Source organism: Erinaceus europaeus, chromosome 2, assembly GCF_950295315.1.
Source record: "Erinaceus europaeus chromosome 2, mEriEur2.1, whole genome shotgun sequence".
Classification (NCBI taxonomy): domain Eukaryota; kingdom Metazoa; phylum Chordata; class Mammalia; order Eulipotyphla; family Erinaceidae; genus Erinaceus; species Erinaceus europaeus.
Window position 1 is genome coordinate 82,849,322 of NC_080163.1, and position 279,443 is coordinate 83,128,764.

Here is a 279,443-nt window from a genome sequence, read left to right on the forward strand (position 1 = left end):
AGCAGCCTGTGCAGAGGCAAAATGGTGCTATTTGCTGCCAGAGCTCCCAACCTCCTGGCTTCAGTCTTCGACGTGTCACCTCTAACCCTGTCCACACCTGCTAGAAAGAAGTTTCATGAGCAGTGAAGTGGTGCTGCAGATGCTTCTCTCTCCCCCTTTTGTTTTCCTCCGTTCCTTCTCAATCACTCTCTCTCTAAAAAAAATTAAAAATATGAGTTTAGAAAGAGAAATGTCCAGCTTTCTGATTACTGCTTGTATCTACTAGTCTAGATTCTAGATGTTAAATTTCTATAAAGGAACTTCACAATCATTATTTTTTGGTAACTATTAGTTCACTGGAAAAGTCATTGTACATTTTTGCATAGAAAAACATAGGAAATTATGTCGTGACTTTTCTGACAACCCAACATATTTTTGAGGAGGCCCCATAGAGAATAACAAATCCATCTGGTTTACTAGAGGCTCAAAGGATCCAGCTGAAAGCTGTATTGTTTGAGTCAAAGAAATGTCAGGAATGGGGCTGGGCAGTGGCGCACGCACCCGGTTAATTGCGCATAATAGGAAGCTTAAGGACCCCAAGCTAAACGACAGTTGAAGCCCCTGGCTCCCCACCTGAAGGGGGAGGGGTCGTTTCACAAGCAGTGAAGCAGGTCTGCCAGGTGTCTAGCTTTCTTTCTCCCTATCTTCCCCTTCCCTCTCAATTTCTCTGTCTTAACCAATAAAATGGGAGGAAAAAAATGGCTGCAAGAGCAGTGGATTGGTGGTGCAGGTATCGTGTCCCAGTGATAACCCTGGAGTCAAAAAAAGAAAAAAAAAAAAAAAGTAAAACAAAGGTCAGGAAAAGGAAGTGTTATAGCCAAATCAAATGTTGACCAAATTAAGGCTTCCAAACGTACAACCACTGGAAAAAATATGTAAGTGTACAGATGGATTGCTGTGCAGAGTCAGCATTCACCAGGGCAAAGTAATTAGTTTCAGATGACTGAACCCATGTACAAACCTATTTCAAAGAAACCTAATGCTGCAGATTGTAAGTGAATCCTACTGTACTGGCATTTATATGCCATCCAACAATTCAAATGAAGAAAATATATTTAGAGAATGAGCAAGACTTTCAGGAGATTGCAATGAGTCTGACCTTAAACTAAGCAAATACTTAGCTGTCTAGAATGACATGGCTCTATTTATGTTGTTGATATTTTATATGTATATCATGTCCCTTATTTTATTTTTAGAGATTTAACATTAGCTCACAAAATGAGATTTCCAGGGCATAGTTTCACATTCATGTACAATTCACTGTATATACCAAAGTTCCTGTACCACCCTCTTCCCTCTAGTAAACAACATAATTTTCAGAGTCCAAGATGCAGTTTCATCACTTTTTCTTTTCAAGTTCGTTTGTTTCAGCTATCTACATTCTACTTGTGACTGAAACCATCTGGTAGTTTCCTTTACCTCTTTATTTAGCATAATCACCTCCAGTTCCATTCATTTTTCCTCCCTGAATGATACAAATCTTTTTAATGGCAGGGTAGTATTCTATTGAATTTAAATCCTGTAACTTCTTTATCTAGTTATCTGTTGCTCTGTGTCTAGGTTGATTCTGTATTTTGGCCACTGTGAATGAGCATAGGGAGCATAGAGCCCTTCAAATTAGTGTTTTTGTGTTCCTTGGATAGTCTACTTCCTTATAAAACCATTCTTTGGTTAACACACATTCACTGGTAATAGATGGTATATTGAACATAGGAACAGTTACCTCAAGACCTTAAATTATAGACAGTTTTCAAGTTTGATGATCAATTTTCAGTTTTTCATTTATAGCGGATCTTGCAAGTGGTAATTAATGGGAAATGTTAACACATGTTCTGTCAACAAGGTTTCTGTGCACACCAATGATGTGGAACACTGAAAAAATAGGTATTCATTTTGATGTAATTTACAGGGGGCATCCAGTCACAAATCCCTTCCTTTCCAGAAGTCATCATCAGTAACTGAGAACCAAAATACTAAGCTGTTGCTTGATTACTGAAAGACATTTCCTTTAGTAAAGAAAGGAAGAAAGAAAGCCAGCCAGCTAGTCATTCTGACCCTTCCTGGTTAGCACTGCAGAAGGTGCTAACAACACTAAGGTGAATCAACACCAGAGAGGTTCAAAAGAGAACTCACTAGGGGCACTAAATCAGTCCCCTCCAATCAGTTCTCAATGACTGAATCTGCTCCCAGTCTCTCACATGGAGTCTCTGAGAACAAGCCTGAGTCAGGGAAAGACAATGGTTAGCATGAAGGTCTTTAGTCAGTGTCTGGGAGTCCTAACTCACTAGGCCCAGCAATTTAGGGTAGAAGTCTAAAGACAGGAGAGGGAAAATACTGGATTCACCTAGGACTTAATTTGGGGAGAAAGTTGTTTATGAGTGGCTTCCTTTGTCACTATCACTTTGCAGGGTAAGCAAGGCCAACTTATAAGTTCACAGTACAGTCCCACCTGGTAAGTTATGGAAACAGACTCACAAAGTTGCCTATGAAGAAGCAGACATAGGCAGCTACTCTGGTAGATCCCACACAGTGCTGACAGGAAATTGTCACTAAATTTGCACAGTGGCTATATTGTCTTATCAAGACATCTTAAGCCAGTTCACAGCCACTCTGTGAAAAACCTCAGGTCTGGTACTCCCTTTACTGCCAAATTCCAAATACCAGTACCAGGAAAAACTTACAAGAGTGTCTTCATAACCTGCTGTTGCTGGAACTTTTCTGAATCACCCACTTACAAATTCCCTTCCTAAAGCAGAAGAAGCCCATGTATGGCTTCTCTCTATTAACTTTAAGAAATTTGAACAATATTTTTTGGGTAAAAGATACACGTCTATTTCAAAATACTGAACTTTGACATTTCAAAGTGTTCTCAAAGGACCAACAAGATATTTCACCTGGGTGAGGGTCTGCTTTGCAGTGAAAGACCTAAGTTCAAGTCTAAAAACCACCACACTGGGGGAAGCTTTGATACTGTGGTATCTTTTGCTGTTTCTCAGTCTCTATCTCTTTCTCTGTTCTTTTTAAAAAATATTTATTTATTTATTCCCTTTTGTTGCCCTTGTTTTATTGTTGTAGTTATTATTGTTGTCATCATTATTGGATAGGACAGAGAGAAATGGAGAGAGAATGGGAAGACAGAGGGGGAGAGAAAGACAGACACCTGCAGACTGCTTCACCACCTGTGAAGTGACTCCCCTGCAGGTGGGGAGCCTAGGGCTTGAACCAGGATCCCTATGTCGGTCCTTGTGCTTCGTGCCAAGTGAGCTTAACCTGCTGTGCCACTGCCCTACTCCCCCTTTCTTTCTTCTTTCGACATGAAAAATGAAGTACAGATAGTGGCAAGAAGAAAGTTTAAGACACCAATAATGTTCTGTTGTTGAAGACTTTTCACATTTTGGAAAGGAAGGCTGTGTTTTAGCAGGTTTTATTTATGAGTATAAGAAAAAAAAATAACAGAAAATGGCAAAAAAAACTACCCATATTTTACCAATAAAAACATTTTATTTTTTGGTCCTGGGCATGCATCCAGCATGTAAAAGTCTAAACAGGCTCTTCCAGGAAATTTTGTGTGATGGAGAGCATGGTACAAAGAGAACTAATGCATCAAGCTAGCTTCTGCTTTAAAGAATGCTTTAATAATAATAATAATAATAATAATAATAATAAACTATTGTGAACAATGACCTCTAGGGTATTTTTTAATTTACTTTTGCTAGGAGAGGGCTTTACACATGTGTATGACTCCACCGTCTTTGGGCCAATCAGTTTTTTCTCCTCCTCCTCCTCCTCCTCCTCCTCCTCCTCCTCCTCCTCCTTCTCCTTCTTCTCCTTCCTCCTCCTCTTCTTCTTCTTCTTCTTTAATTTCAGATTAAGAAAACAGAAAGAGAGAGTAGGAAACAGAAAAGAAGAAACTACCTTGCTGTTCCACCATCCATGGAGCTTCCCTCACCGCTGCTACCCTAATGCTGGGACTTTGCACATGGTAAGGCACATGTCCTATTGGGTAAGCCATTTTACACTTCTGGTTTAGTTTTTAAACTAAAACAGGGAAAGGAACAGCTGGTATTCATGTTTCTTTGGCACAAAGTCCAACCCAGACTATCTGACTGAAGAAATGAGTGCAGGGAGCTCACCAGCTGTTTAAACATCCAAGTCAATGCACCTTATCTTTAATGTGTTACTACAGAATTTGGAAGCACACCTGATAGCTATCTACATGCTGTAAACATTGCATTACTATTCTCTCTTTTTCAGAAAACTTTCACATAAACTTCTACTATGTTTAGGTTCCTAGTGGGAGTTGTCTTTGAATTGAAATATCTCAACTGCTCAGCTTCTCTGAAACTGTTGAAGAATGATCTCAACACACCAAGTGTCGGGTTCTAGCTACTAGGATCCAGACAGAAAACAAGAGACATTAGCTAGGTGACCAGGGACTGAAACTGTACAAGTTCAGTTGCAGTTTCTCTAGGCCTGTGACAGCAGAGGCGCATCCTCTCACTCTGAAAGGATAGGACAGGGCCTATCATGACCACAATGAAGTCATGACAGTACTGAGAAAAGATCAAGAAAGACCATTACAGATCACCAGCATTGGACTGGGCCAAGCCAAGAACACAGACTCAGCTAACCTATACAGTCAGACTTAGTGGGGAAGACAAGAGAGGGTGAAAGAAGAACCTCTTTGCTGGAGGAGAAATTTGCAGCTCTCTTCTGCCCACTTTCTACCTGGGAAATGCACTATATTTTAATATACTTTATGGTGCTTTGAAGTGCCCTATCTCTTTAAGTGTTGCCAAAGAAGTTTACTGCATCTTTACTTTTTACTTCTTTCTGCAATAAAGCTCTGTTTAGTCCCCCTCCCTTTGTCATTCTTCTATTCATTTTTGGATGAACACAAGAACCCCTGCCCATTGAGAAGACCCTTAGCAACATAAAGACTTTTTTAAACTTTGGGGCAAATCAGATTTACTTAAAAAACTTGTAAAATATGAAATGACCCAGGCCTACAACTCAATATTAAAAGCAGCCTTGAGAGCAAAACACACTATCCTTCTGAACTCTCTGTCCTCTAGGTTACACATTCTCCTGCATGCTGACTTATACACAAACAATATACAAATGTTCTTTGAACCTGGATTTCAAAAGAGCTTAATTTTGGAAAAAGTCCTCAATTATAACTCACCCAGTACCTTGTATATTCTGGAAGCTTTCAAAATTCTTTTTTTCTGAGTTTCTTTCAAAATTCTTTTTTTACTTGTTTCTGAGTAAATTTGTGTTTAATTTTAGTTTGACATTGCTTTATTTTACATTAACATAGCTATGTAAAATATCTTAATTTTTAGAAAGTTATTATTGTCTTTGGGAGACAGCACAGTAGTTATGCAAAAATGTTTCATGCCGGAGGCTCTGAGGTCCCAGATTTACTCCCTATTACCACCATAAGCCAGAGTTGAGCAGTGCTCTGGCAATAGATACATAAACAAACAAACAAACCAGAAAGATAGATCATCTGGAAGGATGTTTTCTTTGCCCTGCATACAACCCAAGATCAAGTTCACTACCCATTGCACTGGGAGAAGTTTTGGTGCTATGGTATCTCTCTTTATCTATATCTGGAAAAGTAGGTCTGAGGAGTGAAGTCTGGCATCAAAGACCCAAGAGATGGTGCAGTGGATAAATGTTGCACTTGCAAACATCCTTGCAATCTCAGGTACCACGCCACAGTGATGTTCTGATTATCCCCCTCTTCTCATTAACAAACAAGTCCTTAAAAACATAAATAAAAATAAAAAACAATAATAAATTTAAAACCCAAAATATGTATGACTTTGTACCTTTTCAATATGAGTAAATACATAAGGATGAAGGATGAAGTACAACTGTAGGTATAAAACTACAACTACAAGTTGAAACAAAAGTTTAAGGGGTTGGTTATTTTCCAGTAGTGAGACACCTGACATTTCAAATGTAACTTTTCCATAACTAAGGAAACACAAGATATTTCTAATTTTTAAAAATTGTATTTAAAAAGCTTATATTATCTTAAAGGGGCCTTCTTCCCAGAGTATGTGATTCCTGAGACTTAAACACAACATAGAAAAGCGTTTATAATTGCTGGCTTTTCTAAGGTTTCATTTTACATTTTAAGAGCTCTGTCTTCTAGTATTACTCAACTGAAAAAGGATACTGTAGTTGTAATCAAGGAAGGGACTAAACAGATGAAACAGCTGGCATATGCTAGCCACTTTTAAGAGTTCACATAGTACCTGACATTCCAAAGAATGATGTCCATAATAATTCCTAAGGATATAATCATTTCTTCTGGGAAAGAAACCAGAGTGAGCAGGTAACTAACAAAAGAGTATCTGTTTATCACACTAAAGAAAAAAAAATCATATTATTCCTAAATCTTAACTATGCAATTTCATCATATTATAGTGAAGTAAAAACCTTATATTTCCAACACTTCTAGTCCCCCTCCAATTGCTATATGACCTTGGAGAAATCTCTCCTTTTTCTTCATTTTTTCCCCTTTACTAGGGGAATTAATGTTTTACATTTGACAGTGAATACAATAGTTTGTACATGCATAACATTTCTCAGTTTTCCACATAACAATACAACCCCCACTAGGTCCTCTGTCATCCTTTTCCAGGACCTGTACCCTCCCCTCACCCACACACCCCAGAGACTTTTACTTTGGTGCAGTACACCAACTCCAGTTCAGGCTCTACTTGTGTTTGAGAAATCTCTTTTGAAGTGTTGTGTCTACAAATAATGCTATCTGTGCCTGAATAATAATGCTATCTATCTGCCTGAGAATGGTAGGAATTAGATGCATTAATTAGTTCAGGCTGGAAAAGTCTCTGATAATGTTAAATGCTAAATATTGAAGGTGGAAGCAACATTACACAGCACATCTATAATTAGAAAGGCCCCAAAGCTGCAAACGGTGCCAATCTCCCAAGAGTTAAGGAGACAATATGCTATGTCACTTTCTCCCTGAGACTAAGTCAGCTTGCCATGGCTGAGTGCCTAATTTCCTCTTTTATCCTTTTTAAAGGGTTGAAGCTTGTCTTGGGCTTGCCCACCATAGAATTTAGTTTTACTGGATGTATATACATTTTAAAAGCAGTTTTCTCCCACCCAAGTACTAACTAAGCCTTACTCTGCTTAGCTTTTGCAATCAGACGAGATCGAGCGTGTTCAGGGTGGTACGGCCAGAGACTGAAAGCAGTTTTCTAAATGAAGTGCCAACAATCATTAGAACACAGGGTAGAGACGTAAGTTTATAATGATTGTTAATTCATCTGAGTCAAGGAATAAAGAAGCCCTTCTTGCTCAGAAATACCTGTGAGAAAAATACAGAGCACTTCTTCATTTATCAAAGGAACAGAAAAGTTTTTGAGATGAAAACTTTTTCCTAAATCAAGAAGTGTTATGTACAATGCAAGTACATAAAGTAGATAAAAACTGATCTGAGTAAAATGAGAGGAAATCTTCCTGTTCCCTGCAGTGACCCTGAGGCATGTTGTCAGAAATGGGAGGCTCTTTTGAATGCAGTTTAAAAACCACTGAAGCACATAATCTCAAGTTTCAAAATCTAATTTTTTTTAAACACTAGAGATCAAATTCAAGACCTCATACATACTATGTTCTCTGTCTGTGAACGACATCCCTGGCCTTTCAACATCTAATTTTTGAGTATTTTAAATTCCAGTAATATTAAGAACCAGATTACTTAAAGAAAATAAAGTTCACCCTCACACATAATTTACATTACATGTCATCTCGTTTGGAAATTTTACTTTCCCACCAAGGTTTCCTCGTACTCAGTGTCTATGCCATTCCACTGCTCCCAACAGGCTCTTTTTCATTCCTTTGCTTTCCAGATAGAATGAGAAACAGAGACACAGAGAGAGACAGAGAAACCATAGCACTGTTCTCCTTCCCATCTGCATGGTACACTCAAGATGTATTGATTGCTCTTCTCCAGTGATCCAACTTCTTTGATAACAACTTCTTTGATCCTCTCCTCTCTTCTCACACTTTCAGCTTTTGTTAAATGTCACACAGCAGTCCCATTCACCATTACAATATTCCTTTTTAAAAAAAATATTTTTATTTATTATTTATTCCCTTTTGTTGCCCTTGTTTTATTGTAGTAGTTATGAATGATGTCGTTGTTGTTGGATAGGACAGAGAGAAATGGAGAGAGGAGGGGAAGACAGAGAAGGGGAGAGAAAGACATCTGCAGACCAGCTTCACCGCTTGTGAAGCAACTCCCCTGCAGGTGGGGAGCTTGGGGCTCAAACCAGGATCCTTATGCCAGTCCTTGCGCTTTGCGCTACCTGCGCTTAACCCACTGCGCTACCGCCTGACTCCCACAATATTCCTTTTTTAATTATCTTTCTCTCCATTAGCACTGTCATCATAAATATTTATATGGCATTTTGTATATTCCTAGCACCATACTAACACATTTAATTTTCACAACACTACCATGATCAGCTATATTACTATTCACATTTTAGAAATGTGAGCGGGAGGGTGAACCAGCCCAGTGGCAGTGCACTCACCTAACATTTTAGAAATGAGAATTCTTGGGAGTTGGGCGGTAGCACAGTGAGTTAAGCGCATGTGGCATGAAGCACAAGGACTGGCATAAGGATCCTGGTTCGAGCCCCTGGCTCCCCACCTGCAGGGGAGTTGCTTCACAGGGGATAAAGAAGGTCTGCAGGTGTCTATGTTTCTCTCCCCTTCTCTGTCTTCCCCTCCTCTCTCCATTTCTCTCTGTCCTATCTAACAATGACAAGATCAATAACAACAACAATAAAAAACAAGAGCAACAAAAAGGGAAAATAAATAAATATAAAGAAAAAGAAATGAGAATTCTCAGCACAGATATGTAATGTGTCATCTAGATGTGGCAAAAATAAATTTTAAACCCTCAAGTTGGGTAGAGGCACACCCAGTTGAGAATTTGCCTCACTCAGGCAATCCTCAGAACATATTCATTCAAGAGGCAGAGTGTACACCCAGGTACATGAATGCAAAATGATCAACATCAAGGCACATCATTGTAAAACTATCAAAACACAGTGACAAGGAAAAAATTGCAGGCTTCTAGGAAAAGGAAAGCCATTACATACAGTTACCATGTTTTCATCAGACTTTACTTCACAAACCCTAGAGGCAAGGAGAATGGAATGACATATTCAAAGTGCTAAAAGAAAGGGCTGCACAGTAAACCATTTTACTTATTACACAGTGGAAAGCAACAGTTTATATGTGTTTGTGTTAACCTGAATTTCTCTCTAACTAGTTTTCTACAAGCCAAGTCACAGATTATATTTTGTATTTATTTATAGACCTTGGTTTTATGATTCTTAGTCTTTCTGAAGATGTAGATCCTGAGCAAATTTTCTAAAGTGTTACTTGCACTAACACCTCCTTTTCTCCTAATTTTTTTTTCTTTTTTCTTGGTGGAACCATTTCTACCCATGTGAAATAATTGAACTTCTTACACTTTCTTGGTTTCTCTATTTTAAGAAAATTAAAAAGTACTTTGAACGCAGCTTAGGAAATAGTACATTAGATAAAGTGCTGGACTTTCAAGCATGAGATCTAGAGTTCAATCTTTACCATTAGACACACCAGAGTGATACTCTGGTTCTCTCATTACAACATAAATAAGGGGGCCAGGCGATAGTGCAGTGGGATAAGCACACATGGTACAAAGTGCAAGGACCAACAAGGATCCTGGTTCAAGCTCCCGGCTCCCCACCTGCAGGGGGTGGGTCGCTTCACAATCGGTGAAACAGGTCTGCAGGTATCATCTGTCTTTCTCTCCCCATCTTTGTCTTCCCCTCCTCTCTCCATTTCTCTCTGTCCTAGCCAACAACAATGATGGCAACAATAATAATAACAACAATGATAAACAACAAGGTTAACAAAAGGGGAAAAAAATAGCCTCCAGGAGCAGTGGATCTGTAGTGTAGGCACTGAGCCCCAGCAATAACCCTGGAGGTAAAATAAATAATAAAAATATATTTTTTTAGTTTTAAAAAATAAACTTAATTTTTTTCTTCCTCTAGTTGCTAGGGCTCATGCTAGCACTACAAATCCACTACATCTGGTGGCCTTCTTTTTTCTTCCCCCCCCCCCCTTTTCATTCTATAGGACAGAGAGAAAAACTGAGAGAGAAGGGGGGTGAGATAGAGATGGAGAGAAAGACAGACACCTGCAGATGTGCGTCCATCCCTGCAGGTGCGGAGCAGGGGCTCCAACCCATGTCCAAGGGACAGTAGAACCCCAAAAAAGGTGTGCCTCTTATCAGTCTCCCTGCCTCACAAAGTGCCCCACACTCCTGATACTATGGCAAATAGTTAAAAAGAAAGGGGGAGATGTTGGATAGTATGCCAGCTCCCCCTGGCTTCTGCTTAACCATATGCCTATATAGGGATAGATTTAATCCCATTCAAAGCTTTGGTCTATTTACATAAATCACTTTTACATTTACATAAAGCACCACACTCCCTCCAGGGCATTGGTTCAATCCCCACTGTTTCATGATATGTTTTTGCTCCACCCCCTCTCCTTGTCACACTCTGATTTTCCCCAGTCACTTTTCTCTCCACCTTCTCTATGTCACATCCTGTTTCCACCCTACTTGGCAAGTATATATAAAGACAGCATTGTGAGTTTTAGGGTACTTGAGTTTAGCTTAGCTCATCTTAGATTGTGCTGCGTCCTGCATGAATAAAGAGATACTGCCTACAGCTCAACCATGAGTCCCTGGTCATCTGTTACCCGCCCGTGAAGCCAGCCCGGTGAAAACAACCTAACCCGTCAAAAACAACACATCCTTACACGTAGTAAGTACTATGTGCGTTTACCCAGGTGCCACACTGCCCAGCTCCTAAAAACTAAATCTTTTAAAAAGAAATATTTTTGAAAAAGAGCACTGTGAGTTTGTTAACCATAAAATGTGATCAACTGATAAAAATTATAAACATATTAGCATTCTAAAAAATGATAAAGTATAATAAATAAGTAATGATAAAGTCTCAGGAGAAATACATGAATGGGGTGCTAATATTTTGGCTTCATATAAGCCAAATATGTCTGAAGTCCTCAAAAGATTTAGCTAATATCTTTGTTTTCACATGCTGGGCTCTACCTATTCTCTCCATGACATGGAAATAAAGACACAAAAAAATATTTTCCAGTCCTATGGTCTTTTTTTTGTTAGACCTATTTCATCTTTTTGTGACATTCAATTTTTTTTTTTTTACCACTTCTGGGGCTGGAAGTGCCACACCCTGTTGAGTGCACATGTTACCATGCACAGTGACCTAGGTTCAAACCCTTAGTCCCCACCTGCAAGGGGGAAGCTTCACAAGCAGTGAAGCAGTGCTGCAGATGTCTCTCACTGTTTCACTATCTTCCATGCCCTTCTAAATTTTTCTCTGTCTTAGCAAATTAAAATAATAATAATAATAATAAATGCTGCTTCCCCAAAGCCCTGCCCCACTAGGAAAAAAGAGACAGGCTGGGAGTATGGATCGACCTGTCAATGCCCGTGTTCAGCAGGGAAGCAATTATAGAAGCCAGACCTTCCACTTTCTGCACCCCATAATAACTTTGGGCTCATACTCCCATAGAGATAAAGAATAGGAAAGCTGGGCGTCTGGCAGTAGTGCAGTAGGTTAAGTGCACATGGTGCGAAGCGCAAGAACCGACATAAGGATCCCGGTTCGAGCCCTGGCTCCCCACCTGTAGGGGAGTCACTTCACAGGTGGTGAAGCAGGTCTGCAGGTGTCTATCTTTCTCTCCCCCTCTCTGTCTTCTCCTCTCTCGATTTCTCTCTGTCCTATCCAACTACAGCAGCAACAACAACAATAATAATAATAACCACAACAATGATAAAACAACAAGGGCAACAAAAGGGGAAAAAGTGGTCTCCAGGAGCAGTGGATTCATGGTGCAGTCACCGAGCCCCGGCAATAACCCTGGAGGCAAAAAAAAAAAAAAAAAAAGAATAGGAAAGCTATCAGGATAGGGGATGGGATACGGAGTTCTTGTGGTGGGAATTGTGTGGAGTTTTACCCCTCTTATCCTATGTTTTTTATTAATGTTTCCTTTTTATAAATAAAAAAATAATAAAATAATAATAAATGAAGATAAATCTTTTTTAAAAGAAAGACTATTCTTGGAAATAAAAAAAACTATCATTCCTTCTGCTTGAAAAAAATATATACTCAAATTTATATAATACTATACATGTTTAACTCCCCTCCTTAATAGAATCAATTTCTTTTTTCTTCTTAAGAAGCTTTTCTTCACTTGATCTCCTAGTTGTATGATTTTTTTTTTTTTTACCAGAGCACTGCTTAGCTCTGGTTTATGATGGTACAAGGGATTGATCCTGGGATTTTGTAGCCTCAGGCATGAGAGTCTCTTTGCATAACTATTATTCTATCTAACCCCACTTGGTGTATGGATTCTTTAGACCATTACTTGTGCAAATAATAACTATATTTAAAATTGTCACTGATGGCCCATTATTTACAGGTCCCACGAAGTGATCTACAGAACAATGTTCCCACAGGATTGTATTAAAAACAAATATCAAGAATCATTTCTCTTATGTGTACTGTACGTTCTATAGACACTGTAAATATTTTCTTTTGATAAATTTCCTTTCAGATTTAGTGACTCTGACCATAAAATTGAAGTCTGGTGATCCTCTACCCTTCTGTGTGCTTTTAACAAGAACTCAAAGCAGGAAATGCAGTGGAGGATTTCTGATTTTGAAGGAAGGGCAAAGTGAACTGCAGAGATATCAGCTTCCCTGCAGCAGAACAATGAACCTCTGCCAGCATCTCCTACATCCTGAGTTCTTATTACATAACGTGAATAAATCCCATAGTCAGGTGCTCTAGACTGCAGCTGAAAATGCTAACTAATTAAACAGTCAGAAGAGTACATCTCTTTCTTTGAACTTCAGAATGAGTATTAACATTTTAAAGAATTTGAGAAATGCTCAACAGGATAACTACTGGATTTGTTTACTATATTATCTCCTTAACTCATTTGATCAAGGAGAACTTATTCCTGTATTAATTTAATTTTAATTAACTACATATATTTTTTAGCCAGAGCACTGCTCAGCTCTGGCTAATGGTGGTGCAGGGGATTGAATCTGGGACTTTGAAGCCTCAGGTTTGAGAGTCTCTTTGCATAACCACTGTTATCTCCCCCAACCTGTATTAACTATTAATAGTTAATAACCCACAGAAGCATGGTTCCCTACATCCTTGTACAAATAAAGGGTGATTTCTAAACCAACAAAATAGGTATCATGCAAAAATTTGCTAGAAAACCAGAATCTTGGGGCCAGTCGGTAGCGCAATGGGTTAAGCACACATGGTGCAAAGTGCAAGGACCCGCTTAAGGATCCCAGTTCAAGCCACCAGTTCCCCACCTGCGGGGGGGGGGGGTCGCTTCACAAGTGGTGAAGCAGATCTGCAGGTGTCTATCTGTCTCTCCTCCTCTGTCTTCCCCTTTCTATTTCTCTCTGTCCTATCCAACAATGACAGCAATAACAATAATAACAATAATAAACAAAAAGGTCAACAAAAGGAAAAAGTAGCCTCCAGGAGCAGTGGATTCCTAGTGTAGGCACCGAGCGCCAGTGATAACCCTGGAGACAGAAGAGAAGAGAAGAGAAGAGAAGAGAAGAGAAGAGAAGAGAAGAGAAGAGAAGAGAAGAGAAGGGAAGAGAAGAGAAAAGAAAACCAGAATTTTGGGGCCAGAGGTGGTGCACTCAGTTCAGTGCACACATATTACCATGAGCAAGGACCAAAATTCAAGCCTGCAGGCCCCACTTGTAGGAGGGAAGTTTCTCAACTGGAGAAGTATCTCTCTATGTGTGTTTTTACTGCCACCAGGGTTATCACTGGTGCCAAGTGCCAGCACTATGAATCCATGACTCCTGGCGGCCATTTTTTCCCATTTTTCTTTCTACTTCATTTTTATTTGACAGGATAGAGAGCCCTGCTTCACCACTCATGAAATATCCTCCCTGCAGGTAAGGAGCAGGGGCTTACTAGAGTGTAACATCACCCAGCTCCCTTTCTCTCTTCCTCTCTATCTCCCTCTTCCCTCTCGATTTCTCTGTCTGTCCAATAAATAACAAATAAAATATAAAAATATTGAGAGAGAGAGAGAGATAAAAAGAAAACACAATATTAAGCCCACCTGGAATCAGAATTTCATTTAGCAAGACTCCAAGGTGATCTATGTGATATTAAAGTTAAGAATTACTCCTTTGGGAAACAGTGGTTAGAAGATACAGTACAGTGTTCACACTTTTATATAATCATTCTTACAAAGACATCTGTTATTATAGTCTATTAATGCCTAATTAACTCATGATCACAGCTAGTTCTTATTGACCAATTATTTTGTGCAAGCTATTATTCTAAGTACTTCCCTGATATAATCTTCAAACCAATCCTATGAGTATGAATTTATTATCTGGAAGTGGAGTTGTCCTATAACAGCATTTGTAAACAGAAATGGGCAAAAGCAAAGCTGTAATTACCATAAAAAATTTCAACACTTCCAGACCCAAAACATAACTTACTTACAAAACAATACATAAAACCTAACGCCAACATATACTAAAAGTAGAATATATATATATGTATATATACATATATATCCATATCCTATATAAAACAGTAAAGTAGGGGGGTCGCTTCACAAGCGGTGAAACAGGTCTACAGGTGTCTGTCTTTCTGTCTTCCCCTCCTCTCTCAATTTCTCTCTGTCCTATCCAACAACAACAACAGCAATGGCAATGGCAAAAATAACAACAACAAGGGCAACAAAATGGGAAAAATGGTCTCCAGGAGTAGTGGATTTGTCGTGCAGGCACCAATCCCCAGTGATAACCATGGAGGCAATAATAATAATAATAATAATAGCCCATAAATTAGGTATAAAAATTAAAATGACTTTCTTCTTGTTTGGGAACTACGCTCTGCCCTAATCCAGCTTTCTAGCCCTATTCTCAACTCTGACATCATCTTCCCAGACAATGCTTTCAGTCCACCTGCATGTTAGCTATCAGGCTCAGGCAAAAATTACTAAAATCATGGGCTCCTTGGAACATACCTAGAGTAGACTTCCTAGCTTCTTCCCACATTAAGATCCTTAATTTCATCTGCTCTATTCCTACCTTTGGGTTCCTGTTTACTAAACAATTTGTCCTTCTTTATATCTTACCACCTTTTAGCCCCCAAGTTGAAAATGCTATTAGGATACCATCCTGACTTCCTGGGGCAGATGACCTCACCAATGTGTCCCGAAGTCTCACTCTCCAGAGCCCTACCCACTAGGGAAAAATAGAAACAGTCTGGGGGTATGGATTGATCTGCCAATGCCCATGTCCAGTGGAGAAGCAATTAGAGAAGCCAGACCTTCCACCTGCACCCCAAAAAGAATTTTGGTCTATACTCCCAGGGGGGTAAAGAACAGGGAAGTTTCCAAAGGAGGAGATGGGACATGGAACTCTGTTGGTGGGAACTGTGTAGAATTGTGCCCCTGTCAACATACAATTTTGCTAATCATTATTAAATGACATAAAAAAACACTCAAAAGAATGGATTAAAAAAATAAAATGAAATTCCAAAAGAACTGTGTAGCTACACAAACATTCTAAAAATAGGCAGTAGAATTTTATAGTAATTGAGATCTTGAGCTGTGTTTAAGAGTTCCAAGTATGTAGTCCAAGAACTTAGTTTAAATTCAAATGTTCAGGGAGTCCGGTGGTAGTGCAGTGGGTTAAGTGCAAGTGGCGCAAAGCGCAAGGACCAGCTTAAGGATCCTGGTTTGAGCCCCCAGCTCCCCACCTGCAGGGGAGTCACTTCACAAGTGGTGAAGCAGATCAGCAGGTGTCTTTCTCTCCCCCTCTCTGTCTTCCCCTCCTCTCTCCATTTCTCTGTATCCTATCTAACAATGATGACATCAATAACAACAACAATAAAACAACAAGGGCAACAAAAGGGAATAAATAAATATTTTTTTTAAATCAAATGTTCATTATATCTATTTGGGCAACCTATTATTTACTAAATTAAAAAATTTCAAATGCATTCATACTTCATTTTGATTTTAGGCCTGTATCTTTTTCAAGTCATTGATGTAATCTATGCCTTTTATTTTTTTGTTAACCTAAGTTCTTATTACAGACTTTTACTCAGAAGAATCCAATAAATGTTAAGAAATGTGCTCTCTCTACCTGAAAGTGTTGGTCTTCAGTACTGAAGCCCAGCAACAGAAACAACAACAAAAAGAAGTCTAAGTTTACTTGGTATCACAGATTTTCTATATTTAAAGAGCATTAAGTAATAAAGGCAAGTAATTAAAAATAGTTCATATAGCCAGTGTCACCATATTTTTTATGTTCAGTGTTTCAAGTCACTACAGAAATGAAAACTCAAAAAAGGATCATTAAACACTATTGGGAATAAAGTCATTTGGTCGAATTTTCATAACTACAGATTTCAAAGAATACCACCATCCAAGCCAAGTATGCCAGACAATCCCATTGTCAGTTTTAGCCACGTAGGGGCCTTTGTAGTATAACCCATTCAGGTTTGCAGAGTGACATCTAGTGGAAAGAGAAAATAACATGCAATCAGACTAGAAAATAGTATGTTTTTAACCTTATATTTTGCTATCAAATTATCAAAATCATTTAAACTATGAATTTTGACATTTTTAAAAAACAAAGTAGTGTTTACCAATTTCCAAAGTGAAAAGTGTTCTACAAGAGCTGGATTTTTTTTTTTTTTTGCCTCCAGGGATATCGCTGGGTCTCCATGCCTGCACTGAGAATCCACTGCTCCTGGCGACCATCTTTTTTTCCACCGATCTGATCTGGGGCTCAAGTCTATTCATATTCAGTACAGGAGCCTGTGTAATCTCTGCATCCCTGTAGGTCTAAGCTCAGATTCCAAAGTCATAGGTAGGAACATTCTAGGCTGCACTCACTTCAGGACCAGTCTTCCTTGAGTGGCAGAGTATGCTGACCCAGTCTCTCTTTGGAGAGTGGGGCAGTCAGTCCCTACCATTGTTGTTCTACATTGAAGGCAAGGTCCTGTAGAGGTCCACAAGAGGGTTTATGATATTGTCCCTGGTGGAGATGACCAGTGGTGGTAGAGAGAGGGATCTGTTAGAGGTCTAGGATTCCTGTAGGAGTCCCAGGATTCCCTGACTAGGCCCTGGATGATGACTTCCTAGCTTTTTCCAAAATGGAGACCCCAAATCTCATCTGCTACATTCTCACCTTTAGGTTCCTGATTATTAGACAACTTGTTCTGCTTTATGTCTTTTTAAATTTTTATTATCTTTATTCATTTATTTGATAGGGACAGCCAGAAATAGAGAGGGACGGGGTGATAGAGAAGGAGAGAGACAGAGAGATACCTGAAACACTGCTTCTCCACTTGTAAAGCTTTCCTCCTACAGATGGGGACTAAGGGCTCAAACCCAGATCTTAAAAGCATTACAACATGTGTGCTCAACCAGGTGCACCACCACCCAGTCCCTTCTGCTTTATATCTTAATGCTTTTCAGACACCAAGTTGCACATGCTACTATGGTGCCAACATCACATCCCTGGGCAGATGATCTTACCAATGTGTCTTGGAACCCCACGTCTCCAGACCCCTGCCCTACTAGGGAAAGACAGAAACAGGCTGGGAGTATGGGTTGACCTGCCAAAGGCCATGTCCAGCAGAGAAGCAATTATAGAAGCCAGACCTTCCACCTCATGCACCACACAATGATCGTGGGTCCATACTCCCAGAAGGATAAAGAATAGGAAAGCTTCCAATGAAGAGGATGGGATACGGAACTCTGGTGGTGGCAACTGTGTGGAATTGTACCCCTTTTGTCCTACAACCTTATTGATCATTATTAAATCAATTTTTTAAAAAATAAAACACCATAGTGCACACAACTAGGAATATCAGCACAAACTTGACAGCTCTAATATCAGCACATCATAATAACTTGATATCCATAACGAGAAGTCTTAGGATTTTAGAGAAAACTAATTTACTCTGGTATACTTTCACTGAGTAATTTTTTTTAATGACAAAATATTTGTAGGAGATAGTTTACTGGTAGAGAAACATGGCTTGCACAGAACCCTTGGTTTGATCCTCAGCACAACACAAGAGCACCATGAATGGTATTGTGGGAGCTCCATGGATGGTGGATTGGTAATGCTGGCTCTCCTCCCACCCCCCTCTGTTTCTCACCCCCCCCCACGCCCCATCACTCTGCATCTGTCTCTCCCTCATATCCTTTCTCTTTGTCTCACAAGAAAATAAAACAGGAAAGTTGGGAAGGAGAGGCCATTCAGCAAGTGGAGTTTGTGCCAATCCCTGGATTCATGGAGTCAAAGTTCTTTAAATGCTTATATAACATAAATGCTAAAATTTGGGTATTGACATTTAAATAGATAACCCTTAATCATAAGTAAATTCTGACAGATTGGAAATTCTAAAGATCTATAATGGAAAGTTCAAATGTCCAGATATTTTGAGGTGACCTCTGTCTTCTAGAGAGAAAATATTCAAATTTCATGCATTGCCTTGCAGTTGGAGAGCATCTGCTTTGCAGATATAGCAGCCCATCAAATTATTATCATTTTATTATTATTATTATTACCAGAGCACTGCTCAGCTCGGCTTGTGGTGGTATGGGGGATTGAAGCTAGGAATTTGGAAACTCAGGCAAGAGAGTTTCTTTGCACACCATTATGGTATCCTCACCTGATTACTATTGCTTTTTTAAAGAACTGTAAGAAGTTTCCATTCCTGCTTTAAATTTGTGATTACTACAAAAGGAACTAGCTATCTGGAAACCACTGCAGGTGGAAAACAGTGAAAAGAGTAAAGAATATATGGCATAAAGAACAGAAAATAGGGGGCTGACAGTGGCACACCCACTTGAGTGCACATGTTACCATTTTCAAGGACCCAGGTTCAAGCCCCCAGTCCTCACTTCCAGTAGGGAAGCTTCACAAGTGATCAAGCACGCCTGTGGTTTCTTTCTTTCTCCTTCCCTTTCTATCTCCCCTTCTCTCTCAATTTCTCTATGTACTATCAAATTAAAAAGAAAAAAAATAAAAACAAACAAAAATAAACAGCCACCAGAAACAGTGACTTTGTCATGTAGGCACTGAGCCCACCAATAACTCTAGTGGAAAAAGAAAAAAAAAAAACCAGAAAATACTAAAGAAAATATTATCTTCTCAGAGACTGGCAGGTGTCTCACCCAGTAAAGTACATGCTATCAGCCGTAAGTACCACAATGGAGCACCTGCAATGGTGGAAGTCTCATGAGTGCCGCAGCAGTGCTCCTTTTTGTGTCTCTCTTTCCCTTGTTATCTTTTTGTCTCTCAACCTGAAAGAAAAAATGGCTGCTAGGAGGGGAGGAATTGTGCAATCACTGAATTCCAGAGAAAAACTTGGTGACAAAAATAAAGAAATAGATATATTTTTTATATAATGTAAAAAAAAAAAGTTAGACTGAAAGGAATTATAGTCAGCCTAACTACTGACAAAAAATCTGGTGAGGTATAAGAAGGTTGATACCAGGTGAAAACAAAAGTATAATAGACGCTGGAATTAATACACTGATAAAGAGAATCACTTAAGCAGAAGGTGTAATTGATTTCCAGAAGATTGCAGAGGAAATTCTTAATGGGGACAATCTTGAATTCAGTAATTTAGTGACATTCACACTAATTTAAGGTAATATTATATAGAAATAATAACAATAATAACATGGCTACTTCATGTGACAAGAGGAGGTAAGAGCTAGTTGGCTATTTAGAATACCTATTTTTTTCTATATAAAATGCTCTCTGCTGTGTGTTTGTGTCTTACACACACACACAACTTTGTGTCCTATTATTTATGATAGCTCAACTATAATTCAGTTTGCAAACAACCTTTGAAAAAGTTGTACTTTAGAATATTTATATGACATAACATTGTACTTTACTAGTATATACAATGAACACTTAAAAGTACTTCATCACTAAAGAATTTAAATAATTATGATGACCTAATAATACTAGTATTACAAAGAAAGCAACACTACCTCATATTTATAATTAATCCCCACCATTGAGATATCATCACCACAATGACTGTGTTTATAAAATATCAAACCTGTTAAACCACCAGCCAGACTGATCTTCCTGTGCACAGTTCCCATTGTAGTTGTCATTATCTCTGTCCCATGTGCTGAATTTCATTCTCTGGTGACTAGCCCACCACTGAACCTCAGGATGAAAACTCCCTGAAAGGGCATCTCCAGCTGTTCCAGAATATTCCCCAATAGTCAACTCATAAGAATTCTTAAAAAAAAAAAAAAAAAAAAAGGAAGATTTACTATCAACAGTCACTATTTTTAAAATACGTTTTTAATTTTAAAAATACCTATGAAATACTATATAGATGTTTTTGTATTCCTTACCCCCCCCCCCGCGGGCTTCAGGGTTTACAATGAACACTTTTTAAAAATGTTTATTTATTTATTTATTTATTTATTCATTCCCTTTTGTTGCCCTTGTTGTTTGATTATTGTAGTTATTGTTGTCGTCATTGTTAGATAGGACAGAGAGAAATGGAGAGAGGAGGGGAAGACAGGGCGAGAGAAAGATAGACACCTGCAGACCTGCTTCAGTGCCTGTGAAGCGACTCCCCTGCAGGTGGGGGGGGGGGGGCTGGAACCAGGATCCTTCCGCTGGTCCTTGCGCTTCGAGTCACGTGCACTAAACAAGCTGAGCTACCGCCCAACTCCCTACAATGAACATTTTATGCATGAATCCAGTGTTATTTATTTGAAAAGTTTAGTACCTTATCATCTCCAATTCTAAAATGTTTATATTGAGCATAACGGCTATTTTTTTCAAAATCTGAAAGATCAATTTTTAATATATAGTCACCTAGGGAAAAAAAAAAAACAGATTGTAGTTATTTCAGTGTGTGACACTATGATGACTTACTGAGACTGAAAACAATTCAGAGCCATGGCCTTATTCTACTCAGAGCATTTTCTTCTGTTATGACCCAGTTTTCACAGAACAGCGATTCCATTGTAAGTACATTATGTGTGTATTGTTTATTTTATTTGAAAAAAAACCTCAGGGACACAATATTAAAGGCAGAAATGTTCTACTAGATCTGGGTAAAAGTTAGTGCAACTCATGTGGCGAAGAACAATAGAAATACATAATTTTTAAAAATAAATTCACAAAAGAATACAAATAAAATAGTTTTAAGAAGTTTAACTTTTTTTTTCATTTTTCATTTGTGATTAATAGTGGGTTACAAGATTATACAGTGTATAGTTCCTTACTGTACCCACCACCTAGGTTCTATGTTCTCACCATCCCACCTCCCAAAGATAACAGATAACCACCATAGTTCTCACAAAGCCTTAGAAACAGTTTATTTGCTTTTTCTCCTTTTTTTTTTCATGCAAGTTCATGTATTTTAGTTCTCTAGATGCCATTATGAGTGAAACCATCTAATAGTTCCCTTTCATCTCTTTATTTCCATAAGTATAATCACCTCCAGTTCCATCCATTTTGTACTAAAGGACACAATATCATCTTTTCTATTGCAGAAAAGTATCCCAGGGCTCATATATCCTGTAACTTCTTTACTAGTATTCTGTCAATGGGCATTTAGTCTGCTTTTACTCTGGCTATAGTGAATAATGCAGCTGTGAACATAGGAATGCATATGTCACTTAGAATTAGTGATTGCATGTCAGTACCTTATTACCACACACACACACACACACACACCCCACCTAAGTGGTATTGCTGGCTAATAATAGAATTCCGTTTTTATTTAAGGACTTTCCATTCACTCTTTCAAAGGGGCTACAACAGTTTGCATTCCCACCAGCAGTGTAGCAGTCTCTTACTCCATAACCTTGTTAGCACCTGACATTTCCTGTTTTGTTGACTCTAAGTCATTCTCACAGGTGGGAAATGTAATCTCAGTGTAGTTTTAATTTGCATTTCTCTAGTGATAAGTGGCGTATTTCTTCATATGTACGTGGGCTTTTGTATCTCTTCTTTAGAAAACTGTCTAGTATTTGGTTCATTTTTATTGAGTCATTATTTTTTCTCTTGTTGAGCTGTACTAGTTCTTTTAAGATGTTTAATATCAGTCACTTGTTGGATGTCTTCTCCTATTTATTGAATTGCCTGTTCATCTTTTGTTTAGTTTACTTCCAACGTATAGAAGTTTTTAATTTGCTGTAGTTCCATTTATTTACTATTGTTTTCATTTCCCATGTCCATGGGGTTGAGTTTTCAGTTGCATCTTTGATGTGAAGATCCTTCAATGTTACACCAGTGTTATTTTCTACAAATTTTAGAGTTTCTGGCCTATGTCCAGGTCTTTGATCCATTTTGATTTGATTTTGATACCTAGTGTTAAGTAGTGGCCTAGTTTCACTTTTCTACATGTGGCTGTCCAATTTTGCCAGCACTATTCTGTATCTCATTTAATCATTTTGGCCTCTTTGACATATATTAGGTGGCTCATTTATGTGTGGGCTCATTTCTGAGCTTTCAGTTCTGTTCCATTGATCCAAGTGTCCATTTTTATTCCAGTACCATATGTTTTAATTATAATTGCTTTGTAGTATAAATTGAACTTGGGAAGCATGATACTTTCATTTTTGTTTCTCTTTTCCTTAGAAGTGCTTTGACTATTCATGGGATTTTGTGGTTCCATACAAATTCTTGGACAAGTCCAATTTCCTTGAAAGAATGTCACTGGTATCTAGATAGGGATTGCATTGAAACTGTAGATTGCTTTTGGTAAAATGGAGCTCTTGCATGCAAGTCCTATACGTAAGCACACAACAACTGTGCTTCTCCCCAGCATATCCTCTCTTAAAAAAATACTTACATATACAGTAAGATCTAAAATCATAAATAAATATTAATAAAAGGACTATAATATGGGTAATGCCTTCTGATATGGGAATACCAAGTGGACAGCATCTCTTTTTAAACATTCCATTGCAGTCACTCAACATGATTTTTTCAAGGTCCATCCAAGATGGGCTGAAAACGGTGAAGTCACCATTTTTTACAGCTGAGTAGTATTCCATTGTGTATATATACCACAACTTGCTCAGCCACTCATGTTGAGTGAAATAAGTCAGAAACAGAAGGATGAATACGGGATGATCTCACTCTCAGGCCGAAGTTGAAAAACAAGATTAGAAAAGAAAACACAAGTCGAACCTGAAATGGAATTGGAGTATTACACCAAAGTAAAAGACTCTGGGGTGGGTAGGTGGGTGGGGAGAATACAGGTCCATGAAAAATGATGAATGAAATAGTGGGGGTTGTATTGTTAAATGGGAATCTGGGGAATTTTATGCATGTAAAAAAAAAAAAAAGAAGAAGAAGTAGAAACGCAAAGCAGAAATTGACTGAGTTTGGAGTATGGCACCAAAGTAAGAAAGCAGAAGTACACTAGAGTTTGCAGTGAGTACCTCCCTAATACTTCCTCTCCACTTTTCCAAGCTTTGGGTCCATGATTGCTCAACAATTTGTTTGGCTTTGTATGTTAACTCTCTTTTCAGTCACCAGGTTCCAGGTGTCATCAGGATGCCGGCCAGACTTCCCTGGATTGAAGACCCCACCAATATATCCTGGAGCTCAGCTTCCCCAGAGACCCACCCTACTAGGGAAAGAGAGAGGCAGACTGGGAGTATGGACCGACCAGTCAACGCCCATGTTCAGCGGGGAAGCAATTACAGAAGCCAGACCTTCTACCTTCTGCAACCCACAATGACCCTGGGTCCATGCTCCCAGAGGGATAGAGAATGGGAAAGCTATCGGGGGAGGGGGTGGGATATGGAGATTGGGCGGTGGGAATTGTGTGGAGTTGTACCCCTCCTACCCTATGGTTTTGTTAATTAATCCTTTCTTAAATAAAAAAAATATATATATATAAAAAACATTCCATTGCAGTCAATGTGTGTCTGATAAAAATATTTTCTTTATTTATTTTTAAAGATTTTATTTATTTATTAATGAGAAAGATAGGAAGAGAGAGAGAGAAAGAACCAGACATCACTCTGGTACACATGCTGCTGGGGACTGAACTCAAGACCTCATGCTTAGGAGTCAGGGCTTTATCCACTGCACTACCTCTGGGGCCACTAAAAACATTTTCTTTCTTTCTTTCTTTCTTTCTTTCTTTCTCTCTCTCTCTCTCTCTCTCTCTCTCTTTTTAAAGAATTTATTTATTCATGAGAATGATAGGAGAGAGAGAAAGAACCAGGTATCACTCTGGTGGTACGTGTGCTGCCAGAGATTCCACCCGAGACTTCATGGTTGAAAGTCCAATGCTTTATCCACTGCGCCACCTCCCGGACCACTAAAAGCATTTTCTTTACCAAAATCTTTGAAGTTTCTTTCAGCAGTCCAAACTGCCAACCAATTACTAAGTGTTTTTGTTTGTTTGTTGAAAATAATCTTCCCTTGGTTGGTAGGGAGAAAGGTTGGCTACAATTTCTCTTCAAGATTTTTGGTTGAATTTCTAGATGTTTCCAACTCTCTGTGTGCCGCCGCTTTGGAAAGCTGCTCCTTTCTTTATCTGATCATTTTCCTCTTGTTAATTTCTGGGGAGGTGACATTTCGTTTCTTGATATTATTCAATTGTTCCTTGAGTTTTTTGTTTCTCACTTTCAAGTTATTGTTCACTCTGGAGTCTTAAAAAATGCACTTTTGGGGGCCAGGTGGTGGCGCACATGTTTGGGCACACATGTTTACAATGCGCAAATACCCAGCTTCCAGCCTACAGGGAGAAAGCTTTGCGAGTGGTGAAGCAGGGCTGCAGGGGTCTGTTTCTCTCCCTATCTCCCCCTTCCCTCATGATTTCTGGTTGTTTCTATCCAATAGATAAAGATAACCAAAAAAAATTAAATACATTTCATATGTTCTTCATTGGTTTTAGCTACTTAAGAGCCAAGTTCCATTATTTTTTTTTTTTTGCCACCAGGGTTATTGCTGGGGCTCAGTGCCTGCACCATGAATCCACTGCTCCTGGAGGCAATTCCCCCCCCCCCTTTTGTTGACCTTGTTTTATAGCCTTGTCGTGGCTATTATTGTTGTTGTTGATGTCATTCGTTGTTGGATAGGACAGAGAGAAATCAAGAGAGGAGGGGAAGACAGAGAGGAGGAGAAAAAGATAGACACCTGCAGACCTGCCTCACCGCCTGTGAAGCGACTCCCCTGCAGGCAGGGAGCCAGGCGCTCAAACCGGGATCCTCATGTGGGTCCTTGTGCTTTGCGCCACTGGTGCTTAACCTACCGCACTACCGCCCAACCCCCCCCCCCTTTTTTCCCTTGGGTTTTTAAATAAGCATCTGATTTTGCACCGTGAATCAGTTTCTTCAAAGTTCCTTTGGGTTCATCATTATTTTCTGATTTATTCATTATTGCCACTTCCAGCCTATCATCAACTATTCTCATTTCTCTAACAGTAGCCCAATCTCCCAACTTAAACAAGTGCTAGGTCAGAAATGTGATCTAATTTTCTTAGCTACTTAGAACTATTCTGCAGTTTCTTGGAATCATTCAGTAGGACTGTTAATGAAGTTCACTCACTTGTTTTCACCATTATTCAGCTTCTTGTAAAACCATTTCTGACTTCCTGAATCTGAAAATTCTCAGAGCAACTTTCACAGCTGTCTTATATTCTTTTCCTTTTATTTGAAATATGTGGAAGGTGTTTTTGACTTCAGCTAAGTGTGAAGAATTTTATCTCCTATCCCTATCCTTTCATATACATCTAAATATCAATTGAGTAGGTCTGTGATGTCCAGATTTCTTTAAACTAGTTTTCCATCCTTCAGCTTAGATTGAGCGCTTTCCTACTTTCCATAGACTGCTTCTAAGCTTTTAAAGATAGACTCCTCCAAGTGGATATCCTTCAAAGCTGACTCCAGGCTGCATACTCTTTTTGAAGAAAGTTTTGTTGACATTGACATTGACTTTTTTCATGTATCAGTGTAGAAAATTATACAGTAAGGGTTATCTCTCTTTCCATAGAAAGCTTAATTTGTCAAACCCTTCTGCATAAAAGCAAAAGAACAGTAACAAATTTAACTATGACTGTACATTACCACTAATTCCCATGGAAAACCATAGAAATTAGTGCCTGATCTATCTTCAAGCAATGCTATCCAAGTACAGCTGAGGGACAGTCATGAGCAAACCCAACCAATTTCACCAGAACCCAGTCCTGATCATCAAAATGTCCCAGTCAAGGAGTATGGACCCACCTGCCAAAGCCCACGTTTAGCAGAGAAGAAATTACAGAAACCAGACCTTCTACCGTCTGCTCTCCGTCATGATCTTGGGTCCATACTCCCAGAGGGGTAAAAAATAGGAAAGCTTTCGGGGGATGCCATAGGGATTTCCAGCGGTGGGAATGGTGTGGAATTGTACTCCTCTTGTACAATGGATATATGGCCTTGCCAATATCTCCATGTTATAAAAAAAAATTAAGAATATATGAGAAAATAAAAAATAAAAATAAGGTTTACTTAATGCTAAATTTCTGAAGGTAATTGACAATAAAACCCTATTTACATAAAAATGTCCCAGTCAATGTGTAAATAATGAGAAATGACAAATGATTATTGTTTTAAGCCATTAATCTGTGAAGTGACGGGTTGCACAGAATTGTGACAAAGATAACTGACACAGTACATATAATCTGGAAGCACTCAAATAATTTAAAAATGTGATTATGATATTAAAGCAAATACATGAGAAATCTACTTCCAATCCAGGTTTACTTGCTTTCTGTCTTGTCCTTGTAGGTAGTCTCTTAGGATTATTCCTAAAAGTCATCAGTAATTACTGGATTATTTCCATTGCCTATGATTTATTAAAAACATCCTACTTTGCTTTTACTATATTTTTTTCTTTATTTTCTTTTTTCCTCGCAGTATATTTCAAATGAACTTGTTGGCAAAGAAAACTTACCTTGAGTGGTCAATAAGTGAAGATTTTTATTACCTAGCCAATATTCACCATTTTGTTGAACAAAATTTCCAAAACCATTTTCATAGTCATTCCAGCCTCTAAAACATTCAAATTAAACTTTATTTTAGCAAAATCCAAATGTACCATCACAGTATCTAACCCCTCACTACAACCCCATCCTGAATATATTTTTGATTAGTTAATGTCTATTCATTCAGTAGTCTTAGAATGAAAAGTCTACCAAATTAATAGGCTTTGAGGTATAATTAAAAGGATTACCATATTATAAATCTTATAATTATTTCTCCAAATAAATACTAATGTCAAAATTAGTATACCTGTTAAAATTCTCACTGCCATCAGATCGTCTCTGAATTACAGTCCATCCTCCTCCATCAGACATGTCACAATAAACAGGGAATTCTGCCAGGCTCTGGAGAGGTTTGATTTTGTAAAATCCACTACGCTTATAACCATCATTGAAAATCTCTGAACAATCTGTTTGCAAAAGAAGTTGTGTATCATTTGTTATACATCTTTTTAAAGAGAATCTTTTCCGAATGGAATAACTCAATACCAATGGAGAGAGAGATAAACCTATGGTGTGCAGAGCAGGAACCTGGGTCCTCCTGCATGTTAAGGCATGGATTCTACAGGGAAAACTATCTCTCAGCCCCCAGTGATCAGTTTTTAAAGTTGTATCTAGTACATCTTCCAGTGACAATGAAGAAAGTCTTAATTTTTTCCCTAGTATATAATTATCATCTGAAACTTTGATGTTGTCATGGAAAAAATGGAGTAGAGTAGGGATATGTCTTCTCATTCCTGTTTGTTATGGAAAGCAATAAAAAAATTATATGTGATAAAACTTAGCTTTTAAAAGCTCTCAATTAAAAATAAGTGATCATTTAATTACTGTATATATAAATGGAAATTATAGCTTTGTCAGGATGAATACCAGAATTTGTCTCTACTATTAGGTTAAAATGACTGTGTAAAAATTAGCATTAAACTAATAATTTAATATGACTTGTCCTGATTTAGAGCACTATAAACCATTCTGAATATCTGGAGATGAACTCAAAATAATATTTTTTATGTTAGAGTCTTACAACTTTCCAGTATTACCACCTATTTTACTAACCCACTAAAAATTCTAACAATTCATGAATTCATGTTAGATATTTTTGCTAAGAACTACAAGTTTCTATTATTCCTCTTATTCCCTTGTCTTTGATGCCATGGTAATTTGGAACACTGTAGCAAGCATAACATATCAATATGTCACCCAGAAGTACTGTTTATTTTTTAATTTTGGATAGAAACAGAGGGAATTTAAGGAGGGAGGGAGAGATAGGGAAAGAGAGAGACACCTGAAACACTGTTTCACTAGTGAAATTTTAGCCCTTCAAGTGGGGACTGGGGGCTTGAAACAAGTTCTTTGCACATTGTAACATATTAGCTCTACCAGATGTACCACAACCCAACTCCTAAACACTCATTGTGTTTTAAACCACTATGTATGTGGTAAATTAATATCTATTATGTCTCATCAAAATTAACCTATAGATTTAAAGATATGACAAGTGTATACTTCAGTACAATTTATATTCTTAGAAAGCTATTGCAGGCTAGTCAGACTATCAACAACTAAAAAGTGATAGTCTCAGGAATACTTAATTTTTTAGTAGAAGTACTATACAACTTACTACCACTAATTTATATCTTTTGCCCCTATTTTGTTAATCTCCCTCTGTTAAAGTACTTACTTGCTGATTATCCTAATTCTATTCTTTCAGTATACTTTAGACTTTGTTTATTTTCCTTTTTTTTTTTTTTTTTTTTTTGGTGTTAACCTACGTATAGCTCTGTTTTGTTACAATAAAGTATAACTCACATTAGATTGTGTAGTCACTAGGAGGGAGAAAAGCAACAAAAAAATATATTCTAAAATATATTTCTGAAGCCTTCACCAGGCTGCCACTAAATATTATTGCTTTGATGAAATGTTTATCTTTATTGTGACTTAAACTCTATCCATATATTCATTTTTTTTTAGATTCAGAGACCCAAATATTTTGTATGTATACTGGATTATTTAAGAAGATCTTGTTTGGTCAATTAAAGAAGACAGACTATGAAAAGATGATTGTCTAAATTGTTTTAGCTGTTAAAATGTCTAGATGATTGTCCATGTTGTTCAAAAACTTACATAGTGTGCTCAAGTATTTGTACATCTTCCACTAAAGCAAAAGGACTTTAACCTTGTTAGGGAAGGAACTCTTTGCTTATATTTAATCATCAACCAAAGAGCTGAATAGTAATATCTTACAAGTTCAGATTTTTTCCAGGAAAATATGGAGGTGATTAAGTATAGTATGTGCCTCCTAAAAAATTGTGAGTAAGGAATCTTCAGTCATATTTTTTATCTGTTTTAATTTAATGAAAACAGCAAGCACATTGTATTTTTTAAGTATTTTGTCCTTTGCAAAAGAAAATGCAAAACGTAACTTAAGATCCGAGGAAGATTTCAACTGGAAAAATAAATCAAAATAGCATAAGGAGCTCAATTTCATCTAACAAATCAGTAATTTCACATAGGGAAATGTGACTTACACTATGACAACAAAAAGTTCAAGTGGCATAGGCTTTTAAATATTAATTAGATAACTAAAACCAATTTTTGAAATGTGTCTACTTCCTCAACTCATATAAAATAGGCAGGAGAGGGGAAGGATTGAAGCGTTGTATATTCATAGGAATTTTAAAAAAATAAAGGACTTTTGAATACTTAGATAATATTAGAGTGAGGTCAAGGTTTCCTGCCCTTTGACATACTCCGTGTTAAGTTGGGTGAACACATTCTCTGATCTTGCAGAGAGCAAGCCCTTAAGGAAAGCTGAATACTTGAGTTTCATAAAGTGATGTGAAAGCCAGCCAAGTGGGTTTTTTCCACTTTCTCAGAATCGTGGCTGAAGCTCACAACTGAGAACCAAAAAAAACAAAAAACAAAAAAAAACCAAGTACCTCACATTCTAAACTCAGAGAAAGGCCAGCAAAAGTTTGGCAGTCAGTCCACAGGAGATGCCAGGAAATACTAGAGCTGCCACTGCCCCTGCCATTCTCATCATCAGGAGAAAAAAGAAGAAAACTTTTTCCAGCCATGACATCTCCCCAGACAATAACTGGGATCCACCTGCATATCAGATTTCAGGCTCAGGGGAAAAACAAAAAGAGAGAGAGAGACTACCACCCCCAACTCTTCATCTGCACTACTCCAGCCTTTAGGTTCATAATTAGTCAACAACTTGTTTGGCTTTATATGTTAACTCTCTTTTCAGCCACCACATTCCAGATGCTAGCATGATGCCAACCAGACTTCCCTGGACAGACAACCCCACCAATGTGTCCTGGAGCTCCAATTTCCCAGAACCCCGTCCCACTAGGGAAAGAGAGAGGCAGGCTGGGAGTATGGCTTGACCTGTCAATGCCCATGTTCCGCGGGAAAGCAATTACAGAAGCCAGACCTTCCACCTTCTGCATCCCACAATGACTTTGGGTCCATACTCCCAGAGGCTTATGGGAGGAGGGGATGGGATATGGAGTTCTGGTGGTGGGAATTCTGTAGAATTGTACCCCCCCATCCTATGGTTTTGTCAGTGTTTCCTTTATATATATATATATAAATAAAAATATTTACAAAATTTAAAAAAGAAGAAAACTTATAAAGCAAAGGAAGCTGGTTTCATAGGGAGTGTGCTATTCTTGTTGGGTGAGGTGGGTGTGCTCTTTCCTTTGAAAGTAAGGCAGAAAGAAATTAATAATGTCAGTAGGTACACAACATTCACTGCTTTTGTAATCCTTTTACATATATTAACTAATTTAGCCTTTTCCTTTTTATGATTAAATTTATGAATTTATATTATGTGAGAGAGAAAGAGCAGAGTGCCACTATGGTATATGAGCTACTAAAATTGAACCCAGAGCCTCAAATACGCAAATCCTGTACTCTGTCTCCTGACCCATCTCCCCAGCCATTCAGTTAATTTCTTTTTAATCTTTTTTAGTTTAAGTTGAGTAAAATACAATAGTTTGTATATGCATAACATTTCCCAGTTTTCCACATAACAATTCAACCCCCACTAGGTCCCTCCTCTGCCATCATGTTCCAGGACCTGATCCCTCCCCCCCATACCAGAGTCTCTTGCTTTGGTGCAGTACACCAACATTTAATCTTCACAACAAAGAAATATTCTTAGGGCCAGGTGCTGGTGCACTTGGTTGAGCGCACATGTTATAATGCACAAGGACCTGAACTTGAGCCTCTAGTCCCCACCTGCAGAGGGAAAGCTTTGTTAATGGTGAAGCAGTGTTGCAAGTGTCTTTCTGCCTCTCTTCCTTTTTATTTCCCCCTTCTCTCTCAATTTCTGATTATCTCTGTCCAATAAATAATAATGATAATAAATTTAAAAAAAATTTTTTATGTATAAAAAGGAAACACTGACAAAACCATAGGATAAGAGGGGTACAACTCCACACAATTCTCACCACCAGAAGTCCATATCCCATCCCCTCCCTTGATATGATAATAAAATTTTAAAGGAAATATTTTTATCATTTCTGTCTTGTAGAGGAGGAGGAGAAATACATCCAAATGTTATGTAACTTGCTCATAGGTCTAGCAAGATGGATAACTTGATTTCAGAGTCTACAGTGAAACTATTACACACACTGCCTTAAGAGACTAATAAAGATTGACCCTCCAGGGGACCTGGTGGTGGAACATATGGTTGAGCACACATGTTACTATCTAGAAGGATCTAGGTTCAGGCCCTCAATCCCCACCTGCAGGAGGGGAGCTTCATGATAGGTGAAGCAGTGCTGTAGGTGTCTATCTCCCTCTCCATCTTTCCCTTCATCTCAGTTTCTCTTTGTCTCTGTTCAATAAATGAATAAATAAAGTATTTTTTAAAATTTGGTGTATTGCACCAAAGTAAAGGACTCTGGGATGAGGAGAAATGTTCAGGTCCTGGAACATAATGGTGGAGGAGGACCTGGGGGGGTTTAGAGTGGTATGTGGAAAACTGAGAAATATTAAATATGTCCAAACTATTGTCTTTTACTGAAATGTTAAATATGTACAAACTATTGTAGTTTACTGTTGACTGTAAACCATTAATCCCCCCAATTAAAAAAAAAGAGCCTCACCCCCCTACCCAAAGAGACATAAACAAGTACTCCTGGAGTCTGAACAAATTTTGTGGTACCACAACCTGTTGTGACTGTTACAGTTAATATGAACCACAATCTTAAATTTAAAAGCATAGTTCAATAGCACCTAAAAACTTCTACAGGGATGGGAGACGGGGCTATGGAGCAGCAGCAGCAGCTGTATTTCTCTCCTCTCCTCTCCCGAGTCAACTAGGAACACCAAAGGAGATCATCTGGGACCTCAGCAAGGCAGAACGACAACAACTTCAGGAACCCACCAAATCACCGGAAAAGATGAAAAAAACTTCTACAGGACAAATTTAATTAGATGTTGTGTAAATACCATGTGATTTGTGTACTGGTTGCACAAATTACTAGGTTGTATGTAATGGGTGTTTTCTACCATAAGATGAATTAGAATTCAGAAAATAATTTAGTGATGACATAGTAACTTACATATAAGAATAGGACTGAAAGCTAACTTATCCAGTAGATCCCAAGCACTATTGTACATGCCACCCTGAGTTTGAAACCCTGAATTCAAGCCCCAGCATCACATGGGAGCACTATGAACAGGAAAGTAGTGTTATTATGTTTCTCCTTTCTCTGTTTCTCTCTCAAAATAAATAAATTTGCTTATTTGTTTTTGTTTCTACATATCTCATGTATTGCTTCGTTTAATTTAAGGAAGTCCAATTCACAAGTTTTAGTTTAAATAGGTTCTTATATATTACATGTACTTATATGTAGTACATGCCATATATATTACATTCCGTATTTCAGTAGGATTGACATGCTACTAGATACCTTTATTGAGTGCTTGCCTTTTTAGGCTTTAAGTACTGCTTGCTTATGTACTGGAAAACAAAGTACAAGTCAACTGTATTTGTATTTCACAGTTCACTCTTTCTTCTCCTTCATTCATTGTATATGAAAGACATCAAATCAGATCTACAGACTTCTGGGTTCTTTTAAGCTATCATATCTATAAGCTGTCATCTAGAATATATGCATATACCCTATCATTATGTATTTAATGTTATAAGACACATTAGGAGGCCATGTGGTGGTGCATCTGGTTAAGCACACACATTACAGTGCACATGGACTCAGGTTCAAAGCCCTTGGTCCCCACCTGTAGGGGGAAAGTTTCATGAGTGGTGAAGCAGGGCTGCAGGTGTCTATCTTTTCCCCTCTAACTACCCCCCTCAATTTCTCTCTCTCTCTCTCTCTCCAGTGATACTTTGTGTGCTTAACCTGGTGGGCTACCACCCGGCCCCCTATCCAATAATAAACTAAATTAAATTTAATTTAAATTTTAAAAAAAGATTAAGGCACACTACAGTCTTCAGGCATGCAGGTCCTGCACTCTACTTTCTGAGCTACCTCCCTAGCTATTCCTTTAATCTCTATTATATACATCATAATGGTTTGTTTTTACTTTTTTCCCATATGTACTTCTACTTAATTCCTTTATTTTTTATGCACTTAGCCCTCTCTAAAGTTGGTACCTTAATCCTGTGGTAATTCATTTCATGCTTAACATCTTGGTGACCTCCTGTACCCCAAGGTCTACTCCTGAGCACTCTCAACACAAGGATTGGATTTTCAGTCTTTAAACTCCTGTCTTCCCATGACTGGGGTTACACAGTTCAAGTAACAGTCAATTGTCTGCCTCCTGCCATTATCTGATGTTTGAATCTGTGCTGACAACCTATTCATACTGTGCTTGGAATAGGAATAATGGTACTTCTATTGCATCCATCATTTCCTTACCCTGGAGGTCGGTTTGATATCTAATACTTTTGAAACTGTATGCTCTTCCCTTGAGCAACAAGCCTGTGATCTTCCTCTCAGGTTGTTACTTCAGTTCACTTACCTTGTTTTTCTCACATGGGTTTATCTGCACTGTTTTCAGGAAAAAAAAAATCTTTTAATTTACCAAATATTTTCTACTAAATTAAAATTTTTTAATATGCCAGTCACTAAATTAGATACTAACAACAGAAGCCACTAGTCAAGGGACACAGAAAATTATTTAGTAGTAATACTTCATGGTAGATGCTAAGAAGAAAAGTAAGAAGAGATGCTTTTGACATGCATGAAAATGGTCCCCAAACAGAATTTCAGGATCAGGAAAAGTTTTTTGAAGGGTTAACTGGAATCTGGGAGAATGAATAGGAGTCAGCACAGAGGGAAGGTTTAGCAGAGAAGATGTTCCAGAGAGAGAAAAAGATTAAAGCAGAGTTTCAAAAGCTCGGGAAAGCATAATGACTCTAAGAAATGGACGGAAGTTTAGTGCATTTGGAAGGTTCCATTGAGGAAGCACACACTGAGGTCACAAACTCAATCCTCAACGCCACCATAAACCAGAGCTGAGTAATACTCTGCTCCCTCATTCACTTTCACTCTCATAAAAATATGTAAATAAATTGAAACTAAGTATATTGTATCTGGAATATAAGATTTAAAAAAAAAAAAGGAAGAATGTCAATAGATAAAACTCTTGTTCTTCCATATATTTCTGATCCCATACTTAAACTTCTTCTCAAGACACTTATAATAGTAGGGAATTCTTTGTTCTGGCAATACCATCCATGACAACCACCCCCATTAATTCTTTATTACTCCACTCTGAGTCTCTGTATTCTAAAAAGATATGAAATGTTGGAATGAAAAATTCTTCTTTATACTTTTCCTCTATTTTCTCTTGTGCCCACTTCCCCTCTTTCCTTCTCCCTCATCTCTCCCTCGTTATCACCCTCCCACTCTTGTCATCACCAGAATTTCACTATTCCAAACCAGCTTTTTCAGAGGAACAGAGACAGAGAAGCTTTCCCTCTGCAGGTAGGGATCAGGGGCTTGAACCTGGGTCCTTGCACACTGTAATGTGTGCACTTAAACTGGTGCCACTACCTGCCTTTTTTTTTTTTTTCAGTGAAAGCACTGATTAGCTCTGATTTATAGTGGTACCAGGGATTATTGAACCTGGGACCTCTAAGCTGCAGGCATGAAAATTTAAACTACTGTGCTATATTCCCAGCCTCAGAGGTGTTATAATACATCACGCCAGTGACTGGAGCAGACATATGGACAAAGTGGTCCAGGTGACATTTTCATTTCTGTTGACTTTTATTTGCTTAAAAGATGTCTAGAAGAAGCTAGGTGAATAATTTTCTGTAAGGAATATTGTATGATGATATATAACATGCTAACAGCATAAGGTCATTTAGTTTCTAGGGGGGAAATGTTAATCTAAACAAAAGGAAAATTGTTAAGCCATAAAATATATTTATAAAATATTTCTTTTTGTTTGCCCAGATATTTTTTACTCTTATTTCTTTCACCATTTTTACTATCCTAAAACACATCAGGGCTTTAGCAGAGAATGTTGTACAAAAGCAACAAGAAAACAGACACAAGTCAAAAATTTCAACTGGGGGCCAGGCAGTGGTGCAACTGGTTAAGTGCACACACTACAGTGTGCAAGGATCTGGGTTCAAGCCCCTGGTACCCACCTGCAGGGGGGAAGCTTCTCTCCTTCTCCCTCTCTCCCTCTCTCTCTCTCTTACTATCTATATTTATTGGATAGACGTAGCCAGAAATTGAGAGGGAAAAGGGTGACAGAGAGGGAGAGAGACAGAGACACACTTGCAGCACTGCTTCACCACTTGTGAAGCTTTCCCTCTACAGGAGGTGACCAGGGGCTTGAACCTGGGTCCTGAGCACTGTAACATGTGTGCTCAACTAGGTGCACTACCACTGGACCCTTCTCTCCTCCTCCCTTCTCCTTTCTCTGTTTCTATCCAATAAAAAAAAATTAACTGCAAAACTTCACAAATATAATCTGCCACTGAACACTGATGTTTAAATTATCTATTTTTGGAACTCTTGTTAAACTACGGACATGCTCAGATATTTCATATTCATATATAATGTCCCCTGCAGAGATAATAAAAAGGCATGGGTAAAATGTGATTGAGGCTATTTAATTTGTTATAATATTCCATGTTTCTTATAATTACAATAGGAAAAGCTCTCCAGCAATACCTGAAGTGATCAGATAAGTATTAAAAACTAAAGTAGATTCTGACCTGCATATTGTCTTCTGTCCCCAAGATGTATGGCAATGTTCTCCTCTCCTCTATCAAGGAGTTGGACTTCTTTCTCATGCAGAAGCTGTGCCATCTTGACCTGCTGTTGTTTGACCCGGGTCTCAAGTATGCGTACCTGTGCTCTGAGCCGAGCTTGCTCTTGAAGACAGTTTTCAAGAGCCTGCAAAGTAACATACATTACATTCTCATGTAAAATAAATGCTCCTAATAAAATAAATACATAAATTATTTAGTTTTGCTCCACCTCCTGTTTCCAAATATTACTGCAATTGGAAAGCAGTTTGAAAATTCTAATATTATTTGTTACTTAAGAATAAGAAATAACAGCTTATGTTAAAGTTCCTGAACTAAAGAAATGCAATAATATATTGATAAAATCATCAGATTGACTATGCTAACTCTAGAGTCTCTATCTCATGTGAACCGCATAATGATTCCATGAAGTAGGAATGGGTTTCATCTTCAAGAAACTTGCTCATGCATTCCTAGCTAAGAGGAATAAGGACTCAAATCCAGTTCAGGACTCCTATTCTCAGTCTGTTCATGATACCACTTTAGTGTCTTCTAAACAGTAAAGTGCTTTATAGAAATCAATCCCTAAGAGAAGAAAAATAGCTCAACTAGTAGGCAACACACTTTACCAATCCCCCAGCAACCACATGTGAGCAGCATACACAACAGGTGCTGCGGTGTCTTGCCTCTCTCTTTTTCCCTCCCTCTCTTCCTATTCAGTTAAAAGAAGGAGAAGAGAGGTTCCCGGAAGACGGCGGACTGAGAAGTCACTAGTGGCGTGAGCTCCAATCACATCTTCTGGAAACGAAATCTGACTCAGAGTGGACTCTCTATGTGTGTATCTCTGCTCTAGTTCCCTTTCCCCTCTTATTACACTTAGAATATACAGTGGATAGTAGATTTGCATAACTGTCTATCCTTGCTATCCTCTCTTTTCTCTTTCTTCACTGGGATTTGGTTACTATTATTTCAGGGACTGGAGAAATTGTTTGGCTAACTGGTAACTATTAAACTACTTCAATACTTCAGTTGCTACTGTAATTCCTGAGGTTGGTGAGTGCAATTGTAATAAAGGTATTTAGTACAGTGTTACTTATACTCAAGACACAACAACTGAGGAACAACAGAGCATAAAAAAAAAGAAATACATAAATTTAAAAAATGGGTAGATCAAAAACAAATAAAACTGCTACCCCAATGAATGAAGACAAGAGCCCAGAAGAAACTACAAATCATCCAGAAGTAACCATAGGTAAGAAAAGTATGCAAGCAATAATAAACTTATTAATCACAGAAATGAAAACAACATTGGAGGAAAGGAATGGCAGTATTAGGGAAACAACAGTTGAGACCCCCAAGGAAAATACTGATTATCTTGAGGCAATCATAGAACTGAAAGCTGAAATAGCTGTAATGAAGAAAGAAGCTGAGGCAAGGGAAAGCAGACTAACAGAAGCAGAAAACAGAATTAGTCAGACAGAGGATGAGTTAGAGAAAACAAAGAAAGAGGTGAAAGAGCTTAAAAAGAGATTGAGAGACACTGAAAACAACAACAGAGACATATGGGATGATCTCAAAAGAAGTAACATTCGTATAATTGGCCTGCCAGAGGAAGAAAGAGAGGAAGGGGAAGCAAACATTCTAGAGGAAATAATACAAGAAAACTTCCCAGACCTGAATAACAGAAAGGATATCAAGATTCAAGAGGCCCAGAGAGTACCAAACAGAATCAACCCAGACCTGAAGACACCAAGACACATCATAGTCACAATGAGAAGAAGTAAGGATAAAGAAAGGATCCTAAAGGCTGCAAGAGAGAAACAAAAAGTCACATACAAGGGAAAACCCATAAGATTATCTGCAGACTTCTCCACTCAAACTCTAAAAGCCAGAAAGGAGTGGCAAGATATCTATCGAGCCCTGAATGAAAAAGGGTTTCAACCAAGGATAATATATCCTGCTAGACTTTCATTCAAACTAGACGGAGGGATCAAAACCTTCTTAGATAAACAACAGTTAAAGGAGGCAACCATCACCAAGCCGGCCCTGAAAGAGGTACTAAAAGACCTCTTATAAACAAGGACAGCACTATAATACTTGCAATATATCAGAGCAAACAATTTTTTTTAGAACAATGGCACTACAATACATTAAATCCATAATATCAATAAATGTCAATGGCTTAAACTCACCCATCAAAAGGCACAGGGTAGGGGGATGGATCAGAAAACATAACCCAACCATATGCTGCTTGCAAGAATCCCATCTGTCACAACAAGATAAACACAGACTTAAAGTGAAAGGATGTAAAACTATCATACAGGCTAACGGACCACAAAAAAGGGCAGGAACAGCCATTCTCATCTCAGACACAATAGATTTTAAATTAAATAAAGTAATAAAAGATAGGTAAGGACATTACATAATGATTAGAGGATCAATCAGCCAAGAAGACTTAACAATTATTAACATCTATGCACCCAACGAGGGAGCATCTAAATACATTAAGCATCTACTGAAAAAATTTCAAAAATACATCAATAGTAATACAATAATAGTGGGAGACTTCAATACCCCACTCTAACACGTAGACAGATCAACAAAGCAGAGAACCAATAAAGATATAAGAGAATTGACTGAAGAGATCGACAGACTAGACCTCTTGGACATTTTCAGACTCCTCCACCCCAAAAAACCGGAATATACTTTCTTTTCAAATCCACATAACACATACTCAAGGATAGACCATATGTTAGGCCACAAAGACAGCATCCATAAATTCAATAACATTGAAATCATCCCAAGTATCTTCTCAGACCACAGTGGAGTAAAACTAACATTTAACAACAAACAGAAAATTATTATTATTTATTTATTTATTATTTAAGAAAGGATTAATTAACAAAACCAAACAGAAAATTATTAAAAGACACAGAATTTGGAAACTAAACAACATGCTCCTTAAGAACCACTGGGTCAGAGATGCTTTCACTCAAGCAGGAAATTCAAATGTTCCTGGAAACAAATGAAAATGAAGACACAGGGGTTGGGCGGTGGCGCAGTGGGTTAAGCACATGTGGTGCAAAGCGCAGGAACCCGCGTAAGGATCCCGGTTCGAGCCCCCGGCTCCCCACCTGCAGGGGAGTCACTTCACAGGCGGTGAAGCAGGTCTACAGGTGTCTATCTTTCTTTCCTCCTCTCTGTCTTCCCCTCCTCTCTCCATTTCTCTCTGTCCTATCCAACAACAAATTGCATCAACAAGGGCAATAATAATAACCACAATGAAGCTACAACAAGGGCAACAAAAGGGGGAAAAAAATGGCCTCCAGGAGCGGTGGATTCATGGTGCAGGCACCGAGTCCAGCAATAACCCTGGAGGAAAAAATAATAATAATAATAAAATTAAATTTAAAAAAAAAAGAAAATGAAGACACAACCTATCAAAATATTTGGGACACAGCTAAAGCAGTACTGAGCGGGAAACTTATAGCCATACAATCACATATTAAACACCAAGAAGAAGCTCAAATGAACGACCTTACTGCACACCTCAAGGACTTAGAGGAAGAGGAACAAAGGAACCCTAAAGCAACCAGAAGGACAGAAATCACTAAAGTTAGAGCAGAAATAAACAACATTGAAAATAAAAGAACCATACAAAAGATCAATGAAGCCAAATGTTGGTTCTTTGAAAGATTAAACAAAATTGACAAACCCCTAGCCAGACTCACCAAACAAAAAAGAGAGAAGACTGAAATTAATAGAATTGTAAACGATGCAGGAGATATCACAACTGACACCACAGAAATCCAGAGAATCCTGCGAAACTTCTATAAAGAACTATATGCCACCAAGCTAGAGAATCTGGAAGAAATGGAACAATTTCTAGAAAGCTATGCACTTCCAAAACTGAACCAAGAAGAACTACAAAATCTAAATGCACCAATCACAGACAAAGAAATTGAAACCGTTATTAAGAATCTCCCCAACAACAAAAGTCCTGGACCAGATGGCTTCACAAACAAATTCTACAAAACTTTCAGGAAACAGTTAATACCCATACTTCTTAAGCTATTCCATAAGATTAAAGAAACAGGAATACTCCCTTCCACCTTTTATGAAGCCAACATCACCCTGATACCAAAACCTGATAGGGACAGAACAAAAAAGGAAAACGACAGACCAATATCTCTGATGAACATAGATGCCAAAATATTAAACAAGATCTTGGCCAACCGGATACAGCAACACATCAAAAAGATTGTTCATCAATACCAAGGGGATTCATCCCAGGAATGCAAGGCTTGTTCAACATCTGTAAGTCAATCAATGTCATTCACCACATCAATAAAAGCAAAGCCAAAAACCACATGATTATCTCAATAGATGCAGAGAAAGCCTTTGACAAAATCCAACACCCATTCATGCTCAAAACTCTACAGAAAATGGGAATAGATGGGAAATTCCTCAAGATAGTGGAGTCTATATATAGCAAACCTACAGCCAACATCATACTCAATGGACAGAAGCTGAAAGCATTCCCCCTCAGATCGGGGACTAGACAGGGCTGTCCACTGTCACCGTTACTCTTCAACATAGGATTGGAAGTTCTTGCCATAGCAATAAGGCAAGAGAAAGAAATCAAAGGAATACATATTGGAAGGGAAGAAGTCAAGCTCTCACTATTTGCAGATGATATGATAGTATACATAGAAAGACCTAAAGAATCCAGTAGAAAATTACTGGAAGTTATTAGGCAATATAGCAAGGTATCAGGCTAAAAAAATCAATGTACAAAAATCAGTAGCATTTCTTTATGCAAACACTAAATCTGAAGAAGAAGACATCCAGAAATAACTCCCATTTACTGTTTCAGCAAAATCAATCAAATACCTAGGAATAAAGTTGACCAAAGAAGTGAAAGACTTGTATGCTGAAAACTATGAGTCGCTACTCAAGCAGATAGAAACTGATACCAAGAAATGGAAAGATATCCCATGCTCATGGATTGGAAGAATAAACATCATCAAAATGAATATTCTACCCAGAGCCATATACAAATTTAATGCAATACCCATCAAAGTTCCACCAAGCTTCTTTAAGAGAATAGAACAAACACTACAATCATTTATCTGGAACCTGAAAACACCTAGAATTGCCAAAACCATCTTGAGGAAAAGAAACAGAAATGGAGGCATCACACTCCCAGACCTTAAACTATATTATAAAGCCATCATCATCAAAACAGCATGGTACTGGACCAAAAATAGGCACACAGACCAGTGGAACAGAATTGAAAGCCCAGAAGTAAATCCCAACACCTATGGGCATCTAATCTTTGATAAGGGGGCCCAAAGGATTAAATGGAAAAAGGAGGCTCTCTTCAATAAATGGTGCTGGGAAAACTGGGTTGAAACATGCAGAAGAATGAAATTGAACCACTTTATCTCACCAGAAACAAAAATCAACTCCAAATGGATCAAAGACCTGGATGTCAGACCAGAAACAATCAAATACTTAGAGGAAAACATTGGTAAAGCACTTTCCCACATACACCTCAAGGACATCTTTGATGAATCAAACCCAATTGCAAGGAAGACCAAAGCAGAAACAAACCAATGGGACTACATCAAATTGAAAAGCTTCTGCACATCCAAAGAAACTATTAAACAAACAGAGAGACCCCTCACAGAATGGAAGAAGATCTTCACATGCCAGACATCAGACAAGAAACTAATCACCAAAATATATAAAGAGCTCAGCAAACTTAGCACCAAAAAAGCAAATGACCCCATCCAAAAATGGGCAGAGGATATGAACAAAACATTCACCACAGAGGAGATCCAAAAGGCTAACAAACATATGAAAAACTGCTCTAGGTCACTGATCGTCAGAGAAATGCAAATCAAGACAACACTAAGATACCACCTCACTCCTGTAAGAATGGCATACATCAAAAAGGACAGCAGCAACAAATGCTGGAGAGGATGTGGGGATAGAGGAACCCTTTTACATTGCTGGTGGGGATGTAAATTGGTACAGCCTCTGTGGAGAGCAGTCTGGAAAACTCTCAGAAAACTAGACATGGACCTTCCATAATGATCCAGTAATTCCTCTCCTGGGGTTATACCCCAAAGACTCCATAACACCCAACCAAAAAGAGGTGTGTACTCCTATGTTCATAGCAGCACAATTCATAATAGCTAAAACCTGGAAGCAACCCAGGTGCCCAACAACAGATGAGTGGCTGCGAAAGCTGTGGTATATATACGCAATGGAATACTATGTAGCTATCAAGAACAATGAAACCACCTTCTCTGACCCATCTTGGACAGAGCTAGAAGGAATTATGTTAAGTGAGCTGAGTCAGAAAGATAAAGATGAGTATGGGATGATGCCACTCATCAACAGAAGTTGAGTAAGAAGATCTGAAAGAGAAACTAAAAGCAGGACCTGATCAAATTGTAAGTAGGGCACCAAAGTAAAAACCCTGTGGTGAGGGGTAGACATGCATCTTCCTGGGCCAGTGGGCGGTGGGAGTGGGTGGGAGTGGGTGGGAGGGATGGGTCACAGTCTTTTGGTGGTGGCAATGGTGTTTATGTACACTCCCAGCAAAATGTAGACATATAAATCAGTAGTTAATTAATATGAGAGGGGGAAAATCAGTTGTATGTCTCAAAGTTTCTCAAAACACAAACTGAATCTTTTTAATATATAGGCTGTGTATTTGATATGCGGACTCTCTCAAAAGCCTAGACCAAGTAGATTAGAAGCATCCAATAGCACAGCTATATACAAGATACTGGATACTGTACAGCAAACCATAACAAAAGGACTTTTCAAAGTTAACCCAATTACCAAATAATGTGATGATAACATTAACTATCGATTGTCTTTTTGAACCCTAAGACAGCAGGAACCTCACATCTCCACTATAGAGCCCCTACTTCCCCCAGTCCTGGAACCCTTGGACAGTGCCCACTTTCCCATATGCGTCTCCCAATCCAAACCAAATAATATTGCATCCACCGATCACAACCTAACCAACGCAATGATTGCCACCTCAACATGCTTCACCTCAGACTGTGTCCAGAGACTTCACATGTGGAATGACAACCCTTCGGCTTCATTACTCGGGTGAGACCTTTACTTTTATAGTACACTCTAATTTCATCTCAGGTAGTTCACTTTCTAACAAAGTCCCATAACCTAGATATACACCAGTTTCTGTGAGAGAGAGCATATGTTCACACGTATCCATAAACTACTGCAAAATATATACCTGAAAGCAGAAGTACATTAGAGTTTGCAGTGAGTACCTCCCTAACACTTCCTCTCCACTATTCCAAGCTTTGGGTCCATGATTGCTCAACAAATTGTTTGGCTTCATATGTTAACTCTCTTTTCAATCACCAGGTTCCAGATGCCACCAGGATGCTGGCCAGGCTTCCCTGGATTGAAGACCCCACCAATGTGTCCTGGAGCTCTGCTTCCCCAGAGACACACCTTACTAGGGAAAGAGAGAGGCAGACTGGGAGTATGGACTGACCAGTCAATGCCCATGTTCAGCGGGGAAGCAATTACAGAAGCCAGACCTTCTACCTTCTGCAACCCTCAATGACCCTGGGTCCATGCTCCCAGAGGGCTAGAGAATGGGAAAGCTATCATGGGAGGGGGTGGGTTATGGAGATTGAATGGTGGGAATTATGTGGAGTTGTACCCCTCCTACCTTATATTTTTGTTCATTAATCCTTTCTTAAATAAAAAATTTACAAAAAAAAAAAAAAAGGAGAACAGGAGGAGAAGGAGGAGGAAGAGGAAGAAGGAGGAGAAGGAGGAAGAAGAGGAGGAGAAGAAGGAGAAAAAGAATAAGAGGAAGAGGAAGAAGGAGAAGAAGGAGGAGGAGGCGAAGAAGAAATTGGGGCCAGGTGGTGGTGGTGCATCTGTTACAATGCACAAGGATCCAGGTTCAAGCCCCTGGTCCCTGCCTGCAGGGGGAAAGCTTTGTGAGTGAGTGATGAGGCAGGGTTGCTGGTGTCCCTCTCCCTCTCAGTTTCTGGTTGTCTCTATCCAATAAATAAATAAAGATAATACAAAAATTATAAAAAAAGAATTCACAGTATATGGATTGAATCATGGAGACAGGAAGGCCTGACAAACACCAGGAAAAAAAAAGTTAATACCTAAAATAAATGAGACTTTTGAATGACATTTTTGTATCTATATGATTTAAAAATATAATTGAATGTTTATAATCTGACAATGTATGTACCCTCATGCCCCAGAAATACCTGTTTTTGGGAATTCTAATAGAATTTATTCCCACAAATACTTCAAAAAGGGATTGGACAAATCTGAGTCTTCCAACTCAATCATTTACAATTAAATCGCCTAAGAATTTGCAGATGAAAGAGTTTATCAGCTTCTTTGTCTAGGGACTTCAGAATAAACAGAACTCTCCAAAGATTCAGAGAAAATGGCTTGTGAATTGGGAATGAGAATTACTAAAGTGGATCTCCTGGGATGAAGTACTTAGGCCAAGAAGTTCCAACAGATCTCTTGAGTACTCTGTTAGAAGAAATTTGAGGGCTATTGTTCAACAATTTGTTTGGCTCTGTAAGTTAACTCTCTTTTCAGCCACCAGGTTCCCAGATGCTAGCAGGATAGGACCAGACTTCCCTGGACAGACAACCCCACCAATGTACCTTGGAGCTCCGCTCTCTGGACAGACAACCCCACCAATGTACCTTGGAGCTCTGCTTCCCCAGAGCCCTTCCCCACTAGGGAAAGAGAGAGACAGGCTGGGAGTATGGATCGACTTGTCAATGCCCATGTTCAGCAGAGAAGCAATTACAGAAGCCAGACCTTCTGCATCCCACAATGATCTTGGGTTCATACTCCCAGAGGGTTAAAGAATAGGAAAGCAATCGGGGAGGGGATGGGATACGGAGGTCTGGTAGTGGGAATTGTGCGAAGTTGTACCCCTCTTATCCTATGGTTTTGTCAATGTTTCCTTTTTATAAATAAAAAATTAAAAAACAAAAAAGAAATTTGAGGGCTAGTGGGAAGAGGGACAAAAAAGAGGTTTTTGGGAGTCGGGCTGTAGCACAGTGGGTTAAGCGCAGGTGGCGCTAAGCTCAAGGACCGGCGTCAGGATCCCGGTTCGAGCCCCCGGCTCCCCACCTGCAGGCAGGTCCCTTCACAGGCGGTGAAGCAGGTCTGCAGGTGTCTGTCTTTCTCTCCCTCTCTGTCTTCCCCTCCTCTCTCCATTTCTCTCTGTCCTATCCAACAACGACATCAATAATAACTACAACAATAAAACAACAAGGGCAACAAAAGGGAATAAATAAATAAAATTAAATTTAAAAAAAAAGAGGTTTTTGTCATTTTTCCACTTGTTTTTTCTTTAATATTTATTAATTTTCCCTTTTGTTGCCCTTGCTGTTTTATTGTTATAGTTATTATTGTTATTGTTGATGATGTCATTGTTGTTGGATAGGACAAAGAGAAATGAAGAAAGGAAGGGAAGAGAGAGGGGAAGAGAAAAATAGACACCTGCAAACCTGCTTCACTGCCTGTGAAGTTACTCCCTGCAGGTGGGGATCCTGGATCGAACCGGAATCCTTACTTCAGTCCTTGCACTTTGCGCCATGTTCATTTAACCTGCTGTGCTACCACCTGACTCCCATTTTTCCATTTTTGTCTTGAGTGCTCCATTTTCACCTCATGTCAGGATCTCTTGTGCTAAGTGCACAATGACTTCTGAGAAATTATGAACTTTAATTTGTGATTGCTTTGCACTATCTGTACACACTATTTCTGAAAAAGGCATTTGAGTAATAAGGGAAGTGATGCAGTGAATGAAATGTTGGACTGCTAGGTATGGGGTCCTGAGTTTGATCTTTGCCACCACATGTGCCAGAGAGACACTCTGGTTCTCGTGCTTCAGAGTCCAATGCTTAGTCTATGTGAATAGTGTCTAATAATTAACATCCAATTTTAATTTTAATTACTGAAAGAAGCTATATTTATTTTTATTTATGTATATTTTCACCAGACAGGACTGAATAAAGTCTAAAATAACCAACATTACGTAACCAAATATCCCTAGTGGATCAAAAAATATGTACTTATTTGTTAAGAATATTGATTTTAGATTAAGATAATTTATAACAGTAAGGGCTTATTATTTGTCAGGTTTTTGCATAGATTTTTTTTGATAGAGTGGGAGACAGATTGAGACAGAGAAAGAGACAGAGAGAAGGAGAAACACCTGAAGCACTGCTCCACCATTCATAAAGTTTATGGGGCCTAGGGAATTGAACTTAGGCCTCCTGCATGGTAATGTGTGCATTTAATGGGGTAAGCCATCTCGTCCCTATAAACTTTATTTCTCTCATTAGTTAATATTTTTCAGTGAGAACTTACTATAGTTTTTCTTCAAAATACATGAAAGTGCATGTCAAAGTAGTAGTAATGGATAAAACAAATGTTTTCATAAGCTTACCCAGGTTTCCTTGCCCATTATCAGAGTAGTGGTGACAAGGATGAAATTGAACATCTTCATTTCTCTCAATGAAAGAACTGCAAGAACAAAAATCATTTTATAAACTTACTATTTTTAGCTTTTCATGCGATCAGAGTTGGGTTTAGATTCCAATTACTCTAGAGGGATACAATTTCAGGCCATCTCCAAGTTATTGAGGACATTTTCCTGGGCTTTCTCATTCTCTCCTCATAATGCTATTTTTTTTTAAGGTTTTGAAACATTTTTTAAATTTTTACTTATTTTGGACAGAGAGAAACTGAATGGGAAGGAGAGAGAAAAAGAAATACCTGCAGCACTACACCACTCATGAAGCTCCCCCCTTGCAAGTGGAGACTAGGGGCTTGAACCTGGGTCCTTGTGCCTTGTAACATGTACACTTTACAGGTGTGTCACTGCCTAGCTCCTCACAATGCTTATTATTACTTTAAATAGAAGTGAACTTGGTCAACTGCCAAAATGATAAAATAATGCTTATGAAAAAATACTTTTATGCCTGAGGCACCAAAGTCCCACTTTCAATCCCACACACCACCATAGACCAGAACTGAGTAGTGCCCTAGTTAAAAACAAACAAACAAAAATAAATAAGGGGCTGGGTGGTGGCACATGTTACCATGCACAAGTACCCAGGTTCAAGACCCTGGTCCTCACCTGCAGGAGGAAAGCATCACAAGTGGTTAACCGTTGCTATGAATATCCCTTTGTCTCTCTTGTTTCCTTCCATCTCAATTTCTCTCTATTCTGTTAAATAAAATAAATACAGTTTTAAAAAAGTCCTTCCTGACCTTTTCTTTTTTAATTTTTTATTGGGGGATTAGTGTTTTACAGTTAACAGTAAAATACAATAGTTTGTACATGCATAACATTTCCCAGTTTTCCATATAATAATACAGCCCCCACTAGGTCCTCTGCCATCAAGCTCCAGGACCTGAACTCTCTCCCACCCCCCACCCCAGAGTCTTTTACTTTGGTGCAATACACCAACTCCAATCCAAGTTCTGCTTTGTGTTTTCCCTTCTGATCTTGTTTTTCAACTTCTGCCTATGAGTGAGACCATCTCATATCCATCCTTCTATTTCTGACTTATCTCACTTAACATGATTCCTTCAAGCTCCACCCAAGATGGGTTGAAAACAGTGACATCACCATTTTTAATAGCTGAGTAATACATACAAACACACATATATACATATATGTGTATATATATATATGTCACAACTTACTTATCTGTTGTTGGACACCTGGGTTGCTTCCAGATTTGGTCTATTACAAATTGTGCTGCTATGAATATAGATATACACAAATCTTTTTGGATGGGTGTGTTGAGTTAGGATATATCCCCAGGAGAGGAATTGCAGGGTCATAGGATAGATCCACTTGTAGCCTTCTGAGAGTTCTCCAGACTGCTCTCCACAGGGTTTGGACCAATTGACATTCCCATCAGCAGTGCAGAAGAGTTCCTTTGTCCCTACCACCTTTCCAGCCTTTGTTGGTGCTACCTTTTCTGATGTATGACATTCCTGTAGAAGTCAAGTAGTATCTCATTGTTGTCTTTATTTGCATTTCTCTGGCAATCCATGACTTGGAGCATTGTTTCATGTTTGTTGGCATTTCAGATTTCTTTTATGGTAAATATTCTGTTCATATCCTCTCCCCTTTTTTGGATGGTGTCATTTGTTTCCTTGTTGAGTTTGGTAAGCTCTTTATATATACTGGTTATTAGCCTCTTGTCTGATATATTCCCACCACCAGAACTCTGTATCCCATCCCCTCCCCTGATAGCATTGTATATTTTTGTTATTAGTCTCTTGTCTGATGTATGGCATGTGAAGATCTTTTTCCATTCTGTGAGGGGTCTCTTTGTTTGTGTGATAGTTTCTTCGACTGTGCAGAAGCTTTTCAATTTGATGTAGTCTCATTGGTTTGTTTCTGCTTTAGTCTTCTTTGCAATTGGGTTTGTATCATCAAAGATGTCCTTGAGGTTTAGGTGGGAAAGTGTTCGCCAATGTTTTCCTCTATGTATTTGATAGTTTCTGGTCTAACATCCAGGTCCTTGATCCATTTGGAACTGATTTTTGTTTCTGGTGAGGTAAAGTGGTTCAGTTTCATTCTTCTGCATTCTCCTTCCCTCTAAATTTCTATCTCTACCTTAAGTAAATTAGTTTTTTTTTTTTAATCCTGAAAATATCTTAAGTCCTCTAAGATTTCCCAGTTGTCTCATTTGCCATTCTAACCATCTTCTACAATATTGAAGAAATGCTTAAGTTTTAAAAACTAAAAATATGATCTCCATCATTTACTTCAGCAAGCTGCTATTCTGCAAGTCTGATATATATTTAAATTATATTAGATATTTAGTTTCTCACTCTATAATTAGCTGCACTTGTTTCATAATAAGTAATTAGTTGTCTTATGATCTTTTTACTTTGGGCTATTTCAAAATTTAATTTCCCTAAAACTGAATTTGTTTTAATTGGATATTCTGTCATAATACATTATTTGACATAAAATCTTATATTTATATATACATTTATTTATTTTTGCCACTAGGGTTATTGTGAGGCTTGGTGCCAGCACAACAAATCCACTGCTCCTACCTGCTATTCCCTCCCCCCCTTCTTTTTCTCCTATTTTATTTGCTAGGACAGAAAGAAATTGAGAGGGGTGGAGGTGATATAGAGGGAGACAGAAAGATAGACACCTGCTTTACCACTTGTGAAGGTGGGGAGTGGGGGATCAAATCCAGGTCTTTGCACATGGTAATGTGTGTGCTCAAACATGACTCACAGGAGCACCATTACTTGACCCCATACATAAATTATTCTAAAGCTAGAAAGTCCTACTTCTGTGGTCCGGGAGGTACCACAGTGGATAAAGCATTAGACTCTCAAGCATGAGGTCCTGAGTTCAGTCCCCACCAACACATATACCAGAGTGATGTCTGGTTCTTTCTCTCTCTCCTCCTATCTTTCTAATAAATAAAATATTTAAAATAAAATAAAAAGTCCTACTTCTTCCCTAGTGAAATATTTTTAGCTAACTACAGTAGATTAAAATTAAAGACAAAGATATTACAGTTGTAACAGAAAAGCTGTACTGTTTATATGTAATTTTTAAAAATACCATTATAAAACAAAAGCATATCAGTAATTGCAAAATTTCAAAAATGGTATATTTTTGTGGCTGGGGAACACAAGGCAGCCAGCATGCTTGAGAGTCCAAATTCGGTCCCTGAGGCCCCATGTACCAAAGGGATCCTCTGCTGTCTTTCTCTTTCACTTGAAACTCTTGCTCTAATGAACAGTAAATAAATCTTCAAACCATAACAAGTCTTATATGAGCTTTTGTGAAAAGATTTAAGATTAAAAAATTAAAAGAGATGAAAAAGTTATTAAAGGAATCATGTTTAATAAGCTAACATTCACAGATGAACAGCATCCCTTCATATAACACAGTTTAAGATGTTCCTATGAAGACTGATTTAGAGTCTCTTGTTAGGCTATTTTTTTTTTTTGGAAATAAAATTAATGGTTTTGAAAATGCAATATAACAAAATATTTATCTCAAGAATTTATATTCAGTGAAAGACAGAAAACAAATAAGTTTGATCTTCAAAAGATAAACATAAAGGAAAACATTTCTAAAGGTTCTACTTCTTCGAAGGAATTGTAATATGGTCCATTTTATTATCCATGTTCTGTATTGAAATTGCAAGTATTATTAGTTACATCAAATTCCCTCCAATTCATTAAAAATGTGTCATAAATAGAGAGTAAATGCAATTTAAAATCTCTTTTCCAAGCTATAGTAGGAGTTTTCTCTCTAATCAACCTTATCTCTCTATATAGCTGACAGTTATTTTTGAATTACAGTTAATAATACAGATGTGAAATAAATTATCATTATAATAATTATGTAAAAAATCCAGTTACCTTGCCTGGAGTCAGAAACAAGTCAGAGACACAGGTCAAATTAAGTCCAGTCACTCTACCTCCCACAATCTTCTAAATGCATCCAGAATTTGTAATTGTTACTCTGTTATTCGATTAGAAATGTTATACTTGGCTTTAATCCAGAAACATGTATGATGAAATAGGTTTAACTGGAAGAAGAGCTAGGAAAAAATAAGAGGTAACTACTAATATTCTGGTACATTTTTCTTATTTGTATGAATTATGTAAAATTTCCAATAATACTTCTTTACAAAAACATATCTACAATTTCTAAGTAGTCACTATTGTACTCATTCAGAGAATGTTTGCACTTTAATTAATTTATGTAACATTCAGTTGAAGATTAAATCAACCCAGGGCCAGGAAGTGGGGCAGCCGGTTAAGCACACATAGTACCATGTGTAAGGACTAGGGCTTGAGCCCCCACTGTCCACGTGCTGGGTGGGGGGCCTTCATGTGAGGTGAAGCAGGTGTGCAGGTAATTTTTTCTCTCTCCCTCACTATCTCCCCCTACTCATCTCAATTGCTCTCTGTCCTGTGTATGTAATAGAAAGGGGGGGGGGGGGGAAATGCTGCCGGGAGCAGTGAATTCATAGTTTAAGCAACAAATCCTAGCCAAAAAAAAAAAAAAAAGATTAAATTAAAACAAAGTTCATTAAAAGTTTCTTTCCAGGGGTTGGATGGTAACACAGTCAGTTAAGCGCACATGGCACGAAGTGCAAGGACTGGCCTAAGGATCCCAGTTATAGGCCCTGGCTCCCCCACCTGGGGGGGGGGGGTCACTTCATAAGTGGTGAAGCAGGTCTGCAGGTGTCTTTCTCTCCCCCTTTCTGTCTCCCCTCCTCTCTCAATTTCTCTCTGTCCTATCCAACAACAACATCAATGGCAACAATAACAACAAGTGCAACAAAAATGGGAAAAATGGCCTCCAGGAGCAGTGGATTTGTGGTGCAGGCACCCAGTCCTAGCGATAACCCTGGAAGAAAAAAAAAAAAAAGCTTCTTTCCAATATTAGAATGTGTAAGTTAATAATTACCAATGTAAAATCCCCAGTTGATTTGACCTTTAAGAAAAGTGAAAGCATTCTCTGAGATTCAGATTTATTTGTGAAATTTATCTATATAAATTATCTTCTGAATGAGCTCTTGCTTTTGTTTTACGCCTCTAAGATTTTCTACTATATAACAGAAACTTGTTAGTTTCATTAATGTCAATAGTATTGCATAATAGCTTCAGACTAGAAATCTACATTTATCATTCTGATGTAATTCAAACTGTTGTTTGCTATTTCTTCTGCGTTCCCTACTTATTAACTTAGATTCCAGTAAAATGCTGTCAATAGTTGTGTTTTATTTCTGTTCTTTCCTAATTTCTGGAATCAGGTCTTTCTGGTCAGTAGTCTTCTCACTAAACATATTCTTATCATTCACTCAAGAAATTTGAAGTTTATTAAAGAAAAGACAATCCTGATGATTTGCTGGGGGGAAAAAGTCAACTAGGTTCAAGTGGTTTACAGACTCAGAAATAGAAATTATATACTCATACTTGGAAAGAATTCACAGCATGACATTTCTATTTCAAAAACAAAAGTGGTGGTCTGGGAGATGGCGCAGTGGATAAAGGGTTGAACTCTCAAGCATGAGGTCCTGAGTTCCATCCTGGCAGTACATGTACCAGAGTGATGTCTCTCCTCCTAGCCCTCTCATTAATAAATAAATCAATAAAGATATTTTAAAACAAAAACAAAAGTATGGAATTATTTGCTGATTAGACAGCAACTTCTTTGGTAAAATAAAGCATTTAGAATATAAACACAACTTTTCTCCATAGTTTTAGTTTTTTCCTAATTAGGTGTTTCAGGTTTGTAGTCCATGCTCTTAACAAGGTTGATCTGTCTCCCTGCCCCTCTTTATAATGTAAGTATATTAACTCATTCAATTACAACATTCCTGTGAGTAGGTATTGCTATTGTCTTCATTTCACAAATGAGGGAACTTAGGAACAGTGGTTTAAGAAACTTGTCTAAGACCATACAATGAGCAAGAGGCAGAAACATGATTCCAAGGTAGTCATGCTCATAATCTGTCCTCTTCTCCATTAAAGACAGGCAGAAGCCTGGCTGTCTATAGTGAATTTGGCTAGGTTCATTGACTCCAGAAAAATCTGAAAATAGTTTGCTTGGGTCAATATTTTATGAGGATATCAGTATGTCAGCAACCAAACATGCTGGGAGGATTATTATTCCTTTAGTCCACGAATGCACTGTAAAGACATGGTGGAAGAATTGTCATAGGAATGGTGAAATCTGTGAATTTCCATGATTGTAACAAAGCTATAAAATGAGAATAAGATCTGATATCACTGGCTGAGAGAACTGTGAAGAAAAAAAAGGATAGAAAGGGAGAAAAAAGTACTTGGATTTTTCAACCTAAAAATTCAGGAGGCAATTAAAAAGACAAAATGTGCTTACTTGTGATCAAAGAATTGTGATTTGGGGTGTAAAATGTAAGGTAGAAATCTAAAATATTCACCTAGCAGAGATAAAGCTAGGGAGGGAATCATGGCAGGAAAGAAGAAATTTAAATAAGTGGTGAAAAAAAGAGAGTTGGTTAGCTCAAGCAAACTTAGTTTTAAACTACACAAATCAGTTACTGTCTCAAAAGGATGAAAATAATTATACTTTTATTATCTGGCTAAAAGCTCATAACCATCTATTATTTTAATCTGGGTGACTCCACAATTGTTTATTTCATGGCTTCTTGCAAGCAATTATTTAGGGGCCCAGTTCAATAGTTTCTGACTCCATTCAAAGATCTTTGACTTGATTCAAATGAAACAGGTCATGTAATTTCTTTGTAATGTGCCCCAACTTCATTTAAAAAAAAAACTTAGGTATTAACTTTTTACAAACCCAATGTTTTAAGGTTATATTCTAGAAATAGAAGGATTGGAACACATTAAACACTGCTCTTTTTTTTTCTGTTAGTGATTTGATGGTGGTTTACAAGATTATAAGATTACAGGGATACAGCTCCACACAGTATCCATCACCATCACCAAAGTTCTGTGACACCCTCGACCCTTAATGATAACCATGACAGTTCTCTCAGAGACAGTTTGGTTACTTATTTATTTGCAAGCTCACGTGTTTCAATTAGCTATATTCCACCTATGAGTGTAACCATCTGCTGGTTGTCTTTCACTTTCTTCCTTCACTAAGTATAATGATCTTCAGTTCCAAAATTCCAAAATTTTTGTCACAAAGGACATAATCTTTTTTAATTTCAGAGTAGTATTTCATTGACTATATGCATGCCCCACATATATTTAATACAGTTATCTATCAATAGGCATTTAGGTTGCTCCCATTCATTAGCATGTATGAATAAAGCAATTATGAGCACATGTCCCTCTGAATTACTGTTTTCATATCTTTTGGATATATTCCCTGGAGTAGTACTTAAGGATCATAGGGAATTTTCATTTTTATTTAAAGACTCTACATACTGTTTTCCAAAGGGGCTTCACTAGTTTGCTTTCCCACCAACAAGAGCTGCTTCTTAAAAGGACTTCACTGAACAGGAAATGATGAAATTTTTAAAATTCCTATCTTAGATCAGCTTGTCAAGAAATTTGATGTTATCACTTACCCTATAGGCAGATGACCCCACCAATATGTCCTGGAGCCCCCGCTTCCCCAGAGCCCTGACCCACCAGGAAAAGAGAGAGACAGGCTGGGAGTATGGATCAACCTGTCAACACCCATGTTCAGCAGGGAAGCAATTACAGAAGCCAGACCTTCAATCTTCTGTACCCCTTAATGTCCTTTGGTGCATATTCCCAGAGAGATAAAGAATAGGAAAGCTATCAGGGAAGAGGAGGGGATACGGAGTTCTGGTGGTGGGAATTGTGTGGAGTTGTAACCCTTTTATCCTATGGTTTTTGTCAGTGTTTCCTTTTTTTTAAGATTTATTTTATATTTATTTATTTTCCCTTCTCTTGCCCTTGCTGTTTTATTATTGTTATAGTTAAAGTCATTGTTGTTGGATAGGACAGAGAGAAATGGAGAGAGGAGGGGAAGACAGAGAGGGGGAGAGAAAGATAGACACCTGCAGATCTGCTTCATTGCCTGTGAAGCAACTCCCCTGCAGGCGGGGAGTCGGGGGCTTGAACTGGGATCCTTAGGCTGGTCCTTGCGCTTTGCGCCACCTGCACTTAACCCCCTGCGCTACTGCCTGACTCCCCAGTATTTCCTTTTTATAAATAAATTTTTTAAAAAAGAGTAATTAGTATCTAAGAAAGTAATCCACACTTAACTGTCTCTCATTTAGAAAAGCTAGTACTAGTTTAGAAAAAGAAAATTGGTATGATAATCCATTTAGGTATTTGCACAGATTTCTTTCTGGTGGACAAAATCACTCAAGAGAATAAGTCAAACAAAAGTGATTTTGGTGACAAAAGAATCTTAATAAAGGGAATTGGAGAATCTCAGAAGTTCTCTGTTTCATTTTTTCCAAGGTAATTAGATATTTTTCTCTTCCTTCCTTCCTTTCTTTCTTTCTTTTTTTTTTTTTTTGCCGCCAGGGTTATTGCTGGGGCTCAGTGCCTGTACGACTAATCCACTACTCCTGGAGGCCATTTTTTCCCTTTTGTTGCCCTTGTTATTTATCGTTATTGTTGTTGTTGCTTTCATTGTTGTTGGACAGGACAGAGAAATCGAGAGATGAGGAAAAGACAGAAAGAAGGAGAGAAAGACAGACACCCGCAGACCTGCTCCACTGCTTGTGAAACGAACCCCCTGCAGGTGTGTGTGTGGGGGGACTCCAACAGGGATCCTTGCACACTTCCTTGTGTTTTGGCCATGTGCACTTAACCTGCTGTGCTACCACCTGGCCCTCCCTGTTTAAAATTTCTTTATTGAGGAATTAATGGTTTACAATTGACAGTAAAATATAATAATTTGTATATGCATAACATTTCCCAGTTTTCCACATAACAATTCAACCTCCACTAGATCCTCCTCTGCTGTCATTTTCCAGGACCTAAACTCTTCTTCCTCCCACACCCACCCCATCCACACCAGGGTATCTTACTTTGGTGCAAAACACCAACTCCAGTCCAAGTTCTGCTTTGTGTTTTCCCTTCTGATCTTGTTTTTCAACTTCTGTCTATGAGTGAGATCATCCCATAATCATCCTTATCTTTTTGACTTATCTCATTTAACAAGACTCCTTCAAGCTCCAACCAAGAAAGTGAATTCACCATTTTTAATAGCTGAAGATATTTTTTTTCTGGTCTGAGAATATTTCCACTGGAGAATGGGTACAGTTGCATAAGATTAGTTCTCTCAGACTTCTAGTCAGGATTATATGAGTACTGAAGATTATCTCCTTCTTCTGGAAAACTTTATTCAGTAAACTTTCTCAGTTAATACATCAGTTACAGCACAACTGTCATCCAAACCCTCTCGTTCATGTGTTAAATTGGCTAGACTGGGAGTGTGCCAAGTACTTGATACTTGACCAATCCTTGTAAAAGGTGAAATCCCAGGCCTCCGTACCCCCTAGGCAAGTCAAGCCTACAGCAGTAACCTAGACTCAAACATTTGATCTTATGTCTTTTATTCATTTTTCTTTTCTTTTCCTATTTTTCTTTTCTTTTCCTTTCTTTCCTTTTCTTGTTTCTTTTCTTTTTATTTTTATATTTTGTCTCCAGGGTTATTGCTGGGGCTTGGTGCCTGCATGAATCCACAGCTCCTGCAGGCTAGTTTTTCTCCTTTTGTTGCCCTTGTTGTTTATCGTTGTTATTGTTATTGTTGTTATTGCTGTCGTTGTTGGATAGGAGAGAAATCAAGAGAGAAGGGGAAGACAAATAGAGGGAGAGAAAGATAGACACCTGCAGAACTACTTCAACACTTGTGAAGCGACCCCCCTGCAGATGGGGAGCTGGGGACTCGAACCAAAATCCTTATGCAGATCCTTGTGCTTTGTGCCATGTGTGCTTAACACGCTGTGCTACCTCCCTTGTTTTTCAAAATCATACAGTCTAGATAAAAGCAACAGGGATAGTTAGGGTGATTCATGATTCATTAATTGATTGAGTTTTACCAATTTAAAAATCATTTTCTTTAATATTTTCTCAAATCTACACTATCTGAGGATGCATTTTATAATCTTTTAATTTTGCTGTCATGGTTTTCAGAGGGGATTTTTGCCTGCATAATTTCATTGTTCCTAGAAGCCACTTTCATTTAGATAGATAAGATAGAGGGAGAGGGGGAAGGAAAGGTACCATTAATTTCCTTCTTTTATGATCCTTGCTGAAGGCTTGATCTTGGGTCCTTGCAATAGTAAACTGTATGTTCTAACAAGTGAGCTGTCTCTTGGTCCTATGTTTTATATACTTAAAAATTTATTTAATAGGGAGTCGGGCTGTAGCGCAGCGGGTTAAGTGCAGGTGGCGCAAAGCACAAGGACCGGCATAAGGATCCCGGTTCGAACCCCAGCTCCCCATCTGCAGGGGAGTCGCTTCACAGGCAGTGAAGCAGGTCTGCAGGTGTCTGTCTTTCTCTCCCCCTCTGTCTTCCCCTCCTCTCTCCATTTCTCTCTGTCCTATCCAACAACGACAACAACAATAATAACTACAACAATAAAATAACAAGGGCAACAAAAGGGAATAAATAAATAAAATAAATATTTTTAAAAATTATTTAATTGATAGAGACAGAGAAATTTAGAAGGAAGGGGAAGACAGAGGAGAAAGAAAGTCATCTGCAGCACTGTTACACTACTTTCAAAGCTGAGTTTCCCCCAAAGGTGGGGGCTGGGGGCTAAGCCTTGGTCTTTGGGCATTATAACATGTGTACTCAACCAGCTGTGCCACTGCCTGACCCCAGTATTCTTTGAGAACTCTGCCTGACAAGATTCCACCCAACATTTGATAAGTTGATTTGCAAGACTGTTGTCACAAATTTACAGTTTCTTATCTCTCCATGGTAGGAGTCGATACCCCCCCACACACACACACACACCATCTCTGTCATGAGGGAGTATTTTATTATTCCCACCTAAGGATGCTCTGTGAATAAAGACAATTCCTAATAAGCTCAAGTTAAGTTCACTATAGTCTTTCTTCCTCTCCCCTTCCCCTGAAATAAAAGACATGTCTGGGAGAATATACAATTGAATTGGTACAGCCACTATTTATTCACCTACCCAATTCATTATCAGACGTTAATCCTTTCTTTTATCCTTTATTTCTGGTTAACAAATCCTATTGAGTCTATCTTCTAAAGGCCAAAATCCCATCATTCGCGTCATTAGCACAACCCTTCTGTATGCCCACACTACATTAGCATAACCTATTGATAGCTGACTAATCCACTTTCATTTTTTCCTTATGGTGATCATCACCAAAACAACAGAGAAAGAAAAAAAAAGATATTTCTATTAAAATAAATGTGACTAAATTTTTCTTCTATTAAGAAAGGTTTGGTGGCTTTCCATAATCAACAAAATAAAATTCACTTTTTTATACATATGGTATATGTATAAAAAAGTATATGTATACTGAGGCTAGAGCCTCAGTACCCAAGTGTAAATATCCATATTTAGTTCTATAGTCTTCCTGGTTAAAGTCATCCTGAGCCAGCAACCTACCATGGTGTGAATGTTAGGAAATTTATGACTAAAATACAAATTTGTGAATGGATCCCAAGACCCAAGTCAGCACTGGCACAGAATCTTCTCTGTAAGCTTAATAAGTATAAAGATTTGTATATCACTTACTGTGATCAGGTACTAGCTGAACTGTTCGTTCATTTTTGTGTAAGTTCATTTAATTCACAGAACAGCACCCTGAGATGTGTATTATTAATTAATTAATTTATTTATTTATTTATTTATTACCAGAGCACTACTCAGCTCTGGTTTATAGTAGTGCAAGGGATTGAACCTGGGACTTCAGAGCCTAAGGCATGGGAGTCTCTTTGCATAACCATTATGCTATACCTACCCCTGCCTATGTGTATTATTATTTTTTTTTTCTCTCTCTCTTTCTCCAACTGAGACTTAAATGAGTCAAGCAATTTCCTCAAGATCACTTTGCCATGACTTGACTCCAAATAGTCTGACTCTGGAAGCATGATCAGATCCACCTGTTTTAGTTCTTTATTAGCTTTACATGAGAGGCACTTGGGTTGCCAAACCTCATAAGATGGTTACAGTCCACTACTTGAAATAAAGACCTAGAAGCCTAGAGCTAAATGGCTAAGAGCAAAGTAAACCTGAATAATAGCAATATGAGAATTCTTGTCTCCACATCTTCCCAATGCCCTACAACTTCCACTTCCACACTCACTCCATGAGAACCTTCTGAGAGACCAGAAGTGGATTTGTTGCTGAAGAGGTCAACAAGGCCCCAGACAAATTGCAATGCTTTAAAAAATTCTGAGGGCAGTGCAAAAACAAAAAACTGCGACCCATTTAGAAAATTAGGCACAATCTCTCTCTATATATATAATATAGGTTTAGACTAAAAACTTCCCCATAAGAACTGAGTTCTTTTTTATCTCAGCTTTTTTAAATCACCTATTTATTTAATAGAGACAACCAGATATCTAGAGGGAAGGGGGTGATAGAGGAAGAGAGAGAGACAGAGACATCTGCAACACTGCTTCACCACTAACAAAGCTTCCCCCTTGCAGGTGGGGACTGAGGGCTTGAACCCAGGTCCTTGTGTATTGTAACATCAACCAGATGTGTCACCACCCAACCCCAGAACTGAGTTTTTAGTTGTCCTACCCCAACCCAATACATTCTTGAGTATCTGGAGAAGTGAGGGCAGAGAAATGATGATTTTTTTTTTATCCTTCCAGTATTTGCTATTCAGGATAATAAAGAGCCAACCAAGTAACTTTAGCATTCAAAGAAGTTACTACCTTGCCAGAACTCCATACTGAAGAAGTAGGTCATACTAGTTAGAGTAGCAGAAGAATACTGTTATGCAAACGGACGCTCATGCCAGAGACTCTGAAATCCCAGGCTCAGTCCCCCACACCACCATCAGACAGAGCTGAGCAGTGCTCTGGTAAAAAAAAAATCATTAATTAAAAATATATATATATACTGTTTATGGGATTATGAAGTGACACACCTGATTAAGTGTGTGCAAGGACCTAGATTCAAGGCCCTGGTCCCCACCTTCAGGGGAAAGCTTCATGAATGGAGAAATAGGACTACAGGTGTCTCTGTCTCTTTCCCTATCTCCCCTCCCCCTCTCAATTTCTATCTCTATCCAACAATAAATAAATAGAAAAAAATAAAATCTTAAAAATAAATATTATTAGAGGATTCATCTAGAATAATTTTTTTCTGTTAATGCAGAACTATGAAGAACTTGGGAGTTTCCATGTATAAATCAAAACAAAGGTGTGGAATGGGAGGAGAAAATAAGAAAGATGAGTAGAATGTGAAGAAAGAGTCCATTCAGTTGATAAGGTCTCGGGCAAGAGGCTACCAGTGAGAAATTTCAGGATTCCACAAAGATCTTTAAAGTGTTACGTATTCTGTCTTAAGAAGTTTACTGGAATGTGACTATCTCCCTACCTCCTTTCCACTTCTTTAGTGAGAAACCATTATTCAGAAACACCACATGTACATGGTATTTTGTAAAAACTAAAAAAAAAAAAGGGGAGCGGATGGTGGTAAGAGATTGTATTCTGTCTTAAAACATGATGTGGGAACATCAAAACTGCCAAAAGAGGCTAGACACAAAATTATTCAAGAATTTGGCAGAGGCAGGACAAAATAGAAAAACTTTAGTTCCAAGAGTCCTATAAGATGTTGACAAGTGGGATTAGGTTTTTCTGGTTGTATATGTGTTGGATATATTGTTATCATAACAATTCTAAGGGATTAAACATATTCATTTGTCTGCCATTTGACCTATTTAAGTGAAACAAGCCTATTTCTTATGCATGATTCCTTATTTAATGTAAGAGATATTTTTCCAAAAGAATTTTGAGGATATAGTTTATGAGTTTGAAGAAACCAAGTCATACTCATTTCAGTTTTCAGACAATTGGGTCTTTCTTCACTGTGAGACTACGTGAGACTTCAGAGTCTGTGGTGGCCAAAGTCACAAGCATGGTACCATTATACCAGTCTGCTTCTATTGTGGTCACTGAGATCTCAAATTTTTTCTGCATTTGCCTATCCAAAAAGATTGTACCTTGCTCCTCTTTCACTTTAGCAATGAGGAAACAGCAACAGATTCTTTTGATTTCCCATAACTGTTGTTCTTTTCAGCTAAGCAAATTGGAAGGAGTGAAAACTATTCTAACTTTAGTCTTTTTTCTTACATCTACAATTTTAATATTTTGTCTTTATTACTTATTTGCTATGATGGTTTTTCTTGGAGGCAATGAATATTTACACAATCCCCTGTACTACCATAAGCCAGAGCTGAGCAGTGCTCCAGTTTAAAAACAACAATAAAAAAATACACATATAGTCTGAACGAGGGATATTTATACCTATATCTATCTATATCTATATTTATATCTAGCAAACTAGTACCTAATAATATTGTTATATTTTCTTTATAATTTCCCTTTCTTATTAATTCATTTTTTTCAAAATATCTTTGTAAAATAGTCACTTTTTAAATAATAAAACTGGATTTCCTTCCACTGCATTTTTTTTGACCTATCATTATCTGAGAACTTAACAATGTTTTGTACTAGGACTGGAAAATAGCTCACTTAGTAGAATGCCTTACCATACATTATGCATGAGGCTCTGGGTTCAGCCCACATCACCACATGGACACTTCATGGTATCATTCCTCTCTTTCCCTCTCTCTAAATAAGAAAATAAAGATAGAAAAATTGGGTTGGGTAGGCTGATCAGCAGTATCACCCATGTGAAAGGCCCGGAGTTCATTCATGGTAGCACATCAAAAATAATGTTCAGTACTCTGCATTAGGGATCAGAAAACTATGACCCATGGATTAAATTGTTCTAATATCATTAAATGGTTGGGGGAGGTAGGGAAACAGAGCCTGATTAATACTTTGTGACACATCGAAATTACATAAACTTTAAATCTCATTGTCAAAAACAATGTTTGGTTAGAACATGGTAATGTTCATATATGCTGTCTGGTGGCTTGCGCTCTACAATCTCACAGTTAAGCATTTGGCACAGACACCATAGGACCCACTATATAAAAATACTTAATAAATTTTACAGGTTTGTCAACCCCTGCCCTATACCCTTCTCTTATACCTGTTGTCTGGGTTTTACTTTTATCCTTTTCTCTATTGTATTATCCATTCTACCATCCAAGATTCCTTAGTTTTTAACTCTGGAAATTATTTAGTACTCATCTGGTAACAAAATAACATTCAATACCCTCTTACCTGATTAATCTAAGTTTGCATATGTTTCCATTTCTTCCAGATCTTATACTCTTTGGTTATGAAAGGACAGTTTGGGATGATATAATCATTGTATGTTGAGAAAAAAAAAATTTTGAATCCAGTAATAAAAAGGTCCAAACTAAGTAGTAATAAGAGATGGCATGGTAACTAGATACGGAGAAAATGAAGGGAGGTAAGAAGAGCCTTGACATTATTTATACATGTGGATTAGATATGATTAGTTGATGTAACCATACACACTAATGAACTAAGTTGATTGTCTATGGCTTGGGTTTAGGAGTCTAAGAAAAGCAATTAATGTGTGTGTTTTATTCCATGTAAAGACTAGATCACAAGTAGAATCTGAATTAAAGTTGGTGTATTGCACCTAAGTAAAAGTCTCTGGGTTGGGTGGGGCTGAGAGTATAGGTCCTGGAAAAGGATGACAGAGGACCTAGTGGGGGTTTTATTGTTAAGTGGAAAACTGAGAAATGTTATGCATGTACAAACTATTGTATTCACTGTCAAATGTAAAACATTAGTCCCCAATAAAGGGAAAATAAATTTAAAAAAAAGAATAGGAAAGCTTTCAAAGGAGGGGATGGGATACAGAGTTCTGATGGTAAGAACTGTGTGGAGTTGTACCCCTTTTATCCTATGGTCTTTTCTTTTCTTTTTTTTTATATTTATTTTATTTATTTATTCCCTTTTGTTGCCCTTGTTATTTTATTGTTGTAGTTATTATTGTTGTTGTCATTGTTGGATAGGACAGAGAGAAATGGAGAGAGGAGGGGAAGACACAGAGGAGGAGAGAAAGATAGACACCTGCAGACCTGCTTCACCGCCTGTGAAGCGACTCCCCTGCATGTGGGGAGCCGGGGTTCGAACCGGGATCCTTATGCCGGTCTTTGTGCTTTGCGCCACCTGCGCTTAGCCCGCTGCACTACAGCCCGACTCCCTATCCTATGGTCTTATCAATCTTTCCATTTTATAAATAAAAATTTAAAAAGAAAAAAAAAAGAATAGATCAAGTAGTGATTGTATTCTGACTCTTCCCCTTCCACACCCACTATACTCCCACTCCAGGGACTATCTGGCAATATCAGGAGACATTTTTGTTTGTGATGACTATCATACATTCTTTTTTTTTAAAATCTTTTTTTTTTTAATATTTTATTTATTTATTCCCTTTTGTTGCCCTTGTTGTTTTATTGTTGTAGTTATTATTGTTGTTGTTGTTGGATAGGACAGAGAGAAATGGAGAGAGGAGGGGAAGACAGAGAGGAGGAGAGAAAGATAGACACCTGCAGACCTGCTTCACCGCCTGTGAAGCGACTCCCCTGCAGGTGGGGAGCCGGGGTTCGAACCGGGATCCTTATGCCGGTCCTTGTGCTTTGCGCCACCTGCACTTAACCCGCTGCGCTACAGCCCGACTCCCGACTGTCATACATTCTATAATGCACAGGATAACCCCCACAACAAAATTAAATGAAGAGTTTTTTTTTTCAAAAGAGTTTTTAAATTTTTTTTAAAAGTTTGGTATGACAGAGAGAAATTGAGAGGGAAAGGTGATGGAGAGGGAGTGAGATAGAGAGACACCTGCAGCACTGCTTCACCTGCAAATATAAATAATGAATGTAAATGTACCAAATGTCAGTGGTGCTTAAATTTTATCAAAAGTCACTAAGACTGAGGTCGGAGGTAGCCAGTCAGTTCTTTAATATGATCAGTCTTTTTCCATTATTCCCAACAAAGCTCTTATAATTTGAAGAGTAAAAATTTAAATGGGTTATTATGTTCAATTACAGTAATATTAGAACATTAACTTTCAGGAGCCCGGCAGTGGTGCACCTGATTAAATGCATGTGTTACCATGTACAAGGACCCAGGTTCAAAGCTCTCAGTCTCTACTTGTGGGGGGTGGGTATAGAGAGGGAAACCTTAAGAGCAAGTGAAGCAGATGTCTCTCTGTTTCACTCTTTCTCCACCCCTTTTCCCTCTCAATTTCTCTCTGAACTATCAAATAAATTTTTTTAAAAATTTAAAAATTCTTTTGAAAAAAAGAACTTTGACTTTCCATTTTCCATCCTTCTATTTTTCAAGGGACCTGTAGAGTGCATATATTACCATGCTCAAAAACCTGGGTTCAAGTCTCTGGTCCCCACCACAGGGAGGAAGCTTCACAAGTGGTGAAGTAGTGCTGCAGATATCTCTCCCCCTCTTTTTCTGCCTCTCTCTCCCTCTTACCCTCTATCACAGAAAAAGGAGAAAGAAAATGGCTTCCAGGAGTAATGGAGATGCCATGCAGGTACTAAGCCCCAGCAATAATTCAGGTGGCATACACACACAAAAGGAAGTCAAAAAAGAATATATTCAGGGTGATTCTATTTATACAAAGCTTGAAGAAATCAAAACAAAAAAATACATTACTTATGGCTATATACATATAGTTATATGAGGAAAACAAAGTAATGATAACACCAAATTATCTAGTATTTCTGTTCACAAAGAGAAGGAATGAGTTGGAGAAAACAAAGCATAGTCCTTAAACATACTGATTATATTTCTTTTTTTTTTAGATTAGATAGTGGGTTCTTCAATGTTTCATTATTTTACTTTATCATTTTCATATACAATATATATTTTCCTCTCTTATGTATGCTTTGTGTATAAAAAGCAATATAATAAAAATAATTAAATTCAGGGGTCAGGAGATAACTCACCTAGCAGGGTACACAAATGATCATGTGTGAGGACCCATGTTTGAATACTGCCTAACTAACTGGAGTGCTATTCAAAGGTGGAGCTTCATGAGCAGTGAGTGGTGTGGTGTTTCTCCTCATTCTGTCTCTCACTCTCGACCTAGAAAAAAGAAAAAGAAAAGAAGTTCATCAGGAGCAGTGGAACTTTACAATTATGAAACCCCAATGGTCAAGAAAAAATGAAAAGGAAAAAGGAAGAAGAAAGCAAAACAGAAATAGATAAAAATAAAAATAATCAGGTTGGGATCAGCAGATGCAGTATGAGTTGGTATGAATTGAGAGAAGCATGCAGGAAAGTGAGCCCCAACCCAGAGGTTCCAGGACTGGGAGAAATATAGGCTCTATAGAGGAAGCGGGAGGTTCCTACTGTCTTAGGGTTTAAGAAGGCAATAGATAGTTATTGCTATAATCAAATTATTTGACAATTAGGTTAACTTTGAAAATCCCATTGTTAGGATTTGCAGTATCATATATGACATCACCATAATTTATGTCCTTTGACATTATTTATATATAGCTGTGTCTTATAGAGTAATGCCACTGGTTGCTTCTGTTCTCCCTGGTCTAAGCTTTTAGGAGAGTCAGCATTTCAAAGACTCAGCCTATGGTGTGTGTATTAAAAAGTTTGAGACATTCAATCATTTTTTCCCTTTCATATTAATTAAATAGTGATTTATATGACTACAAGTTAATAGGAGTGTACATAAACAACATTCCCACCACCAAAAGACTGTCCCATCCCATCTCTTCCTGCCACTTCCTCTGTGAAGCTTAATATCCACCCTCACCCTCCACCCAGAGATTTTCACTTTGGTGTCCTACTCCAAGCTCAGTCAGATCCTGCTTTGAGTTTCCCTTTCTGTTCTTCTTTCTCAACTTCTGTTTATGAGTGGGGTCATCCCATACTCATCTTTGTCTTTCTGACTTATCTCACTTAACATAATTCCTTCTAGTTCTGTCCAAGATGGGTCAGAGAAGTGGGTTCATTGTTCTTAATAGCTGCGTAATATTCCATTGTGTATATATACCACAACTTTCTCAGCCATTCATCTGTTGTTGGGCACCTGGTTTGCTTCCAGGTTTTAGTTATTAGAAATTGTGCTGCTGATCCCAATCTAATCAACACAATGAGTACCACCTCAGCATGCTTCACTTCAGACTGTGTCGAGAAATGTCAGGCCTGGAATGTCAACTTTTCAGCCTCATTACTCAGGTGAGACCTTTCCTTTCATAGGATTCTCTAATTCCATTTCAGGTGGTTCACTTCCTAACAAAGTCGCAAAACCTAGATCTAGACCAGGTCCCATGAGACAGGGCATATGTTCACATGTATCTATAAATTAGGGCAAAATATATACCTGAAAGCAAAAGTGCACAATAGTCTGCAGTGAGTCAATATATTCAACAAGCAAACAGAAAGATCTAAAAAGACACCATAAAGTTCCTAATGAAATAGTTTCTACTTGGACTTAGATATCCTCTTCGCCTACTTCCTATTACACTTCCTTCAGTCACTCCAAAGCTAACCTTATCAAATTCAGGAGTGCAAAAGCTGAATAAGGGCAAGAGACTGGCATACTTTAACGTTGACTCTTCAGTCACTATCAGGCCACCCCATCAGCTGGGGTCCTAGTCAGGGATTCCTGAGATTCCCAAACAGACATGATGGGCATAGACCTTGAATAGATGCCCCTCTCCATTGTTACCAGTCATCTCTATCACGAACAACACAATAGACCCCATAGGACCTTGCCCTCAATGTGGATCAACAATAGTATAGAATGTTTCATCCTCTGAAGAGAGGTTGGACAACATACTCTATTTTCCAGCTGAGGATGATGGGCAGCTTGGAATTTTCCTACTCATGACCACAGAATGTGAGCTCAGATCTACAGGGATGTAGAGGTTACATAGGCTTCTATGCTGAATATGGGCCCCAGATCACATCAAATTGATGGAAGTTTACAGTCAACAATATTTACACACCTTTCCCTATTTGGCAGTTGCTCTCTTTCCAGATCCAGCTTTTTAGCCCTTTTTCAGCAATGACATTATCTTCCCAGACAATAACTTGGATCCACCTCCATATCAGATGTCAGGCTCAGGAAAAAAACAAACAAACAAACAAAAACTAGTATATGTGGTCAGGGAGGTGGCACAGTGGATAAAGCATTGGATTCTTAACCATGAGGTCCTGAGTTCGATCCCTTGTATCACATGTACCAGAGTGATGTCTGGTTCTTTCTCTCCTCCTATCTCTCTCAGGAATAAATAAACTCTTTTAAAAAAACTAGTCAGGTGGTAGCACAGGGGGTTAAGTGCACGTGGCACAAAGCACAAGGACCAGCCTAAGGATCCTGGTTTGAGCTCCTGGCTCCCCACCTGCAGGGGAGCCGCTTCACTGGTGGTGAAGCAGGTCTGTAGGTATCTATCTTTCTCTCTCCCTCTCTGTCTTTCCCTCCTCTCTCCATTTCTCTCTGTCCTATCCAACAACAACAACAATAAAACAACAAGGGCAACAAAAGGAAATAAATAAAAAATTTAAAAAACTAGTATAGTCATGGGCCCTGTGGAATATAACTAAAATAGGCCTACTAGCTATCTACAAAACGGAGACCCCCAACTCTTCATCTGCAATATTCCAGCATTTAGGTTCATGATTAGTCAACAACTTGTTTGGCTTTATATGTTAACTCTCTTTTCAGCTACCAGGTTCCAGATGCTACCATGATGCCAACCGGACTTCCCTGGAGAGACAACCCCACCAATATGTCCTGGAGCCTCACTTCCCCAGAGCCTCACCCCAATAGGGCAAGAGAGACGCAGGCTGTGGGTATGGATGGATCTGCCAGTGCCTATGTTCAGTGGGGAAGCAATTACAGAAGCCAGACCTTCCACTTTCTGCACCCTATAATGACCCTGGGTCCATACTTCTACAGGGATAAAGAATAGGAAAGTTATCAGGGGAGGGGATGGGATACGGAGTTTTGGTGGTGGGAATTGTGTGGAGCTTTACCCCTCTTATCCTATGGTTTTGTCAGTGTTTCCTTTTTATAACTAAAAATTAAAAGAAATAAAAATCATACAATTCAGTTATAAAAAAGTAGAATTGGTCACTCAGGCTTTTCTTTTAAGTTTTATCACCATCTGCAGGTTAGAATGGGCACTGCAGAATTTTTTTTGCTTTTTTTTTCTCCCTTATCTGTGAATAAAGAACATACAGAATAAATTAGAGAGTTAAACAATGTGGCACAAGATGTTATATTCTGAGTGTCCCCTAGTCAGTGTCATATTAAATATCAAACCACAGAAATAAATATTCATACTGCACGGACAACTGATTTAGTTTGTTTCTATGAAAATTATAGTAAGTGAAAGACATTACATGGGAAAAGACATGCTGTATGACTTGACTTAAATTTTGAAGGTAAAGAAACAAATGAACATACTAAATAGAATATACGAAGGAAGAACAAAATAGAATATAAGAATGAAATGGAATATAAAAATGAAGTAAGGAAAGGAAGAAGTGAGGTGAGTAAATTAGGTAAAACAGTTTGGTGAAATAAAGAAAAAACAAAACAAAACACCTGATTGGTGAAGGATGGAAACTTGACATTTAGTGATAAACATAATGTGTTTATACAGATGATGACTTTTTCTTTTTTAAAATTGCCACTAGGGTTATTTAGGCTAGGTCTTAATGACTTCATTCCGGTTCCCACCTGTTCCCCTTATTTCTCTTCTGTCCTTTCCTAAACATTGTCAGCAGATTAAAGTCTTAAAATAACTACTTAATTATATCATTGTTTCTTCCAGAACCTCAACTGGTTTCATCCTACCTATAGAACAGAGGCCAAATTCTTCAGAACGGCCTTTTAGATTTTCTATAGTTCGATTCCAACTATTCACCCATGTTGCTTTCTGCTACCCATCATTCACCATAGGGTTTCTGTTTATTCTAACTGTATTGTCTAAGTAGGGCCAGAGGCTTTTCTTGAACATCATTCTTCTATTTAGACCGCTTGTCCCTATCTCCAATACACATCTTAAATTGTCTTTAAACTTGGTAAACTGAGATACAGTTTCAAAGTGTAATTTCAGAAAACACTGTCCCTAATTTCATTTTTTTTCCTAATTTCATTTTATATAAACATATTTTGAAGCAATATATCACTTTTTCTCTGAGTTCCTGAAATATTTATTCTGTCATTTATCTGTCACATTCATGCATTACTTACACATTTTCATCACATTTATTTTATAAATTAAATGCTAATTTTTTAAGTCTGGTATAATTTTAATGCTTTTTTTTCAATTTTTTGTATTATCTTTATTTGATAGAGACAACCAGAAATCAAGAGGGATGAAGATGATAAAGAGGGAGAGAAACAGAGAGACACCTGCAATACTGATGCACCATTTGCAAAACTTTCCCCCTGCAGGTGTGGACTAGGGGCTTGAACCAGGATACTTGCCTATTGTAGCATGTGTGCTAAACCAGGTGTGCAACCACCGGGCCCCGAAGTCTGGTATAATTCTTACAGATTTCTTCCCCCCTTTTTTTTTCTTACAGATTTCTTCCCCCTGACAATACCAGCAATGTTTATATTTGAATTTGAAGAATTTTTAATGTAAGCATTTCTCAAATAGTCCTATCATAAAATACACATGAAAGTATTAACATGTTTTTAGGATCCATAAATTCAAAAGTGCAGTGATCTGTATTTCATATGATTTCAGTTTCTTTTCTTTTTTTTATCACAGGGTTTCACCCCTCCCAGCCAACTTTTTCTGATAGAGAGGGACAGAGAGGTATATACAGAGAAAGATACCACAGCACACCAAATCTACCCCCAGTGAGGTTTTAGCTTGGCTCCATTCTGGGAAACTCACATGACAAAACAAGTGCCTTTCCAGTTAAACTATCTGGTTGGTCCATGATTTTGAATGTCTTTGAATTGTTAAAATGAAAATAGCTTCTAAGATTAAAAGAATAGCATATGTACTACACAAAATGGTGTTGGTGGTATTATAAAAATAATATTTGGAAGGGGGCAGGTGGTGGCACACCTGGTTGAGGGCATATAATGTGCAAGGACCTGGGTTCAAGCCCCAGGTCCCCACCTGCAAGAGGAAAGCTTTGCAAGTGGTGAGGCAGGTATGCAGGTTTATCTCTATCTCTCTCCCTCTCTGTTTCCCCATTCCATCTCCATTTTTGATTGTTTCATCCAATGAATAAAGATAATAAAGAATTAAAAAAATATTTGGGGCCTGATGACATTCTAGTACCTTTTCTCGTGTAATTTCTTTAATAATAACACTAGACAAATATTTAGGCAGACCATAGTTTAACCTCGAGCTTTAACCACTGGACTAGTTAAAATATTGGCGATTTACTTAACCTCTAATATATAAGATGGAATGTATGTAGTATCATCTCTTCAGAAGTCTTATGAGGATTCAAAAAATCAAAATAAATGAAATCCTAAGTACTGTGCCTTGCAGCAAATGAACACTGCTTTAAAATATATTCTGAGTACTGACAACAGTTTATTTTCATAAAAAAAAAAACAAATTACATCACACCCTATTATGCACCAATATGAGAAAGCAGGAACTGTGCTTTTAATAACTGATTAGCAACATCAAAATGGCAGACGAAGTGTCATAGATCTTGCACTGAAACTGAACCTGGGTATAAATTACAGTAGGATGAAAAAGTTTTATTTATATGAAGTATAGATTGAAATGTCTTCTTGATTGGTTTTATGAGCAAATCTTACTGGTGGAATCTAAAGAAACTATTCTTCATCCCTACTGCTATTTTTACATCACTGTATTTTTATTTTATTTAGTTATTTCTTTATATTACCAGAGCACTGCTCAGCTCTGGCTTATGGTGTTGCTGGGGATTGTAGCAGGGATCAAAGTGGTTTTTTTTTTTTTTTTTTTTTTTTTTTTGTTGCCATAATCACTGTAAGGTAAGTTTGTTTTAAGCAAAGCACAAGTAGGTGGAGAGATAGTTTAATGGTGACGTAAAAATAGTTTGATGCTACGGGGCTGCGTGGTGCCCCTGGTTGAGCATATATGTTACAAAAACACTTTCTTGCCCTAGACTGCAAAGGTCCTAGGTTCCTATGCCAGAACTGATCAGTGCTAATAAATAAATAATAATCCGCCTGCTACTGATCTTAACAAATCTGTGGGTGACAGAGAAGAGTATCAATTAAGACAATAGAATTTTAGAGAAAATTTTTTGATATTCTTTTTTTTTTTTTTTTAACTAAAATCATGTGGTATTCTACCCCTTGGTCATTGATGTGTTATTAATATACCTAATTTTTCCTTCCACTGTAAGATGTTTGGCAAATTACCACCGATCTATCTTGAATTTTAGAGTGCTGAACAAGATTGTAAGGGCTCTTGTTTCTACACCTTCATAACAAGTATGTGGGCATATAGGGAACCTAAGGGCCTTTAGTCACTCCTCCTTCCGGCACTGTCCGGAGCTGACACCCCCACGGAAATCCCGAAAAGAGCCTCCACTCCATATCCAGAGGCCGAGGGTGACTTCCCACACTTCTGCGCAGGCGACGGGATTCACGTTCAGGTAGCAATGCCAGGAAACGCACGGCGTGCTGGGAATTGTAGTTTTTTTCCTTTCGCTGCTGGGCCGCACCTTTCACTCGACGCCTGCGTCGAAGTTGGCATTCTGGGAACTGTAGTCTCCGGTTGCACGTTTGGGTGATCCTCGCCCGGCTAAAGAATTCCAGGTGACGCCATGGGCTCCGATGAATCACATGACTCCAGTCTAACGCTTTGATCGCATTGCGGCTCCCGTTCCTCGGAGTTCTCGCCCTCAGTGCGCGCGGCCGTTGCCGGGGAGACCGCGCATGTCTCACTGCGCGTTGCCCCCCCTCTGCAGTCCCCTCCCCCCCATCTTCTCCCACCACAATGAGATCCTAAGATGGCGCTGGCTGCGGCGGTTGGCGCCGAGTAGCTAAAGGAAAAAAGGGCGGCTGTCGGGCCCTTGGCAGTCAGGGTATCTGTGGACTCTCCCTGCCGCCGTCTCTGAGGGAGGACCGCGGCGGCTAGCGGGGAGTTAACCGCCACTCCGCCCTTGGCTAAAGCGACCGCGTCGTTTACAGGTACCGCCTGCGCGTCCTCAGCCCCTGGCAACAACCGAGGGCAGCGCGGCTGAGGGGCGGGAAAGCGGCGGCCTAGGGTCGCTCGATCCCAGTGGCCTCTGGCTCGGGCTCCGGGGCCTGTGTGGGCCGGAGGGTCGTCCCGCTGCGGGGCCCACGTTCTCCGGCCTTCCGGCCCGCCCCCTCCTCCCGAAACCGCCGGGCGACCCCCCGAGTGAGTTTCCAGAGACGAGTCCCCCTTTGGGCCCCGCAGGGTTGGGGGCGGGGGGCGGGAGGAGGCCGCCCGGTGTCCCTCGCGGCTGGAGGAGACGCGGCGGCGGCCGTGGGCTGCCTGTCAGGGGTCCGGGGCTCCGGTTTCCGCAGCGAGCGCGCCGGCGGCCGCTGCCTCCCGGTCACACCCGACGGGGCGCCCCGGTGTCGGGAATTCGGGGTGTGGAAGGGCGAGTGGGGAGTAGCGGGATTTTTCTTAGTTACTTCAGGTATTCTAGAGCTGTTCCAGACTGATTATCTACCTATCTATCTATATGAATGGAATTTCATAGGGTTTTTTTTTTTCCTCATTTCCCCCGTATAACCTCCGTCAACATCTCTCCCTGCAGGTCTATTTTTTTTGTTTTGTTTTGTTTTGTTTTTTTTAAAAAGCACAAAACCTAGGACTGGGTGTCTTATTCTACTCTGCTGAGTTCCATGTTATTTCTAATGAGCTTCTACCATTCGAAAGGAACGTTTTTATGTTTTTAATGGTAACATAGTCATTTATTCACTGATAATTGGGGAAGGAAGGACAACAACAACAAAAACTATCCGAGGATGGGTTGTGGGGGCGTAGGGAGGAAAGAAACTAAACGCTAAATGCGATTTTTTTTTTTTTCCGGGAAACAACAGCTTACTTGGCAGAAACCGGGCATTTGACATTCGGCCGGGCTGGGGAGGGCGGGCGGTCCTCACTCCTGGCCCTCGGCAGCTTTGCATTCCCGAGTCTGGAAGAGAGAGAGAGAGTGTGTGTGTGTGTGTGTGTGTGTGTGTGTGTGTGTGTGTGTGTGTGTGTGTGTGTGTGTGTTTCTTTCTCTTTTTGACCAACGATTTGAGGGTGTGTTTGTGTCATGTGCCCCCCACGGTGATGACCGTGACCCGAGGGTGTTTGGGCGCTCGAAAAAAGCGGGCTTTCTGGGCGCCCCTGAAGCCGCAGCCCAGTAACCGCTCTCCCGGCTGGCTCCTCCCTCCTCCCCCGGGTCTCTGGTTACCGGGTGGGCAGAGCTGCCCCGGGTGCACCTGCTCCTTTCCTTCGCTATCACCTTCCCAGTGAGGGCCTCTGGCCCCTGGAAACCATTCGTCTTGAGCTTTTTTGAGCCGAAGGTAAACTTTGTGTTTATGTAGTGACAGATTATTTTATTGTGATTTTTTTTTTTTAAAGCCAGTCAAATCCAGCAGTGGGGAGGGGGTTTGTTTAAACCTTGTTTTCATCATTAGATTTACAAAGAAAGTGCTTTCTTGTCTTGGGTCACAGAAAGCTAGTGACTTGATCAATAAGAAGAGTAAATAAACCAGCAATGACTTGGAGTTTTAAGGGATAGTTTGGGATAACCATCCTCATTATATTCCAGAGTGGCTGTTAAGGTATTTGGTGCTTGGTAGGAACTTACAAGGTTTGAAGGATATGTATAGTCATTGCTTTCCAAAATGCTTAATGGTAACGAGTTTAGAATATTGACAAGTTGAATTTTTTCTGTTGGTTTTCTAAACATGCATTTGGTTGTATAGAATTTTATACTTTACAATATAAGTAACTTGTGATTTCTTTTTAAATCATAAGCAGGCAACAGTTTTGACGTGTGAAGCAGCAAAGGAGCAGCTGCATTGCAGAAGCTTTAGTTTGAGAACAGGTAATTTGACATAATTATGTAAATAATGGATCTTTATATTATAGTTGGAAACTTACAGTCACAGTACCAGTGTGGGAGCTGTGTGGTGGCACATCTGGTAGAGCCCACTTAGAATGTACAGGGACTACGGTTCAAGCCCCCTGGTCCCCACCTGAAAAGGGCAAACATCACAAGTGGTGAAGTAGTGGCAAAGTCAAGCAGTTTGTCTCTTTCTCTCTTGCTCTAACTTTCCCACTTCTCAATTTCTCTCAGTTTCTATTCAAAATAAATACTATAAAATAAAGGCCCAGTATGTGGTGGAGGGTTTTATTTTAATTCTGAATTTGCTGCCCTTTTCGCTGCCCAGCTTTTTGGCATGCCATTTTGTTGTGCCATATTTTTGTTGGAAAAGAGCATCATTCCCAATTATTAAATATGAGAGTAGTTTATGTAATATCCTCTTGAAATGTCATTGTCTTCACAAGATTCATTTAAGAATTTGTTGTATTGTGACTATTTGGATATCCTTTCCAGATCCATTTAATCTTGTTTTATTATTTTTTTTAACAGATTGCCTGTTTCTATCTTTAATCACAAACCTCATTACTTTTAAAGCTCATTATACTTTTTTTATATATTTATTTTCCCTTTTGTTGCCCTTGTTTTTTATTGTTGTTGTAGTTATTGTTGTTATGGATGTTACCAACTGTCATCGTTTGCCATGGATAATTCATAAGTCATTAAATAAGAAATGAACTGATTAAAAAATAACTAGAAAAGATTTGTTTAAAATGTTTTACAAGTGATGCTTTTTTAAAAAAAAAAAACTTCAGTTTGAAACTAATTCTGTTAAAATTTTAAGGCAACTTATTAAAAAAAAATTAGTATGTCCTTGCTTTCTAGGAGAGCAGACAGGTCTTCAGTTCTATTATGAAGTAAAGTGACTATTGTGAGAAAGTGAAGATTGGTATTTGAGTGACTTTTTGTTATTGTCTCTCAGCCCTCTCAGATTTCACTGTTTTAGGCTGACTTTTTCAGATATGTAGAGAGAAAAAGGCAGAGAGGAAAAGACTTGATAGCCCTGAAGCTGCCAAAGTAGTCCATTGTGGTGGAACGGGAACTTGGACATAGGCCCTGTACATAACAAAGCAGGTGTCCTACCAAGTGAGCTATCTTATTAAGTCCTCTGTTATATTTAATTTATATATTTAATATTCCCATACTCATTAATAAACACATTCCTATTAGGCATTAACATCACTGCTGAAATTACTCTTACCAAAGAGGCCTTTAGTAGCCTCCTAGTTGGTAAACCCAGTGGGCTCTTCTCATTACTTAGACGACTAAGTAATATCTGACATCCTTATTGTACAGTCCTCTTTACATACTTCCCCCTCTAGCATACTTTCCTGTTTTTTCTGTACTTTGTCAGCATTCTTTCCCTGCCAGTCTTAAATGTTAGTTGTTTAAATAAATTTTTATTGGGGTAACACTGGTTTTACTGTATGTCTGAAATTTTGGTATAGACTATAAATTAGTGTTACCTCAATGAAATTTAAACGATAGTTAAATTATTAATGAAAATACAATAGAGGAAAAATAAACACATTCCTACTCTATTGTTTTTTTGTCCTCTTTCATACCATATGATGTTTAGACATAGGCATTAATAGTCAGCTCTTACTAAAAATGTTTTGAAGGATGCTCTTTCCTGACAACATCCTGTTATTTTATTTATTTTTATATTGGCACCAAGGTTATTGCTGGGGCTGTGTGCCTGCATGATGAATCTACCACTCCTAACATCAGTTTTTTCACTTTGTTGTTGTTGTTTTTTTCCTTTTTTTTTAATAATTTATTTTCCCTTTTATTGTCCTTGTTATTTATTTTATTGTTGTTATAGTTGTTGTTGATATCATTGTTGTTGGATAGATCAAAGAAATGGAGAGAGGAGGGGAAGACAGAGAGGGAGAAAGATAGACACTGCAGACCTGCTTCACTGCCTGTGAAGGGACTCCCCTGCAGGTGGGGAGCCGGGGGCTCAAACTGTATCCTTAAGCCAGTCCTTGCACTTCGTGCCATATGTGCTAAACCCGCTGTGCTACTGTCTTACCCCGTTTTTTCTTTTCTTTATTGGTTAGGACAGAATTTTAAGAGGTGGAGGAAATAGCATAGTGGTTATGCAAAAAAGACTTTCATGCCTGAGGCTCCAAAATCCAAGTTTAATCATCCACACTGCTGAGCTGATCAGTGCTCTTATTTAAAAAAAGGGGGGTGGGGACTAGAGAGTGGAGAGACACCTGCAGTATTTGCTTCATGGCTCTTTGAAACATCCCCTCTGCAGGAGAGGAGTAGAGGCTTGAACCTGGGTCTTTGCACATAATAATGTGTGTTTAACCAGGTATACCACTGCCTGACCCCCTCCTATTATTTTAACACTTAGTTTGTTATAACTGTAGCACAATAAAATTTTTTTCTTCATTATTGTAAATTTGTTTTCATTTCCTTTCTTTTTTAGACAGAGACAGGCAGTCAAGCAAAGGCAGAGAGAGAGACTACAGCACCTAAAATTTCTTCAGTGCAGTGGGGGATTAGGCTCCAACTATCCAAATGAGCTATTTCTCCAGCCCAGTTATCTTGTTTTCTTAGATTAGATATTGAGAATTAGAATTACCAATACACACTTAACGTTCATAGCAGCACTATTTGTAATAAGCAAAATGTAGAAACAAGTTAGTATGCAAAGACAGGTGAATGGTTAAGAAAGTTGCAGTAATTCTTGTAAGGCAGGATTGCTGGTAGTGAGTCCCTACAGTTTCTTTTTGTTTTTAAAACTTTTATTTATTTATTGGATAGAGACAGCCAGAAATCAAGAGGGGAACAGCTTTCCCTCTGCAGGTGGGGACCAGGGGCTCAAACCTGGGTCCTTGTGCATTGTAACATGTTCAACCAGGTGTGCAACCACCCGGCCCCTATCCCGCCAGTTTCTATATGTTTGGAAAGATTTTAGTTCCTCCTTTATACTTGAAGGATAATTTGGAAGGGTAGAGTATTCATGGCTAGAAATTTTTCTTGTATTACTGTGAATATATCATTTCACTCCCTTCTATTTTTTTTTTTAAATATTTATTCCCTTTTGTTGCCCTTATTTTATTGTTGAAGTTATTGATGCCATTGTTGTTGGATAGGACAGAGAGAAATGGAGAGAGGAGGGGAAGACAGAGGGGGAGAGAAAGATAGACACCTGCAGACCTGCTTCACTGCCAGTGTGGGGAGCCAGGAGCTCGAACTGGGATCCTTATTCCAGTCATTGCATTTTGCACCACGTGTGCTTAACCTGCTGTGCTACTGCCCAACCCCCATTCCACTCCCTTCTTACCTCTTTGTGATGAAAAATTTAGTGAAAGCCTAATGGTTCTATATCTATATGTCAGATTCTTCCTTTTCCTAGCAGGTTGCAATATTTTTTTCATTGTTCTTGACTTTGGGTAATTTTACTATGATGTATTGTGGTATGGACCATTTTGCATCCAGGAACTTGAGCATTCTTTTAGCTTCCTGAATGTCTGTGTTTAGAACACTGCTCAGGTATGAACATTTTTCTGCTATGATTTCTTTGAATATATTCTCTGCTTCTCACTTTCTTTGTCCTCAGATATCCCAATAACTCTCACATTCATTTTCTGATGGATTCTGCTATTTCACAGAGAATTGCTTCATTTTTTATGAACCTTTCCTCTCCAACAGCTTTGCATTCAGAGAAAGTGGTGGTTTTAACTTCTAGCCCTGATACTCTCCCTATAGCTGATTTTCTACTTAATATGCTTTTTATGTAAGCCTCAACTCATCCAAAGTGTCCTTAATATCCTGTAGCTCTGTTCAGTTTTCTTTGTACATTTTGTAGTTCTTTTGTGAAATGATCTTTGAGATCCTGAATTTATGTATGTATATTATGTTTATGGTCTTAAATTGCCTTCATAATAAGCTTTCTGAATTCAAACTAAGACAACTTTTCCAAATCTTTGTGAGTTTGAACAGTTGAATTCCCTCCCTCATGTTTTGGCAAAGCATGGTTTCTGATGTTAAGCCAGCAGGTAGCACTGTGGCTATGTTTGTCTATGCAGTGGTTGAGGGATGAAAAGAATCTTCCATATAACCTTGGGTAGGTTTAGACAGATTAAATTCTTGCTGCCTTGCTTCAGGCTACTCTGGCCTTTGGCAGTCCTCTAGCAGTCTGGGAAAGCTGCACAGTTTTAGTTTTCGGCCAGGTTTTTCCGTACTGTCTCAGGCTGAGTTTGTGTTCTGCTGTGTCTGTACTGAAATGTTGCTGGCTGGCAACTGCCAGTTGTTGACTCCAAGCTGTTTTTATCCTGAAAGTTTGTTCCATACCCCTTACAATGTGCACTTGCACCCACCTGTGGCTCAGTAAATTCCTTCTAAACATTGTGAGATTCTGGGTGGTCTTTCTTTTCTTTTTTTCCTTTTCATTGCTTTAGTTCATGAATGTCTATGATTCATTTTTCTTTAATTTATTGGGGGATTAATGGTTTACAGTTGACAGTAAAATACAATGCATAACATTTCCCAGTTTTCCACATAACATTTCAACCCCCACTAGGTCCTCTTCTGCCATTGTGTTCCAGGTCCTAAACATCCCTCCCCACCCCAGAGTCTTTTACTTTAGTGCAATACACTAACTCCAGTCCAAGTTCTGCTTTGTGTTTTCCCTTCTAATCTTGTTTTTCAACTTGAGATTATTTCATATTCATCCTTCTCTTTCTGGCTTATCTCACTTAATATGATTCCTTCAAGAGTTGGGTTTTTTTTTCATTGCTTGATCTAGTTGTTCATGAGTGTCTAAGATTCTTTTTTAAAAAAATATTTATTTTCTCTTTGTTGCCCTTGTTGTAATGTTGTAGTTATTGATATCGTTGTTGTTGGATAGGACAGAGAGAAATGGAGAGAGGAGGAGAAGACAGAGGGGGAGAGAAAGATAGACACCTGCAGACCTGCTTCACTGCCTGTGAAGTGACACCCCTGCAGGTGGGGAGCCGGGGCTGGAACCCAGATCCTTATGCGGGTCCTTGTGCTTTGTGCCACCTGCTACTGCCCGGCCCCCTAAGGTTCATTTTTATGAGACAGAACACTTTTCTGACTTGATGTAGTGCCAGGGATCAAACCTAGGACCTCACATATGCAAGTCCTGCACTTATCCCACTGTATTACCTTCCTACTTACTATAAATTCTTGGTATCATAGGGGTATTAGCTGTTTACTTCACCAGCAAAGTCCAGTATCCCCACCCTCCCATATCACAAAAATAACCACCATAGTTCTCACAAATTTTACAGTTTGCTTCCTTCTGTTTTATTTAAAATTATTCTTTTTTGCCCCATCACTCTAAGCTTTTATTGTACTTTCACCCACCTAGTCCTGCTTCTGTCTCTTTTTACTTTTTGCTCATTGTGATTACCACAACCTACCTTACTGTTAAAGCCAAATCTTTCTGTTTTTCATGCAGGACAGTTCTTTGACACAAAAACAAAGCCTAGGTCTGAGGAGTGAGGTTGAATGGAATCAGTGGTTATTAGTTTCATATTTAAGAGCAGATTTATTTTCTAGTTATTAATACTTTTCCCCTTCCTCATTACCTCTTAAGACTATGTTGAATAGTAAAGTACCTTTAAAACATGGAAGTTAGTACACATTGTGGAAAATCTAAGGGCTTGGTTGCTTTCATTACTGTTGTACAAAATTAACTTATATTGATCATAAAATGTTAGGGACCAGGATATAGCTCACTTGATAGACCATATCCTTTACCAGCAGGAAGACTCAGATTTGAGTCTCCAGCCTCTTCACGGGAGCATCATGTAAGTGAGAAGTTCCAGAAGCAGTGGAGTAGAGCTATAGTATCGCTCCTTTTTTCTTTCATTTTCAATCAGAAGGGGGGGAAAAATTACCCAGATCGGTGCATTTGTGCAGGTGTGAAGCCCTAGCAAAGTCCTGATGGCAATAAATAAATAAATAAATAAAAGTTGTATCTAATGTTGATAGTATCTCATTTTATCTTATAGAATCACCTTTCCCAAGATTTTTCTTTATTACTAAGCTTCATGAGATGGTATAAAAAACTAGAATTTGTCTTTAAGTATTAAATAGGTTAGTTTCCACTTGTTTTGCAGAAAATTGTTGAAGTCAGTATGGCCACAGGAGGAGGTCCTTTTGAAGAAGGCATGAATGATCAGGATTTACCGAACTGGAGCAGTGAAAGTGTTGATGATCGACTCAACAATATGGTATGATGTCTTATTGTGAATGGTATGTTGTTGGCTATAGATGTTAAAATGTAATTTTTCGCCTGACTTAGTCAAATTAAACTCACTGAAACTTTGTAAACACGTTTTCCCTTGTGACCAAGATGTTAATAATCTAGACTATTTTTTGTATTATTTGAAGACATTTTTGTTTATAGGTATAGAAATCAGTTTGAGTTAACTTACATAGAGACATTTATTCTAAAGATAAAAAAAAAGTTTTGTGAAAAGTAAGTTAATGGCATATAGCTGTGTTACATAAAGGAACTAGCACGTTGTCAAGAATTAAGTTTTCATTATCCTGACTTGGAGTAACTGTTTAACGTGACTTTCTTTTCAGAAGCCAGCTTTCTTTTCTTTCCATGTGATATACTGTTGTTGCCCATTTGTTCTAAAGTTTTCATTAATGACTATAATTTTATCCTAAAGTGTGATTATCCTAGTACATTTTAGATAAGAATCTTCAAGTCAAATATTGCCAGGATGGGGTGGGGTAAGTAGTACTAGAGATTGTCAGAAAATACACACATCAATGAGAATGAAACAATAGTTTTGTAGCTAAGTGGATTGTTCTAAATGAGAAAAATACTCTGAAAAGTTTTACTTTAGTAAAACCAAGCCATTCATGCAGTATGGATAAAGTTAGGTTTAATTGAAATTTTTTTTGTTAGATTAACTAGGTTATATGAATATGTGTAAGTAAAGAAAAATGTTTTATAGATAAAATATTTAGCATTTTTTGTCATTTCATGTTTGGTCTTACATAAAACGTTGGAACCAATTAAAATAATGATAGTATTTGTTGCTTGTTATCACTAGGCACTGTGCTAGGTATGTTATGTATTTCATTTTTTAAATGTATTTATTTTTTAATTTTTTATTTATAAAAAGGAAGCATTGACTAAACCATAGGATAAGAGGGATATAACTTCACACAATTCCCACCACCAGAACTACATATCCCATCCACTCCCATGATAGCTTCCCTATTCTTTTTTTTGCCTCCAGGGTTATTGCTGGGGCTCGGTGCCTGCACCATGAGTCTACTGCTCTTGGAGGCCATTTCCCCCCCTTTTGTTGCCCTTGTTGTTGTAGTCTTGTGGTTGTGGTTGTTGTTGATGTTGTTCATTGTTGGATAGGACAGAGAGAAATGGATAGAGGAGGGTAAGACAGAGGGGGAGAGAAAGATAAGACACCTGCAGACCTGCTTCACTGCCTTTGAAGCAACTCCCCTGCAGGTGGGGAGCTGGGGACTCGAACCGGGATCCTTCCACCAGTCCTTGTGCTTTGCGCTACTCGTGCTTAACCCGCTGCACTACCGCCCAGCCCCCAGCTTTCCTGTTCTTTAACCCTCTGGGAGTATGGACCCAAGGTCTTTATGGCGTGCAGAAAGTGGAAGGTCTGGCTTCTGTAATTGCTTCCCTGCTGAATATGGGCGTTAACAGGTCTATGTATCTCATTTTTAATCACATTTTAAAGGTGATTCTGTTTTAGGGGTTAGGAAATTGAGGCTAGGATGCTAAATGGCCAAGGGTCACACCGATGGGAGAGAAAAAGAGACCTGGATCACTGCTTGACCACTAGTGAAGTGCCCTCTCCCCCATGCAAGTGGAGGTTTGAACACCGGTTCTTATGTATGGCAATATGTGTATGTAACTGGTCGCACCACCACCTAGTCTCTCAAAGGTTGTATTTGTTAGTGATCTGTGCTAGGAAAATGATTTGCTTTCTTAAGGATAGTGTATCAAATATAGATTAGATATTTAGATATAGTGGGTAGATTAACTTTAAAATGGGTTAGTGGGAAGGGGTAGTAGAAATGATGTAGATAACATGTAAAGTCCATAGTAGAAAGTAAATATTTGTGTCTAAAACTATATTTGTAAAATATGTAATTTTTTATTTTGAGGTAAACTGAAAGTGTTTAAGCTTAAGCTTAGTACTTTCTTAGTTTGGTACATTCTAGACTAACTTTTTTTTTTTTTTTCTTTTTTAGGATTGGGGTAGCCAACAAAAGAAGGCAAATAGGTCCTCAGAAAAGAATAAGAAAAAGTTTGGTGTAGAAAGTGATAAAAGGGTAACTAATGATATATCTCCGGAATCATCACCAGGAGTTGGAAGGCGAAGAACAAAGACTCCACATACATTTTCACATAGTAGATACATGACTCAGATGTCTGTTCCAGAACAGGCAGAATTAGAGAAACTTAAACAGCGTATAAACTTCAGTGATTTAGATCAGGTATGTGAACTATTATAAAAATCAAGTAATAACTATGGGAAATATTTGGAATGGATTAAATAATTTGTCTTAAGAGTAAAACTTTGGGACTGGCAAGATAGCTTACCTGGAAAGTGTACCTATTTTGTCATATACATGCCTCAGGTTTGAGCCCAGATCCTACCATACTAGAGGAAAAATAGTACCATGTTATTTTTCTTTCTCTCTCACACACACTCTCTCTCGATTTCTCTTTCTCTATATCTTTATTTCTCTCTCCCTCTTTTTTAATATGTTGACCTGGAGTGGTGATGCTCCAGCAACAATAACAATAAGAATTGGGACTTCTTAGTTTTTGTGTATATGGAAAGAGTTAATCAGTGATGATGGTACTTGCTCTTTGCATATATTACTTTACTGTATAGTTGACTTAAATAGTTCCATTATGAAATATTTTGCACATTAGTAATTGAGATTGAGCAAGAGGAGGGAGGGTTACATTTAGAATATTAATCATTGACTAAATATGGGAGATGTTAGATCACCTCTAGTTTAAAATTATGATTTATATTTATAATCCCAAAATAATGTTTAGAACTAAAATAAGTAGACATGATAATGAACTCAACATATATTTTGCTGTAGCATCTGTCCAGAAATAAATGGGTTTTCAAATAAAGACATTTTTATGCCAATATTCATACTAATTAAGATTGCTTCCTTGGATCTAGAATGTATACAAAACTACGTGAACAACTATCACTGAGTTATGGGTATGGTTCATATGTCTAGTATTTTGTGTAGGATGATCTTGCTCAGATTCGTCAGTTTGACTGACAAAATGAGCAATAGTGCTGATGAAGTTCTGATGTTTCAAAGAATTTTATAGTTTGGAAGTTTTTTCAAATCCTAATGCTAAAAAACTGTTTATTATACACTTCCTGAATCAATATTTGTTATAGTGAAACTAAGAACATTAGAAATTTTTTTAATCACTGAAAAATTAATGTTAGTGGGGTTTGGTTTCTCTTTTCATATAGAGAAGCATTGGAAGTGACTCTCAAGGTAGAGCTACAGCTGCTAACAACAAACGTCAGCTTAGTGAAAACCGAAAGCCCTTCAACTTTTTGCCTATGCAGATTAATACTAATAAAAGTAAAGATGCTGCTACAAGCCCTCAAAAGAGAGAAGTTACTGGATCTGCACAATGTAAAGAGTTGTTTGCTTCTGCTTTAAGTAATGACCTTTTACAGAACTGTCAAGTCTCTGAAGAAGATGGGAGAGGAGAACCTGCAATGGAAAGCAGCCAGGTGATAAAATTATTTTTTCTTTGTTTTCACACACAAGGAATAACATTAACATTTTGCATTATATTAAGTTATGCACATAGGACTATAGATAGAATAAAAGCATTTCTCTCCTCACTAGTCTCACAGTTTCTCAAAATAATGTAAATTTCTTTTTTATCCAGCATGATTGTTGAGGCGGTATATTATGCAAAATTAAAACTTCCACTTACCTGCCAAATTTATAGTCCTAATTTTTAGTAAAGAGGGATTTTAAAAATATGATTAATATGTTGTAAGGATTCATTTTCTTTCAAATTTTATTTATATAAGATGAGAATTGCTTATCTGTGGCATTTGGTGTTATTAGGAATCAAATCTGGGGCCTTAGGCTTGTAAGTTTTGTGCTCTTCCACTAAGTTATCTCCCTGGTTCAATAACTAACTTTTAAAGATGGTAATGACATTATTTTGAGGAGGCCAGGTAGTGGTGCACCCAGTAGAGGGTGCATGTTACCATGTGCAAATACTTGGGTTCAAGTCCCCAGCCCTCACTTACAAGGGGGAAGCTTCAGAACAAGAGTTGTTCAGTGCTGCAGGCGTCTTTTTTTCTCTCCATCTCCCTCTCCCCTTCTCAATTTCTGTCTCTATTAAAAAAACAAATGGCTGCCAGGAGTGATGGATTCATCATGTAGACACAGAACCACAGTGATAACACTGGAAACAATTAAAAAAGGTTCTTTTGAAAAATAAAATTTTAGAGCCAGGAGATAGCTTGCCTGGTATAGCCTGCCTTACCATGAATGAGACTCTAGAGTGGAACTCCTGGGAAGTAACATAGATAGCATTAGAAGAACTCCATGGATGGTAAAATGGTCCTATGGTTTCTCCCCTCTCAGTGCTCTCTCCCTCCTCAGAAAAACTAAAACATTGCACTAGAAAGGTAATTCAATTATATTGAACATGTGTGAGGCCTTCAATTTGTTTCTGCCACCACAGGGAAAAAAATTGGGGGGTAAAAAAAAAAAACACTTTTAGTGGGTAAAATAGAACTTGCTATGTTTAAGGGTCTGATTTCAGTTCTCCACAAAATTTTAAAATATATATTTGTAATACTTTTATTTATAAGGAGATACATAAAGTTAAAATGAAAAACTTTATAGTTTGTATAGTTATACAATTAAAAAATAGATTATACAACTTAAAACTTTGAAATTAATAGTCATTATTACTATTTATGCTTCAGTTCTAAATTTGATTTAATACTTTTGCATGTATGTATTTATATGATATAGACATATCTTTGGTTATTACATTTGAAATAAAAAATGTAGGACCTTCTTCTCAGTCTAACTCCCCCTCCATTTTTTCTCTGTCTCTATCATAAGAATATAAAGAAAAACTGAAAAGAAAAAAATTGCTGTGGGGAATAGTGGATTTGTTGTGTAGGCACTAAGTCCCCATTAATAACCCTGGTGGCAAATAAATAAATAAAATTGTTGCTGTTGGATTTATGTCAGTTTTACACGTTGTTTACAGTAATGCTTTTAAAAAATATTTCCTTTGTAGATTGTAAGCAGGCTTGTTCAGATTCGTGATTATATTGCTAAAGCTAGTTCTATGCGGGAAGATCTTGTAGAGAAAAATGAAAGATCTGCAAATGTTGAGCGCCTTACTCATCTATTAGACCACCTTAAAGAACAAGAAAAGTCATACATGAAATTTCTTCAAAAAATCCTTGTAAGTTTTGAACCTTTAATATTGTATTGAGTTATATTTGTAATATACCCATATATATATGTATATATATATATGACATTCTGATGCCACCCCAGAGGAGTTATCATACTTTAAAAAAAAAAATTGTGCCATCCATTATAACGTTTTATTGTCATTTTTAATAGTTGTATGATTTATACCACTAAAATATTTCAGGCTAGAGAAAATGAGGAGGAGGATGTTCGGACTGTAGATTCAGCTGTGGGATCTGGTTCTGTAGCTGAGAGCACATCGCTAAACATAGATGTGCAGTCTGAGGCTTCAGATACCACGGTAAGCAGCTTTTTGGTAATTCAAGTGCTGGAAATGAAGATTAAAACTTTCCTCCTATTTTTTTAACAGATTATTTTGATAGGCATTCCTTAAAGAAAAGTGTATCTCAGGAAAGAAAACCTCAAATTATTAATGCTGTTTATATTCAAACAAAAGAGCTTAAATGTTTTATTCATTAACATTAGCAATTTTAATGGCTGATAGAAAATTTTCTTGCAGTCAGCTTGTTTTTTTTTTGTTGTTGTTTGTTTCATTAAGCACAATTTTGCTAGTTTTTAGAAGCTCTGGGAAAATGAAAATTCACAATGGATCTATGTACAAAGTGTCATTAGTGGTTGACAAATCTATTTTATACTGAAAATCTTCAAGTTCCATTAAGTTTCTGTTAAGGCTAGCCTAGAACTCTAGCTAAACTAAATGGATGATTAGAAAATCAAGACAAACCTAGAAAACTAGACAGGATAGTATTTACATTGTGATTTATATAGAAGGTGAAAAAAATTGACTCAGCAGAATGAAATTTATTAAGATACTGTTTTTAGAAGTAGTTGTCTGGAGTTTACAGAATTTTGAGGAAAGATTAGTAAAGGAAATTTAACTACTGTGCTTCAAAACTTGTCTGCCTTTAGGCATTTTTTTAAATAAACAGATGTATGCAACTATTGTCAATGAGACTTTTATAAAAAGGATAGCCATATCCTTTTTGTTTTAGAGATATCTTCCAAGATACATCTCAGCATTAGGAATTTGAGGTTTTGTTTCCTTTTAGTATTGATCTTCATAATTTCTTACCTACCTCTTTTCTCCTCCCTGCTCTTCTTAATTTGAAGAGGAAATCTGAATTTTGTTTTTTTCTCTACATTATCTCACCAGGAAATACTCAGGTCTTGATACAGTTGTTATAAAGAGTAGATTGTGGTGTGGGGAAACTATTTTTCTATTTACAGTGTGGCTGAGAATAATTTCTTCATTTTTTATTCAAGCAGTAATGGAAGGAACTGGAGTATATTATGGGTAAAATATCTCTTGGGGAAGAGTGATTATTATCTATATAATAGCATAAAGTCTTCAGCATGAGAATTTCATAACAACACCATGACATCAAAATTGATTACTATTATAGCAGACTAAATGTTCAATTATGCTTCAGGAGTTTTATAATTTAAAATTTTCCTTGCACTTGATACTTAATTACAATAAGCAGTAGTCTAATATATAGAAACTTTAAAATCTAATTAAGTTTCCTGTCACTTGGGGGAGGCTGGATTGATTTTATTTTTTTAAGTTGAACTGGTAAACATTTTGTATTTATTTATAAGGCTGGCTTGTATGTTAAAGGAGATTGTGTTAAGAAATTAATATGCTACACTATTTAATAAAGGAGGCATCTTTTAGTCTGAGAATTCGGCCGTGCATTGAGGACAAACTAGGGAATTCAGCTTCACGAGAACAGGTTTCAGACATTGACGTTACTACAAGTCCAAAAGGGAAAGGTGACAGAACTCCTCAGAATGACAGGGAACTGAGGCCTGATAGGAAATATAGCCGAAAACGTGGATTTCCCTCAAAGGTATACTTCACACTCTTAAACTGGGAAGTCTCTAAATGAACATTTCTTTTTATTCATACCTGCTTTTCTATTACTGCTGTTACTCAAATATGTAAGCTACTAACATGGCTGCTATACTATAATTTGCTTTATAAAGCTGTTCCTTGAATTATTTTTTTTTCTTTCTTGCATATATTCCTTGCTATGGACTATATGTGGCAGTTCTTTTTAATTTTCATTGACAAAGAATTTGAAGCCAAAACACAACACATTCTTAAACTCTAACCATTTTAGTTGCCTTTTGTTTGACATTTGTGCTTGTGAATTTAAGAGATACATTTAGGTTTTGTTTAATTTCTCAGTCTTTCATCTAATAAAAATGAGAGAAAATAGAAAAAGCTGTTAGTGTTCCTGTCTTTGTAAGAGTGAAAAAAGATTTTTTTCTTGGTGTATGATTATGTTTCTATTTGGAGCCCCTTTTATAGTTTGTTTTAAATTCCAATTTACTTATTTGTGAATATGTGGCTGGGTTTCCTCTAGTGTTGTGGATTTTCTTTAGTTTTACATGCTTCGCAAAAAAGTACTCAGGTTCAAAAACAGCTATTTGCCTATTTCCACTTAAAACAGTTTGAATTAAAAAATGGCATTTGTGGAAGTACACATACCTATTTGGCAAAAATAAAAATACTTCCTTTTTAAAGATTTAGTTATCTCATATAAGATAGGAAGAGAGAGTTTCACATAGAAAGAGAACCTAGAGGGGATTGGGCGGTAGCACAGTGGGTTAAGCACACATGGCCAAAGTGCAAGGATGGGCGTAAGGATCCTGGTTTGAGCCCCCCCCCCCCCCATTCCCTACCTGCAGGGGGGTTGCTTCACAGGCGGTAAAGCAGGTCTGCAGGTGTCTTTCTCTCCCCCTCTGTCTTCCCTCCTCTCTCCATTTCTCTCTGTCCTAACAGCGACGACATCAATAACAACAATAATAACAACCACAACAGTGATCAAACAACAAGGGCAACAAAAGGGGGAAAAGAGCCTCCAGGAGCAGTGGAGTCCCAAAAATAACCCTGGAGGCCCAAAAAAATGAGAAGCCAGAACATCCACTCCCAGTACAAACTGTCTCAGGCACTGAACTAGGAGTTTTAGTCATTAGTCACGCAAGTCTTGTACTCTGCCTGTTTAACTGTTTCTCTGATCTAATGTATAATTTAATAATTGAAGTATATGTAGATAAGACTAATCATATATTTAATTGTTTATGACCTAGAATAAGTCTGTTTTGTCCAGAGTAGATGGGTGTGTTTAAAAGTGATGAAGCTTAACTTCTAGATGTTTAGTTGATATATATTTTTTTAACTGGATCCCATTAATGATTGAGGATACAATTTTCACTCAGTCATGGTGGCCTTATTCTATAATGTTCAACAAAAAGTACATCATTTCAACAGAAGAGTAAACAAAGTAACTGATTATTTTTAAGACTGGTTGTTTAGGATAAGAGAAAAGGTGCATGAAACACAAGAGCTTTCTAAGTATTTTTGAATAATAACCTTATAAATGAGTGCTATTTTTCTCTTGAACTTGCTTCTTAGAGTTTATTTCAATGTGGATCTCTTTAATCTTTTAATTCTTAAAGTCATCTTAGCATAGTTGTATCAAATGCATTTTTCAGAAGAAATTCTTAACTCCTACCAACTGACTTTTTTCTTTCTTTGATCTGCAAAATCTCATTTTCCCCTATCTACTATGATTTCCTGTCAGAATAGATTATTCTGTGAGAAGAGTAGAGAAAAATGTTGAGGTCTCAACTGAGGAATCACAATATAAAGCAACTTGGGGAGTTGTAGATTGCTATGAAAGACTGATATTCTCAAACTCTCCCCCTTTTTTGTATTTCCCCCCTTTTGTTGCCCTTGTTTTATTGTTGTCGTAGTTATTGTTGTTGATGTCGTCATTGTTGAATAGGACAGAGAGAAATGAGAGGAGGAGAAGACGTGGGGGGGGTGCGGGGAGAGAAAGATAGACACCTGCAGACCTGCTTCACCACCTGTGAAGCGACTCCCCTGCAGATGGGGAGCGGGGGGCTCACCGGGATCCTTAAGCCACTCCTTGAGCTTCGCACCATGTGCGCGTAACCCGCTGCACTACTGCCCAACTCCCCCCCTTCTTTCTGTAGTTTTATGAAAGGTTTCAAAATAAATTCTGTCACCTCTCTATCTGAAATAAAAGGATGAGAAAAATCAACCTGGGAGCGGTGAAATCTTTTATATACTATGGCCCAAGCACTATAAAAATTAACTAGTTATACATTTTTAGCTAGCCATACATTTTTGAATATGTGTTTTCTTTATTCCTAGATGACTTTTATCTTATTTACATGTTTTGTCTCCTAATCAGTTATCATTGGTACCTTACTCAAGTATTTGATTTGTATCAAACTGGACCAATTTCTCTGTTATTCCATTTTAATTTGTACTTATTTGAGTCTGGTTTTAAATTTCCCAGTTACTTTGATTAAATTATTTTTATCTAATATAAGAGAGCTATTGATAGCTACTCTTGCCTCTTCCAAGTTGTTTTTTTTTTTTTTTAAGATTTCAGAACACTTGAAATAAATTAGAATTTAAAAGATAAATTTGGTAGATAACATGTGAACAAAGTAACTATTTGCATAGTATGGGAGAGAACTAAGTAAACAGTAGTGAATTTGAAAAAGAATTTAGTTATTGAAAATTTAAGACTACAGAATATCTCCAATAACTAGTGTCTTAACCAGTAGGTTACTTTTTTTTTTCCATATTTATGAAGTCTAGTCAGTCATCCCAGGATTGATAGAGCACTGACTAGATAGGCTTCTTAATATGTACATTAACTGTCCTATTATCAGGATATTCTACTTCCTGACTTTTTTTCAAGTAATTCTGAGCTAAGTACTTACTTATTTTATTGATTGCCAACTCAGAGTATAAAATGTTTCTATACATACTTAGATCGATGAATTCAATGTATACAGTTAAAAAGGAATTTTTATGTAGTATTGGTAAACTACCAATATGCCACACAGAAGAGAAAGCTATCTATATTCACCATAATTTCTCTAAAAAATATAATACATAAGGAGGTGGGTGGTGGCTACGCACCTGGTTGAGCACACATATTACAGTGCTCAAGGATCCAGGTTTGAGCTGGTCCCCACCTGCAAGGGGAAAGTTTCATGAGTGGTGAAGTAGTGTTGCAGGTGTCTCTCTGTCTCTCTCCCTCTCTATCACCCCCTCCCCTCTCAATTTCTGACTGTCTTTATTCAATAAATAAATAAAGTTTTTAATATATAATGTATATAGAGTAAATCACTGCATTCTCTCACTCATTGCTGTGTGTGTGTGTGTGTGTGTGTGTGTGTGTGTGTGTGTGTGTCGGAGCTTGGAGCCTCACTCTTGCATTCTCCTAGGCCATTTTTTTTTTCCAATTTTATTTTAGAACACAGACAGGGAGATTCCCCACAGCACTGTTTCACCATTTGTGGAACTTCCCCCAGTGCCATGTGTTGGGCTCGAACCCAGGACTTTGAGCATGATAGGAAATGTAACCTATGATAGGGGTGAGCTATTTCCCTGGTGTGGTTTTTTTTTTTTTCTGTTTTTTTGTTGTGTTGTTGTTTGTTTGTTTGTTTGTTTGTTAGAAAAAGTTCTTGGAGGGAGATAGCATACCAGAGGTTTCAGGCTCAATCCCCAGCACCACAAGCCAGAGCTGATCAGTGCTTTGGTTAAATAAAAGTTGAACAACTTTATTCCTCTTTCATTGGAGAGGGGATCAGTTAAAATCTTCATATGAATGCCAACAAAAACTTAATAGCAATGCAAATTTAAAATGGACTATTTTGAGGGTTGGGCGGTAGCACAGTGGGTTAAGCACACATGGTGTGAAGTGCAAGGACCGACATAAGGATCCCAGTTCAAGCCCCCAGCTTCCCACCAGCAGGGGAGTTACTTCCCAGGAGGTGAAGCAGGTCTGCAGGTGTCTATCTTTCTCTCACCCTCTCTGTCTTCCTCTTCATTTTCTCTCTGTCCTATCCAACAACAACGACATTAATAGCAACAACAATAATAACCACAACAACAGTAAAAAAAAAAAAAAAAACCCTCCAGGAGCAGTGGATTCATAGTTCAGGCACTGAGTCCCAGTGATAATCCTGGAGGCAAAAAGAAAAAGAAAAAAGATTTCTGGGATAATAGAAATATTTAGTGTAAGTAGTAAGTAAGAGAAATAATTATTACTGCCAGGGCTTCACTAAAATTGCACAATTTCACTTCTGGCAAACTTTTCTCATAGGTTAAAGAAAGAGGCGGCGCACCTGGTTGAGCGCACATGTTACATACAATGCGCAAGGACCTGGGTTCGAGCCCCTGACTCCCCCCTGCAGGGGGAAAGCTTTGCGAGTGGTGAAGCAAGGCTGCAGGTGTCTCTCTCCCTCTCTTATCATTCCCTTCCTCTAGATGTCTGGCTTTCTATCCAATAAATAAATAAAGATAATAAAATAAAAAAGGGTGAAATCACCATTTAAAGCAAAAAAAAAAAACAAACCTTAAGGGAGTTGGGCTGTAGCGTAGCGGGTTAAGTGCAGGTGGCGCAAAGCACAAGGACCGGCTTTAAGGATCCGGTTCGAGCCCTGGATCCCCACTTGCAGGGGCCTCGCCTCACAAGCAGTGAAGCAGGTCTGCAGGTGCCTATCTTTCTCTCCCGCTTTCTGTCTTCTCCCATCTCTCTCCATTTCTCTCTGTCCTATCCAACAACAACGACAGCAATAATAACTACAATAATAAAACAACAAGGGCAACAAAAGGGAATAAATAAATATTAAAAAAAAAAGGGAGAGGGGGTTGGGCGGTAATGCAATGGGTTAAGCACACATGGCATGAAGTGCAAGGATTCTGGTTCGAACCTCCGGCTCCCCACCTGCAGTGGGGGTTGCTTCACGGGCGGTGAGGCAGGTCTGCAGGAGTCTGTCATTCTCTCCCCTTCTCTGTCTCCGCTCCTCTCTCAATTTCTCTGTCCTATCCAACAACAGCAGCAGTGACAATTATAATAACAACAATATAAGGCTAATAAGGGCAACAAAATGGGAAAAATGGCTTCCAGGAGCAGTGGATTTGTAGTGCAGGCACCAAGTCCCAGCAGTAACCCTGGAGACAATAAAAAAAAAAAAAAGAGAGAAACACAAAGACACATAGCCACAAAAGCTCTTCACTTCTTATGAACCACCTTCTTTACATGGTGTTCACTTGTGGTAATTAGGAGTTCAAACCTGGGTCCTTGAGCATGGTGAAGTGTACATTCAACCAGATGAGCTGGTTCGTCCAAAATCATGAGGCTTAAAATACAGATCTTTTTTTTAAAAAGCTTTAAAATTATTTTCACTTACTTATGGATAAGTAATTTTACTTACAGTTGAAAATTGAGGGGGGGGAAATAGAGAAGGAGAGAGATAGACACCTGCAGACCATCTTCTACGCTCATGAAGCTTTCCCCCTGCAGGTAGGGAGTGGGAGCTCAAATCAGGACCAGGTTCCTTGTAACATTTGCACTCAAAACGGGTGCATCACCACCCAGCCCCAAAATACAAATTTTTTAAGGCAAGAAATTGATGAAAACAATAATTATGTACATATTTCATTCATAATTTGGCTTATAATTTATTATTTGCTAGCCTTAAATTGACTGCTATTGTTTTTTTTTCCCTTATTGGGGAATTAATGTTTTACATTTGACAGTAAATACAATAGTTTGTACATGCACAACATTTCCTAGTTTTCCATATAACAATACAACCCCCACTAGGTCCTCTGTCAACCTTCTTGGATCTGTATTCTCCACACCCACCCACCCCAGAATCTTTTACTTTGGTGCAATACGCCAACTCCAGTTCGTTTTTTTTTTTTTTTTTTTAATTGGCCTTCCAGGTTATCACTGGGGCTCCTTGCCCACATTACAAATCCATTGCTCCTGGTGGCATCTTTTTCCCATTGTTATTGTTGTTGGATATGATAGAAATTGAGAGAGGAGGGGAAGACAGGGAAGAGAAAGATAAGATACCTGCAGACCTGCTCCACTGCTGGTGAAGTGACCCCTCTGTAAGGTGGGGGAGCTGGGGGCTCAAACTGGAATCCATGCGCTTTGTACTATGTGTGCTTAACCCCAGTGCACCACCACTTGGCCCCAGACTTCTGTTTCCTTGAGTAGTTAGAATAATAATTAAAATTTTATGATTTCTTATAAGTGGCACTTATTTGGTCATTTACACTACTTTTATGCCAAGTAATAGTCTAGGTCTGGAGGAAATTTTGCAGTGTTCTATCATCTTATGTCCTCAGACTTAATTAAATTACTATATCTTAAGAGAAAAATAGTAGTGATAATATGATATAAAAGCTAAAAAGTCTTTATTTTAAATTGTGATGCAAATAAAGCTTTTACTATCAAATAAAATATAGTTTAAATTTCTGTTCTTAGTTAGAAAATTGTATTTGTGTATGTAACTGTATCAGGGAAATTTTTTTTCCTATATATGGTATTTTATTTTTATTGGGGAATTAATAATTTACAGTATATATAGTTGTTGGGTCAGGGAAATTTTTAGGCTATCTACTTGGTATAATTTATTTCTGCTTTTATGTGAGACTTAGATCCTTCATTTTTGTGTGTTTTCCTCTCAATCTTCCTATCTTTTTTGTATGCATTGTTACTCTTTTGTAATTTCATTTTTTATGGTCATTTACTATAAAATTACTTAAATAACTAGTTCTTAACATCACAATCTTTTGGTCTTCATTTCATTCTTACTCTTTTTTCTTTGTGTCTACTAATACTACTGTACCTAGGGTTGTTTTAATATTTTTTATTACCTGTGTATGCACTCTGCTGTTGGTAGCTGAAATAGAAACATGAATTTTAATAGTCAGATATCTAAGTATTTTTGTTCTTATTTTCTAGGCAAGAAATCCTCAGCAAGAGCCACTGGAAGAGATAGAAAATTTGAAGAAACAGCATGATTTGCTGAAAAGGATGTTACAGCAGCAGGAACAGTTGAGAGCTCTTCAGGGACGACAAGCTGCCCTTCTTGCTCTGCAACATAAAGCAGAGCAAGCTATTGCTGTGATGGATGATTCAGGTATGTCACAGTTTTATAATATTGCTCTTATCAACAAATATCAGCAAAGTACAGTACATGATAAGTATTACAAGTTGGATGCTGGTTGTTAAATAATCACACCTTAATTGTTGATTAGTTTAAAAACCTTTAAGTGATGCTTACCCTATACTGTGCTTTTTCTCTGGTTATGCAGAAAAGGTTGCAGGGACAACTCCTGGCCATCATTCTGTACCGTGCAGACAGCCAGCTCGTTCTTCTTTTCATCAGAGAGTACCCTCAAGAGGTAAAAGGGGCAGGCTGTAGTATTACTTTGTATCACAAGCTGATAGAATTCTTAATGCTTTCATTTTTACCTTTTATATCTTACCAACTGGACTGCTATATTTTGCCTGTTATGGAAGGACTAAAACCTTAAATGAAGCAATGAAAAAAATTGTAGAGCTTCCTTAGCTTCTAAACTTAATAGTAGTTTTGTTACTGCAATTAAGTATCCAGTTGTATATGCTACCTCCTTTGAATATTTTTTTTTCCTTCCACATTCCAGCTCTCATGGCTATGTGTCATTTAAGTAGAAATCATACTAGATTTTTAAATATTGAGTGTTAAATATATATATATATATATATATATATATATATATATATATATATATATATATATATATATATTGGGTAAAGCTGGAGAAAGTGAGAAGGAAGAGGGACATAGAGAAAAAGAGAGGGAGAGAGAGACATCTGTAGCACTGCTTTACTGCTTGCGAAGCTTCTCCCCTGATGGTGGGTTACTATAATGTGTGCACTCAACCAGATGAGCCACCACCTAGCCCTTTAATATTGAATCTTAACTGTAATTTATCTCATCACCTTAAACCTAAATTTTTAAATTTCTCACAAAGTGCAAAAATTAATTGTTATTTATTAAAATTCAATACAATGAAGGAATATTTTCTCTTTTTTATAAATATCTTTTAAAATATTTTTATTATTTATTTTGGATAAAGACAAATCAAGAAGGAAGGGTATGGAGTGAGGACAACATTTTATGAAACACAGCCATAATGTCTACGTATTGTCTGTAGTTGCTTTTGTTCTGCAGCAGCAGAATGGAGTTGAGATGAAATTTGTATTGCCACAAAGCCTAGTATTTGCTATGTAAGCCTTTAAGAAAAAATTATCAGGATCAGGTGGTGGCATACCTGGTTGAGTGTACTCATTACCATGCATAAGGACCCAGGTTCAAGCTCCTGGGCCCCACCTACAAGAGAGACACTTCAGGAGTGGTGAGGCAGGGATACAAGTATCTCTCTCTCTCTCCCTGTCTCCCCACCCCCCTCTCAATTTCTGTCTGTCCTATCAAATAAAATATATAATAAATAATAAAAGAAAAACTATCAGCCCTTGTACTAGAACATTGATTATGTAGGGGAAGGTAGGAATTAAGACTTTTTAAAAATCTGCTGTGCTTTTTTAGACTCACATCTACCCATCCCAAACTACTAGAGCTAACTTACTACATTACCATTTTATGGAGTCACTGAACTTGATAGTGTTTGGTAAATAGTGTCCAAACTTGTAGGGACAGGAAAAGATGAACCGGTAGAGTTTTGTGAGCATTCCTTTATTTCTAGATTAGGTAGATATTTCTGATAAAACCATAGGTTTGTAGAAAAATCTGAAGACCCAGATTTTCTAAAAGATGTTAGTTGTACTTTTTTTTAAAACATTTTTTTCACAGAATTTATTTTTAGCTTTTTCGAAATTGAAAAGTTGTACTTATTTCAATGAATTGTTTTTGTTTGTTTGTTTGTTTCCCAGTGGTAACAGAAACTACAGGTAGCCTATCTGGAGTAAGTATCACAACTGAACTAAATGAGGAACTGAATGATTTAATTCAGCGATTTCATAATCAGCTTCGTGATTCTCAGGTAACTTAATTTGCTTAGTCTAGTTAAGTTTAAAATGACATTAGTTGGAACTGTTTCTTTCTTTTGAAGATTTATTTTACTTTTTTATTCATGAGAAAAGTGAAGGAGGGAAGGGAGGCCATAGAACCAGAACATCTCTCTGGTACATGTGGTTCTCATGAATCCACCTTATACTTGAGGATCCAATTCTTTTTGTTTGTTTTCTTTCTCCAGCATTGTTTTGACAATTCTAGATGTTTTCTGGTTCCAGATAAACATTTGTAGCTTTTATTCTGTTCTCCTAAAAAAAAGTTGGGTGGGACCTTAACAGGGATTGCATTAAATTTGCATATGGCTCTAGGTAGAATATTCATTTTGATTATGTTAATTCTTTCAATCCATGAAATGGAATATTTTTATGCAACTTTTTCTTAGTCTTTACTGATCATATTGTGTTGTCGGATAAATTATAATGTATACTTTTCTGTGTGAAAATGTGTCATGACTTTTCGACAACTGATTATGTCACCTAGCATGTTTAATTTTAAAATGTAGATTTTTTTTGTTAATGTAATATTTTCCCCTCAAAATTGTCCATATGTTTTCCTGTCAACTGTAAACCACTGGAGAGTTAGTATGATATCTAGGAAAGTTTTTGTAGTCTTGCAAAAGCTCACCTCAAAGAAACTTTTCCCTTTTCACAAGGAGATAAGTACAAGAATGTTCATGGCAGCATTGTGTTAATGACAAAACACCGTAACTATCTAAATGTCTATGAATAGGAAGGTAGACTTATAAATTATGATAAAATATGTGAAATCTTATATACCTGCTAATAGCAAATGAATTTCTAAAAAGTGAGCTTAAGAAGGATATCACTTAGCTTGTCTGTAGCCTCAGGGGCAGTTCGGGTCGTCTCTGGCTCCCCAGCAATGGAACATAGCGGCGCACCGGCCATGGCCTGTTCGATAGCGATTGAGGAGGGCCCAGTCATAACGTGCTAGGTCAAAGCCGGGGTGCGCCGCTATGTTCCATCGCTGGGGAGCCAGAGACGGCCCGAACTGCCCCTGCGGCTACAGACAGACTATGACCCACATAGTCAACGACTGCCACCTCTCCAGATTCAAAGGAGGTCTCGAAACTTTACATCAGGCTCAACCTGATGCTGTTGACTGGCTACGGAAGAAGGGCAAACGCTAGAAGAAGAACTTAGCTTGTGTTTTAAAATATATAAGGTTATTTAATTATTTACTATCGTCACTGGTACTTTCACACTTGAGACATTTTCAGGTGGAGAAACAGACATAGTAGTAAGAGAGAAAGACACCACAGCACCAAAACTTCTCTCTGTGTAACGGGGGCTGGACTCAATCCTGGGTCTCATGCATGGCAAAGCAGACACCCTTCCAGGTGAATTACTCTGCTGCCCTGAGAATGTGTGCATATATATATATATATATATATATATATGTATATGTATATGTATGTGTATGTGTATGTGTGTGTGTGTGTGTTATAGAATTTTTAAAATATATGAGAATGGTAGGTATCTAGTTCTTTCTGTGGATAGAGGAATGGGCATTGAAATTGGTATGTATAAAGTTTTTGCTTTTTGTGTTACATTTCTTCTTTGACAACAGAATTTATCCATGTAACAAAATGTTTAACTAAACCTATAATGTAATAGAAAGATATTCATTATATGATTTCCTAAGCACTAGTGGTTTTAAAAAAATAAAAGACTGGGGAGTCGGGCTGTAGCGCAGCGGGTTAAGCACAGGTGGCGCAAAGCACAAGGACCGGCATAAGGATCCCGGTTCGAACCCCGGCTCCCCACCTGCAGGTGAAGCAGGTCTGCAGGTGTCTATCTTTCTCTCCTCCTCTCTGTCTTCCCCTCCTCTCTCCATTTCTCTCTGTCCTATCCAACAACGACGACAATAACAATAATAACTACAACAATAAAACAACAAGGGCAACAAAAGGGAATAAATAAAATAAAATATTTTTTAAAAATAAAAAATAATAAATAATAAATAAAAGACTGTAGAAAAGTGACAGTTAAAGAAGTTATTGGTGGTAGCCCTGAAAAGGTGAAAAAAAGGAAAATGAGATTTTGGAAAGCATTTACCAGTAAATCTGTTGTTTCTAGAATTTAATTTAGGGCTATATAATAATAAATTACCAGTGAATAGTCCAGTGAATCTGATACCATTTTGTGATTATTGGAGTCTCTAAAAATTCATTGGCCTATTAGGAAATACTTCTTAAGTGGGACTAGAAAAGTCATATATATATGGCCTGGAAGTTTGTACAATGGTAAAGACACTGGACTTAAATTCAAGAGAGCCCAAGTTTAATCTTTTGGCACCACCAGTAGTCAAAAAACAGAATCCCCAACACAACCTGGGGAAATATGTCTCTCTTTTTATAAAGAATATTTAGCATTTTTAATGTGGGTACAAAGTTTAATTACATCAGTCATTTTTTTTTCTTTTTAATGAAAGCCTCCAGCTGTTCCAGATAATAGAAGACAGGCAGAAAGTCTTTCCTTAACTAGGGAAGCGTCCCAGAGCAGGAATCCACCTGTTTCAGATCATTTACCTGATGAAAAAGTTCATCTTTTTAGCAAGATGAGAGTGTTACAGGAAAAGAAACAAAAAATGGACAAACTACTTGGAGAACTGCATACACTTCGAGATCAGCATTTGAACAATTCATCATGTAAGTAAATCTGGTTCACCAATATTAAGTAGAGGACACATAAGCACATATTTGTCGCACATAATAGTTACTAATTAAATATTTAATGATTGCTGAAAACATAGCTTTTTAAGAGAATTATAAGTTTGGGGTCTGGGTGGTGGTGCACCTGGTGAGCACACTTTACAATGTGCAAGGACCCGGGATCGAGCCCCCAGTCCTCATCTGCAGGGGGAAAACTTTGCAAGTGGTGAAGTAGTGCTGCAGGTGTCTCTCTTTTTCTCTCCCTCTCTGTCTCCCCATAACTTCTCAATTTCTGGTTGTCCCTATCCAATAAATAATGGTAATTAAAAAAAACTTCTTTAAAGAAAATTATAATTTTTATGATTAGGCCTTGAATATGAGTTTTAAGTAATAAGATTATGATAATACACATATAATACAGAAAAGGGAAAGAATAAAGCTAAGCCTTGAAGACGTGGTTGGAGTTTAGGTAGGGGAAATAGATTAAAAAAAAAAAGTAATTATTAGAAACTTGGGCATAGGGGGGCCAGGTGGTGGTGCACTAGGTTATGTGTACATAGTATGAAGCGCAAGGTCCCACACAAAGATACCAGTTCGAGCCCCTGGCTCCCTACCTGCAGGAGGGTCGCTTCACAAGTGGTGAGGCATGTCTGCAGGTGTCTCTCTGTCTCCCATTCCCCTCTCAGTTTCTCTTTTTCATATCCAATTTAAAAAAAGAAAAAAAGGAAAAAAATGACTGCTAGGAGCAGTGGATTTGTAGTGTAAGCACCAGGCCCCTATAGTACCCCTGGAGGCAAAAGAAAAGAAACTTGGACTTAATGATGCTTACTGCAATTAGAAGAATATAGTAGAGCGGCTTACCAGTAGAACAGACAAAGCCAAAAACCAAATGAGTTTCAAAAATTTAAATCTTTTAGAATTTAAGATGTTATAATTTCACTTTTTACTTTTCTGTATCAATGCAAATTAATCGTGAATATAACAACAATAACATTTGGTCTTTTCCCCTTTTTTGCCTTTTTTGTTAGTTGTGCCTTCTACACTCTCTCCACAACGGAGTATGGATCAGAGAAGTACAACCTCAGCTCCCTCTTTTCCTCTAAGTTTAGCACCAGTTGTCAATGGAGAATCTACTAGCCTCTCATCATCTGTTCCTTATCCTGCTGCTTCTCTAATTTCTCAGAATGAGAATGAAAATGAAGGCCATCTAAATCCAACTGAAAAGCTCCAGTAAAACATTTTTATAAACATCTACATAGATTACAATTGAATAATAGGAATAAAACTTGTTCTATGTTGAGTATTATGGGAAAAAACTTAAAAATTACTTGTAAACATGTCTACGTGATATTGTGGGAGAAAATATGTATATATATATATATATACATTATTTGAGCATCCAAGAGAAATAGTACATTGCAACATAGGCAGTTTTTGTGAATTCATTCTATTTCATTTCCATAAACAAAAGATTAATAATAGTTAAAATAATTCTGTGTTCAAAATAACTAGAATAGAATAGCTTAGGCTATTCAGTCAGATAACCCTGAAATTACATCTCACAAAGCTGTGACCATGAATTAAGTTACTTAGTCCTAATAAGTTTTTGGCTTCCCATCTGCAGAATAGGGATAGTATTATATCTACTCCATAACAGGTATTTTAAGAATTAAACATTGGTGTAATATTTGACATAGAGCAAAAAAACTCAACAAACTTGCTGTTTTTGGTAGACATACAGTATACTTTATAGAGATCTGTTTTATAGCAAATCAGAACCTTCTATAAATGCTCAGTAATAACCACTTACTGAATTTGCCTTAGAAATGGTATTTAAATTAAATATTCAGGACTTGGGTATGTTACTTAGTGATAAGATTCATGACCTTTTATGTGTGAATCCCTGTACTAGATTACTGACACCACATACAAACAAGAAGGACGAAAACAAGTGACAGAGTGATCCTGTGATCTCTCTTTTTCTCCAGCGCTCACTCGCGCGTGCTCTCTCTCCTCCATTTCTCTCTCTCTCTCTTTCTGTTGCTTTCTTTCTCTCTCTCATTCTCTCTCTCTCTCTCTCTCTCTCTCACACACACACACACACACACTAAATTCAATAGCACTTTCCACCCTTTGTACTTATTAAAAAACTGGGAATATTTTTGAAATTTGAGTTTTATTCTGCTAAAAATGAACACTCAAAAATGCCTCTCTTATACTTTTGTCTATATACAGTACAGGAAAATAGAATGAGATTTTGAGTAAGCTGTTTTTGAAATTCATTGCTTTGCATTCATAACCTCTGACTAGTTCTCAATTTGTTGAGGTTGATATTATCTGAAAGTAATACTTCTTTTATAAAATTGAATATTAACATTACAAACATTTTATTTATCAGGAAGTTAAATGAAGTTCGAAAGAGATTGAATGAGCTAAGAGAATTAGTTCATTATTATGAACAAACATCAGATATGATGACAGATGCTGTAAATGAAAACACAAAAGATGAAGAAACTGAAGAATCGGAATATGATTCTGAACATGAAAATTCTGAACCTGTTACTAACATTCGGTAAGATTAAAAACTTTTTTCTAACATATTCATCCTGGTGAATAAGTTATGGAGCAGACATACACCTACCTGAATAGAGTGCTATTTTATTTGTTTTTTTTACTTCAACTTTCTTCTGTTAAGTCTGTATTTTGGTTATTGAACTCATAGCTAATCCATTGAAGAAAAACAGTACTGAGTATAGTCGTTTTAGTAAGTAAACTGCAAGTAAATTGCAAGATAGTACCTAACTTGGGATTTTTCTGGCTTTTTATATTTGTTTTGGAGGTGACCTTGGTTTGCTAGTCTATAAAGTTTTGGAAGTACAGTTTCTTACCTCTTCAAGATGCATTTTCCCATCACCACGCACCCTCCCAGCACTAATGTCATCCTTAAAGTGGACTGGCTTCTCCTCCTACTGTCTCCCCTTTCAGCCCCCTTTGTTACTTAGCTCTTCCTTCTGAGTCCTCAATCTTTCTTGGGCTTTGTTTGTTTTCCTTGCTTTTGTTTACTACCTTGGATAAAGTGATAGTATATTTTCATTTTATACAAAAGTGTCAATATCTCTTGTGGGTCTGCATTTGTGACACTGAATTGTTTTAGCTGTTGCTTATCTTTTTTTTAATACTTGTTTATTCCCTTTGTTTTATTGTTGTAGTAATTGTTTTTATTGATGTCGTTGTTGTTGAATAGGACAGAGAGAAATGGAGAGAGGAGGGGAAGACGGGGGGGGAGAGAAAGAGAGACACCTGCAGACCTGCTTCACCGCCTATGAAGCGACTGCCCTGCAGGTGGGGAGCCTGGGGATCAAACTGGGATCCTTACACCAGTCCTTGTGCTTTGCGCCGCCTGTGCTTAACTCACTGTACTACCGCCCGACTCCCAGCTGTTGCTTATCTTAAATACGCTTCATCCTTCCTTCAAACCTGATTGATAATGTAACAGGTTAACTTATTCTTGGGTTTTAAAGGCTTTTATCCTTAATCTCTGCCATTTTAATTATTATGTGTCTTGGTGAACTTATTTGCATTTAATTTTCCTGAAGGTTTGTGAGCTTCCTGAATCTGGGGATTTAGGGAAATTCTCAACTAATGTTTCTTCAGTTGTGAATTCTATCCCTTTCTCACATTTTATTTATTCATGTTTTCTGGACAGAGAAATTGAGAGGAGTAGGGTGGTAGAGATAGACAGATAGCTGTAGTCCTGCTTTACCACTCATGAAGCTTCTCCCCTGCAGGTGAGGAGCAGGATCTTGAATCTCAGTCCTTTTGCACTGTAATATGTGCACTCAACCTGGTGTGGCACCACCCAGCCCCTAATTCTGTCCCTTTCTCTGAGTCCTTTTTATACCCCTATGATGTGAATGTTACTTCTCTTGACGTTGGCCCCTAACACTGCTCTACTATGCTATCTTTTAGGTTTTTTGTCTTTTTCTCTGTTTTCTTGGGGGTGGTGGGTTGTCTCTTCTACCATCTTGTTCCTTTATTCAGATTTTTCTTTTTACTTTATTTAATTTTATGGGACAAAGAGAAGTTAAGTGGGAGGGAGGGAAGAGAGAAACGCCTACAATGTCACCTTAAATGACATCAGGTTGTTTTCTTTCAGAAATCCACAAGTAACTGCCACCTGGAATGAAGCAAACAGTAATTCTAATGCACAGTGTGTTTCTAATAATAGAGATGGGAGAGCTGTTACTTCTAATTGTGAAATTAACAACAGATCAGCTGCCAATATAAGGACTCTAAACTTGCCCCCTTTAGGTATGATTGACTATATTCACAGATTCTTTTGCCATATTATTCCTGAGAAGTGGGAGTTCTTTCTTGAGTGTTTAAATTTGTTTTTAAAAATTGATTTCAGTGATACATATTTTCTGCAGATTGTCGATATAATAGAGAAGGAGAACAGGGGGCTCATGTTGCACAAGGTGAAGATGAGGAAGATGCAGAGGAAGATGCAGAGGAAGAGAGGGTCAGCGGAGCTTCACTATCTAGTCATAGGAGCAGCCTGGTTGATGAGGCTCCAGAAGATGCTGAATTTGAACAGAAAATCAGTAGACTTATGGCTGCAAAGCATAAACTCAGACAGTTACAAGATCTTGTTGCTATGGTACAGGTAAATACTTGTTAATAAAATTCAAAAAATGGTATCATATTACAAGGTAGAGTTTATATGCTTGGTAGTTACGTTGGTAAATTGACTAATAAACATTTATTGAGTTTTTAACTATATACCAGGTTGGGTGCATGTGTGTTTTATCAGAGCACACAGATCAGCTCTGCCTTATTGTCAGGATTGAATACTCAGGATTGAACCTGGGACGTTTTGTGCCTCAGACTTGAAATGCATAACCATTATGTTATCTCACCATCCATCCCCACATGTCATGTTTAAATGCTTAGCACTTTGCATACCTTATATACCTAGCGTTTTCTGCTCGGATGAACTAGTAAATATTTTAGGTATTATACACCTACTACCTCTATGACAACTACTTAATGCAAAAGGAGTGATGTACATAAACAAATGAGTACGGATATTTCAGAATAGCTTTATTCAAAGATAGGGGTATAATCTTTTATTGTATAGAACTGTAACATCTCAGTACATGAGATGTGTCTTAAAGTATACATTACTAGTAAAACTCTTGCTTTCCATTCGTGATCACACTTCCCTTCAGAAGTTAAAATTTTATTTTACTGGACCTTTGTGTGTGTGTTTGCTCCTATTAGAGCAATACATAGAAATTTTATATTTGTTTTTATAAATTATGATAACTAAATATTTTACAACTTATTTTTTCACAATTCAGAGCCATAGACTACATGCCTTACATGCAAGAGGTGTTGAGTTCAAATTTCAGCACCACATCAGACCATTAGAAAGTACTCCAGAGGAAACTTCATGAATTGTGGAATAGTACTGTGGTATCTCTCCTTCCTGTCTCTCCCTCCTTCCTCCCTCTGAGAAATAAAGAATAAAAAATAAGACTGGGCGGTGGTGCTCTTGGTTGAGTACACATGTTATAATCTGCAGTTATCTCTTTCTCTCCCTCTCTATCTCCCACCCCTTTCCTTTTAATTTCTATCTATCCAGTAAATATTAAATCAGTAACAAACTTTAAAGAGAGAGACCTAGACTGCAGTCCAGTGGTGGTAGTATGTGTAACACAAGGCTCTGGGTTCATTACCCATCACTGCTTAAGAAGAAAAAGGAGTGGGGCGGTAGCGCAGCGGGTTAAGCGCAGGTGGCGCAAAGCACAAGGACCAACGTAAGGAACTTGCTTCGAGCCCCCGGCTCCCCACCTGCAGGGAAGTCTCTTCACAAGCGGTGAAGCAGGTCTGCAGGTGTCTTATCTTTCTCTTCCCCTCTGTCTTCCCCTCTCTCTCCATTTCTCTCTGTCCTATCCAACAATGATGACATCAAGAACAACAACAATAACTATAAAAATAAAACAAGGGCAACAAAAGGGAATAAATAAATAAATATTAAAAAAAGAAAAAGTAGTTCATTCAAACATCCCATTATGTAAATAAAAAAACATCTTGATTTCAGCAGATGATTTAAATATCTTGTTAGAAAGATATAGGACCTTATTTATTTCCCCAATAGTCAAGACTAATTTGAGATGGTCTTATAGTTTCATTATTTTGTATTGAAAGCCATTGGCATTTGTTGATCAAACTAAAGGCCAAAGCAAGGATATGGACAGAGTTATTAATGTGAAAATTACATTTAAAGTACTGTTTTTTATTTTTAGTATGATGAATTGTACCACTTTTAGAGGGTAACTTCATCTAGATATCATTAACTTTCTACTGCTTCACTTTTAATTTTGCAAAATTTATAAACATTTTATTTAAAATGAATTGAGTAATATCATGGTAGTAAGGTTTTAATATGCCAGTGTTGTTTTAGGATGATGATGCAGCAGATCAAGGAGTTACCTCTGTCAATACTTCAAATTTGGATGATTTCTACCCAGTAGAAGAAAACACTAAACAAAATACAAATAACACTAGAGGAAGTGCCAACAAAACCCAGAAAGATGCTGATGTAAATGAAAAGGCAAGGTATGTTAAACTTCTGGCCTTCATTTATTGTAATTTATTTTTATTTTTTATTATTTATTTATTATTGGATGGAGGCAGAGAGAAATTGAGAGGGGAGGAGAAGGTACAGAAGGAGAGAGACAGCAACACCTGCAGCCCTGCTTCACCACTTGTGAAGCTTTTCCCTACAGGTGGGGACCAGAGGTTTGAAGCTGGGTCCTTGCCTGACTATTTCATTAAAAAAATGTGCATATTTCTAGAGAAAGCACATAAACTACCAACAGATTATATCATGCTTAATGCTATTATCAGATACTGTAATCTATAAATAACATTAATTTAACTACAGAGAGAAGTTTTATGAGGCTAAACTACAGCAACAACAGAGAGAACTCAAACAGCTTCAAGAGGAAAGAAAGAAATTAATAGAGATTCAAGAGAAAATTCAAGCATTACAAAAGGCATGTCCTGACCTACAGGTAATTAGAATAATTTCTTTCCATTTATCTGAAAAGTTTTAAAACCTGCATTACCTGGAAGTATTCTTTTGGGGGCCAGGCTATGGTGCTCCTGGTTAAGCACATCCTTTTCAGTGCCCAAGAACTTAGGTTCAAGCCCCCTACTCTCCACCTCCAGAGGGGAAGATTCACAAAGGTTGAAGAAGTCCTGTAGGGGTATCTCTTTTTTCTCCCTCTGTCTCTCTCCTCCTCCTCTCTCAATTTCTCTCTGTCCTATAGAAAGAAGGGGGTTGAGGGGAGCATGGCCACTGGGAGTGGTAGATTCATTATGTTGACTGTAAGAATCAGCAATACCTTGGTAGTAATAAAATTTAAAAAAAGAAAAAGTAGATCAATCTCCTGCACCACCATAAGCCAGAGCTGAGCAGTGTGCTGGTAAAAATAATAATAATAATAATAAGCAAATAAGAAAAATAGAAAAAGTATTCTTTGGTTGATTGCTTTTTACAAGAGCACTAATCAACTCTAGCCTGTGGTGGTGCGGGTATTGAACCTGGGACTATGGAACCTTTGGCATGAGAGTCTCTTTGTAGAACCATTATACTATCTAGCCCCACCTGGTTTTGTTTTTCTAACACTGATTTGGCAGACATATCTATTTTATTTATATAAATATATATATTTATACTGGGAAAGGAAACATAGGAATTGACTTTTCCCTCTTTCACTTGCTTAATCATTCAAAGTAGCCATAATTTCTTATATTTAAATATTCTGATTTGAACTTTATAATTATGGCTTAGTTTTTCTATCTTTTTTTTATTGGTCTCAACAAAGCATTAAGTGTATGCACTTTAGCTTATAAACTAGAACCCTTTGTTAACCTTTGAGATTGAGCATGTAATGTGCAACCTTTGTCTATGATAAGTAAACAGGGATAAAATTGATCTGGGAAGGGGGTATACCAGTCCTTTTTGGGATTGCCCCTAAAATGTATTGGTTAACTTTATTCTTTGATTATATTTTGTTTTTAGAAAAAGAGAAACACATCAAATAATGTTTGTAATTAAACTGTTCCCAGACTCTTGCTTTTTCCAGTTTACCTAATCTGTTTCCCAATCTGGAAACTATCTAGAGAATACTTGCATATTTGGGTTACATACATGAAATTTTCTACAGTAGCGTTTAACCCTTTTTGTTTCTTGATAGTTACTAGTTAACTATACTTGTGTCTCTGTCTTTGTTTTCTTATGTCAGGGTGTTCTTTGGATCATAATGGCAGTTCAAGTCTGGTAATAAATACAGTATTAGAGCCCTAGAAAAGTAGTTATGTAACTGCGTGTCTGAAACTAACGTAATTACTTTAGTTCCTTAATAGTTTTTACTATCCCTTTTTAGCTGACAGCTCCTAGTTCGGGTGATTGTCCCCCCAAAAAATATATGCCAACTGTTACTTCAACCCCAGCTGTTAATGAAAATGAAAGTAGTACAAGCAAATTGGGTTTTGAGCCTGAAGATTCTTCAGTAGTAGATAATGAGGTATTGTATTTTATGCTGTTACTCCTGAATTTTCAATCACATCTTGAAAAGAAAAACTAAATATCTGTGAAACATTTTTAATTTGTTGGGGAAAGAAATATTTCTTCAAAAAAGTTGTTAAGTTGGAATCTTTTTAAAAACCATCTTGCTGTTAATTAGCAAACATTTGGCAGATTTATGTAAGGGACAATTACAGCAAATAGAAATGCTTTCAGTTACAAAGATCTGTCCTTTGGCATATACTTAATATGTGAGTTGTAGAAAGCATTAAATAGTTGATGAGGTGTATTTGGGTATAATTTTCACTAAGAATAATTACCTATTTTTTTCTCTAAAATATAAAGTCGAAAAAATTCTAGTATAAAAAGTAGAGTAGAATTAGATTTTTTTAAGCTTGTTTTTCCTTACAGCAATTTTAAACATTTACACTGAGTTCTGATTTTTTTTAAATAATAATAGCTCTGGTCAGAAATGCGAAGACATGAAATGTTAAGGGAAGAGCTGCGACAGAGAAGAAAACAGCTTGAAGCTCTAATGGCTGAACATCAGAGAAGGCAAGGTCAGGCCGAAAGGACATCACCATTGGCTACTTCATTAAGAAGTGACGGATCTGAAAATGTTTGTACTCCTCAACAAAGCAGGACAGAAAAGTAAGAGTTATTTAAATTGGTTTGATTTTGTTTAGTTTTCCAGAGTATTGTTCAGCTCTGGCTTATGGTGGGACCAGTGATTGAAACTGGGCATAAAAATCTGATGCTATAAAGATAGTTTTATAAAGATAATCTACTTAAGACCTGTAAGATATGCAGCCTCCTTTATTGTCTATAGCAGAGATTAGCTGTTAAGTGAAACCAGTGTTTAAGACTTTGTTACTCACTTCTATTTTTTTCTTTTTTCTTTTTTTTAATATTCCTTTTATTGCCCTTGTTTTATTGTTGAAGTTATTGTTGTTGTCGTTGTTGGATAGGACAGAGAGAAATGGAGGGAGATGGGGAAGACAAAGAAGGGGAGAAAAAGATAGACCCCTGCAGACCTGCCTCACCGCTTGTGAAGTGACCCTGCAGGTGGTAAGCCAGAGGCTTGAACTGGGATCCTTACGCTGGTCCTTGTGCTTTGTGCCACGTGTGCTTAACCTGCTGCACTGCTGCCCGACTACCTTTTTCTTTTTTCTTTATTGGGGGATTAATGGTTTACAGTCAACAGTAAAATACAGTAGTTGGTACATGTGTGATATTTCTCTGTTTTCCACATAACACTAACCCCCACCCCTTAGGTCCTCCTCTACCATCATGTTCCAGGACTGGAACCCTACCCCCACTACCCTAGAGTCCTGATGCAGTACACCAGATCCAGCCTGAAACTCTGTTTTGTGTTTCCCCTTCTGTTCTTATTTTTCAGCTTCTGTCTGTGAGTGGGGTTACCCCATATTCATCCTTCTCTTTCTGGCTTACTTCACTTAACATGACTCCTTCAAGCTCCATCCAAGATGAGGTGAAGAAGGTGTAATAATTTTTAATAGCTGAGTAGTATTCCATTGTGTTTATATACCACAACTTGCTCAGCCACTCATCTGTTGGACACCTGGGTTGCTTCCAGGTTTTGGTTATTACAAATTGTGCTGCTGTGAACATAGGTATACACACATCTTTTGGGATGGGTGTGTTTGGTTCCTCAGGATATATCCCCAGGAGAGGAATTGCAAGGTCATAGGGTAGGTCCAGTTGTAGCCTTTTGAGAGTTCTCCAGGCTACTCTCCACAGAGGTTGAACCAGTTGACATTCCCACCAGCAGTGCAGGAGGGTTCCTTCATCCCCACCACCTCTCCAGCCTTTGTTGCTGCTACCTTTTCTGATGTATGACATTCTCACAGGAGTGAAGTGGTATCTCATTGTCTTCATTTGCATTTCTCTGACCATCAATGACTTGGAGCATTTTTTCATATGTTTGTTGGCTTTTTGGTTATCTGCTTTGGTGACTATTCTGTTCATATCCTCTCCCCAATTTTGGATGTGGTCATTTGTTGTTGCTGAGTTTGGTGAGCTCTTGTCTGATGTATGGCATGTAAAGATCTCCCATTCTGTAAGGAGTCTCTTTGTTTGCGTGGTGATTTCTTTTGCTGTGAAAGAGCTTTTTTTAATTTGATACAGTGTCATTGGTTTACTTTTGCTTAGTCTTACTTGCAGTTGGACTTGTATTATTGAAGATGCCTATAAAATTTTGATGGAAAGAGGCCAGGCAGTGATGCACACATTACAGTGTGCAAGGACCTGGGTTCAAACCTGTTCAAACCCACCTGCAGGGATGGAAACTTCACGAGTAGTGAATCAGGGTTGCAGATGTCTCCTTTCTCCCCCTTCCTCTCAATTTCTCTTAGTCTCTATACAATAAATATTTTTAAAATTTAGATGTAAAAGAATACTGCCAATATTTTCTTCTAAGTATATCTGATAGTTTCTGGTCTAACATCCAAGTCCTTGATCCATTTAGAGTTTACTTTTGTGTGTGGTCAGATATAGTGTCTGAGTTTCATTCTTCTACATGTTTCAATCCAAATTTCTGGCACCATTTGTTGAAGAGACCCTCCTTTCTTCATTTAATAATTTAGCCTCCTTGTTAACAATTAGATGGCCATAGTTGGGGGGCACTTTTTTCTGGGCTTTCAGTTCTGTTCCACTGGTCTGTGTGTCTTATTTTTGTTCCAGTACCAGGTAGTTTTGATGATAGTGGCCATATAATAACAATTTAAGATGTGGGAGTGTGATGCCTCCAGTTCTATCCAGCCACTTCTATTCTAATTAATTTTAATTCATAAAGGTGTTTTAATCACTAAGATACTTGATCAAATGGTGGTACAGATTATTTTGTATGTATAATTTTTTTTTTTAAGTAGTGCTCTGCTTTTTTCTGGTTTTCTGTTAGTACTAGGATTGAAACTGGGACCTCCAGTGCCATACTCTTAAGCATAAAAGTGTTTTTGCATAGCCATTATGCTATCCTCTTAGCCCAGAAATATTAATAAAGATAATAATTTAAAATTTTTTAAGTTTGCACTGTTTTACTTGAATTATTTGATATTTGTAAAGTTCCTAAAGATCTTTCTAAAAGTTTTATTACATAAAACATTCAGCTTTCAGCATTTGCTTCTAGTTTCCATTTTTAGATTATTTCTAATAGAGCTGGTCATTAAGATCAGCCAGCTACTCACACGTACGTGTGTGTGTGTGTGTGTGTGTGTGTGTGTGGTATTATTTGGATCTATAAGTTTTGAAACTACATTTGTTATGACTTATGTTTAGCTATCCTCTAATATACTTCTGGAATAATGTACTAGACCTCACTTAGCAGAACTTTTTCTATTCTTTGGGGTTTCAATAGGATTTTTACGTACTAGCAACACTGTTGTTATTCTTTTCTGAGTACAAGACATTTATACTTTTGAAATATTCTCAAGACAGTTTTTGTAAGCATCTAGGTTTGAGAGCCACTGGTTTAGAATTAAGTTTTTCCAACATGACAATCACTTAGATGTAGGTGAATATTTAAATAAAGTTAAAATTTTTCTAATCATGCCAGTACTTTAGTGCTCATTAACTGTTTTGTACTTAGAGGATACAGTATTGAACAGTATAGATCATTACTTAGCCAGAAGCTTCTTATTGTATAGTTGATCTAAAAAAAATTTGTATTGTATAGTTGATAAAGCTGTCAAGGAAAAACTGAAAGTTTGAGGAGGTTTCATTTATGAAAGATATGCAATGGCTATGCTAATCACCTTACTTAAAGCATTGCTTTGTGGAAGGCAGGATAAAAATATTGTATATAATAACAGTGGAGAGAACACTACTCATTTCTTGTTATAATTAAAGAAAATTTTATATAAATACACATTCATATTCATAATGTATTTGGTGCAATAACCTGACACAGTAGTAGACCGAATATTTATTTCATCTCTAGAATGGCCTTGTTTTATGTCTCTTAAATCTCTAGAACAATGGCAACTTGGGGGGGATCTACCCAGTGTGCACTAGATGAAGAAGGAGATGAAGATGGCTACCTTTCTGAAGGAATTGTTCGGACAGATGAAGAGGAAGAAGAGCAAGATGCCAGTTCCAATGATAACTTTTCTATGTATCCTAACAGCATGAATCATAATTCTTATAATGTAAAGGAATCTAAAAATAGGTTAGTTTCACTTTGAATTTTTTGCTTGATTTGAAGAGTCTCAGGTATTTCTAACAACAAACAGTTCTCCAGTTTGCTGAACAAAATGTCTAGCCTACAGTTCAGTTCAATTCTGATACTAACTTTCTGGAGTTAAGTCAGATCCCACAAGTTAAATGGATTAACCTCATAGGACTGCTCTCACTCCAAATTCTTGGGTACTATACTTCAGTCTGAACTGTCTACAGATTTGTAGGGTTCCCACAAGCTCCATTCAGTTTTCATAATTTATTAAATTGCTCATATATGCAAGAAAACTCAGATTGACTGGTTTATTATAAAGAATAAAATTTAGAAACTGTCAAAGTGGAAGAGACTATTGGACAGGCAATGGCTGGGACTGAGTGTAGAGCTTCTTGCCCTCTGGATGCACCATTCTTCCAGCACTTGAATCTGTTCACCAACCCAAAAGCTCTCTGCCTTATTTATTTTCAAGGAGCTTTATTACATAGGCATGGTTAAGTGAATTAGTGGTATTGGTGATTAAACTCAGCCTCTAGCCTCTCCTCTCCCTGAAGGTTGGGAACTGTGGGGTTGTCCAGCAAGACTGAAAATTGCAATCTCTCCATTACCTGCTAGGTTTTTCTGGAGGTCAGTTCCCATCATTAGCATAACCTTGAATGTGGTTGAAGGGACTTACTATGAATGACAAAGGATGTTCTTTTACTCTGAGATGCCAAGAATTTTAGGAACTCCCTACTGCGGACCTGGGGCAAAGACCAAATTTTTTCAAACCATAGTAATGTTGCCACTGTTGCCAGGATAAATCCCACTTAGACTGGACCAAATTTCATAAGCTTTGATCTTTGCTCCTATTTGGTGGAATTAATTTAAAAAATTAAATTATAGATAGTGAAAAGGAATGTCAACAAAAATAGTCACTGTATTGTTATTTATAATAGTAAAAAACTTCGTAAAAAAAGCTTCATGAGTATAAAGATGATTAAGTAGTTTCACTTGATGGGATATATGGCTAAGCTTAAAGTGTGTAGAATAAAAAAATAGTATTTTCACTTTGCAGAATACAGAATTATATGTATACTAAAAATAATTTTTAAGGTTGGAAAATAATTTTTAAAATACTACAAAATGGCCATGTCCCCATTTTCTGTACTTTTAAATTCTTTGAACTTAAAAAATGGTGTGTGCACCAGAGTTTAGATTTATTGCTAAGCTTTTTCTAATGATTATTTATGATGACTGAAGGTTTTATTTATTAATGGGAAAGGAGAAAACTAGAGCATCACTCTGGCATTTGAGATGCCAAGGATTGAGAGTCAGTACTTTATCTCATGGTTGAGAGTCTCATGGTTGAGAGTCCAGTACTTTATCCACTGCCCCACTTATCCACCATGTGACTTAATGCTTTATATCTTGTGTTAGGTGGAAGAACAATCACCGTTTTCCAGCAGATGGAAATTATCGTCCTTTAGCTAAGACAAGACAACAGAACATAAGCATGCAGCGTCAGGAAAACCTTCGTTGGGTGTCAGAACTCTCTTATGTAGAAGAGAAGGAACAATGGCAAGAGCAAATTAATCAGCTAAAGAAGCAACTTGATTTCAGTGTTAGTATTTGTCAGACTTTGATGCAGGACCAACAGGTAAAGTTGATGATAAAACTAAAAATTCTTAAGTCTTGCTTTTCATGTAATACAAACTTTTTTCTCTAGTCATCAGTAATTATTATGAAATTTTTCTTCCCATAGACTTTGTCTTGTCTGCTACAAACTCTTCTCACAGGTCCTTACAGTGTTATGCCCAGTAATGTTGCATCTCCTCAAGTACACCTCATAATGCACCAGTTGAACCAGTGTTACACTCAGCTAACATGGCAGCAGAATAATGTGCAAAGGTAATTTTTTTCTTAGAAGAAGTGGGACTGTATTGCTAAAAATGCACTAGGGTTATTGCAGTTATCTTTTGAGGAAATGGGGTGAGCCAAATTGAATATGTGAATATACTCTGTTAGCTGAGAATTTTGTAAACAGTGTTTGCCTGTAATAATAAACTTGCATATTTACAATTTCACTTTCTTCAACATTATATTACATGAATTGTGTGGTATATAAGTTATAACTGATATTTATTTTTAATATTGGAGACAGAAATTGAGAGTGGAGAGGGAGATAGAGAAAGGGAAAGAGAGAGACACTTGCAGCCCTCATTCACCACTTGTAAAGCTTCCCCCCTGCAATTGGGGAAGAGGGGCTTGAACCTGAGTCCTTGTGCACTGTGATGTGTGCACTTAACCAGGTGCACCATCATCTGCCCCTAAGTTATAACTCTGTAAAACTAGATAACAACAAGCAAAGATTCTTGTAGATATATTTGATATAAGTGCTGGGTTCAGGTCTTGTTTCAAAAACTGAGTTAATGAGTTAAGGCCATAGGAAAAAACAAATCATTTGTTACAGAGAAGTCATATTTATTCTGTATGCTTTGAATAATAAGTGTACTTCAAATAGATGATAGCATAACTCACTTTTAAATTGCTACCTTCTTAAATTAAAGGTTGAGACAAATGCTAAATGAACTTATGCACCAACAAAGTCAGCATCCAGAAAACCCTAGAAGCAAAGAAAGAGGAAGCAGTACATCACACCCTTCTTCTCCCAGCTTATTTTGTCCTTTTAGCTTTCCAACGCAGCCTTTAAACCTTTTTAACCTGCCTGGGTTTACTAATTTTTCATCATTTGCACCAGGTAAGTGACTGTAAAGGGAAAATAAATTAATGTAAGTGCTTGCAAATATCACTCAAAGATTTTTTTTTATCATCTTGATTTATTGGATAGAGACAGTCAGAAATCTAGAGGGTAGTGGGAGATAGCGATGGATAGAGAGAGACCCGCAGCACTGCTTCATCACTCATAAAGCTTTCTCCCTACAGGTGGGAACCAGGGGCTCAAACTTGGGTCCTTCTGCATTGTAGCTTGTGTGCTCAACCAGGTGTACTACCACCCAGCCCCGTACATTTTTTTCCCTCCCATCTAGAAAGAGGGAAATAGAGAAGAAGGATGCTACAGTATTGAAGCATTCTTAGATATTGTGCCTCTAGGTTCAAACCTAGGCACATTATCCAAGTAAACTTGCTTGCCCCTTTCCTCCAATTAATTCCAGAGAAAGACAAAGAAGGAGATAAAGTGCTCTTCCATCTTCCATGGAGCTCCCCTGGTGCTGTTCATTCATGGTGCTCTCCATGTGGTACAATGGGCTCAAATTCAAGTCCTTGCCCATGGCTTAATGTGTGCTCTACTGATTGAGATCCTAACCCTAGGAAACATATATTTCAACTAAATAAATGATGTACTTTGGTTTCCTAGGACTGTAAAAGGGGAAGACCTGCTTAATCAGTTGAAGAATTTGCAGTGAAGTACATCATCACTTAGGAAATGTAGCACAGCTAGTGTTTAGGTTCATAGCAGTAGATGAGTAATTAATGTGGCTGAAGACAAGCAGGAGTTTTTAGTATGTTGCAAAACAGCTTAAACTTTCTGTTACAGCTGAGAGGGGCCACTTAACATTTTTAAGGAGACTAGTCTTAATTTATAGTTTTAAAAGATTACACTGGGAGTCAGGCGGTAGCGAAGCGGGTTAAGCACAGGTGGCGCAAAGCGCAAGGACCAGCTTAAGGATCCCGGTTCGAGCCCCTAGCTCCTCACCTGCAGGGGAGTCTCTTCACAAGCGGTGAAGCATGTCTGCAGGTGTCTATCTTTCTCTCCCCGTCTTCCCCTTTCCACTTCTCTCTGTCCTATCCAACAACAGTGTCATCAGTAACAATAACAGTAATAACTACAACAACAAAACAAGTGCAACAAAAGGGAATAAATAAATATTTTTAAGAAGATTACACTGATGATAGTATTGAGAGTAGAAGGAAGAGCTATGGGCACAGATGGCAAATTGAAGCTGTTGAAGTAATAGGTAATGAATGATAGCTTGATAAAAGCAATGCTGACAATGCTAAAGAAAAAGGAGTAATTTAAAAAACATTCTGGGGATGGGGATAGAATATAATAGATGAAGTTAAGAGATGAATCATGAAGGAAACCTGTAGGTGTTTGATAGAAATTAGGGATAGGGGTGAGTTCTATGAATACATTATTTAAGTACTGCAGTATATTCTTTAAATGAGATTGTAAAAAAAAAACACTGGAATTTAAATTTTTGATGATTTTTCAGTTCCTATGTATTTAGTGATCTTAAACATTTTAGTAAGATTTTAATGAATTACTCATATAGTCATTGAGGTATGTTTTTTTTTTAAAAGCAAAGAATTATATTGTGATGCTAGTAAGCAAGGTTACTCTCAGATTGAGAGGGCTCACCCTTCAGAAAGGAGATGGGCCGTGATGTATAGGTCTGAGTGTTTGTTTGTTTGTTTATTTATTTATTTATTTTTCTGGTATGGCTGGGGACTCTGGCTCTCTCTCTCTCTCTCTCTCTCTCTCTTGTTTGTATGTGTATATAGTGGGATACAAGATTACAGGATATAGTTCCACACCATACCCACCATCAAAGTTATGTATTCCCTCTTTCCTGCCTCCCAAAGATAACCACCATATTTTCACTAGTCTCAGAAACAGTTTGCTTGCTTTTTTTTTTTTTTTTGGGGGGGGGGGGTTGCAAGTTCATGTGTATCAGTTCTCTAGACTGCACATAAGTGAAATCTTCCCGTAGTTTTCTTTCACTAAACATAATCACCTCCAGTTTCATCCATATTGTCTTTTTTTATTGCTGAGTTAGTAATGTTCAGTTGAATATTAATCCCATAGCTGTTCTAGCCAGTTATCTGTCGATGGACATTTAGGCTGCTTCCACTCGTTGGAAATATAAACACTTATTCAAAGGGACATGTGTACCCTCATATTTATAACTGCATTGCTCACAGTGGCCAAAAGGTGGAATATGCTTTATAGTCAGATCATTCCTATACAAATTCTTTTCGTATAGTCAGATCATTCCTATACAGATTCTTTTCGTTCTTCACAAACTAGTTTCATTTTTTTAGTATTTATTTATTTACTTATTCCCATTTGTTGCCCTTGTTGTTTTATTTTTGTAGTTATTATTATTGTTCTTGATGTTGTCGTTGTTGGATAGGACAGAGAAATGGAGAGAGGAGGGGAAGAAAGAGAGGGAGAGAGAAAGAGAGACACCTACAGACCTGCTTCACTGCCTGTGAAGTGACTTCCCTGCAGGTGGGGAACCAGGGGCTCAAACCGGGATCCTTACGCCAGTCCTTGTGCTTTGTGCCATGTGCGCTTAACCTGCTGCGCTACTGCCCGACTCCCAGAGTAGTTTAATTTTATTAATACTTCCCAATTCTTTTCTCCACCAAGTTGTAGTTCCTTGCAAATACCTCTGATAAAATACTTAATTGTTTATTTTCCCACTTGAAAGTAGAGGGTAAAGAATATAAACTTTGGATTTTGCAAACTTGAAATCTGACTTGCTTGTTTATTTACTAAATGTTTGATCACTATACTTGTTTTTATTGTGTTATTTTGAGCATTGTACAAGATCACTTAAAATACTTACAGTTGAATCTGGTGCTCTTTAACAATTTGATTTCACATATCATTTCCAACTTTTACTCTTTTGTCCTTGTATCACCAATGCCTAAAATAAAAGGAACTGAGTGTAAACAATGATTGAGCAAATGAGATTACTTAATTTTCATAAGAACATTCTTATTGAATAAGAAAGTATATGTAATTAAAAACTTTAATTTCCTATTAAGGCTGATGATGTCACTTTACCTTTTTTTACCCATTGTTTTTGTATACCAGGCATGAATTTCAGCCCTTTATTTCCTTCTAATTTTGGAGATTTCCCTCAAAATATTTCTACACCCACTGAAGCACAGCAGCCATTGGCCCAGAATGCTTCTGGGAAAACAGAATATATGGCTTTTCCAAAACCCTTTGAAAGCAGTTCATCTATTGGAGCAGAAAAACAAAGGTACTTGACTGTGAATATAATCCATTATTTGCTTATATATCACTCCTAATTTTATGTACTTTGAAACCATATTAGGGAGGTTGATTGTGATTATTTGGCTTTAATAGTGTTGATATAGTGAAGCTTTGACAACTTACTAGCTGTTTCACAAGCAAGCGTGGTACAAGAATAGTAGAAGTTTGTTTTGTTGAAGATGTTTGTGAGATTCATTTTTAAATAATATGACCTGATCCATAGAATAAGAGTCTTCTGGACTTAATTTGAGATCTGTCTGGAAGGGTATACCAGTTCACTAAAATAGGATTATAAGTTCATAACTTCTCAGTTCAGAACTACTATAGGACAATGATGGCTTGTTTGTTTGACTCAATTAAAATTGCTTTGGGCATCATCCAGGTCTGACTGTGAATGCTGTTGGACTGTTAAAACTGCTGGGAGTTGAGCTGTAGCACAGCGGGTTAAGCGCACGAGGTGCAAAGTGCAAGGACCGGCATAAGGATCCCCCAGTTCAAGCCCCTGGCTCCTCACCTGCCCGGGAGTTGTTTCACAAGTGGTGAAGCAGGTCTGCAGGTGTCTATCTTTCTCTCCCCCTCTCTGTCTTCCCCTCCTCTCTCCATTTCTCTCTGTCCTATCCAACAATGACGACATCAGTAACAACAACAATAATAACTAAAACAACAAGTACAACAAAAGGAAATAAATATTTTTTAAAAAACTGTTTTAGCTAAGGCAGTTTCAGTGATACTTGGTATCAGTTGTAGTCAAGAATTCTTAATTTCTCATAGAGAAAAAAATAATTACTTTCACAAACAATTTTTGATTCAGCTAGTATGGCTGGATTATTAGATCAGGCTAATCATTCACTAAGTATCTTTATATTTAAACAAAGAATGTTTTCAGTGATTATGCTAATACAGGGATAAGTTTTGATAGCCACTAGGTGATTAGTGTTAGTGTTTAGAAAAATCTTTTTTTAGAAAAGATGGAAAATTAGAGTTCAGGTGAACCTACTATGTGTTGTCAGCACTATATTTATACTATCTTTTCTAGTCCTTTACAGATATGTAATTCACATTTTTTTTCTCCTTTATGTAATCACATCCATCTCAGACTTTTAGATTACTACTGACACTATTTAATATTAGTTGTATGAGCATTTTTATGTGAATAATTAAAAGCTCTTAGAATTCAACTTTCTATTCATCTATAGAAACGCAATGATTATCCTCCCTCTTAGTTATTATACTAAACCACTACTGTTAAATCTATTAAAGTATTGTCTCATTAGAGGTCAATACACAGATGCCACTCAAAAATGATGACTGAGTGATGAAGCAGTGTTGAAGGTGTCTCTTCTTTTTCTTTATCTCCCCACTTCCTTTTCATTTCCTCTCGTCTCTATGTAGTAAATAAATAAAAATAAAATTTCCAAAAAGGAAAAGAAATAAAGAAAATTATCCCTACCTTTCAGGCCATACAAATACAGGTTCTTTTGACATAAAGTTTTGGACAACCTGCTTATTGTATCCTAAGACAATTATAAAGCACAGTGACACATTTAAAATCCTGTAGATGTGCTTAGCTTTGTCTTTTTTTTTTTTTCTTCCATACCTCATGATAGTGAGTATCTGTTAACATATTAAGGGATGTCAGTGTTTAACAGTTGGAGAAAATGATACTAGAGCAACAGAACTAAACTAGACTTAGTATGTGGAGAAATAAAGGAAAGGCCAGAGAAGTGCCTCTCCATGTATGTGATGGCAAAGGGGGTTGATCCTGAGCATCACGTATGCCAGAGTGTATTCTGACCTATCTATCTTTATCTCTATCTCTGTGTCAATCTCTCAGTAAATAAAAATGTCTATAAAAAAATACTAGTTATATGTTCATTTTATTCTCTCCAAATTCTAGTTCTACATGAACTATTTAAAATCACAGAGATCCATGTGTATGTTCACAAAACTCACTGAGCTTTTTCTGACTATTTCAAGTTTTTTTGGATCATTTTTGTGTGTTTCATTTCTCCTCAGTTTTTTGTTCTACACTGTTATTGTTAACATGAAACTAAATATTTGGAACTTTACCAGTGAAAATGGTTAGTCAGCTAGGTCTAAAAATAAAATGTATAGTAATTTCATAATATACAGTAAGTTAATATTGCATATTTAATGAATAATTTTGTGAAGTTATAGCTTGTTATCTTACTTACCTAAATTACTATTAAATTGTAAATTACAATCTGGAATTTTCACTAAACATGGAAATCTGTCATTGTAATCCATAAAACTTATTTTCCTTGATAAGGAGTCAAAAACACCCAGAAGAGGAGATGGAAAATAGTAGGACACCATGGCTATATGACCATGAAGGTGAAGTAGAAAAACCACTTATCAAGACTGGGTTTGCAGTACCTGTAGAGAAACCTGCAAATGGTAATCGCAAAAATCAATTAGATACAAATAGGAGAAGACGCCAGTTTGAAGAAGAATCATTAGAAAGCTTTAGCAGTATGCCTGATCCTGTAGATCCAACAACTGTAACTAAAACATTCAAGACAAGAAAAGCATCTGCGCAAGCCAGCCTGGCATCTAAAGATAAAACTCCCAAATCAAAGAATAAGAAGAGACACCCTACTCAATTGAAAAGCCGAGTTAAAAACACTGGTAAGTACTAAAATTTGTTGAATATTGACTAGTGTAATGTTGGTAACTTTAGTCTGGAGTTTGGATGTATTTCAACATGGCTAGGGGCATAAACATTGTTCATGAGCTACTCAAATTACTTTTCTTTAATTTATGAAGTACAGTGTCATAAATATTTTACTATGTGTGCTTAACTTGCTGTGCCACTGCCTGGCCCCACCATAAATATTTTAAAGCATGGCATTTCTTCTTTTTTGTGTGTGCGCTTCTCATGAGCTGCTATATTTCCTATGTATGTGTTATTGCTATGAACTCAAGAAAGTCTGGTAAGTGAAAAGCGGTCATTATCAGGCTTGGGCAATAGCCAGTAGTGGTTATGTGAAAAGATTTCCATGTCTGAGGCACCAGAGGCCTCAGGTTCAATCCCTAGCACCACCACAAGCCTGAACTGAGCAGTGCTCTAGTAAAAGAAAACAGACAAACAAGCAAACATATTGTCATCTTGAAGATAATACTCTAGATATATAAACTTGGTAGTAGCTGATTTATTTAGTAAACTCGGGACGTAACACCATTCAGGTGCCTGAAAATACATTTATACTAGGTTTATCCTGCAAAAGGGAGCTTTCTTAATGCTCCCAGAGAACATTTAAGTAGGCAATGATGGCCTTTTTGAAAAAGACCCTTTGGATAACTTATTGATTTTTTTCTTCTTATTTGTTTGTTTGTATGTGTTATAATATCTTCACTCCTGGTTGGCTTTTTTAGACTTTTAGGTAGACACATAGGGAGAGAGAAAGAGAGAGAAGGGAAGTAAACCATAGTAGTGACGCTTCCTTCAGTGTGGCAGGGGCTAGACCCTTCGGAGAATGGATAACATACCGTTGCAACAGAACTTTTTTTTTATTTATAAAAAGGAAACACTGACAAAAACATAGGATAAGAGGGGTACAACTCCATATCTCATCCCCTCCCTTGATAGCTTTACTATTCTTTAACCCTCTGGAAGTATGGACCCAAGGTCATTGTCGGGTGCAGAAGGTACAATGTCTAGCTTCTGTAATTGCTTCCTCCCTGAACATGGGCATTGACAGGTCAATCCATACTCCTAGCCTGCATCTCTCTTTCCCTAGTGGGGGCGGGGTTCTGGGGAATAGGAGCTCCAGGGCACATTGGTAGGTTGTCTGTCCAGGGAAGTCTGCTTGGCATCATGCTAGCATTTGGAACCTGGTGGCTGAAAAAAGAGTTAACATACTGTTGACTAATCACGAATAGTGCAATGAAGAATGGGGGGGGGGGTCCTCTGTTTTGATGTGATCAGTTTGATGTGATCTAGGGCCCGTATTCAGCTTAGGAGCCTATGTAACCTCTGCATCCCTGTAGATCTGAGCTCACATTCTGTGGTCATGAGTAGGAACGTTCTAAGCTGCCCCAATTTCAGGACCCATCTTGCTCAGGTATAGCATAGAGTATGTTGTCCATCCTGCCTTCGGAGGATGGACAACATTCTCTACCGTTGCAACAGACCATTTTTACTTAAAGGCATAATGACATTCTGATCTATATACTTTTTCTTTTGCATTTCTGTCTTACTATCATTTGATAATAAATACAAGAAAAATAAAAGGCAAAAAAATTAGAAAACACTCCAAATTGTAGTAATAATAAAAAGTATAGAGTCAAGACAAAGCAGAGAGATGGTAAGAGGAATTGGGGATGGAAATAGGGTATGACAAGTGTGTCAGCATAGTAGAACTTAAGTTGTTATTTTGGTGGATATAGTATAGATATTATTCTGTCCCAAATTAGACGCAGTTGTTTATATATAAAGTTGAGTCTTTCAGAAGTGTCATGTTAAAGCTCCATTTAACTTTATTTGCCAGGATGGTAATGTATTTTAATCTTTGGAAGATCCAAAAGATGCATACTATTGCATGTGAAGCAAGATACAAGTCATGTGATAATTATCTCTTAAATTTTAGTTCCATTCAAAGTTTAAGAGCTATAAAGGTTGTGATGCTTTGTTTTTCAGTTCTAGGACTTATAACTGGGTTAGCAGACTCATAACTTGGCTACATTGTACTATGCCCATTTCTCCTCTTAATACTATTTTTTACTATAGAGAAAGATCACAGAGTCTGGGTTTCCTTTTTTCCTTATAAAATTGTATAGAGCTGTTAATACTGATTTCTGGGGGGAAAAAAATATATATATATATATAATCTGAATCTTTGGTTTCTTTCCTTCTCCTCTTCCTGTAGCTTCTGCCCCCCCCCCCCCCCCCCAACCAGAGCACTGTTCAGCTCTGGCTTATCGTGGTGTGGGGGATTGAATGTGGGAGTTTGGAGACTGAGAGTCTGTTTGCATAACCATTATGTTGTCTACCCTCCACCCCTTCCTGTAGCTTCTTAATGAGAGTTGAGATGCAATATATCAAGACCACACGAGCAAGGTCTAACAGATGTGGCCAGTAAAGTAACAAAACAGTAAATTTACCAGATAGAGTAGACTAGCCAAAAGTACCAATTCCCCCATGACCCTTCTTCCAAACACCACAAAGACAACACTGAAACAAAAGGGGACAAATGGCAATTGCTGTTAAGAATAGTAGGACACCCTGGTACTAAGGAATCAACGCTGTGCTGCAGCTAAGCCATTTTATAAAATAGAAATATATTCTTACAAGTTAAAGCAGAAAGATATATTTCATTAGAACCTGGAAGTAGATAAGAAATTTTTATGGCACAGGAGAAGAGTGAGAAAAGGACCATATACTAGCTCTCCACAAGCCTCCCATGTCTCGGGTACTGTGTTCCAAGATGCTGATACAGCTTTCAGCTTAAATGCATAGGATCAAGCTGAGATGGCTGAGCTGTTTCCCTATAGTGTAGCTACAGTAGAAAGACTATTCCTTTTTTTTTTTTTAATTTATTTATTTATTCCCTTTTGTTGCCCTTGTTTTATTATTGTAGTTATAGGACAGAGAGAAATGGAGAGAGATGGGGAAGACAGAGATGGGGAGAGAAAGACACCTGCAGACCTGCTTCACCTGCTTGTGAAGTGACTCCCCTGCAGGTGGGGAGCTGGGGGCGCAAGCCGGGATCCTTACGCTTGTCCTTGTGCTTTGTACCACCTGCACTTAACCCATTGCACTATCTCCTGGCTCCCTGAAAGACTATTCCTTCTACTTATGTCAGCCACCCATGCTAAGAAAAACAGACTGAGCATAAGGTAACAGCTGATGGGGATAACGCCTTCAAGAGTGAACATCTTGTTTTATTGTCATTGCTGTTTTATTAACAGAAATAGCAGGTATAACTAAAGTATTACTAACCTTTCTAATTCTCCTACTCTTCTTGGAGGATTATAGTTAAAGTATCCAAAAGAAAAACAGTTCAGTCATATATTAATACTATAATTATGAGGTCTGACCTTTAATGTTTTTTATTTGGAATTCATGTAAAGTTATAACTTTTTACTTTGATTTCTGTAACACACCTCTTCACAGTTTCACCTGTTTTAAAAAGTGACTGTATTTTAGAAGTGAGAATTTTGAGAATTTTGTGCCATTGATATATATTTTAATATTGTTCAAAATGCATACAACACATTTTCCATGGCTCAGTAACAGTAGTCAAAAATTTAATTTCATTTATATACATTGTTCAAGTAGCAGGCCTTAAATTATTTTCTTGAGAGCTTGGCTTATTAAATGAGCAATAGTCATATCGATCAAATTAATTAAAATTACTTTTGGCAGCTACATACTTGATTGCTAGACCTGTTTTATATTAGGGTCAAAAGTAACCAAGAAGGCTATTTTTTCAGAAAGTTTAGTGTAGAATGATGAGAGTGGCTATGCTGTACTTTGAGAGACCAGTGAAAAAAACCTGGAACCTCATTCGAATGATAGCCTTAAATAGAAAGTAGAATGGTCCTGGAGGTGACGCAGTAGATAAGGTATTAGACACTCAAGCATGAGGTCCTGAGTTCAATCCCCAGGAACACATGTACCAGAGTGATACCTGTTTCTTTTTCTCTCTCTCTCTCCTATCATTTCTCATGAATAAATAAATAAATGTTTTTTTAAGAAGAGTGTTGTGATCTCTCTTTCTCATATCATAAAATATGTAAATAATTCTTAGAATGAAACATCAAGGCGGAGAGCCAGGCAGCGGGTTAAGCGCAGGTGGCACAAAGCACAAGGACCAGTGCAATGATCCCAGTTCGAGACGTCAGCTCCCCACCTGCAGGGGGCCCGCTTCACAAGTGGTGAAGTGTTGTTTTTGCCGGGCTGGCTTCACGGGCGGGCAACAGATGACCAGGGACTCATGGCTGGGTTGTACGCAGTATCTCTTTATTCATGCAGGACGCAGCGCAATCTAAGCTGAGCTAAGCTAAACTAAACTCAAGTACCCTAAAACTCACAATGCTGTCTTTATATATACTTGCCAAGTAGGGTGGAAACAGGATGTGACAGAGAGGGTGGAGAGAAAAGTGACTGGTGAACATCAGAGTGTGACAAGGAGAGGATCAGGGTGTGACAAGGAGAGGGGGTGGAGCAGGCGAGAATTCTATCACTGAACCACTAATGCTCTGGAGGGAGGGTGGTGCTAGAATGAAGTGGTTATGTAAATAGAATAGTGTTAAGCAGGAGGGATTTAAACCAAATGAAACAGAAGGGGTCTCATGCATACCAACAGTGAAGCAGGTCTGCAGATGTCTGTCTTTCCCCCCTCTGTCTTCCCCTCCTCTCTCAATTTCTGTCTGTCCTATCCAACAACAGCAATGGCAACAATAACAATAATAACAGCAAGGGCAACAAAATGAGGATAATGGTCTCCAGGAGCAGTGGATTCATGTTATAGGCACTGAGTCACAGTGATAACCCTGGAGGCAAATAAAATCAAGGCCAATTATCATACTATTCTCTTTGAAACACTTCAGTAATATGAAAAAACAAATGAATTGACAGAATCAAGTATAAACAAACCCTTGGTCTCTGGATCTAAATTTACCAAGTAGGAGGAGGAAAAAGAAGGGGATATGATTAAAGGAATACTGGCACTTGTTTTGTTTTGTTATCATTTTTATTAGGGTGGGGAGATAATGGTTCACAGTTAATGGGTACAATTTTCTATCTCCCCATGTAAATTGTCTGTAGAACACTTTCTTTCCCAACTTAAGTTCTTTACCATCTCATGAATTAGAACCCTAAGGCTCTGTACACCCCTTCCCCTCTTCTCTTTTCTAAGTCTTTTTGCTTTGGGGCAGTACACCTCTTACCCAGTTCAAGTTTTTTTTGTGTGTGTATGTTTTCCCTTTCCTTGTTTCTTAGGTTTAGGTTGAATAAGTGAAATTACCCGATATTTGCCCTTCTCTTTTTGGCTTATCTCATTTAACATGATTCCTTCAAACTCCATCCAGCATGAGATGAAGGAGAACATTTCATCATATTTTTAACAGCTGAGTAGATGTGTGCACGCCCGCGTGTGCGTGTGAGTGACATCTGAGTTGCTTCCAAGTTTGGGCTATTATAAATTGTGCTGCTACAAATATAGATGTACATAGATTTCTTTGGATAAGTGCTTTTGTTTCCTTTGGGTAAATCCTTAGGAGAGAAATTGCTGGGTCACAGGTTCATTTCTAGTGTTCTAGGAAATCTCCAGGTTGCTTTCCACAATGGCTGGACCTATTTACATTCCCACTAGCAATGTAGAAGTGTACATTTTCTCCCACATCCTACCAACATTTGTTGTTCCTGTCCTTTCTAATGTATAACATTCTCATGGGTGTAAAGTACTATTTCATTGCTGTCTTATTCACATTTCTCTGTTAATCACTGACTTTGAGCACTTTCTCAAATGCCTATTGGTCCTCTAGATCTCTTCCCTGGTTAAGGCTCTGGTCATGTCCTTGCCCCATTTGTTAATGGTTTTGTTGTTGCTGCTGCTGCTGCTGCTGCTGCTGCTGCTGCTGCTGCTGCTGCTGCTGCTGCTGCTGCTGCTAAGATTAGTGAGCTATTTATGTATTTTGGTTATTATTCCTTTTTAAAATGTATATCCTACACCTAATAATTTTGTAAAACTATTAAATCATACACACAAACCAAGTTTACTATGGAGGGGAATGAACCTTCAAGGATAAATTTCACAAGGAGAGTACTAGAGCTATAAGATAATAAAATGTGAAATAGACTGTACAAATGTAGAAACAACCATATTCTTACAGTGCATAAAGTTATTAAATACAAGTTTCTTTCAAGTTACTAAATACTTTTAATTAATATATTTCCATTTTTGAATACTTGTGGCTTTCCTTTCAAAATTGGGGCAAGTTTGGGGACAAGGAATCCCAGAGCTTATATGAAAAGACAAATATACAAGAATAGCCAAGAAAAGAAGCTAAGTTGTGTTTGACCTTACCAAATGTTTTTAACATACTATAGAATTTCTTTAGCTAAAAACAAAAAAAAGATTTATTATAATATACAAGTTAAGTAGATATAATGCCGAGAAATAAAACCTAGTAAATGTGAAGATGTAATATATTGACCAAGGTTATATTTTAATCCAGTGGTAAAGGGTAGGTATAATTATCAGTGTGGAAAAAATAAAGTTGAATTCTTACCTTGTGCCATATAGATGTAAAAAATTAAATAACAAAATTTAGGGGAATTTAGTGGAATACACATACATATACTTTGGATAGGTAAGAACTATTTATTAAAGTTGGTAATACTATACAAATGGTATAACAAGGCAGATAAGTTACTTGACTACTTTATAACCATTCCTCTATCAGTGATATTTTATATAGACTGAGATTCTTTGTTTTTCTTAATCTTGAAAAATTATTTGGAGACTAGCAGACAATTTAAGTCATAAGATTCTACCTTACTATGTCAGTTGTAATGTACTCATTATGCAGATATCAAAGGAACATGAAACATTAGAGTTTATTACTATAACCCATGTTATTTACTATTTGTATTATCCCAGGCTTCCACAGCATTCTAAATTGAGATTCAGATTACCTGTAACATTTCACTATGAAAATCATTTGCCCTTTGAGTTTGAGCTAGTTGCAACTGGTAACAGCTGTCACTTTTTTTACTCAAGGGTATGAAAGTGCTAGTATGTCTAGCACATGTGAACCTTGCAAAAATAGGAACAGACATTCAGCCCAGACTGAAGAGCCTGTTCAAGCAAAAATATTCAGCAGAAAGAATCATGAACAGCTGGAAAAAATAATAAAATGTAGTAGGTCTACAGAAATATCTTCAGGTATGTTTGTTTTGGCTTGCTTCAATTTAAGAACATAGAAAGTTATATGAAAACAAGTTTAAAGTTGGTCTGTCACCATTACTGTAATATAAGATTTTATATAGAGATTACAGTACACTTTCTTTAATGTCAAGAAATATTGAAAATAGTGCTTTCAACCTTTACTTCATGTACCTTTCAAAATTTCTTAATACCTTAATGTATACCTTAGTCATATGGCCAATAGAGATTGGGCTGCTTCCTTCCTCTCCTAACTCATTTCTCACCTTCTGCCTGGAACTTTATAGTTCTGAAGTTTCCCTATAGCTACCATGCTATTTCTTACTTTAGCGGCTGTCTTTTCTGCCCAAAACTCTTTTTGCTCTCATTTGCCCTTTTCTCTCTAGCTAAACTCTTAACTACATAAAGTCTTAATTCTGGAATTCCCCAAGTTGTATCCAATCCAAGATGAAGGATTTTTCCTTTATTTTTTTTTTCTCTCTAGCCAGTGTAAATCATCTTTATTGCCTATATCATATTTTATAGTACTTGACTAGTTTAATTATTAATCACTTTTTTAGTCCGTTGGCACACTTGTTTGTAAAGATTAGCATAGCTAACATGATAACTCAGTTGAATAAGTAGAGTCATGTTTTTGCCAGCATAGTTTAAATGCTTGATTTATAAACAAGTAACAGGTATGTCTGGCGAGAGGGAGACTACTACTGCTAGATCTTAGTAAGATCTGTGGTGAAAATGATAGTGGGTTTACCTGTTTACACAATATCAGCATACCTCATTTAAACCCCATAATTCTGTTAATTGATTATATTTCTATTTTGCAAATTAAAAACCATGGTCAGAGAGGGTGATGACTTTTTTCCCCCTTCTCCACTCATAAAGGGTCAGTAATATAAACTGATAACAATTTTTCTGGACAACTTCTTAAGTCATACCCTTTATACTTAAATGCATACATCTTAAGGAGACAAAGGGGGAGGTGGTATTTAGTGTTATTCAAGCAGTACTTAGATGAACTCTGAATGAATAAAAAGATTGTAAGAAAATAAATCAAAATGTTAATAGGAGTTATATCTTCTTTACATATGATTGTTTTCTGAGACTTTCATAATGAGTATTGTGGAATACTCATTTTGTAATTAGGGAAAACAAAGTCTTTGTATTTTGTAATGATTTCCTCAAGGTCATATTGCTAAGAAATAGTAGAGCTGATGTTTTATTTTGGTTCCATAATAATTTTAAAATTCTTTTGGGAAAAGTACTTCTAATGTCCTAACACAGCATTGTACCGAAGTTTTATAGTTTTCATATAGTTTCACTATATCAAATAGTGTTATCTTCAAAGAGTAAAAATTATGTAGAGATTGGAGAAGAATACTAAATTGCAAGGGTAAATTAGGCCAGTTGCATAAGTAATTGGCAGGTATTTTATTGGTTTTTTACTTTGCATATATATATAATTTTATTTATTTTTTAATTTTTTTACCAGAGCATTGCTCAGTTCTGACTTATGGTGGTGCTGGGGATTGAACCTGGGACTTCAGAGCCTCAGGCATAAGAATCTAATCTATAGCCATTATGCTATTTCCCCAGCTTACTTGTTATAGTTCTTTGTCTTTTATCACTTAGAAAAATACATAATTAATTTCTGGTGAATTAAAAAGATTTGAATAGTGTAGCATATTTACATGTCAGCTTTTAAATAGTTACTTTTAACCCAATGTAAAATTCCTTATAGCATGTAATAGTAGTTTTTGCTATTTATTTTTGATGACTACTAGTAGTTAATTATACAGACCTCTCTAAGGAATTGTGGGAGTGTCACTTGAATGCAAACCCTTCTATATCTAATGGTAGATTTACTATGATACTAATCAGTCACATTTATATAAATTTGTCGCAGATCTTTTGAGATCTTTCCCCCAATTAAATTATTATTTAATTATTAAATTAATAATTACTATATATTGTAGCATTTCAATTCAGCCAATTTCACAGTTTTTTTCTCATTCACTTACTCATAGACCCTGATTTTACCATACATACACATTTTATGTTCACCCTTATGTCTGCCCTTTCCCACAGCACATGCTAGGAGAATACTACAGCAGTCTAACAGAAATGCATGCACTGAAGCGCCAGGTAACAATCTGCTAAGTTTTGGCATCCGATTTTTATTAAATTTTTTTGTTAGTCCTAAAAAAAAAATCCTTTATTTCTGTTTGCTTTTTTTTTAGTTAGCTTAGTGTACATATGTTATTTGACTATTATAAAAGTTAGAGTTTATAGTTGTGTAATTCTGAAGTCTTTCACTTGTAATTCTTCATAAATTGGCTGCTCTTGTTTTCAAAGCATACTATTATAGTATCTTAATGACTCATTCTCATTAATAGAAAAAAACTATGACTTAGTGTTTTATGTTACATTTCTGAAATGTAGAGCATTGATATTTTAGAAGTAAAAAAAATACTTTTAATTCTAGCTTTCATTTACAGTGTTAAATATTGCAGATGACTTTGTGTAACAGTTGCTTATTTTTCATTATCAGTTAACAGAAAAAAAACTGTGCAAAAGCCGTAATTAAGATAGATCATGGAAAATTTCGAAGAATTCAAAGTACTACTCTTGTTTTTTAATCTATGTATTTTCGTTAAGTTTGGTTCTCTATGATGCCTCCTTCAGGTATACAGCAATGAAAAATTAAAGCCTATTTTGTACCTTAATAGGAATCTACAGAAGGAAAGCAAGGACCATCCACTGACAAAGCTAGATATATATCTGTGGCACTTGCTAAAGAGCAAAGCTCTAAAAATAGAATAAAAATAAAATGGAAGGGCTTGGATGGTGGTGTACCTTGTACAACTCATACGTCACCATGCTCTAGGAGTAAGGTTCTAGCCTCCAGTCCCAACCTGCAGTATAGTGCAGCAGATCTCTCTCTCTCTCTCTCTCTCTCTCTCTCTCTCTCTCTCTTCTCTTCCACCCCCTCCCCATTTCTCTGTCTCTATCAAAAAGAAAGAAGGGCCATCAGGAGTGGTGGATTTATTGTATAGACGTCAAACCCTAGCAATAACCCTGGAGAAAAAAATAATAATAAATAAATGAAATCAGAGAAACTTGACTGATACCAAGAATTTTTCTAGTATAAACGAATGCATTTAGTGGAGGAGGGAAAACTGGCAAAAACTTTCCTCTTCTTTATTACATGAAGAAGGGATGAATCTTGTTCAACTTAATTCATTATTTGGAAATATTTTAATATTTAATGATTAAACCAATAATGTTATCCCATTTACATATATTAGGGATATTATTAAATAAGTATTTTTTCTTATGTGTTTGAAGTAGTAAGCATTTCCTAAATTAAACTATGATCAAAATAAAATATGGGAAGGGAGTCGGGCGGTAGCGCAGCGGGTTAAGCATGTGTGGCACAAAGCGCAAGGACTGGTGGAAGAATCCCAGTTTGAGCCTCTGGCTCCCTACCTGCAGGGGAGTCGCTTTACAAGTGGTGAAGCAGGTCTGCAGGTGTCTGTCTTTCTCTCCTCCTCTATGTCTTCCCCTCCTTTCTCCATTTCTCTGTCCTATCCAACAATGATGACAACAGTAACTACAACAATAAAAAAACAACAAGGGCAACAAAAGAGAATGAATGAATAAATAAATACTAAAAAAAAATAAAATATGGGGCAGGGAGATAGATAATGGTTATGCAAAGAGATTCTCATGTCTGTGGCTCCAAAGTCTTAGGTTCAATTCCCTGCATCACCATAAGCTAGAGCAGCACTCTGGTAAAAAGTAAAAATAAAAAAACTATATATATGGTATGGGCCAGGGAAATAGCACAGCGGTTTACATTATAGACCTTCATGCCTGAGGCTTGCAGGTCCATCATATGACAGAAAATCAGTGCTTTGGTAAAAAAAAAAAAAAAAAAAAACCTACGGTACATAGTTTGAAGCTCTTTCATATCAAATGTAAGTCAAGACAGTCTTAATTCCTACATAAAATATGATATGCCATGTTTGGACATTTTACAACTACCAAGTGAATGTTAGCACTTCATTTCATACTCATAAATATCTTAGGCAAAAATTAGTTACACATTTATTTTTTTTAATTTAATATTCGACTCCATGAATGTTGAAGTAGTTTGGGTGTGTCTCCCTTTCGATTTCCCCTTTCCCTCTTAATTTCTCTCTGCCTCTATCCTAAAGATGTTAAAAAACTAGCTCAGCAAATTTATAGGAAGTTTTTACTTCATTTTTCACCCTTCGATAAAAAAAAAATCATATGCTAATAATTGTATTATAAGCCGTAAGACATTACCACCTGCCCTGTAATGTGATTTGGAAAAAAAAAAAATCAACATTTTAAATGACTCATCTTTGTGAAACTGGAGTACTTAGCTACCTGTTCAACTGCTTTAAAAATTTCATAGACTTACTTTGTTTCTTACCAGAGATTTATTATCTTGAACCTACTTTTTCAGTCATTGAAAGAAGATATCGTAACACTGCAGTTTTTTTCTAGTGTGGTAGGAGCCAAGCTTGAACTTTAGTCATGTACATGACAAGAAGTCATACTGTCCAAGTGAGCTATCTTGTTGGATAGAATTTAATAGCTAAAAAAATTGCTTTGAAGTTTTTGGTGTTGGATGAAAGAGAGAGAGAATGAATGAATGAGAATGAACTCAATGGGAACAGTTCTTGACTATAGCCCTTTTGGTGATAATTCTATGTTATCAACAGATACAGAGAATAATAGAGTGACACCTAGATTATCTGAGACTAAAAACTTCTTGTTCAGCTTATACTGTATAAGACACTCTAGTTCAAGACCCTGGTCCCCACCTGCAGCCAGGAAGCTTCATGGCCAGTGGAGCAGTGCTGCAGGTGTCTCTCCTCCCTGTTTCACTTCCTCTAAAACCCCTCCCCCCCGTCCTCTATCCCCAAAAAGGAAGATATAAAAAATAATAATAATAAATAATCCTAGGAGCAGTAGAATTGTACAGGCACCAAGCATTAACCATAAACCTGGTGACAAAAAGTAAAAGAAACTGTGGTAAAATTAGCTGGTTATATTATAGTTACAAATTCAGTTTTTCATTTTTTTAAAACTTTATTTTACTTTATTTTTTTGTGCCTCCAGGGTTATTGCTGGGGCTCAGTGCCTGCACCATGAATTCACTGCTCCTAGAGGCCTTTTTTTTTAATATATATTTTTAATTTTTTTATATTTATTTATTTATTCCCTTTTGTTGCCCTAGTTGTTTTATTGTTGTAGTTATCGTTATTGTTGCCATTGATGTTGTTGGGTAGGACAGAGAGAAATGGAGAGAGGGGGAGGGAAAGACAGACACCTGCAGACCTGCTTCACCGCCTGTGAAGCAACTCCCTTGCAGGTGGGGCTTTTTTTTTTCTTTACCCCTTTGTTGCCCTTGTTGTTGTAGACTTGTTGTGGTTATTATTTTTATTGTTGTTTATGGTATTATTCGTTGTTGGATAGGACAGAGAAATGGAGAGAGGAGGGGAAGACAGAAAGGAGGAGAGAAAGATAGACACCTGCAGACCCGCTCCACTACCTGTGAAGTGACTCCCCTGCAGGTGGGGAGCCAAGGGCTCGAACCCGGATCCTCAACGCAGGTCCCTGCACTTTGTGCCATGTGCGCTTAACCTGCTGTGCTACTGCCCAACCCCCTTTTTAAAACTTTACTCGATAGAACAGAGAGAAATTGAGAGGGGGGGATAGAGAGGCAGAGAGATAACTGCAACCCTGCTTCACCATTTGTGAAGCTTTCCCTTTGCAGGTGGAAACCAAGGGCTTCAACTTGGGTTCTTGGGAATAGTGATACATGCACTTAACCAATTACACCAACTCTCAGCCCTAGTTTTTCATCTTTACAACAATTACTTAGGTCTGAGAATTAGTAGATCATATTCTATCACCCTTCTGTCATTGACAGCATTCAATTCTCAACATTAACAAATCTTCTCTGTGATGACGTTCATATTAGCAAGAGAATTATTTGCACGTGCTATATTTTACTATAGTGCTAAAAGATCTCTGCTGATTATTATTCCTATGAGAATAATAATGTATCCAGTTTTTGATGATTTTAAATATTATTTTTGTTTAAATTTACTTTCCTGATTGAGATTCCTACCAGAGTACTGCTCAGCTCTGGTTTGTGGCGATGTCAGGGAAAGTAAGTATGTTTTGGATAATTCTAGGTAATGTTACTGAGACATTTAAATATTCTATAATATGCAGTGTCTTATCTTTATATTTCTAATATTTTTTAATTATAGTAATTTTAAGATTCTTTTTCTACTTAAATAGAATTAGGTACATTCTGATTTTTTAATTAATCTAAAACTGAGAGTAATGATTCAGGTTATAGAAACTGTTGGGAAGCTAATTCATTAACTTTCTAATCTTTTATCTCTTCCAGAAACTGGGAGTGATTTTTCCACGTTTGAAGCTTTGCGGGATACTATTTATTCTGAAGTAGCTACATTGATTTCTCAAAATGAATCTCGTCCACATTTTCTTATTGAGCTCTTACATGAACTTCAGCTACTTAATACAGACTACTTGAGACAGAGGGCTTTATATGCATTACAGGTATATGGTAACCTAATACTTGTTTTTCTTTTTTTTTTTAACTTTTTAAAAATTTTATTTATTCCTTTTTGTTGCCTTTGTTTTATTGTTGTAGTTATTATTGTTATCGTTGTTGGATAGGACAGAGAGATGGAGAGAGGAGGGGGAGAGAAAGGTAGACACCTGCAGACCTGCTTCACCACTTGTGAAGTGACTCACTTGCAGGTGGGGAGCCAAGGGCTGGAACCATGATCCTTACTCTGGTTCCTTAGGCTTTGTGCCACCTGTACTTAACCGCTGCACTACTGCCCGGCCACCAATACTTGTTATTCTATTCAATTTAGTATCACCTTTTGTTATAATTAGATCTGAGTACTTTCATAAATTGAATTGTGTCCTTAATCGGTGTCTATTTTGATCATTTTTCTGTATCCTTCCCTGTCATTTATTAAAAACTTTATAATTTAGAAACATTTAGAAGCTAGGGAGATACATAGTGGTTATGCAAAGAGCATTCATGCCCAAGACTCCTCTAAGTACCAGGTTCAATCCCTGGCACTACCATAAACTAATAAGCAGTGCACTGCTTAAATTTTTTTATTTTTTATTTTTTATTGAAATTTTTAAAAGTGCTTTTAGATAAAATCTTTTTCTGAACAACTTTTCAGTATTTTCAGTTCTTTCTCACAGTTAACTGTAAGGTGCATGGTATTAACATTGTTATTCTGTCTGCTTCTACGCTTATATTTGTGACTATCCATGTTTTATATCAATATTTTATTCTCTTAATTAGGACATAGTATCCAGAAATATTTCAGAAAACCATGAAAAGGAAGGGGGAAATGTAAAGTCTGTGAATTCTGGTACATGGATAGCATCAAACTCAGAACTTACTCCCAGTGAAAGCCTTGCTACTACTGATGATGTAAGTGTTAATGCTTTAATGAAATGTAGATATAACTTTAGTCTGCAGTAAACAAATTAAATAGGTTGTTATAAATCATGGTTATACTTAATATACTTGCTTTTAGCTTTTTTTTGTCTTTTTTTGTTGTTGTTGTACTTATTATTTGATGTTGTTAGATAGGACAGAGAGAAATAGAGAGAGGGGGAGAGAAAGATAAGACACCTGTAGATCTGCTTCACTGCCTGTGAAGCGACTTCCCTGCAGGTGGGAAGCTGGGGCCTTAAACCGGGATCCTTACACTGGTCCTTGAGCTTTGTGCCACCTGCGCTTAACCCACTGCACTACCGCCCAACTCCCGCTTTTAGCTTTTTTAAAAAGCTGGGTGTGGTGACTCTTATGATGTGAGGTATAAAACTTGGTTGAGGGAGTCAGGCAGTAGTGCAGCAGGTTAAGTGCACGTGGCGCAAAGCATAAGGACAGGCGTAAGGAACTCGGTTCGAGCCCCCGGCTCCCCACCCCTGGGGAGTCGCCTCACAAGTGGTGAAGCAGGTCTGCAGGTGTCTATCTCTCTCCCCCTCTCTGTCTTAATATTTTTTTAAAACTTGGTTGAAGTGTGGCATCAGTTGTATACTAAAAATATACATAAGTGATAAATCACAAAGTCTACAAAATTTATATCTCGCATGATCCAGAAGATGGCACAGTGAATAAGGAATTGGACTCTCAAGCATGAGGTCCCGAGTTCAATCCTGGCAGCACATGTACCAGAGTAATCTCTGGTTCTTTCTCTCTCCTCCTATCTTTCTTATTAGTAAATAAAATCTTTTTTTTAAAAAAAAAAAAATTTATATCTCGCTATTTCCCAACATAAGAGCTTTAGTTAGATGGATTAGTAAAATTAATGGTTATTCAAAATTTTTATTAAACCAGTCAGATCACAGAACCCTTGACTAAGTAAATACAGAGTAAGTCAGGTCTTTGATTTATAAGAGAAGCCCAGGGTCCAGATGGAGGTACACCTAGTTAGTACACACATTACCATATGTAAGGTCCTGGGATCGAGCCTCCACTCTCCACTTGCAAAGTGATGAAGATGTCTTACTTTTCTCCTTCTTTATCTCCCCTTCTCCTCTCATTTTCTCTCCGTCTTATCAAATAAATAGAAAAGGAAATAAAAAATTATGTCCTCCAAATAACCTCTAACTAGCATATAGGTGGTTAAGTCATTAAATAGTAATACTAGGGAGATGCTGAGAAGAAAACGTAATAGAAATTTGCAAGTGTTTTAAATCAAACCCAGATTATATTGTAAAAAGTTTTTGTTTTTTTTTTAATATGGGAGGCCAGGCAGTGGAACACCTGGTCAAGCACACGCATTACAGTGCTCAAGGACCCAGGTTCAAGTCCTGGCCCCCTCCTGCATGGGGAAAGCTTCAAGAGTGATGGTGCAGGGCTGCAGGTGTCTATCTGTTTCCCTCTATCCCTCCTCTCTCAATTTCTCTCTGTCAATTTTGGAAAATAATGAATTACAATATGTTAACGTAATAGAGTTTTAAAGTGAATGTGATTTTAAAATATTGTACTGCTTGATAAGCAGGTGTCTTAGCTTGGTCTGGTTCCACAAAATACTATCGAATAGATAACTTAAGCAGCATTTATTTCTCATGGAAGCTGTGAAGTCCAAAATCATGATGTCATCTGATTTGATTGTTGGTGAGGACCTCCTTCCTGGCTTGCAGGTGGCCACCTTCTCCCTTTATACTCATATGGCAGTAAGAGGAAACTTTGTTGTCTCTTACTCTTCTTACAGGGGCACTAATGTCATCATAAGGACTACCTCTTCATGGTGTCATTTAAGCTTGAGCAGTTTCTAAAGACCCCCACTCTCACTTGCTGTTAACATGACATTGGAGTTTAGACTTCAGTATATGAATTTGGATGTGGTGGAAAATGTTATATATGCATTGTCTATTATAGTAGCCATTGAAATGAGTAGATTTTTAGGTGACCATATTGCTAGTTATTACATTATTGAACAAATAGTCTTATTCACGTTTTCTAGACCAAGGTTCTTTGGTTTAATTTTATATATATGATAATAAATTTGCCACCAGGGTTATCACTGAAGCTCGGTGCTACCACTGTGAATCCACCACTTTGGTGGCTACTTTTTCCTATTTTTTTTAATTTTTATTTTTATTTTATTTGACAGGACAGAGAGAAGTTGAGACGAGAGGGGAAAATAGAAAAAGAGAAAGCTAGACACCTGCAGACCTACTTCACTGCTCACTGGTGAAGTAACCCCATTGCCCCCTGCAGGTGGGGAGCAGGGACTTGAATCCAGAATCTTGCACATGCTAATACGTGTGCTTAACGATGCACCACTGCTCAGCCCCAAATTTATGACACATATACAGTTTTCACAGCCAGGAAAGAGAGAAGTAAAAATAGGAGTCTGGAAATTATAAGTGATATAAGAAGAGGAAGAAAGATTACACTGTACCAGCTTAGCCAACTCCAATAAGCAAAGAATTCTCAAGACACTTGAAAGTCAGCTACAAAAGCAAAATAGTGATAAGCTGGACCTCATAAAAATTAAAACCTCTTACTTTCACAAAGATAAAATTAGGAGGAAATACTTTCAGTTCATACAGCTGACAAATCATTGCACAAATTAAAAATCCAGACCATGTAAATACCTTTACAAGTCCACTATAAGACAACTGAATATAAGTGGGCATAGATTTCAGCAGATGGTTCCTGCCAGAAAATAAATGAATGGCCACTGTACAGATTAAACCTATATGATACATCTCACACTCTAGAGAATAACTAAAATTCAAGAGTGATGGTAAGAAATGTTAGGGTGAATGGTAAGAAATATTGGGGTGAATATGAAACAGTTGCTTGTGAGTTTGTCAAATTGTGTAACTGGAAAGCAGTTGATGCCAGGGCTTCATGTATAGTGCATGATTTCACCACTTTTTCAGAAAGACCACAGTACCAGAACTTCCTTCAGTGTCTTGGTACTCCCCTGTGGTACGTGAGGTCAAGCCCAGGCCACCTACATGACAAGACAGGTGAAATATCTTTCAGACCCAGTGTGGTAGTTCCTTGAAAGTGAAACATAGACTTTGCATACAACTAGGAGTTCCTCTCAGGTATTCAAAAAAAAAGTACGTGTATACTGAGAGTTGGACAGTAGTGCAGTGGGTTAAGCAAGGCCCGGCATAAGGATCCTGGTTCAAACCCCTGGCTCCCCACCTGCAAGATGAGTTGCTTCACAAGCGGTGATGCAGGTCTGCAGGTGTCTTTCTCCCCCGTCTCTGTCTTCCCCTCCTCTCTCCATTTCTCTCTGTCCTATCTAACAATGACAACATCAATAACGATGATAATAACTACAACAACAATAAAAACAACAAAGGCAACAAAAAGAGAAAAAATATGCGTATACATATTCATCATACATATGTCATCATTTCCAGCCATGATAACCTCAAACTGAAACATCAACAGATAAATGTATAGTTTTTGGTATATCTGTACAGTCGGATATTATTCAGTCATTTGAAAAGCAGCAAACCTCTGAAATACAACATGGATTAATTTCAGAGATATACTGAACAAAGGAAGCCAGACACACAAGCATTTACTGATTTGTTCCATTTACATGAAGTTTTGCATCAGAAAAATTACTTATCTATAGTGATAAAGACATGCGAATTGAGAAAAATGGAAAGTAGCCTACAGAAGGGTACAAAGAAACTTTTGAGACTGAAAGAAATGATCTTTAGTGAAGGCAATTACATAGGTGTGTGTACCTTTCAAAACTTAATCAAATTGGGAGACAGCAAGATAGCTCACCTGGGGAGGGTGCCCTGCTTTGCCATGTACATGAACCTGGTTCAACCTCCAGTACACCATATGGGAAAACTGTTTCACTGAAGGAAGTGTCAGTGTTGTGCAAAGAGGCCTCTCTCTTCCCTCCCTTTCCCTAGCCCTCCCCCTGCCCATTTGAGAAAGCAGTCTAGAGCAGTGAAACCCTTTTTGACAGTGGACAAAAATAATGATTTGTACGTTTAATGAGTGGATTATATTTAAATATAATTATATTTCAATAAAGTTAATTTCTAAAAATACTAATGATGCTGTCATGTTTTTCTTTTGGGTATCACAGTAAGGTTATTAGGCAGTTAGGATTTAAAGATAAAATTTCACAGAGAGTATAGAAATAATTAAAATACTAACCATTTCAGTCTAGAATATAATCAGCTTCACTGTGTATTTTTGCATATATAATGAGAAGTGTTCTGTGAGGTTACTTAATATCTTAATGTTATATGTAACATTGGTTATATCAGTCTTACATGGATGAGCTATTCATGTAGCAGTTATTTTTAGATCTTTATGGAAACTAGTTCTGTATTAAATGTAAATCTAACTTTAAAAGAAATATTAGTGACTTGTTTTTAAACTATAACTTAGGAGACTTTTGAGAAGAATTTTGAGACACATAAAATAACAGAACAAGATGATGCTGATAATGCTAGTGTTATATCTGTGTCTTCAAATTTTGAGCCATTTGCAACAGATGATCTAGGTAAGCAAATTTTTTTTAATCTTAGAGCATGACTTTAGTACAGTCTTTGAATTGTACAGATAAAAAAAGTCACAAATGTAATATGTGGTGGGAAGAACATAGGCTTAAAAGTCTTACCAGTCTCTGTTCAAGAATCTCCTGACTGTTGACTCTTCATCCTTGAGCTATCAGCTAAGCTTTATGACTGCATATAAGAAATGAGACTTCTATATGTTTTGTTATGTTCTTGTAGAAAATATACAGACCTTTATAGTATCTAGATCAGAAGTCCAGAAAATGTTCATTCCTTTTCTTTGTGAATATATAGGTTACAAGATTGTAGTTTTGTTTTATTTTTTTTCCTCCTCCTATTTCTTCATTAGTAAAGAAGCTTCTTGGATTGCCTGACTCTAAGGGAACAAAAAAATGCCTTGGATTAGAATGGAGATGAAGAAAAAGAAAAACATGTAGATATCTTACTTGGTTGACTGAGTAACCAGAATTCTCATTATTCTAGAATTCTTGATAAGATCATGACTGATTCCTTTTTTTTTTTTTCCTTTTTTTCTTTTTCCTCCAGGGTTATTGCTGGGCTCAGTGCCTTCACCATGAATCCACCACTACTGGAGGCCATTTTTTCCCCCTTTTGTTGCCCTTGTTGCCGTACCCTTGTTGTGGTTATTATTATTATTACCATTGTTGATGTTGTTTGTTGTTGGATAGGACAGAGAGAAATGGAGAGGAGGGGAAGACAGAGAGGGGGAGAGAAAGATAGACACCTGCAGACCTGCTTCACTGCCTGTGAAGCGACTCCCCTGCAGGTGGGGAGCCAGGGGCTCGAACCAGGATCCTTACTCTGGTCCTTGTGCTTTGCGCCACGTGCACTTAACCCACTGTACCACTGCCCGACCCCCATGACTGATGATTTCTTTTTTTTTTTTTTAATGGGTAAAGTAGAAGTTAAAAAGTAACTTCTAAGCTTTTTTTTTTAATTTATTTTTATATAAGAAAGGATAAATTAACAAATCCATAGGGTAGGAGGGGTACAATTCCACACAATTCCCACCACCCAATCTCCATATCCCACCCCCTCCCCTGATAGCTTTCTCACTCTCTATCCCTCTGGGAACATGGACCCAGGGTCATTGTGGGTTGCAGAAGGTGGAAGGTCTGGCTTCTGTAATTGCTTCCCCGCTGAACATGGGCGTTGACTGGTTGATCCATACTCCCAATCTGCCTCTCTCTTTCCCTAGTAGGGTGTGTCTCTGGGGAAACGGAGCTCCAGGGCACATTGGTGGGATCTTCAGTCTAGGGAAGCCTGGCTTGCATCCTGATGGCAGACTGATGATTTCTAAGGCTTTTTGTTTACTACAAAGAGCCAAGCATTGCCCTATCATTAGATATCTTTTTTCCCCTTTTGTTGCCCTTGTTTTTTATTATTGTTGTCGTTGTTGTTAGATAGGACAGAGAAATGGAGAGAGGAAGGGAAGACAGAGGTAGGAGAGAAAGACACCTGTAGACCTGCTTTACCGCTTGTGAAGCAACTCCCCTGCAGGTGGGGAACAGGGGGCTCGAACTGGGATCCATATGCTGGTCCTTGCGCTTTGCGCCACTTGGGCTTAATCCACTGTGCTACCTTCCGACTCCCTATCATTAGGTATCTTTCACCAAAGCAGTAAGGCTTCCTTTTACCTGATCTTGATTATCAGTGAGTAGATTAAAGGGTTTATTAATTGGTAAATACCTAGCATGTCTGTACTGAAATCATTCCATTATAAGGAAAACTCTAGTTGTGTGGCCATCCCTTATTCCTCATGCTCTCCCTCTCTTCCCATGAATTGACAAGTAGCCTGTCTGCAAGTCCCAGCTGTTTCCTCAAAATCCTTCACCACTTTCTTTGAAATGGACAACAGAGGAAGGTTGGGAAATCTCATTGTTTGGTCTTTTTTTTTTTTTTTAATTCCCTTTTGTTGCCCTTGTTTTATTGTTGTAATTATGATTGATGTCGTTGTTGTATAGGACAGAGAGAAATTGAGAGAGGAGGGTAATACAGAGAGGGGGAAAGAAAGGTAGACACCTGCAGACCTGCTTCACTACCTGTGAAGCGACTCCCCTGCAGGTGGGGAGCCAAGGGCTTGAACCCGGATTCTTATGCTGGTCCTCGGCGCTTTGCACCACCTGTGCTTAACCCACTGCACTACTGCCCAACTCCCGATCTTTTCTATACTGTATCTTGTCTTAGATAGGATTGCTTTAATCAGAATTTGTGTGGCATTTTGGAAATCATTTTGTGCCTTTTTACTGAAGCAACATAATGTAAAATAAAAATGTGGACTTCAGAGTTTTTATAGATCAGAGTTCGAATCCTTCATTCTACCATTAACTGGTAAAATTTTGGACATCTTATTTAAATTCTCTGAAAATAAGAATATCAGTATTTTCTTTATAGTTGTAAAAGGATCATTTTAAAGACTAAATAAAAGATAATGTATACCTAATACTCAACTGGTACAATATCTGGAATTTATTTTATTTTTGCGTCCCTCCCCCCACCCCGTTATTGCTGGGGCTCAGTGCTGGCACTAGGAATCCACTTCTACTGGTGGCCATTTTTTTTCCATTTATTTATTTATTTAATTTATGATCTTTCTTTTTTTAATTTTTTTATTTAAGAAAGGATTAATTAACAAAACCATAGGGTAGGAGGGGTACAATTCCACAAAATTCCCACCACCCAATCTCCATTTCCCACCCCCTCCCCTGATAGCTTTCCCATTCTCTATCCCTCTGGGAGCATGGACCCAGGGTCATTGTGGGTTGCAGAAGGTAGAAGGTCTGGCTTCTATAATTGCTTCCCCACTGAACATGGATGTTGACTGGTCGGTCCATACTCCCAGTCTGCCTCTCTCTTTCCCTAGTAGGGTATGTCTCTGGAGAAGCTGAGCTCCAGGACACATTGGTGGGGTCTTCAGTCTAGGGAAGCCTGGCGGGTATCCTGATGACATCTGGAACCTGGTGACTGAAAAGAGAGTTAACATACGAAGCCAAACAAATTGTTGAGCAATCATGGACCCAAAGCTTGGAATAGAGGAGAAGAAGTGTTAGGGGGGTACTCACTGCTAACTCTAGTGCACTTCTGCTTTCAGGCATATATTTTGCAGTAGTTTACGGATACGTGTGAACATATGCTTTCTCTCACAGAAACTGGTCTATATCTAGGTTTTGGGACTTTGTTAGAAAGTGAAACTGGTGGCCATTTTTTCCTTTTTTTTTTTTTTTTTTTATTGCATAGGACAGAGGAATTGAGGGGAGAGGGAGAGAGAAAGATAGACACCTTTAGACCTACTTCACTACTTGTGAAGTGACCCCTCTTTGGGGGGAGCCAGAGGCTTGAATTGGGATCCTAGCGTGGGTCCTTGTGCTTTGTACTATGTGTGGTTAACCCAGTGCACCACCGTCTGGCCCCCCAGTATCAAAGTGCTTAAAGCTAGTATTCTCTTCCTGTGTTCTGATATTATCTTTGTTACTACAGTTTGAGGGTTGCATGAAAAAGTTTTCATTTATATCTAGAAATATATCTGTTTCATATACAGGTAACACTGTCATTCATCTAGATCAAGCATTAGCTAGGATGAGGGAGTACGAGCGTATGAAGACTGAGACTGAAAGTAGCGCAAATATAAGATGCACCTGCAGGATTATTGAAGATGAAGATGGTGCTGCTGCCACAACTATAGTTAATAATTTAGAAGGTGTGTTCCTAAGTTGATTAAAAATAAAGATTCTTTCTTCCTTTCTCTGTCATAAAAGAAGTAAGTCTGTAATGACCTAACCCAGCAGGTACAATGGAACTTTTGTGCCTATTTTCCTGAGCCCTGGGCTCAGCCTCTGCTACCACATATCTGAAGCAGAGCTCTAGTGACTGTCTCTCTAAATAAATAAATACATCTTTTTTCCTAAGTTTTATTTACTTATATAAATGATACAGAGAGAAAAGAGACCAGATCACTGCTCATCTTTCGCTTATATTGGTGCTAGGGATTGGACCTTGGGCTTCAGAGCTTCAGGCATGAAGATCTTTTTCATAGCCATTGTGCTATCTTCCAGGTCCCAATATATCTTTTTTTAAAGTAAAAATCAGAGTTCCTTATATAAAAGTTAAAAGCCCCATCTTATATAAAATAGTGGGATTTTTTGTTCACTTTTTAAATGTATATTAGCTGCTAAAACTATATATATACACACACACACACACACACAGACTAATTTAGCATGCTTATCAGAATTTAATTTTCTTTTATGTTATCTAGATGTCTATAATAATTAATTTTTCTGCTATGTAATTTTCTTTTTTTTAAATAGAAACTCCTATTGAAAATCACAGTCCACAACAACCAATAGGTGAAGTTTCTACTGTCCCATGTCCTAGAATTGATACTCAACAGCTGGACCGTCAGATAAAAGCAATAATGAAAGAAGTCATTCCTTTTTTAAAGGTAGGCAATTTTGGGGGGGGATTGGTTTTTAGTGAATACAAAAGACTCCACTGGGAGCCGGGCAGTATGCTCAGCAGTTAAGCACACATGGCGCAAAGCACAATGACCGCTGTAAAGATCCTGGTTCGAACCCCTATCTCCCCACCTTCAGGGGGGTCACTTCACAAGTGATGAAATAGCTCTGCAGGTGTCTTATCTTTCTCTCCCCCCTTTTGTCTTCCCTTCCTCTCTCCATTTCTCTCTGTCCTATCCAACAACAATGACATCAATAATAATAATAACCACAACAATGATAAAACAACAAGGGCAACCAAAGGGAAAAAAATAGCCTCCAGGAGCAAGGGATTTGTGGTGCAGGCACTGAGCCCCAGCAATAACCCTGGAGGAAATTAAAAAAAAAAAAAGACTCCATTGTCATTAATTCAGAAAATACAAATTAAAAATCACCAATATTTTCATTCTTATGGAACTTATATTCTAAAATGAGAAATCCAGAGCAGAAAGTAAGGGCTAGGAGATTGCTCACCTGGTAGGCAGCATACCTTATGTTGTATAAGGCCCCAGGTTTAAGCCCAGGTTCCACATGGGAGAACCATGGCACCAGGGAAGCACCACAGATAGTAGAGTGGTACTGTGGTATCTCTTTCTAAAATAAATAATTAAAAGTTTGCCTCGGAGCGGTAGAATCACACATTGTTGAGACCCCAGTACCAGAGAGAGAATGAATAAAGATAGCAACCTCTAGGAAGTGCCACCATGGTAGGATTCTAGCCTTAAGTATGAGATCCCAAGTTAGGTCTCTAGCATCATGTGTACCAGTGTGATACTCTAGTCATAATACTTGGCACATTCTGATCTGTTCAGCATTTGCTTATTTTATCTATTATCTGCTACAGTGGTTTAATTAAGTCAGTGACAATTAACTTGCTTTGATCACTGTCTTATCCCTAGTAGCAAAAAATAGTACCTGCATATAGTAGGCAGACAGTACTTTAGTGAATAATTAAATATAATCTTTTTTCTTCAAAATTCTACCATGTTTTTTTTTCAAAGTAGTCAAGCTTTTTAAATATAGTTTTAAAACAGCTGGCCTATAGGACATACTGCTGTATCACTTCATAAAACCTTTTACGATCTAACCCCAGCCTTCTCTTAATTTTTCATGTTCTTTGATTTCTAGTTAATATCATTCTAAGGCACGTTGCCCTTTTGATTTCCTTTGCCTAAAATGTTCAGCCATTATTCTTTTGATCTTCAGAACCTTCTGTCCTTTTGAACTCAGCCCAACTATTTTTATATTTCTTTATAGTCTGATTTCTTCACTGCTTCTGAGATACTTGATGTACTTCCCTTCACTGTAGCACTTAAATTAAAGTATCATAATTATTTACATGTACCTCCCTACTTTAAAATAGGGGGTACTTTCTATTATTTTAACCAGAACACTGCTCAGCTCTTGTTTATGGATTAAACCTAGGATTTTGGGGCCCTAGGCATGAAAATATTTTTGCACAATCATTATGCTCTCAACCCTAAAATATCTCTTAATCTTTTAGTACTTTTACCCAAAGTGTCTTTTTTTTTTTTTCCTTTGCCTCCAGTTGCTTTGAGCTGGGTGCCAGCACTACAAATTCTTTGCTTCTGGTGGCCATTTATTCCTTTTTCTAGTTTTTTTTTTTTTCTTTAATAAGATAGGATTGAGAGAGGATGGGGAGACAGAGAGGGAGAGAAAGATAAGATACCTGCAGACCCTCTGCATCCCTTATGAAGCGATCCCCCTCTAGGTGGGGAGTGAGAGCTCAAACCTGGGTCTATCTATTCATCCTTTTGCATAGTATTAAAGTTATTTTAAAAATTTGTGAAGTATCTGTTGCAAGAAAGATCAAATCTCCATTATTGGATTGACATTTTTATAACAATAGGCTAAGTTTACATTCTAATCAGCTAGGATTTTTCTCAGGAGCACATGGATGAAATATGCTCTTCTCAACTTCTAACTTCAGTAAGGCGGATGGTTTTAATGCTTACTCAGCAAAATGATGAGAGCAAAGAATTTGTAAAGTTCTTTCATAAACAGCTTGGAAGTATATTACAGGTAAGAGTTTATATTTGTATGATCTATCAAATGTGCCATCAAGTTGGGTTTTTTGTTTTTGTTTTCTATTTTCCAACATGACAGCTGATTCAGCTAGATATTCATTCTGGCATTCATTTGATATAATAATGTTTTTTCTAAGTGTATTAGAGCCCACATTTCTATTTAATTTGCTATTTCTACTTTGATTGTTTCTCTTTTACCCCCATTCCCATTTTTCCCCCCACAGCGTTGAAAGTTTTTTGTGAGTTTGAGCTTAAGATTACTATCTCCTGCTTTATCTCCCAACCTAGCCTACAGTCCGTATTTTTAGAAAAAAATGAAAAATAAAAGCAAATTTATTTTTTAAAAGTACACATAGATTATGGAAGATTTGTTTATTTGGTAGATGCTGTATGTTAATGAACAGAAGTAAAATTTAACTTTTAAGCAATTTGAAGAAAAAGGTTTTTTGAGTTTTTTATTTTGTGTTGGTTTTGTTTTCCACCAGGATTTTTGTTTTGTTTCTTACCAGATCAGCTTTTTGTTTTGTTTCTTATCAGTGATCAGCTCTAGCTTATGATGGGGCTTTGGAAGCTCAGGCATGAAAACCTTTTCCATAGCCATAACCATTTTGCTGTCTCCTCCAGTCTACAGATTTATTGCTGGGGCTCCACTCCAAGCCTGCATGATTCCAGCACTCCCAATAGACTTCCTTCCTTCCTTCCTTCCTTCCTTCCTTCCTTCCTTCCTTTCTTTCTTTCTGTCTTTCTTTCTCTTTAAAAATGGAGCAGGTCTGCAGGTGTCTATATCTTTCCCTCCCCCTCTCTGTCTTCCCCTCCTCTCTCCATTTCTCTCTGTCCCATCCAACAACAGCGGCAACAGTAATAGTAACTAACTACAACACTGATAAACAACAAGGGCAACAAAAGGGAAAAAATGGCCTCCAGGAGCACTGGATTCATAGTGCAGGCACCGAACCCCAGCAGTAATCCTGGGGGCAAAAAAAAAAAAAAAAAAAAAAGATGGAGAGCTAGCATAATGGTTACAAAAACAGATTTTTATACCCAAGGCTCCAAAGTCTGGGGTGTAATTCTCCATGCTGTTGTAAGTCAGAGCTGAGAAATAGGCTCTATTCTTTCTCTCTCCTCCCACTCTCTCTCTCTCTCTCTCCTTCTCTATATATATCTTTCTCTGCCTATCTCAAAAAAAAAAAAAAATAGAAGCCATGACACTGCTCCACTGCTTGTGAAGCTTTCCTTGTTCAGCCTTCTCCATGTGGTGGTCAGACGTTCGAACCCAGGTCCCCTATCTATAGTAAACTGTGTGCCCTACTGAGTGAACTATCCCCTAGTGCCCTGAATAAAAGGTTTCAGTGATGATAATTGGTCAGCTATGGTGACCTATAATTGGTGACCTATAATATGGTCAGCCTCTGGTAGAACACATACTTTAAAAAAATTTTTTTAACATTTTTATTTATTTTCCCTTTTGTTGCTCTTGTTCTTTTTGTTGTTGTTGTTATTGATGTCATCGTTGTTAGATAGGACAGGCTTGAAGAATCCACTATTTACTTACTTCTGTCTATAAGTGACCCTGTGATCTTCTGTTTTTGTATGTTTAGATAGGATTAGTATAATTACTAATTTGTAATATTTTTCAGTAACAAACCTGTATTTTCTAATTATTCTTTTTAAATATTCAATAATAAAAGTGACTAAAAAATTTTTTCCCAGGTGAAATATTATAATTTAAATGTACTAATCATCTGTCTTTTTCTTCTCACAATTGGAGTTTACTATAATCTTAAAAGTTATTTGTTACCTCTGAATAGGATTCACTGGCAAAATTTGCTGGCAGAAAACTGAAAGATTGTGGAGAAGATCTCCTTGTAGAAATATCGGAAGTGTTGTTTAATGAATTAGCATTCTTTAAGCTCATGCAAGATTTGGATAATAATAGTATAACTGTTAAACAAAGATGCAAAAGGAAAATTGAAGCAGCTGGAGTGATACAGTCTTATGCCAAAGAGGTAAATGACATTTTTAAAAAAAAAATTTTTTAACTCTATTTTAATCTTTTTATTTATTGGATAGAGACAGCCAGAATTGAGAAGGAAGAGGGAAGATAGGGAGAAAGACAGACACCTGCAGCACTGCTTCACCACTCATGAAGCTTTCCCCCTACAGGTGGGGACAAGGGGCTTGAACCTGGGTCCTTATGCATTGTAACACATGCACTCAACCAGGTGCGCCACTGCCTGCCACCCCCTTTTTTTTAGGAATAAATTAGTATGTAAGTATAGTTCTTTGTCCTAATAGTATAAACTATATTTGATCACAGCAAAAGTAGGTTAGTTGATTTTTTTTTTTTTGCTTGCTAGTTTTGTTTTATATATGTAGTATTAGTCAGTTAGCCAGATTATAAACCCATTTAGTATATGTTAGTCATATACTAAATCTCAGAAGAAAGAGAAGCAGCAGCAGCAATGGATTAGGAATGCAGACAGGAATTAGTGCTTAAATATACATTGTCTGATATCCACTTCTTACTTTGTCACTCAGGTTTTCTGAGCTCAAAGGAGTATTGGGATTCCTGTTGATTTCTGTTAATCTTAGAATAAAACAAGGTCAACAAATAGCTCACTTGGATAGGAAAGTCTGAAGTGATAGAAAAACTTAAAACTAACAAGGCATAAGCAGTTCCTAATGTCTTGGCTGAGAAAAAAAATTCATTTTAATAGCTCACTTGGATAGGAAAGTCTGAAGCAGAGGACTAATACAATCTCATATACAGCTTAAAATATTTATGTGAATACCATAAATAAATAAATATTTTAAATTATTTAATTGTAGGAAAGTATAGACAAAAGTACTTACAAGGTTGTTGCAGAAGTTAGGTGAAAAATGAGGCGTTCTAATGAATTTAATGTGGGCAATAAAAATAAAATAGAGGCTGTTTCTTTTCTTTTTTTTTAATTTTTTTTAAAAATATTTTATTTATTTATTCCCTTTTGTTGCCCTTGTTGTTTTATTGTTGTAGTTATTATTGTTGTCGTTGTTGGGTAGGACAGAGAGAAATGGAGAGAGGAGGGAAGACAGAGAGGAGGAGACAAAGATAGACACCTGCAGACCTGCTTCACCTCCTGTAAAGCGACTCCCCTGCAGGTGGGGAGCCGGGGTTCGAACCGGGATCCTTATGCTGGTCCTTGTGCTTTGCGCCACCTGTGCTTAACCCGCTGCGCTATAGCCCGACTCCCGAGGCTGTTTCTAAGTTGCACATTTAGGTGAATGAAGGGCTGTTTACTTAGTTTGGTAAGTCTGTTGGAAGATGGGACTTTATGTTAACATGTAAGGATAAAGGTATACCCTAAATTCTACCTAATTGATATGTTTGTAGGCCAAAAGGATTCTTGAAGGAGATCATGGCTCACCTGCTGGAGAAATTGATGATGAAGATAAAGTATGTGCTCATTAATATGTGCCAAATTGTGTTTTTTAAACAATTTATGATAGCTTTTGCATTGATTGTTGGAGATCAGAGTATGTCATCAAATTCCTTCTCATAAACCTTTGCTTTCTTTTAAAGTCTAAACCATCAAAACAGTCATTTCTATCTTTTAGTTAGGTAATTGCAGTTGTGATTATATATGATAGACTTTCTATATGTCATCTTTAAGTCTTAACTTTAAGGAATTAATTGTGCAAATTTATCTGTGGCTAGGACAAGGATGAGACTGAAACAGTTAAGCAGACTCAAACATCTGAGGTCTATAATGGTGATGGTCCCAAAAATATGAGATCTGATGTTTCTGACCAAGAAGAAGATGAAGAAAGTGAAAAATGCCCAGTGTCTATCAGTAAGTTTAAAGACTGTAATAGTTTAAAAAAAAAAAAAAAAAAGACTGTAGTAGTTTTTATTGACTTAAAAAAAAATCATTGGTATATGAAAGAAAGAAGAAACTTATTATTATTATTATTAGATTTTTATTTATTATTGGATAGAGACAAGAGAGACATTGATGGGGGGAGGAGGCACAAAAGGAGAGAGACAGTGACACCTGCTGCCCTGCTTCACCACTTTTGAAGTTTTCCCCCTGCTGGTGGGGACCAGAGGCTTGAACTTGGGTCCTTCAGCATTATAATGTAATTAACTAGATGTTCCACTGCTTGACCCCAAGGAAACTTACTTACTTAGAGTCAAAGGCAAGCTAATACAGAGTTCTACTAGCTGCTCCCTACCCCAGTTTCAGTTTATATAACCATTGGGACATGTGACTTTTTTCAGTGATAGAAAAACTTAAAATAACAAGGCATAAGCAGTTCCTAATGTCTTGGCTGAGAAAAAAATTCATTTTATCTATTTAATTAATTTTAGACAGAGTAAAAGACCACAATATCAAAGCTTCCTTCAGTGTTGTGGGGGACTGCGTTCAAATCTTGGTTGCATACGTGGCATAGCAGCACACTATTGAAGTGAGCTGTTTTATTGGCCCAGAAAGTGCTTGTTTCAAACTCAGGGATATACATACATATATCTGAGGCAAATACAACTCAAAGTGAGAGGAAATGCAAATTAACAGCATATGAGTTTATTGATATAAATGCCTCTAGTCTTTAATGGTTTGAATGTATATGATCAGGGACTCTTCATAGCCAAAATGTGGAAAATCCATTTTATTTTACTTCCAAAACTGACTAAAGCTGCAAAAAAGTTGTGGACTGTATATCACAGTTTATAAACATGTTCTTTACAGACCACTTATTGAAAGCATTTGGTGGAATTAATGAAACTTGACTTAGTTGTCAACTGTGAATTTGAATTCCAGTCTGACCCTGACATGTCCTTAATATACCACCACTTCATAGTAAATAATATTTTGAAAATTCAGGTAAAAATGTATAATGTACAGTTTAAGAGTGCAAATAAATTGATAGGTAGTAACTGTAGAAATCTTAGTAAAAACGTTTTCTTAATAAACCTAGATTTGTCCAAAGCTGAAACTCAGGCTTTGACTAATTATGGAAGTGGAGAAGATGAGAATGAAGATGAAGAAATAGAAGAATTTGAAGAGGGACCTGTGGATGTCCAGACTTCACTTCAGGCTAACACTGAAACTACAGAAGAAAATGAACAAGATGATCAGGTATGCCAATGAAAATGAAAACATCTTCTATCCATTTTATTAAACTACTGTAAGTAGAATCTGTTGAAATTTATAATCCCATTCTTTTTCCTGAGTATAGACTTCCATAATATCACTGAAGCCTGAGAGATGGCCTGTGGCTAACAAAAGTATAGGATTTGATATCTGTACTACATGTCAGAGCTTAGGAGATCCCGACTTTGCTTTCTAGTTCATAAAAATAAATCTTTATAAAGAAAAGAAAACCGGAAGTAGATTATTATATTTAAAAGTTGAATCATTTTAACAAGTCCTAAAAAACTGAGATTTCTGAAGACATGTTTAAGTGGTCTTTATATTTTTTCTTAGGCAAAATGAAAACAGCAATAAAAATTTTTCAATCTCTACCTTAGCCTGCCATAAAAACACTATTCTGATACCTTCTGCCTTCTACCCCTCTGTAGTCCTGCTAATAATCAACATGTACACCTATATGCTCTATGTATTAGGTGATATCTGTGGACTTACCTTTACCTGTTGTCATTTAGTTATCTCATTAAAATATATTTGTGTATGTAGTAGCACAAACTAGAGCTTTGCTCTGGTATTTACAGTGCTGGAGCAGAATCTAGGGCTTCATGCTTTCAAGTCCTACATTCTACCCCTTAGCCACCTCCCTGGCTACATGAATTGTATCTTGTGGTTAAACTCGAATTTGAATATATATATGTTTAACCAAACTATAGGTTTGTTGGAAAAGTTATGATATAAAAGCATACATAACTTTTCTGATAGTATTGAGTTCTGAAATAAAGCAAATATTTTTCATAGCTTATTAGTCTTGCACATTTTTGTCTGAATTAATACTTGTTAATTTTTTAACAGAAACCCAAGTCTTGTCCTCTATCAAGTATAAACCATTCAGTAGAATTCTATACTTTAATCAGTTTGTCAATTTTGTCCTTCTAAATTTGGCTTTTCTATAGACCCACTGAAGTAGCTACCAGCCTGGTATTCATGTTGCCATTCATTGTTCTTCATTAGAACTCTTGTTTCTGAATTCATTTCATACTAAAATCATTTGACTCAGATCTTTGAAGGTACTGCTTATTTTTCTTTCTTTTTTTGTTTTTCATTTTTGTTTATTTATAAAAAGGAAACACTAACAAAACCATAGGATAAGAGGGCTACAACTCCACACAACTCCCACCACCAGAACTCATTATCCCATCCCCTCCTTTGATAGCTTTCCTATTCTTTAACCCTGTGGGATGCAGAAGGTGGAAGGTCTGGCTTCTGTAATTGCTTCCCCGCTGAACATGGGCGTTGATAGGTCGATCTATACTCCCAACCTGCATCTCTCTTTCCCTAGTGGGGTGGGGTTCTGTGGAATCGGTGCTCCAGGACACATTGGTGGAGTCGTCTGTCCAGGGAAATCTGGTTGGCATCATGCTAGCATCTGGAACCTGGTTGCTGAAAAGAGAGTTAACATATAAAGCCAAACAAATTGTTGACCAGTCATGAACCTAAAGGCTGAGATAGTGCAGATGGAAAGTTGGGGGTGGGGGGTATCTCCGTTTTATAGATAGCTATTAGGCATATTTTAATTCTATTACAAAGGGCCTGTGGCTATACTAATTTTTCTCCCCCCCCCCAAACCTGAAATCTGATATGCAAGTGGGCCCAAGTTATTGTCTGGGGAGATGATGTCATTGTTGGAAAAAGGACCAGAAAGCTGGATTAGGGAAGAAAGTAGCTCCCAAATATGGATATGGGAAAGGTGTGTAAATATTGTTGACTGTAAACCCCATCAGTTTGATGTGATCTGGGGCCCATATTCAGCTTAGGAGCCTATGTGACCTCTGCATCCCTGTAGATCTGAGCTCACATTCTGTGGTCATGAGTAGGAACGTTCCAAGCTGCCCCAATTTCAGGACCCATCTTACTCAGGTGTAGCATAGAGTATGTTGTCCAGCCTCCCTTTGGAGGATAGGACATTCTCTACCATTGTTGATCCAAGTTGAGGGCAAGGTCCTATGGGAGCCCACAAAGGATACTGCTTATTTTTCTTTTAGCTTCCAATGTTGTTAAAAATTTCAGTGACCCCCCCAAAAAAAAATTCAGTGCCTCTCTTTGTTCTGATCCTTTGCACCTATACTTTTTCCTTTCTTACTTCAGACCCCCACCCTTACCCCTGCTAAAATTTTAGTAATACATACACACATTGCTGCAGCTTTTTTTCATTCACTATACTGATATATATGATATATATTTTCCAGTCTATATTATTTTCACCAATTAGCTTTAAAAAATTTTCTCTCCAGTTTTTTTCATAAACCTCTTTTTTTTCCCTTTTGTTTCCTTTGTTTTTTATTATTGTAGTAGTGTTGTTATTGATGTTGTCGTTGTTAGATAGGACAGAAAGAAATGGAGAGGAGGGGAAGACAGAGGGGGGAGAGAAAGATAGACACCTGCAGACCTGCTTCACCATCTGTGAAGCCACTCCCCTGCAGGTGGGAAGACGCTGGTCCTTGTGCTTTGTGCCATGTGTGCTTAACCCACTGCGCTACCGCCTGACGCCTTATAAACCTCAGTCTTAACCCATTTTTTTCTCCTGGAATTAATATTATCAGATATTGTTAACTTATGTGAGCTGACCTTTCATATTCCTCTTTTATTGTCTCGTTGCTCTTGTTCCTGCAGTCTCTATTTTACTTCTTGGGAAATGTACATAATCTTTTTTATTACCACCAGGGTTACCACTGGGGTTTGGTGCCTCTACCACTCCAGGCTGACCATTGTTGTTGTCTGCTCCTCTTCCTCTTCCTTCTCCTCCTTTTCTTTTTTGATAGAGACAGAAATTGGGGTTTGGGGGGAGACTTGTAGCAGTGCTTCACCTGAAGGTGAGTTGGATCCATCTTATCACGTCTATAAAAGTTTTTTTTTTTATTTCCAATGTCATTTTTTTAACTGTTAAGTATTTTTTCTGATTATTGTTTTATAGCACCCTCTCAATTCATGGAAGCTTATATTGTCTCACCAACCTAGAATTATTCTTTGAAAGTTTTCTGTACCTTCAGTGTTTAGTTTAAAAAGTGACGTGCCAAAAAAATAGTTGGTGTCCTTTTGTGCTTTGCTGTAGTGCAAGTGGGTAGAAACCTAACTTTTTCGTTAGAACTCTAAAAGTCTCAAAATTTAGTGGCCTGTTCTCTAGGATAGTTAATTTTACTTCCAACCCGGAAAAAATCTATACCTCTTCGGTTACTACCACTCTAGAGCGAGAGGTTGGAATAGAGTTGAGCATTCCTTCATCATATGACCTATACCAAATCCCTTCTGTTTTCAGTATGACATTTTACCCTGTCCTCAGACTCATGATTTATGCTCCCTACCTCTAGCTCTGGTGGCTTCCAGGTCTGAGGCTAGTTAGTTTAATTTCTCTAAAATATAGCCTCTTGTTTATTGAGGGAAAGAAGTTAGTTCAGAATTTCCATAAACAGCTTTCAATTGCCACCATCTTCCTTCTTTCCAAGAATCTGTTACTATCAGAGGTAACTTTGCTTTTTGTCCTCTTCTCCTGCTAATGGCAATTAGTTTTATTTATCTTTCTCAGTTCCTGGTCAGTTCTTTAAATATTTGAAAATAAACAGTTATCTTTTGCTTTATTTAATAAGTGTGGGCTAAATATATATATATATAAGTGAAATCTATAATGGTCAGTTTCTCTGAATTTAAACTTAAGATTGTTTAAGAAGAAAAGGAGGCCTAGGAGTGGTATACCTGGTTTAGCAAACATGCATGCACAAGGACCCAAGTTCAAGCTCCACCTGCAGGAGGGAAGCTTCATGAGTCATGAAGCAGGGCTACAGGTGTCTGTGTCTCTCTGTCTCTCTCTCTCTCTCTCTCCCTTTTCTCTCAGTTTCTCTGTGTCTATCCAATAAACAAATTTTTAAAAGAAGGAAAGGAAGCCTGTTTACATACTCATTTTGAAATTGCAGCCATACCATCCTTGTTAAAACATTTATAGAAGACACTTGTAGATTTCCTTGCATGAAAATCTCAAGATTGTTCTAATATCATCCCAGTCACTATTGCCTGTATAGTGATCATCTATTTTAGGACATGCTATTAAGACATCTTTCTTTATTTCTAGGTATTACCCCATAACTTTGACAAATCAACAGAAAACAAAACTGTTCCATCAGAAAAAGAACCTATTATTAGTAAAGGTAAGAAATCTAAATGAGTATTAAAATGTGAGATTAACTAAAGTGGCCTTATTGTGCTTACATACTAAAGAATAAATTCTTTGTTCATATAAGTTTGAAAATATGTTGGACCTTTTCCCAGATACTTTGTAGAAAACTTGAGAGCTTTGTTTCTACTGACAGCTTTTATTGAAAGGCTGACAAACTGTTCAGACATACCAGAGATGTGTACCAGAGATATTTATATCTAAAGAAGACATCTTTAGATATAAATATAGGGGAAACTAGTCATTTGGGGGCTTTTTTCCTAAAATCCTATTTCATTGGAAAGTAGGTATATTTCACGAATCTGATTTTTATAACATCTCTAAATGATCTGATTACATGGCTGTCTATCTTTTGGGTCTTAAATATCTTGATTACTGTCATTTATACATGCTCTATTTCATTTGATGTAAAGTTAAGAACTGTTGCATTACACTAGTGTTAATGATTTCCTTTTGATAACAGATGGCCAAGAGAGTGTTCCTGTAAAACCCTGTTACCTCAATATCTTGGAAAATGAGCAACCACCAAGCAGCAATGTCCAAAAGGATTCACTAAATACCACTGATTCATCTAAACAGCCTAACCCATTGCCATTACCTTTAGCTGAAATTGAAACCTTAGTGCCTAGAGTCAAAGAAGCTAAATCTGCTCAGGAAACGCCTGAAAGTTCTCTGGCTGGAAGTCCTGATACTGAATCTCCAGTGTTAGTGAATGACTATGTATGTATGATTACTTTCCTAAATACTTTTTCATTTCATTTGACTTGAACAGATGGGTGATAATGACTTAAGATGATATCTGAAAACCCAAAGGCTATTTTCTACTTTTTATAATTTTGAGAACAAAATATGTAGTTTTATATGACAGTCTTTTGTTCTTTTCCACCATCATGCACCAAGACTGCAATGCATTCTCCACCTTCTCTACCCTAGACACGAGAGTCTCTGCATAACCATTATGCTATCTACCCTCTCTTTCTGTTTCTTCCTTTCTCTTTTCTTTCTTTCTCTCTTTCTTTTCAGTAAGACGATAGGACAAAGAAAAACTGAAAGGGGAGGAGGAGATAGAGTGGGAGAAAGATAGACATCTGTAGACCACTAGTGAAGCATCCTCACTGTAGGTGGGGAACAGGGTTGAATCCAGGTCCTTGTGTGGATCTTTGCACATAGTACTATTTGCCTGTTTTGGTGGTGGTTTGTTTGTTTTTCTCTCTCTATGGTCCTGCCTTTGCTTTCTTCCTAAGTCATACCTACTACTTCAGAGTGTCCTTCCCACCCACCCCACACCCTTTTTCTCTCCAGGTTCTGTTGGAATTGGAGTTCAGAGTCCTCTGGACATCTCCCCCTAGATTTTCATGTAGTTTTAAAGCATCATTTTCCCCTAAAGACATATTCATGATTTTTATTTCTCAAATTTTCAGAAAGTCAACTTATTTCAAAAACATTAGTAGAAAGAGTATTTTTAGGTTGGTTTTGTTTAACTAGTAATGTGTATACAAATTATGAAAACAGCTTATTAGATTTTTTTTTTCTTATCATCTGATGAATACACAGTTAATGTAGCGAGCATACAGTTGAAGTCAAAGTTATGCCTGGAATCTAAATTTTAGACGGGATACTATTAAAAGTTTATATGCAAAATAGTTAATGGTCAGAGTGTGTGTGTGTGTGTGTGTGTGTGTGTGTGTGTGTTTTTGGGTGAGTCATCATAGGCTATGTTGATCCACAAAGAGGATACTCCCCACTGCTCCTTCCCAGAGGGGCTGCACTTTGGGGGCCAGTGCAGGAGGCTCTCTCTGCCTGTCCCCTTCTCCCACCAGCACCACCCCATCCCACCTCCAGTGTAAAGAGTTTTGAAGATTGATTTTTGATGACTTTATGTTGTCAAGAAAGCTATATTGGGAGAATTTTTTTTTATTACAGATACATAAAAGAAGAGCTGAATGATAGAGATATGTAGCTTGCATTTGAGTAACTAGTAGAATGGTGACAGTATTACAACTGAAGTAAGAAGGGGTCTGGGAGATAGTTCACCCAGTAGAAGAAACACCTTATCTTTTTTTTTTAAATTTTTAAAATATATTTTATTATTTTTATTTACTTATTTATTTTTAATGCCTTTTAAAAAAATTTTTTTTGGATAGAGACAGAGAAATTGAGAGAGGTGGGGGAGATAGAGAGGAAGAGAGACGCCTGCAGACCTGCTTCACTGCCTGTGAAGCAACTCCCCTGCAGGTGGGGAGGCAGGGGCTTGAACCAGGATCCTAACCGGTCTTTGTGCTTTGCACCACGTGTGCTTAACCCACTGCGCTACTGCCCGACTCCCACACCTTATTTTTTATAAGGACCTGGGTCTGAGCGAGCCCCCAAACTCCACATGGAACCATGTAAAGGGGAAGCTTTATGAACAGTGTTATGCTATCTCTTACCCTCTGTCTTAAAAGAGTGAGAGTGACCAACCACCAGGATTAGTGGAATTCTATAAAAGGAAACCACTCTGGTAGAAAAAACAATATTTATGTAAAGAGAGCAAAGAGAATAAAACTAATTGTATTTAGAAAACCTGACATGTTCACAATTATAAATAATAAATTCATACCTTATTTGAGCCTCCAGAGTTGATTTTTGAAGTCTGTAAATATTTTACTCATGTTTTGCTGGATATAATTCTGATGTAGTCTGTAAATATGTTTTTAAATAATAAGAATTGTTCTTAGTACTCTTGTCCATCAGTGTAAGTCTCATTTATCCTCATAACCAGTATAAAAGATAGCTTTTTGTTTTATGGAATAAGTACTGGGCTTCATTATGCCCAGAGCTGCCAAGTATGTAACCAACCCTTCCTGTTCCTAGCTTTCTGGTTTTAGGAAAGTAACTCGGTGGTATAGCACAGAACCTGCATGCCTGAGACCCTAAAAGTCATCCTCTCTGTCATAAAAATAAGCAAATCAAGATTTCTGTTTTATACAAGAAAACGAAATAATGAAGTGCTTGTAAATATATAATTTTTTTTTAAAAAATCCATTTTATCTCTTGGCATGGCTAGTTTTAGGTTAGATCCAGAGATAGTTTTCATTACATGTAATTTACATTACAGGAAGCAGAATCTGGTAACATAAGTCAAAAATCTGATGAAGAAGACTTTGTAAAAGTTGAAGATTTGCCACTTAAATTGACAATATATTCTGAGGTATTTTTATTTCCTTAAACTTTGAAATTTTTTAATTTTTATTGATTTGCCATTACAGTACAATATATGAGCTTAAGCAATATAGCTTCACCTATATGCGTATAAGCCTCACCACACCCATAAGCAAAATTTTAGTGTCATTGTCATTATCAGCCCCCAACCTCCTGTCTCCTCATCCAGTAACTTTCATAATTTTTGTAGGTTTAAATTATTTTGTGGTTAGTTCATTTGCTTTGGTTAATTATATTGGGTTGACAGGAAAATTGTGATGTATTTTCAGTGTTTTTCTATGCAAAAATGAATCATGATGTTTCCGACAACCCAATGTTAAACCAGTAATGGTCTGTTTCTGACTTACATTTGTTAACACAGTCACCTCAGCATCCACCAATGTTGTCTCAAAAGGCTTGGCATCTTCATTTTTAGTAGTTGAGGTTTTTTTAGTTGTTGGCTTTTTTGTTTGTTTGTTTTTCCCCTTTACCTGAGTACTGCTCAGCTCTGACATATGGTGGTGCTGGGGGTTGAACCTGGGTTCTCAGCCTCAGGCATGAAAATTAACTGCTTTACCTGTCCAGCCCTTGAATAGTTTTCGGTTGAGTGAATGAATAAATACCACAACTATTTTATCCATTCACCCTTGAATAGGAATGTAGGTTGTTTTTATGTCTTGGTTGTTATAAATAACATTGCTTTGAACATTGAGTGCATACATCTTTTCAGATTAGTGTTTTCATATTCAAATCAATAGGAATGATATTGCTGGGTCATATGGTAATTCCTTTTTGGGATTTTTAAGGATTCTTCATAACAACTTCTTGTTTTTTGTTGTTTTATTTTTAAATATTTCATTATTTGTTGGGCGGGCATGGAAATGACACAGGATGATAGCATAGTTTGCACTCAGGACCTCATATTTGAGAGTCCAGTGTTTTTTATTCACTGGGCCACCTCCTGGGCCACTTCCACTTCTAGTTTTTCAAATATTTTTTTAAATATTTATTTATTCCCTTTTTGTTGCCCTTTTTTTAATTATTGTTTTTTTATTGATATAATTGTTGTTGGATAGGACAGAGAAAAATGGAGAGAGGAGGGGGACGACAGGGGCAGGGGAGAGAAAGATCCCTGCAGACCTGCTTCACCGCCTATGAAGTGACTCCCTTGCAGGTGGGGAGCCGGGGGCTCGAACTGGGATCCTTACGCCGGTCCTTGTGCTTCACGTCACATGTGCAAATATTTTTTTATACAGGCCTCCTCATGATTTTAATTTGCATTTCCCTAATAATTGAGGCTGAGCTAGTTTGTTTTATGTGCCTTTTAGGAAAGTACTTAAACCCTATGCCCACTTACTCCTTTTTTTAATCAGGTTTTTCTTATGTTGTTAAGCTTTATGAATTCTTTATATATCTTTAATACTAATCTTTTGTTGTATGATCTGAAAATACCTTAACCCAGCTAGTATCATTTTTGTAATGATTTCTTCATTGAACTATTGATAAAATGCCTTTTTAGTTTCCATAGTTGTACCATTTATTTATTTTGCTTTTATTTCCTTTGCCCTTTGAATCAGGTTTCCAAAGACATCTCTGACTAATGCTGATGAATATATCACTTAATAGATCTTTCTGTGTTTTTTATAGTCTCAGTTTTTTTTTTCTTCTGTCACTGCTGGAGCTTCACTGTTGTAAGCTGACTTTTTCAGATACAGAGAGAGATACCACAGTATGAAGCATCCTCCAGTCTAGTGAGGGCTGAGGCTCAAACCTGAGTCCTTACATGACAAATCAGGTGCACCACCTAGGTACACTTTCAGGTTTTTTTTTTTGGTATGGTGTTGGTTCTTTTGGCATAAATTTTATCATATATATGGGCTTCTTCTAGGCTTTCACTTCTATCCCATTTGTCTGTGTCCCTTTTTTGTTCTAACACCATATATATAGTTTTAAAGATATTTTATTTTTAATGTTTTACTTATTATTGGATAGAGACAGAAAGCATTTGAGAAGGAAGAGGGAGATAGAAAAGGAAAGACGGGCCAGGCGGTGGCACATCTGGTTATGGGTATATACATTACAGTGCCCAAAGACCTGGGTTCAAGCCCATGGTCCCCACCTGCAGAGGGAAAGCTTCACAAATGGTGAAGCAGGGCTGCAGGTCTCTCTCTGTCACCCCCTCCCGCTCAATTTCTATCCATCTGTCTCTGGCCAATAATAAATTAAAAAAAAAAAAACTAAAAAAAAAAAAAAGAAGAAGAAGAAAGGGAAAGAGACAGACCTGCAGCCCTGCTTCATGACTTGTGAAGCTTTCCTTCTGCAGGTGGGAACCAGGGGCTTGAACCTAGGTTCTTAAGCACTATAATATGTGCACTTAACCATGGACCACTACCTCCCTTCCATATATATATCAGAAAACTGCCCAGTTCTGGCTTAATAGGGTATTTCTGGTGCTGGGGATTGAACCTGGGATCTCAAAATCTCAGGCATGAAGGTCTTTTAAATAGCCATTAAACTCTCTCACCTGCTCAATGCCATAATGTTTTGATTGTTATTGTTACTTTGTAGAATTTAAACGTGATGTTATATAACACATGTTAAGATGAAAAATAGTTTTATATTTTCATTTTAAAGGCAGATCTAAGGAAGAAAATGGTAGAAGAACAACAGAAAAATCATTTATCTGGTGAAATATGTGAAATGCAAACTAAAGAACTAGCTGGGAATTCTGAAACACTAAAAGAACCTGGTAAGAGTTATTAATTTTAAATACACATATTAAAAATTACTGAATCTTATTACCATTATTTTGTTTCTTTATTAAATGTGCTACAGATACAGAAGTTTCTAGCCAAATGTTAAGCTGCCTAATTTGAAATTTTACCAGATTATTTTTAAATATTTATCTTATTTTTAAATTTTAACTGCTTATGCCAGTACTTGGGATTGAACCAGGGGTGTTGGGGAGCCTCAGGCATTCAACTCTGTTGTGCTCCAGCTGTTGCTACCTCCCTAATACCCTCTCCTTTTTTTTTTTCTTCTCTTCCTCTTTTAAAATCTTCACTTTTAGCAAGATAATATTTATTTATACATGGTTTTAAAAAGATACAAAGTTATGATATTTGACAAGAGCCCATTTCATTTATTTTTAATTCTTTTGGAGGAGAGCTTGTATTTACTTTTAATTTTTTGTTAGTGATTTAATGATTGAAAAGATTGTAAGATAACAGGTACAGTTCCTACCAACAGAGTTTTGTATCCTACCCCCTCCACTGGAAGCTTCCCTACTTTTTATCCCTCTGGAGGTATAGACCAAAATTCCTCATGGGGTGCAGAAGATTGAAGGTCTGACTTCTGTAATTTTTTCTCCAGTAAACATGGACATTAGCAGGTCGAATCCTACTCCCAGCCTGTTTCTTTCTTTCTCTAGTGGGGTAGGGTTCTGGGGAGGGGAGGTTCCAGGGCACATTATTGAGGTTGTCTGCCCAGGGAATTCAGGTTGGAATCATGGTTGCATCTGCATCTTGGTGACTGAAAAGCATTAAGTTGGTCCGAAAGATGGTTCAGTGGATTAAGCATTAGACTCTCAAGCATGGGGTCCTGAGTTAAATCCCCAGCAGCACATGTACCAGACTGGTGTCTGGTTCTTTCTCTCTCTTCTCCTACTTTCTTATTAATAAATAAATAAAATCTTAGGAAAGAGAAGCAGTAAGATACAGAGCAGGACAAATTGTTTAATAATTGGGAACCTAAAGGTATGAATAGGGCAGTTGGAACTAAGGTCTTCATGTGGGAAGAAGCTAGGAAATCTATTTTAGGTATATTCCAAGGGGCCCATGACTAATAATTTTTACCTGAGCCTGATAGCTAACATGCAAGTTAAAAGTGTTGTCTGGGAAGATGGTATCAGAACTAAGAATAGGATTAGAAAGCTGAGTCAGGGCAGAGAGTAGCTCCCAAATATGGGGAAAGTATATAAATACCATTAACTATACTCCCCATCAATATGGCCTAGGGTCCATATATATTCATATTTTTAGCACAGGAGCCCTTGTAGCCTCAGATTCCCTGTCAGTCTGAGATTGCAGTCCATGGTCACATAATATTCTTATAACTTAATTTTGAAAAATTTATAGCTTTTTTCTCCTCTTTATAAAGTGAGTTGAGGCAGGGGAGATAGACTGATGGTTACATGAAAAGACTCTTGAGTCCCAAATTCACACACAGACACACACACAGACACACACACACACCCATAAGCAAGAGCTGGTAAAAAAAAAAAAAGTGAAATCTAGACGTACTTCTCCCTCTTTCATTGTTCATATTTTCATTTTTCAGGTTTGTTCCCTTTGTTGTTTTAAAAATACACATTTTATAGTTCTGTCCTCTTTGGTCATTTTGGCCTCTATATTGTTCAAATTATTAAAGTAGCACATTTTATCTTTGTAACTATAATAATTAAGCCTTCCATTCTGTTTCTGAAAATAAATCTCAACTGGTATCCATTCCAGCTGCTGCTATTATTAGCATATTCCTTCACTTTCTCATTATGCATTCATCTGCTTTAAGAACTGAGAAATTTTGATAGCTTCTGTCATGGCCACTCTTTTTTCATTGGTCAGCATTTATTATTATAGTTCTTTTTCCCCCTAGTTGCTGTTTTTGCTTTGTTTTATTTTTATTAAGAGGAAAAGAAATAGCTATTTGATCAACAGTCTTAAAGCAGAAACCCTCAACTGTGTTAACAGGAAATTACTGTGGCAAAATATTTCCTTTGTATCCCTACTGTATTCCTTTATATTAACAGTATATATTTTAATGAAAGAAAGCAATTTAATTTCTAATAAGTAATGTTTTAATTTGGTAATTATTGTTCTGTTTTTCAGAAACAGTGTGAACCCAGAGTATATGAGATGTCTTCAGAGATGCATCCAACTCTCTTCAGTCATTGCTTATATGAAAGTGGCACTAAATAAACATCTGTTTTGATCTGTATGTAAATGTAAATTAGTTTGACACTGCATTTTTGATAGGTGTGTTAATTTCTGCCCATGGCAGGTTAAAACATCAGATACTGAATTCTGAACAGATTCAAATCCTGATATTTGCTAGGGGGACTGGGGTGGAAATTGTTTGGGGGGGGTTTGTTTTTTCTTCTTCTTCTTAAGTCTTGATTTTTTTTTTCCTCCATTGTGATGTTTGGTAACATTAAATTTAAAATGTAGTTATAAATAAAGTTTGAACTTACTTGTAAAATACTTTTTTGGAAATTATGTTGAATTCTATATAACAAGTCACTATTCTGTATATAAGTAGGCTATTCAAAGAAGAGCAGAACAGCAGTGGCTAAGTTAGAGAAATGTTCTATTTAATTTAAAGTCAAGTCATTAGGCCAGATTTCAATATAATTTCAGTGCTACTATTCCTATGGGATCTAATATTATTTTAGATATTTGCATATCTTAATCCTTTGTAAGAATAGGACTGCTTATCTTTGAAGTCAGTGCAGAAAATATACTAGTATGCTGTTCAAATTGGGTAATAAAAGTGGGACACCTGTTCTATTATCAACAATTTACATAATTATAATTTATTAGATAATTTGTTATATAATTTTATTTCTACCTGTTGGTCTGCCATATTCTAAAAATAAGTTTTACATAATTAGGGAGTATTACTGCACAAAGTAACATTGTGATAATTTTAAATGAAAAAGCAAACTCTGTGAAGTAGTGATTAATGGGACTAGTTTTGTGTACCAGAATATTAAGGTTCTCAATGCTCTCAGGCAAATTTTCCTTTTGAAATGTAGTTCCAAGTCCAAAGCATGGCAGTTCTTTTCTCTGTGTAGTGAGAGAGGAGCAGTTTACAGAAAAATACTAATAACAAATAGCTTTAGATCCCAAACTTGCCATTTGCCAGTAAGGCTTCACAGATTCATCTAACAAGTCCACATTACAGCTTCTTCCTTGAACAAACTATAAAGAATTAGTTTCAAAAAGTCTTTCAAATTTTAGTAATTGATTGAAATATCCCATAAGTAAAGAATTTGGTGTGGTGTTCCTTTAAAATTTTTACTTGCCTAATAATACTTCGATATAAATTCATGATGTCCAACTGGGGAGTATTAAGTGAGGGCTTCTAAGGAGGACATGTACTGTTTTACTGCTTAATTTAAATTATGGTAAGACATTTATCTCCAATCTCCAATTTTAATAAAACCTACCAGGTAATAAATAACGTTCCAGGATCAGGAATTCATGTCTTGTAAGCCTGACTTTAGGGAAACAAACAAGAAGTGAAACTGTATGAATATTCAACTTCTATTTTTTATTTTTTAGACTAAGCAGGAAGCGGGGGGGAGACACTTCATTTTGGTATTCAAGCCAAGCCTTACATATTACATCTGTCTCTCTCAGTGCATGCAGTTGATACAGTAGCAAAATTCTACATATATTTTAGTTATTACTGTAGGTCCTATGAACCTTATCAAACTTGCTTTATTTGACATACATTACAGCTGCTAGTCTAGTCTCTTTTCTATTTTAAGAGACATTTAAGCTTCAAAATACCCAGGACTTAAAAGCAAATAACTTATTTAATATGTTTTCTCTACTAACTATTGCTAAAGAACTAAGCATTAAACATTCCTGTCTCCAATTTCATGTTAAAGTTTTGGTTGAAGAGAAAGTCAAATTAATGAGAGCAAATCATACGCAGATTAAGATTATGCCTAAGTGAGCTAGCTAGACTACTCTTTGTATTTTGTAACATTCACTTGGTAAATGCTTTTTCATTGTTAATAAATGTATATGCTACATACAACTCTGAATTTCATTTTTATTTGAGTTTATACATGCTTCAGAATTTACTCTAGAAATTACAGCTTATTTAACCACTTTAAATATTTTTAAAAATCAAGCTATAAGAACTATGACATATTAAACTAGCCTGGGAGGTTAAATGGAATCATTTTTCTTATAGTGCTGTTATACTCCATTATTCTTTTCTTTTATACTTAGTAGAGAACATTCTGTTTACTCGAAAAGTGCATCACTATGGCATATACAATGCCAGAGGATCAAACTTGGGACCTCATGCATGTAATTTCTGTGTTCTAACACTGTATCACTCCTGGATTGCTTCTTAATTTAGGGTGGGAGGAGATTGAAACAAGAAGAGAGCATTGCTCACTTCTGTCAAAAAGTGTTGCTACAGACGGAACCTTAAACTTCTGAAGCATTCAAGTTGGTGCTCTTAACAGGCCAGCCTACCTCCCTGGCCTATCTCAACCTTTCCTTTAGGGTTATCCCAGGGGGCTTGGTGCCTGCACTATGAATCTGTTGCTCCTGAGGCTGTTTTTTGTTTGTTTGTTTGTTTGTTTTCATTTTTTTTGGATAGGACAGAAAGCGAAGGGAAGAGAGAGAGGGAGAAATAGACAGCTGTACACCTGCTTCACTACATGAGAAGCATCCCTCACTGCAGGTGAGGAACCAGGGGCTGGAACCAGAATCCTTATTGCAGCTTTTGTGATTCATACTATGTGTTTAACCTAGTGCTCCACCGGCCAGCCCCCTACCTCAACCATTTATAATGTAGCTAACTTATTCTCCATCTGACCAAGAAATGTTGACTCTGAATTTCAGTTATTTCACTATATAAATACATTTTTGTAGTTACCTCATCTAGAAGAGCCAGCATTTCTAGTTCTTAGACAACTAATTATTACTTTAATTATACTTTGTTTACCTTGGTAATATCTAACTTCATAAGTTGAAATGTCCATCTACAATGTGCTTACTTCCAGTTTATATGTCTACAACCTCAGCTTCCAAAAGTATAAGTTTTCCTGTTGCAGTGTCTAGTAGATTTCTCAGTGTTTCTAAAACTTGAGTCCTTGATTGCCCTAAATCTGTTTTTTTTTTTGCAGTCACCCCATTTAATAAGTAGTAATTTCTTTTTTATATATATTTATTTATTCCCTTTTGTTGCCCTTGTTATTGTTGTTGATGATGTCATCATTGTTGGATAGGACAGAGAGAAATGGAGAGAAGACAGAGGGGGAGAGAAAGATAGACACCTGCAGACCTGCTTCACCGCCTGTAAAGCGACTCCCCTGCAGGTGGGGAGCCAGGAGCGCCAACCAGGATCCTTACTCAGGTCCCTGTGCTTTGCGCCACGTGCTACCACCCGACTCCCAATATGTAGTAATTTCTTCCCTTTAACTGAAGACAAAACTCTGAAATTATCTGTAGTTTATCTCTTTCAAGTCTATGTCCAGCTAGCCACTTCTACCTTAATCTGCAATTCTTTTTTCCCCCAGAGCCAGCCTCCTTCCACACTCCATCCCCTCACCACCATATTTAATTATAATACATGCATGATTTCATTCCTAGGGATTTTTCTCTCAGGTAGAGAGACCACAGCATCAAAGCTTCACCCAGTGCTATCATTGCCACTATTATGTGGTACTTTGACTTGAACCTGGGCTGCACACATGGAAAGACTTGTGCCTCACTAGAATCCAGCTGTCACTATTTCTATTGCCATCTTAAATAAGCCACTCTGTATCTCACCCAGGTTATTATAGTTATTATCTCCCAGTAGTCCTGCCTCTCCCTTCTCTGTCTTAACTTTGTGTAGTAATTACAGCAGCCAGAATGATTATGTTCAGAAGATGTCAATATGCTTTCTATTTTGTCCCTGGTGGGGGGTCCTCATCAGTCCCTAAAGAATGTTCCCTACCTCTACTTACCTCTCATTTTGCCATTATTCACTCAGCACTAGTTATTGGCTTCTTTCTGTTTATTAAATATGCCAAGGACTCTCCCACTGCTGCATCTTTTTACATTTGCTGTTCATCAACTCTTCAGATACTCATTTAGGCAAATCTTTGACAGATCTAAAATTGCAATTTCCCACAATTATTAACACCTTGCCACTGCTTTTTCTTTTTATATATATTTTATTTATTTTCCCTTTTGTTGCCCTTTTTTTGTTGTTATACTTGTTACTGATGTCGTCGTCGTTGTTAGGACAGAGAGAAATGGAGAGAGATGGGGAAGACAGAGAGGGAGAGAGACACCTGCAGACCTGCTTCACTGCCTGTGAAGCGACTCCCCTGCAGGTGGGGGGCCAGGGGCTCAAACTGGGATCCTTACAACAGTCCTTGTGCCATGTGCCCTTAACCTGCTGCACTACTGCCCAACTCTCTGCTTTTTCTTTTTATTAATTAGCTAGCACTGATACTCATTTTTTCTTTGTATCTCCCTTTTGCCCCCAATTGAAGATTTAAGAGGAGAGATTTGTTGTTATTTGGTTGGTTGGTTGTTTTTGTTTTTTCCACTACAATATCTTAACCTTTAGAACTCTCCCTAGCATTTGGAAGTTTGGCCAGTTAGGAAGATGTTTTAATTCTCTTGGATGTTCAAAAAAATGGGTTCAAAATATGTGTTTTCCTAAAAACAACTATTTCATTTAATTATGGTAGAATTTTTTTTTCTACTTCAACACTTCTGACAAAAACACGTCCAACTAATACTCTGTAGTTCATACTGAAAAGTTTTAGTTGATACATACTGTTGCCTTTCAAGCCTGCTCATAGGTAAATCATACTCATTAATTGATGTGATCAAAATAAACCTGAGCAGAGAACCAGATAGCTCATCTGGGAGGATGTCTGCTTTGTCATGTTCACAACCTAGGTTCAAATCCTGCTCCCAATACCCAGGTAGAAACTTCAGTACCTGGTTTCCTCTACACAATGTATCTGTCTCTATATCATATCTGGGGAAAAAAAGGAGGAGGAGTGGTCCGGGAGGTGGCGCAGTGATAAAGCTTTGGACTCTCAAGCATGAGGTCCTGAGTTCGATCCCCGGCAGCACATGTGCCAGAGTGATGTCTGGTTCTTTCTCTCTCCTCCTATCTTTCTCATAATAAATAAAATCTTTAAAAAAAGAGGAAAAGAAAAAAGAGCCCATACTTGATAATGAAACCTTGAGAACAACATTAAAGTAACCTGGAATTATTTATTTTAAGTGCATTTAATTTAGTGATACAGAGCTACAGAAATACCCACTTCACTATTGGAGATACATCTCAAGACTTAATGAATGCTTAAACCATGATAGCTTTAAACTATTGCATACTATGTTCTTTCTTATGTATTTATATCTATGTCAAAATTCTTACTTATAAATTAGGTAACTTTTAAAAATGTCATCGTGTTAAAAGCTTGTACTTTGTATTCGAAGTAATCTTTGTCATACCAAGGTCATTAAGGATGGTTTTTTTCCTGTTTCCTTCTAAATGTCCTATATTTTTAGCTTATAATTTAGGCACAATATCCATTTTGAGAAAAAAAATTTTTAATATGGTATAGGATGGAGGACCAAGATTTACTTTCTAGGGACAGTGTTGTTATTTAACTTAAAAAGGGTTTTGGTTGCGGGCTGCTGCGGCATGTAAAAGGAATCATAGCAGGTAGCTGGGAACTGGTTTAAACAACACAAGGTTTATTAGGGTGAAACAGGTAAAAGGCAAAATAAGCAGTTATCATCAAGGGTTAAAAGTATGCTAGGTCCATAAAGTCTAAGTATAGTTATCAAAAGTTTAGTCCCATAAGATAAACAATTATCAGCTGAGGTATAGATTGCTCATGGCTGTAGAGGGGTCTTAAAAGTTTACCAGCTCATGGTCCAGTGGGTGGCACAGTGGTAAAAGCTTTGGACTCTCAAGCATGAGGTCCCAAGTTCGATCCCCAGCAGCACATGTGCCAGAGTGATACCTGGTTCTTTCTCCTCCTATCTGCCAGAGTGGTATCTGGTTCTTTCTCCTCCTATCTTTCTCATAAATAAATAAAATTTAAAAAATAAAAAAAGTTTGCCATCTAGCAGAGTCACTCATGTTCAGTTCCCAGGAGAAGTTGCCATGGCGATTACCTGGCGTAATTCCATGGAGATGCTTCTGATCAGGAGAAGCAGCAGCCAAAGAGAACGACCTGCTGCTCAAAGTCCTGTGCTTTTTTTTTTTTTTAATATTTTTTAATATTTATTTTATTCCCTTTTGTTGCCCTTGTTTTATTGTTCTAGTTATTGTTGTTGTTGGATAGGACTGAGAGAAATGGAGGAGGGGAGAAAAAGATAGATACCTTCAGACCTGCTTCACCACTTGTGAAGTGATTCCCCTACAGGTGGGGAGCCAGGGGTTTGAACTGAGATCCTTACACCAGTCCTTACACTTTGTGCCACCTGCACTTAACCAGGTGAGCTACAGCTCAACTCCCAATCCTGTGCTTTATACCTTCCCTTCTCAGTCCTGCCTCAGTGATGTCATTCGTATTCTAATAGTCCCAAACTCCTGTTGGGGTCACAACAGGACAGGGAAATAGTTCTCCCAGTAGTAGAACCATACTGGAGACTCTGAGGTCCCAGTTTCAATCCCTATAACATAAGCCAGTGCTGAGCAGTGTTCTTCCCTCTTGTCTCTCTGATCTGTAGCTCTCATTAAAAGACAAAATTAAAAAGAAAATACATTTCTTTCTTAGCCATGTCTTTGTCATGTTGTTGATGGACCTCAAAGATACCTTAATGAGTGAAATAAACCGGAAGAGAATGAATACCAGATGGTCTCTCTTAGAGATGAAAATTAAAAAGCAAAGGCAGTAAAGGAAAACATGGTGAAACATGGACTGGGTTTGATGTATTGCACCAAAGTAAAGGGTTCTGGGAAAGAGGGAAAGCAGTGGATGGGGTAGAGGAGTTCTGGGACCCTGGGGCATGATGATGGAAAAGAACTTAGGGACAGAGTGAGTGTCTTACAGACATTTAACATGGGGAGAAGAGAGAAAGTATATGTGTCAACAACTATATAGTAAACTATTGACCCCTCCACCACCACCACCAATAAGGTAGAAAAGATTTTAAAAGTAAACAAAAGATTCATTTAAAAAAATACAACTGCTGGTTTGACAAGGAAAACTGATTTGGATCAAGTAACAATCCACTCCTACCACAGACTCTAAATTTTCCTTGGGAATTATCATCCATGTACTGAGCAATCAGTTAACCAATTTAACCAGCTAGTGATAAGATATTAAAAACTGTCTACTTGCCAAAAATAAAATGCAAGAGATCCTCTCTGTCCTGCCTCTGGAGACTACATTGCCCAATAAGCCATTCAAGTACAGGCATGTGCATTTTACTTGATGTATATTCTATGGGTATGAGTATATAATAAATATGTTCAGTCTTGTTTTATATGTTCTCACTAATAGAAGTTTACCCTTGTTGACAGGCCACTACTTGCTTTGAAGTAAAAAATTTGTTAAGATTTATTTACCCAAGAAAAACCCAATTGAGTGTCACAGTGACTAAGAACCAATTTGGGGGCTGGGGAGATATATAATAGTTACCCAAAGAACTTTCATCCCTGAGACTCAAAAAAAACTTTTTTTTTTTTTTGTTGGCCAAATACTATGGCATACTTGTACTATTTGACAATTCTTGAACATTCCATTAGACATCCCTCCCATACTTAAAACTCTGCCAGTCAAAAGTATTAACTGCATCAGTTGAAGTTTGTAGAAACCCTAAGATACCCTGATCAAAAGCACTACTGCTAGTTCTGAATCGTAGGTCTACAGCTATGGAAATCAAGCTCTCACTATTTAATTAATTACAGGACATCCCTAGAACTTGGCTGTTTCTTTCAATCAATAAAACTTAAAAAGACATAATTCTGCATTGTAGAGGTCTAATTGCATCTGTTAAAGAGTATTTTAGTGGAACATTGATTCATGAGACAAACATGTTATGTCATCTGGAGATCTTGTATACAAGCAAAAAAATTTCTTTTAAAGGATTTTCTCCAGCTTGCCTAGAAGGACTAACAATTTTTTAGGGGGGTAATAGTTTACAATGTAGTTACCAACACATAGGTATAATTAGTCATCTCCCTAGGCATGATGCAACAGGGCCTCTTAAGTTTCCTCCACCCTTTCCCTCTATCTCCTCTCCCAGAGTCCTTTGCTTTGCTTCGATACACCACACTAAGTCCAAGTTTAACTTTGTGACTTCCCCTCTCACTTCTTAAATTCCATCTCTCTAAGTGAGGATTTAGTATTTGTCTTCTTTTTTTACTCCACTTAACAGGATGTCTTTAAATTCTATCCAAAATGAGGTAAAGGAGATTAATTCATTATTTTTTAACAGTGGAGTAGTATTCCACTGTGTATATATAACACAATTTTCTTAGCTATTTGCCTGTCACTGGACATCTGATTTGCTGCCAAGTTTTGGCTATTACAAATTGTGCTGCTTTAAACATCAGTCAGTATATATAGATCTCTTCTAATAGGCATTTTTGTTTCCTTTGGGTAAATTTCTAGAAAAAAATTGCTGAGTGATAGGGTAGGTATATTTATAGTGTTCTGAGAAATCTCCAGGCTGTCTCCCACAAAAGTTGGGCCAATTTACATTGCCATCAGCAATGCAAAAGTGTCTCATTTTTCCCTGTATGCTTCAAAACTCCAGGGGACTATACTCTGAGATTCATGTGTCACATATAAAGAACATCAAATCCTCATTAGACCTGCATACCAACCAATGGCCAAAATATTAATGTGACCTCCCAATTTAGAACCCTTTTCATAATCTGGATGTGTAACACTTTTTAATTCTACTTTATACACTTTTTGTTTAGTTCTGTACCTGATTATCGACAAGATTTAAAAAAAAAAAAAAGGAAGTGCCTAATAAAGTGATCCTGGCTCATTGACTTGAGATAATATACACAGCTTAAGAAACTTTGAGGGTGAGAGTTGATAGTATAATGGATATGCAAAGAGACTCATGCCTGAGGCTCTAAAGTCCCAGGTTCAACCCCTGCACCACCATAAGCCAGAGCTGAGCAGTGCTCTGGTTAAAAAAAAAACAAAAAAAAAAAAACCTTTGATAAGATAGAGACTTTAGTTAAGATGGGGGGGGGGGGGGACAGGTAGTAGCACAAGTGGTTGAGCGCACATTACCATATGTAAAGGCCCACCTTCAAGCTCCAGGCCCCATCTGCCAGGTGGGAACCTTCACCAGCAAAGAAGCAGTGCTTCAGGTGTCTTTCTCTTTTCCTTGTTAATTTCTGTTCCATCACATTTAAAAAAAACGGGGAAGATGACCACAAAATGAGGTGGATTTGTTGTGCAGGCATCAAGCTCTAGAGACAACTCTGGTGGTAAAAAAAAAAAAAGAAGAAAAAAAAGCAAAGAGAGAAAGTAAAAGAAAGGGAGAGAAAGAAAGAAAGGAAGGAAGAAAAAACTGGGAGCCACAAAGACTTGGGATCAAACCCCTGGTCCCACCTACAGGGGTGGGGAAAACTTCATGAGCAGTGCTGCAGCTGTCTTTCTCCTTCAAAATTTCTATCAGAAAGGGGAAAAAAAAAAAAAGGTCCAGAAGTGGTGAATTCCTCATGCAGGGTTCTAGCACCAGCAATAACCCTGGTGGCAATTATTCAAATAGACTTCAAGTGCTTTCTAATCTGTGCTATTTCTGACGGAACATAACAACAGATTGATAACAAGTGATGTTCTGGCGCACTGTCTTCTCTGTCTTTAATAAAATTAAAAAGGAAATAAGTCAATACAATAAGGTGGCAGGCTCCAAAATCTGTGAAAATCAGTGGCATTGCTCTATACAAGCAGTGAACCAGAAAAAATGAAAAAGTTAATGGCAGTTTAAATTGCAAAAATAAATAGGTATCTAGTTACAACTTTAACAATGGTGGTGAAAAACATGTACAGATCAGAAATCAATGAAACAGTAATCTGGGAGGTGGCACAGTAGATAAAGCATTGGACCCTCAAGCATGAGATCCTAAATTCAACACCCAATATTACATGTGTCAGTGATACTGTAGTTCTCTCTTCTCCCCCACCCTTCTCTCTCGTAAGTAAGTATTATTTATTTTACCAGAGTACTGCTCAGCTCTGTTCTAGCTTATGATGGTGCTGGAGCTTGAGCCTGGGAGCTCAAAGTCTCAGGTATGAAAATTATTTGAATAACCATTATGCTGTCTCCTAAACCCAAACAAAGGAAATAGGAAAAGCACAAAGAACTGGGAAGATATTTCATGCTTACAGATTGAAAGAATTAACTGTAAAAAGTATCTTTCCTGAACTAATATGTAAATTTAATGTAATACCTATAAAAATTCCAGTAAGCTTTTTTTTTACAGTAAACTTTAAGTAAATAGAATAAACACTAAGAAAAGAATTGTTAAACAAGGGCAACAAAAAGGAAAATAAATAAATAAAATAATTGTCTGGTGCTGGGTTCCAGATTCCAATGTGGATCTAGGATTGAGAGAAATTACCTCAGGAAGGGGGTTGGGCAGTAGCGAAGTGGGTAAAGCTCATGTGGTGTGAAGCACAAGGACTGACTTAAGGATCCTGTTTCGAGTCCCCAGCTCCCCACCTGCAGGGGAGTCACTTCACAGGCAGTGAAGCAAGTCTGCAGGTGTCTTTCATCCTCTCTTGTCCTCCCCTCCTCTCTCCATTTCTCTGTCCTATCCAACAACGATGATATCAATAACAACGATAACTACAATAACAATAAAACAAGTGCAACAAACGGGGGTAAAAAAACAAATTAAAAAAAAGTTTTAAAAAAATTACTTCAGGCAGTTTTGGACAGTGAAAGAGTAGTCTGGACGGGGCCACAATGATTATATCCCACATGATGGGACTTTACCAAGTGTGATATCAAACAAATATACTTCACAGTTTTTATTGACCAAAGAAGATTCCGGGTGCATCTGGGTGACAAGTCTAGCAGATGGAGACCTGTCTCAAGTGGCCTCCCCCAGGGCTCTGTTCTGGCTCCTACGCTATTTAATATTTACATCAATGACCTCCCAGAAACTTCTTCAAGGAAGTTCATCTATGCCGATGACATCTGCTGTGCAACTCAGGCATCCAAGTTTGACATCCTCGAGGAAACACTCACGAAAGACATGTCTCTGATATCTGATTACTGTAAAAAATGGCGACTAATCCCTAGCACTGCAAAAACGGTATCATCTGTTTTCCATCTACACCATGCCTCGGCCTCGCGTGAGCTTAATGTGCAGCTTGGCGATAGGAGAATCCGGCATGAAGCCCAGCCAGTCTATCTTGGTGTTACTCTGGATCGCACTCTTGTCATTTCACGAACATCTAATAAAACCTGCAGCAAAGGTGGGCACGAGGAATAACATCATTGCAAGACTGGCCAGCTCCTCATGGGGCGCGAGCGCTTCCACACTACGATCATCATCTCTGGCATTATGCTATTCCACTGCAGAATACTGTGCCCCAGTATGGTTCCGTAGCCCCCATGTCCACTTGGTCGATTCCAAATTATATTCCTCCATGAGGATCATTTCTGGAACCATCCGTTCCTCCCCGGTTCCATGGCTGCCAGTTCTTAGCAACATCGCCCTGCCAGATATTCGTCGGGATGCGGCATCATGTAAGTTCATTTCCCACATCTAGACTCGACCAGACCTGCCAATATACGCAGATATCTCCGCCCACCCTGTCCAATGCTTGACGTCTCGTCATCCAATCTGCTCCCCTATGCCTACACTGAGCTTCTCTGTTCCAGACTCTTGGAAACAGAGTTGGCAATCAGCTGAGGTAAAGAACAAACACCTCATCACAGACCCCTGCAAGCATCAACCCGGCTTTGACCTAGCACGTTATGATTGGGCCCTCCTCAATCGCTATCGAACAGGCCATGGCCGGTGCGCCACTATGTTCCATCGCTGGGGAGCCAGAGACGACCCGAACTGCCCCTGTGGCTACAGACACACTATGACCCACATAGTCAATGACTGCCACCTCTTCAGATTCAAAGGAGGTCTCGAAACTTTACATCAGGCTCAACCTGACGCTGTTGACTGGCTACGGAAGAAGGGCAAACGCTAGAAGAAGATTGACCAAAGCATGGATTACATCAGGCTAAGGAACATCAAAGTATTTTTTTAATATTTTATTTTATTTATTTATTCCCTTTTGTTGCCCTTGTTGTTTTTATTGTTTTATTATGTTATTAATGTCGTCGTTGTTGGATAGGACAGAGAGAAATGGAGAGAGGAGGGGAAGACAGAGGGGGAGAGAAAGACGGACACCTGCAGACCTGCTTCACCGCCTGTGAAGCGACTCTCCTGCAGGTGGGGAGCCCAGGGCTCTCGAACTGGGATCCTTAGACCAGTCCTTGTGCTTTGCACCACATATGCTTAACCTGCTGCGCTACCGCCTGACTCCCCCCAAATATTTTTTTAATATTATATATTTTTTTCTTTTTAAAATATTTTTTATTTATAAAATGGAAACACTGACAAGACCATAGGATAAGAAGGGTACAATTCCACACAGTTCCTACCACTAGAACTCCATATCCATCCCCTCCCCTGATAGCTTTCCTGTTCTTTATCCCTCTGGGAGTATGCACCCAGGGTCATTATGGGGTGCAGAAGGTGGAAGGTCTGGCTTCTGTAATTGCTTCCCTACTGAACATGGATGTTGACAGATCGATCCATACTCCCATCCTGTCTCTCTCTTTTACTGGTAAGGCGGGGTTCTGGGGAAGTGGGACTCTAGGACACATTGGTGAGGTCGTCTGCCCAGGGAAGTCAGGTTGACATTGTGGTATCATCTGGAACCTGGTGGCTGAAAGAGTTAAGATATAAAGCAGAACAAATTGTTGACTAATAATGAACCTAAAGGCAGCAATATTACAGGTGAAGATTTGGGGTCTCCTAGTAGGTCCAAGGGGCCCACGACTTTACTAGCTTTTGCCAGAGCCTGACATCTAATATGCAGGTGGACCCAAGTTACTGTCTGGGGATATGATGTCATGGCTGGAAAAGGGCTAGAAAGCTGGATCAGGAAGAGAGTAGCTCCAAAATAAGGGAAAGGGGTATAAATATTATTGACTGTAAACCCCATCGATTTGATTTGGGGCCCATATTCAGCATAAGAGCCTATATAACCTCTTCATCCCAGTAGGTCTGAGCTCACATTCTGTGGTCATGAGTAGGAACTTCCAGGTTGCACCAATTTCAAGACCCATCATCCTCAGGTGTTTACAGGTAGAGTATATTATCCAGCCTCCCTTTGGGGGAATGGAACATTCTCTACCATTGTTGATCCACATTGAGAGCAAGGTCCTATGGGGCCCCACAAAGGGGTCCATTATGTTGCCCCTTGTTGGAGAATAGGGTCCACTGTTCTGGGAAGTCCAGACCATTGTTTCCATGAGGTTCAAGGGGGTTGACCCCCAACTCTCCTTTTAGGTAGAGAGAAGGGCAGGTTCCCCTGACCTCCTGAACTAATCATGGTTGGTTTCTCCGGAAAGGGGGCTACCTTTCTGCACATGCCCCTTCTCTCCCCTTAAAACAAAGGCCATGAATTATTGTACATTGTGTTTGGCCTAACTGGAAAGCCACCACATATGTTGCTCAACTGCCCCCTCCTCCTTCCCTTTCCTCTGAAGTGCCTGCAATTTATCCTGAGGTGCCTGGGGAAATGTGTATTGTGAAGCTTGTGATCAGACCTTGTATGGTAATTCTTCATTTATGATCAAATAGTTTATAGGTCAACATGCAGCTATGCATTGTGTTGCTCTGTGCTTGGGTTAATGATTACCTTGACCTTCCACCTGGGCAATGGGTATATGTACTTGCTTTTTTTCTCAAATAAACTAATTGCCCTCTAAGGCTTTTCCCAGGGCTGACTGAGTATTTATCTCCCTGTGCACGCTGCCCTCTACTTGCTGAGCTGCTCCGGGACCCGTGGGGGCCGCTCTGACCCTCCGTTGCCCAACGGCTGCTGAGGTAGGGAGCCAGGAGCGAGCTGCCCTGCAGTCCCTTCTTCTAGCGTTTGCCCTTCTTCCGTAGCCAGTCAACAGCGTCAGGTTGAGCCTGATGTAAAGTTTCGAGACCTCCTTTGAATCTGGAGAGGTGGCAGTCGTTGACTATGTGGGTCATAGTGTGTCTGTAGGCACAGGGGCAGTTCGGGTCGTCTCTGGCTCCCCAGCGATGGAACATAGCGGCGCACCGGCCATGGCCTGTTCGATAGCGATTGAGGAGGGCCCAATCATAACGTGCTAGGTCAAAGCCGGGTTGATGCTTGCAGGGGTCTGTGATGAGGTGTTTGTTCTTTACCTCAGCTGACTGCCAACTCTGTTTCCAAGAGTCTGGAACAGAGAAGTTCAGTGTAGGCGTAGGGGCCCAGATTGGGTGACGAGATGTCAAGTGTTGGACAGGGTGGGCGAAGATATCCGCGTATATTGGCAGGTCCAGTCGAGTCTAGACGTGGGAAATGAACTTAGATGATGCCGCATCCCGATGAATATCTGGCAGGGCAATGTTGCTAAGAACTGGCAGCCATGGAACCGGGGAGGAACGGATGGTTCCAGAAATGATCCTCATGGAGGAATATAATTTGGAATCGACCAAGTGGACATGGGGGCTACGGAACCATATTGGGGCACAGTATTCTGTTATCTCCCTGATGGAGATAACCAGTGACAGTAGCGAGAGGGATCTGTTAGAGGTCTAGACCCACCATGTCTGTGTGGGAGTCCCAGGGATCCCTGGCTGTGGGGTTAATTGTGAAGCATGGAAAGAGCATAGGGAAACTCCCATCATAAAGATGGAGGTCTGAAAAGATACCCCACCTGTCAACCTTTCAGGGGTCAGGCACTGGGGGAAAAGCTTTCCCCTTGTCAGTTTCCCAAGCATCATAGGAACCTACACGCCCTAACACTTAACTTATTTCCTTGTTATAAACTAAATGGTTTGCCTGCTTAAAGTTCACTATAGTTCACCTGCTGTGATCACACATACTCCACATATCAACATTCTGCCTTGACCAAAAGGCCCTTCTTTCTATTTCTTTAACCTCCTCCTCCACTTTGGTCTAACTCCTCTATCTTATCTCTCTGCCTTCAAGGTTCCTTTTCTGTCTCCTTCTCTCTTGCCACTAATCACTCCGGAACTCCCTTTTACCACTATCAATTCTCTTCGTTCCTTAGAACTTTCACCATGAAGGTTTTGACCTTCAAAACCCATCACTGTTGCCTTATGTGAAAAATGTCCTTTGTTCCCTTCTGCTACTTAAACCCCACCTTCTGTACAATAAAATAGATCATTTGTAACTGCATGGTCTCCTGGTCTTTTCCTGTTGTTAGCCACTAGAGTTAACACGAGAGGCCAGTAATAATTACCTTTGCCGAGAGGCCACCCACGCGCGAGTACCAGCACCTGCCAGATGGTAGGGTGGCCTGGTAGTGACTGAAGAGTCATCATTAAAGTATGCCAGTCTCTTGCCCTTATTCAGCTTTTGTAGTCCTTACTTTGTCTGACACAGTTAGCATTGGACCAGTGATTGAGGGACATGTAATAGGAAGTAGGTGAGGAGGGTATCTAGGTCAAAGTAGAAACTATTTGAGTAGGTACTTTATGGTGTCTTTAGGTCTTTCTGCTTGCTTGTTGCTTTTATTGACACACTGCAAACTATAGTGCACTTTTGCTTTCAGGTATGTATTTTGCCCTAATTTATGGGTACATGTGTACATAGGACCTATCTCATGGGACCTAGTCTATATTTAGGTTTTGAGGCTTTGTTAGAAAGTGAACCAATCAAAATGGAATTAAGGAGTCTTATGAGCTAGGAAAGGTCTCACCAGAGTAATGAGGCTGAAGGGTTGACATTCCACGCCTAATGTCTCTGGACACAGTCCAAAGTGAAACAAGCTGAGGTGGTACTGATTTTATTTTTAAAATATTTTTATTTATTTATTTATTTATTTATTGCCTCCAGGGTTATTGCTGGGGCTCAGTGCCTCACTAGGAACCCTCCTGGAGGCTATTTTTTCCCTTTTGTTGTCCTTGTTGTTTTACCATTGTTGTTGTTATTATTGTTGTTGTTATTGCTGTCATTGTTGGAGAGGACAGAGAGAAATGGAGAGAGGAGGGCAAGACAGAGAGGGGGAGACAAAAACACCTGTAGACTTGTTTTACCACTTGGGAAGTGACCCCCTGCAGGTGGGGAGCCAGGGGCTCAAACCTATTTATTTATTTATTATTTTCTTAATATTTATTTATTCTATTTTGTTGCCTTTGTTTTACTGTTGTAGTTATTATTGTTATTGATGTCGTCATTGTTGGATAGGACAGAGAAATTGAGAGAGGAGAGGAAGACAGAGAGGAAGAGAGAAAGATAGACACATGCAGACCTGCTTCACCATTTGTGAAGCGACTTCCCTGCAGGTGGGGAGCCAGGGACTGGAACCATGATCCTTATGCCGAGGCTTTCGCTTTGCACCACATGTGCTTAACCTGCTGCGCTACTGCCAGACTCCTTATTTATTTATTTATTTATTTATTTATTTTAATTTCTTTATCAGGGAATTAAATGCTTTAAATTTAACAGTAAATACAACAGTTTGTACATGCATAACATTTCCCAGTTTCCATATAACAATACAACCCCACTAGGTCCTCTGTCATCCTTTTTGGACCTGTATTCTATCCCCCTACCCACCCCAGAGTCTTTTACTTGGGTGCAATACACCAACTCCAGTTCTACTTATGTTTTCTCTTCTGATCTTGTTTTTCAACTTCTGCCTGAGTGAGATCATCCCATATTCATCCTTCTGTTTCTGACTTATTTCATTTAACATAATTTTTTCAAGGTCCATCCAAGATCGGCTAAAAATGGTGAAGTCACCATTTTTAATAGCTGAGTAGTATTTTTTTTCTTTTTTTAAATTTTATTTATTTATTTTAATATTTATTTTATTTATTTATTCCCTTTGTTGCCCTTGTTGTTTTATTGTTGTAGTTATTATTGTTGTCATTGTTGGATAGGACAGAGAGAAATGGAGAGAAGAGGGGAAGACAGAGAGGAGGAGAGAAAGATAGACACCTGCAGACCTGCTTCACCGCCCGTGAAGCGATTCCCCTGCAGGTGGGGAGCCGGGGCTCGAACCGGGATCCTTATGCCAGTCCTTGTGCTTTGCGCCACCTGCGCTTAACCCACTGTGCTACAGCCCGACTCCCGCTGAGTAGTATTCTATTGTGTATATAGAACACAACTTGCTCAACCACCCCTATTTATTTTTAACCAGAGTGCTGCTCAGCTCCAGCTTAATGATGTTGTGGGGGATTAAACCTGGGACTTCAGAGCCTCAGGCATGAGAGAGTCTCTTTGCATAACCATTATGCTATCTACCCCCATCCATCAAAGTTTTTAAAAAATATTTATTTATTTATTCCCTTTTGTTGCCCTTGTTGTTTTATTGTTGTAGTTGTTGGATAGGACAGAGAGAAATGGAGAGGAGGGGAAGACAGAAAGGGGGAGAGAGAGATAGAGACTTGCACCACCTATGAAGTGACTCCTCTGCATGTGGGGAGCCAGAGGCTCGAACCGGGATCCTTGCACGAGTCCTTGTGCTTTGCACCATGTGCACTTATGTTGGTATGCATGAGACCCCTTCTGTTTCATTTGGTTCAAATCCCCCCTGCTTAACACTATTCTATTTATATAACTGCTGTTAACAAGCACCTCCCTCCAGGGCATTGGTTCAATCCCCACTGTTTCATGATATGTTTTTGCTCCACCCCCCCTCCTTGTCACACCCTGATCCCCTCTTTGTCACACTCTGATTTTCACCAGTCACTTTTCTCTCCACCCTCTCTACGTCACATTTTGTTTCCACCCTACTTGGGAAGTATATATAAAGACAGCATTGTGAGTTTTAGAGTACTGTACTGTACCTTGAGTTTAGCTTAGCTCGTCTTAGATTGTGCTGCGTCCTGCATGAATAAAGAGATACTGCGTACAGCTCAACTATGAGTCCCTGGTCGTCTGTTACCTGCCCGTGAAGCCAGCCCGGCGAAAACAACATAACCCATCGAAAACAACATATGGCGCCTGAACAGGGACTGAAATAAGCCCTGAAACATGGACCGGCATCAACGTGGGACCCTACCCCCCCCCCCATCGTCCAGATAAGTAAACTTGGCTACCCATCCACCATGGGTTGCCTTTCTACTTACGAAGAGGTTTGCCAAAGCCTCTACTGTTTCATCATGAGACAGTTACTCTGTCTCTGGAACATTTTGCTCTGGGCCAAACTTTGTTTCCCTGACTGGGAACTTTGGTTTCTTATGACCGGGATCATAGAGCTTGGGAGATGCACGGAGATTTCTCCTTGGACTTTCTGGATTCCCTCTCTCATGTTTCCTGAGGAAAAGGACTACATTTTGCTCCAGGCCACAGTTTGGTTCTTTATGACCTTGATCATAGACCTTGGGATATGCATGGGGATTTCCCCTGGAACTTTCTGGACTTCTTCTCGAATGTTTCCCATGGAGAAGGACTACTCTAATTTGAAGAACATTCTCAAGTACCCTGGCAGTTCCCAAGTATGGAGACACGTGGTTAGTTCTACTCTCCTGATTGGATTCTTTCTTCGATGGGAAGACACTTTTAAAAATGGGTGCCTGAAGCAATCCAGCAGGAACAGTCAGAAACACCCTAAATGGAATTTCGAGGACCTTTTTGGACTAGGTCGCCCTCCAGGGATTCTTAATCCTACATGGTGAGATCTTGATAATCTGGTTCAAGTTGCGTTTCATAAGAAAATGATTTGAATGACTGAATTTTTGTTTGACATTGACTTAAAAAAAAATGCTGGACGCAGCCATGATTTCTAGAGACATCCAGAAACAATCCAAAAATTGTTTTTTTCCTCCTTTGATTTCTCTTTTACGTCTTGACATGAATCTGAAACGTTTAATCCTGAAAACTGTATGAGTTATGGGTGGGGCAGATAGTGCAATGATTATGTTAATTATTCTCATGCCTGAGGCTTTTAACCATGGTTCTTCTGTTTACCTTTCCACATTTTATTGAGTTTAAACTGTTTAAACAACCTTAAAATCATACTAGAAAGGACTTCCAATTATAATGGAGTTATCAATTATAGTAAACTTCTAATCTGCTACAAGTTTTGTTTGACAAGTAAGTGAATTTCAGCTGTCAAAGTCTTCACATGAAAAAGCATCTATTCAAATAGAATTCCTGGAAATCCATTTGGATACTGTTCTCTGACATCGCCCCCGGAAACCAATGATGAGACCTGGCACGACCTGAAGAAACAGATTCACAGACTCCAAAGATCACTCTCTACGGAAAAGCAGAATTCAGGTGGCCGACATTCCCCATCGAGACAGACGTACAGTTTCATCCCTTGGCATTTTCTTCTGTGGTCAGCTACTTTGGACTGACACCTCCATCGGACTTACTGGTACACACAGCTGTGTTTCTCAAAGACTAACTTCAGCCAATTGCCTTGAGACTTTATAGACCATGTCCCCTCGCCTGCAGGCTCTGTCCCAGAGGCAGAAAACTCCCCCTCCTTATTAGGTTATGCCCACAGAGGCAAGAGATGCCCCCAGAGGCATGAAGCACTCCCAGAGGCAAGAAATGCCCTTTCGCCTGCTAGGCCTTGCCCTTTGAGGCAAGAAAAGCTCCACTTGGCATCACACTGGTTATTGCTGCTCGCCTATTTTGTTTTCCATGTCATATGCCAGTTCTTTTGAAAACGCCTGTACAATATACATTTCTGTTCACCCCACAATGGCCATTAGTTAAAAAGAAAGGGGGAATTGTTGGTATGCATGAGACCCCTTCTGTTTCATTTGGTTCAAATCCCCCCTGCTTAACACTATTCTATTTATATAACCGCTGTTAACAAGCACCTCCCTCCAGGGCATTGGTTCAATCCCCACTGTTTCATGATATGTTTTTGCTCCACCCCCCCTCCTTGTCACACCCTGATCCCCTCTTTGTCACACTCTGATTTTCACCAGTCACTTTTCTCTCCACCCTCTCTACGTCACATTTTGTTTCCACCCTACTTGGGAAGTATATATAAAGACAGCATTGTGAGTTTTAGAGTACTGTACTGTACCTTGAGTTTAGCTTAGCTCGTCTTAGATTGTGCTGCGTCCTGCATGAATAAAGAGATACTGCGTACAGCTCAACTATGAGTCCCTGGTCGTCTGTTACCTGCCCGTGAAGCCAGCCCGGCGAAAACAACATAACCCATCGAAAACAACACACTTAACCTGCTGCACTACCACCTGACTCCCTCAAAATTTTTTTTTCAAGGGTGCATACATCAGGGCAGTAAATGTTTGATCACCTGGGTATTGTTCTGTATGTCATTCATCACACAGACCGACCCTCAGGGGCCATATGAAATACTGTGTCTAACCTCAGGCCCACCTTGTACATCTAGACTCAGTGAGGCACTGGTTTCTTGTCATCATATGCAAATTGAAGCTGTTGTCTATGGGCCTGATGACCCACTACTGCTTAGTCTCCTTTGCTCAGCTCCTGCTCTCTGATGAAAGGGTGTCTGTCTGTTAAATGCGGTATCCCTAGCAAGTGAACAAGTCCAGGCCCATACGTTGTTGCTGCTCAATGTTGATCAACTTCATATAATCACTTGCCTACAACATTCATCACTGGGTAATTATAGTTCCACTGACCTAATTACTATACTTAGGCTATTCACCAACCAATTTGTGAAAAGGGAAAGGGCTATGTCAATTTTAAGAAACATAGTATTGCTATGGAACAGAACAATTATTATTGAATCACCAATGCTGTTTTTTTCTTTCTTTGTTTTTTGCCTGATAGTTAAAATTAACCTGTGTATGAGAATGAGAAACAAAAACAATGTTAGCTCTTTTTCAACGCAAATGGATTCCACTCTACTCACCTAGGTCTCCAAAGAGAAGGCAATATCCCACATATTTCTTAAAAAATAATAGTGTTGGCCTCTTTTGTAGGAAATATAATGATCAAGTAGAAACTTAAAACACAGCCTACAATGTCAAAATATTAAGTCATAAACATCTCCCTATGTTTCCAGCCAAACCTATGCTATTTCTAATTTGTTGTTTTGAGCAAGGCTATTTTTTCAGGGCTTGGGAGGGGCCAGTGTGGGTGGCAGGGAGAAATCACATAATTTCATATCCTCTCCTCAGTGACATTATGTGTATTTACAGCAAGGTCTGTTAAGTAGGCATCAATGATTGTACTAAATCCTCAAATGTCTTGGGACATATTTATATATTCATAAAAGACCCCATGAATTTAATAGAGCAGCAGATCTATCGTGGATTTATCAAGGAAGAGCATATAAAGAAGGTTGGGTAGATGAGAAGATGAATTTGAGATCTTTCTGATCTAGTATAAAGTTATAGAAGGCTTTAGTATTAATACAGCTACAAATGTCTGACAGCTGTTTTTCACTGAAGTATTTTTTTTATCTGTCATTGGGAAACTTAATTCATAATAAAAAATATGATGTCATTAAAAAAAAGTCTATCATGTCATGCTAAGTTTGCCTGTAAGGGTAAATTCAGAAAGGTGGTAACTGTTGAGTGAAAATATGGAGGTATTGGGAGAACTGCTGTGGCTTACAATGGAGGGATTTCAGATCTAGAACTTTGGTAGTCACAATGGCGTGGAGTTGTACCCCTGCTATCTTGTAATTTTGTAAATCAAAACTAAATCACTAATTTAAAAGAGAGACAGAGAGAGAGAGAGAGAGAGATACCTTCAACCCTACTTCATCACTTGTGAAGCTTTCCCCCTGCAGGTAAAGACAAAGGGCTTGAACCTAGGTCCTTGCACACTATAATGTGTGCACTTAAACAGGTGTGCACCACCTGGCCCTAAGATTTCTTTTATTGATTTTTTTTTTTTTTTGCCTCCAGGATTATTACTGAGGTTTGATGCTGGAACTACGAATCCACCACTCCCAGTGACCTATTTTCCTTTTCCTTTCTCTTTTTTTTACTAGGATAGGACAGAGTGAAATTGGGGTGGGGGAAGATAGAGAGGAAGAGAGAAAGACAGAAGGCTGCAGACCTGCTTTGCAAGCTTGTGAAGTGTCCCCTCCTGGTGGGTAGCGGGTGGTTGAACCAGGATCATTGTAAATCACTAACCTCCCAATAAAAAAGAAAATTAAAGCTAAAAGAAAAGAAGAGAAAAAGAAATCTTTCATTGTAGCCTGGCTCTCATCACATTAGGGTACCAACTGGTGAATGATATATATATATATATATTTTTTTTTTTTTTTTTTTTCCCCCCAGAACACTGATCAGTTCTGGCTTATGGTGGTGCAGGGGATTAAACATGAGATTTCAGAGCCTCAGGCATGAGAGTGGTCATCCCACTTCCGGTTATCTTGTCCATCTCCAAAACTCTCTCCCTTTACACTGTCTGAACTGGAAGACGCTTTAAAGAGGGTTAAACCGGGAACAGCTGCTGGCTATGATAACATCACCCCAGAACTCATTCTTAACCTGGGTCCCGCGGCAAAGAAGTGGCTCGCTTCATTCCTGTCCCACATCTTGGAATCTGAGTCTATGCCCAAAGTTTGGCGTCGTGCGAAGATTATAGCGGTTTTGAAACCAAAGAAAGACCCAACACTGGCTGCCAGCTATAGACCAATTTCTCTCCTCTCCATGTGTTACAAACTCCTTGAGAGGCTGCTTCTGTCACGTATTTCTCCTCTTACAGAGAAATTCCTATCACCTGCCCAAGCTGGTTTCTGCCCAGGAAGATCTACCTGCGAACAAGCCCTGGCCCTCTCAACTTACATTGAAAATGGATTCCAGAAGAATTTAAAGACGGGTGCTGTCTTTGTTGATCTCACAGCAGCCTATGACATGGTCTGGCATCGTGATCTCCTAGTCAAGATCTCAAGATGCCTGCCTCCATGGGTGGCCAACACTATATCGTTTCTTCTCCAAAACAGAAGATTCCGGGTGCATCTGGGTGACAAGTCTAGCAGATGGAGACTTGTCTCAAGTGGCCTCCCCCAGGGCTCTGTTCTGGCTCCTATGCTATTTAATATTTACATCAATGACCTCCCAGAAACTTCTTCAAGGAAGTTCATCTATGCCGATGACATCTGCTGTGCAACTCAGGCATCAAAGTTCGACATCCTCAAGGAAACAGTCACGAAAGACATGTCTCTGATATCTGATTACTGTAAAAAATGGCGACTAATCCCTAGCACTGCAAAAACGGTATCATCTGTTTTCCATCTACACCATGCCTCGGCCTCCCGTGAGCTTAATGTGCAGCTTGGCGATACGAGAATCCGGCATGAAGCCCAGCCAGTCTATCTTGGCGTTACTCTCGATCGCACTCTGTCACTTCACAAACATCTCATAAAAACTGCAGCAAAGGTGGGCGTGAGGAATAACATCATTGCAAGACTGGCCAGCTCCTCATGGGGCGCGAGCGCTTCCACACTACGATCATCATCTCTGGCATTATGCTATTCCACTGCAGAATACTGTGCCCCAGTATGGTTCCGTAGCCCCCATGTCCACTTGGTCGATTCCAAATTATATTCCTCCATGAGGATCATTTCTGGAACCATCCGTTCCACCCCGGTTCCATGGCTGCCAGTTCTTAGCAACATCGCCCCACCAGATATTCGTCGGGATGCGGCATCATCTAAGTTCATTTCCCACGTCTGCGCTCGACCGGACCTGCCAATATACGTGGATATCTTCACCCACCCTGTCCAACGCTTGACGTATCGTCACCCAATCTGGTCTCCTATGCCTACACTGAACTTCTCTGTTCCAGACTCTTGGAAACAGAGTTGGCAGTCAGCTGAGGTAAAGAACAAACACCTCATCACAGACCCCTGCAAGCATCAACCCGGCTTTGACCTAGCACGTTATGATTGGGCCCTCCTCAATCGCTATCGAACAGGCCATGGCCGGTGCGCCACTATGTTCCATCGCTGGGGAGCCAGAGACGACCCGAACTGCCCCTGCGGCTACAGACAGACTATGACCCACATAGTCAACGACTGCCACCTCTCTAGATTCAAAGGAGGTCTGGAAACTTTACATCAGGCTCAACCTGACGCTGTTGACTGGCTATGGAAGAAGGGCAAACGCTAGAAGAAGAAGAACCATTATGTTATCTAGCCCCACCTCATGATTAAGTTCTAGAAGGTTTCTTCACAACAAGATTTCTGCTATGGCCTAAGAAAGATCAAATGTTATATATATAAAAAAAATCTAGTATAGTCAATGGCTCTTTGGAATATAACTTAAAATAGGCCTACTATCTACAAAATGGAGACCCCACAACTCTTCATCTGCACTATTTCAGCCTTTAGGATCATGATTAGTCAACAATTTGTTTGGCTTTATATGTTAAATGCTTTTTCAGCCACCAAGTTCCAGATGCTAGCATGAAGCCAACCAGACTTCCCTGGACAGACAATCCCACCAATGTGTCCTAGAGCCCCGCTTTCCCAGCACCCCACCCAACTAGGAAAAGAGAGGGACAGGCTGGGAGTATGGATCGGCCTGCCAACGCCCATGTTCAGTGGGGAAGCAATTACAGAAGCCAGACCTCCCACCTTCTGCACCCCATAATGACTCTGGGTCCATAATCTCAGAGGGATAAAAAATAGGAAAGGCATCAGGAGAGGGGATGGGATACAGAGTTATGGTGGTAGGAATTTTGTGGAGTTGTACCCCTATTATCCTATGGTTTTTGTCAGTGTTCCCTTTTTATAAATAAAAATTAAAAAAAAAAAAGAAAGAAAGATCAAATGTGACCCCCACAAGGGAACAGCCAGTGGATGGAGACCTGTATCCTGGATCATGACTGGAACCAGCCTCTTGCCCTTTTTGCCCCCTCCTAGCTAGCTGTCAGTGGGCAGAAAATAGGAGGACAGGTGATAATTTTAAGTATATCACTTTCTTCTATATTATAAAGAGTAGGACACGCTGCCCCTTTTACTATTTTTTTTTTCTATTGCTCTTCCAAATTCCCATTATAGAATATATTGAGGAAGGAACATACCCGATCTCATCTGATCTTGAAAGCTAAGCAGGGTCAGGCCTGGTTAGTACTTGGATGGGAGACTATATTAAGGAAGGTAAAGAACCCTCATTCACATACCCTCTTTCCAACAACAAACTTGTTTTTTCTTCTTTGAACTTTGCAACTCCATGGATTTTTTAAAGGGATTTTTTAAAAGGAGCACAGAGAGAAGCCTAGAAATCATGTAGTATAATCTCAAAAGATGGGAAGGAAATGTTAAAAGTTACTTATGGCATATTAATCCTACCTTGTCTGAACTCCAAATCAGCAAATATGAAAAAAAAAATAGGCAAGATGATCTGTGACCATTTTAACACCAAAAGGAGAGTAGGAAAGAGAAAAACATTTAAAAAAAAAAGCCCACCCAGGACTTTGCCAACAGAGAGGCTCATGACAGTTCCAGCTTTACCCTTTGTCTTCATGGGACAGGACCCTACTAAGTGGTGGGAAGAAGGGATTACATTCAGGACTTCATGCTTGAGAGTACAACACTTTATTGCATCACCTTTGAGACTGCTTGCTTACTCTTAAGACTTGCTGGCTGAAATGGACTGTTTTTGCCTGGGGTGGTAATAAGCCAAAAACAGGGCTAGAAACAAGCACACCCTGTCAACTTCAGGGAAACTACTGTTCTTTCAACATAGCTCTGAAAATTAGAGTGTGTTCAACATATATATATATAATGGATTGGCTGTGCATTTATTATTTTAACATTAAGGTCAAGTGTCAGAGAAGAATAATTGGCCAAGTAATGAAATGCTTTTTTTTTTTTTTTTTTGGTTCTAAGATGTAGGCAATAAACACTACAATGACAAAACCAGGTGAGAATAGAAGATTAAAGGACAATACTGCTTGAACCCAATACCTGAGTAGTTGGTGAAGAAATTGGCTGTAACAGTGTTACTAATTTTTTTTTTTTGCCTCCATTGTTATTGCTAGGGCTTAGTGCTGGCACTATGAATCCATTGCTCCTGTTGGAAATTTTTTCTATTTTATTGGCTAGGACAGAAATTGAGAGGAAGGGGAGATAGAGAGGAAGAAAGAGAGATACACGCAGACCTGCTTCACCACTTGTGAAGCATACCCCCTGAAAGTAGGGAGCCAGGGGCTTGAACTAGGATACTTTCTCTGTCCTTTGCACTTTATACTATGTGTGCTTGACCCAGTGTACCACCACCCAGCTCCCCAGTATTACTAATTATTATCTAACTACTCATGATAGTGATTAATATTTTCTAGTCACCAGTAAATACAATAACATTTCTCAGTTTTCCACATAACAATACAATCCCTTCTGTCATCCTTTTCCAGGACCTGTACTTCCCCACCCACCCCAGAGTCTTTTACTTTGGTGCAATACACCAACTCCAGTCCAGGTTCTGCTTAGTGTTTTCTCTTCTGATCTTGTTTTTCAACTTCGGCCTGAGAGTGAGATCATCCCATATTCATCCGTCTGTTTCTGACTTATTTCACTCAACATGATTTTTTTCAAGGTCCATCCAAGATCGGCTGAAAACGGTGAAGTCACTATTTTTAATAGCTGAGTAGTATTCCATTGTGTATATAGACCACAACTTGCTCAGCCACTCATCTGTTGTTGGACACCTAGGTTGCTTCTAGGTTGTGACTACTACAAATTGTGCTGCTATGAACATAGGTATACACAAATATTTTTGGATGGTTGTGTTTGGATCCTTAGGATATATCCCCAGGAGACGAATTGCAGGGTCATAGGGTAGGTCCTTTTCTAGTCTTCTGAGAGTTTTCCAGACTGTTCTCCACAGGGGTTGGACTAATTTACATTCCCACCAGCAGTGCAGGAGGGTTCCTTTGCCTCTACAACCTCTGCAGCATTTGTTGCTTCTACTTTTCCTAATATATGACATTCTCACAGGAGTGAAGTGGTATCTCACTGTTGTCTTTATTTGCATTTCTCTGACAATCACTTGGAGCACTTTTTTCATATGTTATGATTTTTTAATATTTATTTATTTATTCCCTTTTATTGCCCTTGTTGTTTTTGTATTGTTGTTGTTGATGTTGTTGTTAGATAGGACAGAGAGAAATGGAGAGAGGAGGGGAAGACCGGGAGAGAAAGGCATACACCTGCAGACCTGTTTCACTGCTTGTGAAGCGACTCCCCTACAGGTGGGGAGCTGGGGGCTCGAACCTGGATCCTTACAACGATCCTTGTGCTTGGCACCACCTGCGATTTACCTGCTGTGCTACCGCCTGACTCCCTATGATTTTTTTTTTATTGCCACCAGAGTTATTGCTGTGATTCAAAGCCTGCATGAAGAATCCACTGCTTCTTTTATTTGACAGAACAGAGAGAATTGAGAGATGGTAGATAAAGAAACAAGAGACATCTGCAGTACTACTGCTTCACCACTTGTGTAGCTCCCCTGTGCTGGTGGGGATCAGGGGATTAAGCCCAGATCCCAGTGCATAGTAATGTCTGCACTTAGCTAAGTGCACTACCTTCCAGCCCTCTCATTATGATTTTGTAAAGAATTTTCACAATGTGCTACTAGAGATAATGTGAAGCTTCCCACTAATAGGGTTTCCAGATAAAGCCATACACGGGCAACCTCCCAAACTCTGTAAAGTCAGTATTTATCATGTTAGCATATTCTTAAGTTTAGAAAGTCAGTGATACAATTACAACATTAAAAAATTGTCAAATCATACTGAGATAATAATTCACTATACAACAGTGGCTTATAATTATGTAACTGCCAGGCATCTGGCAAAGCAGACTTTTTCACAGATGGTTCTGGAAGAAGTAACAACTAACTTGTTTGTTATGATGAGATACTTTTGTAGGATGGGAACAAACCCTCACGTAATTAACACATTGATTTCTTCCCCATGTTAGTTTTATTTGGGAGACATTAGGAAAGAACACTAAAATTTATTTCAACTTATTGTCTCTGGTTGCCTACATGATAATCCTCACGGGGACACTCACAACAATGGAGACTAGCGGCTCCCAGAGTGAGAGCTCAGGGTGAGTCATGCTTTGATGGATTGTGTACTCTAGATACTGACACAACTCACTATGCACGTATGTATGTTTAGGGAGATTACCTTAGCAACCTAAATCAGCTGTACAATTAGCAATCACTGGCTACTGGTTATCCATTGTCCCATATCTGTGGTTTTTAGTCTTTTTTTCACTCCCAGGGAAGAAGGAATCCCAAACCAGAAGCAGGATATCCAGCCTATCTTCACCTGAGTTTATTTCGACTCCATTATTATCTTCCTAGATAATTTTGAATTGAACCTTCCTTACTCAGTGCTGACTCTTCTGAGAAATGCTATAGATTTTCTAATAACACAAAAATGTTTTAGCAGTTGCCACAAATAGACACGAGAGAATTCTGTTCTCTTCCAAATAAGTGTTCCATTTAGCTTTTTCTCTTGGATCACCTAGTTCAATATTTTTTTGCCTCAGGGAGTGAGGAAATAGATCCTCTTTAGTGTCAGAAACTTACCCTCTAGCACAGCTATATACAAGATACTGGGTACTGTCCAGCAAACCATAACAAAGGGACTTTTCAAAGTTAACCCAATTAACAAATAATGTGATGATAATATTAACTATTGATAGTCTTTTTGAACCCTAAGACAGCAGGAACCTCACATCTTCACTATAGAGCCCCTACTTCCCCCAGTCCCGGAACCCTTGGATAGGGCCCACTTTCCCGTATGCATCTCCCAATCCAAACCAAATAACATTGCATCTGCCGATCACAACCTAACCAAAGCAACGATTGCTACCTCAACATGCTTCACCTCAGAATGTATCCAGAGACTTCACGTGTGGAATGACAACCCTTCAGCTTCATTACTCGGGTGAGACCTTTCCTTTAATAGTACACTCTAATTTCATCTCAGGTAGTTCACTTTCTAACAAAGTCCCATAACCTAGATATACACCAGTTTCTGTGAGAGAGAGCTTATGTGCACACGTATCCATAAACTACTGCAAAATATATACCTGAAAGCAGGACTACACTAGAGTTTGCAGTGAGTGCCTCCCTAACACTTCCTCTCCACTATTCCAAGCTTGGGATCCATGATTGCTCAACAAATTGTTTGGCTTCATATGTTAACTCTCTTTTCAATCACCAGGTTCCAGATGCCACCAGGATGCTGGCTAGGCTTCCCTGGATTGAAGACCCCACCAATGTGTCCTGGAGCTCAGCTTCCCCAGAGTCACACCCTACTAGGGAAAGAGAGAGGCAGACTGGGGGTATGGACCAACCAGTCGACGCCCATGTTCAGCGGGGAAGCAATTACAGAAGCCAGACCTTCTACCTTCTGCAACCCTCAACGACCCTGGGTCCATGCTCCCAGGGGGATAGAGAATGGGAAAGCTACCATGGGAGGGGGTGGGTTATGGGGATTGGGTGTTGGGAATTGTGTGGAGTTGTACCCCTCCTACCTTGTGCTTTTGTTCACTAATCCTTTCTTAAATAAAAAATTAAAAAAAAAAAAAAAAAAAAGAAACTTACCCTAACTACACAGTAAGTACTCCTAGAAAAGAAGTGTGTACAGTCTCAGGAGTAGGAGATGAGAAATAAATGGATAAATAAATAAATAAATGGAGAAATAAATAAAATAGGATTATTTGTTTAATGTCTTTTAGATCTTTCTAGAAATCTATGTTACTATATAGTATGTATCCTCTGATTTTCTTCACTCAACATATTATTTTGAAATTTATCCACTGATACATATACTGATCTATACTAGTAATTAATTCTTTGTTTTTTCTAAATAATATTACAGTATATGGACATACCACTTTTGATTGAATAATAATCTATTGACTTCAATTAAGTTGTTTTCAGTTTAAGGATCTTTCAAGCAAAGCTGTTATAAAAACTTTTATATAGGGCCAGTGACATAGCTCACCTAGATAGTGCTAATAACTGAACGGTTGTATCATATAATAAATGTGTGTTTCCCAGAGTCTAAAATAGGAAAAATTGAGGCATTTTCTATAGTGAAGGTAGGCATATGAAAAGCTGTCTAGGTTCATTAATTTAATAGGGATATGTAAGTCAACACCATAATTGTTGGTATGCTTCTAAATTCTGCTTCTAAGACCCCTTCTGTTGCATTGCTTGACTTTGTAGTCTATTTACATAATCATTGTATTCACTGGTTTAATCCCCACTGGTTCACTTTTTCCTTCTCCCCACCCCCATCCTACATACTTCCTCTTCCTGACACTTCTGCCTCATGATATATGTGTGTATATATATATATATGACAGGATTGTGATTAGATATAGCTAAGTCAAACTGCATCCCCGCTCGTCAATAAAGATTGAACTGCTTCCCCCAGCTCAGCCATGAGTCCCTGGTTGTCTCTCTACTGCCTGTGAAGCTAGCCCAGCCCAGCATATGGCGCCCTGAACAGGGACTGGCACATAATCAGATAGCATTATACATGTAATAGAATGTCTTGAAATTACAGACTGGTAATAACAAGCAATAGGTGGAATGCAAAGCAACTAAAATGTTCCAAGTATAACAGAGTAATAAAATGATGTAACAACTCTGGGATACACACATGTATTATATGATACAGCCAATGGATGATCAAAAGTGTGTGCTCACACAAAAAAACGTGTATAAAATTTTAGATAGAGGAAGAGATAGAGATAGATAGTCAGAGAGAGAGGAAGAGAGAGAAAGAGAGACCACAGCAGTAAAGCTTCCTTCAGTGGAGTGGGGCTGGCCTCAAACCTGGATTGCACAGATGGCAAAGCAGCACACTATCCAGGTAAGCTATAGCTCACCCAGTAGAGGACATTCTTTACCAATGTACAAGAAGCCAGGTTTATCCAGATAGTCCCTGGCTATCATATGAAAAAATTCAATTTTTATGTGGCCTAAAATACTAAAATAGGATTGCTCAGTACATATAAACTATTGGAGACTGACTAGTCTTTTGGTTTTAAAAAAACAGCCAAGCATCATTCCTTTGTCTACGATAACACTAAAATGTCTGCAGATATCAAAGATTTCTCATTAGTTCCTGGTTTATTCACACTTAAATACAAGACAATTTATACAGTGGAGCCAAGACTAGAGTTTAAGACTGTTAACACTGAGTGACATATCTTCCCTTATGTGACACCATTGCTCACTGGCAGTGAAATCTTAAACTTGGAAATTATGATATGTGTCTAAATAAAATATGAAATCAGAACTCCTAAAGGCAAACAAAAGTGTAAATTTTACACACCCTACCTGTAGAATAAAAACAAATGTGTAATAGTGAAACTTAATTTTTATGTACTTGAATGGACTTACTTCTCTACTAATGACTACAAATTGAATCTCTAGTCGTGAAATTTACATGGAGTACTTTTCTTACAAAGATGAAAAGTCTTAGTTATTTCATTTGGTGAGATGACCCATTGTATCTGAGTCTGAGAAACACAGAAACTTGTGTTCCCATAAATTTAATTCCCCTTGGTCATTTGCTCTCTATAAATAGATTTTTAAAAATGATTTACTTATAAAATAAAAAAATATCAATAAGATCATAAGAGGGGTAAAAAACTCCACACAATTCCTACCACGAGAGCTCCCTGTCTCATCCCCTTTCTTGAAAGCTTTCCTATTCTTTATCTCTCTGGGAGCATGGACCCAGAATCTTTATAGGGTGCAGAAGGTGGAAGGTCTGACTTCTGTGATTTCTTCTCTGCTGAACATGGGTATTGGGAAGTTGATCTATACTCCCAGCCTGTTTCTATCTTTCCCTAGTTGGGCAGGGCTCTGGAGGGATAGGGTTTCAGGGTACATTGGTGAGGTCGTTTGTCTGGAGAAGTCAGGTTGGCGTCATGGTGGCATCGCAAATTGGTATCAGAGTACTGAAGCTGAAGGGTTGACATTGCCACAGGCCTATCATCTGTGGACACAGTCCAAACATGTCGAGGTGGTTCTGGTTGAGGTCAGCAGATGCAATATCAATTGGTATGGATTGAGAGAAACCTGCTAAAAAACAAGCCCCACCGCTGAGGTTCCAGGACTGAGAGATATATGGGTTTTATAGAGGATGGGGAGGGTTCCTGCTAGTCAAGTTATTTGGAAATTTGGTTGACTTCAAAAATCTTATTGCTAGGATTTTCTTTTATTGTACAAGAACTCATCATGATTTATATCATATAATGCTATTTACATCTAATTGTATCTAATATAGTGACACAGCCAGTTGCTTCTAGTCTCTCTGGTCTAGGTGATTATAGGTGACTTAATATTTCAAAGTAAAAGTAATTATTAGAAGTGTATTCATCAGAAAAGATAGCATCAACAAATGCTGGAGAGGTTGTGGGGGGCAAAGGAACCCTCTTGCACTGCTGGTGGGAATGTAAATTGGTCCAACCCCTGTGGAGAGCAGACTGGAAAACTCTAAGAAGACTAGAAATGGACCTAACCTATAACCCTGCAATTCCTCTCCTGGGGATATATCCTAAGGAACCAAACATGTTTGTGTATACCTATGTTCACAGCAGCACAATTTATAATAGCCAAAACCTGGAAGCAACCCAGGTGTCCAACAACAGATGAGTGGCTGAGCAAGTTGTGGTCTATATACACAATGGAATACTACTCAGCTGTAAAAAAATGGTAACTTCACCGTTTTCAGCCCATCTCGGATGGACCTTGAAAAAATCAAGTTGAGTGAAATAAGTCAGAAACAGAAGGATGAATATGGGATGATCTCACTCTCAGGCAGAAGTTGGAAAACAAGATCAGAAGAGAAAACACAAGTAGAACCTGAACTGGAATTGGTGTATTGCACCAAAGTAAAAGACTCTGGGGTGGGTGGGGGATAGAATACAGGTCCAAGAAGGATTCAGAGGACCTAGTGGGGGTTGTATTGTTATATGGAAAACTGGAAAATGTTATGCATGTATAAACGATTGTATTTACTGTACTGTAGAATGTAAAACATTAACTCCTCAATAAAGAAATTTTAAAAAAAAAGTGATTTTACTGTTTTCAGCCCATCTTGGGTGGAGCTTGAAGAAATCATGTTAAGAGAAATAAGTCAGAAACAGAAGGATGAATATGGGATGATCTCACTCTCAGGCAGAAGTTGGAAAACAAGATCAGAAGAGAAAACACTAAGCAGAACTTGGACTGGAGTTGGTGTATTGCACTAAAGTAAAAGACTCTGTGGTGGGTTGGGGGAGAGTTCAGGTCCTGGAACAGGATGGCAGAGGACCTAGTGGGGGTTGCATTATTATGTAAAAAAAAAAGGGAAATGTTATGCATGTACAAACTATTGTATTTACTGTCAACTATAAAACATTAATCCCCTAATAAAGAAAAAAACTATTAACAATTTCATCCCACTGTTAAAATTCAATCAGGTTACCAATTTGAAACCTTAAGTGCTTAGATTAAAGGAATACATACTCAGAACTGGAATCTATGCATCAATAAGTTTAAGACATTCAATCTATTTTCCCCCTCTCATATTGATTAAATAGTGATTTATAAGACTATAGGTTAACAGAAGTGTATATTAACACTATTCCTGCCACCAAATGTCTGTGTCCCTACCCCATCCCCTATAGTGAAGCTGAAAATCTACCTTAGCCCTCCACCTAGAGCTTTTTACTTTAGTATAATACTTCAAACTCAGTCAGATTATGCTCTATAAATTTTACTCACCAGTCTGGAGAACTCTCACTAGGCTAGTCATGGACCTACCATATGACCCAATAATTCCTCTCTTGGGGATATACCCCAAGGACTCCATAACACCCAACCAAAAAGATATTTCTACACCTATGTTCATAGCAGCACAATTCGTAACAGCTAAAACCTGGAAGCAACCCAGATAGCCAACAACAGATGAGTGGCTGAGAAATCTGTGGTATATATACACAATGGAATACTATGCAGCTATTAAGAACAATGAACCCACCTTTTCTGACCCATCTTGGACAGAGCTAGAAGGAATTATGTTAAGTGAGTTAAGTTAGAAAGATAAAGATGAGTATGGAATGATCACACTCATCAATAGAAGTTGAGAAAGAAGAACAGAAAGGCCCCCACACCTATGGATATCTAATCTTTGACAAAGGGGCCCAGACTATTAAATAGGGAAAGCAGAGTCTCTTCAACAAATGGTGTTGGAAACAATGGGTTGAAACATGCAGAAGAATGAAACTGAACCACTACATTTCACCAATACAAAAGTAAATTCCAAGTAGATTAAGGACTTGGATGTTAGACCACAAACCATCAGATACTTAGAGGAAAATATTGGCAGAACTCTTTTCCGCATAAAATTTAAAGACATCTTCAATGAAACAAATCCAATTACAAAGAAGACAAAGGCAAGTATAAACCTATGGGACTACATCAAATTAAAAAGCTTCTTAACAGCAAAAGAAACCACTACCCAAACCAAGAGACCCCTCACAGAATGGGAGAAGATCTTTACATGCCATACATCAGACAAGAGTTTAATAACCAACATATATAAAGAGCTTGCCAAACTCAACAACAAGACAACAAATAACCCCATCCAAAAATGGGGGGAGGACATGTACAGAGTATTCACCACAGAAGAGATACAAAAGGCCGAGAAACACATGAAAAAATGCTCCAAGTCTCTGATTGTCAGAGAAATGCAAATAAAGACAACAACAAGATACCACTTCACTCCTGTGAGAATGTCATACATCAGAAAAGGTAACAGCAAATGCTGGAGAGGGTGTAGGGGTCAAAGGAACCCTCCTGCACTGCTGGTGGGAATGTAAATTGGTCGATCCTCTGTGGAGAACAGTCTGGAGAACTCTCAGAAGGCTAGAAATGGACCTACCCTATGACCCTGCAATTCCTCTCCTGGGGATAAATCCTAAGGAACCCAACATATCCATCCAAAAAGACCTGTGTACACATATGTTCTTAGCAGCACAATTTGTAATAGCCAAAACCTGGAAGCAACCCAGGTGTCCAACAACAGATGAGTGGCTGAGCAAGTTGTGGTCTATATACACAATGGAATACTACTCAGCTGTAAAAAATGGTGACTTCACTGTTTTCAGCCGATCTTGGATGGACCTTGAAAAAATCAAGTTGAGTGAAATAAGTCAGAAACAGAAGGATGAATATGGGATGATCTCACTCTCAGGCAGAAGTTGAAAAACAAGATCAGAAAAGAAAACAGAAGTAGAACCTGAAATGGAATTGGCATATCGCACCAAAGTAAAAGACTCTAGGGTGGGGAGAATACAGGTCCAAGAAGGATTCAGAGGACCTAGTGGGGGTTGTATTGTTATAAGGGAATCTGGGGAATTTTATTCATGTACAAACTATTGTATTTACTGTTGAATGTAAAACATTAATTCCCTAATTAAAAAAAAAAAGAAGCTTGTAGTAAACTTCCCAACTCAAACTGTTTTTCAAGTCAATAAAAATCCCTTTTATAAAAAAGAAGAAGAAGAAGAAGAAGAACAGAAAGGGAAACTAAAAGGATTTGACTAAATCTGGGGTAGGGCACCAAAGTAAAAACCCTGGGGTGAGGGTGAGGGTGGATATTCGACTTCTGAGGTGGCGGAGGGAGGTGTGGAGATGGAGGGGTGGGATGGGACTCAGTCTTTTGGTGGTGGGAATGGTGTTTACGTACACTATTAATTTGTCGTCATATAAATCTCTAATTAATATGAGAGGGGAAAAACTGATTGTGTGTCTCAAACTTTTTAAAGCACAGACTGAGTCTTTTTAATACATAGGCTGAGTCTTCGATATGTTGACTCTCAAAAGCCTAGACCAGGGAGAACAGAAGGAGCTGGTGGCACTGCTATATACAAATAATGTCAAAGGACATAAATTATGGTGATGTTGGGTATTATACAGCAAATCCTAACAAAGGGATTTTTCAAAGGTAACCCAATTACCAAATAATGTAATTATAACAATAACTATCTATTGTCTTCTTGAACCCTAAGACAGCAGGAACCTCACATTTCCACTATAGAGCCTATATTTCCCCCAGTCCTAGAACCTTAGGGTGGGGCACACTTTCCTGCATGCTGCTCTCAATTCATACCAAATAATATTGCATCCGCTGATCCCAACCTAATCAACGCAACAAGTACCACCTCAGCATGCTTCACTTCAGACTGTGTCCAGAGACTTAAGGTGTGGAATGACAGCCCTTCAGCTTCATTACTCAGGTGAGACCTTTCCTTTCACAGTATTCTCTAATTCCATTCCAGGCTTCCTAACAAAGTCCCAAAACCTAATTCCATTCTAGACTTCCTAACAAAGTCCCAAAACCTAGATATAGACCAGTTCCATGAGATAGAGCATATGTTCATACACACCCATAAACTAGGGCAAAATATATACCTGAAAGCAAAAGTATACAATAGTCTGCAGTGAGTACCCCCTAACACTTCATCTGTACTATTCCAGCCTTTAGGTTCATGATTGATTGTTCAACAGTTTGGCTTTGTATGTTAACTCTCTTTTCAGCTACCAGGTTCCAGATGCCAGCATGATGCTGACCAGACTTGCCTGGACAGACAACCTCACCAATGTGTCCTGGAGCTCCACTTCCCCAGAGACCCACCCTACTAGGGAAAGAGAGAGGCAGGCTGGGAGTATGGATTGACCAGTCAACGCCCATGTTCAGCTGGGAAGCAATTACAGAAGCCAGACCTTCCACCTTCAGCATCCCACAATGATCTTGGGTCTATACTCCCAGAGGGATAAGGAATTGGAAGGCTATGAGGGGAGGGGATGGAATGTAGAGATCTGGTGGTGGGAACTGTGTGCAGTTGTACCCCTCTTCTCCTATGGTTTTGTTAATGTCTCCTTTTTAAAATAAATAAATACATTTTACTCATGAACAACACCTGCATTCAAGGCTCTGTGGGTGACTTATAAACTTCTATCTCTTTACCATATTATCAACCCAGTCTCATTATGTCTTATCTCTATGTAGAAATTGAAAGTTTTGGGTGGGGGTAGATAGCATAATGGCTATGCAAACAGATTCTCATGCCCAAGGCTCCAAAGTCCCAGGTTCAATCCCCTGCATCACTGTATGCCAGAGCTGAGCAGTGCTCTGGTAGAAAAAAAGAAATTGAATCAGTTTAGCCCACTAGGATATTATATCTTGTAACACAAATTTATTATATTTTGTGGACCAGAAGGGGACTCATATCTATAGTACACACATTACTGTGCATAAGGACTGAGTTCAGCACCCAGCTACCATGTGGGTGTGCCTGCAGGGGGTAATCTTCACAAGTGGCTGAGTGTTACTATTGTACTTCTCTTTCTCCTTCTCTCTCTCTCTCTCCCACTATCTAATAAAGATTTGTGTTTTCTTGAGATTCAAGTAAAATTAGCTGTTATATGTCTTCAAAATTAAACTTATTGTCAGTCAATATGTACCATATACATACATATTATACAGATGCTATCCACATATAAAAATCATGCCCATTGGCAATTGACAGACTATTTTGGAGGCATACAAATGACCTGCTCTTAATTATTTTAACAATTCCTATGCTTTCTTTGAAGTAGAGCATTATCATTATTTTGAAGTAACTGCTACAGAAACTTAGATTGGATTCACCCATCACTGTGTGCGAATAACAGAAATTGCAATAGCTCTGAAGTGTCCAACAGTACCTGGGTACTGGGATGCCATTGAATCAATTGCCTGCTAATCTGCAACTCAGTTTGAATTTACATACATAAATCTCAAAGAAACTTTGGAGAAAACCACGATTAAATACTCATTTTACAAAAGCAGATATAAAAAGCAGGTTATACAAAAGCAGGTTCAGTGACTTGTCTCAGAGCCCATAGCTAAGTTGCCAAGTAATCAGCACTGAAACCAGTTTCTTGGTTCTCATTTTCATCTTGAGTTCAGTGGTAGTTTTCCCCAACCTTTTATTTATTTATTAATTTTCCTCACACCATCACACACAGAGAAAAATGGAAGTATTGGTAAAGTAAACTGGACAGTATTAGTTAAGGCAAAACACCCTGAAGATGGGGGCTAGGCTTAATTATTACTGTGGCGCTATTGGTTTATAACATATATTTCAGTTGTACACCATTATAATTCAACACCTGTATATGCTATATGATTAATCCCACCAAAAATCTAGTTTTCACCCACTACCATACAATTGACCTCTTATGTCCATTTTACCCACTTCCTGGTCTCTTTCCCTTCTGTAATACATCAATCTGTTCTTGTTGGGCCTTAAAGCCAGCCACCCCCTGCTCTGCTCCATGCTCCATTGCTGACACTATGGTCTATTTACATAATCATTGTTTTGCCTGAAAGATCCCCATCATGTTATTCCCTTAGGGTATTGTTAATTCCCTCCAGTTAAAACCATCCAAACAGTTGCTAAGGACGCTTCCACCTTCCCAGCATGCCTTTTGACTCTCCACCCCCTTTCCTAGACATTTCAGTTCTTGACTTGCCACTTCCAGTTTTTACCCCATAAAACCCGCTTCTGTTGCTGGTTTTGCTCTCTTCTTCTTCTTTTTTTAATTTTTAAAAAAAATTATCTTTATTTGTTGGATAGAAATAGCCAGAAATTGAGAGGGAAGGAGGAAATAGAGAGACACTGCTTCACCACTCTTGCAAAGCCTTCCCCCTGCAGGTGGGGGCCAGGGTCTCAAACCTGGGTCCTTTCACACTGACATGTCACTCAACCAGGTGTGCCACCACCCGGCCCCTACTCTCTTCTTTTCTCTCTTCCTTTTTCTTTCCCTCGTCCGACCTGGAGAAGGGCTGGCTTGCAGAGCGGGAGGTGGCCATTGCGGTTTGGCACCATGTGGCATAAACCGCTGTGCTCACGCCCGACTCTGGGGCCCCACATCAATAAAGAATTGTATTACCACACCACCACGATTCCCTGGATCTTCTCTGCTGCCTGCAATGCTAGCCCGGCATGTTCTGCCTCTAAGAATCTGTTTTTGTTCAGTTCTCTCTGTTCCTTTGCTTGTTTTTTTAAAAAAATATATATATTCTACATGTGACTGAAATCATTTTTATATTCTTCTCTACTTTCACTTAGTCTAACATCCTGCAGATCTATTCAAGATGTTGCAAATGCAGCATTATTTACAATAGCTGAAACATGGAAAGAATCTAAGTGTTTATTATTAACTGACAAAAGTATAAAGAAGGCACACACACACTGGAATACTACTCAACTATGAACAGATGAAATGAAGCTATGCATAATTCTTGATGAAGATTTTATGATACCTCTCCAAATTTAAAAAATCACTGAGGATATTCTGGATGCACATTAGGGTTATACATTTATTTTTTATTATTATTCCTCCTCCTCCTCTTCCTCTACTTTTTGGTCTTCTCCTTCCTCTTTTCCTCCTCTTTTTTTTTTTTTTTGTTATCACTGGAACTTCACCAGTCCAGGTCAACTTCTTTTGTTTGTTTGTTTCTTTTTATTGCCACCAGGACTATGTCTGGGGTTTGGAGTCCAGGACAACTTCTTCAGATAGAAAGACACAGAGAATTTGTTGTTGTTATCACTGGAACTTCACCACTCCAGGTCAACTTCTTTTGTTTGTTTGCTTGTTTGTTTTTTATTGCCACCAGGATTATCTCTGGGGTTTGGAGTCCAGGACAACTTCTTCAGATAGAAAGACACAGAGAGAAATAGCAAGAAAGACAACACAGCACCAAAGCTTCTTTCAGTGCAGTGGGGGCCAGTCTCTAAGCTGGGTCATTTTGAAACTCGTGGGGAGGCATGCATCAAGAAGGCTGCCATTGGCTAGGAGAATGGATTGACCTGTCAACCCCCATGTTCAGCGGGGAAGCAATTATAGAAGCCTGACATTCCACCTTCTATCTTTAATTTTGCAAATGAGGAAAATGGAGGCCAGGGGAGTAAACAAGATGCCCTTCATGGGTGGTGGAGTACCACTAGGTTCCAGATATTAACATGATGCCAACTGGACTTCCCTGGGCAGATGACCCTACCAATGTGTCCTGGAGCCCCGCTTCCCCAGAGCCCTACCCCACTAGGGAAAGAGAGAGACAGGCTGGGAGTATGGATTGACCTGTCAACGCCCATGTTCAGCGGGGAAGCCAGACCTTCTACCTTCTGCACCCCATAATGACCCTGGGTCCATACGCCCAGAGGGTTAAAGAATAGGAAAGGGGAGGGGATGGGATATGGAGGTCTGGTGGTGGGAACTGTGTGGAGTTGTACCCCTCTTATCCTATGTTTTTTGTCAGTGTTGCCTTTTTTATTAAAATATTTTTTATTATTTATTCCCTTTTGTTGTCCTTGTTGTTTTATTATTGTTGTTGTTGTTGGATAGGACAGAAAGAAATGGAGAGAGGAGGGGAAGACAGAAAGGGGGAGAGAAAGATAGACACCTGCAGACCTGCTTCACCGCCTGTGAAGCGACTCCCCTGCAGGTGGGGAGCCGGGGCTCTAACCGGGATCCCTACTCTGGTCCTTCCACTTTGCGCCACATGCGTTTAACCCGCTGCGCTACCGCCCGGCTCCACAGTGTTGCCTTTTTAGAAATCAAAATTAAAAAAAAAAAAAAAAGAATAGGAAAGCTATCAAGGGAGGGAGTGGGATATGGAGTTCTGGTGGTGGGAACTGTGTGGAGTTGTACCCCTCTTATCCTATGGTTTTGTCAGTGGTTTTTTTTTTTTTTTTTGCCTCCAGGGTTATTGCTGGGGCTTAGTGCCTGCACCATGAATCCTCGGCTCCTGGAGGCCATTCCCCCCTCCCCTTTTGTTGCTCTTGTTGTTGTAGCCTTGTTGTGGTTATTATTGTTGTTGCTGATGTTGTTCATTGTTGGATAGGACAGAGAGAAATGAAGAGAGGAGGGGAAGACAGAGAGGGGGAGAGAAAGACAGACACCAGAAAGCGACTCCCCTGCAGGTGGGGAGCCAGGGGCTCAAACTGGGATCCTTATGCTGGTCCTTGCGCTTTGCGCCTCGTGCGCTTAACCCGCTGAGCTACCGCCAGACCCCCCAGTGTTGCCTTTTTTTAAATAAAATAATAATAATAAAAGGCTGCCATTGCTGCAGGGCTGTTTTGTGTCATAACTGAGACACACTGACTGGGAGTCTATAACAATGACTTGCTTGTGTAATCTGAGCAACACATATTCCTGCACTAAGCCAGTCCACTCTGCAGCAAGGTGAGACAGAAGCCATGGTCTCCAACACCAGAGTGAATCAAGGTGTTGAATTTGAGAAGGCAGTGGTTTTCCAAGAAGCCACCACAGCCTAATACTACTTGGTATACATTCCCTCAGTCATCTTTCTATAGCCTAGATGTATATCTAATCATGCACAAGTACATGCTTAAAATGTTATATAAGTAGCATTTAGGCTGTATATCCTATGTTATAAACTGCTTTGTTGTATCTAAACAGTGCTACCTGAAAGCTTAATGTTAGCTACTTCCTAGCTGAGAAATCAAATTTGAAACAATCAGTATCTCACCAGTTTATTACCAGGCGTATCAAGAGCTGCTGCTTTAGGGAAGAATATATGTTTACCTCATGTAATTTCTAAAAAAGGAACAAAGTTCAAAGGACAAAAATAATTTTAAATTTATTGAATGATATCAACATGAGTCCTCTTGCTTTCTTTTTAAAAAATATTAATTTATTACTTTTTGAATAGAGATAGAAAAAAGTCAAGTGGGGATACGGAGATAAAGAGGAAGAGAGAAAGACAAGCAGCATTGCTTCACTGTTCGTGAAACTCCACCCCTGCCCCCTCCTGGGGACCTGGGGTTTAAACCAGGGTCCTTGTGCACTGTAACATGTGCACCACTACCTCAACCCTCTTGTTTTTCTAAGATGATAGTTTTGTGGAAGCACCACATGCCTGAGGGAAGAAGCTGCTTCTGTAACCTGCATACTAGGTTAACAAGTGGATGGAGTAGTCAGGTAAGGCTGTGACCATTTAGTCATAAGCTGACTATTATATTACCTTTGTAATTTAATTCAGATATTATATCCAGCTTGGATTTCTCCACAGTAACTCACATCTTCAGGCCAACATGGAGTTTACATTCGATCAGCAACCAACAGTTGGCTAACAATATTTTCAATGGCTATTTATTGAATGTCATGAATGCAAATGACATTACATAGAAATGAAGTGGCTCCAGACTTAGCATGCATTTCATAGTTGATTGTGAACGCTTTAAAAGTTAGCAAATTCATTTGTACTTATAAAAAGGATTGACTTCTCAGAAATATTTGAGGAATTTAAGTTTTTTAAAAACTATGTTGTGATCAGAGGATAAACAGAATCTATTTAAATAAATACTTACTTGAGATTAAAATAATGGCTTACTTCCCATTTTCCATCCATCTTTGACTTGCTTACTCTTAGTTCACAGAATCTGAGACTCAGCTTTTGAAGTTAATGACTTCCAGGGGTTATTGGAAGGTAGAGTAATTATGAAAAAGAGAATATTTCTTTTTTTTTTTTTCTAGAATATTTCAATTCTGTGTATAAGTGACTGCTTTGTACATGGACTACTTTGTGAATTCCCCAAAAGTACTTCTATTCATCATCAAAGGTCCTTGTGTTGCCCGTTAAGAGAAATAACAGTTGAATCTCCCTTTAATCAAAATTAGTGAAATTATATTGCTGTCACAAACAGAAAAGACAGTATGCTAATTTTATAGGAATCAGAATTAGTAGGGAGTTAGCTATACAGAAAATTTGTAGATAACATTGAAAAATTGAGTAATGAGAGCTTCATCCAATGTTCACAGAAAACACTGTTTCATACTTCATCCAATGTTCACAGAAAACATTGCTTTATTCCATGGATGTGGGCCCTGAATTGTCCACCCTATCTCAGAATGTCAAAGTGAAGAGAAATGCAGCCAATTCTAGATCACTGTTATACTTCATTTTAAGAAGTCAATGTTACGGCAAAAATAGCCTGTGAGTTGTAAACATACCGAGAAAGACAAGCTCATGCCTGAAGGAGGACCTGTCCTGTGTCTCGGTCTTTGGAAGGAAATCAGATGGCTACATGAGTGGTCCACACACACACTCCCGTCTTCATGTTACAGAGACCATTCTGCAGGCCAGCGGTGTGTTCACCAACCTATGCAAGGGTCTGGGCAATCTCGCAGATAAGTTTCAAGTCGACCTTTTTTAACATCCATTAAGGTTGTGAATACAGTCAGCTGAAAGAAAAATTAATATTATCTTCATTTCCTTTTATCAAAGTAAATTTTACTTTTGTGATATTTTTAATTTTTAGAGGTCTTGACTCATATTGGCATTCCCATGCTTGTTGAATTGCTTTGTGAAGTGACTTATCATTAAATAATTAATATATTACATAAAGATCTGAGTAACTGATAATAATAAACTAATAATAATTAATTCTTAAAAGTGACTGAAATAGGATCATTATTTCACTGGTGAATATAAACAGGTTTGAGAGAAACTTCAGTTCTTTACAAGGTCTTATATTGGATGGTTTTACTCATTTGTAAAATACAGATCACTGAAACATATGAACTTGCAAAATAAATAAAATAAAATAAAATAAGTAGCCAAACTATCTCTAAGATTTTGTGAGAACTATGAAAACTGTCTGGGAGGATTGTGGAGGGGGGAGGCAGACACAAAACTTTGTTGGTGGATGCAATGTGCAAATACCTGTTTATTTTATAATCTTGCAAATCATTATTAAATTATAAATATAAATGACAGTCATACAAAGTCTAATGGTATACTGTGGAGAACAAATCATTTAGCTTTGTTTATCTTTACCCTTAAAGGTGTGTGTGTGTGGGGAAGTATGCAGGCACAGAAATTATAAGATACATAGTCAAACTCACATATGGAAATACACAGCTATCTGTAAGCAACCCAACCATGAGCTCACACGAAGACAGAAGGAAGTACGGTAAGGTCAGTGGGTTTAAGGAAGGTTTCCTGTAGTATCCAGGTTCTGATTCAAATGCCAATGGGGAAAAAGGATTTGTTTTGGCAAAAGTATCATAAACATCTCATTTAAGAAGGATACATGAAAAGGACCAAATTAAAGGAGAAAATGAAGAAACAGGAAATGAGGATGAGTATGTCTGGGTTACCCAAAGGGATGTTTTAGTGTGGGAGAAGATAAAAACATGTTAAAAAAAAAGTTTTAAGAGAAAATTTAATCCACCAGGAAACAGAGCTGTGCCTAAACTGGACTTCAGACTTTGTTCTGTTGGGTGTTAAGTATTAGTTGTAGTGTACAGAATGAGACTTCTGACAAACATCGAGTAAAATGCTCATCAGACAGAGTGCAGGACTTGCATGCCTGAGATCTTGGGTTCATTGTCTGGCACCATAAATGCTAGCGTAGTGTGTTCTCTCTTTGTAAAACAAGTGTTTTTTTTTTTTTTGTGTGTGTGTGTGTGTTTTTTTTTAAAGTCAGGTCTAATTTAAACGTCATGTAAAACTGGAAATAATAGGGAGTCAGGCTGTAGCACAGCGGGTTAAGCGCAGGTGGCGCAAAGCACAAGGACCAGTGTAAAGATCCCAGTTCGAGCCCTGGCTCCCCACCTGCAGGGGAGTCGCTTCACAAGCGGTGAAGCAGGTCTGCAGGTGTCTATCTTTCTCTCCCCCTCTCTGTCTTCCCCCTTCTCTCTCCATTTCTCTCTGTCCTATCCAACAACAACGCCAACAATAATAACTACAAGGGAATAAATAAATGGAATAAATAAAATAAATAAATAACTGGAAATAATACTGATGAATTTCACATCAAGGCAGATTATCCAGTGTCTTTATTACAACTGAGTCATGATTTTAATCACACAGAGACAATTTAAAAATCAGTCTTAAACAAAACATGACTTGGATTTCTAGATCTGATTGGGCCGAGATAATGGGAAGATAAAACACAGAAACAAATTCTTTTTCTAAATTTAGTGAATATGTACTTGTGTATTTACGTATAACATTTATAAATGGTCTGTATATATATATATGTATATATATATATACACATATATATATATGTAACTTGTTTAAATACCTTGTTGAGGACAGGTTTTGTTGATAACACATCATACATAGTTTCAAATGAGATATTCTGAAAAACAAAAATAGTTTTGTTTCATAAGTTATAGCTCTTAATAGCCCTTTCTATACAAATGGGTCATTGAGTCATTAGAAACCAAGACATTCTTTAATCAACTCCTTTCATCCCTCACCCCCCCAAAAGAGAATTTACTTTGGGATCACTGTTAGAAATAGAAATAATGGTTCAAATGTATCACTTTCCCTTTCTTTCTCATATTTTTTTATTAAATTTTTTGTATTTATTTATTTTCCCTTTTGTTGCCCTTGTTTTTCTTTCTCATCTTTGCCTCTTTAATTCTCCCCTTTTGTCATTTAACTTCAAAGAATGAAATCCCCCATAAAAATATGAAACTTAAGAGCATGCACACGATGTGGGAGGTCCCAAGTTTGAGTCCTGAAATCATATGAGAGCACCAAGGATGAGACTGGGGAGCTCCATGGGTAATGGAGGAGTGTAATGGTGTCTGTCCCTATTTATCCTCTTTAAAAATGAAAGAATGAGGGCCTCCAGGGTGAGCTATGGCGATCTAGTCACAGAAAGTTGGCTCTCCCCCAGAAAACAAATATTACAACAAAATAACTCAACAAATTTCAGAGAACAGCTAGGATTCCTGATAATATAAAAACCAAGAGTCTGACATTACTAGACCTGCTTTGGAAGAGCAATTGAAAGGAGTGCCACAACTAGTTGTGCTCCTGGACTTGAACTCTGTTGTGACTTACGACGACAAAGCTGTATCTAGTTCACTGCCATGCCAATCAGGTGCACCTGCCAAGTTCTGTGAATCTTGAGAGCGTGGTGCCCTCCACCCGATACCTCTGCTGCCCACCCGGCTCAGCCAAGTGGGCACCGGCTGCTTCTCTCCAGGGCCACGTCTGAGCTGTGTGTAAAGCTGTAGGACCCTTTTTAATAAACAGTGAATTATTAAAAAAAAAAAAAAAGGAGTGCCACAGACAACCAGACAACAACATGTAACATTCAACAAGGTGAGTGACACACAGTAAAATAGACTCCGAATCACAAGCCATAGAAACATGAAACAACTTTAAAACTGGCAAGGGGAGGAAGAAATGGATAGAGAGGTTCAAGCATAAAACAGTGAGACAAAAAGTTTAAAAAAGACTCTTAGTGGTCTGGGAGGTGGTGCAGTGGTAAAGCTTTGGACTCTTAAGCATGAGGTCGTGAGTTTGACCCCCAGCAGCACATGTGCCAGAGTGATGTCTGGTTCTTTCTCTCTCCTATCTTTCTCATTAATAAATAAAATCTTGGGGCCAGGTGGTGGTGCACCTGGTTGAGCGGCATGTTACAATGCGAAAGGACACGGGTTCGAGTCCCTGGCCCCCACCTGCATGGGAAAGCCTTGCGAGTGGTGAAGCAGGGCTGCAGGTGTCTCTCTGTCTATCTCCTCCTTCCCACTTGATTTCTGGCTGTTTCTATCTAATAAATAAAGATAATACAAAAATAAATAAAAAAATCTTTTAAAAAACTCTCTTAAATGTATTTATATATGCTTATATATGTCATATATAGTATATATATATATATATATATATATATATATATATATATGCAACACATCTAAATGCAGCTTTCTATGTCTTAAGTGATGTCATTTTTCTCTCTAGTACTTTTTAATCTTTCTTATAGTTTAAAATTTTTTCTCATCATTATCAAGTGCCTTACTTTGAAGTTCTTCAATTTGGCATTTGTGTTCACAGCTCTTGTTATAGTTTGTTATCTATTACCAAATAACCTGTATTTCTCTAAAGGACAACTACCAAATGGCTTTTGTTCATACATGTGGGACAGATCGACCCCCCTCCCCTTCCCGCGGCTGGGTTGAGGCCTATCATCTCTACATCGAGAGGGCAGACCCAGAGCCCTCCCCAAGAGAGGCGGTAGGTGTGTTCCTTTTCGACCATGTGGACCCAAGATGGCGCCTAAGACTCCAGGCAGGGGGTGGAGATTTCCTCATCACAAGTTCCTTAACTCAAGATGAAAAGCGTGGCCAGCGCCTGTTAGGGACATATATGGTCTTATGCTACGGGCATGGCGTGGTGTGGTATGAGGTGTGGCTCTGTGACTGCATCTACTACTTCCCCTTCCCTAAACCACCACCTGCTGTACAATAAATTAGCTGTCTCTCTGAAGCACTCCTGGAGGATTGTGTCTTTTACCAAGCGCTCACCCTCATCCCTCACCACCAGTTTTCCTGTCGCCCCTTTACCAGCACGGGCCACCCGCGAGAAACAGCCAACACATACACACAATATAAAGAACTGATACACACAAACTTGGTTTTTTGTTGTTGTTGTTGTTGTTGTTGTTGTTGTTGTTTTAAAAAAAGGGTAGTCAAGCCATTGCAAGGACTTTGTGAAAATTAAGATGGTTATCCTTAGGGAGATGGTGGAAAGGGAGAGGTAGAGGGAAGGGAAAAGAACAGTGTTGGTGGGTTCAGTGTGGAACTATTCCCCCGTAATCTTATGATCTTGTAATGTATTATTAAATAACTAATAAAAATTGAAGCAAAAAAGAAAAAAAAAAAGAATGAGCACAATTGGCCAGCATTGTCTGTTTAGTGGTTTCACACATTGCCAGGCCCTATGCTCATTTCCTAGCTCCACACACACACAAAAGAAAATTACAACAAAATTTTCTTTAAAAAAAAAACCAAACTACTGTCTAACAATATTGACTAATATGAGATTTACAAATACATCAAAAGTTTTAAAAAAAAGCCAGAACTATAATGATCTTTAATGGTCATCATTTCATTTTATATGACATTGTGAATATACCTCTTGGGTTGTCCTGTTCAAACACATCTTTGTAGGGGTTCTGCGGTCATCAAGGAAGAGAGTATTTTTCCAACGGTCATAATTTGTTTGTACCACATACCACCTACCCTGATCAGCTTCAAGTCTAGATACAAAGAGAGAGAGATTCATTTTAGTCTTCATACCTAAGCCTATATAGTTCTCAGGCTGTGCTTTAGCAAACATACTTACTCATATACATCCAATGATTGTTTTCTGTCTCGTGTAATCACACAACCCTCTCCAGAACTGTTGCCTCCCAGGATAAAGTATGCTGGGGCCAATATCTTCGTTTTGGTCAATATACTCTTGGCTTCTTCATAACTACATAGAAATAGTGATAACAATAGCAATGACAACAAAAAATATTTTTGGTATTTGGGATGGAATTTTTTTTTTTTCAGCTGTGAAAATTAAGAGAAAATAAGTTTCTGAGGAACTTTTTTGTTTTTGGTTTTGTTTATAGGATGGGGAGTGAGGGTTCTGGAACAATCCCAGATTCCTATGGGATGAAACATTGATATATGAAATGTTTTTGTCCAATAAAAGGACAAAGAAACATTATCAAGAGATCATCTTTTATCCATATTATCTATAGCTTTTCACTCAACAACAGAATAAGGGAAAGAAAATAAAAAAAGGTGAATCTTCTTAACTTGGAATGTTCCTAGCCATGACCACAGAATGTGAGCTCAGATCTACAGGGATGCAGAGGTTACATAGGCTCCTGTGGTGAATATGGGCCCCAGATCAAATCAATGAGTTAACAATATTTATATACTTTACAGTTAACAATATTTACAGTTTTACAGTTAACAATATTTACAGTTTACAGTTAACAATATATACTTTCCCATATTTGGGAGCTACTTTCAGTTATAATATTTATATACTTTACAGTTTACAGTTAACAATATTTATATACTTTACAGTTAACAATATTTACAGTTAACAATATTTATATTTACAGTTAACAATATTTATATATTTTCCCATATTTGGGAGCTACTTTCTTCCCTGATCCAGCTTTCTAGTCCTTTTTCCAAAATTTAAAAATAGTATTGCCATGTGGATCTAGCAATTATACTGGACATTTATCCAAAGAAAATAGGAAAAGGTACTTTTTTACCTCCACATTCACTGAAGCATTATTTACAATAGCCACGGTATGGAAACCATCTTAGTGTCTATCACCAAATAAATGGATAAAGAAAACAATATAACCAGTAGAGTATTATTCAGCTTTAAAAAGAACAAAACTCTGCCATTTAAAACAACATGGATGATAGATGCTGAAGGTTAGGTGAAATATGCTAGAGAAAGAAAAATAGTATATGGTCTTGTTTATATGTAGAATCTAAAACCAGAAAACAGTAAATTCTATCAAACTCATAGAAAACAAAGAGGGCATGGGAGAGGGACAAAATGAGTGAAGGGGAGGGAAAGCATAGACTTTTAGTTACATAGAGGCACAAGGATGTAATGCAAAGCATGATGACTACCGTTCATAATACTGTACTGTACATTTGAATACTGCTTAGACAATATATCTTTTTTTTTTTTAAATCTTTATTTATTGGACAGAGAAAGCCAGAAATCAAGAGGGAAGGGGGTGATAGGGAGAGAGACAGAGAGACACCTGCAGCACTGCTTCACCACTCGCAAAGCTTTCCCCCTGCAGGTGGGGACCGGGGGGCTAGAACTCAGGTCCTTGTGCATTGTAATACATGCGCTCAACCAGTTGCGCCACTACCCAGCCCCTGACAATATATCTTAAAAAGTTCTTATTACAAGAAAACTAAGCATATGTGGTCATAGGTGTGAACTAGATTTATTGTTATTATTTTTCAGTATATATAAATATTGTAGCATTCAGTTATACATATGAAATGTTTTATGTCAGTAATATACAATTTTTAAAAAATATTGAATTATATTTGATAGTAAAGGAAAAAATTGATTACCTTGTGCCATTTTCCAGAACTAATCTAGTGATAAACCCAATCCACATGGCATCTTTTTTGCCCAACATCCATTCTAAGACACCTGAAAGATAACAGACACATAGAATGTCATAGAATGTGGAAGAGGATAAACTATTTTACCAGCAGGTATATTTCCATTCTCCTCTCCAAATGCATGTGAAATTTCCTTTGCATTTTAGAGTATTGTACTTACCTATATAACCACCATTTAGACTGAATCGTTCATTTAGTGTTAGACTGAACAGTCCCTGGGAAAAAGATAAACAGTGAAGTCAGAAACCTCAACCATTTGTTTGAGGCCCTTTTCCTGTAATTCACAGAGGTGCATCAAGGTCTGGATTGGGTAATGGAAAATACAAAGGTAAGCCAAAAACAATAGTATCACTTTCATCATTAATAGAGATTTTTTTTTAATATTTATTTTTTCCCTTTTGTTGCCCTTGTTGTTTTATTGTTGTAGTTATTATTGTTGTTGTTGTTGTTGGATAGGACAGACAGAAATGGAGAGAGGGAGGGGAAGACAGAGAGGAGGAGAGAAAGATAGACACCTGCAGACCTGCTTCACAGCCTGTGAAGCGACTCCCCTGCAGGTGGGGAGCCAGGGTTCGAACCGGGATCCTTATGCCGGTCTTTGTGCTTTGCGCCACCTGCGCTTAGCCCACTGCGCTACAGCCCGACTCCCGAGATGTTTTTTTTTTATAAGAAGTTCAAAGCATCTACACATGAAATGTGTAAAATTAATAGATGGGGATTTTATTGGCTACACTCTTCTGACAAGGAAACTGTAGTGCAGAGAACTAATGCCTAACTTGCCTGAGTGGATCTGCCCAGGGCCAAATCCCAAATTTCGACTCCCAGGCACATGTTTTTTTCCCCGGAATATCGGCTCAGAAAACTTCATTTCCCTCCTACTCTTCTCTACCATGCAAGCTCATACCTAAGAAGGTAACAAGAAGTACAAATGGATGCACTGGGACTTCACATACTTTTAGGGCCTCATTTCCTTATACTCCACCTTTCTCAGAGAGTAAAAGTAGAACAAAGAGCTACCTGTAAAACTGTGTAACAACAGATTTCTTACTGGTTTGAATCCTGTTAACATGCCCACATAGCCAGCAAAGCTTGAAGCCTTGAAGACAGTTTTATTGCTTCTTTGGAAGTCCAAATTCACTGTTAAAGGTTTTAGTTCCTCAGTTACAATCCAGGTATTATTGTTTATATTCCATCTGTAAAACACAAATTTCAGTGACATTTAAGAAAAATAATAATATTGATGAACATGATGAGGATCAGGCACTAAATGAGGCTGTATCTCTCTCTCTCTAATGACTAATTCTCACAAGCACTTTGCAATATGCCTAACTTTTCCTCCTATAAAACACAAATTTCAGTGACATTTAAGAAAAATAATAATATTGAAGAACATGATGAGGATCAGGCACTAAATGAGGCTGTATCTCTCTCTCTCTAATGACTAATTCTCACAAGCACTTTGCAATATGCCTAACTTTTCCTCCTATAAAACACAAATTTCAGTGACATTTAAGAAAAATAATAATATTGAAGAACATGATGAGGATCAGGCACTAAATGAGGCTGTATCTCTCTCTCTCTAATGATTAATTCTCACAAGCACTTTGCAATATGCCTAACTTTTTCTCCACTTCCCACATGATAAACTCAGGTTCATAGGAGTTAACTTTCTTTATATAACACAGCCTATAGAATCAAACACAAGACTCAAATTAAGGTCTCTAAGTACAAAACCCTGTTATATTTTCTTCAGAAAGCCAAGAAGAAACATAAAAGAGAATGCTACCTCTTTCTCATAAGCAATAAGCAAGATAAGCTTCAGTAGCCTTCAAGCTGATTCCAATTACGTCTTTCTAAAATTATTTATTTATTTATTATAAAGAGAGAGAAAGAGAAAGACACACTGAGACTAGAGCACTGTTGAGTTCAGTTCTGGCAAATGGAGCTACAAGAGATTTAACCTGTGACCGCTAAGGATATAGGCATGAAACATGACCTTTGTGGGAGTCAGGTGGTAGCGCAGTGGGTTAAGCATACCATGTAGTGCAAAGCACAAGGACCGGCGTAAAGATCCTGGTTCGAGCCCCCGGCATCCCACCTGCAGGGGAGTCACTTCATAGGTGGTGAAGCGGGTCTGCAGGTGTCTATATTTCTCTCCCTCTCTCTGTTTTCCCCTCCTCTCTCCATTTTTCTCCTATTCAACAATGACAATTTCAATAACAATAATAACTACAACAATAAAAAACAAGGGCAACAAAAGGGAAAATAAATATTAAAAGAAAATAATAAAAAAAAGAAACATGACCTCTGTGATATCTCCTTAGACCTCCAATTTTCTGTGCCCTATGCTATTTTGATAAGGAATCCAGTATCTTCACTTCTGTTCATATACTGAGCATAATTTTGAATTTTCTTTCTTTTTAAAAAAACTTTTTGTTAGTGATTTAATAATGATTAACAAGATTGTAAGATAACGAGTATAATTCCATACAGTTCCCACCACCAGGGTTCTGTGTCCCATTCCTTCCATCGGAAACTTCCCGATCTTCCCTATTCTTTGTCTCTCTGGAAGTAGGGACCAAAATTCTTTTATCTATTTTATATTTTATTATCTTTATTTACTTATTTATTGAATAGAGACAGCCAGAAATTGAAAGGTAGGGCGAGACAGAGAGGGAGAGAGACAGAGAGACACCTACAGACCTGCTTCACCACTTGTGAAGCTTTCCCTTTGCAGATGGGGACCAGGGGTTTGAACCCGGGTCCTTGCTCACTGTAACATATGTGCTCAACCAGGTGCAAAATTCTTTATAGGGTACAGAAGTGGAGGGTCTGGCTTTTGTAATTGCTTCTCCACTGAACGTGGACATTGGCAGGTCGATCCATATCTTTTCTTTTCTTCTTCTTCTTTATTATTATTATTATTTTTAGTGCCACCAGCATTATCATTGCTCACTCTACAAACCCACTACTTTAAACAGCCATTTTTTTCCTTCTCCCCCATTTCTATTTTTCATTAAATAGGAAAGGAAGAAATTTAGAGGGGTGGGGAAGGTAGAAGGAGAGAGAAAGAGAGATACCTGCAGACCTACTTCACTGCTTGTGAAGAGTTACCCCCTATAGGTGGGGAGTGGTGGTGGGGCCTGAACCTGGGTCCTTGCACATGGTAATCTGTGCACTTAATTGGGTGTACCACTGCCCAGCTCCCTGTAATTAATTAATTAATTAATTATACCAGAGCACTGCTCAGTCCTGGCTTATGGTGGAACGGAGGATTGAACCTGGGACTTTGGAGTCTCAGGCATGAGAGTCTCCTTGTATAGCCATTATGTTATCTACCCTCTGCCCTGGAATTTATTTTTTAAATGTAGCACAATCTACTTTTCTTAGGGACTGACAGACACCACATTTTGTACTTACCCGAGAAATATGCCAAAATCCATATTTCGCCCATGTAGTAGGTGACCTAATTAAAAGTAAGTAGGAGTGATAAGTAGTAGCAATTATGACAGTATTATTGATTCTGAATCAAAGATGGACAATAGTTGGGAAATTGCCCTGTGAACTGATCTTGTGGGAGGCTTTCACTATTTATAGTTCTGAGACACTTGCAAATTTTTAGCATGCCTGAATTTACACGTTAATATGCATCAGAGTTGTCTACATGCAGAAGCTGCACAGTCAACCGACATTTTATTGGTTCTAGTCCCATTTATTTAGAATAATTCCTTTTACTTTGTACTTTACACTGTCCATACTCCCTTGGCCCACACTTACCTTTCTTGTCTTCTGCTATTACTGAAGTACAAATGGTAAAAAGTTCATAGAAAATATTGAATGAAATAATCTCTCCTAAGAGAAAAAACAGGGAAAAAATGGGTCAATATACAGGCTCATGAAAACATTAGGACATTACTTTTAAAATAAAGGTTTAGAGCTGGGGAAATATCAAACAGGTGCATACTAGAATGGCATGCCTGAAGCCCCAGAAATCCTAGGATTAATTCCCTAATATAATCACCATATACCAGAGTTGAGTAGTGCTTTCTGATTGCCTAAACTCTAATGGATCCCTTTGTGGGCCCCCATAGGACCTGCCCTCAATGTGGATCAACAATGGTAGGGAATGTTCCATTCTCCAAAGGGAGGTTGGACAACATAATTCTACCTACTAACTGAGGAAGATGGGCCCTGAAATTAGTGCAGCCTGGTATGTTCCCAGCTGTGACCACAGAATGTGAGCTCAGACCTATGGGGATGCAGAAGTTATGTAGGCTCCTGTGCTGAATATGGACCCTAGATCATATCGATGGGGTTTATAGTTAACAATACTTATATACTTTCCCCATATTTGGGAGCCACTCTCTTCCCTGATCCAGCTTTCTAGTCCTTTTCCCAGCTATGACGCCATCTCCCCAGACAATAACCTGGGTCCACCTGCATATTAGCTGACAGGCTCAGGCAAAAACTAGCAAAGTCATAGACCATTTGGAATATACCTAAAATAGACCTATTAGCTTTTTCCAAAATGGAGACCCCAAATCTTCACCTGCAATATTCTTGCCTGTAGGTTAATGATCAGTCAACAATTAGTTCTGCTTTATATCTTAACTCTTTTTCAGCCACCAGGTTCCAGATGCTACCATGATGCCAATCTGACTTCCCTGGGCAGACAACTCTACTATGTGTCCTGGAGCCCCACCTCCCTACACTCCTGCCCCACTAGGGAAAGAGAGTTAGGAAAGATCCATGTTAGGAGCATGGATCGACATGCCAACTCTCATGTCCAGTAAAGAAGCAATTACAGAATCCAGACTTTCTACCTTCTGCACCCCATAATAATCCTGGGTCCATACTCCCAGAGGGATAAAGAATAGGAAAGCTAGAGGCCAGGTGGTGGCGCACCTGGTTAAGTACTCATATTACAATGTGTAAAGACCCAGGTTCAAGCTCCTGGTCCCCACTTGCAGGGGGAAAGCTTCAAAAGTGGTGCTGCAGGTGTCTCTCTATCTCTCTCCTTCTCTACCTCCTCCTTCCCTCTAAGTTTCCCTCTGTCTCTATCCAATAATAAATAAAATATTAAATTTTTTTATTTATTTAAAAAAGGAGACATTAACAAAACCATAGGATAAGAAAGGGGTACAACTCCACACAATTCCCACCACCAGATCTCTATCCCATCCCCTCCCCTGATAGCTTTCCTATTCTTTATCCCTTTGGAAGTATGGACCCAAGGTCATTGTGGGATGCAGAAGGTGTAAGGTCTGGTTTCTGTAATTGCGTCCCTGCTGAACATGGGCCTTGACAGGTCAATCCATACTCCCAGCCTGTCTGTCTCTTTCCCTAGTACTTAAAAAAAAAAAAAGAATGGGAAGCTATCAAGTAAGGGGATTGGATACGGAGTTCTGGCGGTGGGAACTGTGTGGAATTATACCCCTCCTATTCTATAGTCTTGTCAATATTTCCATTTTATAAATAAATATAAAAAATCTACTTTTTTTTTTGCCTTCAGGGTTATTGCTGGGACTCAGTGCCTACACTATGAAAACTACTCCTAGAGACTATTTTTTTGAGACTATTTTTTAAATATTTCCCTTTTGTTGGCCTTGTTTTTCATTGTTGTAGTTATTATTATTGTTGTAGTTATTATTATTGTTGTTGTTATTGATGTCATCGTTGTTAGGACAGAGGGAAGTGGAGAGAGGAAGGGAAAACAGCAAGGGGGAGAGAAAGATAGATACCTGCAGACCTGCTTCGCTACCTGTGAAGCGACTTCCCTGCAGGTGGGGAGCCAGGGGCTTGAACCAGTATCGTTACTCAGGTCCTTGAGCTTTGCGCCATGTGCACTTAACCCGCTGTGCTACTGTCTGGCCCCCCCATCCACAATATTCTTATCTAGTAGAGAGGAGTATACATTTAGCTCTTGATGACTCTGATAGTAGTAGTAAGAAAGTGAAGTATACCTGTCAAATCGACTAATCACAATCTTGAGTTACTGTTTTGTTATAGTATATGATGCAGATGTAGTCTAAAAATAAACTGTCCATGAATAAATAAATCTTTTTGAAAGATTAGTTGGGAAGCCAAGGGAGTATCTTACCAGTCTGTATATTGTTTCACAATAAAATAACTTTTTCTCCAAAGAGTCAGCAAAATTTTATACTATACTTTAAGATAGAGGAGGGAAAGATACTAAACCACTGCTCTACTTTCCACAGAGTGTTGATATCTATAGTACTTTCAAGTGGTTTTGGGATATTAAAACCAGACCCCGAGGCCTAGTAAGATATATCTGCCATACTCTAAGCCCATTCCCCGAGCCCCTTTCAAAAAATATTTATTCAGAGGGCTGGATGGTGGAATACTTGGTTGAGTGCACATGTTACAAGTGCAAGGACCTAGGTTCAAGTCCCCAGTCCCTACCTGCAGAGGTAAGGGACTCACCTTACTTACCTTCATGAGTAGTGAAGCAGTGCTGCAGGTGGCTCTCTGTCTTTCTCCCACTCTATCTCTCCCTTTCCTTTCAATTTTTGGCTGTCTCTATCAAATAAGTAAATAAAGATAATATAAAAAATTAAAATTATATTTTCATATATTTATATATTTATTCAGTAGCTTGGGAGGTGGCATAGTCCATTAAGTGATGGACTTTCAAGCAGAAGGTTCTTAGTTTAATCCCTGGCAGCACACATGCCAAAGCTATAGTCTGCTTTTCTCTCTCCTATGAATAAATCAATCTTACAAAAATGCTTATTTCTTTATATGAGCAGACAGGTAGACTATAGCATATATAGTACCAGAGATTAAGTTGAGGAGGTGACTCAGTGGTAAAATATATATGGAAGACCTTGGATCTTCAACACTGAATTAAAAAAAATAAAAAAACACTAGACTGAATTAAATAAGGAATAGAGAGCAACAGAAAGGACAAGTAAAATTAGTGAGGAAACCACCATAGAAACCCATCCACAAAGGTAGAAATAAATGTGAAAAGGATCAACAATCTAAAACAACCTTAAACCAAAAATCAGAATGGATGTAAGTAAACCACATATATCAATAATCACTTTAAACATAAACCATATATGTCAACAATCACCCTAAACATGAATGGTCTAAGTTCACTTGTCAAAAGACTCAGAATAGCTAAATGGATTAAAGAACATGATCCATTATATGTCTCTAAGAAACACATGTTCAAAGAAAAGATAAATAAAAGCTTAATATAAGAGGATGGAGCACCTCAGGCAGAAGCTGAAAAACAAGATCAGAAGAGAACCTGAACTGGAATTGGTGTATTGCACCAAAGTAAAAGACTCTGGGGTGGGGTGGGGGGAATACATGTCCAAGAAAGATGACAGAGGACCTAGTGGGGGTTGTATTGTTATATGGAAAACTGAGAAATGTTATGCATGTACAAACTATTGTATTTACCACTGAATGTAAAACATTAATTCCCCAATAAAGAAAATTAAAAAAAAGAGAGTGGATGGAGCAAAATGTTCCAACCCAATAATGGAGAAAAAAGGTGAGAAACAGAAGTTCTGTTCTTAGGTAAAATACACTTTCAAGTAAAGAAAATAAACACTGAGATAGAGAGGAAGAGGGTTGGGTGGTGGCACACTGGTGTACTAGGTTAAGCACACATAGTACAAAGCACAAGATCCCATACTAGGATCCTGGTTTGAGCCCCTAGCTCCTCACCTGCAAGGGGATTGCCTCACAAGTGGTGAAGTAGGCCTGCAAGTGTCTCTCTGTCTGTCTCTCTCCCTCCCTATCTTCCCTTTCCTTATCAATTCCTCTCTGTCCTATCCAGGAAAAAAAAAAAAAAAGAAAGAAAAAGAAAAAAAAAAAGGAAAGAAAGAAAAATGGCTTCTAGGAGCAGTTGATTCGTAGCGCTGGCAGTGATCCCCAGAGATAGCTCTAGAGGAAAAAAAATAAGAGAGAGAGGGACACTACATAATGGTCAAAGGATCAATCTCTAACAAGAAGCTGTAACCACTATTTAAATATGCTTCAAATTTAAGTGCACCCAGATATATAAATGAGTATTCAGTGAATTCAAGGGAGAAAGTGACAGAAACACAATAATAGTAGGATATCTTAACACACCACTCACAGTAAGAGAATGATTATCTGGACAAAAAAAAAATCAATAGGTAAATAGTGATTTTAAATGAAACTATAGACGTAATGGGTCTAACAGACATACACAGAATTTTTCATCCCAAAAGAAATGAATACACATTCTTGTCAAGTATACACAGATCATTCACAAGGATTGATCTTATGCTAGGCCATAATGACAGCCTAAAAAATACGTGAATATTAAAATTATAAAATGCATCTTCTCAGAACATGATATGATGCTAGAAATCAACCACAAAAAGAAAAGAAACTCCCCCAAAGTCTAGAGACTAAATGACATGCTTTTGAATAACACATGAGTCATTGAAGAAATCAAAAGAGAAATTAAGAATTTCCTTATCAATGAAATTGAAGAAACTAGTTATTAGACATTAAAGAACACAGCTAAAGCAGTCTTGAAAGGTAAGTTTATAGCAATACAAGCCCACATTAATAAAGAGGAGGTAGCAACCCAACTGAAACAATTAGAAACAGAGCAACAAAAAGATCCAAAGGCTAGCAGGGACAGGAAATAGTTAAAATCAGAGCAGAAATCAATGGAAAAGAAAACAAGGAGACCATCAAAAAGATTAAACCAAAAGCTGTTTTGTTGAAAGGATAAATAAGACATATAAGCCACTACCTACATAGATTAAGAGAAAAATAGAAAGCTATGGTAAAACCACTTGGAAACAAAATAAGAGATAGAACAAATGAAACAGAGATACAAAAGATCATGCAAGACTATTATGGGCATCTATATGGAAATAAATTCAACAACTTAGAAGAAATGGACATATTCTTAGAGTTATACCAACTGCCAATCTTGACACAAAAATAAATACATTTAACAGATCAACCACTAGTGTAGAAATTGAAACAGTAATCAAAAACCTCCTCAAGAACAAAAGCCTGGGTCCAGATGGCTATGCTAATGAATTCTATAACACATTCAAAGAACTAACTCCCATTCTCCTCAAACTATTCCAGAAAATAGAAGAAGAGGGAATACTCCCAAGCACCTTTTAAGAGGCTAATGCCATTTTGATCCCCAAAGCAGGAAAGAATTCTACCAAAAAAGAAAACTATAGACCTATATCCCTGATGAACACTGATGCAAAGATTCTCAACAAAATCTTGGATAAAAAAATATGTTAAATGAATAATCCATCATGACCAAGTGGGATTCATCCCTAGGAAACAGGAATGGTTCTACATCCACAAGTCAATCAATGTAATCCACCATATGAACAAAATAAAGACAAAAATCACAATCAACTATGAAGAACTATGCTATCAACTGATGAAGAAAAGGCATTTTTTTTAAAAAAATTCTTTATTGGGGGATTAATGATTTACAATAATTTGTACATGCATAATGTTCCCACATAACAATACAACCCCCAGTAGGTCCTCCTCTGCCATCATGTTCCAGGACCTGAACGCTCCCCCACCACCCCAGAATATTTTACTTTGGTACAATACACCAATTCCAGTCCAAGGTCTGCTTAGTGTTTTCCCTTCTAATCTTGTTTTTCAACTTCTATCTGCGAGTAAGATCATCCCCATATTCATCCTTTTGTTTCTAACTTATCTCACAGAAAAAGCATTTGATAAGGTCCAACACATTTATGATAGAGACCCTCAAGAAACTGGAAGTGGAAGGAAAATTCCTCAACATAATAAAGGCTACATATGACACTCATGGCTAGCATTGTGCTCAGTAGGGAAAAAATGAAAGTTTCCCCTAAAATCAGGAACTAGACAAGGATGTCCACTCTTACCACTTCTATTCAACATAGTCCTAGAAGTCCTCAGCATCACAATCAGGCAAAAAAAAGTTATTAAAGAAATCAAAACTGGAAAAAATAATCAAAACTGGGAAGGATGAAGTTAAATTATAATTATTTGCAGACTCCAAATCATGGGCAAGGGAAACAAAACCAAAAATGAATAAATGGGACTGTATCAAATTAAAAACTTTTACATATCAAAAGGATAAACATAAGGATGAACAGGAAACCCATCAAATGGGAAATGATATTTGCACTCTGTATTTCAGATAAGCTGTTAATATCAGACATGTACAAAGAACTCCTAGGGAGTCAGGCGGTGTGGGTTAAGCACACCTGGTGCAAAGCACAAGGACCGGCATAAGGATCCCAGTTCGAGCCCCTGGCTCCCCACCTGTAGGGGAGTCGCTTCACAGGCAGTGAAGCAGGTCTGCAGGTGTCTGTCTTTCTCTCCTCCTCTGTCTTCCCTTCCTCTCTCCATTTCTCTCTGTACTATCCAACAATGACGACAACAATAATAACCACAACAACAAAAAACAAGGGCAACAAAAGGGAATAAATAAGTAAATTTAAAAAAAAAAGAACTCCTAAAGCTTAACAAAAAGAAAAGAAGAACACAATTAAAAAGTGGGCAGAACTACCCAACTAGGGAAAGATAGAAACCAGCTGGGGGTATGGATCAACCTGTCAATGCCCACGTCCAGCAGAGAAGCAATTACAGAAGCCAGACCTTCCACCTTCTGCACCCCGTAATGACCCCGGGTCCATACTCCCAGAGGGATAAGGAATAAGGAAGCTTCCAATGAAGGGGATGGGATGTGGAACCCTGGTGGTGGGAATTGTATGAATTGTACCACTCTTATTCCACAATCTTTATTAAATCACTAATTTTTTTCTATATATGGCAGAAGATATGAATAGACAGTTCTCTAAAGAGATACAGATGGCCCACAAACATATGTGGAATCTTCTAATTCACTTATTTTTTTTTAATCAAGATGTTTTTTTTTTAACTTTTAAAAATCTTTACTTGTTGGCTAGAGACAGTCAAAAATTGAGAGGGAAGAGGGTAATAGAGAGTGAGAGAGACAGAGAGACAACTGCAGCACTGCTTCACCACTTGTGAAGCTTTCTCCCTGCAGGTGGGGACCAGGGGCTCAAACCTGGGTCCTTACGCACATGTGCTCAACCAGGTGCGCCACTACCTGGCCCCTCTAATTCACTTATTCCCAGAGAAATGCAAGTCAAAACCACATTAAGATTCCATCTCACACCTGTGAAAATAGACTCCACCAATAAAACAAGAGATAATAAATGTTAGGGGGGATGTGGAGAAAGAGGAACTCTACTACATTGCTGGTTGGAATGCAAACTGGTGCAACCATTATGGAAAACAGTATGGAGATTCCTTAAACAAATAGAAATGGAAATGCTATATGACCCAGCAATTCCACTACTAGGCATATACCCAAAAAATGTAATAACACTGATTCGAAGGGACCCGCATGCTTATAGTGGCTTTAGTCACAATAGACAAAACCTGGAAACAATAAAAATACCCTTCAAAAGATGACTGGATAAAAAAGTTATGGGACATATACTCAACAGGGTATTTTATTAAGCAGCAATAAAAGGGAATGATGTTGTGTTCTTGGAGATAAAGTAGATGGAATTGGAGAAGATTATGCTCAGTGAAGCAAGTAAAGAGGTGAAGGACAACTACAGAAAGGTTTTACCTGTATGTGGAATAAAGACAATTGAATATACAAAGATGAAAAAAACCGTCAACCTATTTTCAAGACTGGGCAAACTATAATGGTTACCTATGGGGGTGGGGATGGGAACACAGACCTTTGGTGATGGGAGTGGTCAAATTAACAAAGAAATAATAAATGATAAGTAAAAAAATAAAAAATAGGTTGAAGGGGGGTAGATAGCATAATGGTTATGCAAAAAGACTCTCATACTTGAGGCTCTGAAATCCCAGGTTCAATCCCCTGCACCACCATAAGCCAAAGCTAAGTAGTGCTCTGGTGTTTCTCTCTGTGTCTTTCACTCTCTGCATCTCTCTCTCAAAAATAAAATAAATTAAAAAAAAATAGGTTGAAGAGGTGACTCAGTGGTAAAAATGTGTGAGACCTTGGTTTTGACCTTCAACACTGAATTAAAAAATAAAAATAAAATCACTAGACTGAACTATGTACTTAGAATAGTATATGTATACCATACCACTATTGAAACAAATTTAAGTGCTTTACTAAAAAATTTTAACAGATGAATTTTACCTAAAGGTATGTCAGTAACAGCTGCAATGCCCTTCATTTCTTCCTCATAAGGGGCTGGAAGTTTGCCAAGAAGATCATGCTGAAAAACAAATTAGTAATCCTTTGACTTTATAGTTTTCTTTTATTACCCTAATGGTTGCTTTGAGTTATTTTGTAAGAAATTCATTCATTCTTTTTTTCCCCTTTTTTACATATAATTTAACACCTCTACATTAAATTCACCACTAAAAATACAACTCTTCTACCTGGTGTACACTCTCAGCAATATTATTTTCCTTCTGGAATTTACCAATTTAGTTTTACAGTTTCAATGCTTGTTTTTATTTTATTTAGAACGTTTGTTCTGTTTCTTTACTTATCACATGAACGAAATAATATTGGTGTTTGTCTTCATCCTTCTGACAATTCACTGAGCCTAATACCTGCTAGGTCCATGCTGTTGTTGAAATGGTAGGATTTTATATTTGATAAGAGTTATTTTATTTTTATTTTTTTAAAGATTTTTTAGTATTTATTTATTTCTGTTGTCCTTGTTGTTATTATTGTTGTTGTTGATGCTGTTGTTGTTGGATAAGACAGAGAGAAATAGAGGAGGGGAAGACAGAGGGGGAGAAGACAGACACCTGCAGAACTGCTTCACTGCCTGTGAAGGGACTCCCCTGCAGGTGGGGAGCCGGGGCTTGAACCAGGATCCTTATGCTGGTCCTTGCGCTTTGCACCAACTGCGCTTAACTCGCTGCGCTACCACCCGACTCCCCGATAAGAGTTATTTTAAAGCACTTTTATATCGGGCATTTCTAAAGGATTCTATGTAATAGTCCATATTGGGCCCTAAATTCTTTAATGCTTGTTTTGTCCCCTTACGTCCACTTGTTCTCAGCTATTATGCTAAGATTTATGAATCTCAGATTGTTTTCTCTAGCCTTAGGTTCATTTTTCCTGCTTTAGATAGAGAACTGGAATAATTCCATTTTATTAGCATGACTCACAACACAGAAAAATCTCAATAAGCACCCCTTATCTCTCTATCAGAACTCACTCTGTAGACATTGACATTACACACTCATTACTGCTTCCTTCCCACACTCATAGCAGCAAATCTATTTTCTTCATTCAAAAAGTTTTTGTCAAGGTTAATGGTCTTCTAGGACAAGACTGTATTAACCACATTCTGTTAGCAAACATTGAACATGTGAACAAATTCAAAAGTGGAAACCATAGTTTTATGCTCAACAATAACTATTCACTAACAATGAGATTACTAGTTATGCTCACAATGTCTTGCTAACTTATTGTGATTAAAATTTACTAGTTTAATTTTTTTTCAGCAACTTGCATTTACAGTACTGTAAACTTAACTTAGATAAGCATTTTCTCCTTTAAGATATTCAAAATATTGTATGGATGGAATAACCCACTAGGTATGAAATTCCTAGAGCATCAATCAGAGAAAATTTAGTCCCCCAGGGGGAATCTGACAATGTCTGGAAACATTTTGATTGTTACAACTGAAAGGATGCTACTGGCATTGACAGTGCTTATAACAAAATATTCTTTTTTTTTTTTCTTCCCTCCAGGGTTATCACTGGGTCTCGGTACCTGCACTACAAAATCACTGATCCTGTGGGCATTCTTTTGAATAGGACAGAGAGAAATTGAGAGGGAAGGGGATATAGAGGGAGAGAGACAGACACTTGCACACCTGCTTCACTGCTTGTGAATTGACTTTCCCATTCCCCCAACCCCGCCCCTGGAGGTGAGGAGCATCCTGAACCGGAATCCTTGTGCTGGTCCTTGTACTTTGTACTGTGTGTGCTTAACCCGGTGCCTGACCCCCAACAAAATATTCTCCAATCCATGTCATTAATGTAATGTTGAATTTTAAAACTCTATGCTACAGTCTTGATGTCTTCCCCTGTTCTTTGTATCTTGCAGGCCAGTGAAAGCCTTAGAGAAAAGGCCAAAAGAGGAGGATAAGGAGGCTCTTGGAAATAAGCTAGATTTTTCATCAGTTTCACTTCAAGTGAAAAATGGAGCTAAGAAATGGAGTTTCCCTGTGTGATCAGGAGGAAAATGAAATAGTTTGGTAAATGCTCAGCCATAAGAAACTTGCAGCCCAAGTAAGTTTCAATGTTTATAGTTACTGAGGAACTCTGAAAGGCAAGGAGTATGTCAATTGATCATACGTAGAAAAAAATCTCTGTGTATCATGAAATGCTTAGGCAAAATACTCAAGAAAAAGGTTTCATTCAGTAGTGAGCTTGAATGGCCAGAGAGATAGTACACTGGGCTGGGTATGTATCTTGTCATGTGCTCAGCCCAGGTTTGAGCCCTGGCACCACATGAGAGATGCTATAACAAGAGAGGAAGCTTAAATGCTGCATTCTCTTTCACACTACAGTACCACTCCACTAACCATAGAATTTCCCCAGTGCAATGGTTTAAACACAAGGGTTGGAACTGAGGACACTGGTCATAGTAAGGCCTCACTCTACCTGGTGAGCTATCTCCCATTCACTCTGCCTTGGAGTTTTGACAGTGGTCTAGAGGATTGCAAACTTGTCTATGCTCCAAAGAAGAGTTTATCAAACTATATTTTGACATAGTACCGAACTTTTTCTAAATTTTGTTTAGCTGTATACATTCTATTTAAAATTTATTGTGGTTGGAACGTAGAACTTGATGGTGATTACAATATATAACATACAGATGTTGAAGTAGAGAGACATGCACCTGAAATCATGCGATGGTATAAACAAATTTAACCCTAAAAAAACACAAAATTCATTGTGGTAATATTTCTTACCAATTTGTGATCCACCATCTCCATAAGTTTTCCACTTGGCACAAATGCATTGGCCATATCCGTCATGGATTTCACTATTACTTTTAGCTGAAAAAGAAATACATAAAATTAATAAGAGATGTTAGGGGTGGGCAGTGGCATACCAGGTAGAGGACATATGTTACAATTCACAAGGACCCAAGTCCAAGCCCCTAGTCCCCACCTGCAGGGGTGAAGCAATGCTGAAAGTGTCTCTTTTTCTCTCTCCCTCTCTGTCTCCCCTTGCCCTCTTAATTTCTCTGTCTCTATCCACATAAAAAAATATTTAAGAAATTAATAAGATATCAAGAATATTTAAGATCACTATTGGTACAAAGAAAAAAAATATATGCCTATATATGTAATTAAACCAAATGGTACTATTCAACAATATTTTCAATTAATATATAAAAATAATGCCATCTAATTTTATTTTTAACTTGATTGCTAAATATTTAGATGTAGGTATATGGTACTGGAAGAAACAATGGCAAGCAATTAAAAAGAGCAAAAGGGAGTCGCTGGTAGCGCAGCCGGTTAAGCTCACGTGGTGCAAAGCGCACGGACCAGCGAGTAAAGATCCCGGTTAGAGCCCCTGGCTTCCCATCTGCAGGGGAGTTGCTTCACAAGCGGTGAAGCAGGTCTGCAGGTGTCTATCTTTCTCTCCCCCTCTCTGTCTTCCCCTCTCCTCTCTCCATTTCCCTCTATCCTATCCAACAACGACGACATCAATAACAACAAAAATAATAATTACAACAACAATAAATAAAAAACAAGGGCAACAAAAGAGAAAATAAGTAAATATAAAAAAATTTTAAAAAGAGAGCAAGAAAAAGGTGCAGAGATAGTATAATGGTTCTGCAGAAGGCTTTCATGCCTGAAGTTCTGAAGTGCCAGGTTCAATCCCCGTAAAAACACCATAAGCCACTCAGCTTATGGTAAAATGACACACACTTGCTAAAGTGGAATGATATTCTTTTCTCTACTGTTATTAACTGTAAATGGCAGAAAAATATTACATGTACATTCCTAAGACACTAGGGACACAATTTTCACAAAGCATTATTTTACAGTTATAGTTATAGTCAGTAAAGTCAGAAATAGAAAAAGTCATAGCATACCGATGATCCCTTGTCAATCATGAGTTCTTGCCATCTTTTGTAGGGTGGTAAATCAAGATTTATGGTGTACCACGGCACTGGTCCCCTATAGCTGTAATCAGAGGTGTGTCAGTTTGAAATATAGAACGCAGTTTTTTTTTTAAATGAGGATAAGATAGTTTCATCTATATGGAAACATTAGAGACATTATTCATAATAATATGAAAGCTGATACACAAACTAAAAAAGAGCAAAAAAAAAATCTCATTTTCCACACAGCGTTTCTGCCTTATGTATATAATTATAAATACTTCTAGAAATATTTAAATAGACATATAAGTTCTGAGAAGTTAATGTGAATTGGTAATAGAATAAAAAATCAGTTTGAGTTCAAAAGTTGTATATGAAAAAGGTAAAAATAACTGCTAAAAATTCTATGCCCAACCCCACCCCCCTCCAATAAATCTGCAGTGTTAGTTGTTCAGGGTTAGGATACTACTTTAATTATTGTCTGATATATATGTTATTTTAATGATTCTCACAGATCAAAATGTTAAGTTCATTGACAATGAAATGACCCCAACTGATAAAAAGGTGTGTGTGGGGGTTCAATAAAATAGAACAGCCCCTTAATGATGCAAATGTGAGGGCAGTAGATAGTGAGTTATCATTTAAAAACAAGCATTTGTTTAGACAGACACTGATAAGCAGATGTGTAGGGAAAAAAAACAACAGATAAAACCTGACTATACAAGATGCCCACCTAAATTAAAACAAGAGGTTGGATAATATACCGCTCAACTTTGGTATCAAACAGGGCCAAACTAAAGAACTATCTGGATTCTACACTAGGTGACCCTGAAGAAAATTGTCACCTCCTTGCAAACCTGCTGGTGGCCAGAGTCCCTATCTATCTTCTCCAGCAAATCAGTCTTCTGAACCTTCATATTAGTGGTTCATATCCCTCCCTTCACCCTTTACTACTAATTAAATTGAAAGCTTATGTTATTGTAATGTGCACTCCTCCTAATAAAATCTCATTATAAATATATAACAATTGGCTTGAGTCACAAAGTGAAACCTCCTACTTAAAGGTAGAAGTTAGTAACATCTGGGAATAGCTCCTTATATTACAGTTTCCTTATCTTAAAATTTCCTACTAGAACAATGGGATTTTCAAAGTCAACCAAATTTCCAAATAACTTGGTTATAATAATAACTATCTATTGTCTTCTTAAAGCCTAAGAGAGTAGGAACCCTCCCCATTCTCTATAAAGCCCATGTTTCTCCCAGTCCTGGAACCTCTGGAGTGGGGCTCATTTTTCAGCAGTCTTCTGATACCAACTGATACTCCATCTGCTGATCTCAACCTAATCAATGCAACCAGTACCACCCTGACATGTTTCACTTTGAACTGTGTCCACAGACACCAGGTGTGCGATGTCAACCCTGAATTCAGCTCCAGACTCTTTTGTTTACTATCAGGCTACCTCATCTCCGAGGGCCCTAGTCAGGGAATCCGGGGATTCCCACACAGACATGATAGGCCTAGACCTCTAATAGATCTCTCTATCCACTGTCACTGGTCATCTCCATCAGGAACAACAAAGTGGACCCCTTTTCGGGCCCATCCAGGACCTTGCCCTCAATGTAGATCAACAAAGTAGGAAATGCCCCATTCTCTGAAGGGAGGTTGGACCAAAATGCTCTACTACTCAAGAAAGATGGGCCCAGCAATGGGTACAGCCTAGAATGTTCCTAGCTATGACCTTGGAATTTGAGTTCAGAACTATTGGGATGCGTAGGTTACACAGAGTCCTGCACTGAATATAAGCCCCAGATCAAATCAATGGGTTTTACAGTTAACAAAGTATATACTTTTCCCATACTTGGGAGCTACTCTCTTCCCTAATGTGTCTTTCTAGTCCTATTTCTAACTTTGACACCATCTCCCCAGATAATACCTTTTGGCTCTTTGCATGTTAGCTGTCGGAAGCAGGCAAAAGTTAGTAAAGTAATGAGCCCCTTGGAATATACCTAAAATAGACCTACTAGCTTTTTCCAAAATGGAGATCCCAAATTTCATATTATATTCTTGCCTTTAGGTTCTTGATTATTAAGCAATTTGTTCTTCTTTATATTTTAATGCTTTTTCAGACTCTAAGTTGCAGATGCTACCATGACACCAACCTCACTGACTTCCCTGGGCAGACAACCTCATCAATGTGTCCTGGAGCCCCACCTCCCCAGAGTCCTACCCCACTAGGGAAAGAGAGACAGGAATATGGATCAACCTGTCAGTGTTCATGTCCAGTGGAGAAGCAATTACAGAAGCCAGACCTTCCACCTTCTGCAACCCATAATGATCCTGGGTCCATGTTCCCAGAGAGAGAAAAAATAGGAAAGCTTTCAAGGGAGGGGGTGAGATACAGAACTCTGGTGCTGTAAACTGTGTGGAATTGTACCTCTCTTATCTTATGGTCTTGTCAATATTTTTTATTTTATAAATACATTTTAAAAAATTCCTTTTAGACAGTCTAATACTGTTACTATATCACTGTTTCTAGTGCTAGCTTGCTCTGTAAGGTAACTTATTAAGGTCCCAGCTAACACGGTTGAACTTGCCATGACTGGTTTCAAGAATCTTCACTATTCACTCAGTCATCCTCTGGCTACTGTACTTCCTCTCTTTTTTTGTTCTTCTGTAGTCCAAGACAAAGCCCTGCTATGTCACACCCATTCCCCAGCTTCTTACTGTTCAATTTACATATAGCAATTTCTACTATGAGGAAGGATTATAGCATTGTACACTCCTTAATTGAAGCTGGTGGATGAACTTTACAGCTATTCTCTGTTGCAATAGAGACATATTCTGGCATTTGCTACTAAACTGAGATAGCCTCTAAGGGTGTGCCATTCAGTGACTTATCAATTTGAAACTATGTCTTAAAATAGCATCTGATCTATTCTAATTCTGCTCCAGAGAAATATAAGTGACATTTACCATGTGTGCTAAAGTTATCAGGCTCTTAAACTATTATGTAGATATGTCATTAACAGGGACGAGTTAGTTCATAATAGGTATAAATTCCGGCCCTATTTATACTTAGGCTATTCTGAAAATTTACTTCTCTTTTTTCTAATATTTATTTATTTCCTTTTGTTGCCCTTGTTATTATTATTGATGTCATTGTTGTTGGATAGGACAGAGAGAAATGGAGAGAGGAGGGGAAGACAGAGAGGGGGAGAGAAAGACAGACACCTGCAGACCTGCTTTACCGCCTGTGAAGCGACTCCCCTGCAGGTGGGGAGCCAGGGGCTCAAACTGGGATCCTTATGCCAGTCCTTGCACTTTGCGCCACCTGTGTTTAACCCACTGCACTACCGCCTCACTCCCAAATTTACTTTTTTTAATAATGATGCTGAGCTTGGAGCCTCAGTATTATGTACAAAATCTTACTAACCTATTAACCAGCAGTCACTCATGTAGTGATTCTTTATTTTGTGTTTTTTTATGTGGCAGAGTACTACTCAGCTCTGGTTTATGGTGGTGGTGGTGGTAGTGGTGGTAGGGAATTAAACCTGGGACTTTGAGCCTCAGGCATGAGAGTCTTCTTATATAAGCATTATGCTATCTACCCAGGCTCATGTAGTGATTTAGAGAAAACATGAAAGCATAAAAAAATGTAGCATAGGGGGTTGGGTGGTCGTGTGTCAGGTTAAGCTCACATAGTACGAAGTGCAAAGACCAACTCAAGGATCCTGGTTTGAGCCCTGGCTCCCCACCTGCAGGGGAGTCGCTTCACAAGCAGTGAAGCAGGTCTGCAAATATCTGTCTTTCCTCCTCTCTGTCTTCCCCCTCCCCTTTCAATTTCTCTCTGTCCTATTCAAAATAATTGAAAGAATGGCCATAGGATCAGTGAGTTTGTAGTGCAGGCACTGTGCCCCAGCAATAACCCTGGAGGGGGAGAAAAACATATTCAATTCTGGAAACAACTTAAATATTTTAAAAAACATTCATATACTTATTTATTTTTCTGAGAGGAAGGGGAAGAGGGGGAGAGGGAGAAAGGCCAGAGCCCTGTTCAGCTCTGGCATATTGTGGTGCTGGGGACTGAACCTGGGTCTTTATGCATGCAAGTCCTTTGTGCTAATGTGTTATGCTCCCTCTCCAACCCTGAAAACATACAATTAAATAAGATCACAATGAATGATTTTGCTCTTCTTAAAGCATTTTCAAACCTCCGCTTTCTTAGTATTTTATATCTATATGCAATTCAGTACAATAATTATTGTTTCTCCTATTATGGGCAGATGCTAGAAACTTCCTCCCCTCCCTGACAACATGCATTGGAATTTTAAAAAATTTATTAATAAAATAAAAAATATCGACCATAAGATAAGAGGGGTAAAATTCCACATATTTCCCACCACCGGAGTTCTATTTCCTATCCCCTCCCTTGAAAGCTTTCCTATTCTTTATCTCTCTGGGAGCATGGACCCAGGATCATTATGGCATGCAGGAAGTGGAAGGTCTGGCTTCTGTAATTGCTTCTCCACTGGACATGGGCATTGGCAAGTGGATCCATACTCCCAGCCTGTTTCTATCTTTCCCTAGTGGGGTAGGGCTCTGGGGCAGTCAGATTCCAGGACACATTGGTGAGGTTGTCTGTCCAGGGAAGTCAGGTTGGCATCATATCTAGCAGCAGTGATAACCCACTGGCCATTCCTCAGACTGATGCTCTTTTTACTACAACCACTATTCCTCCCCTCATAACACTAAACAAAAACAAAACTATGCTTCTACAAATGATTTTTTTAAAAAAAATTTTATTTAGTTAGTTCTCCCCCTTTTTATTGTTGTAGTTATTATTATTGTTGTTATTGATGTCATCTTTGTTGGATAGGACAGAGAGAAATGGAGAGAGGAGGGGGAAGACAGAGAGGGGGAGAGAAAGATAGACACTTGCAGACCTGCTTCACTGCTTGTGAAGAGACTCCCCTGCAGGTGGACAGTGGGGGTGGGGGGTGGGGGGGTCAAACTGGGATCCTTATGCCAGTCTTTGCACTTTGCCACATGTGCTCTTAACCTGCTGTGCCATCGTCCGACTCCCTCATGATTTTAACACTATTCTTTTTTCAAAAGGCCCGAGGATTTCAATGAAGAAATGCCAAGGAAATAAATTCATTTTAGCAGAGAATTATATTTAAGTGAGTACGGAGAGATTCCCAAGAACCTCTCTATAATAAGACCTCATGTTGAGGATTCTCTGAGACAACTATTAAAATGTAGTAACAAAATATTAATAACTAAAACTTAGTCACAGGTTCATATTTCATGTTTCATAAAGTATACTCAGCTTTTAACAATTGTACCTCAGTTTCCTAGAGAAATAAAGTACCTTAGGAAGGCAAGGAGAATGACATGGAACTATGCAGAAAATACCAACAAGCTTTAGTATCCATCCAACAGTTGTTACTACAGCATATTTTCCTACTTTACTATAAACAGTAAACATCATTAAAGTACTTTTGAGACTTAGCATTTGTTGTTCCTAGGTCATAAATCATTATTAAGCATACACTGAACCCACCTGGCTCACCAGGTGTCTTAGAAACTAGTCCAAGTGTCACAACACACATATACATAAATAAGAGAGCAGATGCTAAGCACTGTGAGCACTAGAAAAAAAATGCTAATGGGATTCAGATGGATGTTGGGGTGATCTGGCTATCAGTCCCTAGATCTCCAGCATTTATGTGGCTGGTCAGGCTGGATAAACAGGTGTTTCTTACTCCCATTACAGTTGCTCATACATATTTTCAGAATCTATGTCCTTAATATGAATTTCATAGTTCTCTTCCAGATCTTTGGATCTACTTATAGTTCACAAAACATAAGGATCAGAGTAGTACTGAGAATTTTCATATATGTAATAGGGTGGTGAGGTAAGAAGAAGCCTAGCAGGAATACCAGGATAATTACGCAGCATATATATAAAGAAAATGTGGTTCGTGAAGGTTATGGAAGGTGGCTGGTGGGGCGGCTGCCGGGCGCCGCGGTGGACTAGGCGTTTGGCACGGAAGCACGGGCTCCCCGGGGTCCCAAGTAGCATTTCCCCTGCTGGAGTGACGCCCCCAGCCTCTCGCCCCCTCTTCTGTGTTAAATAAGTTTTAAATAGTAAAGAAAAGCTGGTGGAAGTGGTCTGTGGTTTCTCTCCATCAGGGTCTTCCCTTTACCCAGTTTTTTTTTGTTTTGTTTTGTTTTTAAAGAATTTTATTTATTTTGCCTCCAGGGTTATAGCTGGGTAAGCTTAGCCGGTGCAGGCGCTACGAATGCACTGCTCCTGGAGGCCATTTTCCCATTTTTGTTGCTGCTGCTGCTGTTTTAATAGGACAGAGAGAGATGGAGAGAGGAGGGGAGGACAGAGGAGGGAGAGAAAGACAGACACCTGCAGACCTGCTTCACCGCCTGTGAAGCGACCCCCCTGCAGGTGGGGAGCCGGGGGCTCAAAAAATAAAAATAAATAAAAAAAGACAATGTTTATTTGTACATGGCTAAACACACACACAACAATGTGGAACAGTTAATTGTACAAGTGGGGAATGACTGCATTGCAATCAACTCATAGACACATTTCAGGTGGACAAAAAAGAAATGTAAAAAAAAAAGACTTAAATGTGGAAGGTATTTATCAGTCACTCAATGAACTGAGCAGTACAAATAGTCAGGAGATCAAAGCAATTAGGAAAACATAGGTAAATATAGTGCCAGTGATGACAGACAGAACATCTGAAAGAGCCAGTGATTAGAGTAAGGGCTTTAGAATAACACAAAAACTGATTGCTTCCTTTTTTCAATGATTTATTAAAAATATTTTATTTATTTATTTACTTATTTATTGGGCAGAGACAGATGTCAATGAAAGGGAAGGGGGAGATAGATAGGAAGAGAGAAAGTGAGATGCCTGCAGCACTGTTTCACTGCTCATCAAACTTCCTCCCTGAAGGTGAGAACAAGGGCTTGAACCGATATCCTGTGTATGGTAACATGTTTGTTCTACGACTTATTAAAATTTTTGTTTTTATTTATTTTTTCATTTATTTATTCCCTTTTGTAGCCCTTATTGTTTTATTGTTGTAGTTATTATTGTTGTTGTGATTGATATCGTCATTCTTGAATAGGACAGAGAAAAATGGAAAGGGGGGAAGACAGAGAGGTGGAGAGGACACAGAAAAACGGAAAGGGGGAAGACAGAGAGGGGGAGAGAAAGACACCTGCAGACCTGCTTCACCGCCTGTGAAGCGACTCCCCTGCAGGTGGGGAGCCGGGGGCTAGAACCGGGGTCCTTACGCCGGTCCTTGTGCGACTTGTTAAAAAATTTTAAAAGTATTGTCCCTTTCTCTTTACTTTACTTTTTTTTTTTCCCTCCAGGGTTATTGCTGGGCTCAGTGCCTGCACCATGAATCCACCGCTCCTGGAGGCCATTTTTCCCCCTTTTGTTGCCCTTGTTGTTGTAGCTTCATTGTGGTTATTATTATTGCCATTGTTGATGTTGTTCGTTGTTGGATAGGACAGAGAGAAATGGAGAGAGGAGGGGAAGACAGAGAGGAGGAGAGAAAGATAGACACCTGCAGACCTGCTTCACCGCCTGTGAAGTGACTCCCCTGCAGGTGGGGAGCCGGGGACTCCAACCGGATCCTTACCAGGTCCTTGCGCTTTGCGCCACATGCGCTTAACCCACTGCGCCGCCGCCCGACCCCCACTTTTCTTTTTCTTTCTTTCTTTCCTCTTTCTTTCTTTCTTTCTTTCTTTCTTTCTTTCTTTCTTTCTTTCTTTCTTTCTTTCTTTCTTTCTTTCTTTCTTTCTTTCTTTCTTTCTTTCTTCCTTTCTTCCTTTCTTCCTTTCTTTCTTTCTCTCACTTCTCTCCTTTATTTCCTTCTTCCTTTCCCTTTCTCTCTTTCTTTCTCTCTTCCTCTCTCTCTTTCATTCTTCTTCCTTATAGGGACAGAGAGGAAGAGAGAGAGAGAGAGAGACCGAGACCTGCAGCCTAGCTCCACCACTTGTGAAGCTTCATCTCTATACATAGGGTCTGGTAGCTAGAACCTGAGTCCTTACGCATGGTAATGTAACATGCTCTACTGGACATACCACTGCCTCACCTCAAAAACTGATTACTTCTAAATTACTCCTGCCATATCCATCTATGCCTCTTTCAACAGACAGGTGAGTAAATGTTTTGAATGTAGTTTATTAGCTTAATGTATGTGGGGCAAAAACTACTTAGAATATATAATTTAGATAATGCAGTACAATATATAATTGGAGTGCTAAAGAACCCAAAAACATCATCTTGATATTACCGGCTAGAGATAGTTTTTGTCTCCCTCTAACCCTCACACGTGACTTTCACTGAGAAGGATAAACTGGATGAAAAAGACCTTCTTAGTAGAGGAAATAACACTCAGCTGGTAGAGCACAGGACTTGTATGTCAGAGGTTCCAGTTATGTCCCTGGTGCCACATGTATTTGAACAGTGCTCAGCTTTTCTCTCATTGATGTGAAACCCTCTCTGTCTCATATGGGGTAAGTAAAAATAAGTACTTTTAATGGGACTTTGTGCTTGTATAGTTTATGATTATTTTGTTTCCAGAGGATCTAGGTTTTTGTGGTTAATTTTGATAATGTGAGAGACAGAAAGAGGAGAGATACTACTACCAAACTGCTCACAAAGCTTCCCCATGCAGATACCCCCAACTGGTAGGCAGGGCCTTGTACACAAGTCCTTGTTCATGGTAAACTGTCCCCTCTATTGGGTGAACCATTTTTCAATCTCCTAAAAAAGTCTTAAAAAAAAAAAGGCGGGTGTAGATACCATAATAGTTATGCAAACAGACTATCATGCCTGAGACTCCGAAGTCTCAAGTTCAATCCCCTGGACCACCATAAACCAGAGCTGATCAGTGCTCTGGTAAAAATAAATGAATAAATAAATAAATAAATCTCCATATTCTTCCTTCTTTCTCTTTTTATTTCTTCTTCTTCTTCTTTATGTTCTGTATCCTCTAGGTCAGTGAATTACCTTTACATCTATTTAAACACAAAGGATTTGAAAAGGCCAAAATCCTAGAATATCACCATTCAGCACATTAAAACATAGTATTTGCTTTTTACTTATGTTTCCTAATAGGGTTTTTCCCTCCATAGCTTTGATTACTGTGCTAGGGTTTACTTCTTGATTGTTTCACTATAAGACTCTACACTTTCTATATCTGTTTTTCTCAGTTAAATATTTGATACTTCCTCTATCTGAGGGCAATATATTAAACAGTCAGAAATTACCATCCTCACTGTGAAATACTTTCATATTTTGAGGGTGTAAGCCAAATGTATTAGATACAAACCCAGGGGTGGTGTGACTTAAGATAACACACTATTGTTATTTTTATAAGAGATAAATCTCTATAGAGCTTTGATCATTAGATGGTTACTCACGTTGGTCCAGAAGGAGGATAGGTTGACTTTCTGCAGTCTTCTGTCCACTAAAAAGCAAAGAAAATGAACAGTTTAGAAAATAAATGGAGTGGTCCTGGAGGTGGTGCAATAGATAAAGCATTGGACTCTCAAGTATGAGGTCTTAAGTTCAATCCCCAGCAGCACATGTACCAGAGTGATAACTGGTTCTTTTATTTTTTTAAATTTTATATTTATTTATTTTCTCTTTTGTTGCCCTTGTTTTTTACTGCTGTTGTAGTTATTATTGGTGTTATTGATGTTGTCATTGTTAAGACAGAGAGAAATGGAGAGTGGAGGGGAAGACAGAGGGAAAGAAAGATAGACACCTGCAGACCTGCTTCACCACTTGTGAAGTGACTCCCCTGCAAGTGGGGAGCCCCGGGCTCTAACCAGGATCTTTAAGCCAGTCCTTGCGCTTCATGCGCTTACCCAGCTGCGCTAACATCCCACTTATGTGCTATCTGGTTCCTTCTCTCACTCTCTTCCTATCTTTCTCATAAATAAAATCTTTTTTTTAAAAAAAAAAAGAACAAAGAATAGGTTGTCTGCAAAAATACAGCTTATAAAGAAAAAATATGTATAATTTCTTTTCATTTTAATAGTTTCGATACCCCTTAAAGGTCTTTCCTACTCAGAGTCAGGCAATAGAGCAGGGGGTTAAGCGCAGGTGGTACAAAGCGAAAGGACCGGCTTAAGGATCCTGATTCAAGCCCCTGGCTCCCCACCTGCAGGGGAGTCGCTTCACAAGCGGTGAAGCAGGTCTGCAGATGTCCATTTTTCTCTCCCCCTCTCTGTCTTCCCCTCATTTCTCCATTTTTCTCTGTCCTATCCAAAGACGACATGAATAACAACAATACAACATGGGCAACAAAAGGGAATAAATATTTTTTTAAAGTCCTACCATGAAAACTTTTAGGGTCTCAAATTTAAGTGCATTTCCAGACTGAATTCAATTTGCACTAGTGTTAGGTGTTGTAAGCTAGCTTTCATACTGAAAATAAACTGAGTAAAGATAAAACAGTAGGAAGTAAATGTTTATCAGATATGTTGGTTCATCACTGAAGGTAAACCACTTGATAGGACTTGCTGTTATGAATCAATGCTGTTGCAGGTTTGCATGCCAAACTAGATTTTCAGGACACATTATACAGTGCCCTTCACAACCTCAAGATAACTTGCAATCCCAGCCTATATGCAAACATGTCCTGTGTCTTCTTCCATTCTTTGCCTGGTCATGTGCTGTTCCCTCTGTTAGAATATTCTTTCTCTAAATGGCAAACTTTTGGCTTGAGTTAAGACACTGCTTAGATACTGTCGTGTGGTGTGTGTGTGTGTGTGTTCCCTGCATGAAAAGTCAACCCTCTTCTATAATCCCTCAGCATGTGAACATAGCTCCATTACTATATTTATGACATTACATTGTAAGTGCACTAGGCTTGTGTTCCTTAAGATGAGAAATGTCTGTGAGGGGTCTCTTTGTATAATAGTTTCTTTGGCTGTGCAGAAGCTTTTCAATTTGATGTAGTCCCATTGTTTTTTTTTTTTTTTTTTTCTGCTTTAGTCTTCCTTCCAATTGGGTTTATTTCATCAAAGATGTCCTTGAGGTTTAGGTGGGAAAGTGTTCCACCAATGTTTTCCTCTAAGTATTTGATAATCTCTGGTCTAACATCCAGGTCCTTGATGCATTTGGAGTTGACTTTTGCTTCTGGTGAGATAAGGTGGTTCAGTTTCATTCTTCTGCATGTTTCAACCCAGTTTTCCCAGCACCATTTATTGAAGACAGCCTCCTTTCTTCTATTTAATACTTTGGGCCCCCTTATCAAAGATTAGATGTCCATAGGTGTGGGGGTTTAGGTCTGGGCTTTCAATTCTGTTCCACTGATCTGTGTGCCTATTTTTGTTCCGGTACCAGGCTGTATTGATGATGATGGCGTTATAATGCAATTTGAGATCTGGGAGTGTGATGCCTCTATTTCTGTTTCTTTCTTTTTTTTTGCCTCCAGGGTTATTGCCAGGGATCAGTGCCTGCACCACAAATCCACTGCTCCTAAAGACCATTTTTTTCCCTTTTTGTTGTCCTTGTTGTTTTATCATTGTTGTGGTTATTATTATTATTGTTGTTGTTGCTGTCGTTAGATAAGACAGAGAATTCGAGAGAGGAGGGGAAGACAGAGGGGGAGAGAAAGATAGGCACCTGCAGACCTGCGCCACAGCCTGTGAAGCGACTCCCCTGCACGTGGGGAACTGGGGAGGGGGGGCTCAAATTGGGATCCCTACGCCGGTCTTTGAGCTTCGCGCCACATGCACTTAACCTGCTGTGCTACCACCTGACTACCCATTTCTATTTCTTTTCCTCAAGGTTGTTTGGCAGTTCTAGGTATTTTCTGGTTCCAGATAAATGATTATAGTTTTTGTTCTATCCTCTTAAAGAAGTTTGGTAGAACTTTGACAGGTATCATTTTAAATTTGTATATGGCTCTGGGGAGAATAGTCATTTTGATGATATTTATTCTTCCAATCCATGAGCATGGGATGTCTTTCCATTTCTTGGTATCATTTTCTATTTCCTTGAATAGTGACTCATAGTTTTCAATATACAAGTCTTTCACTTCTTTGGTCAGCTTTCTTCTTGGTATTTTATTGATTTTGCTGCAACAGTGAATGGGAGTGATTTCTGGATGTCTTCTTCTTCAGATTTAGTGAAGAATTTATATTTATTTATTTATCATAAATAAATGTCACTGCGCTAATTGTGGGGCCCAGATCACATCAAATCAATGGGGTTCACAGTCAATAATATTTATACCCCTTTCCCATATTAGGGAGCTACTCTCTTCCTTGATCCAGCTTTCTGGTCCTTTTTTACCAGCCATGACATCATCTCCCCAGACAATAACTTGGATCCACTGGCATATCATATTTCAGGCTCAGGGGCAAAAAGAAAAAGGGGGGGAAAAAAAACCTAGTATAGCCACAGGCCCTTTGGAATTTAACTAAAATATGCCTACTAGCTATCTACAAAATGGAGGACACCCCCCTCCCCCAACTCTTCATCTGCACTATTCCAGCCCTTAGGTACATGATTGGTCAATAATTTGTTTATCTTTGTATATTAACTCTCTTGTCAACCACTAGGCTCCAGATGCTAGCATGATGCCAACCAGACTTCCCTGAACAGACAACCCCACCAATGTGTCCTGGAGCTCTGCTTCCCCAGAGCCCTTCCCCACTAGGGAAAGAGAGAGGCAGGCTGGGAGTATGGATCGACCTGTCAACGCCCACGTTCAGCAGGGAAGCAATTACAGAAGCCAGACCTTCCACCTTCTGCATCCCACAAGGACCTTGGGTCCATACTCCCAGAAGGTTAAAGAATAGGAAAGCTATCAGGGGAGGGGATGGGATACAAAGTTCTGGTGGTGGGAATTGTGTGAATTTGTACCCCTCTTATCCTATGGTTTTGCCAATATTTCCTTTTTATAAATAAAAAAATTTTAAAAAAAGATGAGAAATGTCACAAATATTAAAGCCACTGCTGGTGCAATGATGAATGAATGAGAATATTTTAAAGAATAGCTGCTCAAGCTTAATAGCAAAACAAAATTAGCTTTCAACACAAAATGGTCAAAAATTCCTCCTGGCTTTATGATTCTTTTATTAAGAGTTTAAGATGGTAAGAATGTTTATCTCTGGACTGGTGAAATAGCTCACTTGGATAGTGTGCTACTTTGTCATGTAGATGACACAGGTTTGAGCCTGACCCCTACCACACTGAAGGAAACTTTGGCATTATGGTCTCTTTTACTCTCTCTGCATATCTGTCTAAAAGAGAGGGGGTTGGGGGGAGAGAAAGACGAAAGGAAAAGATTTATTTCTTTCCCTCCAGAGATCTAGTATAGTAAACATTTTAAAAGATTAAAAAAAGAAGAAAAAAAGAAATCTACACTCACAATAAAAGAGTGATAGTATAGGGACAGAAAGTATTAGAACTACATACTGAGCTCAGAATATAAATTTGCAGCAAATTTGTGTGTGAATGGAGACCTCACATTTTAACTTTTAATAGTATAGGAAGAGTATAAAGTAGCTTGACAATACCTACACATCAGACATCAACTGTTTTCAAGATAACTTACTACAGCATGTTTCTTGTTTAAGTGCTATTTTGCCTTTTACATTTATGTGAAAGCCTGGAAGGTGGTGTAATGGCTAGACTTATGTGAAATTCACTGAGAAACAGTTATCAAGTATTAACAAAAACAAATTCAGTTATTAGAATGTAAATGCTACTTCTAAAATATTAGAATACAGGTTATTAATTGTTAACTTGTTAATACAAATTTGATTATTCAATATCAAAGCTAGTTTCCAAAGCCACTATTTAGTGTATCATATAATAAACTTTGAAGATAGGCCTTCTTGTTCAGAGAAATTTCTTTCTTGGTACTTTTTGGTTCCTGCATTATATCTTGCTACCTTTCAGTCACCAAGTTGCAGGTGCTATCATGATTCCATCCTGACTTTGCTGGGCAGAAGACCTCACTACTATGTCCTGGAACCTCACCTCTCCAGAGCCCTACCCCATTACAGAAAGATAGAAGCAGGCTGGGGTTATGGATCGACCTGCCAATGCCCATGTCCAATGGAGAAGCACTTACAGAATCCAGAACTCCCACCTGTACCCCCAAAATAATTTTGACCCATAATCCTAGTGGAGGAGAAGTCATGGGAAACGATGACCAAAGGGATCTGAACTCCAACTCCATCAGGACCCAGTAAGAAAAGAGGAAAAAGAGAGGGACATTTGGATACAGTAAGTGTGTAGAAATGAAGAGAAAGATGGGACCTAAAAAAAAAAAAAGACACTGTCAAATGTAAAACATTAATTCCCCAATAAAGAAATTAAAAAAATAAAAGTTGAAAAAATGAAAAAAGGCAAATATATACAAATATAGACAGATAATTGTAGAAATAATAGTTAAGCCATATCTACAACCTTAAGAGAACTGCTATTGCTTACAACGAAGGGACTGGGGATTCAGAACTCTGGTAGCAGGAACGGTGTGGAGTCGTACCCTGGTTGTTCTGTGATTTTATGTCAATATTAAATCAATAATAAAAATTTAAAAAAGAAATTTCATTTTTGGTCCTATCTAAATACTGTTAGACATTTTAGAGTGTGGTAGAAGTTAGGATATTCAGTATCTAATTTTTACAAAAAATATCACAGAAATCATGATGGTTAAATCTGTAATAGCAGATAACTGCTTAAAAAAAAAAAGACAAAACTATAGAATGGGATTTGAACTATGTATCATCTGTTGCAACATGGTTAAGGACTAGATGATGGAGAAGGTGGTTGAATGGATGTTGGGGAATCCAGTGCGCAGTGGTAGAGGGGACCTAAATTGGAGGGTCACATAGAAAGACAAATTTCGCTCATGTGACAACTGTCTTGTAAATCATTATTTCCCCAGTAAAGAGGTATAAACCATTATTTCCCTAATAGAAGCTGGTGGGCTATATAAGGCCCACACAATCTTTAGGTCTGGCCCTGTCAAAGAAACTGCAGGTGGATGCCTGAGGCTTGGAAGTTCGAGGTTTAATTCCCCATCCCACCATAAGCCAAAGTTGAGCAGTACTCTGGTAAAAAGAAAGAAAGAAAGGAAGGAAGGAAAGAAAGAAAGGAAGAAAGAAACTGCAGGTGGAACTTGAAATTCAAAAATAACCCAGGAGCTTCATTCATAACAAAATTAGTGCTAATTTTTAAAATGATGATTTTGTGTAACTAGTAGATTATTAAGTATCCAAATGGAACATGGACCAAAGTAAGACTCTGGGAGAGGGTGAAGAAGGTCTTTGAGTCTTGATGTATGATGATGGAAAAGATCCATCATCATAAATCTATTATGACATCATAAATTGGGGGATGAGAGTATTTGAACAAACACCTACTACAGGGAGATTAGAATATGCACCCATGGGTCAATAACTGTACTGCAACCCATTTACCCTCCAATAAATGGGGGGGGGTATATTCCTCACTTGGACTAGTTTCTAAGACACCTGGTGAGCCAGGTGGGTTCAGTGTATGCATAATAATGATTTATGACCTAGGAACAACAAATGCTAAGTCTCAAAAGTACTTTAATGATGTTTACTGTTTATAGTAAAGTAGGAAAATATGCTGTAGTAACAACTGTTGGATGGATACTAAAGCTTCTTGGTATTTTCTGCATAGTTCATGTCATTCTCCTTGCCTTCCTACGGTACCTTATTTCTCTAGGAAACTGAGGTACAATTGTTAAAAGCTGAGTATACTTTATGAAACATGAAATATGAATCTGTGACTAAGTTTTAGTTATTAATATTTTGTTACTACATTTTAATAGTTGTCTCAGAGAATCCTCAATATGAGGTCTTATTGTAGAGAGGAATCTCTCCATACCCACTTAAAAGAATGGAAAACTATCATACAGGCTAATGGACCACCAAAAAAGGCAGGAATAGCCATTCTCATCTCTGACACAATAGACTACAAATTAAATAAAGTAATAAAAGATAGACAAGGCCATTACATAATGATCAGAGGATCAATCAATCAAGAAGACTTAACAATTATTAACATCTATGCACCCAATGAGGGCCCATCTAAATACATCAAACATTAACTGAAACAGCTACAAAAATACATCAATGGCAATACAGTAATACTAGGAGACTTCAACACCCCACTCTTACACTTAGACCAACGAAGCAGAGAATCAACAAAGAAACAAGAGAATTAAATGAAGAGATGGACAGGCTAGACCTCTTTAACCCAGCAGTTATTAAGCAGTATGTTGTTGAGTTTCAAAGTTTTGTGACTTTTAGTAATTTTCTGTTTGTTGTTGAATGTTAGCTTTACTCCACTGTGGTCTGGGAAGATACTTGGGATGATTTCAATGCTCTTAAATTTGTTGATACTGTCTTTGTGGCCTAACATGTGGTCTATCCTTGAAGATGTGCTGTGTGGATTTGAAAAGAATGTGTATTCCAGTTTTTTAGGGTGAAGAACTCAGAAAATGTCCAGGAGGTCTAGCAGGGGAGTCGCTTCACAAGCAGTGAAGCAGGTCTGCAAATATCTGTCTTTCCTCCTCTCTGTCTTCCCCCTCCCCTTTCAATTTCTCTCTGTCCTATTCAAAATAATTGAAAGAATGGCCATAGGATCAGTGAGTTTGTAGTGCAGGCACCGTGCCCCAGCAATAACCCCGGAGGGGGAGAAAAACATAATCCCCTGCAGGTGGGGAGCCAGGGCTCAAACCAGGATCCTTGAGTTGGTCCTTGCGCTTCGTACTACGTGATCTTAACCTGGCACACCACTGCCCAACCCCCCATGCTACATTTTTTTATGCTTTCATGTTTTCTCTAAATCACTACATGAACCTGGGTAGATAGCATAATGCTTATATAAGAAGACTCTCATGCCTGAGGCTCCAAAGTCCCAGGTTTAATTCCCTACCACCACTACCACCACCACCACCATAAACCAGAGCTGAGTAGTACTCTGCCACATAAAAAAACACAAAGAATCACTACATGAGTGACTGCTGGTTAATAGGTTAGTAAGATTTTGTACATAATACTGAGGCTCCAAGCTCAGCATCATTATTAAGAGAAGTAAATTTGGGAGTGAGGTGGTAGTGCAGTGGGTTAAACACAGGTGGCACAAAGTGCAAGGACCGGCATAAGGATCCCAGTTCGAGCCCCTGGCTCCCCACCTGCAGGGGAGTCGCTTCACAGGCAGTAAAGCAGGTCTTCAGGTGTCTGTTTTTCTCTCCCCTTCTCTGTCTTCCCCTCCTCTCTCCATTTCTCTCTGTCCTATCCAACAACCACGACATCAGTAACAACAGAAATAATAACTACAACAATAAAAAAAGGGCAACAAAAGGGAATAAATAAATAAATATTTTAAAAAAGAAACAATTCACATTCCTTTTAGGCTTGTGATTGTCACAAGAAGCAATTTAACAAGTCAAGAAAATAAAGTGACTCTCATTTCTCTCCAATAATTATCTGTGTGGTCTGAGTTTCAATTTGAAAATAAAATTACAAGGTACAATTCTTTTTTAAAAAAAATTTTTTAAAGATTTTATTTATTTATGAGAAAGAAGGAGGAGAGAGAAAGAACCAGACATCACTCTGGCACAGGTGCTGCCGGGGATCAAAATCAGGACCTCATGCTTGAGAGTCCAAAGCTTTACCACTGCGCCACCTCCCAGACCACATAAGGTACAATTCTTACTAGATAACTGTAATGGAAGTCAAAAGAACTATGTCAAGAAATTAAAAGCAGGGGACAAGGAGATAGTTCACCTGGTAAAGCATATATTTAACCATGAAGGAAGACCCAGGTCTGAGCCCTGGGCCACCACACAGGAGCAACATGTACGGGGGAAACTTCACTAGTGGTGAAGCAATGCTTTGTAGGCTCTCTTTTTTCTGTCTTTATATGAAATGAAAATAATAGTCCCTGGGAAAGATGCAGGCACAAAGTCCCCAGCAAAGCCCTGGTGGCAAAGAAAAAAAAAGAAGAAAGTTAAGAGATAAAGGCATTCTGTCAAGTCTTAGGAGAGAATTCAACTTACCCCAGAGCTAACAGAGCCACAGGACACAGGCCAATAAGACACTTTAGTAGGAGAATCCTGGCTGCAATAAATACTCACAAAATTCACAGATAAAAAGTTTACACAGAATCTGACTACAAGAGGAAAGAGAATTTTTTAATGCAGAAGCTGTTAGAGCATTTTCAGTGTTCTTTAGGTAAATACCAAATCAGTTCAAACTAAAAGAAACTTGGACTAGGTGTGATCTGTTACAGCAAAGATAAGAACCAGATTGAGTAGGGGTAGGGGAGTGAGGTAGGGGGATTTGAAAGAGCGTTGGGGACACAGTGCACTATAGTGGAGGACTTAGTAGTGGTAAGAATGGTGTATAGACAACTGTCACAGGGAGATAAAATGTATTCAGGTGACAGCAACTGCTGTTTATATTATTATTCCCCTCGTAAAACAATTTGGAAAAAAATAGATTTCTTGAACCATAAATGAGGTTCTTAACTAAACCTTAATATAATTACAAGTTGGCTTGCCAGAGCCAAGTCATTATTGCTTGCTTACAGAGTACAACGAATCACGCAGACTATCTGCATCAAATAAAGTTTATTCTGAGACACAAAATGAGTTTAATTAAGGGTGTTTTTTTATGATTATTTCTAAATAAAAATAAAGGAACTATGTGATAAAGTAGCAATGGTAGGGACTGCCTCAGTCTCTGAAAGGAGGCTGGGTCATCCTGCCCTGTCACTTGAGGAAGGCTGGTCCTGAAATGAATGCAGCCTGCAATGTTCCCAGATGTGGCCATGAACTACAAATTCAGATCAATAGAGACTCAGAGGTTACACAGGCTCTTGTGTTAAATATATATATGGGCCCTGGGTCAGGGAGATGAGGTAGACAGTTAATTTTATTCATAGATTTTTTTTTTCAAGAATGGGAGCTACTCTCTGCCCTATTTCAATTTTCTAGCCCCCTTCTCTATTCTGGCACCATCTTCTCATACAATATTTTTGTTCAACTCCATGTTAGCTATCAAACTCAAGCAAAAAACTATGGTAGTCGGGAGTCGGGCGGTAGCACAGTGGGTTAAGCGCATGTGGCCCAAAGCACAAGGACCAGCATAAAGATCCCTGTTCAAGCCCCTGGTTCCCCACCTGCAGGGGAGTCGCTTCACAGGCAGTGAAGCAGGTCTGCAGGTGTCTTTCTCCTTCTCTGTCTTCCCCTCCTCTCTCCATTTCTCTCTGTCCTATCTAACAATGATGAAATTATCATCATCAACAATAACAATAATAAAAAATAAGGGCAACAAAAGGGGAAAATTAAAAAAAAAACTATGGTAGTCATGGACTCTTAGGAACATGCCTAGAATGGACTTCCTAGCTTCTTTCCACCCTAATTTCCCTGTTCTCATTTGTTCCACTCCTACTTTTTGTTTCCTGATCATTAATCATTTTGTCCTGCTTTGTATTTTGTCACCTTTTTGCCACCAAGTTGCAAATGCTATTATGATTCCATCCTGACTACATTAGGTAGACAACCTCTCCAATGTGTCTTGGAACCTCACAGCTTCAGAGCTCTGTCCCACTAGGGAAAGACAGAAACAGGCTGGGGGGTATGGATCGACCTGTCCAGTGGGGAAGCAATCACAGAAGCCAGAACTCCCACCTTCTGCACCCCCAAAATAATTTCTATTCATATTCCCAGTGGGGGAGAAATGCTATGGGGAAGATGAACAAAGGGCTCTGAAACAAAAGGGCTTTTCTCTCCATCAGGACCTGGAGAGAAAAGAGGAAAGAGGGAGTGGCATTTGGATATAATAATAGGTATATGTGTGACTTGGAATGGAAGAGACAATGAGACCTTAAAAAAAAAAAGCCAAATATACACAAATATAGACAGGTAGTTGTAGAAATAATAGTTAACCCATATCTGTAACCTTGGGAGAACTGCTGTAGCTTACAATGGAGGGATTAGTGATCCAGAACTCTGGTGGTGGGAACGGTGCAGAGGTGTATTCCTGTTACCTTGTAATTTTATGAATCAATATGAAATCTCTAATGAAAAAAAAAGCGAGAAAGAAAAAAAAGAACTATGTGACACGTAAATTATCAAAATACTTTCTTTGATAAATTAATGACTATTTCTTATTTACTCAATACAAATTTACCTCTCTCTCCTTTAAAAAAAAAAATTGACTAGAGCATGGCTCAATCTGGTTTATGGTGGTGCCAGAATCTAGGACCCCTGTTAAAAACTGTTGCATGGGTCCAAGAAGTGGTGCACCTGGTTAAGTGTGCATACTGATGTTACCATGCACAAGGACCCAGGTTCAATTCCCCAACCCACATCTATGTGTGTGTGTGTGTGGGGGGGGGCTTCATGAACATTGAAGCAGTGCTACAGGTGTCTCTCTTTCTATTTCCCTCTACGCTCTCAATTTCTATCTCTACCTAATAAGCAGATAAATAAATTGTTGTGTAAACAGCTATGATGCATCATTGGCCCAGATTTGTGTCAATTTCTAAATGCAAGCCTGCCTCCTTAGACTTACCCCTATATAACACAGCCAAAGTCCAAATAATGAAACCAGTTTTCATGGTCCAGGAGATGGCACAATGGATAAAGTGTTAGACTCTCAAGCATGAGGTCCTGAGTTCAATCCCTGGTGCATATATACCAGAATGATGTCTGGTTCTTTCTATCTCTTCTAACCCTCTCATTAATAAATTTTTTTAAAAAGAAGGTTTTCAAAGCTCCTAATACAATTTTGCTTTATTTTGTATCCACTAAATAGAGAGGGAGAGAGAGAGGGGAAAAGAGGGAAAAACTACAGCACTACGCTACTACTTACTCACTCTCATGTGGTAGCCCCAGGGTTCAAATCTAGGTCCTCACATATAGTAATGTATGCTCTCCACAGACTGGTCACCCGTTAGCCCCTTCCTAAAGTAATTTTATGAAGAGATCTGATAGATGTCCATGGTGTGATTTCACTCTCACTGAAAAGAGTAACAAGCTCAATTAGTCCAACTACAGATGTGTTTCTTGGTGGCCTTACACAGGCTAGCACTGACTGTATCATAGCGTTAAATTCTTTACAAATTCCCATAATCTCAACTACTCTCATGAAAATTTTCTATTCGCATTAACATTAAAGCAAACTAAACTGATTTTTCTCATAATCTTCCAATCTCTTTCTCTCTCTCCCTCTCCCTCTCTCTCTCTCTCTCTCTCTCTCTCTCTCTATATATATATATATATATATCTCCTATGTGCTTTTCTATTACCAAAATCACTGTTTACAATATCTTGCTGAATTGAAATAGCATAATGGTTATGTAAAATGGCTTCAGCTCCTGAAACTCTTGAGATCCCAGATTCAATACATGTTGCCACCAGAAGCCAGAGCTAAACAGTGAATTCTCTAGTAGAACAAATAAGCAAACAAAAACATAAATAGTATCTTGCATTCTGCTTATAATTGCTTGATATCATATCAGTTTTGATTGACTGAAAAATATCCCATTCTTACAGCATTTTATTCTTAAATCACTTCCAGGAAGAACAGAAGAATCAAAGGAGCATTAGCATCTTGTCCCCATTGTCAGTATCCTACAAAACCAAGACCCACCCTTATCTAGTCTCTAATTTACTGGCAAAGAAAGATGCAGTCTTACTGCTTTGAAATAAGAGAATTATGAAAGAACACTAATCTGGTAATTAAGAGACACACTTTAGTAAACACTATGACCTCTGGCTAGATATTTTCTCACTATAGGTCTACTTCCTCTTTTGTTAGGCTTACCCTTATCTGTCTCTTGGAGTCACCAAGCCTATGATCCTGTGACTTCCTTGTGGGTAAGTAGATCCATGTGACAAGTTTTCACATGACTGGGGGGGGGGGAGGCTACAGAAGTCACTGGTGGGAAGTTTTCTGGTTTTTCTTTCCCAGGATCCTTAACTGGCACTTGTTCTTCAGTACCAGGCCACCAGGCAGTCAACTGCTTAAAAGAGAAAGCACTCTGTCTATAACTGCATATTCTTGATAACTTTTGGCATTTTCTGCCTGGTGGCCTGGTACTGAAGAACAAGTAAGAATGCCAAAAGTTATCAAAGAATATGCAGTTATAGACAGAGTGTTTTCTCTTTTAAGCAGTTGAGGATGCGCCAAGTCTGGAACATGTACAAGCATTCAAATTTAGGAGTGTGCATACCATAGTTCCACTGTGCAGAGATCAGGATTTTCCTATAAAAAGCCATTCTTGTTTCCACCAACGTCAGGTTCGCCAGGCAGCTCTAAACCCTCTTTCCTGAGTAGGAAAGTAGAGTAGCAGCTCTAAACCCTCTTTCCTGAGTGTGTATAAAACTACACACCACACAGTAAAAAAACAAAAAAACAAAAAACAAAAAACGCCCCTCCCAGATGTTCTTCATTCCTGGCCCGCAACTCCCCACGCACACCTGCACCCCCTCGGCACCTGCATCTCCTCTGCACCTGCACCCCCTCTGTACCTGCACCCCTTCTATACCTGCACTCCTCTGCACCTGCACGCCCTTCCCATCTCCCTCCGCCTAAACTCCAGCTCACCCACCGGGGGAGCGTGCTGAGCCATAGCACAGACGACGACCGAGGCCAGAAAGACGCAGATGATGGGATCGCGATCCAGCAACATTTCAGGCTCCCAAGAATTCCGTAGGAACACGTCTCTCCCCGGAACGCCGGCGAGTCCTGGGACCTCACCTCCCAGGCTAGGAGTAGGACGCGGCTCTGCCACTAGTCACGGGCGACATGGGACCGCACCAAGTGGAGCTTGAGGGTGGGTGTGAAGGGAGAAGAGGAGAAGATGGAGAAGGAACTCCTGAACAGACTTTTCAGCGTCGGGAAAATGGTTGAAGAAACAGAAAGACTTTCTGGATGAACGTGCAACCTGCAGAGTGGGAGTCCCTGCTCACTTTAGGACAGTGACTTGGGCTGGCGTCCCCGCTTCGTCCTCGCTGGCAGTGGTTGAGTCGAGCCGGAACTCCGCCCCCAAGGGGAGTGGCCGGAATTTTTGTCTCCAGTCAGGACTGTGAGATGGAGACTCACATACTAGTTAAAGGCTCCCAGCCAAGGACCTCGGGCAGGCTGCAGAGCCTTTTTATCTCCCGGTGTCAACTGTGCATCCTCACAAGGACGGACGCGAAGTTTACCAGAGCCAGTAGGAACCAAAAGCCTAGGAAATCAACTCTGTTAAATATCTTAGCAAACACGCGTCCCACTCCATCTAGGCACAAGATGCTAAATGAATGAATGAATGAGGTTATATCCAGGCCGTGAGAGTCACTGGACAGTCTCAGATGTCAGGGTTCTGGAAAGTGAGTAATAACTATCTCCATGTAATAGGCCGGGTTATGAGCTAGCCATTTAGGCTTTCACAAGCAGAGCTGCTCAAGTCACAGAATTTAGACCCCAGTTACTTGCTCTTGACACGGTTTGCAAGCCTGGAGCCTTAGTTTTCTGATGTATCCACTTACTCAGCAGCTATGATTTTACCTAATTCACCTTGCAGGAGGGGTAGGTATTAAGTGTCTTTTTAACGGCACCTGAAAAAAAAAATTTACAAAAGACCTTGTTTGGCTTTTGTGCACTTCATGAATGTGAACATTCTTGTTGGGTCTTACTGGTATTCCAACTATCTTATTATTCTATTGATGTTTCAGTAAAACTCAAGAGTACTGTCGGGAAGCCTTACCGTTGCACTCCTGGTTAAGCGTACACGTTACCTGAGTAAGAACCTGGGTTCGAGCCCCCGCTCCCCACCTGCAAGAGGGGGAGCTTCACAAGCGGTGAAGCAAGCACTGCAGGTGTCTCTCTGTCTCTCCCTCTCTGTCTCCTCTTCCTTCTTAATTTCTTTCAATCCTAGGGAATAAAAAAAAACTTAGAAAAAGAAGGGAAAATGTCTGCCAGGAGCTGTGGATTCATCTTGCAGGCACTGCATCCTGGCAAAAAAAAAAAAAAAAAAAAAGTGCTATCACTAAGCTCCTCCTGTATTTCTTTATTTCTTGTGTGTGAGAGAAGGAAAGAAAGAGAAATAAATTTAAGTGTTAATAATTGGTATTAGTTCCCTAGAAAATGATTACAACATTTTATTGTAGGTTGGGGAATGAAAATTTGATGATTTGCTGAGTAAGTACTTGAGGTTTGAAGCGGGACAGGTGACACCACTCCAATTTTTTAGGAAGTTAGGAAATTGGACTTTTGAAATATATCACATTTGGTGTGGTTTCTGATTTAACAATGAACAAATAGTTTATATAGATATTCATTAATTTATATAACATTTACTTTTACCGACAGTAGTGCCAAGCATTTCTCTAGACTGTATGGATAATCACAGAACAAAAAAAGGCACAGGGAGGAAGGGCAGTCAGCAGACAATCACATACCTGGTTAAGCCACATGTTACTATATAGGAGGACCATGATGGAGCAGGTGCCTGACCTGCAGGGAGGAAAATTCACATGTAGTGAAACAGATACTGCAGGTATCTTTCTATCTCTCTACCTATCTATACCTTTCTACCTACCCCTCCCCTCTCAATTTCTGTCTCTCCTATTAAATAAAAGGATAAAATAAAAATTAAAAACCCAGAGTGGTTGGTTTATGATACAGGCAGCAAATCGCAACCATAACCCTGGTGGCAACACACACACACACACACACACACACACACCCCACATACACACACACTCACACACACACACACACACCCCACATACACACACACAGACACACACACACACACACACCCCAGAAGCCTCTTTCATTATAAGTCATATTCTAAATGAGAATATAAGAAGTGGACAATAAATATCATAAATAAGAAAATTTACATAGGATGTTTATAAAGGACTAATAAAGAAGAAAAAACAAAGTAGGGGAGAATCAAAAGTGTGAAGTGACACAATTTTTTTTTATTTAAGAAAGGATTAATTAACAAAACCATAGGGTAGGAGGGGTACAACTCCACACAATTCCCACCACCCAATCTCCATATCCCACCCCCTTCCCTGATTGCTTTCCCATTCTCTATCCCTCTGGGAGCATGGACCCAGGGTCGTTGTGGGTTGCAGAAGGTGGAAGGTCTGGCTTCTGTAATTGCTTCCCCGCTGAACATGGACGTTGACTGGTCAGTCCATACTCCCAGTCTGCCTCTCTCTTTCCCTAGTAGGGTGGGTCTCTGGGGAAGCAGAGCTCCAGGACACATTGGTGGGGTCTTCAGTCCAGGGAAGCCTGGCCGGCATCCTGATGACATCTGGAACCTGGTGACTGAAAAGAGAGTTAACATATGAAGCCAAACAAATTGTTGAGCAATCATGGACCCAAAGCTTGGAATAGTGGAGAGGAAGTGTTAGGGGGGTACTCACTGCAAACTCTAGTGTACTTCTGCTTTCAGGTATATATTTTGCAGTAGTTTATGGATACATGTGAACATATGCTCTCTCTCACAGAAACTGGTGTATATCTAGGTTTTGGTACTTTGTTAGAAAGTGAACCACCTGAGATGGAATTAGAGTATACTATGAAAGGAAAGGTCTCACCCAAGTAATGAAGTTGAAGGGTTGTCATTCCACACGTGAAGTCTCTGGACACAGTCTGAAGTGAAACATGTTGAGGTGGCAATCGTTGTGTTGATTAGGTTGTGATCGGCAGATGCAATATTATTTGATATGGATTGGGAGAGGCATACAGGAAAATGGGCCCTATCCAAGGGTTCCAGGACTGGGGGAAGTAGAGACTCTATAGTGGAGATGTGAGGTTCCTGCTGTCTTAGGCTTCAAAAAGACAATCGATAGTTAATGTTATCATCACATTATTTGGTAATTGGGTTAACTTTGAAAAGTCTTTTTGTTAGGGTTTGCTGTACAGTACCCAGTATCTTGTATATAGCTGTGCTGTTGGTTGCTTCTAATCTACTTGGTCTAGGCTTTTGAGAGAGTCCATATATCAAATACACAGCCTATATATTAAAAAGATTCAGTCTGTGTTTTAAAAAACTTCGAGACATACAATTAATTTTCCCCCTCTCATATTAATTAACTAGTGATTTATGACTACATTTTACTAGGAGTGTACATAAACACCATTCCCACCACCAAAAGACTGTGACCCATCCCTCCCACCCACTCCCACCCCCCACCAGCCCAGGAAGCTGCATGTCTACCCCTCATCACAGGGTTTTTACTTTGGTGCCCTACTTACAATTTGGTCAGGTCCTGCTTTTAGTTTCCCTTTCAGATCTTCTTCCTCAGCTTCTGTTGGTGAGTGGGATCATCCCATACTCATCTTTATCTTTCTGACTTAGTTCACTTAACATAATTCCTTCTAGCTCTGTCCAAGATGGGTCAGAGTAGGTGGATTCATTGTTCTTGATAGCTGCATAGTATTCCATTGTGTATATATACCACAGCTTTCTCAGCCACTCATCTGTTGTTGGGCACCTAGGTTGCTTCCAGGTTTTAGCTATTATGAATTGTGCTGCTATGAACATAGGAGTACATACCTCTTTTTGGCTGGGTGTTATGGAGTCCTTGAGGTATAACCCCAGGAGAGGAATTACTGGATCATATGGAAGGTCCATGTCTAGCCTTCTGAGAGTTTTCCAGACTGCTCTCCACAGAGGCTGTACCAATTTACATTCCCACCAGCAATGTAAAAGGGTTCCTCTGTCCCCACAACCTCTCCAGCATTTGTTGCTGCTGTCCTTTTTGATGTATGCCATTCTTACAGGAGTAAGGTGGTATCTTAGTGTTGTCTTAATTTGCATTTCTCTGACAATCAGTGACCTAGAGCAGTTTTTCATATGTTTGTTAGCCTTTTGGATCTCCTCTGGAGTGAATGTTTTGTTTATATCCTCTGCCCATTTTTGGATGGGGTCATTTGCTTTTTTTGGTGCTAAGTTTGCTGAGCTCTTTATATATTTTGGTGATTAGTTTCTTGTCTGATGTCTGGCATGTGAAGATCTTCTCCCATTCTGTGAGGGGTCTCTTTGTTTGTTTAATAGTTTCTTTGGCTGTGCAGAAGCTTTTTAATTTGATGTAGTCCCATTGGTTTGTTTCTGCTTTAGTCTTCCTTGCAATTGGGCTTGATTCATCAAAGATGCCCTTGAGGTGTAGGTGGGAAACTGTTTTACCAATGTTTTCCTCTAAGTATTTGATTGTTTCTGGTCTGACATCCAGGTCTTTGATCCATTTGGAGTTGATTTTTGTTTCTGGTGAGATAAAGTGGTTCAATTTCATTCTTCTGCATGTTACAACCCAGTTTTCCCAGCACCATTTATTGAAGAGAGCCTCCTTCCAGTTAATGCTTTGGGCCCCTTATCAAAGATTAGATGTTTTCAATGATTAGATTAGATTTTTTAAAAAGAATTTATTTACTCATGAGAAGGGTAAGAGGAGAGAAAGAACCAGCCATCACTCTGGTACGTGTGCTGCTGGGGATCGAACTCAGGACCTCATGCTTGAGAGTCCAATGCTTTATCCACTGTGCCACCTCCCGGACCACGAAGTGAAACAATTTTAATTTTTGTGCTTAACTACCCAGACCCTAAGTGGAACAAATAAGGTAGTCAGGATAGGCATTATTGAGAAAATGAATTTTAAACAGAGATTTGGAGGAGACCAGGGATTTAACCTTCTGAACACCTAGGAAAAAGTATTCTAAACAAAGGTAGTAACTGGTATAAAGACCTAAAAAGTGAACATGTGTGAAACATCTTGAGCTACAGTAAGGGAGTCTGGGTGGAACAGAAAAGGAAGAAAAAGTAAATGAAGTCTGAGAGGTTGTATTAAACTCAGTGTATGTTTAATAAATGAAGATTTATCAATGATTTGGGGGGTCACATTTAGAAATTAGTCTAATAGAATGTTTATCGATGTATAGTAAAAAATATATTTATTTCAATAGTACAGTATAAAAAATAGTACAACATAATGACTCAATGCGTGTGTATTACAAAATAAAAGCCACAGAAAGTCTAGTTCATACTCTTCACCATAGATCACAAAAATCTGTTCTTTTAGCAATTTTCAGATGTAATGCAATATTATTAACTATGGTTTCCGTGCTGTATATTATATCTTCATGACTTATTTATTTTATAACTGAAAGTTTGTGCTTTCTGACAGCTTTCACCTATATATTTTTGTTGTTTCCCCATCCCTTTTGTTGCCCTTGTTGTTTTATTGTTATTGTTGTTGTTATTGATGTCGTTTTTGGATAGGACGTCGTTAGAGAGAAATGGAGAGAGGAGGGGATGACAGAGAGGGGGAACGACAGACACCTGCAGACCTGCTTCACTGCTTGTGCAACGACCCCTCTGCAGGTGGGGAGCTGGGGGCTTGAACCGGATCCCTACCTGGGTCCTTGCACTTCACACCCTGTGCACTTAACCCGTTGTGCTACTGCCTGGCCCCCTATCTTTTTTTTAGAAAAGATTTTTATGCAAAAAGTTTTTTATGAGACTCCAAGATCCCAGGTTCAATCCCCAGCACCACTTTAAGCCAGAGCTGAGCTGTGTACTGGTCTCTCCCTCTCTCACTGTGTCTTCCTGTATTGTTCTCTTATTAAAATAAAATAAGGAGCCAGGGGGTGATGCACATGGTTGAGTGTACATGTTAAAATAAAATAAATGAATACTTATTTTTAAAAATGTTTATTCAGATTCAATGTTGATTTTTATAGCAGGTTGTTTGCTTTTGAGTTGTGTGAGCTTTTCCTCCCACTTCAGATATGTGACTTAGAAAACATTTTCTTCCACTTGGTTGGTTGCCTTTTCATTTTGCTGCTGATTTCTTCTCCATGTGGAAGCTCTTCAATTTGATGGATTCCTTCATTTTTTTATTTTTGCCTCTTCTTTTTGACTTTAGATTCATATTCTGGACATTAAAATAAATCTGTAGGAGTAGAAATTTCATAAATGATTTTAATCTTTTGGCATAAAAATAGTTATTAGCTTTGAAGAAATTTCACCTTCAATACTATTGAGGATACTTTAAAACATGCCATGAAATGTATTTTTTTCCTTATATGAGAGTATTACTTGGTGATTATGGAATCTGGAAAATCAGAATCTTTATGTAGGAAAAATATATTGGGTTGTTGGAAAAGTTATGACATATTCTTTCACAATATTTTTAATATTTATTTATTTCCCCTTTGTTGCCCTTGTTTTATTCTTGTAGTTATTATTGTTGTTGTTGTTTTTGGATAGGACAGAGAGAAATGAAGAGAGGAAGGGAAGACAGAGAGGGGGAGAGAAAGACATCTATAGACCTGTTTCACCACTTGCGAAGAGATTCCCCTGCAGGTGGGGAGCTGGGGCTCGAACCGGGATCCTTATGCCAGTCCTTGCACTTTGTGCCATGTGTGCTTAACCCGCTGCACTACTGCCTGACTCCCATGGCATATTTTTGTGTAAAAATGAATCATAACCTTTCCAACAACCCATTTATGCATGATTTTATTTTATTTATTTATTTTTTGCTACCAGAGTTATTGTTGGGGCTTGGTACCTGAGCCATGACTCCCTGTTCCTAGAAGCCATTTGTCTTTGTTTTTCCTTTTATAGTGGATGGGACAGAAAGAGAAAGAGAGGGAAACAGCAAGGAGAGGCACCCACAACTTGGGAAGCTTTCCACCTGCAAGTGGCTTGACCCAGGGTCCTTGCACATAATAATGTGTATGCTCTACTTGGTGTATCACTCCTTTGGCCTAATAGTCTTAAGCACAATTTTCATTTAATTTGCTTTAACTATTCCCCACCCCCAAGCAAGATTATTGTTGAGGCTTGGTGCAATTAACCCTCAAAGGCCTATATTGTATTGATTCTCTTTTCAGGTAAATTCAAAATATAAGTACGTCCCTAAAATAATTTTATGTGATTTCCACACACACTCACTCTTTCATTCATTCTTTCTTTCTTCCTTCCTTCCTTTCTTCTTTCCTTTCTTTCTTTCTTCCTTTCTTTTTAAATTGTTTTCCTTTTTTTCATTCACTCTTTCTTCTTTCTTCCTTTTTTTTTCTTTCTTCTTTCTTTCTTTTAATTGCCAACAGGGTTATTGTTGGAGCTTGGTGCCTGCACAGCTCCTGAGGGCCATTTTTCTTTTCTTTATTTTTTCTTTCTTTCTTTTTTATTAGATAGGACAGAGAGAAATTGAGAAGGAGAAGGAAGGGGGTGCAGCAGAGGGGAGCGAAGCTCAAATCGGGGTCCTTGCACATGGTATTGTGTGCCCTCTACTGAATGCTCCACCACCTGGTCCCCTAGATACCTTTTTAAAAAATCTATCCCTCTTTAAATAATAAAAAATAGAAATGTACAAAAAGTGACGTCAAGGACTAATGACATAGAAAGCTTTTCTATAATTTGTCCCATAATGACATACTCTTAGAAAAGGGTTTTTAAATGGACAAATGAATGATTATGTCAGTGAAAAGGGTGGTTCAAATACTATCTTTATAGTAAGTATCAAGTTTAAGACTTGATAACCTGCATATATGCAATAGTCAGCATTAGTAATCAAATTGTTTATCAGGATAGCTGAAGTTCTTGGCAAGCTGTCGACCTTTTCTAATGTCTTACTGAACATTCCTGGGTTCCTGAGGTGGAGCCTTTGTTTAAAATCATTGCAGTCTAACCACCCCACCCAAAAGGAAATCTATCTCACATAAAACCACATTACTCAAAACAAGTATGACTTGATTTAATAAAACTGGATATTCAAAAATTCAGGATATATGGATATAATTTGGAGCTCAACATATAGACATTATACTGGCAGTATTAATAATAAGTTGCTTTATGTTGTAAACAATGCTTTATATGTCTAAAAGGGAGTGTGAATTTCAAAGGATAAATTTTTGTGCATCTTTTAAAGGGAAAGATCTAGAGAACTGAGGCCAAAGAGGTGGTACAGTGGGACCAAAGATCTTTATGGGGTGCAGAAGGGGAGGCCTGGCTTCTGTAATTGTTTCTCTGCTGAACATGGGCATTGGCAGGTTGATCCATACCCCCAGTCTGTTTATAGCTTTCCCTAGTGGGGGTAGGATTCTGGGGAGGTGGGGTTTCAGGACACATTGGTGAGGTCATCTGCCCAGGGAAGTCAGGTTGGCATAATAGTAGTATCTGCAACTTGGTGGTTGAAAAGCATTAAGATATTAAGTAAAAAAAACTTGTTTAATAATCAGGATCCAAAAGGTAAAAGTATAGCAGACGAGAGTTGGGGTCTTCATGTTGGAAGAAGCTAGGAAGTCTATTTTAGGTATGTTCTAAGGGAGCCATAATTGTACTTTTTGCCTGAGTCCCATAGTTAACAGGCAGGTGGGCTGAAAGTATTCTGGAAAGATAGTGTCAGAGTTGGGAGTAGGACTCGAAAGCTTTATCAGGGAATAAAGTAGCTCCCAAATGTGGGACAAGGCTATAAATACCATTAACTGTAAACCAAATCGATCTGACCTAGGGCCCATATCTATTCATATTTAGCACAGGAATCTGTGTAACCTCTCCATCCCTGTAGGTTTGAGCTTGCATTCCAAGGTCATAGTTAGGAACATTCTAGGCTGCACTCCTTTCAGAACCAGTCTTCCTTGAGTGGTAGAATATATTGGCCCAGCCTCCCTATGGAGAGTGGGGCAATCCCTACCATTGTTGTTCCACACTAAGTTCAATGTCCCATAGAGGCCACAAGAGAGTTTATGATGTTGTTCCTGATGAAGATGACCAGTGATGGTGGAGAGAGGGATCTGTTAGAAGTCTAGGCTCATCATATCTATGTGGGAATCGCAGGATTCCCTGACAAAATCTTTTAAAAAAAGAAATCTAGAGAATTAATGATGCAACATTGCTCCACAGTTCTTTATTACACTACATAAGGCTACTGGCTTTAATGTTTTATTTTTTTAAAGATTAATTAATTAATTTATTTATTGATAGTTATGATCTCTATCTGGAAACATTAGCTAACATTTGGTAAGTTCTAATTAATTTTTTTCAAGTTTTTTAAAAATTTATTTTATTTATTTATTCCCTTTTGTTGCCCTTGTTGTTTTATTGTTGTAGTTATTATTGTTGTTGTCGTTGTTGGATAGGACAGAGAGAAATGGAGAGAGGAGGGGAAGACAGAGAGGAGGAGAGAAAGATAGACACCTGCAGACCTGCTTCACCGCCTGTGAAGCGACTCACCTACAGATGGGGAGCCGGGGTTCGAACCGGGATTCTTATGCCGGTCCTTGTGCTTTGCGCCACCTGCACTTAACCCGCTGCGCTACAGCCCGACTCCCCTTTCTAATTAATTATGTTGTTTTATTAAAAGTTTACTATGGGGGGAGTTCAGCAAGATAGTGCACCTGGGAAGGTACCTGGTCTGTCATGACCCAGCTTCGTGCCTGCCCCCCATGGTGGTGGGGGGGAGCTCGGGGGCTGTAGTTTTCTCTCCTCTCCTCTCCTCTCCTCTCCTCTCCTCTCCTCTCCTCTCCTCTCCTCTCCTCTCCTCTCCTCTCCTCTCCTCTCCTCTCCTCTCCTCTCCTCTCCTCTCCTCTCCTCTCCTCCCCTCTCCTCTCTTCTTCCCTCCCCTCCCCTCTCTCCTCCCCTCCCCTCCCCTCCCCTCCCCTCCCCTCCCCTCCCCTCCCCTCCCCTCCCCTCCCCTCCCCTCCCCTCCCCTCCCCTCCCCTCCCCTCCCTTCCCTTCCCCTTCCCTTCCCTTCCCTTCCCTTCCCTTCCCTTCCCTTCCCTTCCCTTCCCTTCCCTTCCCTTCCCTTCCCTTCCCTTCCCTTCCCTTCCCTTCTCTCTCTTCTCTTCTCTTCTTTTCTCTCTCTTCTCCTCTCTTCTCTTCCTATCTCTCTCTTCCCTCTCCTCTCCTCTCCTCTCCTCTCCTCTCCTCTCCTCTCCTCTCCTCTCCTCTCCTCTCCTCTCTTCTCTTCTCTCTCTTTCTCTCTCTCTTCTTCTCTCTCCCCTTTCTGAAAAATCCAGCACAGATGAAGCAGTTGGGTGACCTAATGCTAGATCCAGTGGGTGAGATGGACATTTCAGACATCTGCCTCTGCTTTAACTTCTTCTCTGCCCGGGCTGCCTGCTTGCAGATGGGGTGCCAAACCTCAGAACCTGTGAGGTACATCTCTACCCATTCCGTTAAAGATTTATTAATTGAGAGAAAGAGAACCAGAGAATCACTGTGGCTTATGCAGTGGCAGGGATGAAACTCATACCTTCAAGTTAAATACATTAGCTGCTGTGAATCTTCCTGGTCACTTTGTGTATAATATGATATGATATGATATATATTATATACATTATATGTAATAGGTAATAATTTATATATACTAATATATATTTGTATTTCATATATATATATATATATATGAAATCATTACCTAGGGTTCAGTGTATTATATAACTACAAATTACATACTCACATTCAATCTAATTGCCCTATAATGTCAAAATAAGATAGATATTTTATACTTGACTTTTTTATTATTAATTTTCCCTCTTGTTGCCCTTTTTTTTATTATTGTTGTTGTAGTTATTATTGTTGATGTCGTTGTTGGATAGGACAGAGAGAAATGGAGAGTGGAGGGGTAAACAGAGAAGGGGAGAGAAAGACAGACACCTGCAGACCTGCTTCACCGCCTGTGAAGTGACTCCCCCTGCAGGTGGGGAGCCGGGGGCTTGAACTGGGATCCTTATGCCGGTCCTTGCGCTTTGCTTTGTGCCACGTGTGTTTAACCTGCTGTGCTACTGTCCGACCCCCAAGATAGATTTTTTAATTAACCTTTACTTTGCACTTATCTTTCTTTTTTTGTGTAACATTTTTGATATATTATCAAAAATCAGAAAGTTTATAGTTTGAAGATCCACTTGAAAAATCATTTTGTTCTATTGCTACTTTGATGTGAAATTTATTTTCCAGTTCAGCTTAAAGTCAATAATCTCTAAGTCTTTTTATTTTCCTGCATTGTTTTATTTTGTATAAGCTATTATAATTATTTAATTCTCCAATCAGTTGTTTTCTACAAGTCTGTGGTAAATTCATGTGTTCCTATCATAAACACTGAGAACCTTCTCTAGGTAATAAATGAATATTGAACAAAAAACCCTGTCCTCGGGGCAGGCTGTCTCATGGTAGAGAAAAATGAAGATGTATGAGAAAAATATAAATTAATCAAGATCTTGAAAATTTTCAATGCATTGAATTAATTGTTCTACACTCTGGTTCAGAATTATGGATGTTTCATTAGCCTCAGTCTCACTGTTCTAGAATGTACCAGACACATGATTTAGATGAACTATGTCTGTAGTTTTCTCTTTCTCGCTCTCTTTTTTAATAAAAGATTTATTTTACTTATTTCATAAAAGAAGAAAAGGAAGGAGAGGGAGAAAGAGCAGAGCAAGCATTCTGGCATATGCACTACCAGAGGATCTGAAGTCAGGACCTCATGCGTCTAATTCCAGAGTTTTACCACAGTTACTACACCTTGGACTGCCCGTAGTCTTCTGTTATGATGTGGTCACTGCTTTCCATTAGGTTTAATCTACTCTTCTTGTTACAGTGCTTGGCTTTGGCTTTACTCACCCAGACACTTTAATCTAGTAGGTCATGGTTTGAAACTAATTAAGGCAACTGCCCTTTCTCTTCTAGTAGGAAAGAGTAAATTAGCTGTCCCCATTTCTGCTGAAAATCATGCTGCAAACTTGACAGGAACTACCTACCGATGAGTACATAGGATAACAATGAATATGTGCACAGCACTGAGGAGAGATGGAAAGAAACTGGGTCACTATGACATTGTTAAGCTGCTAGATCAACCAACTATGGAACCTGTCCAACAACTGGCCTTGTCATTAATGTGAGCCACTACTTTTTTTTTTAATTATTATAATTTAAACCAATCTACACTGGTTTGTCTGCAAGTTGAATTTTTTTTCCACCCAAGGATACCATAAAATACATGTGAAAATACATTATTTCTACCTTCTCGAGAACAGAGAAAGGCTTACTTTAAAGCTATTAAGCTTACATTTCAGGATCTTTAAACTGCACAAGCTTTCCACCATATTTTACAATTTTAATTTTGTGTGCTTTTTCCTAAATGGACCATCCAATCTGTAATAAATTCAGCCCTTATAAACCTGGTTTTACTGCCATCAGACATTTGGGGGAGAAGACACTCACTTTTCTTTCCAGTGCCTCAATCCATATCTCCACAGGAATGAATTACCTAACTGGTAGACAGTTGGAAGAATCACTGCATATATGTAGCTTGGCTTCTTGGGCTCTCTTATTCACATCTGTCTTCTCATAGTGATAATCTCACTATCACAAAGCGTTGATAATAAGAGTAGAAAGTTGATTAACTGTTGTCTTTAACCACATCTTCCAAAATTGGTATGTCCTCCATAAATTTTAGAAATAATATTTAATATAATGTCTGTTCAGGCGCCATTATGTCGGGATAGCCTGAAAGGGGGAGATGTAGGATAGTATGCCAGCCTCCCCCCCCCCCCCCCCCCCCCGCTTAAACACCAGTATGTCTGTATGAGATTAGTTTGATCCCACTCAAAGCTGCGGTCTATTTACATAAATCACTTTTACATTTACATAAAGCACCACCTTCCCTCTAGGGCATTGGTGGTTCAGTGGTAGAATTCTCACCTGCTCTGCCCCCTCTCCTTGTCACACCCTGATCTTCCACCAGTCACTTTTCGCTCCACCCTCTCTATGTCACATCCTGTTTCCACCCTACTTGGAGAGAATAAAAACAGCTGCTTTTCTGATTAAAGACACTTGGAAATTGCTTTCCGGCTCCGAGAGTTCCTGAGTGTATCTCCTGCGAAATTAGTGCGGCACAGTTCCTGATCCCTCTCCCACGCAGCAGCCTAGATCAGCTCCAGTTGAGTTCTCTCCAACCCAGAGAGCACTAGCTAGGGAAGAAGCACCCTCAGGCTATCCCGACATATATATATGTATATAGCATATAATAATATATATATATCCCAAACTTAAAGTACAAAAGGTCCTTAAAAGATATCCATATGGTAAAATATTAATTCTTGATATCAGAGAGTTTACAACTGAAAAGAGAAAGCATTAACTTAACTATATATGTCAGTTTATGAAGCTAGTCACAAGTATTTTACATATGTTGAAATATATTAGGTCGGACAATATGAAATTACATTTTTTGTAGCTTAAAAATTAGTTGAATATCAACACTTTCCATGTAGTCAACTAAATATTAGAAACAACCCAAACATTCACAATCATTTATTGTGGATAATTGTAAACCTCTGGTGGCTTCTGCTTCCCTTCGACTCTTGAAAATCTTTCATACCTTGTTCATTGTCACTTTTTCTTTTATATATATATATATATATATATATATATATATATATATATTAAATTTTTTATTGGGAGATCAATGTTTTACAGTCAACACTAAATACAATAGTTTGTACATGCATAACATTTCTCAGTTTTCCACACAACAATACAACCCCCACTAGGTCCTCTGTCAATTGTCACTTTTTCTAATATGATTCCTGTCATTATTTTTGTGATTGCAAAATTCATAAAGATAAACTTTACAATATTTTGTTTTCAAACCTCTTCCTTTGCTATAGACTCTTGGCCTCTATTTTCCCTCAATTGATTATAAATACTAAGTTCCATGGTTATATCTTAAATATTGGAACACTATATTTTGCTTCTGTAAATGAAGTAGGTACATAGAAGAAAATGAATGCTCTGTTTTTCTCTCTCTTACTTGATACTTTTGAATATTCTCTTTTGGTTTTTCATAAACATAACTTTTTATGTAGGAGTGCCCCAAATTTTAGTTTTTAGCTATTTTTTTTTACCTATCATTTAATTTTTTTTTTTTATAAAAAGGAAACATTGGCAACACTATAGGATAAAAGGGGTACAACTTCACACAATTCCCACCACCAGACCTCCATATCCCATCCCCTCCCCTGATAGCTTTCCTATTCTTTAACTTTCTGGGAGTATGGACCAAAGATCATTGTGGGATGCAGAAGGTTGAAGGTCTGGCTTCTGTAATTGCTTCCCCGCTGAACATGGGTATTGACTGGTCAATTCATACTCCAAGCCTGTCTCTCTCTTTCCCTAGTGGGGAAGGGCTCTAGGGAAATGGAGCTCCAAGGCACAGTGGTGAGGTTGTCTGTCCAGGGAAGTCTGGTCTCTTCCTGCTAGCATCTGGAACCTGGTGGCTGAAAGGAGAGTTAATATACAAAGCCAAACAACTTGTTGAACAATCATGGACCTAAGGCTGGAAAAGTACAGATGAAGTGTTGGCGGGGGGTGGGGGGGTGTCCTCCATTTTGTAGATAGCTAGTAGGCATATTTTAGTTATATTTCAAAGGGCCTGTAGTAGTACTAGTGGTTTTTTTTTGTTTTGTTTTTTTGTTTTTTGCCTGAGCCTAAAATCTGATATGCAGGTGGATCCAAGTTATTGTCTGGGGAGATGATATTATGGCTGGGAAAAGGACCAGAAAGCTGGATCAGGGAAGAGAGTAGATCCCTAATATGGGAAAGGAGTATAAATATTGTTGACTATAAAACCCATTGATTTGATGTGATCTGGGGCCCATAATTAGCTTAGGAGCCTATGTGACCTCTGCATCCCTCTAGATCTGAGCTCACATTCTGTGGTCATTAGTAGGAACATTCCAAGCTGCCCCAGTATCAGGATCCGTCTTCCTCAGGTATAGCATAGAGTATGTTGTCCGTCCTCCACTTGGAGTATGGAACATTCTCTACCATTGTTGGTCCAAGTTGAGGGCAAGGTCCTATGGGGGCCCACAAAGGGGTCTATTTTTCTGTTCCTGATAGAAATGACTGGTAACAATGGAGAGAGGGATTTATTCAAGGTCTAGGCCCACAATTCTGTTTGGGAACCTCAGGATTCCCCGATTAGGACCCCAGCTGGTGGAATGGCCTCATAGTGACTAAAGAGTCATCGTTAAAGTATGCCAGTCTCTTACCTACATTTTTGTAATGGATTTATTTGTAAAATGGAAACCCTGAAAAGACCATAGGATAAGAGGGGTACAATTCCCACCACCAGAGCTTCGTATACCATCACTTCCCCTGATAGCTTTCCTATTCTTTAACACTGTGGGAGTATGGACCCAGGCTCATTATGGGGTGCAGAATGTGGAAGGTCTGGCTTCTGTAATTGCTTCCTGACTGAACATGGGTGTTGACAGTTCAATCCATACTTCCAATCTGTCGCTCTCTTTCCTTCGTGGGGTAGGGCTCTGAGGAAGCAGAATTCCAGGACACATTGGTGGGGTCATCTGTCCAGAGAATTCTGGTTGGCATCATGGTAGCATCCAGAACCTGGTGGCTGAAAAAGAGTTAACATATAAAGTCATACAAATTATTGATTAATAATGAACCTAAAGACTGGAATATTGCAGAAGAAGATTTGTGTTGGACATTACGCCAGCTCCCCCTTGCTCCATTGCTTAATGCTGTGGTCTATTTACATAATAACTGTTTTGCCTGAGACCCACTCTGCCTGCAGGGTACTGGTTTAATTCCCATTAGTTAGATAGAAGCTTGCTACTTTCGCGCTCTTTTCTTTTCCCTACCTGGCACTGTCCAGAAGCGAGAGCCCCTCGGGGCTCACCCCCCCCCCATCACCAGGTCAGTGAAAAAACGATCAGAGTAGTGGTATTTCACCAGCGCCCACAAGGCTGGCAGACCCACCCCGGCCCCTTGCGGGGTCAAGGGCAGACGCCAGGGGCCTCCCACTTATTCTACACCTCTCATGTCTCTTCACCATGCCAGACTACAGTCAAGCTCAACAGGGTCTTCTTTCCCCGCTGATTCTGATTCCGTTATGGTATCCTTGAGAATGACCTATGTAGACATGAGTAAAATGTGTATTATAGTTTCTTGGGATTAATGATTCTGAAAATATCCAATAGTTCTATTTTATTGGTCTCTTCATTTAGCTCCCTCATGTCTTTATTGATTTTCTGCCTGGATGATCTGTCAAGTTGAGAAAGTGGGTTGTTGAAGTCCTCTACTATGACTGTATTGCTGTTAATATATTGTTAATATATATGCTGTAGCTCTTTCAGTAGATGTTTGATGTATTTAGATGGCTTATCATTGGGTGCATAGATGTTAATAATTGTTAAGTCCTCTTGATTGACTGATTCTCTGAGCTTTAAGTAATGTCCATCCCTATCTTTTAAATTTATTTTAAAGTCTATCATGTCAGATATGAGAATAGCTGTTCCTGTCCTATTTTCGTGGGCCATTGGCTTGTATCATAGTGTTCCATCCTTTCACTTTGAGTCTGTGTTTGTCTTGTTGAGTTAGGTGGGTTTCCTGCAGACAGCATATTGTTGGGTTGTGTTTTATGATCCATCTTCCTACTCTGTGCCTGTTAGTAGTTGAATTCAGGCCATTGACATTTATTGATATTAAAGATTGAAGATATTTTAACGCTAGTTTTTAGATTTTTACAGTGTTCTGATAGATGGCATATATTGATGGTGGTCTGACTGTTTATAGAAGACTTTTCAGAACTTCCTTCAGGGCAGGCTTGGTGATAGTTGATTCTTTCAACTGTTGCTTGTCTGAGATTTTCATGCCTCCATTTAGTCTGAATGACAGTCTATCTGGATACAGTAGTCTTGGTTGAAAACCTTTCTCATTGAGTACTTGATAGACATCTTGGAATTCTCTTCTGGCCTGTAGTGTTTGTATGGAGAAGTCTGCTGCTAATCTTATGGGTTTTCCTCTGTAGATTACTCTGTTTTTTCTCTTGCAGCCTTCAGGATCCTTTCTTTATCCTTATTCCTTTGCATTCTAAATAGGATGTGCCTTGGTGTCTTTCAGTCTAGGTTAATTCTGTTTGAAACCCTCTGGGCTTCTTGAACCTTTATGCCCTTTATGCTGTCCAGACTAGAGAAGTTCTCAGGTATTATGTCCTGAAGAATGCTTTCTTCCCCTCCCTCTCTTTCTTCCTCTGGTAAGCCATTAATGCATATATTATTTCTTTTGAAATCATACCATAGATCTCTGTTGTTGTTTTAAGTATATCTTAATCTCTTTTTGAGATCTCTTACTTTTTTTTAGTTGTCTCTAATTAGTCCTCGATCTTGCTAATTCTGTCTTCAGCCTCATTGATTCTATTCTCTCTGCCCTCTACTGTGTTCTAGAGTTCATCTATTTTGTCACCCTGTTCTGATACTGTTTTAGCTTGATCAGCTAGTTGTGTTCTTAGCTCACCTATTTCACCTTTCAGCTCTCTAATAACCTTGAGGTAATTAGTGTTTTCTTCCAGAGTCTCATTTGTTGATTCTGCATTTCTGATGACAATTCTGTCAAACTCTTTACTCACTCCTGTGATTATTTCCTTAACTAGTGTTTGGATGTTGACCTCATTATTTTGTGCTTCAGCCTTTGGGGGGCTTTTAGCTGGACTCTTGTCCTGGTTAATTTCTCCAGTATTTCTTCTTGTTGATTTAACCATTCTATATAGTATGTTATGAGGTCCCTCTCTCAGTACTTTTCAAATTACTGATCACTCTTGCCTGGATTGACTTCTGTCTAAGTAAGGTACTTAAAGGGTTCATAGTTGTGGAAGTTGACAGTTGTTTCAATATTATTTCAATTCCTGAGTTAGAGCACAGAGGCTGTTAAAAGCCTCTTTAGTTCCTTTTCTTCCCTCTAGGCTATGGGAGCCTGAGGGCTTTTAAACTACAAGTAGGCTTCTTAGTTTAATCACCCACTCCTGACCAAGAGATAAATCAGGGTGGGGGAAAGATTGCACAGTGGTTATGCAAAGAGAGTCTCATACCCCAAGTATCCAAAGCGGGGCAAGCACTGCTGGGCCCTGTGAGTTTCTAAAAAAGTCCCATTTATAGTCTGTAGGTTTTGAGGCAATTATTCATCATGTTCTCATCAGGAGAACAATGTGAAAAGGCTCCCATAAACAGCCCCACTGCTAGGCCACAGAGGTGTAGCTCTTCTTCTAAGTTTCCTGGTGAGTTCTCTATTTCCAGATGTCAGCACAGGGCCTCCCCCTGCTGCTCCAGCCTCTGAGGGTAGTAGCAATGGAGACTCACAGTTGCATTTGGTGAATCTTAGGGGAGTCCTCTCCTCCCTTCAGCAGTCTTTTTGCTGGTAAAATAGACTGGCAGTGGTGCCTCCATTGGTAAACTGCCAGACTGTTACCAGCTACTCAATCTCTCCTTAGGATCCTCCTTGTCCATGAGCCACACACATTTGCACTCACTGGTGGTTTGGTGGGTTCCTGTAGTTTTTCTATTCCTGCTTGTTGCAGTCCCAGTTGATCTCCTTTGGTATTCCTAGTTGAACCAGGAGAGAAGAGGAGAGAAACACAGCTGCTGCTGCTCGTAGCCCTGCCTCCGGAAGTCCTCCATATCTTTATTTTAAAAGTAATGCCACTGGTTCCTTCTGCTCTCCTGGCCTAAGCTTTTAGGAGAGCCAACATTTCAAAGACAGCCTATGGTCTGTGCATTAAAAAGTTTGAGACATTAAATCATTTTCCCCCTCTCATATTAGTTAAATAGTGATTTATATGACTATAAGTTAATAGGAGTGTGCATAAACACCATTCCCACCACCAAAAGACTGTGTCCCATCCCATCCCATCCTCCCCCACCCCCAGTGAAGCTGAGCATCCACCATTACCCTCCACCCAGAGATTTTCACTTTTGTGCCCTACTCCAAACTCAATCAAATCCTGCTTTGAGTTTCCCTTTCTGTTCTTCTTTCTCAGCTTCTGTTATGAGTGGGATCATCCCATACTTGTCTTTGTCTTTTTGACTTAGCTCACTTAACATAATTCCTTCTAACTCCATCCAATTTAGGTTAGAGAAGGCAGGTTCATTTTTCTTAATAGTTGCGTAGTATACCATTGTGTATATTTACCACAGCTTTCTCAGCCATTCATCTGTTGTTGGCCACCTGGGTTGCTACCTGCCATTTACATGACATATTTTCTTTGTATTCATGACCCTTAAATTTGTGTCACTATCTAGGTTTTCCCCTTAAATTCAGATTCTTTTAATTAACAGTTTTCTCAACATAATCTATTTTGGATAAATAATGTTTCTTGAATTTATCATATCTAAAAATGAACTATTTTCTCTGTCTTTTTTTATTTAAGAAAGGCGACATTAACAAAACCATAGGATAAGAGGGGTACAGTTCCACACAATTCCCACCACCCAATTATTTTCTCTGTCTTTATACATACTGTTCCTTTCTCAACCTTTCCCATCTAGGTATATGTCAATTTTGTTTTCTACCTTGCTTAGGTCAAAGATGTTACAGTTACCTCTGACATTTTCTTATCACCCATTTACTACATCAGCAAGACGTATGGCTCTTCTTCTATTTCTTCATCTTCTCCTCCTTTCCTTCCTCCTCTTCCTTTTCCTCCTCCTTCTACTACTTCTTCTTCTTTCTTTTTTTGAATTATCTTTATCTATTGGATAGAGATAGTTGGAAATCTAGAGGGAAGAGGAGATAGAGAGGGAGAGAGAAAGAAAGATACCTGTAGCACTACTTCACCAGTTGCAAAGCTTTCCCCCTGCATGTGGAGGCTGTGGGTTTAAACTTGGGTCCTTGCACAATATAACATGTACACTCAGCTAGGTGCACCCAGCCCTCAGTCTTCAAAATATATCATGTGGAGTTAAATCACTCTTACTACTTCTGCTTGTGTCCAAATTATTCTCATCTAATTTATTTCAATACCCTTGTAATTGGTTGTTTTGCTTTCCTTAGTAATTCATCTAATCTCCTCCACACAACTCTGACTATACCACTTTTCCTCCTCAAACAAGATTCTTCACCTCACTTAGAATGGAAACCAGCATTCTTACTGTGGTCTTCTAGGTCGCTTGATGATTTGACTACCTCAAATGCACTTGACACACTTAATTACCTTCTGCTTCTCTGGTTTCATACACTACCAGTTTTGTCTTTTTTAAAAAAAACATATTTATTTATTTATTCCCTTTGTTGCCCTTGTTTTATTGTTGTTGTTATTATTGCTGTCATCATTGTTGGATAGGACAGAGAGAAATGGAGAGGGGAGGGGAAGACATTGGGGGAGAGAAAGATAGACACCTGCAGACCTGCTTGACGGCTTGTGAAGTGACTCCCCTGCATGTGGGGAGCCAGGGTCTGGAACCTGGATCCTTAATGCCGGTCCTTGAGCTTTGCTCCACATGTGCTTAACCCGCTGGCTATCGCCTGACTCTCCCTTTTCTCATGATACTCCAACAACACTTGTCTTTTTTGTGGCCTGCAGAAATGCCCGGTATGCCTTACCAGTGGAACTTTGCACATGTTGCTTCTTCTCTCAGGTATGTTCTTTCCAAGATATTTATGTGACTCACTAAAATACTCAAATAGCCCTTTATTAGGGAGGCTTTCTTATAACATCATCTATAATATGTGGATTCTTTACCCTCCTTTTTCAAATTGACCTGACTCCAAACATCACTATTACTTGACACAATACATATTGTCTCTTTTATTTGGTTAGCATTTTTTTTCTGACCAGAATGTAAGCTCCAAGAGATCAGGGTTTTGTTTTTTGGTTTTTTTTTAGATCTTATTCAAATTCTCTAAAACAGCAAATGATGTATCAGAGCAATCAGTGCACTTGGTGAAGTGGCTCAACTGGTAGAGCACTGGATTCTCTTTTTTATTGTTTTTGTAGTTATTGTTGCTATTGATGTCATCATTGTTAGATAGGACAGAGAGAAATGGAGAGAGGAGAGGAAAAGAGGCGGAGAGAAAGATAGACCTGCTTCACTGCCTGTGAAGCGACTCTTCTGCAGGTGGGGAGCCGGGGTTTCTAACTAGAATCCTTACGCTGGGCCTTGTGCTTCGTGCCACGTACACTTAATCCTCTGTGCTACCGCCTGACTCCCTAGAGCACTGGATTTTCATTCTGAGATCTGGTTTGATTCCTGGCACTGCATGTACCAACGTAGTGTTCTAGTTTTTCTCTTTCTTCCATCCTTCCTCCCTTCCTTCCTCCCTCCCTTCCTTCCTATCTTTTAATATTATTATTATTGGATAGAGACAGCCCAAAATTGAGAAGGAAGGGGGAGATAGAGAGGGAGAGAGACAGATACCTACAGCCCTGCTTTACTGCTTGTGAAGCTTTCCCCCTGCTTGTGGGGACCAGGGGCTTGAATCTGGACATGGTAGTGTGAGTGCTTAACCAGGTGTGCTACCCTGTGGCCTCTGCTTTTCTTTTTCTCTCATTCATTCACTCATTTTCTTTCTCTCTCATTCACTCATTCTCTCTCCCTCCTTCCATTATCTGAAATTCTTAATATATAACACATAAAACCTTTTCAAAAAGAGAAATCAATAACAAATACTAATTGAGTAAATATTCTAATTAAAGAAGCTGCATTAATCTCATATACCAAGATGTAGTCTAAAACAATATAAAAAAATCAAGTTACAAATAAGTTATTTTCCAGGAGGTTTTAAGTTGGGTGTTTAGAAATCAACATACATTTTCCACTTGAATATGAAGCAAATATTATTATCTCCATTTAGAAGCATGAGAAATTGGGATGTAGTTTAAGTAGTCATCCTGAGGTTTTTCTCTTCTAGAAGAAATATTTCCTGGCATTATTTACTTCAGGGTCAGAAAGGAAGAACCAACTGAGACAACTTTAAATTATCTCCTTGGTATTTTTTTTTTTTAAATTAAAGGTAATGTGATTTTGATTCACAAACCTTTCTGAAGCTAGCTTTCATTAACATGTCAGGGAAGATTCTTTTCCTTCTCTTTACTCATTGGAAATGGATAAAAGACTTGGGTGTCTGACCAGAAACTATCAAGTACTTAGGGGAAAATATTGGCAGAACTCTTTTCCATCTAAATTTTATAGGTATCTTCAGTGATACAAATCCAGTTGCAAGGAAGACTAAAACAAAAATAAACCAGTGGTGTCGGGCTGCGATGTGGAGGAGAGCGAGGAGATCCGGAGTGGAGAGGGAACACAAATCTTTATTTGTGTGGGCACCTCAGGACACTAATCTTTATTTGCGTGGGCACCTCAGAGTTGGGTGAGAGTGCAGCAGTTCGGGCCACGTGGAGCTAGTAAAAATGGCCGCCTCCTGCTACACGCAACAACCCTTTTCGTGTGTGAAAAGCGAGCAAGAGAGAGAGGGGTGGAAGAAGAAGGGCTTTTATGGGAGAAATTCTGGAAGTGACAAGTCTGGACAGGATTGGCTAGGAAACAAGGCACTCCGAGAATAGGGTTTTCTCGCGGGAATTGACAATACCCTGAGGGGACAACATGGTGGATGTGACCGCATCTGCACAATTTCCCAGCACAGTGGGACTACATCCAATTGAAAAGCTTCTGCACAGTAAAAGAAACGAAACTGAGATAATTTCTTGTAGATTTGGTTTAGTGATAATGAATTTCATTCACTGTTGCTTATCTGGAAAAAAAAAACAACTTTTTTTGAAAAGTTCTTGACTTCTCCTTGAAATCTGACTGATAACCTAATAGGATGAAGTATTTTTCAGTAGTTTTTTTTTTTTTCCATTTAAAAATCTGAATACCTGTTACCAGTCTTTTTTAGATTTTAGAGTTTTTGTGGAGAAATAAGCTGATAGTCTTATGGGATTTCCTTTATAAGTAACTCTAGTAGTTTTCAGAATCCTCTGTCTTTGATTTTATCCATTTTAATCATCTGAATGTGCCCTGGTCAACTTGGGTTTGAATTCATTTTTCTTGGATCTGTTTGAGTTTCCTGGGTCTTGGGAGGGTTCTATCTCCTTTAATTTGGGGAAGACACTTAGTTGATACATACATTTCCCCTTTTATTGCTCTTGTTTTATCGTTGTTGTGGCCACTATAATTGTTGTTATTGATGTTATTGTTGTTGGAGAGGACAGAGAGAAATGGAGAGAGGAGGGGGAGACAGAGAGGAGGAGAGAAAGACAGACACCTGCAGACCTGCTTGATGGCTTGTGAAGTGACTCCTTTCTTTGCAGGTGGGGAGCTGGGGGCTCAAACCGAGATCTCATCCTGTCCTTGCGCTTAGCAGCATATTCGCTTGACATGCTGCACTACTGCCCGAACCTCCATTAGTTAATATTTTTTCAAATATGAATTCAGTCCCTTTCTTTCTTTCTTTCTTTCTTTCTTTCTTTCTTTCTTTCTTTCTTTCTTTCTTTCTTTCTTTCTTTCTTTCTTCTTGTACCCCTATAAAGTGAATAGCCTTTTCTTGATGTTGCCTCATAGCGCTCTCATATTTAAAAAAAATTTTATTAGCAATTTAATAATGATTAACATGATTGTAAGATAACAGGGATACAATTCCATATAGTTCCCACCACTAGAGTTCTGTGGCCCATGCCCTCCATTGGAAATTACCCTATTTTTTTATCCCTCTGAGAGTATGGACCAGAATTCTTTATGAGGTACAGAAGGTGGAAGATCTGGCTTTTGTAATTGCTACTCTGCTGGACATGGGCATTGACAGGTCGATCCATACCCTCAGCCTATTTCTGTCTTCCCTAGTGGGGTAGAGCTCTGGAGAGGTGAGGTTCCGGAATACATCGGTGAGGTCATCTGTTCAAAGTCAGGATGGTGTCATGGTAGCATTTGCAACTTGGTGGCTGAAAGGCAGTTAAGATATAAAGTAGGACAAGTTGCTTAATAAACAGGAACCCATAGGTAGGAATAGAGCAGATAAAACTAGGGGTCATAGGGAGTCGGGCTGTAGCGCAGCGGGTTAAGCACAGGTGGCGCAAAGCACAAGGACCGGCATAAGGATCCCGGTTCGAACCCCGGCTCCCCACCTGCAGGGGAGTCGCTTCACAGGCGGTGAAGCAGGTCTGTAGGTGTCTATCTTTCTTTCCTCCTCTCTGTCTTCCCCTCCTCTCTCCATTTCTCTCTGTCCTATCCAACAACGACAACAACAATAATAACTACAACAATAAAACAACAAGGGCAAAAAAAGGGAATAAATAAAATAAATATTAAAAAAAAAACTAGGGGTCATCATGTGGGAGGAAGCTAGGAAGTCTATTTTAGGTATGTTCCAATGGGCCCATGACTTTAGTAATATTTTTCCTGAGCTTGATAGCTAAGGTGCATGCGGATAATAATAAAAGTATTGTCTGGGAATATGGTGTCAAAGTTGAGAATAGGACTAGAAAGCTGGATTAGGGCAGAGACTAGCTCCCAAATATGAAGAAAGTATATAAATACCATGAATTGTAAACCCCATCAGTTTCACCTAGGGCGCATATCTATTCCTATTTAGCACAGGAACCTGTGTACCTTCTGAGTCTCTGTCAGTCTGAACTCACAGTCCATGGTCACAGCTAGGGGCATTCTAGGCTGCACACCTTTCAGGACCAGTCTTCCTCGAGTGGCAGAGTAGGTTGGCCAAGCCTCCATTTGGAGAGTGGGGCAGTCCCTACCATTGCTGTTCTATAGTGAGGGCAAGGTCCTGGATAGTTTTTTCATCCTATCTCCACTTATTTTAGTGTTATTATTTTTTCTTTTTCTGATAGCTTCCTCTACTTACCATCCTACTCTCCACTTTGATCTTCAGCAGCTTTCCCCCCCATAGTGTGTGTGTGTATGTGTGTGTGTGTGTGTGTGTGTGTGTGTGTGTCTGTGTGTGTGTGTGTGTGTGTGTGTGTAGTTCTGTCACTGCACTCTTCATTCCTTTGATCACTGTTAGGGATTTTAAAATATTTTTCCTCATCATTTCTTTAATTTTGCGGCAATTCTCATTGTATACCTTCTCAATTCGGTATCATTAGTACTATAATTTTGAAGTCTTCACCAGGAAGTCTTTATTAGTTGTGTTGAATTTGAGATTTTCTTCAAGTTACTGTGTTGGCCCATCATTATAGGAGCTCTCCACTGTATTCTCATTATGTTTGATTTTCTGTGAAGACCGGGACCAGTAGTCTGTGTTTAAGGAGGTCTGGGCAGCGCTAAAGTTTTTACTAGTTGTAAGTGCTTGGGTAAGGCAATCTCACCAAGGTTCTGCTGAACCAGAAGTTTGAAGTTGCAGATGTGTCACAAATTGGTAGGACGACTCCAGCAGTCTACACCGAGTGTATGTTTAATTGTGGCTCCACCTCTAGGGTCTCTGTTGCTTATCTAATGACTGCTTTCAACTGTCTGCAATTGTCATGGGGTTTATATCTTTTTTTCTTCCCCTGCTGTTGTATAGTTGTGGACAGAGTTGAAATAGAGGTGAAACAGGTAGGGTAAGTGGCAGTGGAAGTAGCCAGGACATGAAGGCAGTAGGGGCTGGGCAGTAGCAGTGGAGATTCCAGCTAGATCCTTGGGAGGCAGTGCCAAGAGTCAGTAGGGCAGATGGGTGTAGTGGCAGGAGCCCCATCAACTGTGGAACTGAGCAGTGAGCTGACCTTTTCCTTTAATGCAAACATCTCAGTCCTCCCCATGTGGACACTGAACTTGTTTTCTTTTTTCTTTCTTTTTTTTAAAGGTTTTATTTATTTATTCATGAGAAAGATAGGAGAGAGAAAGAAACAGACATCACTCTGGTACATGTGCTACCGGGGATTGAACTTGGGACCTCACACTTGAGAGTCCAGTGCTTTATCCACTGTGTCACTTTCTGGACCACATTCTTTTTTTTTTTTTTTGCCTTCAGTTTTAAGACTGGGGTCGGTGCCTGCACTATGAATTCACTGCTCCTGGAGGTCATTTTTTCTCCCTTTTTGGGGCTCTGGTTGTTTATCGTTACTGTTATTATTATTGTTGTTATTGCTGTCGTCATTGTTGGATAGGACAGAGAGAAATGGAGAGAGGAAAG

General features: G+C 38.4%; 3 protein-coding genes across 18 annotated transcripts; 1 reads left to right on the top strand and 2 right to left on the bottom strand.

The window, feature by feature from the left end:
- Window positions 1–16,495: 16,495 nt before the first annotated feature.
- On the bottom strand, window positions 16,496–51,103 carry FGL1 (fibrinogen like 1). Its single transcript, XM_007516301.3, has 8 exons — window positions 50,995–51,103; window positions 47,021–47,097; window positions 36,481–36,661; window positions 27,514–27,673; window positions 27,176–27,273; window positions 20,997–21,085; window positions 20,307–20,494; window positions 16,496–16,726 (listed from the first exon to the last, which is right to left on the bottom strand). The coding sequence occupies exons 2-8, from the start codon at window positions 47,078–47,080 to the stop codon at window positions 16,567–16,569; spliced, it is 936 nt and encodes a 311-aa protein (XP_007516363.1). The 5' UTR covers window positions 47,081–47,097; window positions 50,995–51,103; the 3' UTR covers window positions 16,496–16,566.
- A 20,919-nt stretch (window positions 51,104–72,022) lies between these two features.
- PCM1 (pericentriolar material 1) lies at window positions 72,023–166,169 on the top strand. 16 transcript variants are annotated; one of them, XM_060183521.1, is made up of 43 exons: window positions 72,024–72,350; window positions 74,161–74,230; window positions 80,395–80,508; window positions 82,523–82,768; window positions 83,788–84,057; window positions 85,602–85,772; window positions 85,968–86,084; window positions 87,466–87,654; window positions 94,621–94,798; window positions 94,974–95,063; window positions 96,595–96,704; window positions 99,188–99,404; window positions 100,436–100,637; window positions 101,806–101,979; window positions 103,564–103,718; window positions 103,838–104,073; window positions 105,877–106,031; window positions 106,360–106,489; window positions 107,867–108,007; window positions 108,467–108,657; window positions 111,998–112,192; window positions 113,615–113,834; window positions 113,940–114,085; window positions 114,745–114,935; window positions 118,023–118,194; window positions 120,499–120,857; window positions 127,958–128,122; window positions 130,208–130,264; window positions 134,577–134,749; window positions 135,522–135,653; window positions 140,121–140,235; window positions 143,808–143,966; window positions 144,577–144,710; window positions 146,671–146,805; window positions 148,619–148,816; window positions 150,184–150,246; window positions 150,508–150,643; window positions 151,770–151,930; window positions 156,063–156,138; window positions 156,628–156,884; window positions 159,262–159,354; window positions 161,979–162,093; window positions 164,231–166,169. In XM_060183521.1, the coding sequence occupies exons 3-43, from the start codon at window positions 80,413–80,415 to the stop codon at window positions 164,239–164,241; spliced, it is 6,531 nt and encodes a 2,176-aa protein (XP_060039504.1). In that variant the 5' UTR covers window positions 72,024–72,350; window positions 74,161–74,230; window positions 80,395–80,412; the 3' UTR covers window positions 164,242–166,169. The 16 variants fall into 16 exon arrangements, with proteins under 16 accessions (XP_060039520.1, XP_060039504.1, XP_060039508.1 ...); XM_060183525.1 differs by having other exon boundaries at window positions 74,164–74,230; XM_060183537.1 differs by lacking the exon at window positions 159,262–159,354 and having other exon boundaries at window positions 72,023–72,350.
- A 40,292-nt stretch (window positions 166,170–206,461) lies between these two features.
- Window positions 206,462–253,484, bottom strand: ASAH1 (N-acylsphingosine amidohydrolase 1). Its single transcript, XM_016185242.2, has 14 exons — window positions 253,134–253,484; window positions 239,927–239,973; window positions 230,452–230,542; window positions 229,313–229,399; window positions 226,507–226,585; window positions 218,079–218,153; window positions 217,722–217,767; window positions 215,350–215,494; window positions 214,462–214,516; window positions 214,248–214,329; window positions 212,476–212,607; window positions 212,266–212,389; window positions 209,420–209,476; window positions 206,462–207,569 (listed from the first exon to the last, which is right to left on the bottom strand). The coding sequence occupies exons 1-14, from the start codon at window positions 253,212–253,214 to the stop codon at window positions 207,480–207,482; spliced, it is 1,191 nt and encodes a 396-aa protein (XP_016040728.1). The 5' UTR covers window positions 253,215–253,484; the 3' UTR covers window positions 206,462–207,479.
- Between the last annotated feature and the right edge of the window lie 25,959 nt (window positions 253,485–279,443).

Bases quoted from the DNA above. Each gene is read 5' to 3' on its own strand.
- FGL1 (XM_007516301.3), bottom strand. From the start codon at position 47,080: ATGAAGATGTTCAATTTCATCCTTGTCACCACTACTCTGATAATGGGC. The intron at 27,674-36,480 runs GTCAGAATCTAC...TTTTGCAAACAG, and splicing joins GGACAGAAGACAATATGCAG to ATTGTTCAGAGATTTTCAAT. The intron at 21,086-27,175 runs GTAAGTTTTCTT...TTTTTTCCCTAG, and splicing joins TCACTTATTGACCACTCAAG to GTGACTATATATTAAAAATT.
- PCM1 (XM_060183521.1), top strand. From the start codon at position 80,413: ATGGCCACAGGAGGAGGTCCTTTTGAAGAAGGCATGAATGATCAGGAT. The intron at 134,750-135,521 runs GTATATGGTAAC...TCTCTTAATTAG, and splicing joins GGGCTTTATATGCATTACAG to GACATAGTATCCAGAAATAT. The intron at 159,355-161,978 runs GTATTTTTATTT...TTCATTTTAAAG, and splicing joins AATTGACAATATATTCTGAG to GCAGATCTAAGGAAGAAAAT.
- ASAH1 (XM_016185242.2), bottom strand. From the start codon at position 253,214: ATGTTGCTGGATCGCGATCCCATCATCTGCGTCTTTCTGGCCTCGGTC. The intron at 239,974-253,133 runs GTGGGTGAGCTG...TTTGCTTTTTAG, and splicing joins TGGCTCAGCACGCTCCCCCG to TGGACAGAAGACTGCAGAAA. The intron at 212,608-214,247 runs GTAATCAATTTT...ATTTCTATGTAG, and splicing joins GTTCTGGAAAATGGCACAAG to TTATGAAGAAGCCAAGAGTA.